Consider the following 288,358-nt stretch of genomic DNA (forward strand, 5'->3'; position numbering starts at 1 on the left):
TCAACAACCTTCTCAATATCCTTATTGAAATGCCAACAATCTCTCCTTGTCTGTTATAATGCCAAATGCCAACAATCTCCCCCTTTGGCATTGATGGCAAAACCAATTGATTTGACCTAATTGATTTGGATTGCTGTGAGATTCTGAAATGCTGAAATGCTCTCCTTTTGTCATTAGAATTCTCCCCCATACATTAGTCTTCTCCTCTTCTCTGCTGTCTTCTCCTCTTCTCTTCTATCTTCTCCCCCTTTGACAACAATGACAAAAAGTAAAGAACTAAAACATAATTTCTTCCTGTATGAAGTGATTTTCTACTGTTATGTGTCAACTTAGTCTTGGTCAGAGCATTTATGTCTTCAATTCCCGTTCGTTGTATTATTTCCTGTACACCTTTAGAAAACATTCTAAATTGTATAAATCAACATCAACTCCTAAAAAGATATTCTGTAGAGTCATCGAATTGATGCTTTCACCGAACTCGGTCAGTGAGTAGAAGATAGGGGTAGGACCCCTAACTTACTTCTGAGATACTCAAAAGTGTCCCTTGGTAGTGGCTTGGTGAAGATATCTTCTATTTGTTCATTTGTGCTAACATACTCCAACACCACTTTCTTCTCTAAGATAATGATATTTGATAGAGATGTGCTTTGTCTTAGAGTGCATAACAGGATTCTTTGAAATGTTAATGGCACTAGTATTGTCACATAATATAGTTACTGGCTCGATAACTTTCTCATTTATACCTTCCAATAGTTGTTTGATCCATGCTATGTTGGTACAATTCAATGCTACAACAACGTATTCAACTTCTGCTGTTGACTGTGAAACACATCCTTGTTTCTTGCTAAGCCAACTCACTAGTCTTTCTCCTAAAAAGAAAGCTCCTCCACTTGTTCTTTTCCTATCATCAATGTTGCCTGCCCAATCAGCATCAGTATAAACTTTTAAATCAAAATCATTCCTTTTCTGATATACTAAGCCATAATCCTCAGTGCCTTTCAAGTATCTAAAAATTCTCTTGATTGTTGTCATGTGTGTTTTCTTAGGATCTGTAGAGAATCTTGCAACTACACCTACTGCATGTGCTATGTCTGGCCTGCTGTGAACAACATATTGCAACTTTCCAATCATGGATCGGTAAAGTGTCTCATCAACAGATGCAGATTCATCAGTCTTTGATAGTTTACAGTTGGTAGTCATAAGAGTACTTACTGGTTTTGAATCCTCCATTCCAAATTTCTTCAAGATTTCCTTTATGTACTTGGATTGAGTAATGAAAATCTCATTTTTCATTTGCAGTATCTGTAAACCTATAAAATACTTTATCTCATCAATTAATGACATCTCAAATTCTTTGCTCATTTCATTTCCAAAGTTCTTACATAGAGAGTCATTCCCACAAAATATAATATCATCAACAAATATGGCTGAGATCAGTATTCCATTTTCATCAATTTTCATGTAAATATTGCTGTTTTCACTTGTTCTTATAAAACCAATCTTAATCAAATAAGAGTGAAATATTTCATACCATGCTCTAGGTGCTTGTTTCAGACCATATAAATCTTTGTTCAATTTACATACCTGATCTTTATTATTGTCTTCAGCAAATCCTTCAGGTTGTTCAATAAAAACTTCTTCTTCTAATATACCATTCAGAAATGCAGATTTGACATCCATCTGATATACCTTGAAATTCTTGTAAGCAGCATATGCCAACAATGTTCTTACTCCTTCAAGTCTTGCTGTAGGTGCAAAAGTTTCACCATAATCAATTCCTTCTTCTTGGGCATAACCTTTGCAAACTAGTCTTGCTTTATTTCGAATGACCTCTCCTTTTTCATTCAACTTGTTTATGAAAATCCATTTTGTACCGATTACATTTTTGTCCTTCGGCCTTGGGACCAGTGTCCATGTGTCATTCTTCTTGATTTGATCAATCTCTTCTATCATAGCATTTATCCAATCTTCACTGTTAAATGCCTCTTTCACTATTCTCGGTTCAAATTCAGATATCAGACATGTGTTCTGTCTCAGTTTGTTCCTTGTCATCACTGGATCATCCTTATCTCCTATAATCTGACTTGGTGCATGATTTCTTCTAACATATTTGGCTAATATAGGCTCGGTAGGCTCTGTATGATCTTCTTCATCACTCAGTAATTGGATATTCTCTTCATTTCCTTCTGCATTTGTCTCGGTAGGACTTGTCGGTTGAACATAGACAAATTCATCATAATCTTCTGGTTCCTTGGAATTTCCTTCATCATTTCTTTCTGCAAATTCATCAATTTTCACATTTGCACTTTCTACTATTTTGTTAGATGATTTGATCAGACATTTAAATGCTTTACTTCTAGAAGAATAACCAAGAAATGTTCCTTCTTCACTTTTCTGATCAAACTTGCCATTTCTATCATCCTTGTGTACATAGCATCTACTTCCAAAGATTTTAAAATAACTTACATTAGGTTTCTTGTCATACCAGATTTCATATGGTGTCTTCAAAGTACCTTTCTTCAGTTGTACTCGGTTCAGGGTGTAAACTGCAGTGCTTATTGCTTCTCTCCAAAATGTTTGTGGCACTTTCTTTTCAATCATTAGGGTTTTGGCACAATCCACAATAGATCTATTTCTTCTCTCAGCTATTCCATTTTGATGTGGAGTTCTCGATGCAGAGACTTGTCTTTTAATACCATGATCATTGTAGAATAAGTTGAACTCATCAGATGTGAACTCTCCTCCTCTATCTGATCTAAGACATTTTAGTTGTCTTCCTGTTTCATTTTCAACTCTTGCCTTGTACCATTTAAACATTTGAAAAGCTTCTGATTTTTCTTTTAAAAACATTACTGACATCATCCTTGAGTAATCATCCATAAATAATATGAAATATTTATCACCATAATAACTTTGAACTTTCATAGGACCACAAAGATCAGTATGCACAAGATCTAAAATTCCCTTAGAAGTGTAAGACTTACTTGTAAAGCTTGATCTTGTCATTTTACCCATCTGGCATCCTCGACACATAGCATTCTCAGGTTTTTCAAGACTCGGTAGACCTCTTACTCGGTGCTTCTTGCTTATTTTGATCAGATTATCAAAATTTACATGACAAAACCTTTTATGCCATAACCAGGTATCATCTATCTTTGCATACATACATTTATTCTGAGTTGAGTCAAAGTGAAATGTGTTACCTTTTGTTTGTGTCCTGGTAGCAGCTAACTTTCCATGCTTGTCATGAAATTTGACAATTCCTTTTTGAAATTCTATTCGGTATCCTGTATTGTTTAGCTGTGCTACACTCAACAAATTGTATTTCAAACCTTCAACCCAATAAACATCATTGCATCTTGCATTGTCAAGAAGTGTTATGGATCCTTTACCTCTTACCGGACATGGTGCATCATTACCAAATCTTACATAGCCTCCATCATAGTCTTCTAACATAACAAACTTGTGTTTATCACCTGTCATGTGATGTGAGCATCCACTATCTATGATCCAAGAATCATTAGTATTTATGTGAGATATAAGGGCTTTTTCTTCATACCTTTCTTCATCTGATCCATCTTTGATAGCCACATAAACTACTTCCTCTGTATCAGTTTCATCCGATTTATCATCATTGGATCCCTCATCGGCTATTAAGCATGACTTTTTATCTCTTCTTCTGAAGTCTCGGTGTCCTCTGTAATGATTATCTTTCTGTCTATCATCTCGGTAATCTCTCTTTTCATTAGGATCTTTGTCAGGACAGTTAGAAGCCATATGTCCTATCTTATCACAATTGAAACATTTCAAAGGTAGTTTTCCTTTATACTTACCTTTGCCTCTCGATAACCTTCTGGCTAATAGTGTTTCAAACTCTTCTTGCTTTCTGATTTCCTCATACAGTTTGTGTACTTCCTCCATGTTCTTGAGAAATCTTTCACTTGCTCCACTGTGATCCCCTTTAGTGTACTTACTCATTCTATCATTGTAATCATTAGATTCACCAATATGAAAAGAACTAAATGTAGATTCAACTTTATTTACCGATGACCCACTGTTACCAAAGTTACTTAACTCAAATGCATGTAGCTTACCAATAGTAGCATATAAAGAAATTGGCATATTAGGTAAAAACCTCAATTCATTGATTGCAGAGACTCAGATTGCATAAGCCGGTAGAAGGGTTCTTAACAACTTACTTGTTATATCCTTTTCTTCAATAGTTCCACTTGCTCCTTTGATTTGATTGACAATCTCCTTTAGTCTTGTACTGTACTGGGTTATGTTCTCACCTTCATTCATCCTCATAGATTCAAGTTGTCCTCTTAGACTATCCACTTTTGCTCGTTTAACATGTTCATATCCTCCATACACAGATATAAGCTTGTCCCACATAGCCTTTGCATCATTGCAGCCTTCTAGATCATTAAACTCTGAATCGGTCAATGCAGATGTTATTTCAATCATTGCTTGAATATGTTCTTGCTTTTCTTTTATCTCTTCCATAGTCAATGGATAGGTGCTCAGTGTGATGAAATCATTCTCCAAATAATATACAACATATTCTCCAACTCTTGATAGGTGCAGCTTCATCCTTTTCTGCCATGTAGAGAAACTTGACTTGTTCAGCTTTGGTGCATCCCTCTTATACATCTTTGGATCTTTTCCTCAAGTACCTTTAAAATTTTCCTTTTGGAGTCCAAAGCTCTGATACCAATTGATAGTTCTGATACTTAAAGATAAGTACAAATGCCAAGCTAATAAGATGAGAGGGGGGGGGGGGGGGGGAATCATACACACTTAATCTTCCATAAAAACATCAGATTCAACCTCGGTAACATATACTTTAGTAATATAACCAAAACTACTAAACATGCAAACTCAAAAGCATATAAATATCATAACACTCATAACACTAGATTTAACGTGGAAACCCAAATAGGGAAAAACCACTGTGGGATTTTGGACCCACTAAGAAATATACTCTTCTAGAGTATGCTCGGTTAAAAGAAAATCCTGTTAAAGATTACAAACACATTGCTAGATGTGACTTGGTTAAGGGATTTCCCTCAGATCTGTTAGGATCTTCACCTTGTTAGAAGTGACCTTGTTAAAAGATTTCAAACACTCAATCAGAATGTCACCTTGCTAGAGGGTTTTGCAAATAAGACTGTTAAGTCCACTCGGTTAAGAGATTTTCTGTCACTTCACAAAATAACAATAATAAAAATCTATCTGCAACTTCACATCTAAAATGCTAAAGCAGATTCTTATTTGCTTAATACAATATAGACATAGAACTAATCTTGTCCATCTACTGGGCTCTATACTTTGTTATTCAAAACAGATCTTCAAGCTTTTGTGCTCAGTAATCACTATGTAGCATCCCTATGCATACACTTTCCCGCATACATTGTTTATCAACAGTTCCCTATTTATAAACAATTTGCCAACCGCTTAATCTCCTTGATCACATTTCCCATGATCAATCATAGCCATCAGATCTTCAAACTTTGACCAGGTTCAATGTATCCTTCGATATGAAAACGTTTTACCCTGCCTCAAAACTTGCATACATTTCTTGGAACTTGTGCTAGGATATTGCAGTTCAATCTAAGTTGTATATTTTCGTGCCGATTTTCTTTGCCATAGATTCTTTAACAAACTTCATTCACGATATACCAATCATTTAATCATAGCCAGCTCATCAGCTTCCTTCATTAAATAATGCATGTAAACATTTAATGTATTCTGTTATTACTCGGTTGCAACTCGGTAAATACTAAACTTCACTCGGTAGATATTCTACCTTCATTAACCGATAGCGATAACCTTAGGGTTTACCGACTAGGTTCCTTAGGGTTTATCGACTAGGTTCTTTGCTCGGTAACATAGTATAGTATTAATCTTTCAATCAATAACATATGTAGGATATCAAAACAATCTAATCATCATGATCTCATCATTGTCTAGCTCAGTAATAGTTGCCCATTGAATAACTTATTTCTCCCCTTATTCATCATATTCTTTCTGTGTCTTTTACCGACATCTTTATACTCATCAAATCATACTTCTCAAGATATGGCAACATCATACTGACTTAGAAAATCAATTTCTTGACATCAATGACAAAATAATAATATTAAGACAGTAAACATCCTTAATCAGTTATATCCATAATCATCAACAACCTTCTCAATATTCTTATTGAAATGCCAACAATCTCTCCTTGTCTGTTATAATGCCAAATGCCAACACTCAGTACCTCCTTGCTTTGTCACATCATACATCACTAGATCTTCAATCATAGGAATCCACAAAATCCGATGTCTTTGGTGTAACTATCATCTCATTCATAGGAAAATGAAAGGTGTTATACTCATTGTGCCACCTCTCAACTAGTGCAATCAATAACCCCTTGTTTATCCTATACTGGAGCATCTCTAACAAGGAAGACAATCCGCATGCACTGATAACATCAAGATCCGCTTGTACTAGATGGGGTATCATATGCCATGTCTTCGGGTATCGCTCCTGAGACTGTAGTACTCCTAAATCCTCCTATAATCATGACATATAATACTATCAACATTCAAGTAATCAACTTATCTATCATTTTGATCAGCTCATGTGAGATTTCAATCAATCTTGTTGAGTGCCTATCACTGACTCTCATTCATCATGAGGTCAATCATCATCTATCCTATCAAACATTAACATCACAAAAATTGAAACTGATCAAAAAATCTCAAAAAGGAGGAAGGGAAATCAATATTTTGGATTTCTAGTGTAGATTTGCTGGTCTACGTAGTCTATGGATTGAAAAATTGCATGTATTCACCAAAAATATCTATGCACTAATCTACGCATCGAATGCGCTAATCTACACACCCTATGCACTAAAACATCTGATGTGCTAGATTATCCACTTAATGCGCTACAAAATCTAACCTATGTGCCAAAACATCCAATGCACTAGAGAATCTATCCTATGCGCTAGCAAAACACACCTTTGTGCTAAAACAAGGTTCTTATGCACTAAAAACCTACCACATGCCCTAAAATAGGTGAAAAACGTTAAAAACTGAACAAAAACGTGTGAAATTTTTCAAAATTTAATGAAAAGGGAGGTTATCGAAGTACGTACCGATGGCCCACATGCTAGAGGTTGCTGAAATCACCAAACTCACTCAAATTTGTGCTAGTGGTAGGGGATCACAATTTTGCCTCTGAGCTAACTTCTAGAATCACAATGTACAAATTAACTCCAAGTGAGTTAATTTTTCAACTTTTACCCTGTTAATGGATGCCAAGAGGGGTAATTAAGTGGGGTTTTATTTTCCACTTGCCACATTTATTTTTTGTGTAACATCATTCATTCATTTTATCAGGAGATGAATCATTTGAAAATCCTAAAAAATTAAAAATCTTCAAACTTTTCAAAAAAATCAATTTTTTTACAAAATCATAAAAAATTGAAAAATCGAAAAAAATCCTAAAAATTCAAAAATTTATCCAATTCATCTCCCGAGGGGGCATGCACACATTATCAAGCGACGATCAAAGTTTGGGGCAAAATCAAAATCTTTTATCAGCATCTGAGGTATCAAGCGAAATTTCCTTTGAACCAACGTGTCACAAAAACATTGCTTCAAAGAGGGACAAAATGTATACACTAAAAATTGGCGTGGTGTGAATTAATTAAATATGAGTTATTTAATTAATGGATCCTTAATTCTTCTACTTATATATAAATTAAATAATTTTTTATATAGTTCATTTTCTTCATTTTCCTAAATAAATGAGAAAATTTAATTAATTTGTCTTATTTAATTATTCCCTCCCAATTAATTTGTATTTTTAATTCAAATTGGTCACATGTTTCCTAATCTAAACTACGCTCCTAACCCTCTAACCTACCATCTAACCTTGGGTTGAACTAACCTTATCCCTACAAACTACCTCCATCCTAACCTCCTATGGATTATCTATGCCCTCATGAGGACACTTGGCTTCTTTGCCACATGTCCTCCCCTTCCATGACACTTGCCTTCTTGTGGGACATGTGTGGCATTTTCTAGAGATTCCCTTGCCACTTGTCCTTCCTAGAATGACATGTGTCATATCTTTCTAACCCCTTTCTAACTTCTTCATCTCTCACCGTACATCTCTCCAAGTTGAATCTAGATTGTCGAATCCTGCCACCTAGGCTCATACCTTGGAAAAAGTTATAAATACCCCCATTTTTCATTCATGAAGGATCCTTAATTTGAGTTTTAATGTTTAATCTTGTATTTTGCAATTTAGCATACATATTTAGTACAACAACATCCTTAGTTTGTATATTTAGCATATTAACATACATTTGCATTTAGCATGTTGTTTATTTCATCATATCATAGCAATCATGTAGATTATAGAATAATAGTGTAGCTACTCATTCTTTAGGTTGTCATCTTGGAGGTCGATGTTGCTGAGAGCCAATCGATAGAACAACAAGGTCCTTGGAGATAGAGGACAATGGGATGCCATTGGGGAGTGTTCTTTTAATTTGTTTCTTGATTAACACCTCAATATAATGTCTCATTAATGTGTGTTAGATGTTTTAATTAATTGATCCACATTCCTAGCATACATTTTCTATTAGCATGCTTCGTCTATTGCAAAGAAAAATAGTCTTAATTAATTATTTTAGTGAATGCTGAAATTAATTTTTTAATTATAAATATATAGGATAAATATCTACACATCAACTAGATTGTCATGCCCAAAATTTGACGAATGGAACATGACACAACTCAAATTTTTTATTTTATTTCAATGTGAATAATAATGCATAATACTCCACACATGGACGTGGTGCAGTGTCTATGAGCATCAAGTTACTGATGCTTACACATTGTCCTTGTAGACATGACACCCGTGGATGAGGATAAAAGAGAATATAGTAACACAGGGTTCACAATTGGTCGTCTCACACACCCCAGGTCGCATATTTTTTGGTATAATTAAGTTTGGTCTAGACATGGTATCTTGACCCCAACTCTGTGATGTCTAGACTTGCTCATACTAAAATTGGCTTTTTACCCAAGACATTTGGCTAGAACCTTGTTCATAAAATATTATGAGTCTTACATATTGTTATTAAGGCTTCAAACAATGCATTTTTAAAGACATCTACATTATCATTCATGATTATTAATAACATTTATTTGGTACTCAAGAAGGGATATTATGCATATGTATACTGTACATATATACATATGTATAATACATCGACTTTCAAGTACGTATGATGAAAAGGTCTCCAAATTACTTGTTTCCTAGAATACGTAATGTTATCTAAAGCATTCAGTTATTAGCAACATATCTAGCTTTGATAATTACGCGAACATTATATTTTCCTACAAGAAAATCTTCATAGTCATTACAAATAATGCTTAGATTCTCACATTGATAATTAATATTATTATGTGTTACTAATGATGATATCATTGAGTTTAATTCTCTTAATCCTAAGTCATCATATTAATTTAATTTAATCAATTTACCTACAAATATAAAAAATTACAAAAATTAAAGTATTATATAGATTTTATTAATTAATTAACATTGAGTTATATGTATTTATTATAGAGAGAATAGTCAATTTCTTTTTATATCTTTTTAATATACATAACACTTAGCAATTTTAAATCTCTTATATAATAGTTTAGCAATTTTAAATCTCTTATATAATAGTTTCTTTATCCAATTTAATACATTATATCCTCTTATGTCTCCTTATATGATAAATACATGGGTAAGCTCATTTTTTATTAAAAATAAACTAAAATAGGAAAGATGCTACTTTTCTTAAATTACTTTTAAAAAAAGAAGTCATCCCACTATTTTCTTAGTTAAGATATTATGAGAAAGAAGATTTCTTTCATTATTTTTTTAAAGTGCTTTATTAAACAATGGACTTGTTTAGAGGGAAACGTGGAGTCTAAGGGGACATCTTTATCATGACATGCAAGCAACAATACTTTCTTCCATTTTAAGATCCATTAATTAAAGGATGGTCTCACCATATAAAATGAAATAAAGTAAATGCGTTTATTTTTCACGCTTTCTACATATTGCACGAGATTTTTTTCTTTTCTTTTAAGATAACCATTAACATAATTCTATATAAACTCATACAATGCAAATCCATTCCCTAAGGCATCTCAACGCCACTATTTGACAAAATCTTAACACATTACATATTCATCTTAGAACAACATATTCTGTTATCCATCTATTCATTTACTTTCCATACAACTATGATAAATCCTTAACGCATATGCATAACTTAGTCACATAACATACTCTTTAGATTCTTTTAGAAACTACCAAATCAAATACTCCTAATATCCATTCTTTCATTCATAAAAGTATCAAAGATTACATAACCATTCTCTTCAATAAGACTAGATTATCCTTTAAGTTTCATTACACATCTCTAAGATAACTAGCTCATTTACCTAAACAACATAATCCATTTCATCAAGCTTGATGACGACAAGGAAATCCAGGAAATTGACCTGGACGCTAAAGGAACAGGGGAAGCCCAAGGTCCCAGAACCTGCACCAAAGGCAAGAGGAAGGAAAAGAAAGTGAATAAGGATCTGGAGGAGCTGAAAGCAGTTGGGGCGACCTATGATGAGCTGGTGATAAAGGCAGAGGATTTGCTAAAGAAAATTGCTATGTAGTGTCTCCTTGGTCTCTTTGCTGTGTTTTGTTGGTTTGCTGTTCTTTCCGTTCGCTGGTCTTTTGGCTAGTCGTTTTGTATGTGGACTTTTATTCCTTTTGCTGCTTTCTATCTTTCAATGATGTAATGGTTTCGGGTCCTTAAAACCTGTTTTTCAATCAATCAGAACATAATCCATTTCATCTAGATAATTTTTATTCCTTAAACAAGAATTATAATATCAACCACTATTCTTCCATCTTAATTCCCATAAGATTATACATACAATTCCATCTTACAATTTCAATACAATACAAATGTATAAATACCAACTCTACCTTTTCCACATAGAACTCATAATCTAACATTACATAATAAATACCCAATACATCAATGAATGTACAATGAGAAATCCTAAACTACTACATCATATTCCATTTTGAATTACATCAACAAATACATGAAGATACATAACTTAGGGACACACAATCTCTTCTACAAATACAAATCATCATGATACAATGTTTTCTATTCCAAGTACATAGAAATTAGCTCCAAAGAATATCCACATAATGAAGAATCCAAGAATCCGATCCACACATGCTAACATCCAAGAAGAAGAATATCCAAATGGAAGAAGGCATCAAACCACCTGACCATGTGGAACCAAATAGGAACCACCCCCCGTGCTAGGAGATGACATAAGGTTCCAACCCACACTCAAGACCTAAGCTGACACCTTACAACCATAGGATACAACATGACAACACAAGACTCCAACATAAAAATACAACAACCAAGTCATATCACATGGCTAAATCAAAGCAACCAAACTTCCAGAGGCATAATAAAAAAATCAGGGCATGTGGATAATGGACACATGTAAGGAAAGAGTGTCATTACATGCTATCCTCACAAAAGAAGGGGTCAAGTCTCACCCTGATAGACATGCAGAACCATCTCAACCTTGGAGCCATTCAAGGGAGATTGGTTTACTGCTCCAATGGTCTTCCCAAGCTCATCCCAAGCGCACACGCTTCTAGGGCTATGAGGTGGGGCCACAAAACCAATTATTATCTTGTTTAGTGAATTCCTAGATACCCAAATCCACTAATCATTTATTAATATTATCACTTGTAATTACAAGAAAACTCTTCATGTGGTTCCAACAAGTCTAGACCCCCTCCTAGAGGCCTAATGCTCAAGACCCTGGTCCACACATGCAAGAGACCACTATCCCAACCATGGACCATAACCATAGGGCAAAACACAACAAAATACAACACAATAACAACATGAAGCTCAACATGGAAATCATTCAAAAGTCATTACAAATATGATACAAATCGAATCATAAAGGATAGCTATAAACATGCAATCAAATGCCATATAACAAGAATCATGCTATAAGCTCAAAGCATCATAATGCAATAATAAAGAGAGCCTCGAGAGTAATATAAACACATAAATAGGGGAAATACATGAATCCAATAACATAGAATGACCCTCCATAGCGAGGCACACCATAACCTCTTGCTGGAGCTACAATTAACCATCCTCAACAACAAGGAATCACTCAACTTGTTGGAGCAACATATCAAAACCTCAACTAACAAGCACAAAACCACTTGCTGGAGCCCAAATGGATTCACACACATCACAAATGAATGACACAGTGTCCCAGATCCATCAAACATAACAAAACAAGCCTCTGGAATGAAGACCAAGCAGAGAGATCAACTCAGGGACTCAATAACCAACCCAAAAATCTGGTGACACTACTTTGGCACTATTGTAGCCCAAAGTGGCGCTATTGTAGCTCAGAGTAGTGCTATTATTCTCTATTTTTGTTCTATTATAACAGGGGACCAAGTCACGAAAAATGAGATATAAAGATACTCAAATTTGCCCAGATTCGGGCACGGGTCTTACAATGGCATAAGTACAACCCAGAAGTCACTAAAAGCCAATAAAAAACCAAAACAAATCCTTGTTAAGGACAACAATAAAACACATCCAAGAATTCCAACATATATCGACAATTTAACTTGCACATAAAAGATTACAGACATAGCCACTCCAGATCTAATCAAACCAAATGGACACAAGACAAGGTATACAACAACAAATAAACCTCACAAAACCAATCGTTACCACAATGTATCAACATATCAACATACACAAATGCCCTTTTGCCTTTTCTGGCAATACAACACACAAATTCATAAAATCATATATAAATCTTTTTCCCAAAATATTACTCCCAATTACTGATAATAGAATAATCATTCATTCCCAAATCTCCCCAAACAATCTTTTAGCAATCACGAAGAAAACATCTCTTTTCAAAAATCAAAATGCAAGAATGGAAAAATATCTCTGACCTTGAAGTAGAGTGATGGTAATGCAATCATAGAAGAGAAAAAATCCAAACTAACAAGCTTTTCCAAAATCCAACCCAAACAATTCTCACTCCAAGCAATTTTAAAATCCAAAAGTCACAAAAAGATATACAGAAGCGCACCCCAAAAATGCTCACAAAGCGAATAAATATAACCTCATTTAAAACTATAGAAGAATGTCTGCCAATCAAAATATTCCAATAAAATATATTATATACCAACCCTCTTTCCAAAAATCAAGGTAAGAATATAAAATAATTTTATTTACTTACCCTCGAATCTCAACCAATAAAATAATAAGGTAGGTATAAAAATAATATTTAATTACTAAATTAGTAACAAGAGAATGTAATAATAATAATAATAACAATATAATAAACAATAATAATAAATTAAAGCCCAATAAAATAAATCAAAGGCAATATTATAAATAAATGCTCCAATTAACCTCAAATAATATAAATAAATAAACAAATAATTAAATAATATTATCCTCACAATCATGACTCCCAAGAGGGCCAATCATAACAAGGGGTAGGTACATGAATAATAACAAATAAACAAAACAACAATGCAATTAAATAAATAAATAATCAAAACAATAAATAATCCAACAATAAATAAATGAATAATCAATAAAGAAGATAAATAAATAAATGTACGAACAAACATAAATACCCATCCAATAATTAAACAATAAATAAATAATAATCCAATCAATCAAAAGCTCAAATAATAAATTAAAGCCAATATAAATAAATAATAAATAACCAATAAATAGATGAACTAAAAATAAATAAACAAATAATTAAATGTACATATACATATAAATGCTCTAGCCAATATAATTTAAACTCAATACTATAAATATCCCCCACATACATATAAAATAATCAAATAAATAATAAATAAATAAATGGATCTACTGATAAGCATAAATACTCAACTAATGTAATTCCACCAATTAATTATTAATTAAATATAAACTCCCAGTAAATAAATATGTATAAATATATTATATTCGTACTAACCATTATTTAATAATTTACGCCAATGGCTATATGTAGTAATTGATTAATTAATTTCCTCAATTCTAAATAACCAATAAAATATAAATCCATAAAATAAACATTAACGAATAATAATTGTCCAATAATAATAATAATCACACATTAATATTAAATATTAATGTCATTTATTGATTTAATTTAATATTTATAAACTATATAAACCAATTAATTATTAATTAATAAATAATCGCAAACTTACAAGGTAACCCAACATAAGGTTGAACAACATACCACATGACGCAGACCAACGACTCAAGCCAAGACACTAATTGACAAGGGTATCAACTTAAGCCTAGAGTATGAGAGGGAAACACATGCCATCTCCAACAGCTTTCCATATGGATAAAGACACGCTCAGACCTATGAGACCAGGTGGAGTCGATGTCCGGTACCTGCAATCCTACATCAACCACTAAATGCAATACAACATATATACAACACATATACATCATAAATGATCAAGCAAGTGATAGAGAATCACAACATCATATCGTGCTCACATTGAGTGGTATGGCATCGTCTCTAATCACAAAGACACTAGAAGACAATCACAAACACCGTAACATCAACTCATTCATCATAATTATAGAGTAAGGTTAGCATAATCATAATGTCATCAAAATCCCATAAGCAATATGATCCATCATGAATAATGATCAAATATAGATCCATCATCATATCCAACACAATCATGAAATAGGGTTTGTACATAACTTGATACCAACAAATCATCATAAAGTAGACTAAACTAGATCAATATATTCCTTTGATGTACAAAAGGGAAGATGAATCTGGGAGGGGCACTACACCAACTATTATTTTGTTAAATGCACTGCCTGACTAGCACGATTTGTAGCTTACAGTGTAAGGGCTGAGTTTTGTTTAACTGAAACATGAAACATGAAACATGAAACTTTTGGAGAAATTAAAACTATTGATCTATTTAAATCTGTTTATTTTTGCCTTATCTACTATCTATGTTAGGATAACCGATGAACAACTGAGGGGGTGGGTGAATCAATTGTTAACAAATTATAACTTTTAATCCACAATACAACCTTAAAATAGACCAAGTACCGGTTAAGCAAATACAAATGTTGGTAGGAACATATACCGGTAAACAATACAACTTAACAATTAACCAGATAATCAATTCAAAACAACCATACCACATAACACTATGATTTGTACATGGAAAACCCGGAAAGGGAAAAACCACGGTGGGAAGCCTACCCACAGTCAGATGATACTTCTGCAGAAAGTATGTGTTACAATGAGGGGTCTGCACATGCAGGAAGGCACACTCCCTAGAGCGTCTTGCTCATTACAAAAGAGTCTCACTGACTACAGAGAGGCTACAACCATCTCAAGATAAATGGACAACAATCCAATAGAGTGAACTACCAGAAATAACATCTACCATGCCTGATTACAGTCCCGGTTAAGCTCAATGCCGGAGGCCTTTGACCTCTTCCTTAATCCAATTTGATCACCTATGATCCACCAAATCTCCTTCCCATATGATATTGCATTCCAAGACCATGACACATAATCCCCATACCACGATCTACAAATGAGATCTTACATCATTTTATACAAACCCTAAGGCCTAAACCAATTAGGTTGTCCACCTAAAAGATATTACATAAATCCATATTACATTGATATGCCATGTCAGCTTAAGATCAAAACAACAATAACAAATTCATAGATCATCTCAAAACATCCTGGTAACGTGTAGAGTACACATTATCATGATACCAGTCCATAACCTAGATAGGTACCATACCTATTCTGGGTCCACTACGCCAAAGCAATGTCTTCAAGCAGTTGAAGCACGATCAAAGAATATCTTCAACATCCTGAAATCCATGTAGAAGCTGCACCAACACCAATTATGCATCTTGTCAAGATTCCTTAGTGAAAGCTCTACCAACAGAGCCTTAAACCAATGCCAGTAAGGGTTTACCGAATAGTATCCAATACCAAGCTGATACCAACTGACCAAAACATGCTCATGGAGCATATAACACATGTAATCAAACATACTTCACTGATCCAAACATGCTGGAAGTGTCCAACAGATAGTCTCTTCTGCCGGTAACACTAGATCTTCTACCGATAACCAAAACCTGTCTGCCGGTAACCAACCATATAATCTAGTGTTGACATCAATGACAAAACATAAATGCAACACATAATATATTCATCCATAATGCCAACAATCTCCCCCTTTGGCATTGATGGCAACACTAGATGTGAAAAACATCTAAGTACCAGAAAAAATGCCAAACAAGTCTCCCCCTGTGGAAGACAACCAACAATCTCTATAAGGTTCTGAATAAATCTCTCCCCCTAATGTATACAACTCCTTTATTTTTATTTTCACATCAATATCTCTCCCCCTTTGACATCAATGCCAGAAATCTGACAAAAATATCAAAGCAATAATGTAAACCTCTGAAACTTCGAGTTGACTACTCCCCCTGAGTAGTAGCACCACTCATCAGTGCCAGGATGAATAATTTCTCTGGTAATGCATGCCAGACTGATGACAAACTGCATCAATCAAGTCTCCATCGGAGGGGCAGAAACCCCTAACCTGTTTCTGAAATACTCAAATGATTCCTTAGATAATGGTTTAGTGAATATATCTGCAATTTGTTCTTTAGTGTTCACATAAACCAATTTGACTTCCTTTGCTTCTACCTTGTCCTTCAGAAAGTTATACTTTATTGAAATATGCTTAGTCTTAGAGTGAAATATCAGATTCTTAGACATGTCAATAGTTCCAGAGTTATCATAGTAGATAACTACCGGTTCACTACAATTTACCTTGACATCCTTCAACATTTGCTTCATCCACAAGACTTGAGTGCAATTAGTTGTTGCTGCAACATACTCAACTTCTACAATAGATAAATAAATGCATGATTGTTTTTTGCTGATCCATGAAACTAGTTTCTTTCCAAGAAAGAAAGCCCCACTAGAAGTTCTCTTCCTGTCATCAGTATCTCCTACCCAATCTGAGTCAGTATATACACATAAAGTGAAATCATCATTTTTAGAATATCATAGGCCATATTCTGTTGTTCCTTGCAAGTACCAGAATATTCTCTTTGCTGCACATTCATGATTTTCTTTAGGATTACTTTGATACCTAGAAACAATACTTATTGCATTCATAATATCCGGTCTAGTCTGAGTTAGATATAATAGACCACCAATCATAGACTTATACCTTGTTGGATTTACCGGTGTAGAAGTATCCTTGATAGATAATTTCTCATTTGTCACCATAGGGGTACTTAGCGGTTTGGAATTATCCATACCAAACTTCTTCAACAACTCCCTCAGATACTTAGTTTGACAGATAAAAATGCCTTTGTCAGTTTGAGTAATCTGCAAACCTAAGAAAAATCTCATCTCACCAATCATGGACATTTCAAATTCACTCTTCATGTTGTTAGCAAATTCCATGCACAATTTATCTTCTCCTCTAAAAAAGATATCATCAACAAATACTTCAATAATCAGAATATCATTATCAGTGATCTTATATTATAAATTACTATCAACACCGTCTTTAGTAAAACCAAGCTTCAAAAGATATTTATCCAACCTTGCATACCAAGCTCTAGGAGCCTGTTTCAATCCATATAAAGCTTTCTTCAATCTGCAAACCACAACTTTATCATCTGTCAGTGAAAATCCATCAGGCTGCTTAATGTAAACTTCTTCCTCAAGCTCACCATTTAAAAATGCACATTTAACATCCATTTGATAAGCCTTATAGTTCTTAAAATCTGCATAGGCAAGAAATAGTCTAACAACTTCAATTCTAGCTACAGGGGCAAATGTCTCACCATAATCAATTCCTTCCATTTGAGAATATCCTTTACAAATCAATATAGCCTTGTTTCTTACAACTTGACCATCCTCATTCAGTTTGTTCCTAAAAACCCATTTAGTTCCAATAACATTCTTATTTTTAGGCTGGGGAACTAGAGACCAAGTCTCATTTTTCTCTATCTGATCTAATTCATCTTCCATATCTTTTAACCAATGTTTATCCTTGCAAGCTTCAATAACATTTGCTGGTTCAACTTGAGAAATAAGACATACCTCTTCATTTGCCAGTTTTCTTCTTGTCATAACTCCCTATCTCCAATAGTTTGATCTTCAGAATGATGTAATCTTACATACCTTGGTGTCTTCTGAACTTCAGGTTCACTGCTATGATAATCACATAGTTGAATTTTCTGATTGTGCCAGTGTAATTGTTTCAGTTTCTTGTACCGGTTGAGGCATTGTCGGTTTAGTTATGATCATTTCCACTGTCGGTTCCCTGTCATATGATATAGAATGCTTTCTGTACTGTTCATCCACTTTCTCATTAGCACTTTCCACAATTTTCTGCAATCTTTTGTTATAAATCTATATGCTTTGCTTTGAATTGAATACCCAAGAAATATCCCTTCATCAAATCTAGGATCAAACTTTCCAATTGAATCATCTCTTTTGATATAGCATTTACTTCCAAAAATTCTGAAATATTTAACAGTAGGTGTATGTCCAAACCATAGTTCATAAGGGGTCTTACCGGTTTCACCTTTGATGTGAACTCTATTGAATGTGTAGACTGTTGCACTCACTGCTTCTCTCCAACAGATATGAGACAATCTGGCTTCCATCATTATAGATCTTGTTGCATCCAAAATGGTTCTGTTCTTTCTTTCAACTACTCCATTTTGCTAAGGAGTCCTAGGTGCAGATAGTTATCTCCTGATTCCATTTGTCTCACAATAGCTGTTAAATTCATGAGAAGTGAATATACCACCATGATCTGGTCTTAGACATTTGATTTTCAATCTAGAATCTGTTTCAACTTTTGCTCTAAAGATCTTGAATTTCTCAAAAGCTTCAAACTTCTCCCTTAGAAAAGTCACCCACATCATTTTAGAATAGTCATCAATAATCAACATGAAATACCTATTACCTTGAAAGATTTTAGTCCTTGTTGGACCACACAAATCAATGCGAATCAAATCAAGTACATCATTAGATTTATCATGTATGCTCTTAAAACAACTTCTAACTTGCTTTCCCAATTGACATTCCTTACATACCGGATTATGAGGCTTCATAATCTTAGGTATATCTCTAACTGCCTTAGTTGAACCGATCTTAACAATACAATCAAAATTAACATGACACAACCTCTTATGCCATAACCAACTCTCATCAATATGAGCAATCAAACATGTCTTATGACTAGTGTTCAAGTGAAAGATATTACTTCTTGTCTGAATACCGGTTGCAATCTCCAAACCAGTTTTGTTAATGATTTTGCATTTTCTATCTTTAAACTAAAGTTGGAAACCCTTATCAACCAATTGACCAACACTCAAAATATTATGCTTTAAACCTTCTACATAATAGACATTATCAGTATTATGCTTACCATCCAGAGAAATAATACCCCTAACTCTGATCATACATGCTTTGTCATCTTCAAATCTGACTTGACTACCATTGTATTCTTGCAGAGACAAAAATTTCCCTTTATCTCCAGTCATATGATGTGAGCATCCACTATTAATTACCCATTCATCCTTATCTTCAACTTTTGCTGCCAGGGCCTTTTCTTCAGTCTTGATAGCCGGTTCCGGTTCATCTTCCTTCAAAGCATAGAACACCCATTCCTTTCCATTGCCGGATCCACTAGCAGAGTCTTCTGTCGGTTCATCTCCAGAGTCATCAGTTACTCCTTCCTCATCTGCTATGTAGCATTGTTTACTTTTTTTGAATCTATATCTGTTCTGGTTAGGTTTAAAAGATTTCTTAACTCTTTCCTCAAACCTTGCAGTCCTTTAAGGACATCTAGATGAAAAATGACCTATCTTGTTATATGTAAAAGTATTTAAAAGGTGTTTTTCATTCATACTTACTTCCAGTTGGTCCTTTAGGTACTCTTCTAGAAAATAAGGCTTCAAGTTGCTCAAGTTCTTCATCTTCTTTCCTCATGTCTTCCAATTCTTTTGCATATAGGGCTTTCCAATCACTTTTGTCGGTAGATGATGATGATGATGATGCATGAAAAGAAGGTTCAGACTTTACATCTCCAGAAGATCCAAATTCTTCAAGCTCAAAAGAAGATAATTTTCCAATCAGAATGTCTCTGTTAATTGAAGAGTTTGCCATCGTTCATAACTCATTAATTGCAGTTGCCTTCATCTTGTAAGCCGGTGGAAGGGCTCTCAAGACTTTGGAAACTATTTCATCTTCACTTAGAAATCCTCCATAACATTGAATTCCCATAACAATCTCATTTACTCTTTCCATAAACACAACAATTATTTCATTATCTTCCATCTTTAAGTTTTCATATCTTACTCGGTAACCATCAAGTTTAGCAATTTTGACAGTAGGATCACCTTCATTCAGAGTTTGCAATTTGTCCCACATAACCTTAGCCGATGATTTATCAGTCAATCCCATGATCTGTTGATTAGTAAGTGCACACAAGAGGGCTTCTTTAGCTCTGCAATCATTTTCAATATTCTTATCCAAGTCTGCAGGAGCAGGATTTCCAGATGTCGGATCATAAGGTGTGTATCCTTTCTCAATGATCTCCCAAATATCCTTGCCAAGACATCTAAGATGAGTCTCCATTCGAATTTTCCATATCCCATAATTTGTTCCATCAAGCTTAGGGATTTCTCTTCTGAAAATAGTTATCGGTGGATTAGAAGTGTTAGCTTCCATAGGATCTACCTCAAGTGGTTAAGCTTCTGCAAAAGAGTACCAAAGCTCTGATACCAATTTTTAGGATAACCGGTGAACAACTGAGAGGGGGGGGGGGTGAATCAATTGTTAACAAATTATAACTTTTAATCCACAATACAAACTTAAAGCAGATCAAGTACCGATAAAGCACATACAAATGTTGATAGGAACAGATACCGGTAAACAATACAACTTAACAATTAACCAGATAATCAATGCAAAGAAACCATACCACATGACACCATGATTTGTACGTGGAAAACCTAGAAAGGGAAAAAACTACGGTGGGAAGCCTACCCACAGTCAGATGATACTTCTGCAGAAAGTATGTGTTACAATGAGGGGCCTACACATGCAAGAAGGCACACTGCCTAGAGCATACTGCTCATTACAAAAGAGTGTCACTGACTACAGAGAGGCTACAACCATCTCAAGATAAATGGACAATAATCCAATAGAGTGAACTGCCAGAAATAACATCTACCATGCCTGATTATAGTCCCGATTAAGCTCAATACCGGAGGCCTTTGACCTCTTCCTTAATCTAATTCAATCACCTATGATCGACCAAATCTCCTCCGCATATGATATTTCATTCCAAGACCACGACACATAATCCCCATGCCACGATCTACAAATAAGATCTTACATCATTTTATACAAACCCTAAGGCCTAAACCAATTAGGTCGACCACCTATAAGATATTACATAAATCCATATTACATTGATATGCCATGTCGGCTTAAGATCAAAACAACTATAACAAATCCATAGATCATCTCGAAACATCCTGGTAACATGTAGAGTACACGTTATCATGATACCGATCCATAACCTAGATAGGTACCTGACCTATTCTGGGTCCACTATGCCAAAGCAATGTCTTCAAGCAGTTGAAGCATGATCAAAGAATTTCTTCAACATCCTGAAATCCATGTAGAAGCTGCACCAACACCAATTATGCATCCTGTCAAGATTCCTTAGTGAAAGATCTGCTGGTAGAGCCTTAAACCAATGCCGGTAAGGGTTTACTAGAATGTATGATAGTATCCAATACCAAGCCAATACCAACTGACCAAAACATGCTCATGGAGCATATAACACATGTAATCAAACATACTTCATTGATCCAAACATGCCGGAAGTGTCCAACAGACAGTCTCTTCTGCTAGTAATATTAGGTCTTCTACCGACAACCAAAACCTATCTGCCGGTAACCAACCATATCAGCTAGTGTTGACATCAATGACAAAACATCAATGCAACACAATCAATTCATCCATAATGCCAAATTTCCCCATTCCATTAAGTTTGATTACTACTCTAAGTATAGACATTTTTTAATTTCTTTCATTGATACAAAATGGGAAACATTGGTATTAATCGATAGATTACATAGACATTGTGCATATCAAGCCCACAAAATTATAACTAATCTGTAACAAGTGCATTCTTTTGCCAACAAGTAGGTGAATGTTTACAAACATATTTTTTTGATATTCAGTACACTATTTTATATTTGAATAATTGCTACAGGAAACCCCAACATAACACTTGGTAACAAAATATCAATTACATTTCATCTAACTTCCTTTGGGATTCTGGTTCTCCATTCCATATTTAATCAACAAGAAAGATCATAATATAAATTTTATTACATTTAGATCCATATATTTTTGGACTAGAGAGTATGTACACTATATAATTTTTTTTTTTTGACATTAAGAAACAAGCTTTCTTTATAAGTTCTTCATTTCTTTTGAAGTATTCTCTATGAGAGCACACAAGATAAAATGACTACAATACACCTTTGAAGAACTCACAGTCTATTCTTAGAATAGATACATAAAGCATGACAACCCAACAACTACAAACTTGTCAAGGGTGGTTACATCTGCACTACACCCTTTATCTTTCATATTACAAGGTATTATTAAGGTGGCACAATTATACTCTATTTTAGGAATATGGAAAGGCTCTTGCATCATTGACTCTTTTTTTTTTATAGTGCCTGGATCATTGGTGGGTAGACTCAGATGGCTGCAACCTGCTAACCTGCACACTTCTGCAACCTGCACAAAACAAAGGAAAAGAAAACCCTTCCATGGCTCCTTTTAAGCTCACCTCCCAACCTAGACTGGAAAACCAACCACCCCCAAGCTAGGAGGTAACCATAATGATCTAGGTAACATTCATGTAGGACAATAGACAATGAAAAAGTTATAGAATTCTTAGAACAATTATGCATACATCCAAAACAGGGTCTCACAACACTTTGAACCATTCTTTGGTTCATTTGAGGGAGAGGTGAGGGGATCTCAACATGGGTAGACTAATATAGGAGTATTTTTTTAGCAGCATTTGATTAATGAGATTTTCACTTTCTCTTCTACAACAAATCCATCCAAAAACTAGTAAAGGGGTACTCATACCCTTTTTTTTTTGCAATAAAACATAATTTCTCCCATGGGGTCTCCCTCCGTCAATCCAACACATGGGTTTCTCTCAGCCCTGAGGGGAGCCAACCCAAAACACATACATACACAAATAATCACCTCACAACACATACATTCACAACACACACATGCAGAAATCAAATATTTTAGGATAGAAAGTAGAACACTAACTTGAAATAGCAATTCTAAAGAAATGCAATATAGAAGAGGATGATGTTGAACTCCTTCCTCCTTCCAATTTTATCTTTCACCTTCTACCCCTTAGACAAAGCTAGAATTGTATTCCTCCCCCTTTTTTTACAATTTTTTCATACTTATCTAAAAAAAACTTCCATTTCCTTCTTCCACCCCTCATTAAGAGGAATGGTGCTCAAAATGTACCCTCCCTCTTTTTGTCTCCTCTCATAAATGGGGTTTTAGACTAAAGAGGGAATTGGGATGACTTAGTCTTCCATTCATCCCCCATTTTTGTTACTTCTAGAAAATGGTATTTATGAGGGGCTTTATTGAGGTATGGGAAATAAACTGACTAAAACTCAACCCTTCAACCCTATGTGACTCAACTAGGGCCTAAAAAATGCATAAAAAACCATAAATTATGACTTTTCGACTCCTCTAAAAAGCCTTTTTGAGTTGTATCCAAAAAATTACTTATTTGCAATTAAACTCATTTAGACCACTAACTTAAGGGCACAAGACTTTACACGAGACACATTCATACAATTCCACATTACATAAATAACATCACAAACACAAGACTTCAATCCCTCCAAATGGACTGAGTATGGCTATATGTGGTTTGTACACTTGGGATCACTCGATTACCTCCAATAAGATAGCCATGGAAGCTTAGCCTGCAAATTCTCAAGCAAACATTAGTTCGGGTTAAGAGAAAATAGTTTGAAACAATTGATCAATTCATATACAACATATACAACAATTTATACACCACATAACCCACACTATCTCAAATAAAATCACATCTCATCCATAATTTTTAAATACATTTTAACCATTACATAACATAATTGAAATTAAGTTCAATTCCATATAATCATATGCATAAAAACACTAATGTATGAAAACATGTTCAAGTAACACAATCCACTTGATTAAAACACAAAGATTACTTAACTAATCCAATGATGATGATGAACAATACATAATTTCCAAACTAGTCTAATTAGCATTAACAATAAAACTCAACATTTATATGTAATTTATCTAATCTAATAATAATAATAAAGTCCATACTAAAGGTATCCATAATCATAATGTAGGTACACATATAGTCCAAAATATAGGTCTAGGTAAAATATCATAGAGTTTCATCCACTAGTACATTTGGAGCGGTTTTTTGACGACCATTCATTGGAACTTAGACAACTAAGCATCAAAATTTAGACGTATTCGGGGAGAAAATCCTCATCGCTATTTTTTTGTCAATGATTCCGACGACGGGATTCACGTCGAAATTCCGACCTCGTTGCATCCTTTATCGTCGTAACCTTTGCCGATGCATTTTACTTTTGCCAGTGTCCATCGGGATAAGTCTTACCAATAAACTCATCCGCTATCGGCAAGACAAGATTTCTCCATTGCCGCTAGGCGACATGTTTGTTTGATGAGGGGATGTCAAAATTATGACCTCGTTGCATCCTTTATTGTCGCAACCTTTACCGATGGCCCTTTATCGACGCAACCTTTTCCGATGCATTTTACTTTTGCTAGTGTCCATTGAGATAAGTCTTACCGATATCCTCATCGACTATCGACAAGACATGATTCCTCCATTGCCGCTAGTGTGTGTTCTTTCGATGGACCATCTTCAAGGAGATGTCAGAATTTTGATGACAGACGAGACTACATGCTGCGACATTTTTGTAATCGTAGGTATGGAAACATCGTCGGTTGTCTTATGGTGTTTGTCAGAATTTCGACCTTCCCCAACATTTAAAAAAAATAAAAATCTCGATTGCTTTTGTCTACACCGATGACCCTTTATCGCCGTAACCTTTGCCAATGCATTTTACTTTTTGCCAGTGTCCATCGGGATAAGTCTTAGTGATAGCCGATGGACAAGATTTCTCCATTGCCGCTAGTGTGTGTTTTGCCGATGGACTTAAACAGTGTATGCTATCCCGATCACATGCTTCTACTTGTTGGTGTTACCATCGGGTTGACTTTTGCCGATTTAAAAGGATTAATATCAACAACATTAATATCAGTGAGCTTACAAAGGATTAAGCGCAGTAGGTACTTCATTATCAGGAAGATAAAGATGAAGTAGATACAAGAATGCATGAGAAGACTTATCATAAGGAATCATAATAGTAAATGCCAAAAATGTCTTGTAGCCAGTACATAAAGCATTCACAAATAGTCATACAGATAGTCATATTGTTGTTTAAAAATACTATCAAAGGAGGATATTATAAAGATAGAGACCTAGAACTCAGTATGCAGTCATGGATAACAATGTAGGGTTAGGTATAGTCCTAGACCTTGTTTAAAGGGAAACATGTGATAGTGCACGTTGTTGGAAACCAATAACACTGAGAGGGGAGGGTGAATCAGTGTTATACCAGAATGATTGATTTTAACCTTAATAAAACATGCATACACCAATCGGTATACCGGTGGTACACACAAAATCTAAATAAGTAAAACAATCAATAAGCCAATCACATAAATGAGAACCATAACACACAAAATTATACGTGGAAAACCTCAAAGAGGAAAAACCACAGTGGGATTTGTGACCCACAATATCAATCCACTGGCCATATGAAGAGATATTATAAAATTTGAGGGGCCTGCACTTTCAAGAAGGCTTACAGCCTAGAGCACACTGCACAATCACAAAAAGGAGCCTCACTGACTACATTAAAATCCAGACTACAATCTAGAGAAGTGTTGAACTGCTAAGATAACATCTTCTATGCCAGAATACAGTTCCAGTTTAAGCTCTGTCTGTTATGGTCTGTAACCCTAAACCCTTTACCGGAATAACCCTTACATAAATTTCCTAACATACATAATCTCTCTAACATATTTAGCATCCCCTTCCAATTACATATTCACATCATGATCCATATCTAACAAAATGATCTATCTAACTGACCTATATACCCTATACAATTTATCATGCCTACTATCAACTTACAAAGATATATACAATATCAAATTACATGTCGGCCAGATAACATAAATGCATAAGTATCAAAATCAATTGCCGATGCCGGATCCAAGATATGTCGGCCTCCAATACCAATAAATTTTTCTAAACCACGTCAGCCTGCAATGTTAGTAACCAAAGAAATCCTTCTGTCCTACCGGTGCTGGTTCCGATGCCGGTGTAGTATCTGTGAAGTGCCTTCTTGTACACAATCGAATTAAACCATGAAGCTGAAACACAATACCATGTTTCCATCAATGAAAACATAGTGAAACTAACCAATTGAGTGTCAATTGCCAACAATCTCCCCCTTTGGCATTGATGGCAACACTCATGTGAAAAATGGTCAAGGTTTCATCTGTCGGTTTCATCCTGCCCTACTCCCCCTAAGCTGAATATCCATTAATGCAAAATACTCCACATCTCCATAACTCCCCCTAATGTATACTGTAGACACCTAAAAATGTCTCGTTAATTCTACACTAATTATTCGTCTATTTAATTAAGTAATTATTTAGTTATTTGATTAAATTAACTATTTCTTCTAATCATCGCCCTTCAACACTTCTATTTATTCTATTTCTATTCTCAAATCATTTTAATCAGTTAACCATATCTCAATTATTAATTAAATATCAATTATTTAATTAATTATGATCTTTTCTTTAGTTAAATAATCTTTATTATTTAATTAATTCAATCTCCTAAGTTTAAATAATTTCATTTAAATTATTTAAATTAATTAATTAAATTCCTCCAATTCCCCATTTTCTAATTCCAATTAATTCCATCTAATTTCATTTCTCTCAAATTCTCATTTCTCCCAAATTTGAATTTCAATTAATTTCATCTAATTTCATATCATCAAATTCACATTTTTCCCAAATCTGAAATTCAGCTAATTTCATGTGCATTTCAGCATTCGAATGACCAAATTTAAATTCAAATTGAAAATAAAAATCAAATTCAATTTCAAATTCAAATTCTTACAACACATGCTAAAATCAAAACTGATTGATCAAATCAGTTGTTTAATCAATTAACTCAGTTAACTCATCAATCATCCTTTTTAACTCAAAATCAACTTTTTATGACTAATCCATCAATTCAGTCATCTAATTTATCAATTCAGTCATCTCCCTAGTCTATTCAATTCACTAATCAATCAAATGAGTTTACTAATCCATCTATTTAGTTCACTCTCCAATCTGTCTTGTTGACTACTCAATCAAATGAGTTAACAAATCAATCAACTATGTTAACTGATCAAACAATTTCAGTTGTCTCCCAATCAACAAGAGTTCAAATTCTCACCCCCTTTGTGTTGAAAATCTATAAATTCAACATCATTTTCTCATTTCAAGCTAGAATCACAGTCTTCAAAATATTTGTATGCATGAAATTGGTGCAATACCTGAGAGCATCAACCATGCAAATTGGAGAAGAACAATGGAAGCACAAGTGGAGAATAGGGAGTTTTAATAAGCTTAATCTTCTTATTTCTTTCATTTATTTCATTGAATTGTGTTTAGAATCGGTTTAAATAGTTAAGGATTCTTGTGATTCGTCCTTTTAGTCTAATTAGCCTTAGATTTATGATGATTTCAAACATGAGTACATCTGGTGAACTCAGTGTGAAGCATGCTAACCTTCATTTTTTGTTTTGAAAGATTTTGTAGATCCGTATGTGCACATGAATCTTGGTTTCGCACTTGCATTCACAGAAATTCGCAATTGCTTATAGAATTTTGAATTTGCTATCAAATCATTTCACAATTGCTCAGACAACGTATCACAATTGCTTAAACATCTCGCAATTGCTTTAAAGGGTTGCAAATTTAAAAAGTCTTTTGTTGGTTCTTTATTATCTACTCTTGCACACCTAACCCAGAAACTTCATTAAATTCTAAAAAATTTAATTTTTGCATATAAGAAGTATTTAATCCAATGACAAGAAATGTGACTTTCAGAATTTCAGGTGCAAGGAAGGCAAAACAGCATAGGAGACAACAAAGGACCTATCAAAGAATCTTAAAGGCAGAAAGGGAGATCCAGGAGATCGAAGAAAAAGAGGAGATTTCTCAATATCACAGGAACATCCACTGTTTCTTAACCAAGTACAAGTTTTTGGACAAAATTGATGTGATGGCTCGCGTGGTGTGGGACAATATCATTGCAGAATAACCCTTCTATCTTCTGTCTTTTAAATTTACTATGAGAAATTGATCTTATATCAATTCACAATTGAGCAGTCATCACATTGCAATTGCTTAAACAATAATTCACAATTGATCTGTTATCAATTCACATTTGCTGTGTAGGTAATTCGCAGTTGTTAGATTCAGTTTTTCTTTTTCTGTTCTGTTTCAGTTCTGGTTTTTATTAGAATATCTTTTTGTCTGTAAAAAGACAAAACTCTGTAATTGGAAAATTAGGCCAGATAGCCCACCATGTACTGACTAACATCATTTTTTGCAAGGGTAGCTTAGAAACATTTCAATTTGGTGCAAGTGAAATAAACCACAAACTAACTTGTATCTTATTCCACAATTGCGATGAAGGTTAAAATTGAACCCCATGCTTTTTTGGAGCAACATCTCCAAATAGAATAGAAAATCATTGCAATAAAAAGTAAAAAAGAACCCTTATCTTTCATGTTTTCGAAGGGATAGGTATTATGCTCTCCCCTTCAATGGGTGATAAAAAAACCAGACTCTCCTCTTTCATGCTTTTATTTATTTCTTGCAATCAAATCCTTTAGAAGGCTGCCCTCCTGAGTTGTCCTTAGGGCGCCATTAGGCCGGTGAGAGGGGAACAACCTAAGTGGCCAATGGCTAAAGCCAAGTAATCCAAGCGACTATAATCAAATGTGTATGTGATGAAAATCATGTGCGACGAGTGTTACATGTTGTCACAACGACATTATGCCTCCCTCAGCGCCTATACGGTGCGTTAAAATCTGTAGAGCGTAACCTCTACAGACTGGGAGACCTCCCTCAACGAAGTGTAAAATGCTACTGGTTGTGACCACTCTAACGAAACCCTGTCTAAACACCATAGAAATTAGAAGCCATGTTGAGTCAGTAACCAGAGACTTGTTTTATCACAATGCAAGGTTGGGGAAGAATCCGCCCCCAAGACACTCACCATATATCTCCCAGGATAATGGACCAATTGAGGAGCAATCTTCTTTGATCTAATTTCCAGAAAAAAAGGCAAAAAAATGGGTGCACCATAGGGTGTGATAGGGTTGTTTGAGTTGACTGAGTATCAAGATGTGGTATGTGGTAATACTTGTGACCTTTTGACCTTAGGAGAGTCTGTCTGATGTGATATCAAATGACCCCAATATATCGAGAACAAAATGAGATCTTGAAAAAGATCCCAACATTCATGGAAATTCAAATTAAATTCCTAAGCAACTATTATTTTCATGGTTTTATTCTTTTAATGTGACTGTTGTGTCCTTTGCTACATTTCGACAAATTCAAAACATTGCAAGATACAAATCGCAACAAAGTCAAAGTTTCAATGTTCAACAAGATCAAACAAAACCTCAACAAAGATGATTGTCAACAACAACACCAACGTCAGATCCAAACCTTTTGCACAAATTCAAAGATGATGTACATGTTACTTTCAAGTGATCATAGGTCCTAGGTATTTGATTCATGCAAAAGTACCATTAGAATCATCACACAAAGTCCTCACACAAGTCATTTCATCTTAAGGTCAGTGTTGCATTAGAGTATAGGAATCACACCTAAAGTCCATGGGTATTAGAGGAGATGGAGAATTCCCATTCGAACAACCAAATCTTGGGCCAAACAATGACCAATTACAAATAATTCATGGTTTAGATAACCTCGCTTGGGAAGTAAGAGTCAATCGTACCCAATATGATACAGTTGAGGCCGTCATAGATGATGAAATCCGAAAGTCTGTTCGCCTTGATGAGAAGCTAAGGAAAAAGGTACAAAGAGTAGCTTAGAAAGAAGCCATTAGACAATTGGTAGAGAAGACCATAGCAACATTTCTCAAACCGTGTTAAAAAAGAAAAGTGTCAATCATTTTAGGTATCTTTCATTCATTTCTAGGGTCTACATTGTGTGCATAGTAGTCTTTAACGTATGGGTCTAAAAGGAAATGATAAATTCCCATTTGAACAACCCAATCTTGGGGCAAACAACGTTCAATTAGAAATAATTGACAGTTTGAATATCCTTGCTGAGGAATTAATAATTGATCAAGACCAATACGACATAGTCCAGGATGTCATTGATGAATAAGTTTGCAAATCAGTATAGATAGACATAGACCTCAAAAATTGAATTAAAGAAGAGGCAGAATTTGAAGCTTTTCGGCAATACGCTGAAAATCTTGTGTTTGAATTTTACAATCCTCGATAGCAAGTCATCATTCATAGATCACGTTGTTTGCACTTTAGTTTTTAGGAAGTCATGGAAGCATATTTAGTTGCATTTAATCGAGTCTTGCATACACATTTTAGAGAGTCAAGATCACTTTGAAACAATATTCATGCCATTAATGCATTCTCAAAAGGCAAAAAACTAAATGGATCCTAACAACGACCCCCTGGTTAACCCAACATGGAATATGGATCTATCTACACAAAAATAAACATAGGGTTGCACACCCACATCAATGTCAATAAACACAAACAAGATGCCTTCCATTGATGAAATACGACATAATTTGACAAAGGAAGAGTTGGAAGCAGCCCAACAAGATCCCGCAACATTAACGATTCTCAACGCTCTCGTAAATAGTGATAGAGATAGATATCTCGCTCTCTTAGTCCAAAATGGGGCCAAGTTACCTCTAGGGGTAGACATTTCAACAATATTGCCGCAAGGTGTGACATTCAATCAAAATATACCTCAAATGCCGGTTACAACACAAACACAAGCAACTGTTGCTACATCAACGCAATGTATATCTCAAAATGCCAATATCGCTACAACTTCGGCACAGTCAACAGTGGCACCAACAAGTGCCAATCTTACACCATTGACAATGCCCAATATGACGTTGCAAGCTCCAATGGTTCACACCACTACCTTGACAAAAATAACTCAACCCGCAGTTTCGATCGGTTCTACCCATAGTAGTCAGAATATGAATCAAGGGACAACTAGCTTGGCTCAGCCAAATGCCACTCCGCAATTTGTGTACTTCACACCATCTATTAGGACTTATGGCACACAATTACCTGGTCTGTCTACATTTCAACAAGCTCAAAGGTACTCAAATACTATTCCTTTTGTGGGGAACATTCATCAAGTCAATACACCAATAACCTAAACAAAAATTTTGACCCAACAAATGGAGAACCTTCAAAAGCAAATGGCCAGTATGCAAGAAGGTAATGATAAAAGAGCTACACCATGGAGGATCTTTGTCTGTATCCTTTTGACAGAAAATTATACATGCCACCATTTCCCCCACATTTTGAAACTCCAAAGTTTGACAAATATAGAGGGAAAGGGGATCCTCGAGATCATATAAGAGAATTCTTCACGACATGTATTGAAGTAGCTCACAATGATACATACTAAAAGAGACTATTTTCCAAGAGCCTTGGAGGGACAACATTAGAATGGTTTTCACACCTTCCACCAAAAATTACTTCATGGGGAGAATTGGTTGAGTTATTTATATCCAACTTTGCCTTCAACATAGATAATCCAATTACCTTAATGGATTTATGTGCAACAAAGCAAAAAGAAGGTGAGACTTTCGCCACATTCTTCACCTATAAAAATTCTTGCTTGAATGCTTTTTTTTTTTACTTTATGTTGTATTCTATACAATGTTTTGGATGATACATTTTTGTAACATATTTGCCTATTATTTGTATAGTGCCCCTTCTATTGGTAGAAACATGAGAGTGCTTGATCCAATATTCAATTACCTATTCTTTTACATCTTTTTAAATTTGATCTTTTCAAGGAACCCTACAAATATTTATCTAATTGTTTTCAATGATTGCTTCTAATCTATTTCTCTTTACAATATATTTGGGAATGGTTCTCCTAGATACATTTAGTAATTCTATAATTGTTTGAACTTCTCTTCTACTAGATAATTATTTACTAGAAATTATAGTTATCAATGCTCTATGTGCAACACTTAATTATTTGTTCAAATCATGGTTTGAATATAGTTCAATGCTTCTTGAAAATTTTCAATTTCTATTTGTTTTAGTAAATTTGATGATTTTTAAATTTTTTTTTATCATCCACCCCTAACAACTCCAAAATAGAGGTCATTTATTTTCACCTACATGAATTCACACATAATAGTGCTCTTCCAATTAAATATTCATCTTGAATTCTTTTACACTATAATTTTATTGTTCTTTTAGGTAAACATATCTTCAGGTGAAATTCCTTAAAAAAAAAACTTCATCCATCTCCATTAGATTTTCAAAACTATACAAATTCTTTTTATTGCTATTTTCCTCTTCATTTACATTATTTGTATTTGTACGCTTTTTTTCTTATAATTCTTCATTAACATGTTCTTCAACTTGATCATTAATAATTTCAATGGGTTATTCCTGACTAGATGTTCCTACAATCAAATATCTCTTTTCTCTTCTTTTTGTATTTCTCTCTTCATCAAATCTTTTTCAATCAAACAATCTTTGATCTATTCCTTTTATTCCTTACAAAAAATTGCTCATTTTTAGTTACCCACCCACAAATACAAATCTACATTTTATTAAGTCAAAGTGAAACCTATGATTTTAAGATAATTTTGAATAAATTGGTATTTTTTATATTCTCTATTATTAAGTTAGAATGTAAACCCCAAGAACTAGAGACACACCTCCCAAATAGTTCACACCACTATGGGAGCCCATTGAATCTGTGTTGAAACAATTACTATAGTTGAACCTTGTACAATTGCTTGAAATTAGAAACAAACTTGCAGTAAAACAAAATAAAATAGAAAAAATGGGTGCTCTACATGCCTCACTGAGCAGTGGTAATGGTAAGTATTTGGAATTTGGAAAGGGCGGCAAGAGATGGGCTTGGCTTTCGAAGCCCAATCAGAAGGATGCAATTGCAGGAGCCAACCATGTGCATCACCCCTCCAAAGTCAATTCCAAACTCCCTCGATCTCATCGTCGACTGGATAGAAGGCCTCAACCGAATTTTGACATTTGTGATTCAACTTCTCGCTTCCTATTATCTTCCCCTAATAATATTTCTCCTAGCAGATCCTTCCCAAACAATATCCCTTTGGATAAAGATCAGTACTTTGCACACCTTGAAAGGCAAAAATCCAAGGCTGCATTTGTGCATTCCATGTTTCCTAATAATATTCCTCTCCCTTCTTCCGTTTCTCCTTTTTATTCTTTTTCTGGGAGGAAAAATGTGAAACGACGTCAAAATAGGGCTAAAAAAGAGGTAATACTGTTAGATGAGATGATTTCACAACAAATACAAGAGCTTGTCGATGCTTATATGCAAGTTTTGGCATTTTTCTCCGCAAATATCAGAGTTAAAAGATTGGGTATTTGAGAACTGGAATGGAGCGAATTAGGTATTCAACATTGATAAAGGATTTGGTTTTTTCATTGTTTTTTCATTTCCATCCAGTCGAAAACTGAGGTCTTTGAAGAAAAGTGTTGGTTTTTTAAAGGCCATGGTTTATATATGCAATCTTGGGTTCCTAATTTCAACCCTCGTACTTGTCATGTTCATTTTATCCTCGTCTAGGTTCAAATGCAATCTCTCCCATTGGAATATAAGGAGCCATATATTTTTGAAATGTTAGCAAACAAGCTTGGGGTTTTTCTACATCATGATTTGTACTTCTTTCGCAACCCTCATTTTCCAATTAGGGTTTGAGTCTAGATGAAGGTTGACAAATTTTTTGACAAGCATATTATCATTAGAACATACGATGGTGTTTGGACTCGAAATCTATTTTTTGAGAATTCATATAATGTATGTCATGTTTGTCACATTTCAGGTCATAATGCTTGAACATGTAAACAAGAAAATTTAAATAATCCTAAACAAGATTCTCAAATTTCAGAAGATAAGAAGATCCAAGATAAAGGGAAATCTATTGTGGTATGTCCAAATCCAGAGACAATGTCTATCTGGGAAGAGGGTACTTCCTCTAATGTTGTCCCTTCTATGCCAATATCTGTATTGGCTTCCCTTACAAATAGATTGTCTCATGTCCATGTCTCAAAAACTGTACAAATAGACTTGAATCATATTGTATAGGTTAGGGCAAAAACAAATAACTTTTTTCCATTGGCTGATCTCCTAAGTGAAATGACTCTGCACTTGTATAGCTTTGATTTCAAACCTTCTAAAAGGAAAGTTAAGGCCATGAAAACTATGTTGACATGGGGAGCATTGGAGGATTTATTGAATTACCAGGTAATACCTCCTACCTCTCATCCTTTGAAGGAAAATGAATTTGACTTTTCAGATAAGAATCTTTAGTAGAAAATAGATTTCCCCACTGGAAGATTACAAGAAGGACCTTTTGATACTTCTTCACATCAAGAAACCTCTAACAAAGTAGACTTCTTACAAGATCCTATGTTGGATGTTGATGTGGTAGAAGAAACTCCTCCTTATAAGTTTGATAAAGAGACATCTCATATGTTAATTGATCCCTCATCACTCTCTCCGGTAAGCTTGACTACCCAATATTTGGTTGAGGATGAGATTGATTTTATCTTTAGTACTCCTCTTTCAATCCAACAGACTCCATTTGTAATACATGTCTCCAAACAAACGGGGAAGGAAAAATCTATCCTTTATTACCCAACAAGAAATTGCCTCGGGTAGGCAATTAACAATAAGTGATAGCATTAAGAAAAGATTGAAGGGAGCTATTAGCTCTCTGAAATGTCAATGAAAATTTTCTCAAGGAATGTCAGGGGTATGAATGCCTCTAACAAAAGAGCCCGAATCAAGCATCAATTGGATGCTTGTGGGGAAGATGTGATCTTTCTTCAAGAAACAAAGTTGTCAGCAGCTCAATATTCTTCTACGTTATCAAAATGGTCAAGATGGGAGTCTTTTCACACTTCCTCAGTTGGTGCCTTTGGAGGTCTTCTTGCATTATGGAAGTCTTCGTCGGTCTCATTGGACCACTTAGTGGAGTTTCCTAACTGGCAAGCATTTAAGTGTGTCCAATTTGATATGAAATGTTTTCTAATTAATATATAACCACCAAACTCTACTCAAGCTAAGAGTAAACTATGGGAGGATATTGAATCCTTCATTGAACAATCAGAGCCTCTTACAGTTATCCTTGCAGGGCACTTCAATGCTATACTTTCACCTTAAAAAAAAATGGGGGTATTATCCCTCCATCTAAAGTTATCAATGATTTTAGGGTTTTTGTCCACAATAATGCACTCATTGATAGTAGGCCTTTTAAGGGTTCTTATACCTGGACTAATAGGAGAAAATATCATTGCCAAATTGTTGTTAGGCTAGATCATTTTTTGACTTCAGCTATATGGATTGCAGAATTTTTTTTCTTCAATATGAGATTTTGTCTTGGTCTGAATCAGATCATTTTCCCATTTTCCCGTCTCTTGAAAGTTCTAGTGCTTCCTCACCTACAATAATTCCTTTCAAATTCTACTCAATGTGGTTTAGACATAAGAAATTTCAGTCCCTATTGGAAATTTGGTGGCAATAGGCACCTAAAGTAGAAGGAACTTTTTAGTTCAGATTTTACCATAAATTAAGGCATATTAAGTGAAAAATTAAGGATTGGAATCTACTGTTTTTAAGAATATTTTTCACCAAAAGGAATTAGTGTCAAAACAACTACACCAAATAAATGAGGACATTTTCAAAATGGAATGAACTCAAATACTTATTTTCAACAAAAAAGGCTTCAGGAAGAATGGGAAGAGTTATCAGAAAGAGAAGATTTTTTTTGGTGACAAAAATCAAGAGAGTTATGGCTCAAAGAGGGAGATCAAAACACTAGGTTTTTCATAGACCAACATAGATTAAGAAAGCTAAGAGTACTATATTTTCTATCACTGATAGAACATTGGGTAACAAATTGGAAGGAGAGGAGGAAATAAAAAAAGAAGTTGTTAGCTTCTTCTCAAGATTGTTGGCACCCATACAACAACTTCATCCTCAAGATCAGGTCTTCAGAGAAAGACAAAAACTTCTTGATAATATCCCAAGCATCATTTCACCCGTATAAAATTATACTTTCATGAAACCATTTACATTGGAAGAGGTTAAAACGATTTCTCTATGGCACCTGATAAAGCACCTGAACCAGATGGGTTTACTACACTCTTCTTTCAAAAAGCTTGGAATTTCATTTGTTATGACCTTCTTAAAGCCCTAGAAGAGTCTAGGCGATCAGGTAAAATCCTATCTCAATTCAATGCTACTCATATTGCCCCAATTCCAAAAATTCAATCTCTAGTAACCTTCTCAGATTTTAGACCTATATCTTTGTGTAATACAATTTACTAAATCTTCACAAAGGCAATTTATATGAGACTGCAGCCTTTCATCCCTTCCTTTATCTCACTTGAACAAGGAGGCTTTGTTCCAGGGAGGGAAACAACTGAAGGAGCAATTATGGCACATGAAGTATTATACTCAATATCTTCACACAAGTTCCCTGCATTAATTATTAAGCTAGATCTGATGAAGGTATATGATAGGGTAAACTGGGAGTTCTTGATGGACATATTTCATAAGTTGGGTTTGTACAAGGGATTGGGAAGATGGATATATGCTTGTATCTTAGGGGCTAGATTTCCAGTCCTCATTAATGGTTCGGCTGCTGGTTTCTTCCCCTCAACACAAGGGATTAGACAAGGAGATCCCTTATCTCCATTATTGTTCATTATCCTAGCAGAAGCTTTAAGTAGAGCTATTAGACAACGTCACAGGGATGGATTTTGGGGAGGAATAACCATTCCACAAACACATGTAGTGGTCACCCACTCTCTGTCTGCAGATGATACAATTCTATTTAGCCAAGCTAACAAGTCTGAAGATAAAAAAAAACTCTTCAGGGATACATGTTAGCATCTAACCAAAAAATCAACCCAACTAAGTCCAAGATCTATGTGTTAAATTCTGACCAGAATGTCACTAAGTCTATTGTTGAAATTCTGGGATTTCAACTGGCTAATCTTCCCTCCCAGTATTTAGGTATTCCTTTTTTATTGGTGCATCTCATCAAACTTATTGAGACAAAGTTATTCTAAATATTCAAAACAAAATTGCTTTGTGGAAGGGTAGATGACTATCACTATCAGGCAGACTCCTCATGATCAAAACAATATTTTCAGCAATTCCAAACTACTTCATGGTAGATCTTAAAGCTCCAAGATCATTCATCTCTACCATTGAGAAGCTTATCAGGTCCTTTTTATGGAAAGGTAACTTGGACAGGAAAAAGAAAATCCCATTAATTTCACTAAAAGAAATTTGCTCTAAACAGTTGTTAAGAGGAGCTGGAGTTCATGACCTTTCTGCTAGAAATTTTTCCCTTGGGGAGAAAATTGTTTGGTACATGTATTCAAAGCCCTCTTTAATCCGGTGCAAAATCTTGAGAGCTAAGTATTTAGATAATGATATATCAAGTAGGATCTTTACCATTGAAAATCCCCCATTTTGATCAGCAATGTGGAACTTTCTTGTAAGTTGTAGAAGCTTAATACTAACACATCTCACTTGGAAAATTCATAGTGAATTATCCTCTTTCTGGACTGATTTTTGGAATGGATATCCTCCGCTCAATGCCATACAACAGTTTCAACAGGTTCATCAACACTTTACAGACAAAGTTGGGAGTAAGGTGAAAGACTATTTTCAAGATATAGATGTAGAAACTGGTAGAATTCAATGGATTATATTGGAAGCACCATTCTTATCCTTTTAGATACATGAAGCACTCAATGCAGCTATTCAGAGCTAGACAGTTTATATCACCTATGAGAATGACAACCTAATTTGGGCCCCATTAAAGACAGGGCAATATTCAGTGAAACTGGGTATAAATAAGCCTTATCTCAGCATGGCCAATTCACTTCTCAGAGAGCTCTATCATTTTGTTGGACTACAGGCATACTTCCAAAAGCAGGGTGTTTTAGTTGGCTTGCATTGAAAAATAGAATCCTTACAAGTGATCGATTAGTGAAGCTAGGAATTGCACAAAATGCATTTACATGTGTTCTTTATAATGCTTCAAATGAGGATATTGATCATTTATTTCTTCATTGTCCTTTATCAACTTCTTGTTGGGATTATGTTGGATCCAAACTCCACTGGTTTGCACCCCTACCCAAAAATCTTTGGGACATGTTCTCAGCTTGGCCAATGTTATACAAAAACTCCTTATTTGCAAGCATTTGGAGATTGGTACCCTCTACGGTCATATGGAGCATATGGTGGGAAAAAAATAAAAGGATATTTAGAAAGGAAACTTCACCACTTAGTAGTGTAATTGCAGGGATTGAGAAACTACTTTGTGAGGTTACAAATGCATATGTCTCCAAATCAAAGCATCTGGGAGCTGCCTTCACAGATTGGGATGCTGCTCAATTGAAAGTCTAGCCTAAGCTCTCTCTGTCATTTAAATAAATTTATTCAATGGAAACATGGCAAAGGTCGATAGAAATAAAGTAAAATGGATGCCACCAACAAGATCTCATATAAAACTTAACTTTGGTGGATCTTCCAAAGGAAATCCAGGGCCATCAGGTGCGGGAGCATTACTCAGGGATCACACGGGTAGAATAATACAAGAGAGGTCAACAAAACTCACAGAAGGAACAAACAACCAAGAAGAAGTCCAAGCTTTATTTCATGGACTACAAATGGCCAAGGAGTTCAAAATAAAACACTTGTTGATTGAAGGAGATTCATTGTTGATTATCAATGCCGTTAGGGAGAAGATTCAATGCAATTGGAAGATAGAATATGTTCTCAAACAAGTTTGGAGAATGCTTCCATATTTTGAGACTTTTCAAATTAATCACATCTATAGGAAGGCAAATAAGGTAGTTGATGAATTGGCCAATCTGGCACATGCACAACACGAAATGACAAATGTACTTTTCCATGACGACGTTACTATGCCCCAATGTCTTCATCAAATTCTATTAGATGACAAACTAATAGTTTAAGTTTCAATGTTTGTTCATGCTTTTGTTGTGTTGCAGGGCTCGTAAATATGGTCGGTTGATCCTGATAATTTATTTTCAACTTATGCCATTAAAGCAAACTTACTAACGGTGGATATGAGTTCGACTTCCCAGTTCACTTGTTGACTAAGGTTTCTCTACTTTCTCTTTGATCAAGTCAAATAGCCAATGGTTTGCTTCATAGTTGACGGCGTCGACGGCACACTCACCACTCCACATGGTCCTTAATTCCCATCAATTTTCATGGATGAGAGCTGAGTTGGATGCCATCTTACTTCATACTTATAGTACTTCGCACACCTCTTGACTGCAAGTTTAGATCAGAAGACATGATTTTTGGGTGACATCAATCGCTCCGATCAGCTCCTCCAGATCTTCCATATCTGCTCATTATTGCCTTTTATGGATCCTTTCCAAATTTTTTCTATAAATGAATTCATTCACTACAGTTCGCGTATTCATTCTTGCCAGCTCTGCCAACACTTCCACTTTAGGCGCAAATTCAAAATTGATACATGTGCTCTTTGTTCAGGTTGTTCGCTGGGTGTTTCAACTGCTCCGATTACTCTGGCATTTGGTCTGAGGAAGTGTTCTCCAAACATGGTATTCAAGCATCCTTTCCTTTTCTGTGGCTGGTACTTATTGACATTTTGGGTTTATTTTGAATGCTCTGTTTGAAAAGGACTCTTTCTTTCTAGTATTTCAATCTCATTTCTTAGTTGTTCTTGAGATGGAATACTATCAGATGGATCACGTGTGTTGTGACATGGTAAGAACTATTATTAAAGGGTAAGTAAATTAAGCTAGTGTACAAAGGTAAAGACAATGTATGAAGTAGATAAATAGGCTAATATGATATTATGATGTGTTCTAGGCATATATAGATTAGCATTGGTGTGGTAGAATCAAGGATGTCAACCGATTGGCTAAAGGGAGAGAGGTTACTGCTCATGAGTGGAGATAGAGACAAAACTCAAAATACTTTAAATATCTAGGACACCATAAGTAATAAAAAATTAGTAATCGACCATAGTTATAGGAATTGAAATTTAGGTTTTTATGGCATAGCCCACCATTGGAGCTTGACAAATGAAAACTAGATTGGGGATTAAGAAAGAGTGTATAGTACATAATCTCACAAACCCTAAAATGACTAAATACAAGTGACAAGTACATCATTTTTTAGAAACTTCTAAATGTTAAATTTAAGTAACCCTCATTATTTATTTTAGGAAAATTATTTTCAAAGGGATACAAGGGAATGAAATGCAATACTTGTAAAATTAAAGAGGGGGCTGATATAGAAAAGTAATTCTAAAATTTATATTATAATTCCTTTAAAGAATTTTTGGTGGATTGTTAAACCTTTGAGATTGATAAGAATATCCACCATCCACATAGTAGACAAGAGGATCATGTGATAAGTGCATGATGCATTTAAAGGAAGCTACTCATTTTTTAGTTTTACCCATTTAAGCCTATTGGTGAACTAGCAATGGGGGTAGGCAAATAGGTGGAGGATAAAGCATCTATTATTATCTATGAGAACCCAAACTATAGGAACTCATCACATGAACAATACTAGGTGCATCGAGGATTTTGTATGGGATTAAGAAATATAAGATTTGGTACCATATAGATATAAATCCTTAGCAAGGGTAGAGATTCAAGGTTTCACAAGGACATAGAAATACACAAGGGCCGTGATGACTAGGTCATTAAGAGCTTAGATAACATAAGGAGTATCTCAAGGGACATACAAACATAATAAATAAAACTCAAATCTAAAGATACATGCAATGAGGCATGTGAAAAAATCATATCAATGGATTTGGACTTATTGATTAAACACCATTAGAACAAGTATAACTCTAGGGTAAACCAAGATAATCTCAAACTAGAAATGAGAAATAAAAGGGAAAGGAAATATGTAACAAATAATTTTAAGATTTAGATATGCAAATAGGTATATAGCCTTGACCATTTGTTCACAAATCCTAATAGTAGAGGGTAATCTAGAGGACTTGACCTAAAATTCAAGGCAACAACCAAGGTAAACACAATATTTGCTAAAACATGAATGCATATTATTTATAAAAAATAAAAGATTTATCCAACATATCCCATTAGTGAAGGGGAGACAAGTTGATAATCATCATATCACTTAGTAGGAAGACAGGGTCATGTGGAGAATCATCGTACCTGAAAATTCAGTGTCTCTTTTATCAAAAGAGCATCCTTGTTGGCAACCACTTCCTCCCTTTCAACGATATTTTGAAACTCTCCACTTCAACTGAATATTTCTTCAATCAAAATTTACTTTCAAAAATATAAAAAATATCTTTTTGTAGAGCTTGGAGTCTACAATCGAAAAATATATTTGTGTTATAATACATGTATATGCATATATACATATGTGTGTGTGTGTATACACACATATATACATATACATAGATACATACATACATTATATATTTATATATGTATGTGTGTGTATATACAATCCCCCCCTCACACATACACACACACATACTTTCAACCAATTTTTTTTCGCTGACACTTTCGAATAACAACGTTTCAATAGAAAATAATCTGCCCAAAATTGTCTATGTAGCATCCTTGATGCTAGCCACCTTCTCCTTTTCAACAGTATTTTGAAACTCTCCACTTCAATTGAAAATTTATTCAATTAAAATTGATTCTTTAAAAAATCTAAAAAATATATATTTTTGTAGAGTCTCGAGTCTACAATCCTTTATATTTTTTTATAATTATTGTATTTTGATTAGTTTTAATATGATTTTTTTTTTAAATATTGAAAGCAAATTACTATAATAAAAAATGAATTTGATTAGAAATTAAAGAAAATACCAAAAAATATCTATAAATTTTTAAAAAATAAACAGTGCACTAGAAGATAAAATCCTTTTAAAAAAGGTATAATTTGATTCTTTTTAATGATTAAAAAATCACACAAAAGTTAATGTGAAACTTATAATATTTTGGTACAGCTAGACTTTAAAATGTTATTTAAAAAAATATTCACGAGAATTGATTTTTTTTCATGTGCACTATATATTGAAGTTAGTTATTTAGGGAAAAAATGAGGAAAAATAAATCATTTGCTCCTTTTTTTTGCAACATCCCATCAACCTCACTTTTTCCTAATTTTTTTTTAGTAATTTAAATTCTCTTCTTAAATTTATTAAAAAACATATGAAATCAATTTTTAAAAAATTTAAATTTTTTAAATGTAAACCGCATCAAGAGTTCTATATTTCATTACTTTATGTTATTTTGAAATTCCAACCATCAAGGCCATTTTATATTAGAGAATTTATTTTTGTGTTGTTCATTTCCTTTATAGAATTGTGATACAAGTTTGTAATTTTGTCCATATCTATCAAATAAAGGTACCATAAAAAATGACCTAAATATCAAAATCTAGGAACATGATAAGAATCACTTAAATTGAAAAAGGGCTCATACTATATATTTTGTTTTCAAAGTTGAGAAGCTACTCTATGGTTACTATTCCTACTAACCCCCTACCAAAATAGATTCTATTAATTATGGTACATATACTAAGTCAAATAAATGTTTTGATTCCTATAATGGAGATGATGATAATAATAAAACATAATGATAGAGCTTTGTCTCTAATTAATGATACTCCAGTAAGCCAATCAAGTAGAGATGAGAATCGTATCCAAGGATAAGAAAATGAAGAATAGATGACCACACAAGGTAATAAGATAGATAATGTTGAAGAACTTGAAGTATATTTAGGTTCTACACTAAACATGTGTTCATCACAAGTGGACCTATTTTATGTCACCTTCTCTATTGACAAAATTGTAAGAAACTACATGATAGATTCTCATGCATCTACCAATACCATTCCTTTTTCAAATTATGAACAAGTTGGGTTTACAAGTTACAAAACCTTTGGAAAGTGTTGTGCCTTGGATTCAAGATAGGTCACTATCATAGAAATCATGAGAGACGTTAATTTTAGATTGGTTATATGCATAGAGAACTAGTAAAAAATAAATTTAATAGTTGTTTATATACCCTCTTAATATGGTATGCTTGTATCAAGGAGGTGGTCAGCTGTTATAAGGTGAATTATTCAAATGGACTCTTCATATGTTATGAGGAAATATTCTATATAGATATAAACCAAGACAACTTTAGGGTACAAAGTACAAATTTAGAGCAAGCTGATGATTACCCACAAGTTCGTTACTTCAATTTTTTTTTTTTTTCTCAATATATATCTATGTCCCTCTTCTTTTTGTCATTTTTTTCTAATTTCATTATAATTTATTTCTAATTGATCATTTACATACTACACTCCTAGATTTTATGCAAATCTATTTTTTTGTTTTTCTCTCCTCAAAGGGTCAATGTAAGAAATGAATGTGTTCTATTTTTGCTTTATGGGAATAATTTGTTTGTAGTTGCATCAAGATTTTGTTCAATAAAATTTTGGTAAAGGTTATGCATGCATGGGTTTTTCCTCACAAAAAAGATGTTATTTGAACTTAAAGAATATTAAGTTGATTTGCTATTTAAACCTTGGGTCTCATGCATGTTAATGTACCCTACTTAAAATATTTTTCGCAAACATGTAAATTCATCTCAAGTTAGAGAAAGGGGTTATTGCCACCTTGTTATAACTTAAATAAAAAAAAATATTAACTATTTAAGTGCCTTGAGAATGCTATTAATATTATAGATTGGTTAGATGATCACGTAGTTATGATAAAAAAATATTAAATGTTCTATTCCCAATAATAAATCGAATCAATCCTTTTATTATTTCCTTAAGAGAATAGAATAAAGAAACCATCTAAATAACTTCTAAATGGATATAGATGAAAACATGAGAGTCCAAGAGAAGATTATAGGTACATATTCCTCTATGGTTCCAAGACACCTAAAATTTATCCACACTACTAAAAATGAGATAAAAAGTATAAGTTGTGGCTCCATCTTTTGTCTCTAGTGGCCTACATGAGAGATACTTAAGGAGGGTTATTACAAAGGTATAAGAGGACGCACAATCTAAGAGAAGAATTGAAATCCATGCAAAAACAATGGTAAAGTTTTTTCAACAATTGAGATTTGCTACCTCTATGATAGTTTTCTAAAAATATATAGTAAAAAATCACTTTATAATAGGAGTACATTAGAACCCACTACTACCACTTCAAAATGGAAGTCTTTTTCCCTTGCTTCAAACTCTACCTACCTTCCTATTCTTTCATCTAAGATTTCACCCACTCCTTTGCCTTCTCCCCATCCACCTACTTGGTCTCAATCCACCATCCCTATTCCTACTCCCATCACACTTCTACCTTAGTTACCATCTCTACCTCTACGTACACAATTTTTACATTCATAAAAAAGTGAAAATCAAAAGAAACCAACAATAGATTCGTAAGTGGTGAGCTGATATGATAAGTAGAAAAAAGTAAAGTAGCAGAAACGATATCATCATTAAATGTTGCAATATCACTTCCTTACCCAAGGGATCTCTTGCAAAGAAAGCAAAGAGTCAAACCATATTAAGGAGAAATGGTCAAGTAAATGTATTTTCCCAAAGAACCATGCATCTATTTGATGTGAATATTTTGGATGTGCAACAAGAAAATTACAAAATATAGAAACTCCCTTAGGTAAATACACTAGATAGTAGGATTTAAATATTGCACATATAAGTCTTTGTTGTCATTAATGTCAAATCTATGAGTTATGGTCTAGGATGTTGGTGTTGTTGGTCCGGAAGAAATGTTATGCAGAAGTATATGGTGAAGAGTATGTTTTGGTAGTTTATTTTGGTTAAGATTGAGCTCTTGATGATTGGTTGTATCTGGTTGTTGGTCTAGATGTGGTCTAGATATGCAAATTGATATAGTTCTTTCAAGAATAGCTTAAAATGATTTTTGGATGGCTAATAGTGATGGTATGATGCGTTTCCGAAAGATTAATGTCTGTTGTTTGGTCTGAAAAATGTGTTTCTATCTCTACTAACTGTTATGGTGAATAGTATATTGGTTCAAAATATATGTTTGCACTGCATTTGTATCAGATGGCTATGATGATTGGAGTAAGTTGATCATAGTAGATTGATCTTTGGTTTCTAGTTGAATGGATGTTTGTCTAGTATTTACATCTTGGATCAGTGATTGGTATAATTTTAGGAGTGTACAAAGGAACACATTTATTTCCTCTACTTACTATTTCCTTGATGTTATTGTAGATCATTTGTTGTTGTTCCTAATGTGTCATGCTTCTTTCATAGTGGACCACATATTTTGTTTTTGGGTCTGGATTAAAGATATTTTGGGTAAAATAGTTTGGTATGAACTAGATTATGTTTTTTGGTTTATGTAGTTGTATGTAGAACCTTTATGAGGTTCACTGAAAGGTGTGGCAACTTAGTGTGAATCTTCACATGTCTTCATTGCCTTCCACATGCAATGTTTTGGGTTGATAATGCATATACACATTACATCTTTCAAGCCAACCTAATAGAATTTATTGGTGTGTCGATTGGTATATAAAGGACAAATCAATTGTATTAAATAATATGGATATGAGGGTATGAGGACATGGATAAATGATGTGTGCATAAAGAAAGACATATGATGTGAATTTGATGTGAGTTTGGAGATAAGAAGAGGTCTAGATGTGCATGTTGGTAGATGCTAGGTGATCCCACAATACTGAGTTACACTTTTTGGTACATCCAGATTTTTTCTGAAATCATACATTTTTTAGAAAATATAATGATTTAAGCATTAAGAGGTCCCATTTGAAGTAATTAATTGAGGAGAGTTAAATAAAAGACTCTTCAATGACAATTTATTGTATAGAACCTCTCTACTTATAAATCAAACCTATAATGGAGTCTCCTTCGCACCTATCAAAATGCTGATAAAAACCCACTTTTACATTAGCTTTTGGGGGGTCAAATGAATTCATTTAGATGTTTTTTTAACTATTTAGTCCTTATTATAAGCTTTCCAAATAATATAATTTTTAATATTTTTAGTTTCAGTAATATATTTATGTTTTATTTCTTATGAATGTAGGTTTTCATCGAACATTAAGGATTGTATTTCACGCGTGAAAAAAATTGAAAAAAAGAGAAAGAAATTGTTAAAAATACCTTTTCCCTAGGTATTGATATCTGCATTTCAATACAAAAAGAATAAGTTAATTTATATGCATACAAAAAAAGTTATGCATTGCGAAATACACCTCTGTCCAAATTAAAAATACTTTGTCTTAAAAAATTAACTAAAAAAAATATATGTAACAAAAAATTATGAAAAAATATCCATTTACTAGATATTAGTGTGACAATTCTATATTTCAAAAATTAGAATTTACTTCTTGCTATAAAAAATGTTATGCATTACCAAATAAATGCCACTTCTGAAAAATGTTGATTACTGTAAATATTGTGTTATTAAAAGTTAAAAAACAATATGGACAATTAATTTCTAATTATTTTTTAAAAAATAATATTTAAAATCTATACGAAAAACCTCACAAATTAGTAGTTTACTTCATCTTCAAATTATTAATGGTTTAGCTATTATCGGTTTTAGAAAGTAAAGATATGTTGATTTCAGTGTCAAGTTTGGCCAAAAGTGTAATCCAATAATGTGGGATCACCCTATTATTCCTTCTATAGTTCAAATTTCTTATTCCTATTATATCTATATAGTTGATTTGTATCTTTACCTAAAGAAATGCTCTTCAGTTGCACAAGTCTTTCTTTTGTATCTTTCATGAGGCAGTGTGTCTTAGTCTGCAAGTCCGAAGCAATGAGCTCCCTAGCCTATGACCTAAATCATTGCAAAACAATTTTTATACATATCTCCTATCTCCTATTTGTGAATCTTTCTAGATAAAGGAAAGAAGTTTATTGACTAGTTTGAGACAAAGCATCATGAGAAGACTAAAGAATGTTCGAGACTTGAGGAAGAAACAATCATACTAAAGAAGGAACTGAAAGATTTTAAGGATGAAATCGACAATGGGCTAAAACTCAGAGGTGGAAGTGAAGTACTTGATGTTATGCAAAAAGGATAAAGGAAAAATAAAGGTCAAGGATGATTTGAAGAACGCTAACAAATATTAGAAGAATCACATTGCAGGAGAGAACTCAAAGAATGTCAGGAAACTTCCTCCTGTTCATTCTAGGTATTCATCTTTTAATGGTAACTATTTTTCATGCAATAGATTCGGACATAGAGCTAGTAAATACAATAGTCAGGTTAGAAATCAATCCTTCAATGGAAATTGTCACTATTGCAATAAGTTTGAGCATAGAGCGAGTGTAGAAGTAGGTTGAATTGGAATTGTAGTAATTTAGGTTTTGGCAGAGTTGTTCAATCTTTTAATGGATATTGTTATAATTGCAATGTATATGGGCACAAAGCTATTGAATGTAGATTAAATAGGAATAATAGAAAAAGTGAAAATGACAAATGAATGGAAGAACATCGCAACAAAGTTTGATATGTTCTATATTAAGGAAAAAACGGGTTTTGAAGGGACTAAACCCTTTACAAACAGATTTTGAATGGATCTGGAACCCTCAACTAGAAAGTTGTCCTAACAAAAGGAACAGGAAAGCACCAGACAACCGTGGGTAATTATGGCACCCATAGCCAAATACATGGGTTTTAAAAATAGGCTCCCACAACCTAAAACAAAAGCTACAAAAAGAACAACCAACAGCCAGCCTAAAACCAGCGCCCAACCAAGAACCATCAAGATTTACATTTAGAGCTACTCTTGTGGGAGTGGAGAGTCATGTCAAAAGAAGGCTTAGAGAACTTATCTTTCTTACCCTTAACAATAATCCAACCCTTTTCCACTTGCATTGCCTTACCATGCCAAGCCAGCGAAAGACCACCATTTTCCTAAGAATGAATGCCTACAACCACTGTCTTAGAGATATCATCAGTTTTCCTCCCTATAGGCGTGGCATTATCAGAAAAGCCACCACAATTGCAGCCTGAGGCCCATTCTCTCTCTCTTTAGGGGTTTCAACATGATAATCTTGCATAGATTCAGTAACCCCACCATTTATGACATCTGAAGAGGATGCCCCAAGACCCTATGAGTCCATCGCTACCACCTAAGAAAAACTCCTATGTTGCTCAGATTTATTCTCAACCATATAATGATGTTGAGAAGAACCTTTCCACCATGTAGCCGTAATTGCCTTTTTCTCAAATCCACACTGTGTCGCTGCATGACCTGTTTTAAAACATCTTCTACACCGAAAGGGAATCCCTTCATAGTCCAAAGATTGAACCCAACAACCCTTAGAAGATTTGAGTAATATCTCAGTAGGAAGCCCTTTTGAAATATCTATTTCAAGAAAAATGCGGGCAAAGGTGGAGTGAAAAATATTAGATGATTCGTCATCCACCATCAAAAAATCTCCAAGGGCATCACCCACTTCCTCTAAAAGAGGATCAACCCATAAATGAAGGGGGCAATTAGGAAGTCGAACCCAAATCAAGATCTTATTAAACGTTTCAGAAGAAGGATTGAAATCAAAGTGCCAAGGCTTAATCATCAACAAAAATATGTCCTCCCAGATAAAGTAATGATCACATAAGATTTTGTTTCTATCCTGAGCATTATCAAACTTTGCAATAAAAAACCCCTTAGCCATGGGAAAAATATGAACTTTACCAGTGATAAGAGGCTCACAATGTTTTGAGATCCAGGTATGCAGCTAAGGGAGGCTAGACCAAAAGCCCCTACACCGACATATCACACAATGTAAGCAAAGAACAAAAACATTATGATCTATTTCCTCTTTCGTCCATGCTTTCAGATTAACGGAAATGGCATTTGCAATAGGAATGAACCCACCATCAAACGGTTGTTTCCCTTGTCATGACCTCAGAGCCTCACTAGTCTGCCTCTGCTCAACAGAAACAACCGCATCAGAACTAGCGACGACATTCGACAAAACCCCAACATCGGCAAACGACAATAACTTCGAACCCCTTTCACGACAGGAGACTACATCTCCTCGCTGGCAAACTTCTAGCCCTTCCCCTTCATGTCCAACATGTTGCATGCCTTGCGAACTACTAGTGACTTGAGTCGCAGACTTCCCCTTTCGATCTCCCTGCCCAAAGCTCCTACCTAAACTCCCCATTCGAAAAAAAAAAAAGCTATGGAATTGGTGAGTTGAGTATCCAAGGAAAGAAGGTTATGTGATCACAAGCGACATGCTAGAAATTCCAATGGAAAGAATTCAAGTTCTGCCTCTGGTAATTATCAATGCGTCAAAGGCGAAAGGAAAATCTAAGCAAGGTCACAGAGCTTCCAACAGAGGCTAGTACATGGACAAGGATGAAGAAGGACCTTCGTCCCTAAAAATGATGGAAATGAATTGCGACTATGTAACAAGGTTCGATAAAAATGACACATTGCAAGACACTGTAGAAGAAGCAATGAGAAGACAATTGATCCGAAAAATAAAATTGACATCAATGAAGAGAAGGAGAAGATAAAGATGACATGTGTAAATAAATCAGAAGATAAAGATGGAGAGAAGAAGGAAGTTGGATCCACACATATTGTGGATGTTGACCCTTCCTCTAGAAACTGAGTCAGACAACATTGTTTGAGGAGAACTTAGCAAATATATCTTGCACCTCCTTGTGGGTCAATGCTAGGTTGTTGTCAGCTTGGTTGAAGTTTGGAAAGTGATTCTGATAGTTTTTAGTGGATTTGCTGACCCAATTTTTTTTTGATACTTTGGTGTACAATGCGTCATTTTTTTGTGGAAATCTTCAAAAACCGTAAGTGGCAAATATATATTATGTTTCGAAGATCATTTTATGCAATTGTGATTGAGGAGTTGGTGAATGCGAAGGAGAGATGGCTGATATTGCAATTTATGAAAGGTATTTATTTCAAATTGCAATCTTTCAATGGCAAATTCTAGAATTATCAGTGTTCATGATGAGGCTTGACCTGTTTTCAAGATTCGTCTATTTGTTGCTATGGTAGATGGTCTTGTTTGTGCTTTTTCTGTTGTTCCCAACAAGGTTATATATAAAAAAGATATCCATTGTTACGTTCATGTTTCTATGGAAGAATATAATTATGGCAAGATCAATGATTACAAGAGAACTCATCTATTCGATGGTTTGCAAAGGTTCAAATTTGATAATGTTAGTCTAGGCATATGGGGTTAGACACATGGAGCAATTTTCCTATGTTTTGTGATGAAGAGATGATAAAGATTGTGCTGAGAAAAATTGATGAAGATCTTCTATGGTTGGATCAACCATACTTGATTTCCAAGGAAGCCCTAAGGGATGTGACTGGATTGTGCTCTACTGAAAAGGTACCTTCTTTGAAGTTAGTAAAGAATGAAGAGGTGAATAGACTAATTGGAGTAGTATCTCATAAGCAAACACTTTCAATTGACAACATTGTAGATCTAAGAATAAGGTATGCGATTATGGGTATTTCGTACAAGATATATTTTAAAAATCAGGAAGGATCATCTTCCTCTACGATAGTTTATGTAGACTATCAGATGGTGAAGGAGAATCAATATTATGATTTATGTGAGCTCTTGAGACGTCAGTTGTTGGATAACCTTTGGATGACTAAGGAGGAAATGTACCCCTTTTGGTATGGCTCTCTTATTATTTGTTTAGTATTCTATTTTCTCAATACCTTGCCCAGAATGAAGAATGTTGTGTGGAGAAATGATGTGTCTATTAGTGCTCAAATTAAGGAGTATTTGGATAGTTTGGATGACAATGATGCTACTTGTCGCAAGTTCTTTATGGATTTCAGTAAGGAAATGGTTACGAAGAACCAGATTCCTTTGAATGTTGTGAATTAGAACAATGAAGAGATCAACTTCATGGTAGACAATGATAATTGTTTTATGGAAGTAGTAATTCTGAGAACTTCATGGGTGTTGAAGCTTCCCTATTAGGTATATGAAGATGTGTGTATGAGTATTCCAGAGATACTTCTTAAAATTACCTAAAGATTTGGGTATGAAAAGATTTGAAACATTTGATGAGATTGCAAGAAAGTCTAGCGGAAAGAATGTTAGTAACGTTGGAAGTGCATCAAAAGCTAAAAGGTCTAGAAAGTCATCTACAAAGGCCTCCTCTATTTCTAAAGCATTGAAGTCTAAGCGTATGAGTCTAGAAAAGGTGGAATGTGCAGAAGCTGCGATTATGGAAAGTGATGATGAGAAAGAAGAGAAGTTAGTTGTTTCTCTTGTTCCTTTTGAGGAAAATTCTTTTGATGTTGATAAAGTGCTTGATTTGATTGGTCAATCAAATGGTTTGGAGGATGTTAGTGACCTATATCATATTGTTCCTACGTATGATCAAGATATTATTGAGCAAGTTGTTATGACATATTTGGTTCAGAACAATCTTGTTCCTACTAGTGTTTCTGATTTACTTCCAGAAGTGTTAGTAGAAGTGTTGATTGAGCATATGGCTTTAGCTGTAAATGATGGCATTGATTCGGATGGACTGTGTATAGAAATGAACTTTGAAAACAACATGATAGAGAAATACCTAAGGGCACATCAGAATCTAAATCTCGATTTGATTGGTTTCAAGAAAATGATGGATAATGCTTCATGGTTGTATCAATATTGTTTAAGATGGACTATTGCTACGAAGAAATTCAAGGATGAGATAAACTCCATTCAGTCTTAGCTTACTGAGTTGGCTCACTCATTTGGAATTTACAAGGATGGTAATGGTGTTATGGCATCTAAGGTCCGAGATCTTCGTTGTCAGTTGTCCTTGTGGCAGAGACAAAGAGATGAGCATACGAAATTGTTCTATGGTCTTAAGGATGCAATAGAATTGTGAATGTCTTCATTTATCAAATTGCTAGTAGATGCTGAAAATGTTGAACAAAGTGTGATAAATGCAAATATTTTTGATATTGCAATGAATTTATATCTTGAGTCTAAGAGTCAGAATAAAATTCTTTCTACTACTATACGTGCATGGAACTCTTTTATTATGAGTTTGAAAAAACAATTCAAGGATATTTGGCTTGGGTATGCATAAGGTATTTTTACTTAGTTTTGTTCTTTTTCTGTTTTGAAGATTTTTGTTAGGGGAAGTTACTGTTATGATTAGTCCAATTTTATTTTTGACAAGTAGAGTTGCCCTTTGTCTTTGATGTCAAAGGGAGAGAAGTATTCTATAAAGAGAGAGAAGTATTAGGAGAAATATATTTGTTGTTTTGCCATCAATGACAAAGGGGGAGATTGTTACACATAAGTTTTTGTTGTCATTGATGTCAAATCTATGAGTTATGGTCCGAGATATTGGTGTTGTTGGTTTGGAAGTAATGTTATGCAAAAGTATATGGTGAAGAGTGTGCTCTGGCAGTTTAATTTGGTTAAGACTAAGTTCTTGATGATTGGTTGTATCTGGTTACTAGTGCGAAAGTGGTCTGAATATGCACATTGATATAATGCTTTTAAGAATAGCTAAATATGATTTTTGGGTGATTAACAGTGATGGTATGATGTATTTTCAAAAAGATTAATGTTTGTTGTTTGGTCCAAAAAATGTGTTTCTATCTCTACTAATTGTTTTGGTGAACAGTATCTTGGCCTGTAATATATGTTTGCACTGGATTTGTATTAGATGGCTATGATGATTGGAGTAGGTTGATTATGACAGATTGCTATCAGGTTTCCAATTGAGTGGATGTTTGTTTGCCATTTACGTCTCGGATCAATGTTTGGTATAGTTTCAAGGGTGTGCGGAGGAACTCATTGCTTTCCTCATCGTGCTATTGTCTTGAAGTTATTATAGATCATTTGTTGTTCCTAGCATGTCATGCTTCTTTCTTAGTAGACTGCATATTCTATTTTTGGGTCTAGATTAAGATATTTTGGGTAAAATAGTTTGGTATGAACCAACTTATGTGTTTTGATCCATGCGGTTATATGTAGAACCTTTATGAACTTTATTGGAAGGTGTGTTGACTTAGTGTGAATCTTCACACGTCTTCTTTGCCTTCCACATGCAATGTTTTGGGTTGATAATATATATACACATTACATCTTTTAAGTCGACCTAATAGAAGTTATTGATGTATTGATTGGTATATGAAGGACAGATCAATTGTGTTAAATGATATGGATACGAGGGTGTGAGAAAATGGATAAATGATGTGTTCATAAAGAAAGATGTTTGATGTGAATGTTATGTGACTTGGGAAATACGCAGAGGTTCGGATGTGTTATAGAGCAAAGATGAATTAGATGAGTATTAAGTTGTGAACTGTTAGCTGCATGTTAGTAGATGTTATTCCTTCTACGGTTTGAATTTCTTATTCCTATTATATCTAAACAATTGATTTGTATCTTGCCTTAAAGAAGTGCTCTTCAGTTGTGCAAGTCTCTCTTCTGTATCTTGTTTGAGGCAATGTACCTTAGTCTACAAGTCTGGAGTAGTAATCTCCCTAGCCTATAGCCTAAATCATTGTAAAATAGATGTTATATATATTGAGAGTCAAAATCTCATCGTGGTTTTTCCAAGTAAAATTCTTGGTGTTCTTGCGTGGATGCTTTTGTTGTTTCTATTATTTACTTTCATGCACATATGTTGAATATGGTTTCAATATATTAATCTGTTCAAGTTTTAGTCATATATTGATTCACTCCCCCCTTTCCCTCCCTCCCTCCCCCCTCTTAATTTCCGCTAGTGTTTAACACTTAATTTAGTGAGCATAACCAACTTTAAAACAAGAAATATAAAAGGCTAGAAAGGACAAGGCTAAGATAGATGAATACATTTGGAAATTGAAATCTTTTATTGGTTCATAGCCAAAAAATCACTACTTAGACACTTCTTTAGTTATGCAAAGTGTGGAAGACGACATAAGTCCATAATTTGATAATAATGCGTCCTATGGTACAAAGTTATTACTAAAACTAATTTATAATTTAATAAAGTTGTACCAATTTTGACATCTAGAAGATGATTCAACAATTAACAAAAGATATGAAGGATCATATAAGATGGGAAAAGGATATTCTTATATATAAAAAATAGTTGAAATTAAATATGAAATTTTAATCAAATCATTCTTTTCTATTAGTTTCTTTATTAAAACACCTATCACTATTAGTTCTTCAAAATAAATAAATTGATTGTATCATATCAATTCATTCCTAGATTCCATCTATTGTTCTTGAAAGTATTGAAAAGGCAACATAAGTAAAAAAGATGAGTAGAAAAATAAGATTGAGCAAATCTTAGATTTTAGTGAAAAGATACAACTAATGGAATTAATAAATAACAAACAAAAATATTAACAAAGTGTTCAATATTCATGAATAAAGACTATATCATTGTATTACCAAATCTTGATGAAATTAAAGTTGTTAAAAAGTAATGAAAGTTGTTAAAAAGTTTAGAGAGTGAGATAACCAATCAACAAGAGTTCATTTTATTATCAAAATAATTAACTTTGTTTAAATAATTTCTTGATAGCAATTTTCTTTTTAAAAGACAAAATCATGCAAAGTGACAATTTCAAAAGCCTATATATATGAATAATGTGCTTTAAACAAATTAAGTATAAATTTTATTACATTTTATATATGGATTTATAATTCAAGTTTTATTTTTGTGATGAAATTGTATTACTTCATACAAATTTTGTACTTTGATTATTGTTGATTAAGATGTTTGTAGCTTTGTATGCTAATATTCAAATAATTTAATTTGTGAAATCATATGTGAAATGTATAATCCAAATATTCAAATAAACATTTGTGAACATACCTTATAATATCTACATTTGAAATAGAATGAGTATATGCTCGAGTTGTAATGATTAATTAACTTTGCTATAAATTTATATAAACAAAATCTAATATTCATATCGAAAAATAGATGTATAATAAATTAATTCATTTGTATTATATATATTAAACTTCATATAAAACAAACTTTATACATTTAAAATTATTTGCAAACTAATCTATTAATAACAAAATATAATATAATCTAATATTCACATTCAAAAATATATATAATAAACTAATTTACAAACTAATCTCAAAAAAAGGGTTAATTTTTTATTTTCCAAATGCACTTCCCCTTTTAATTTAAAGACAAGTTTAACATTATTAAAATTAAAATAGGCATTTGTATTGGTTATATGTTAAATGTACCTTTTAACTTCTTTTTTTGATAGGTAATATTATTTTATAACCTTTTGAGAAGAAGGCAAAAAAAAATTATATAATCTTTTATTGTTTGTTGAAAAAAATTCCGTTTGGATAACATCTACCAAATCATTAACAGGAATTTCTATTTGAAGAAGCAATGGAGGAAACTAAATTATAAGATTATGGGCAGTAGTAGTTGCAGAAATGAAGTTGAAGCATAGTACAAGCACTTAATTTGCATTAATAATAATAGATTCATGAGGAGCCGTTGTTATTTCGATCGTTGTTGAATGACTCTTGCTTAGTGGGTGTTGCCAAGGCTCGCCATCCATTTGCATATAAGCTCTTTCTCTTTTTCCTCCCCTTAGCTCTAGTTTCAGAGCTGCAGCCTGTAACAGCAGCAGATAGGTAGGTCTTGTTTATGACGTTATGACTATAGCTTTAAAAGTTCAAAATCATTTCAGATGAGATACTTTGGGCAAACTGTAAAATATAATGTAATATGGACCTGCGCAATGTGCTTTGCTGTAATCATGTTGACCATCACAAATGACGTATGCCACCCATCCTTTAAGCCAAATATTTCAATCAATCCATCATTAACTTGGGCTTTCACAAACCCTTTCTGTAAATACAAATTAAGAATGTTAGTAATCTACTTGGAATATTTTGTGAAACAATCATTTGAATACAAGGCTACTTTGGGTTTCCTTAATGGGGTGTAAAAGCTAAAACTATCATGCCAATAATGTTTCATTATTTTTGCTATATTTGGCTAAGTAGAAGTTTGGGGTGATATCCCCAAAAAGCATTCCTACGGCTGGAGGACAGTTTATTTTTCTTTAACACAAATATCTAGCTATGAAGACAAGAAAAATAGGATCAAGTTTTTATTAAAATTGCAAATTTTCCTAGCAAAAGATGGCGCAGTTGGCTGATTTGTGACTAATTGCAATTAATGTAACCATGATTCTCTGTGTTTAGAATCTTAGATGTATAAATCATAGCAGCAATTCAGAAACATTTTTACAACTGATCAGGAAAAACTAGGGAAATTAAAAAATGTTATTAAATTCATAGAAATATAGAGAAAAAGCTGTTTTTAAACCTCATGCCATATCAGAATTTAATCATGATTTCGCAGAGAAATCGCCATTCAATTGCAACTTGTGATAAAATGCAATTTAATCATAAAATTTTGCCCATTTTTTGGTTCATTGGGATTGCCTGAATTTGGAGAACAGATTGGCGATCTGATTCAGATCAATTCACTGAACCTGCTGAGTGCCAATTACTCGCACCAACGTGGATAATCACCTTTTTTTTTGCAGAGTTTTGCTACATTGGTCTTACTCTTTATAAATTTCTAATTGAATACAAGTGTTTTTACTATTTTTAAACGGTATACATAGCCATATCTAATATTAGGTCTTGAAAATTCCCAGTCTCCATATATGATACTTCATCCGTTTCTATGCAACACTAGTTCTACCTCTTCTAATATAACATTTCATGTCTTAAAAGATGTCGTCATGGAATCCTGCATATGAAACCCCTATTGTTCACATGGAACTCCTGCATGGGGTTTTAGTTCAAAAAGAGATACCCAGTGTAGGTTGGTGAGAAGTCCCATTGCAACCTAGTACCTTGTACTTAAAGATAATTATTTACATGCTTGCTTGTGACTTGATTTAGTTAATTGCGTGAATTTTAGGCTTATGAAAGATGAGTTCTTGCTAACTACCATTCATGGAAGATTGACTCAATATTAACATGTAGTTGATTCTTGAGAACAATATTACATGAATTTACAAAAATGAAAAAGCCAGGGCCCTCCACAATAAATGTTTCGTAATGCACAATGCTTGCTTGAAACTCTATGGTTGAAGATGCCCCTGCCGGAATAATACTAGGAAGGACTTCCCTTTTGTGATTATCACTTAAATACAACTCTAAATGAACTGTTCAACCTCATCAGAAACAGTGTGTGTATATTAATCTGTCTGTCATTACAATAAAAGGAAGTTGGAACATATAAATCATTAGTGACTGACAATATGTTGATTCTATGTATATGCTTTAATGGAGAGTATTAACTAGTGTACATGCGGAGGAATGGGCCTGTATTGAAATATTGGAAAGTCCTCATAAATGAAATGAAAAATCATGAATCAATGCACGAGATTACCCTTGTATATGATTTAAGATCTAATGCTATATGTGGTAGAATTCTTATCAAATACTTGGCTTGTTTAACTGTGGTCATTAATGGTTTCATGAATATCATGTCCTTTATTTAATGTGGATTTGGGTATAAGAGGTTATCAAATGTTCGTATGCATGATCAAAACAATAAATATTGTTTTTGCAGTGTCTTGTTTCCACAAATATCAAGTATTCAGTCCTTATCTTTTAACTTAAGTAAATTGCCATGTGGTTCCAAAGCGCATGGCATCGAGGGCAAATAAGAATGCTTGGAAAAAAATTTAATTTAGTTTTTTAGAAACAAAATGGAGATTAAATAAACATGAAATTAAGGAAGAAAATGAGTACTCGAAGGCATAACACGAATATAAACAAATCAGGCTCAAGAAATTTGACCATCAAGGAGAATATCTCGGTCCAATGCATTACTTCCTTGAGTGAACAATCAAATTTGCTTTGAGGAGCTCTCCAACAGGCCTCAATAGAAAATTTTGGAAAAAGATTTCCTTTATATTGCCAAATCTTGAGAGGTTATCACGTAAAAATCGTCCAAATTTAGTTTGGGTTGTGACGCATGCAAAGTCAATATTAACTGTTAGAATTTCATTTGAAATGTTAAGGTCCCCGTACTTCACATTTGTTATTTATAACTACCTCAACCGAATTGTTTCAAGTGAAATAAGATAAACTAAAAGGATTGAAAGTTGCAAATGTCAATATGAACGAGGACAAGCAGATAGAGGATCAGTTGATCATGGTACAAGGATTGTGGCAATGATGCCATTGTGGAGATATAGCTTGACTGAGAATAACGTACCAGTAACTAGAAGTAGATATAAATAGTTCGCAGAATAGACAAAACTTTAGTAAAGATTAATGTGCAAGCAAAAAAGAGAAGTCTGGAAGATGGAAAAAATGAGCATGACTAAATTGTGAAATAAATTACTAATAGAATGGAGTTCAAGATGATTGATTGACAGCTACAGCAAAACAAGCAAGGTGTGGAATTAAGCATAACATGAAGAAAATGAATATATTCCAGAAAAAAAGTATAGTAAATGGTGTCCAAATGGAATCCTACGTTAACAAGCTTAGGAAATGATGAAGGGTATTCCCCTCACAAACTCAAACACAACAATAATAGAGAAATACACAACAATAATAGAGAAACAAACAGAAAATGCAAGAAGAAACAGCTACTTTCTATTATCTCAATGAAATTGAATTACAATATTCAGAAAACTATAGACTACAACCACATGGGCTTTTTTATTACAAAAGTCTACAAGTCAGAGCCACAATCTACACTTTGAATTGTGCCTTTCTTATCTGAAAGTGTGACCACCTTAGAATGTTCTGGAAAGTGTAACCCCATTTTGGGTGCTGAAAGTCTAACTGTCCATTTTCCTGCTCAAGAAGATATTTTATTGGAAATTGGAAATTTGGATTTCGGTGGTACAACTTTTGGGAGCCATAACTTTCAATCCAGCCATTTCTAGGAAATTTCTCCAATGCGGCTTCAAATGCAAACTTAATAAAAAATAGTAACCCTACCATTTTAGCCCTTATTGATAACTAGACAATATTTTTGAGTAATGCAAGATTTCTCTTACACCTTGGATGCTCCAGCATCAAACACCCAAGGTAATTTGAGAAGTGACCTTGTCGCATCTTAGGTGTTCTGAAGAAAACCAAGGCGGTCAACTTTTACCTTAGATAGCCATGACCAATCTCCAATAGGTCTTCCTTTCCATTTGACCAAATACTCTTCAAATTGCCTATTTATTGTGCTTCTACCCACATAGCTATTCAAGATGTCTTCTATCTCCTTTTTTGAATTAGGTGCTAGAATATTCCACTGTGCTTCTATTGATTCATCTTCAATGTCTCCTTCACAATACTCAGTCAAATCTGAAATATTAAACCCAGGTGAATAGTTAAGTACACTTGGCAACTCAGCCTCATAAGCATTTCCTAAATCATGCTTCTTTAGGATTCTACATGGCCCAAATTTCTTCATTTTCAACTTATTAAATGTTCCCATTGGAAACCACTCTTTTTTCAAGTGAACCATGACTTCATCTCCAATCTGAAATTCTTTAAATCTCCTCTTCCAATCTACCTTAGCCTTGTACTGAATATTCATCTTTTTAATATGCTTTCTCACCTCTTCATGCAAATTCTTCAAGTGCTCTGAAAAGTCTTCATCTTCGACACACTTTTTTTCTCTTTTATCTATCCCTTGGGGTAATCAATTCATCACTTGGCACACAAGAGGCAGGGAAGTCCAACTATGACCAGTTCCATCCCTTGGGGTAATCAATTCATCACTTGGCCCACAAGAGGCAAGAACATCCAACTATGACCAGTTCCATCCCTTGGGGTAATCAATTCATCACTTGGCCTACAAGAGGCAAGAATGTCCAACTACGACCAATTCCATCACTTGCAATAATCAATATGTTACTTGGGCAACAAGAGGTAGGAACGTCCAACTATGACCATTTCCATCCCTTGGGGTAACAAATCCATCACTTGCCCCAAAAGAGGCAAGAACATCCAACTATGACCAGCTCCATCCCATGGAGTAATTAATTCATCACTTGGCTGACAAGTGGCAGGAATGTCCAACTAGGACCAATTCCATCCCTTGGGGTAATCAATCATCACTTGGCCCACAAGAGGCAAGAACGTCCAACTATGACCAGTTCCATCCCTTGGGGTAAATAATTCATCACTTGGTCCATAAGAGGCAGGAACGTCAAACTATGACCAGTTCTATCCCTTGGGGTAATCATTATTCCACAATTCACAATAAATATCTTCCACAAATCTGTTATAGAGTCTTCTATACTCTGATCATATGTCTATTATAAAGTATCCACAATCTCTTCTCAAAAGTCTATTACAACTCTTCATATACTTCAGCTTAGATCTTCATATAATATTCTCTCTTAATCAGGAGTATACTATGTACTTGATTGTCTTCTTTGCAAACAATACACGTATGTTCAACAATCTCCAATATTCTCTTGCCATTGTCATTTAGTTATTGCCATATTTTTGGACTGAGCTAATATATCCCTTCTCATTGATTAGAATGCATAATCGATTTACCTTTACCCTGCAGGCTGGTAAGATCATGCTCTAATACCATTTGTAATGTCCCCTTTTTGGAGGACACTAAATCTTGCCCACTATACTTGTAGAATTATTGCATGTTATGTGTTTTCAGTCTACTATGGTAATATGGACATATTCAATTCAATGTTGTTTCCCTCTTTGAATGCTGAACGCTGCTCTCTTGGATGAGTGCTAGTGCTGAATGGTTCAATTTGTATTTTTGATTGCTGAAGATACTTTGCTTTCTTAGGAGAATTGATGTTTATTGTATTGATTTCCTCCATTTATTGATAAGTCTCCTTCAATGTTTGGAATGAACTCTCCTTTATACTTTATTGGTAGAAGGGTTATCATGTTTCATAAGAATTGAGTTACCTTGTTTTATTGTTGCCCTTGAGAATAATATATTGTTCCCCAACTTGATCTCCCCTTTATATCCTCCAATGTGAGGGAAAGTCACACCTCTTCATAATGGTCACAACCTTTCACAATTACCACCCTTCAAAAGGGTTACAACCCTTCATCGTTGCTGCACCTTTGAAAGAGTCACTTCCTTATCTTCATCCCAGTAATGCTTCCTTAATTCCTTTCCTCCCTTCTTTCTTCCTTCATCCCTTTTCTCCCCAAATGAAGTTCTCTTCTCTCCCATTTATATCTCATGTTTGAGGGAGTCACAACTTTTCATTTCATGCCTTTTGACCATTGATTAAACTTAATTAACTTTTAAATATATTAAATTTTATTTTTATTCTTTTATATTTAAATTTATTATCATTATTTATTACTAAATCCTATTTCAACAAGGGATCATTACAATTACACATAAGCCAATGTTTTCTCTTCAATTTTTCATAATTTTGTGAATTCTTTGTTTGGAGTGCTTTGTCCTTAGTAGTATTATTCGCAGAAGCACCGGATAAATCTTTTTCTCATGGCTTTGTTTACGCTTGGCATCACCTTTTCTGTTGGATTAACTTGTGCTTTCACCAACGTTAAGGGTTTTGTTCTAATATTTCCCTCTTTATAAGGTCCTAGTTGATAAATATTAGAACAAAACCCTTGTTGAACAATCAACTCAACAACCTAGTGAAACATGGGATGATCTCATAGAGTGTGGGCTGTGATGATTGAGACCAATGCCCAAAATGGTGTAAATACATTGATTTTTCAATCATCAAATGACCAGTAATGAGTTACAAAACAGTGTTTTCTGCTGAAAGAGCTTGAAACAGCTACAATATTACAGAAAAAAGAGTAAGAACTATCTTCTAAACTACCCTAGGCATCCTATTTTAGCATACCACAACCTCCTAAAAATTTGCAACATGTACAACAAAAGACGGAAAACATATGACTTGTCCTTGTTGCCTTTGTTAACTCCACCTCTAGTCGCTGAAAAAGGTGTATGCTTGTCTTCAATGCTACCTTCTCTTGTGTGGCATAGAGTCATAATGTAGTATCCCCACAATTTTTTTTTAATTTTTACAGCAAGATTACAATCACACCAATCACCCGTTAAGGTTAGAACCATAGTTTTAAAACTCGTGGACTCACCACGGACTCGCGAGTCCATGGGAGCCACGAGTCGACTCGCCAAGGACTTGCGAGGTGAGTCCTGGCAAGTCCATTTGAAAGACTCGCGAGTCTTTTGCACGGACTCGCGAGTCTTTCAGATGGACTCGTGCAACCCAGAAAAAAAGTCATGCAAGCTTTAAAATTGATTTTTTTTTAAAAAAATTTGCCTTCATTTGGCGATGCCCCTTGACCCCAACTTGGGGGTGCTGCCCCCAAACCCCCGTTGAAAAAGATAGGGGGAAACTGCGCCGATGGAAGTAGGGAAAATTTAACCTCCGAGTCTGATTAGGCTCCATATAACAGCATAATTAGCATTGAGGAAATCTTGGTATTATACATTTTAGAGTTGCAAGTTTGAAACTATGAGTATGTGACATGTGTAATGTTTCAATTATGGCTCTTATGTTCTCTAAATGCATTAATTTCTTTATGTTTTTTTGTAAAACTACGGTTTTTTTTTTTTTGCCGAGTCCTTGACGAGTCTTTCACAAGTCCAAGTCCGAGTCCAAATTTTTGGTTTGCCGAGTCCGTGGCGAGTCCGAGTTTTTAAACTTTGGTTAGAACAATGTAATCCAAACAACTGAAAGGAACCCTACACCTTTTGATCACCAAGAGCCCAAACTAGGAAGGTGATAGCATACGGTAGCAAGGGATCATTAGTTACAACTGTTGAAAGTTCTGATTACAATAATGGGCGGCAAGCCAACCCCTTCCGCTTATCTAGCGAGTAAACAAAGAAAATTGGTAGTAAACCAGCCAAGTGGACAAACACTCCAAAGCACGAATCACTCTACCGCAATATTTCAGCGGGAGGACTGAACACACATAACAAAGTTCAACTCAACCGCTTGTGCAGCGGGAGTATCATTACAACAAATATCACTCAACCGCTCATGTAGCGGGAGGACCATTACAAACAGACATCACTCGACCTCTTATGCAGTGGGAGGACTGAATTACAAATATCCCGAGTTACCGGGTTCGGCCCCCTAGACCCCTGGTACTGGTCCAATACGGTCCTCGTTCGGGGTTCGGGTCCGGTTCGCCTGTGGTTCGAACAAGGTTCGTGGTTCACAGGCCTGGTTCGAACCGGGGCGAACCCAAGAGGACCCAAGTCGAACCCAGAGGTCTGACAGCCCAAAAATGGATTTTTTATTTTGTTTGAATTCCACCACATAAAAATTAAAATGACCCTAAAAGTGAGTTTTAAAACATTAACTTGGCTCATTTCACACAAGCAACATGACTACAAGCAAGGGGAAACGAAGATGTGGGATATGGAGCCAAAAAATTCTGATTTGGATAAATTCACTTCTTAGCTTGTTGCATTTGATGACTCAATAACGAGCAAACTTAAAGTGCAAGTGCAAGTGGCATTGGCATTGGCATTGATTCATCTAATGTCAATGTCAATGATGAGGAGGAGAATGAGGATGACGAATTAGAGAATCCATTTGATGATCAAACTTTAAATTGTTGAAAGTTGAAACAATGATACTTGAATATTTTATCATTTTGATATTAAACTTGATGTATATGATGCTGTTATGGTATGATCATGATGCTATGATTACAAGTTTATGTTGGTTTTGTTGTTTATATGATGCTATGTGACATGCTAATCTTAATTCATGCTTATAGGCCGTATATATATATATAATTTACATGTTTTGTACTAACGAACCCAAACGAACCCAAACCCCTTTTCAAATTTTTGCCGTACCGGTTCTTTGAACCTGAACCGGTGCCCGAACCTGAACCGGCAAGCTAGGAAATAATCAACAGGCAGGGAGGTATATTCGAAACACTGCTTCATCCACTTCACAATCAGCAACACACCAAAACACACCCTCACTTAGAAAGCTGAAAACACCACAACAAAATCCATCACAATGAAGCTCATTTTATTCCTCTGGATGAGAAATAGGCTCTCCCACAGTTAGGTACTATCTCACAAGTACGAAACTGGCACAAGTTAGGAAGCACTCAACTTCGAAGCAATAGTCTGGCACAAATTCGGCAACACTTCATTATAAAATGTTCAAGATACCAAATGAGAGACCAAGCTCTCATATTTATAGATTCTGAGACCCCAAATTCAAGCTTTGTAGAGGTGCGATGTCAAAGTCCGGATTTAAGGAAAGAAAAGAACAACAAAAGATACTGGAAACTGGATTCTATCCAGAGCCCAAGATATCATCCAGATGGAAGGAGATTATGGATACAAACATGCATTTCCTAAACCTGAACCTGATGCGACAGCGAATGTTCGGAGTCGGAAATCAGATTCGTTCCCCAGCGTATGTAAATATTATGAAGAGTGGTATTTTCATACCGCTGGATTTCCACAGTCCATACAATGCAATGAGCTTATCCTAGAGTGTGCACGATGTTATGATCCTCGCTCACGAATGATCAAAACTCCTAAGGGCGTTGTTATTGCCTACCTTGCTGAGGATGCAATTTCTGAGGTGTTCGGAATTCCACATGGAACAGATATGAAGGATGCAACTAAGGATGAATATAAAGAACGGTACACGAAGAAGATGGATGCGTGTAAGAGTATGATAAACAAAGAGTGGATGATTGAGCCTAGGCTTCATCATTCCAAAGCTCCCAAGACACTCTTGTGCACAAAATTCAAAGAGGTGTATAGTGACTTAGTATTCCTGCTTAACAGAGTGATGGGGATGCCGCAGGGTGCAATATTCGATGGATGGATGTTCTATTTCATCCAGGATTGTCTTAGAGGGACATTGATAAATTGGTCTAGAATCATAAGTGACAATCTGGACTTTCAACTGAGGAATGTGGAGCGGTCCAATTCATTCGCCATGACTTCCTACTTGGTATACCTGCTTGCACAATTCGTTTCATACAAAGGATTGATATGCAGAGGTGAAGTCAGGAATGGGCAAGGACAATTCAAGAGTCATGAGTGCTATCCCCAGCTAAACATGTATAGAATGAGAATATTCAAGAGTTACATGCCACAGCGACATCTACACCACCAAATGAGAATGATGATCAGTCGGGATCCCCTACTGTCCTTTTGGAAGTTAGTTTGGGAAATGAGGTATACGATTTGACTAGGAATAATCCTAATGATGATGATGATGTTATCTCGGCATTGAGAGGGCTTGATCGAGAGATGTGTCTCGATAATGGTATGGAGATGGCCACTATTCCTAATTGGCTGATGAGAAGTATGGAGAAAAGTAAGAAAATGATAGAGGTATAGCCTATTGATGACATTGATGATTACCTAGATAGGAGTGCTAAGGAGAAGGAACCCAAGAGAGCTAAGATTTTGTTGCACATAGTTAGAGATGAGACAGGAATGCGGACCCAAGCGTTTGGGTTCGCCAAGTACGAACCGAGGTACAAACCTGGGCTTATCCAAAGGTGCTGAGCGCCAAAACATAACAAAAATAGGCATTTTTTACCTTCTTTTGCAATTAAAAACCCTAAAAGCACCCCTTGTATCATTGTGTTTTCGCCATGCATTAATCAATGATGAAGTAGCATACTATTAAATGCATTTAGTTTTATAATTCTGAATATTTCTTTAAATTTTTACACATAATTCTGAATATATATATATGTATGTATGTACATACATACATACACGTGTGTGTGTGTACGGATGAACCTGACCCATGAACCCAAAGGGCAAAGTTTTTTTTACCCAAACCCACGAACCGGTAACTTAGATGAAAGCCATCACCACCCTCTCCAAATTGTTTGACACTGTGATTCCATCTGTTCATCTGCTGTTAGCTTTGACACATGCTTTCCTACCTTTCACAGACTTGCCACTGAGATCTGCACTACATCTTATCGCAATTCTTTGTGATTCTAGCTTGTATGACAGTCCTTTCAATTCTATCATGTTTTCCTAAACTTCACTGTCCAGTTATGTCAAGGAATTTGCCTTTTTTTTTAAACCTCCAATGACTATCCATTGTGCTTCAAGCCTATTCATTCATGGCAATAAATTATAAGTCAAAATCAACCAAAACACATGACAGTGATATTGGCAGCAAAGGCCATGATAGGACCTTTCTCATTCTTAAATGTTGACAAATCAAATGAATTCTCGTTTTCCTAGAAAGTGAACTGTTCATCATAGACTGATTGATGTCAGTTCTAGCTATATCAGTAAGAGAGTTCTCAACACTAGTGGCTTTCCTCTTATACTCTATGGCATCTTTGTCCATCAATGCTTCAGTCATAAACTGGACCATCATATACATAATAAGTCAACTTTTTGTAGCTCATTCCCTCTTACCTGCCGAATCTGGCATAAAATATTGTTTGGAAACCCTCCACTGTTTGCTGTGACTAAGGGACTACTCTTGACCTTACCAACTTTTAAGCTTGACTGTTCAGGATTCCAAATATGCTTCTTACTGTTTGTTTCACCATCCAGTTGAATACATTCAGTGAGATGACTGCATGCTCCATGAAATATCTTTAAGATCTTTTTCTTGGTTACTCTTTAGTTCTCGAACCATATATGCAACAGAACCATCTTGTAGAACCGACTTCTTCCATGGATGATTTTTATCTTGAGCTGAAGTACTCATAAGAAAAGTTGAAATACCATCACCCTTAAGCCATACACAGGGATTAAAATCTTCTTTACCCTTCTCCAAAGGGATAATCCAACCAGATTTGAATGACCATGACAATGTTGGATGCAGATCTTTGCGATCAGCATCATAAGACCCCCCCCCTCCCCCGCCCTTCACCACTAAGAGTTTCTAGCAAATCAACCTAAATATATCATCCAAGATTCCAAACACACTGAATTTTACTGTTGTCAAGAACTGCAGATATTTTGCCAGACCAAAAGCAACCATCATACCACAAGTCTACCAGATTTCCAACTTGCCACTCATTGTTGATAATGGCTGCTATTTTAGAATTGTTTTGACAGTCTGTTATTTCACATTCACGACAAAAATGAGGAAAATCTGGCCTCACCATTAGCTCCAATTTCTTCCAATTTGCTTGATCCTTCTGCTAGACTTTTGTCCACCTAGCTTTTTCTCCAGGAAAGTAAAAATACTCCAAAGCACACCACAACTCGCCTCCCCACATGCTTATATTTTTCACCCTACAACGAAACCAAGCTCCCTGATAACCATCTGTATGGGACTTTGATTTGGCATCTTGTCCAATTTTATAAGGAAAACTCTGTGTCCATATTACTTGGAAAAGTATAAAGAAAGACTTTCAGAATGCCCAGGCAACATGAAATGAGGTGCTTGATCTTTCCTTCTTGAGATTCGTGTAAACTCTCAATTTATATAAATTTCCAGCATCAGGAACCGTACCTGGCAAGTTGTAAAAACAAACATGTAGGCCTGCAACGTGGGTAGGGTTTATATGGAAACCTGGAATGCCATTGCAATGTGTCATGTTGAGAAGAAAGATAGCTTCCATGCAACAACTGAAAATGACTTCTTTAATGTGAGCAGAGACTGTTTCAACTTTCCGGCAACATGGTGAATGACTGAAACTACCATTTCAACGTACCATTACTCCTGCTCCTCCTTCAACGTGGAGATAGCCCATGGAAACAAGAAAGTAGCCTTCAATGCCACAAATGGAGGCTCCTTCAATGGAAACAAATAGAAATCCCTAAACTTGCATGTTGCGTGCCCTAAACTTGCAAAGAGAAAACTGAACGCAGAGACCCAACAAAGAACGAAGGCTTCTTTTTAGTTTTGCTTTTAGGAATTTACTTGCCTTGCTTTTCTTTGGCACCTAAAACCCAAGAAGACTTATGCTTTTGAATAACATGGCTTTGAAACACCTAAGGACCTAGTAGCAAGCTGATGACTACACAAAAAATTTAAAAAAGAAAACTCTTAAAAAGACTTTTGCCTCCGGTGAGACAAAAGTATAACACAGGTCTCACAAAAAGAAATATAATATTTTTGGGACAGGAGAAAAAGGAGTGATCAACTCTCACAAGAAGACAAATAGTATTTTCAATGCTTGTCCACTTTGAAACTTGTGATAGATATTTGTAAATTGTTTCTTGCAGTGTATGGCTAGGTAGGGCAAGGAGTAGTACCTACAGCTGGAATTATTTCACTAAAAATAACGCTGATAAAATCAGTAAAATATTAATCTCCGCATTGAACAGTAAACACTATGATAACTACACTCACAACTAGAAACACCAATACTTAATAATACTGAAATCAATAACCATGAGCAAACACTAAAATCTCACGCCAAAAAATTGGATGCCTAAAACTTGTCAGTTAATCTTGAATGGAGATGCACTAAAAAACTAGGAGAGCATTCATCCTCTGACGAGAAAAAAAATGCAATTACATTCTTGAAAAATGATATTGTTTCAAAAAAACATGAAGACTCTATCTGAAAACATTCCTCCTATCTATAACTTTTTGTTTGGAAAAAATAAAATAATTAATTTTTCTTTTTTGATAATTATCTCCTCAGAATTATAAAAATATAATAAAGGGCCATTTTTGGCTCACCTTTTCTCACCATCGGTTTAGCAACACTTTATTTAACCACTTAAAACACTTTTTAAATAATTAATTTATCTTTTAATATAAAATTACTCTTTTTGACTACTTAAATTAATTATTTAATTAATTCCATAATTTCAGAAGAGGAGATATGACACATTCTCGAATTGTATTCTTATGTATCATATTCATTTTAAACAAATAGAAAAGTTTATTTTACCATTCAATGTATCTACCAAATGTCTAATTGCGCCTCCCTATTTGTTCATCGACGTACATTGTGAATTCAAAATAACTTACAAACTAGTTAAGACAAATCATTTCTTAGTTTGCAGATTGTTCTCTGTGCGACTACAAGGATGCTAGTTAAGAAAAACCATTCCTAAGTTTGCAGATTGTTCTCTGTGCGACTACAAGGATCGGCATGAATCAAGTTCTAATTACGTTCACAAAGTTTCCTTGTAAGAGAACATTTTATATAAAATACATCTACATCATGTACAAGCAGATTTTAGGACTATGGAAGACACATACCTTTTCGAGGTACCTTGTGTTTGGATGACCCCAAGGGTTTCGCCCACTTGCATAATTGTGAAGATTTAGAGCCACAATTGCTCGCACACTAGAAGGAATGAAAATAGTTGTTAGTTTGCTGTAAAAAATTATATGTTCTTGAATGGTATCAAAAGAAATAAAATAAATAAAATCTTATCATGTGGATGTAAAGTCGACTAATTCTCACAATGAGGGAAAATGTGAGCATTTAGATATAATGGATTAAGTTGATGGCTTGTGGATTTGATCATCTACTTTACAAAGTCTCGCTCCACAAACATATAATATTTTGAAAGTAAAAAAATAAAAATGGAAGGCAACATTGATACAATTGCAAACATGGTTAGCCATAGCACTCAAAATCTGTATAACTTTTAACGTTTGATCTAACGTAAAATGAAATAAAAATTGAAGAATGCCTAGATTAACTAGTGTTTATAGGTTATAGTTATATCTGAATGATGTTATACAACTTGGTTATCTATTGTACAATACTGAGAAATACATTTATTATGTTAGCCTTAAGTAAGTATCTTGCACTAAATGCATACAAATTAAAGAAGATTACTTGAAGCTGTCATTTTCATCTTTATTGTATTCTATTTAAGTAATTTTGGATGATCGGATTGATGATACAATTAAGGATCAAACAAATATTTAATCAACCAGTTGTTTCAAAGTGCACAAGAATACATATTAGGAAAAAATAAAAACAAGAAACATGTAACTTCTATTTAAATCTAAAAATTTCAGATAAGGACAACCACGGTATCATTTTGAACAATGAATACGAAATTCAGCCATGTTTCAAGAACAGATCATAGAATGCCAAAACCTAAATACAGCTAGCTGTTTGGACATTTTGGTTACTTCTACGAGTTGCGATCTCCATCTCCCTTGCAAGGTTGAATTTTGTCATCTCCCCTTCTCAGGAATAAAGGAATTAATTGAAGAGCTTAGCTATTTTTATTTCCCGTAAGTTAAAGCACAAAATTAGGGAAATATTTTAATAATAGAATTTTAAATTGGGTCCAATCATCTTTCAAAAGAGAAAAAGATTATTAGAATAGCCATCTAAATTAAAAATTATAAGGCCTACGTAATACCATAGAAACAAAAATGACGAAAAAACCACAATCAATCGTAAAAATCACCAATCGTCAGTTTTCACGATTTTTAACCCCCAAAAAATTGTAATATATTTATTTTCTGAAAATCACAAAAAAGTGTTTTTTTTTACTGTTAGGGAATTTGCTGATATATTTATTTTCTCCCGTAAATCACAAAAATGTGTTATCTTATACTCATCTTTTTCACACGTGAGTATAACTTTCATACTTTAACTTAATAAAGAAATCCTTATATGTTTGTTGATTTATATGAATTTACCTAGATTTCCATGTTATTACTTCATGTATTCCTATGTAGGGAACAAAAAAAAAATTGCACGAATAAACATACGGCCTTTATATTTTTGTAAGTTCCTTACTATTTTGAATCCGCAATACTCAATATGAAAAGCAAATTAAGACTTTGCAACAAGTGTAGTAAATTGAGAGTTTGATGACTACATCCATACAATTTTAAAAATATATGCATGTATAGAGATGCTACTTTACACATAATTATGAACACCGGGCATAGAGATAGCAAAGTTGGTTGAAGTCACGATGAACAGCTGTGGAAGAAGCTGCGCTAATTTCAAAGAATGCAGAAAGAAGATTTGTTGAAAAAGCTTAAGAAAATTACAAGCAAAAGCTCCCGGCAGTTAAAGGCCAGCACAGTAATGCTAGCATTCACTTAGAGAGAAAGGTGTAGCTTCAACATTAGAAAACATGACATTAACACAAATTTACAACTAAAGGGCTATCATTATATAAACAAATTATAGACTTCAAAAATCAACGCACAATGCAATTTGTCAGTGTAAGGTCAATTCCATCAGACCGACGGTTAAAGAGTATTCAGGTTTATATACATACGGGTAACCGATGCTATTACTAAGCTTGTAACTCCATTTGAGGATGGTGTTTTAATGGAAATGGTGCATTTGTCTGTGAGGCTGATTTATTTCTAATAGTAAGAATGAGGTAATAAGAAACTAGGATCTACAGTACAAGGGAAGAAAAAACGTCAGCCTTAACGGAAACAGGGGAATAAGCTAGAATATATATTTATACGAGTACAGAACAACATACTATGAGTAATAAATAATCGAACAAGGCATGGCATTAGTTGGAGGAAAATTACTAGTTCTGGTGTGACTACTGAAATGTTTGATAAAAACTAGATTTACAATCTTAGCAACGGAGTTTACTAAGAAAAAAACGGATATGAAACTATCATGTTGTGTTTTACAAGCATGCCAATGTGAGTCCAAATTCAAACAAACAACACGTAGATTTTAAAGGTTACAAACATCACAAGCATGCTTCAGGTCAAGGAATAATACAAAAGCCAGCACTCATACTACAAAAGTGTTAATTAACCATCGTCTTAAGCACGGGCTAGAAAATGGTTAAACAAGAAAATCCTAATCTAAACAATAATGAATTTCTGTGTATCGAAAGCATAGCATTTAAGCACATTCAAAATTATGAACTTACCCGGATCCTGCCTCTGGTTCAACTGTAAATACAGTTCTCTCGTGTCGCTCTTGCCTTAACCTCTAATTCAAATCCTTCCTCAATCTCTAATTCAATCCCTCCCCAATTCTACATGTGTATTCCAACTCACAGTCGGAAAGGAAAGGTTCCTCCTAAAACATCACCTTTTCCCCCTCTTCCTGTAACCCGTCATGGGATCTGCTCCTTTGAGCTCCTCAATTCCCCAAAGGATACCCCCAATTTTTATACCCAATGCAAAATAATTGCGCAAGCAACGTGCAGAGCCTTCTCTTTTCTCCCCCAATTTTTTTCCCCAATGCAAAAATAAAATCCCGATGCCAGTGTAATGGGTAGCCCCTTATGACAAAATTTCTTTGCATAAATAGAGGGAAAAACTTCCTGGGCAAGGAAGGTGTGATTCTCCATTCATTTTGCATGCGTTTTGTATTCTCAACTCCCATTCTGACATGCCACATGGTTTGTGTACGACCAACCCACTTATTGTCTTCAAGGACAGAATTCGAATTCTGACACAAGTGTTTAGTTTCAGAATATCATGTCATTGATGTGTAGTATGTATTTATTGATACTAGAGCAAATAAAAAGGGAATACATATTGATACTAGACTTTTGAGGATATCATTGTATTACACAGGACATTACTGTATTACAAGGCCCGCTTCTTTATGAAGCTGACAGTTCATGAGATTTTAAAGGGCTTCTACATGTCCTGTGTGTAGATTCATGAAGTCTTTACCCAAATTTATGAAGAAATAGCATCCTCACCCACTCTCCTATCTTGAAATATTTGGTTCTGATTATCGAAAGTCCAATCACCTCCACTAATAATTCTTGAGTTACCTTAAATTCCATCTCCTATATCATAACATGCCTGTTATGTAAAGACCTTCATATTGTTAAATATTTAATTACATTTTATTTCGTACATGATTAGACAAACGTTAAAACAATTTGTTCAAATATATAATAATAGAGACATGATATAGATTTAGATAGACATAATGTAAAAGTACATAAACATAATCATAATTAGAATTTAAGAAAACAAATTCCTTTATAATAGATCATATGGCTGAATACAATGATAACGTAAAGCAAGTAAATAGCTAATGATAATGATAATCTTGACAGGAGCTCTCAACATCTATCTCCCTCAAGCACATCATGGGAGAGAACATTGTTGGAGCGCTTTTCCATCCAACTGCAAAACATTATGCTTCCTCCAGATTCTTCTTGACACGAAGAATATTCGACCCTGCATGAGGATGCCTAGCAAATTGAAACTGGCAAGGTGACGGAATCTGGTGCAGCATGATATATCTACATTCTAAAATGCTAATGTATCAATATCATGATATGGAAGAGTGTGTGGAACATAATGTTTCAAACAAGCAGCATATATTGAGAGATCAAATAAGCTTTGGCCTAGACATCTTTTTCAATTGACTATCGGCAAATAAGTTAAAGCAAAGACTTACTCTTCTTTGAAAACTTACCTTCTCTTAGCTCCATACTTAGCACTCATCCAAAATATATAAAACATACATATCGAATGCATATAAACCTTGAAAAATACATATATGGACATACAAAAATATACATGATCTCATAAGAGCATGCCAAAACAAATAAGAGCAAACATGCAAGAGTACATCAAGATTCCAATATAACTTTAGTCAATTTTTATTCTAATGGTATCATTATTAACAAGTCAGAGATTATAAGAAACATGCCATCATGAGATTGTAAATGTTAGTTAACACCTTATCCTTTACAACAAGATCACAACTATGATATTCATTAAGATGTTCCCATGAGTCAATGAATTTAAGGCAAAATATCTGACCCTTGCTACAAAAGATAGCCTATGAACAAGATAAATTTTTACTATTTGTACATAGACTAGAGACCAATCCTTTGGCACACAATGATTCTAGGTTTACACCTAAGTTTTTCATTATCCATTCTGTGTGAACACACTCTAAGTTTTTCATTATCCATTCTGTGTGAAGGATTGTTGACTAACTCACTATGTTCCTTTACCAAAATTTACTACCTACCAATAAAATAATAATAATGATTATTAAATAGAAAACGTTGAATGGCTTTTATTTCACATTTCATAAATTCATTATTAACCAGAGCATTTATAGTAATATAAAAAGACTATTGTTTCTTTCAAATAAGACACAATCTAACAACTTCACAGAAATTCCACATATCTATGATAATAATTCATGTTTTGATCTTAATCTAATGCCTATAGTAATAGTTCCCACTTTATTTGCAACTCTTTAATCCTTTTATAATTAACCCTTTTATAATTAACGTATTTTTCCATTCAAATCATACTATCATTTGACCTTTTTATTTTCTTCTCATATATCTATGGGTTCCTTTATAACATTTAGACTTATATTATCATCATTATGTTGCTAACTTTGATTTTCACAATACCATATATACATTTATCTGAAAGCTTTGCCTTCTTTAATCAATAAACTTACATAAGAATTACCATTCTTTATTATCTTCTCCTAAAAGTATAACTATATCCAAGATTTAAGTTTTGAACATGTCAAGATCTTCATTAAAGAAGAAGAATATAACTTACGTGACTAATTTTCATTCCAGCCTACATTTAGAAATGTAGAATATGTATATGTCTTTCTTTGAAATTATGTTTGATATATATATATATATATAGTCTTGGAATGCAATAGAAAATTTAATGAGACAAATATATAATTGTACCCATCTTCAATAAATAATAATTATAAGTAAGCTTACAATAATGCTTGCCCATATCTAAAATTAGCATTACAAGTCTACTATTCCATATTGTCAACGTAGAATCTATTCTTAAAGAATTAATATTCCCTTGATAACTAAATATTTCTCAAGTTTAAGTTTTCCAATAATTTTATAATCATATCTATTTTGTTTAATATCTACTTGATAAAAAGAAAAAACTTTAAATCTTATACTTCATTATCTTATTTGTCAACACTTATAATCTCCAAGAAATATTAAATCTAATTATTAATGAACTTCTTAACTAGTCAAAAGTCAACTAAACAACACTATGTACTTTAAATCTAAATCATACCTAATCTTTCAGACTCTCAAAGAAAAAAATTCTTACACTTTATAATATTCTAATTGAAGTCTAGGAAGACTACTAAATGAGCGAGTAAGCATCATAATTTCTTTTCCTATTTGAGAACTACTCATATATTATATCATTCATATATTAACACATATGCTTCCCCACGATCTCTATACATACCTCAATGACATACTAGTAAATCTTTTAAAAGGATGCCTAAACAAGATAATCTTTACTTTAGACTAAAATAAGAATAGCACAAATTCATCTAATATTTCCAGCAACGATACTCTTTCAATAATAAGACAATACTTTTAGAAGATTCAAAATTAATTAAACACACAAATCGTGTGAATCTATCGCCCGCCAATATAAAACAACTGAGGTCGATACTCTTAGAAATCAGAGAAACATGAAGAGGTGACGCGGTCTCATGGACTGCAATGATTGCGAGGAAGGCACTAAATGGATTACTATTAAGGCTTTAGAAACTTCCATGCAAATGCATTGTGGCATATACAGGCCCCAGTCGCAGCTTGTACTAGCATGAACCATGCCATTAACAAATGGGATCTTGATGTAAACATCAAACGAGCACAATGAAGGCCATTTTGTCGGATATGACAGTTGAAATCGCATGGGTAGTCGTGAATTCAACATAATTAAGCATAGCGATGGTTCATGGACTGTTTTGGAATGGTTATTTCGATGGTTCATGTACTGTTTTGGAATGGTTAATAAATATCATACAAGGATATTAAAGGCATACAAGTATCAAAACCTATCAGATTACAGATCATAAATGGAAAGATCTCTTTATCCGCGCAGTTAGCTTAATAAGATGGTAATCAGAATGGATAGACAATGATGAATGGACAGAGATGTAATTCATCTCAAACTCATGCTTAGATACACCCTACGAAATGCCTTACTCTTCACCTTTGATGAGTTCTAAAACTATAGCACACATATCTTATTCAGATTTACACCCTGCAGATAGCGACTTGAGCAAGGATAAACAAAATAAAGTTCAGATAAAAGGTCGCTTGGGTACTCTTTTAACGTCAATGATCTCAATTTAGGTCACGGGTAGAGATTTAAGCAGAGATAGATGAACTAAATCTAATAAAATTAACCTTGTTTTCCCTCAAGAAGTGGCTATGCAAACAATTTGGTTACTTCTACATACCTTAACAAAAAGCATCGCACAACGTTAAGAGAAAGGAAGTAATTCATCACTCCCAAGGTTCATATGTGTTCTTCTCCAATCTCCTGCTAACACTTTATCCACAGTAGACCTTGTCATGGTTCCTAATGGCAGAGTTGCCTTTCCCATTAGGGTCAAGTCAAAGAGGAAAACAATCGTTAATGTGAAAATTCATACTGATGGCATATTTTTAAGAACCGAACATTATTCCTCATGAGATAGTCATAAGATGCATGCCATTCTCCTCTAAATATGGATACCTCCCACAACGATTTTTTTTTGTTTGTTATAACTGTCTGTCATGCAATAAATGAGAAAATATGTTGGACTTAAACATGAACATGCAGATTGCATGACATAAGTGCGTCCATTCACATGGGTGACAAAAATCTTAAAAGGTTTTTAATTTTACAAAAGGAAAATAATATTTTTATATGATTATTGTGAAAGCATATTACATTCACATAAATGCAAATACTTCTATAAATAAAAATTAGAAGAATTAAATTTAACCTCTTTATTATAGTTTTTTTCATACATCAATATAATAGTCTTAATAGTTCCTTTTTTGGAGGTTTTTTGTTGGGAGTTTAGTAAAAATATAATAATATAATAATAAGTGCTCCATAGTTGCAGTACTTGTGATGTTAATTTTGTAATGTAAATAATAATAATAAAAGTTTTAATTTAAGATTATTTATATTTTAGTGAATATTATAGTTATTTGGACTAACATTGTGAAAAGAAATCAGAAAATACTGAAAGAGGTGAATCAATACTTTAGATGATAAAACAGCATAGGAACTAAAAACCAATAAAAAGACACAAAAACAGAAACAAAAATTTTACCACATAGAAAACTTCAGAACATTGGACACCAACCCAGATACAAAATAGAACACAACTCTCAAGATCACCGACTCTATGTAATAGGAGCTTCAACTCCAGCTAACTGAGGCTTCAACCTCTGATACATAAAAGAAGATCAACTACAGAAGGTTTAAGTACAGGAAATGAACACGCCTTTATGTGTCGACATGAATCAACATTACATGGCTCGGATTTATAAAATCTTTCAAAGCACAGTATATATATATATATATCCAACTTCTGATTTCTGCCAAAACGAGCTATCGAACACAATAACTTTATCTGAACAAGTTAATCTTCAGCAACTCTGACCAAACATATTCAAGTCTAATATTCACGAACAGTACACCCAGTATTCTTCAAAGATACATGCATATAGTGTCTCAGAGAGAACTTCGATTCTCACTCCATCCCACACATTTTATCATCCTTCAGTAAGTCTAAAACACTGCACACTTTTACTGTGACTTTTGGCGCTTAATCACATTCAGCACGCAGCAGTATTAAGATCTACAAAAACCATCTGAAACACACCCATGCATATAAAATCTCACACAGAGAAAAATACCACGCAGTTCATCTTCCAAAAAACTTCCAGATGCAATCTTTTTGATTGATAACCATTTCGTAAAAAACCCCACTCACTGTACTGAGAACATTTCCACACTGTATGCCCAGCAAAGACTTCAATGATCAAAAAGATAAAGCTCAGAGACATATCTATTCTACAGTCATAGTAACCATTTAGCTCCTCATCAATCGATTTGTTAAAATCTCACAAAGTTCGAATACCTATCAAGTTGTAATCTCATTTTCAAATGTAACGCCCAGTCAGAAGATATACTAAAGTCGCTGTTGTCCACTTAGAGTCGACTAATTACACTAAATAATTCCGAACACCAACCTAAAAATTAGGCATACAGGCAATAAATCATCTTCTGGAAAATAAGTTGTCCTTATTGAATAAAACCGCCACACCAAATACGTTTTTTTTAAAACAAAACGGCAGACATTCCGGGTAGACACATAGAAGACGTTATCTTTTACCTGCCGTGTCATATTACTGAGCGTACAAATTTCCAGATTCGAAAGTTTTCAGAGAAAAATGGTGAAGGAAAAAAAAATCGAAAAAGCTGCCGGCAAAAACATGAGGAAGTTAAAAAAACACGTAGCTTCCAGAAAGATGCCGTAACTCCCACAATCCAACACCAAAACAAATCGACACCTGCACAATTAGGAATAAGGCGTTTAAATCTCCTTCATCCGAATTTAAATTCCTGACAGAAAACGGCTCTGAAAAAAATATCAAAGCTAAAGAAACTCGCCCGAACATCTTCCAAAAATGCAACCTAGGAAGAAACAAAGACACCTGGCACAGACAAAAACATTTGTCTTTGCTGAAGCACATGCCAGCTAGTCGATTTTGACGGAAAAAAAAAAAGTACGCAAATACGCCAGGCCACATAAGCAAATGAAGACAAAACCAAGGAAACTGGTCACATAATCGACTGCACTGCAGCGAATGAATGAATGATTTTATTGACGTTCAGGAGACTGAACAGTCTATGGGACCAAGAAAAAAACACCAACACTAAACTTCTGAATATAATTTTTCATGTCTGATCTCTGGATATGAATCTTGACTAGGAAGCTTGCAGTTTGGTTGATCTTGTCCTCGTCAAATAACTGATGCACTCTGAACCCGAATATCATCATATGCTATGCATTCAGTAAGAAAGTGTCATTCCTTTTCCACTGCTCCCATCCCGCTAAACAAACAAATTCACTCTTCCCATATCTCCTTGGGCCTGGGCCAAAAAAGAATATTCAACCTTATGCTGAAAAAAAAAATCATTCTAACATAATTCGAGCCAACACTGTCATAGCAATCAACAAACACAGAGGCACAGCCAAGAAATACAAAATAGTCCATCAGATTTGATCTTATTGAAAACAAGAACATACCAAGTATTTCATTTAATATCAACGACAAAACAAATCTTACACATTGGCTTTAAATCTGATTAGTATAATTGTAGTTGATTTTGTGGTTTATAATTAATATATGTTAACTGTGTAAGCTTTACTGAGATAGTAATTTAAAAAATTTATTAGTATTATACAATATGAAATAAAATATTATGATAAGACAATAAAAAAAAATAATTATATGTCAAAAATATTAAAAAATATTATTATTATAAATTTAATATTTTTTATAAAGCATTATCTAAAATTAAACTAACAACGCTACATTTTTCAAAGATGAAAAAAGGTTGAATAGAATTCTAGTATATAATATATTATAAAATATAATGTTAAACTATAAGAACATTCATAATAATCATAATAAGTTATTATTAAAAAATGGTGACATGTATTTAAAAAATAATATTGTATATTTATTATATTATAATTTTAATCTTAAATGTATTTTATTTATAATTTTAATAAATATAATTTAATTTTTAATTATAATTATAATTTTTTTGGTATTAAGTATCATATAAAATCAATACAAAATTCGAAAGTCTTGGCTGGAGAACACATAGCCAGCTAGCGATTTAAATCACATAGTGCAGATAAAACCATGTCGAGAAGGATTGCGGCCATATTATGAGGCCATATACATAGGATGCGGCTGAGATACAAAGTTACAGAGATGAGTCCCATAACCAAAATATAACATAGAGGATTGACAACTAGCTAAATAGGAAGGAAGAGTCAGGATCATTATTGTCACCCACGGGGGGGAGCCACGTAGTCCATCCTAGCTCCCCCTCACACCATACCAACACATTTCCTTCGACGAACTGATCTCTGAAGGGGTGTGAAGGCAAACCTTCCAGTTCCAGCTCGATAAAATCCTCCCTCTGTTGTCTTGCCTCCATCTCTTGCATAAATTTCATTAACGCCTGCTCGAAATGTGTCTTGTTGCTTCCCATACGGTCCCAGGTGAAGCCATGGGACAGCTCTCGGATGAATACAAGAGTTGTTCCATTCTTCAGTCATCTATCAAACTTGTCTTCATCCAGCCGTAGAACCACAGTGACCTGCATAGCAACAAGGTTACGAATGAGTCTCCTAAGAGACTTAGTGAGGTATCTACCCTTTCCAATAAACACATCATCATTCCTAGATTTCCAAATGATCCAAAGAATTTCCAAGGAGAGAACAGACCAAAAAAGATTAGCACATTTCTTGCCACCTCTAACATAACCAAGTACCGCCTCTTCAATAGAAAAACATTTATTATTAACTGAGATGCCAAACAATTTCCATAGTTCTTTGGCAAAATGGCATTCAAAGAAAATATGAGGCACAGACTCAGGGAGACGATAGAGTTTACACAGTAAAGGGTCGCCATTATTATTTTTAAGCGGCAATTTGTGAAGCAGGAGTTTCCAGGCAAAAAAATTCTTTTTTGGTTCAGTCAGATTAGACCAGAATCTCAAAAGACTAGTGTGCCATTTTTTAGAATCCCAGGTGAGGTTCCAGATGTTGAGATGGGCAAGAATATCTTCAAAGTCAGCAAGGGTAGAGTAGATCAGTTTGGCCTTTATTAGAGGAAGGGGGGAGCCATCTTTCCAACAAAGGGAGGAGCTTGGGGAGAGCGAGGAGGGGGCAAGAGAGGAGAGGAGAGGATGGGAACGAGTGCAGATTTGAGGACATTGTAGGTTCTGGCTTGGGAGATGGGGAGGTTGAATTTGGAGCTCAGAGCCTCCCAAGAGATCAGGGTACCATCCTTCAGAATGTGTTCAAAAGTGACCAGTCCTAGGTTGTGCCATTTCAAGGCAGAACACCCTTGAAGACAGGCCAATTGTTTCCCATTATGAAGAGTATTCCACCATATAGATCTGCCCAAGTTGAGAGAACCCTTATTATCAACAATGTTCCTATTGCTGATGAATTGTTTGACATGGTTCCAAGCCTTCCATATAGACTTGAAGACTTCTGATCCCGCAGGGGAGATCTCAAAATTACCAACAATCAGGTCCCCCATGGGTAAGTTCTTCCAATTTTTTGCCATTTTTAGGGTGGAACGCTGTGTATTGTGTCTAATCAGAATTTTCCAAGGTTCATAGCCATCAAGGGCTTTACAAATCCATTTGGCAGCCAGGAAAATTCCCTGGATTTTAAGATCTTTAAGGCCCATACCCCCCTGAAGCTTAGATCTGACACACCAATCCCATTTGACAACATGTTTCTTGTTCCCCTTCCCATCAGACCAAAGAAATTTTCTGATTTGTTTTTGAAGATACTTGAACTAGTAATTACTGAATAGCCAAGCTGAGGAGCAGTAGATGTTATATGATGACAAGATTTTTTGACAGACCTGGAAGCGACCTGCCAGGGAGAGAAAGTTCATGTTCCATTTGGTGAGTTTTTTATCCACCTTATTCCTGAACCACTCCCACATTTCTTTCAGATTCGGGGAGACAAAGAAGGGAATACCCAGATATCTGGTGATAGTGTTCGGCCCTCCCCATTTCAATTCAAATTTAGACATCCAGTTGGGAGGGGAGTCGGTCCATCCTAGCAGGGTAGATTTGTGGAGAGCAATTCTATTGCCTGAGGCCTTACAGAAAATTTCAATGTTATGAAGGAGAGAGGATAAGTTTTCCTCATCTAGGGTGAATAGAATAGTTGTATCATCTGCAAACTGAACATTTATGATTTCTTCTTTATTAGGGAGAGAAATGCCTTTGACCCTGGGGGTTATACTGTAGTCCTTAAGAACATAGTGCATAGCATCAGCAGCCAGAACAAATAGGGTCGGGGCAAGTGGGCATCCTTGTCTAATTGACCTAGAAAGAACAATATTACCGGATCTGTTCCCATTTATATCAACAACAGCATTGGCATCGCAGAGTAGTGTTTGCACAATCTTACAGAATGTCTCCAGGAAGCCCAAACTTACTAACATCTGAATTATGAAGCTCCACTCTATTCTATCATATGCCTTTTCAAAATCAATCAACAGCATGGCCCCATTCTGTCCCGATACCTTAGCCCACTCAAGTGATTCCCAGCAGGTCACCAAGTTCTCAAGGATATATCTGCCTTTAACAAAACCTGTTTGGGTGGGGCTGATTATTTTTGGCAGAATTTTAATCAACCTATTGGCTACCACTTTGGCCAATATCTTATAAGAAACATTTAGTAGCGTGATAGGCCTCCAATTCTTAAGCAATGTCTTGTCCCCCTCCTTAGGGATGAGCTTGATAAGCCCTTGATTGATTTCTTTGCCCAGGGTTCCTTTGCTAGTAGCCTCCAGATAAAGGTCATGGAGGTCACCTACAATCCACTCAATGTTTTTCTTATAAAATTCCACCGGAAAGTCGTCCAGTCTAGGGGACCTGTCATTGCCCATTGAGGAGATGGCCTTTGCAATTTCCTCTCTTGAGATGGGTTTCCCTACAAACTCATAATCCTCAGCATTAAGCTTGGTTGGGGTCAACTCCTTAATGGGTTCCCTAGCAGCCCTATAGTCATCATTTAACTCTTCTGTGGTGAATAGTTTTTGGTAGAAGTGGGAGAAGCACTTTAGGATCTCCTCTGAGCCTGTAATATGGGTATTGTTATCCCAGATAGCATTGATGTTCTCTTTTGCCTCTTTGACTTTAAGCAATTGGAAGAAGAATTTTGACCCCTTGTCTCCCGAGTCCAACCAGTTTAATTTGGTCTTGGTTTTCAACCCTCTAATTTTCTGATTCTATATCTTCCTGAGGTGGTCCTTGATTGACACTAGAGTGTTAGTAAGGTTTTCATCATCAGGGGAGTTCTGAAGGTTCATCTCTACAATGCAAAGGTCTTCCTGAAGCAGCCTTTATACCCTCCTGGCATCCTTGGCTTTCTTTTTCCCCACTGTTTGACAGAGGGTGGTCCAACTTTTAATGTTTAGGTTCCATTTATCAATCTTAGAGAGTCGGTTTTGATCTTTCATATTAAACAGTCTGATGAAGGCCAGGGCAGAACAAAGATCCTCATCCTCCAAGATTCTAGTGTTTATGTTGACGGAAGGAGGTCTTGAAGAGGGGAGGAGGCCATGTGGAGAGAGGTCAATTCTCATTATTATGGGGTGGTGATCTGACAGTGTGTATGGGGAGACAGAGTAATGATCTCCATTAGCACCTTTGCCAATATCAAAGTGGCATTTATTGAAGTAAAATTTGTCCAGCCTGCAGTAGATCCTTTTATTCATCCGTTGGTAGCTACACCAGGTGAACCATACAGTGTTCAATTGGTCTTTTCTTCCAGCAATAGGATCAATAAGATGTAGTTTATTAATCATTATGTCCCATTGCAACCTTTCCATTCCCTTCCATTCAAATTTGTTGCCACCTTTTTTGTCATTGGCTGATTCAACCATATTGAAATCCCCCCCTATAATCCAAGGGATATCTTCCAGCCCTGTTAGCCAGTTCCACAACTCCCCCCTCTCTCTATAGTCATTAGGGGCATATACAAAGCAAATTCCAAACTTCTGGTCTTCCAGTTGAATAGAAACCCATATAGCCCTGGCATAGGGGGATTGCCCCCAGTTGATCACTTTGCTAGCCCATTTAGGACTAAGTAGTATGGTTGTGCCTCCTTTCCCCTTGGTATGGTTAGTATAAAAGGAAGTAGCCTCCCTCCAGATACATTTAAGGCCGATTTGCAGGGTGAAGCCCACAACTTTTAGCTCTTGTAGGAGGAGGCAATCCATGTTCTTATGTCCATTAAGGAATCTTTTGATGATATATTTCCGATCAGGGGCCTAAGGCCCCTAATGTTCCAAGAGATTGTTTTCAGCATGACTCACTTAGTTGGGTAGGGTTCGTTTGGGATTTAAATCCCTCAAAACATTTAGGCCATTCCTCTTTATTTGTGATATTGCTAGCATCAAATGCAATAGAAGAGCAGGGTCTACCTCTCTTCTTCCTTGCCTTAGAAATTTGTTCAGGGCCAAGGGATTCCTTCCTGGAAGCACTATCTTTACTATTCTTGGGGGATCTCTTCCTTCTAGCTTTCCTGTTTTTAACCACAGTAAATGCTTCCTGTGTATCTGTCGAGCCTTGTTCAAAGTTATTGTTTCCAGGAGTGAAGGGGTCCATGATGATCCCCGCATCTTGAGTGGCAGACTACTCTGCCTTCAAGGCATCAATAGGGGTGCTAGAAGTACAATAGGTATAACTAGCAGGGTCTCTCCTAGTGGCCTCTAAGTCAATGGATGCATCTAGAGGAACTACTGAGACCTCATCCATAATAGGTCCACCCACTTCCCCTTCCAAGGTAGGAGTCTCATCAGTTTTGAGTCCAGTAAGATCTTTACATGCAGACAATTCAAGGTCCTGGTCTGAGGCCCTGCTAATGGTATTTGTTATAATTGGAGCACCCCTATCCATGTCCTCAAGGTCAGGTATCTGCCACAGGGAGGCTTCAATTTCCAATTTCTGCTTAAGAAGGTTTTGCTCAAGAACTTTCCTAGCTTCAACTGCTCTTCTCAATTTTTCCATCACTAGCTATTGTGCGTTCTGGGATCTCGGGCCCGAGAGAAGATCGGGGATGCCAACAAACTCAAAGGAGCTGAAGGGTGGAGGATGGGCGGCGGAGAGGGCTTCCTTAATAGCATTGTTGTAGTTCAAGATGGAGTTAGCCATCGAGGGGGCCGAGGAGGATGGGGGGGGGGGTTGGGTGGTTGAGGGGAAGGCGGTGGCGGGGGGAAAAAACAGGCTGGGGGGTGCGGAGGAAGGATCATGAGAAGGGATAGACGGAGGAGGTTCAGGGGGGGTAGTCTGAGTCTCAGAGGGGGGAGGACCAGAAGGATGTGTCTTAACTCTGTTGGTTTTTTTAGTCAATAAAGGGCATTTACTTCTAAAATGGCCACTTACCTTACAGTAATGACAGGCATCTATGCCACCCATGTATTCAATTGGACAGCACAAGGTTTTATTGCCCAGACATATAGCAATTTCGGCGGGGTAGACCATACCCGGTTTCAGGGCAATAAGTAATCTAGCGTCAAGATGAGGGAGAACCAAGGGGGAGGAGTCAATTTTTACAATTTTCCCCAAGGGTTCTGAAATTTTATCAATACAAGACTAGAGAAATGGGGGGATATTTTTAATGGTTATCCATTTTGGACAAGATAGGGCGAGAATTTCATCATTACAAGCCTTAGGGTCCCAACGAACAACCCTAAAAGATGAGTTCCCTACCGACCAGAACTGTTTATTTACAATCTTGCTTTGACTTTCTTTATTGTCAAAAAAAATTAGAAACAGACCCTTTTGAATCATTCTACAAAATGAAAAATGAAACCCTAGTTTATTGACCCACACATCTTGCAGCCATTTGTTCATGTATTGACGAGATGGTACATTATTTACATCAAAGGCGGCAAAAAAAATAGCCGAATCCCTAAGCCTCGAAATCTCAAAAGAAATGGCAGAAAGCATTGAACCATTAGGTTTAATGATGATGCGCTTGGAGGGGGAGACCTCACCTTGTTTTCCTGCGAGATGGGCTTCATCTTCATGCTGTTGTGCGGTCTCAAACTTTGCATCTTCAGGGAATAGAAACCGCTTGCCCTCCACCGCCTGACTGAAGGTTTTCCGTCTCGCTCGATCGTTCTCAGAGGAAGGAATGGCCAGTTTAACTTTCCTTTGGCCGTCTTTATTGGCCTCCATTAAAGGCAGTATGCGCGTAGTAAATGCTCGAAGGCTGCCCAGCAAAGCCAGTGAGCCCTCGTACGCGATGGCGGCCTGCAACCAGCGGCACCTCCGAAGTTTCTGCCCTAGTTGCAGAGCGCCCCTCACCAATCTAGTCTTTCTTTTTTTTATAATTATCCTTATAATTTTAATTTTAATTGAATGTATATAATTATAAATTATTAATATCTAAAAAACAACTTCAAATAGAAAAATCAAATAAAAATAATTTAAATAATATCATATATTTAAAATTTATAAAAATCAAAATATAACATTATTAATAAATGAATAAATTTAATTAATTAATAATTTATTTATTTTTGAATAATTATAAATCATATTTCAATAATAAATATTAAAAAAAATACACCACAAATTTATTAATATATAACAAATATATTATATTAAATAATCAATAAATTAATTATTAAAAAATTAATATATAAATACAATTATCAATTATAAATACATAATAATAGTATTAAATAATTATCATGTTTTAAAATTTGATTTTCAATCTATAAATAGAAAACCAACAAATATTTAAATATTTGTTACTATTTTGAATATTTTATAATTATTTTAAATTATTTTTCTCTCTGTCTCCAAATCAAAGTGACAAATTATGAAACCCATATTACTATAATAATAAAATTAAATGACATTAAAATAATTATTTATCGACTTTTATTAATTATATACTAATTACATAGTAATCAATCCATAAAACACAATCCAATCACAATACATCTAAAACATAAAAATTTGAACAATTTTTAATCATACATAACAATAACTGATTGACATTTAATTATCATTTCGTGCTCCAAGTATTCCTCCTATAAATGGGCATATTATATTGTCCAATTGTTGATAAGAAAAATATTTTTATACATGTAGACTTCAGGAAAGTAAAATGATTTTTAAAAAAAGGAAAATACTTGCTTACAATTGGTCTAATTAATTTTTTTAATAATCATTTAAGCATAAAAAAAAATCCATTGTAATGAAGTACTAATAATAATTTTGTAGTAAAAGTTTTTTTCTTTTTTAAAGATTTTAATGAAAATATATAAATATAATAACAAGAATACATTAAAACTTAATAACACAATTATATCTTTATAATAATTTAATATTAATTGTATTATAATAATATAATATTTTTAAAATAAAATAATAAACAAATATGATATTTTTGACGTATTTTACCTAAATTCCTCAAAAAAAAATATGCTAAATAATATTATAATCTATAGTATCTCTATTAAATTTAAATATATGCAAATATATTTAATTTAATCTTGAATTTTATTTCTTATTAGAAAATAAAGGTTATGACATGTTATCCCATCCTTTATTAAACTCTAGTACTAAAGGGGTATCATACCCATTTATCTTCTCCACAAAAGCTATTAAACTCCCATCAACTAGTATCCTCCACAAAAGCTATTAAACTCCCATCAACTAGTATCCTCCAAATAAATATTTCAAATCCACGTGATAAGAATGAGCTCCATGTCATATGCAATATTTTTATTAATTTCTATAAAATAAGATTTATCAATTATCATTAAAACCATATTATTTAGAAACATCATCCATAAACTAAGTTTTAATTTGAAGAAACATTGAAGTGTGGTAATTTAGCAAAAATCCTCCATAGCAAAAATCTTGATTCATGTAGCATTTTATAGATAAAGAAACATATGGCATTTCCTTTCAAGCTCAAAACTATCCTCCATAAGTACCTTAACTTTCAGATTATTCTTATTCCTGAAATAAATTGTTTTCTAAATAATACCGTCTAAAATTTAAAACAAAATATTTCAAATCCACACAACAAAAATGAGCTCCATCACATATGTTTTTTTTAAATATCATGTTACATTAATCAATCAAGATTTAAATTGAATAAACCTTGAAATGTAGCATATTAAAATTTTAAATCACAAAGAAAATTTTGATACATATGGCATTTTATAGATAAATAAACATAAAGGATTGTCTTCTGGTCAAGGAACTACCTCGATGGAATATTGATTTGCTGCCATTCAGAAGATTTTTTTATTTTAATGTGGAGTTCCAAAATGTCGTTTATTCCCCTGCATAGATTGAATCTTCTAGTCAAGATATCAAGTGACAATACCTATTTAGACTTGCATATAAAAGTTAACTGAATTTTAAAACCTATTTAGACTTATATATAAAAGTTAACTGAATATTAAAATTGGGTGAATAAGATCATTTCTATATCATTACTAGCTTAGGCATGGAAATATCATATGAAGTATATATAGAGAGACAATTATGGTCAAATCAAAAGCATTCAAATACATGACAACCACATCCAAGCATGCCATTTGTTAGAGATCATTATAGAGTAGTGGATAATCAAGAAAAATATTCATATATTCAGTGTGTTGTATCATACAAAATATTCATATTGCATCCAATTTTTAAGCTAAACCCTTGTCTTTTTGACAAACACAAATCATGTTCCAGATGTTTTGTCTTGCTTGTATATATATTGTTTTGTCTTCTTTTGAATATATCTTTGCACAATCAGTGATCAGTGTTTTTTAAAAAGCACCTCGTGTCAAGGAACAGAAGGAAATAAATGAAGGAGAAATTTGCTCGAAATTTGCATAACATATAAGTTAGTGTGTCAGTTTCAAGATAGAGGGTTTATAGGTCTGCTAATTAATAAACTGTCAGCTGCATATAGAAGTGGGCCTTGTAATACAGAGGTATGAATAAAAGATCAACACCTCATTACCTCTGTCAGGTACACATAAGATGGAGACGCCGAGTTTTGAGGTTAGAGGCTCTGTTTGCAACCTCTACGCAGCACCCATATTTTATCATTGATCATGTTTTTTAATTAATTAATAATAAAAATAGAACAGATGTTTCAATTAATTATTAAATATGATCAATGGTACAATATGGACGCTGGATAGAGGTTGCCGTGTTTGCATAAATAGGTCCACACCAAATAAAGGTTCTCATAACTTCTAGAAATTTCATTTATTCATTTGTGAATGGGGACAAGTTTTCCATATTGCAAAGGCATGAAACACCTATGTGCGTCTGCTAACGGAAACCACAAAGTATAAGAAATTAGTCTGCAAACAAATATAGAGGCACGCAACTGTATCGGGAAATCATAAAAGTTTTCAAAATTCTATGTTTTCATTGCCAGGCATGCACCCGGAAGCACATTACTTGGAGTTTGACTTTTTCAAAATAGCATGAAGATTATGTATAGGCACAAGCTGTTAAGTGTTGACAAACGGATTTGCATGCATAGGTGCACAGCTAAAGAATGGATATTATATATTACAAGTTTCAAAGTGAGTAAACACATTAACAGGTGCACACCTGTATAGGAAAGGATCAAACTTGTTTTCATAATCTGTGATCGCATTGTGAAGTGCACACCTGTGAAGGTAGCCAACAGATTTAAGAGTTTAAACAATGGATTCACATGCTTTGGCACACACCTTTATAGGCCAACGGCGTGTTAGAATGAAAGTTCAAAATCTATTATAAGAGTCCTACCCATGAGTGGGATGACCAACTTGTTGAGTGATCAAAGCTAAATCTATTAAAACAGGCACCTAATCATAGCCCAGCCAACCAGTAGTTGTCCTAAAAGCTAAAACCTATGAAATTAAATGAATGGAAGAGCGCCTCTTCATAAATACTTGCCCTTCCAAAAAAGAATAGGTCTGTTAGATTTAGAGAACAGCACCCATCAGTCAAAGGCATAGCAAGTTTTAATTAGCAAATTTCAAATGAAGACAAGCAATAGATACATATAACAGATGAAGATTCTAATGATAGAGTGAGCTTTGAGCCTGAATAAGGTATCACATCCCTTTGTTTCAAATCAGACTTTATTATATTAGCAGCAGTGATATCTAAACCAGCAGCAGTATTTATCAGTCATTTAAGCATACGACAAATTTAGCATACAATGACTTCTAGTTAACAAGAACACTATTTGTTATTAGCATTTATACCAGCAGCAGAAGAATTATGACCCTATGAATCTAAAGTTTATCAATTTCAACTATCTTCAAAACATTCAACAGATTGTTCCAAGTTTCAGCACGAGGGAGTTCCGGAAACATCGTGTAATGTCTCCAAATTGGGATTAACCTGTTTGTGCCCAAAATTAACAATTCCAACAATATAATTTATTCTTTAACAATAGCATACGAATTTTTTGAGTCCTGTCCCAAAATAAATTTCTGAGTTTGATGGGTTTGAAGGAATGTCAGGAAATGTATGAATGGATGGCATGATAAGAAGCTTTGTAAATGGACGATGAGTTTTCACTTTTCAGTATTGGAGATATTTAATATTCATTTCATAGATCAACTGATTCTTATATGAACTCGGCATGATAGCTGGATAGCAAGTCGAGGGCTTGTATCACTAAAAATCCACGAAAGAAGAGGCGTTGAAGTTTTATCCTTGCTGGGCGCTTGAATCTGAGATTTGGCATTGAAAATAGTGCATGCTGGGCATGGTATTCCTCTTTCCATTGCTGGCGTCTATATACTTCATTTGCTGGTATTTGTGCCTGTTGGTGGGCAGATTTGTAGAGGGAAATGGGCCTGAAGTAGCAAACAGCAGAGTACAGTGGGCAGATATTACTCACAGACCAGATTTAAGTGGTCACGTGGGAGTCATCACTGGCTAGCGTGACCCTGTGAGCAGTTTCAGACAATGGTCTGAGTGGACGGTAGCATAAGTTCATGACTCCAACCTCTAACGACCTCTCTAAGGTCAGCAAATTAATTGTAATATTTGCATTGCTGTCTGGGACAGTTTTCTGGGTATTCTCCGTTATAAATTGACTCAAAGGAATGAAGCTATTTATCAAAAAAAGTTTGAATCATGTACTAGGATGAATATAAAATGAAGTTGATCAAAATATTACAAATAAGTATCGTTAATCTGTCAAGCACAGTAATATCTTGATCAGCAGAGTATATATGTATTTGCATTTGAAATATTTGTCAAGCTATTTCATCAAGTAAACCTCAGAAGCATTGGTAAATTAACCACTCTTCCAAGATTTCATACAAACTGTTTGACTAAATGACCATTCACTGAATTCGGAAAAGAAAGAGGAAAAATTTAGGTGTAGATTCTGCCAGGGCCTTTACAGATACGATTATTATTTCCATCATAAATTGTTAATTTTCAAATCGGAGTGTCTAGTGGATAATTATTTGTGAAAAGGAGAATAAAAACATGTAAATAAAACCAACTAAATTTACATAAGAAAACTTGAAGATTCACCTCAAGAAATGTGTTTTAATGATTATCAAAAACAATAGAAGAGAAAATATTAATCAATAATCACATACAAAGAGAAGCGAAGGTTCCATCTGACCTGAGTCGAGGATTCGTTGAACAGTGTGTGCAAAACCACCCTTGAGTGCAACTATACCCAGAATAGATCATCTGCAAACCAGAAATAATAAAGGATCATATGATAGAGAACTATAGAAAACAATAATTGGCCAGGATATCATCTGTCTGTCTCCTTATGCAGTCACATGCTCAGGTCATAAAGGGCAGAATTGTGGCATTCCAATGAATAATAATAGTTGATAAACATCCATTTAAATAGACTAGACATTGGCGCAAGCGTTGATAGGTTTATCATTATATACAATTTTTTTCATGTCTTTCTGCACCACCTTAGGTACATTAAAATTCATGTTTACATACTACTGATAAGTCACATGCTTCAGTTTTAGCAAGTTCCTTGGCAGTGGACTGATTGCAAAGGCAACTTGCCCTCATTCTATAATAACAACACAAATTATGAGAAGCGGATACAGAGAATAATTAATTTTTAAACTTTTGTACGCGAATTAATTATACTCCCTTTCTCTTTTACATGGCCAAGTCATACCTTCTGAATCATTTTTCTCTCTTATATCTAGCCACTTATTAAATTTCGTTGGCTTGTCTGCAAGTTGCTTATCATGTAAACTGAAATGCTTTACTTTAAACATTACTTGGAACTATTCTAGTGTACTAGATTTGAGGTTCTAAGATTTCTATTAAAAAATAATAACAATCACTGACTTTATAGTTTGAAGACAGCAAAACTGAAAATAAAATCGAAGGCAAAGCATTATTATGAGTTTGACAAATTAGAACCTACTACATGTAGCAAAACAAAACAAATTAAGGAACCAAAAAAGAAACAGTAAATTTTCTCAAAATAAATGGTCACTTATATTAATTAACTATTAAAATGTACAATGGCAAGCCCATCAGCCATATTTAGAGGAATAATGGGGTTCAAAAGCTGAAATATATTATTTTTCTTGCAGGGACTGCAACAGAAGCTCAAAAATTGACCGAAGTACTGTACATTCCAAGAAGACACTCAATTTAAACTTTTAATATCTTAATCCTGTCCTGGTGTAATTTGGACATGGGGAGTGAGATTGTAATGATTATTTCAAATAACATTTTTTGGGATTATGATGGTTAGTTAAACATGAATATTTAATTTGGAATATAGATAGTGCACTTGTGCTTTTAATATGTCAAACAGTGATGATTCATGAGTACACGACAAAAGCTTCATGGTACTTTAGAAGGGTCAAGAATGTTTCATCAAATTAGTGATCATCTATACCAGTTTACCCTAGCTGTAATGGCCATTAATGTAATGTCCCCTTCTCATTAATCCGCAGATATTCACGGGATTGGCCTATCATTTGACCCTCGTAGGCCAAGAGGATTGATTAGGGGGTCGGTTTGCAGTGATTTACGGCTTCACATTTTATGTCTACTTGATTTTATGGCGAAATAAGGAGATTACACGTATTGTGAGACGTGTGCACTTTAATTATTATATAATAATATTTTAAAAGTGTAATTAAATTAATGTGTAATAAAATAATAAAGTGTAACAACAGGATAAGAAGAGAATCTTGTAGAAGGAACCACATGATTGGATATGAAAAGAATAAATAGAGGAGGTTGGTTCATTGTTCATCATTAGTTGTTGTGAATATCTCTTCCTGTGTAGACTTGTGGAGCCGAGGGTTTCTGCAGACAGTCATTTGGGAACGAAAACTCCAGATGGTTAGCATAACTGAGGAGGTGAGATATCTTCCGAGGGGTTGCAGCTGAGAGTGGGAGACAAATCAGTCTTCCAAAGTGTGCTTCTTGAGTTTTGCTACATGTCCATGATGAATGGGTTTCATGGTATTATCAGATTTTTCAGATTGAAGGCCCATAGTGTATCAATTTTGATTGGAGGAAGAAGGCGATCCTATTGAAGAACATTTTGAAGTGAACTTGTGAATGTGCTGCTGGAAATTACAGATCTGAGACAATTTCGTATTTTTCCTCCTAACCCACGATTTGGATCGTAATTCATCAATAAAGCATCAAATCTCCCTAATAAGTCCAGCAATATTTTGGACGAGTTAGGCGATTCTTTTTTAGACAATTTGAAGGTGTTTTTGTGGAAGGATCAGTGCCATATCAGTCTGAAATAAAAATCATAGCAGTCAACCTATACCTTCAATTTTGGTCCATAATTCCTTATTTGAGTATCGAACCCCAATACGAAGGGTAGCACTTCATTGGTGAGGCTAAGGTGATCATTGTGGGAAGAAGATTGGAGGACTTGCAGCTGTTCTTCACTCATGATCAGACCTCCATTAGCAGCAGCAGGGGCGATTTGGCAAGAAGGATGAATTCAATCATTGGAGGCTCCCTAGTCAGTGATATTGCTTGCTTCTTCAAGGCGCTATACTCCAGGTTCATTTGCCATTGATAACTTATTGTAATCTTAGTTGTATGCAAGAGTCCATAGCTGTCACTTGTCTTCAAAAAGTCTGAACATGGTCCTTGATAACAGTCAATATGTTTGATTATAGTACTGCCAATGTAATGTCTTATTTGTTCATCATATGAAATAAGAAAGGAAGGAGTGTTGGTTGCATCTACATACATGTTCTTTTCTGAGGTTGTATGTCAATTGTTCGTCATAATGTCAGCTGCCTGTAAGTCATGAATTGAGGGCCTAATCTAACATTACATCATAAGACAGTCGTATATGCATTCCTAGTAAACATTCCATCGATAGTAGTCATTAATAGTTGTTAAATCATGAGAAATTTATGTTGGATGACTTCCATATCAGACTGAAAATCTCTGAGACACTCTGTCGGCATAACACGCAAACACCAAACTGCATAACACGAAGATTTAAAAATCAGGTTATCAGCAAATATTCCTTGTTTTTTTCAGTTAATACCTACAGGGGATATTTCAATTAACATCTATTACAATCATGAACGACCACAGTAGGAAAGCAATGCTGTAGGATGGATAAGAATGGATGTGCAAGAAAGCCTCTTCTGTGTTTCTACTATTCTATGATGCAAATGGGGAGAATAAGTAAACTAAGAGTCCTGTGTTAGCCTTCTCATGCTTATCAGTACTTTTTCCATTATGGATGATGCCTTATAAGGTCTAATTACTTTACTCATGTCACAAGGGGTCAATAGCTGTCTAATAAGTGTTTTTCATTTTTAGGGAACTTCTCCAAAATATAGTTCTACTTTGCTCCATTCATGCTTCATGTGCCATTTCAATCACTATCAAAGCCATATATGTGCATTGCCTTTTTCTGCAATATTGAACAAGAGGATGCATCACCATCCATATATTCATGCCTATGTTCCCCATGCATACATCCCCCCAAAAAATTATCTGTTCTCGTTCCAAGGACACAAGGATGCCTCAATAACATCCCCAAGCCATTGCTGATTTCAAAAACCCGCCTTAGCCATCCCAAAAATGTTTTTGAGACAAGGGGATGGCTAGACGTCCCTGAGACAGCTAGGGATGTCTCAAACATCTCTAGTCATCTCCACAGCGATCCAACCATGTTTTTTTTCAAGTCCAAAATGAAAAAATGATGCTATTTTTTTTTTTGTGGGCTCCCACACTAAAAAGAAGCCTCTTTATCTCATTTTAACTAATTTCTAGATGCTAAAACTTTGCAGCCAAGTTGAAGGAAAAATAATAATTTGAGCAGATTTTCAATGTACATATGGAAAAATCAGCATTGGTGAGTAGTAAGATAGCAAGAGAAGTGGAGGTAAGTGATTCTTCTGTTTGTTTTTGTTTCTTCTTTTCTTTCTTTTTTTCTATTTTCAGTTTGCACTTGCACTTCTGTTTCAGAAAACAACATAAGTGTAATAGTAAGAGTAGTGAACATGAGATGGAAGAAAGAAATGTGAAAGTTTTAGCCTAAGTTAGTAGTTCATTAGGTTGTAGATGTATTGTGGGTGAAGGAGAATAGCTACAAAACCCGTTTGGGTGCCTTTCAACTATTTTAAAAACTTATGCAAAAGGCCCTTTGTTGTCCTCATTTTGTTTTCAAAAAATGATGGACCATTACATAAAAAATGTCAAAAAATGAAAATTTTACTCTATGGCATGCTTCCCGATGCATAATTTCGCCTTGCCCTTGGACTGGACTAATCCTCAGTCCATCCACAAACCACATTTCAAATTTCATCGCATTCTGGTTTCGTTTGCTATGTTTTTCCTTCAATTTCGGGTTTTTTCTCCCTGACTGCAGGTGGAAATTCCCTTAAGTTGCAAGTTTTAATGTTTTCCTTTGTTTTAGTCTTTGTAGGGAAATTTTAAGTTAATTACAAGTGCACTTTATGAAATTAGAACTTGTAACTTACTTTTTATTTCCCCATTGATGCTTTTTGGCTTTTTAAGTCATAATAGGAACTTTTTGGATAAGTTACAAGTTAATTTGTAATTCTTTTATAAAGTTCCTATTTAAGTGATTTTACTTGTAATAGGAATTTTATTCCCCTATTACATATTTTATTTTCAAGTCACTTGTAAAGGGAATTTTATTTCCCCATTACAAATTCTTTTTACAAGTTAAGTTATTAAAACTTGTTAAGGGGATTTTATTTTCCCCTTACAAATTATTGTGACTTGTAAATCTCTCTCAAAAACCCGATTTGCCTTATGAATGAAAATAAAGGCATTTTAAACTTGCTAAAGGGTTTTAGAAACCCGATTGCATGTGTTTGAAGGCATTTTTAAACTTGTTGCTCCTTGCCAAGAACCCGACCAAGTATTTTTCCTCTCCTAAACCAATTTTACAACAAATTCTTCCCAATTTTCATGGAGAAATTCATGGATCAAGGAGGCGATATGATAGCAAGGCGGTTTTTGTGAGTTGGCAGTCATTGATTTGGTAGCCGTTTCATGCTCCATTAAACTGCATTTTACCTCTTCAAAGACGTTTTTGCATGCCACGATTTGGGGTTTGCTTGCCACGATTTCACTCCATGATTAGGCATTTGGCATTGTTCTTTTCCAATGTGGTATTTCCTTGAAGATTTGACCCATTCTACTTGCATTTTGCAACACGTTTTTGCTGTTTATTCTTCAAATCCGAGTTTGGAAAAAACATGGCAAGGGTTTTTGGTGTCTATTTCTATTTAAGAGATTGATTCTTCCTTCCAAAGATTGTTTCATCTCTTGAAGAGGCATCTTGGTTAAGCAACGTAAGATTTCTTTTAGTTTTGCTTTCATTTTTCTTTCTTGCTTTGTTTATTTTCTCTTCTTGTTTGATCTTTCTAGTTGTATATATGTTTATTTTGATAGTTCTTGCAAAGCAATTTGTAAATTGCATTGATCTTCCCCATTTTCCCTCTTTACTTGCATTCACGATTTTAAATCCCGATTGCAAGTAAGATGAAAATAATTGATCTACTCCTTTGGCTGGAAAGTTTTAACCATCTTTTGGTGAAATTCCAAATTTCTAAGTTCGAAAATACCCATTCTTTCAAAATCGGGTTTTTAAAACCGGATTACATGTTGAAAACTTCTTCCCATTTTTTTGAAAGTGATCTTCCCAAAATCCTTCCATTTTTGTTCATACTCATTGCCTTTATTTGTACATACCATTCACGCCATTTCCCACATGTCAAAATGTCATTTTTCACCCATTTCGAAAATACCCATTCTTTCAAAATCGGGTTTTTAAAACCGGATTACATGTTGAAAACTTCTTCCCATTTTTTTGAAAGTGATCTTCCCAAAATCCTTCCATTTTTGTTCATACTCATTGCCTTTATTTGTACATACCATTCACGCCATTTCCCACATGTCAAAATGTCATTTTTCACCCATTTCTCCATTTTCTTTTTTACAAGTATACTTGCATTCGGGTTTCAAAAATCCGATTGCATGTTTGTCCTTCCCCACTTGTATACTTGTAAAACGTTCCCCAAGATCCGAAATTGGTCAAAGTCAAGTTTCAAACATTCCCATTTATTTCCCATCTTTCTCTCACAAAGTTGTGAAGTGCAAGGGTTGGAGTTCTTCCCATTTGAAGAAGAAAAAATGTTAGTTGCAGCTGATCTTGATGTTGCTTTAACACTTTTAAGTCTTCATCGCAGCATACCAGGTTGTTCTTCAATGTCAGATTTACCATCATCTTCCATTCCAAAGAAGATGAAGTATAAATATGACAAGTACCAGAATGAAGTTTCCCCTTCACAAGTTTCCTCTCCTTTGGATCATATCAAGGATGCGGAAATAGGGCATGCTGACATGTCAAAATTCATCAAAAGGGTGGAGGATCCGCAGGATAGTAATATGCAGCAGTTGTTGGACAGCCACATTCATCATGCACCTTCTTTTTCAGTGGCTGCCCTAGAACTTGAATTTGTTCTCGCTTGCGCTCACCATTTCGACAAGGAGATGAAAACCATTAGAAATGGTGATGGTGAGGCAATAATCCGCATCAATGCAGATACTATTGAGAAAGTCTTCAGAATACCATCAACACCTGTGTATATGGAGATTTCAAAGGATAGTGCAGCTGAGTACTATGTCAAGAGGGAAAAGGACTGCAAATGCCACATTAACCGATGGATTCATGAACCACGACCTGCTTTCACAAGGTGGGCTAAGTTGCACCATTGTGACTTGAAGTGGGAATTTGGAGACATCATTACTCTCCTCAACAGGATGTTGGGTCTTGAGCACTTTAATGTTTTTGAGCCCTGGATGTATCAATTTATCATGTTCATAAGGCAGTCCCATCATATATCATGGGGAGAGATTATCAATGACGCTTTGTGTGAACAACTTGCAGCAGTCCCTACTACCATGACATTCTACATGAACTCATACTTAGTGTATTTGACAGCATCACTTAGACATTTCCCTGGTCTTTCTACCAAGGGTGATCGCTCGCTTATACCTGTGTGGGAATACTATGATCAGCTGCCCTTGAGACCCAACAGATTACATTTCAGGAGGGTTCAAGATGCATTCTTTGGTTACTTCATGTGTCAGTTTGACAAGACTCTAAAGAACAAAAGGGTGTCAGATGAAGCATGGGAAAGAGTGAATGAGTATGGTTGCTTGTTCCTTCAATTACCGACTTTCACTTATATGAGAGTCGGATTCTACAGTGGGCAGCCATACATGCTTCCTAGATACTCAACTGATAAGATTATTCTTATAGAGTTGGGAAGACAAATCATGGTTGTTCATGTACATCAATCTGTCAAACATAAGGTCAGGATGGGGATTTCTATAACTAACCCATTGAAAATTGGCCGGTACTCCCTTATCACATCCACCAAAGCCAAAGCTATGGAGACCGAGATGCAGAAGACTAAACTCAAAACGTTCAAGTCAAGGGCAGATTTTGACTACCGAGGTATGAAAGAAAAGATCAAAAAGTCCTTCATACATGTGCATCGCATTGAGGATATCTGGGTGGATCTCTATATAGAAAAGGAGGTTCAAGATAGACTACTACATGCACACCCTTGAGCAGGTTATTGATTTGAACCCGGTGGACATTCTGCAAGGGATGATTGATGATGGGAATGTACTCGATCCAGAATACGTCTCATGAAGAGTTGATGAAGCCCCACTTCCTTTAATCCAATGGTCACATAAAGAATGCATTTCCATTCTTGAGAGATTTCAGCCTATCCTAGCTAACACCAACATTTGGCTCAAAGGTAATGGTGTTAAACTCATCAAGATCAAGGTTGGAAAAGAAGATGATTCTATGGGGCCTCTTGGACATAAGTCTGAGATTCAGATTGACAACAAGGAAGGTGCATCATCTTCAGGCACAAGGATCAAATTGCGGGTTAGTCGGGCAATAGTGCTTCCTCCTGAGGAGGCGACAGTTCGTGGGAAAGAAAAGTCCCAGATTCAAATTCATGTGATTGATCCTAATGATCCGGAGGAAGGACAACAATCATATGATGCTCCTAAGTCACTGGCTTCGGAGTCACCTCATGAGATTCCCTCCTCAGTTTCTATGGAGTTGCCTCTATCTCCTCCTGACACAGTAGTGGATGAGTCTCCTCAGAATGTTGTTCCCATTTCAGCAGTTGAGCCACCTTTTGATCATCAACAAGAGAGTTTGCTGGAAATCTTCGAGGCTACTACTGCATGCATTCATTTGTCAGAGATTGATACCTCTACTTCTGGCTTTGAAGAGTTTAGGAAACAATCTTCATGCCCTTTGGTTACCGAGCAAACCATGGTTGCCATCCAGACAGATACTTCCCCCAGGGTGACTATAGCTGTTCAAACAGAAATTGCTTCTCCTTTGCTTTCAGCTGCTACTAAAGGAGAACTAGTCGTTTTACCTCCATGGCTTAGTTCTTTCACTCCCAAGAGGAAGAAGCGGGAAATTTCTCTTGATGTCTTTGATTATTAGCAGCTCAAGCAATCTAGGCCCAAGGTTGCTTAGAGAGCCAAGACGATCTCGAGGGGAGCAGTTGACAACAACAAGATGAAAGTGGCAGAAATTGTTGAGCCCCTTGTAGATAAGCCACACGTGGAAATGCAAGCTGCTGATTATAGGGTTACAAGGATAGAATTGGGTAAACAAACGCATGAAGTGGTCAAGCATGATGCCCAACAATCCGTAGCTTCACTAGTACAACGGTATGATGAACTTCTAGCAAAGAAAGACAAGCTAGAAGAGGAGAATAGGCAACTTGTTGCAACTGTTCATAAAATCACAAAACCTGCTGGTGAAGGGAGTAATCCTTCAAGTTCTTCCAGTTCACAAGAATCAATTCGGGGAGTTGAGAGAGCTGCTCAGAAGGTACAAGCGTTGGACTCTTGGGTGGATCAACTTCATGATCTGTGTGCGCAAGTGCTAAAAGATATATTCCAAACGATGGTTAAATTGGAGACCATTGAAGAAAACTTCAATCATACCTCCGAGACTTTCAAACAGAACTTGGAAAGGGTTGAAGGTAACTTGACGGTTTGGCACAAGATGCCTCGACAACAGTTGAGTGTTCTTCTGAAGCATGCCATTATTCCTTCCAAATAGGGTCATGTATCTGGAATTTGAAGAACTTCTAGAGAACAAAGCCCTCGTTCTCAAATCCCTCATTGAAGAGATTGATGACCCAATGAGATTGCGAGTTGAAGTATTCCAAGGTGTTCTTTCTCACTGTGAGAAGGCCTCTTGCAATATCATGGGTCAGAATGGGGAGTTGATACCAAAAGAAGAAGTGCTCGTAGATCTATAGATGAAGATTCATGATGAGTGGAGTGAGCAATTTTCAGCTGCCTTAATTCAAGTTTTGATGAAACATCAAATCTTCTTGTATGAAATCTAGTCCACTTTGGAGAAGAACAACTCTATGCTCTTTCAATGCCATGATACCATTGTGAAGACCATAATTGTTGCCAAGAACACCCACAAGCCGAATCCTGTTGAGCTACGAACAATCATCCAGAAATTCGAAGGATTCATGTCTTCACATGCTGCAACCTAAGTGCATTTTTTTCAGAATTGTAATCTCTTAGTTGTAGTTTTTCTTTTGACATGTTTACTTGTAAAAACATTTTGTAAATTGCAAGTGAAGTCATTACTTGCACTTTTGTAATTACAAGTAGACGAATGACAAGTCAATTTAGAATAGGACTTGTAACTTTGAATAAGTCATAGTTAGTTATTGAATAAATGTTAGTGGTTGAGAGAATTTCTCAAGTTAGTTAGGATCCTCCCACCTTTTTCTCAAGACTCCTCTCCTATAAATACTTGAGGGGGTCTATTGTAATCTTTATCTTTTGGAAAGCAAGCAAAAACTGTTTGCCACATACGGTAGACGATTAAACGTAGAAAGCAAATGCACAGATCATAATGGAAATATATCGAAGAACCAGTTTTTGTATTAATTCAACAGTCAATGTACATCAAGTGCTTATAACATTAAACTCAGATACAACTATATGATGATCATACTAAGAAGGAAAGGTATGCAATATATAATACCCGAAGGGGTGCGACCAACCGTCGCGTCCAACTGCCCTTCGGGACGACTAACTAACTGACTCTCGTAACTCATTATTACCGACGACAACATAAACGTTATATGACAACATAACATGATGATTATTCCCGACAACAAAAACCTCTACCAGATTTGCAGCAAAGAAGACTTTGAGCATTTATGTGTAAATTGAAGAATTGAGAGGAATAGAAGAAATTTACTTAAGTATTGAGACTTTGTGCTATATTCTTGAGTTTATGTTCAACATTACCTTTCTTGCAAGTGTTTCTTAAAGGGCTTAATCAAATTTGATTTGCAAACTTTGTGCTGCAAGTATTGGAGATTAATTTAGTTAAAATAGAAGTTCTATTGAGAAAAGCTATAAGAATTTGTGCTTACACTCGTTCTTGAGAGAGATTAGAAGTAGATTTTATAATAAGAAATAGTTGTGAAACTTTGAGCTCACACTAGTTCTTGTTGTCTTGTGTAGAAAGAAATAAGTTATTTCAGACTTTGTGCTGTCATAATTTGTTCTTGATATCATTAGAATAGAAAAGGGTAGATAGGACTTCACATAGTCAAGACTTTGAGCTTGATATTGCTGTCTCGTCCCGAAGAAAGTGACGGAAGTCTTTAAACTTTCAGGGAACTTCATTTTTTTTCTCTCATTTCATTTCAAAAAGTTTTTATTGCTATTTTATGTTAAATTGCTATCACTTTTCTGTGAAGAAAAAAGGATATTGGCTTTCTTGAAAAAAGAAGAAAGACTGTTGTTCCATCCTATTTTAGTTTTAGTATTAGATAGATAGGGGGAGCCTTCCCTTAATTAGGAGAGTTTTACTCACACACTGTGGTTGAAGCCACAATTTTGTATATTTACCCAAGTGTACAAAATTTTCAACCAACACCCTTGTAATTCGAAAATAAACTTTTCTCCAATTTGTGACAACCCTAGACAAAGACAAAAAATTTCAATGGGTAGTAGAGAGTGGTTGTATCACAATTACGAAATAGATTTTAGAGAGAGTTATACTAAAGAATATTCTCATCTCTTGGGCTTTATGGGATATGGAGTTAAAGTCTGTCTAGATATAAAGGAGGATAAGAAAGTAGAGGTTCATATATTGGATTTGGAGATAGAAGCAAATTGTAAGGATATGCCAATGCCAACACAATTTCTACAATCAACCATGCCCATTCCCTCCAAGGTTGCTAGTGGTAGTGGTGATATTTCTGCAAGAGAAAAGAGAAAGACAAGTGCTAGTGAGAAGGAAGGGACACTTACAAGTATGTTGCATATGCAAGCACAAGATGTAATAGAGTCTTCAGTTGCCATTTTTTTCTATACCCATGTTATATGATTCCATGCAACATGTTCTTCAAAAAAAATGTTACAGCCCTCCTTCACAAAGAATACTCTAAGCTGAATTTAGTGATGGATGACATGAGGTAGACTTGGATTGAGACAAGCTCCTCTATTGTAATGGATAGGAAGACTGATATTAAACATCAGCCACTAATCAACATCATAGTCACATGTTCAACTAACTATAATTTTTTTAGAGTTATTGATTGTTTAGCGAAGCACAAGGATAATAATGCAAAATTCACAATAGAAGAAGATCCAAATAAGAAGCTAACAAAGGCGTGTTACCTCATAACAGCATGCAAAGAAAGACAAGACAAGAAAGTAGACTCCAAAAATAAAGAAATAACCCTATCTTCATATGTTTCTTCAATCACCAATACAATAACTCACGAGGATTAGAAGTTTGCCCTTACTTCATCCCAAGAATCGTGTATTGAGGATAACTCATCTAGTGACTCTAGAAATCAGAATAGAATTCATGATTCTCCTTCATCTCTTGAAAAGTACATGGCATCTACTAACAAGTCAACGATCGTGGATGAGAAGGATAACATTTCCCACGACAGTGAACCAAAGGATACATCGTGTGTCAAATCTAATCACATTGAAGAAGATACACAAGGGAATGCAGCATCGAAATATAAAGACATAGATGAGAAAGCAGATAATGAAAGTTTGGATATCGATAAGTTTAAGGATACAATCCAACTTATTAGTAATCCATCGTTTGAATTTGAAGCAAATGAGGTTTATGACAACCCTCTCTTTGAACTGAATAAAGAAGCTCTTCATGAAGGTCGTAACGTGATTGGAGACAAATGTAGATTTTGGGACTCCAGAACATCTCCTATTAATGAAGGGTTGAGACAAGCTTGGAGTAGTGAGGCAAAACCTAGTGATGCTATCACCAATCAGTCCCCAATCAGATAACAAGAGATTGCAGTTCTGATCAGGTTCATAAAGAAGATTCCTTCCTTTGATCAAAGATTAAATGTTGAAAATTGGCGAAGTAATAACACCTCTAATATATGTCCTACACAAAGTAAACTAGCTCTAGGACTGCAAATCAATGTGTTGGAACAACTAACTCTAGGCCTCTTATGGATAACTTTACTCCTAGGAACCAACCACAAGCTTAAAGTAAATGTACTCAACAGGAGTTGCACGATTGGAGAGATTCAGGTGTGGATTTTCCGGTTGAGATGTCTTTTCATGATTACATGGACCTCAGGATTAAATATTGACCTCAAATAGGACTGCAAATTAATGTGTTGGAACAACCAACTCTAGGCCTCTTATGGATAACTTTACTCCTAGGAACCAACCACAAGCTTAAAGTAAACCTGCTCAACGAGAGTTGCAGGATTGGAGAGATTCAGGTATGGATTTTCCGGCTGAGATGTCTTTTCAAGATTACATGGCCTCAGGATTAAATATTGACCTCAAGGGTGGTAGACCGTAGACCACATAAAAATGACTTGCAAAGGAAGGTTGGCAAGCTAACTATTCCTTACTATGACGGGTTTAAAAAGACCACGACTAGAGGATGGGTGCAAAAGCTAGACATCTATTTTCAGCTTAACCCCATGCTTGAGGACGAAGCGATTAAGTACACATCTGTTCACTTGGATGGTAGTGCTCATGAATCGTGGCATCATGGAATGGTTACTCTATCTCATGATCAGATTGTTTCCTATGTAGAGTTCACTTAGAGACTTACTGACAAATTTGACAAAAAGGATCATGAGCTTCATTTTAAGGAGTTGGCACAACTTAAACAATGGGGTTCAGTGGCGACATGCATTAGTGCTAGAGGCTATCAGTTCTAGTCACTAACATATTGGAGAGATTGGTTACTCTTTATGGATGGGTTAGCGGATCCAGTGAGAGGATGGATAAAGGAACTCAGCCCACCCACACTACAGGAAGCCATTAAAAAGGCTAGGGGCATGGAATCCTCAACTGCAACAAGTAACTTTCAGTCAAAGGATTCTCCAATAAGAAAAACAGAGATAAGAAGCCTTTTCAAAAGGATTGGTCCAAGAAAGACAAATTGGATAATGAGACTCCTAATGAATTACGTAGAAAGAAACTATGTTTTAGTTGAAAGGAGCCTTGGGGAAAAGGTCACAGGTGTTTAGGTAAAGGCAAGGTGCATTATATTGAGGTTGTATCTGACAGTGAGGAAGAAGAGAAGGTAGAACAAATACAGGGCAGCGAGCAAAGTGATTATAATGAGTACTTTGACTGATGAGGAGCATTCATCTAAAGGAGTGAAAGGTGGAACTATTGCTACCATATCTAGTACACCCATATTTAGTTCTTCCAAAGCACATACAGGCTTCCAAGGACAGCGGGTGACAGTTTTAGTAGACAGTGGGGCAACCCACAACTTCACAAACTCAGCACTAGTAGCTAAGAGGGGACTACAGGTTGAAGATTTTGATGGATATCATATTTTATGGTAGCAAGTGGTTTTAATATGGCATGCACTTATGGAATGCCTTAGTTGAGTATTACACTTGTTAATTACACTATTACGGATGATTTCTATGTGGTTGACTTAGGGTATACGAATGCAACATTGAGCATCTGGTGGCTCCATTCATTAGGAAAGTATTATCAGAACTTTCAGATTATGGAGCTTAAGTTCAGAATGGATGGGAAGAAGGTTCTGTTGAGGGGTATGTCCAACGGTGCTCCCAAGATCGTGTCGACAAAAAGAATGGAAAGCATAGTTAGGCATGGTGATATGGCATGGGCAGCATAGTGTTTGATTTCTTCCAAGGTTCCTACTAATAGTAGTGATCATTATCATGTGAACATTTAGATAGTGTTCAACAAGCACAATTTGGTATTCAATGAGATTCCTCCAAATATAGGGTTTAAACATACAATTGAGTTGGAGGAAGGCTCCAAACCTATCATCACTAGTTCTTATAGGCACCCTGAGAGGTTTAAGGAGGAGATAGAGAAAGACATTAAGTACTTGGGACACATCAGACCCAGTTTGAGTCCCTTTGCTTCTTCAGTTGCCCTCATGAAGGATGGGACCATGAAGATGTGTATAGACTATCGTGTCCTAAACAAAAAGGCAATTGAAGATGGAAACCCCTATCCCTCGGAATGGATGAGTTATTATATGATTTGCTCGGTGTACTCAAAGGTTGATCTCAGATTGAGTATCATTAGATCAGAGTGAGGGAGCAAGATATTCACAAGATATGTCACTACAAACATTCTGAGTTTTTAGCCATGCCCTTTGGGTTGACCAATGCTTCGAACACCTTCAAGTCCTATATCAACCATATCTTTAACAAACATTTGCGGAAGTTGTTTTTAGTATTCTTTGATGACATACTTATATATATCAAGACATGGGAGGAACATATGAAACATCTGGATGAGGTACTGAGCATCATGGGCACAATCTTTATATGCTAAAGCTTCCAAGTGTGAGTTTGGTCATGTGATCATTGCTCAGGGTGTTCAAAACTTCAAATACATCAAGAGAAAATATAGGCGAATCTAGATTGACCACCACCGAGGACACTCATAGAGTTGTGGGGCTTCTTAAGGCTATGCAGCTCTTACAAGATATTTGTTAAGGGGTTTCCGAAGTTAGGGGAACCTCTAATAGATCTCACTAAGAAAGGGGCTTTCAAGTGGATAGATAAGGCTCAACAAGCATTTGACAAACTCAAGGAGGTGATGAGCACTTGTCCCGTGTTGGCTTTACAATATCTCATGCAGCCTTTGGTACTGGAATGTGATGCTTTGAGAGGGTCTTGTTGAACACATGGCAAGACTGAGAGGGGGTGGGAGGTGAATCAATTCAGAACTTCAAAACAGATTAATTATCAACAGCATCAACTTACTTAAAAACAACACAATCATCAACACATAAGCATCAACCATCAACACATTTACAACAAATGTACGTGGAAAACCCAACTAGGGAAAAACCACGGTGAGAATTTAACTCACAATATGAACAAGAATGATTACAACGTTTTAGGCTTACTGCCAACGAGCAACAACTCCTGAAAGACTTGCAAGGCTAAGGAACACACCCTTAGGGCAAGATACAAGGACTTGCACAACCAAGGCTCATTGCTTTAGGGTGTAATGGTTGGAAAATTAGGAACTAGGGTTTTACTAAGTAAATCCACCAAATAGCCCAATTAACCAAATTACATTGAAAGAGGATCGAACCCAATAGATCTAGGCTCAATCCAAGTGAGGAAAGAAATTGAAATTCTAATTGGAGTCAACTGGCTAAGGCTGATTGATTATCCTCTTTCTACGTTGAATTGCAAAGTAATTGCAAAATTAGGGTAAAATGAGGGATTATTGAAGTGATTTAATAGAAACCATTAGCTACAGATGTCCCACAAAGCCACAAACTTGGATCTGGGGCAAACAAAGATGTTTAGAACCTATCCTCTGAAGTTTGGTTTGATTTTTCGAGACCAGGTAGCACAGATCCGCTGTGGTCCTTTGAATTTTCCACTATCAAAAGCTGACTTGTTTGTCATTGTTGAATCTGTTGGATTTCCCGAGTACAGCTCCGCACCTATTTCTTGCACACAGAAAGAAAGGGAAGATGTTGGGAATAGGGTTTGCCTTAGGTGAAACCCCGATTTTGGATTTAACCATGAACGAAATAATGCAAATACTGAAATAAATGTTAGGGAGATATACCTCATATTTGCAATGCTCTTTAAATGCAATCACAAATGTTGAATGTAATGGCCTGACAAACACATGAACATGAAAATCCCTAATCACACGCACATGCTTGCATGAAGATTGATGTAACTTTGCTCCACAATGCTTGAACGATGAATATGCAACCTTGAATCTCTGAAAAATTCTTGATCATGAATGCTTCGTGGATGCATGAATGTTAGGGATGGAGTCTTAGCTCTTAAATGAATTGATAGTATGTCTTTATATAGGGTCCACTAGGTAATTTACCAATTAGGCCGACCTCCAACGGTCATGTGTAGCCTCGGGAATCAAATGCTGTCAGGGAGATTTAACACCTAACCCATTTCAAATTGGGGCCCCTTTGAGAGGGACCATGGTGTTTTGGGGCACCCTGGTCCTTCCACCCACCAAAGAGTGCACATATGATCAAAGTTGGATAATCGGGCCTTAACAGACCTATAGAGGGGTTGAGGATAGGACATGCTAAAGTGGGAGCACAAACATGAGGTGTAAATTGGACCGGTTACAATTTACGACACTACACAGAGCAAGATACACACTGTTGTCGAAGGGCTCACTATCAAAAAAAAATGAAGGAAATAGCTGAAATGTAACTGAGAAGGATTCTCTCAAACATGAAATTGTCCTTGACCAACTAGATCAATCGACCAACATCATGGCAAACATCTCTAATTGCTTATGCTATCACAACACAGTTTCTCACTGAATATATCACCTTCAAAGCTCTTCTCAATCTGGCTTTCGCACATTCACAATCTAAGATCAACTTGCATATCATTCACATACACTTGACATACAATTCACTTTTCCATCACACACTCACACTCTCTCTTCCACACTCCTTAAATATGAGATACAACATTGAATACCTAATTGAGGGTCGGCCAAAACAGAATAAGCAATATTACACAAAATAAGCCACCCAGACCAAAAATACTCAAAACGGTCCACTCTAGAAGAAAGAGGGAACCAAAACATATTACAATACATCCTTCCAAGATTAATCCAACAGTCCGCACATGTTAATAAATTCTCCAAAGTCGTTACCAAACATAACGTGTAGATATAGCAATCAATTGGCCACAGATCATCTTTTGAAGCAAAATACTCCATGCGGATCTCCACACACCAAGGTGAGACCCATAGCAACATCCCAATACAGCTTCCAACTCATATACAGACCAAAAGAATATGATCCAATTAAGATAACTTAATCAGATATATTGAGTCACAACATAACTAAATATTCTAAATATCAATCAACAAAGCTCTCTTGAGGAACAAAGAAACCATCTAAGAAACATACTGAGAATACTACACATGCCATGAAACAACGTCCACTAAACTTCAATGCAATCTGCAACATATCCAGAGGGCACCAAAAGCTTCTCCAGCCATTCTGACAGACACACTTCCTACCGGAAAACAAAGATAACTATCCAAAACAAAATGCCACAACCAACGCCAAAAGTACTAAACTCAATTTGCAACACAAAGCACAACTGCAACAACCAAAAGCATATCAGGACCAATCATCCATCCGAATAGCCAGGTTTGACATCAATGACAACCATACGAGCTCATGCTTCCAACAGGTATTAAAAAAATCTTAACGCAAAACAAGCACCTCATCACATGAGATTCGAAAGCTCAGAGACACAAAGAGGCTCTATTCCATCTACAACAAGAAAATGCTCACCATCATGCATGCATTGGCAAAGTTTAGATAGTACTTGGTAGGTGGGAAAATTGTGATTAGAACAAACCATAATGGCTTGAAATATTTTCTGGAACAAAAAGATTTGAATGAAAGACAATAGAATTGGTTCAGCAAGGTATAGGCACATGATTTTGACATACAATATGTTAAGGGCAAAAAGAATGTTGTTCCTGATGCTCCTTCTAGGAAACCCATTGCTTGTTCTTTAACAAAAATTTCAGCTGTTCGGAAGGCTTACCTTTTGGTGGAGTATTCCAGAAACACATTTGCATGTGAGGTGATGGATAGGAAGAATCGGGATGACAAGTACAAGGTAGTAGATGATATTATTTATTGCAAGGACAAAAATTTTGTAGTTCCCGAGTGTACACTTAAGGAGAAGATTTTGAGAGCCAACCACGATACACCGGTGGTAGGACATCAAAGATGTTTCAAAACTTACAACCAGGTCAAAGAGAGGTTCTCATGGAAGGGCCTCAAGGATGATGTCTTGCATCATGTTCGGGAATGCATCACTTATCAGCAAAACAAGTCAAAACACGCTTTCCAGCCTATCTGCTTCAGCCTTTGCCTATTCCCGCGCAATAATGGGAGAGTATCTATGGACTTTATCACTGGTCTACCAAAGGTACAAAGCAAAGATTGCATTTTTGTGGTAGTTGACCAGTTGACCAAGTTTACACATTTCTTCACTACCTCATCGGAGCATAAAGCACCACGGGTTACAAAGCTATTTTTTTAAGAGGTGTTAAGACTACATGGGTTGCCAATAAATATAGTCGGTGATATTGATAGTAGGTTTCTTAATGTTTTTTGGTGAGAACTATTCAAATTAGTTGGCACTGACTTGACCCCCAACACTAGTTATCACCCTCCGACAGATGGTCAAATAGAAATTGTGAACAAATGGTTTGTGGGATATTTGTGCAACTATGTTGCCAAGAAGTAGAAGGCTTGGATCAGGTGGTCTCATTTGGGAGAGCATTGCTACAACACCAACTACCACATGTCAATCAAGATGACTCATTTCAGGGCCTTATATGGGTATGATGCTCCATCTTTCTTGGATCTAACTTTTCGTGATAGCAAGGCTCCCAAAGCTCTAAGGATTGGATCCAAGAGAGTCAGGATATCCTTAAGTTTCTTAAGGATAATTTACAAAGTGCCCAAAACCAACAGAAAATTTATGCAAATAGACGCAAGGTTGAGTGTAGCTTTAAGGTGGGTGACTTGGTTTTCTTGTGTCTCCAATCCTATAGATAGTCTTCCTTGAAGTAAAGTGGTAAAAAAAGGTCAAAACCTCACTTATATGGCCCCTATAAGATAGTTTGAAGAGTGGGGGTAGTAGAATACAAGCTTGAGCTACCAAAGAACAATAGTATCCATAATGTGTTTCATGTATCATGCATCAAGTAGGCACTAGGTCAGCATATTACTTCTTTGCTGGAGCAACCACCTTTGGATGAGGGCAGATTGGTTTTGGTACCTAATGAGATTTTGGATGTTAGGAAAAGGAGATTGAGGAGCAAAATGAGGGAGTATCTTATCAAATGGAGAGACTTGCACATGGAGGATGCCACTTGGGAGGGAGATTAAATAATTCGGCATCCCAATTTGCAATTCCTTGACAGCAAACAAATTCAAGAAGGGAGGGTTGTAATTTCCCTTTCCATAGAGTAGTCCAGAGCGACTAATTAGCCTAATTGATTCCCATAGGCTAAAGTTAGGAAGAAGGAAATTATTTAATTTGATTTAATAATAACTACCAACCAAGTATATTTTAAGTGTAATATTATTTAACTAATTTAAAAAGCCTTAAACGTGAATTAAGTGAAATATTAAAGGAAATTAATAGTCACAAATGTTCCCGGGTTTAATTATAATCATAAAAGAGTGGGAATTCAAAAAGCTCTTCTACCAATTTCTACAGATTGTTATGAAAAGGATATTTCGAGGCTCATTTGGACATGCTTGGTTATTTTTTCTAATTGATATTTTGAGAGCTTCATTGGAGCTGGAACCCTAGGACGAAAACCCTAAGTGTACTAGATTTGGTACCGTGACTTCTACCCTACCTAGTTGCAAGAGAGATCACCCAAATTTCTCACTCGGATTAATGTTGGAGATATATGGAAATTTGTGATGTCTTCTTCGTAGACAAATTTCAAATGGTTCGTGATTTCATTTTATATCATTCTCTACTTCTATTGTTGGATGTATTACTTCATACTTACCCTAGCGTGAGCACAATTGTAGTCGGCATAAAATCCCTATTGTTATGTTTGATAATATTTTTTATCTGCCAATGTATTAGTTATTTGTATTAAGTGGGTTGTCACTCTTGGGTAGTTAACGTGTCGGTTTGTTGATGGTTTTGTTCCTCTCGGCAACCGTCAGGTTCTTTAAATATATTGTGTAACGCCAAGGAAAGTAGTACAGTATAGTCAGAGCTATTGTAATCCTTGGCCGACCATATTTGGTCTTCTCCTCTATAATAATTTCATGTGTGAATAAAGATATATTTAACTTTTGTGTATGGTATGCCTGGTCATGTATATTATTATTTCATCAAATAAAGCAGTCTATCAAATATAGCAGTAAACATTTTGGCGTCGTTGCCTTATAAGAAATCGGGTCAGCCTTGAGTTATTCATGCCCTTAGACCCCAATAAAGGTGAGAAGAGGCCACATAATGGTCAAGAGCCTGGAACTACCCAAAGTATTGGGACGCTGGAGGTGGACGTGTAGAGGACGTGCGCATGGCTGAGAGTGCAAGGAAAGCACTAGAACGTAGCAGTCAAAACAGTCCACCCAAGTCTGGCACACTTGGAAGTACCTAGAGTGTTGGGGACGCTGAAGGTGGACGTTGTTGTGACCTAATCACACATCAGCCCATTCCAAATGAGGACCCCCTACTTTTTAGGTCCTCTCAGTCTTTTGGTTTTGGTTCTTTGGGTCTTTTTGCAGCAGTCTCTTTGGCCTCCTCAGTTTACAAGTGTTTTGGGTGAAATTTGATCAAGTCTGCAAGTCGTTTGAGCAAATTTGGCCAAGTCTGGAGCTCGTTTGGTCTATATTAGGGTTTTGGCCCTTCAGACTTAGGTTTGAGGTCTCTTCCTTAGGGTTTTGGAAAACTGAACATTGCAATAAAATCAGGACCCTTCAAGGAAGCCACCAATGAAATTTGAGTGAATTTTGAGCAAAGTTTCTATTTTTAGAAAACTTCATTGCCTCTCGGATTGTCTTTTTATTTTGCCAAAACTCAAACTTACAATTTTTAGTAAGTTTCTATTTTTAGTGTCTCCCTGTCCCAAGTTGGCCCTAATATGAAGTTTGGAAGTACTTACTATTTTTAGTAAGTCTATTTTTGGTAGGTTTGGCACAGGCAGAGGTCCCGACACTGAAGACAGAGTGTTACTGAAAATCCATGGCTAAATCCAAAAAGTTGAAAATGCAAGCAATTGATCATAGAAACGGTTAAGAGTGGAATTCTTTCTTGAACTGGAAAGGCTCGAAAAAGATCTCTTAAGGCAAAGAGGAATTCACTTCAATCAAAATTGGCGTCCCAATCTAGAAAGATTAAAAAATGGCTAAGTCAGGGAAGAAAGTAAAAAAATTCCTTTACCTTGGCAAAATTGGGTACCAAAAGTAGTTGGGTGCCAAAGTGAGGTCTTGGAGGAATTTTCTTCCATAGACTAAATTCCTCCACCTGATTTTAGCACCCAAGCATGGAGGGTGGGCGCCAAATAGGGGTAATGGAGGAATTTTCCTCCAACCCAAATTCCTGCACTACATGGATTTAGCACCCAGTCAGAGGTGCAGAGTGCCAAATTGAGGAGGTGGAGGAATTTCTCTCTCAAGCCCAAATTCCTCCACAATATGCAAATTGCGCCCAGGGAAAGGTGATGAGCGCTAAACAAAGGTGGTGGAGGAATTTTCCCTCCGAGCCAAAATACTCCACAGGGTCAAATCAGTGCCCAATCTTGACGAAGAGCGCCAAAATGGCCTAAGGAAGGAATTTTCTTTTTGAGGTCAAAATTCCTGCATACTACGGTTTCAACGCCCATGTCTAGGTAAGGAGCACCAAAGCAAGGTAAGGAAGGAATTTTCTTTCCAAGGTAAAATTCCTCCATGCCATGAAAATTCCGCCCAAGTGGATAGTCAGGGCGCCAAACAAGTAGAGAGGAGGAATTTCCACATGAAGAATTCCTCCATGAGATGAAATTGACGCCCAAGGATAAAAATGAGAAGGAAATTTGAAGCAAGGAAGAATTCCAAATTCCTCTCCAAGAGGTAGAAATTTCGCCCAAGATGAAGAAATTTCAAGGCAAAGGTAAAAATTGGTCAAGAGAGAATTTTTCTCTCCTAAATTCCGCAGCTCAAAATGGAAAAAATTCCTAAAAAATAGGAAAAATGGCAAATTGATCCAAAATCTCCCTCTAAACAAGATGAATTCAAAAACACGAAAAAAAATTCTTTCAAGATATAATTTTCTCTCTCTAGGAATATTCTCTCTCCTAAAAAACGAGATTCGACAAATAGGATTTCTTTCCAAGTGGCTAAATTTGTCAAAATTCTAAGTGGAAAGGAAGAAAATCTTTCACAAAGTATCCTCCTGAATTTGAAATGGAAAGATTTTCACAATCAACGAGTTGGCAACATGCAAAAGGGAATATTCCAAATTTACGGCACATGACTTAAGGAATTATGGAAATTTCCATTTTGAACATTAACGGCAAGACCCGTTTGCATGGCGAGTTGTCAAAGAAAGTATGACGCATTTTGAATGCAACTACTAAGTTTAACCTCTCACCAACTTAGCAACTTGGTGGGGGAATTCTATTTAAACGATGAATCAAGATTCATTTTTCACGCAGGTTTTTGAAGAAATTTGAAGACGGAAAGAAGTGTAGAAAAATCCGATTCAAAGAATTTATTTATTTCCAAGAAGTTCTTGTTCGCAAAGGTTTTATTTTATTCCACATTGGGAATTTACATGCTGGAATTTCTTCTCCATCATTTTATTTAATTACTTAAAATGATTTTAATGTTATTTATTTTGTTTTGTAGGAATGGCGGAATCCAGCAAGGCTGCAGCTACTTCCTGACAAGCGCAAATTAAGAAAGAGATGAAAGGATTCCTTCCGCAATCCAAGATTATTTCTAAGTGGAAGGAAATTAGCGATACCAACTTGGGAACTTTCCAGCTGGGATCTTTCCAGAACAGGATTTTTGCAATGGCTGGACATGCTCCTCCACCCACTGTTGTCAAATTTGTTAAAAGCGGAATCGTCTCAGCCAGCGGTTTCCCTCCAACTGTCCAATGCCCAGAGCTGATCTTAAAATGTGCAAAGCATTCTAATCCTGAAAGAAGGACAAATTTAACATCAAACAGCAAGCTTCTAGCCAACCTGACCGTGAAGGCAATTGGTGAGACATTTGGAATTCTGATGTATCACTCTATATGACATACAAAACCAAGGATAGGGTGGCAACAATATATGAAGTTGGTGTTGAAAGATGTGTCGAGATTATTAACAAAACCTGGATGATGAAGTCAAAACCTTATATTGCAAAATGCCCAAGCAGAGCACCAGTTTTGACTTAAAGCAAGAGTATGTAGACCTCATGATGATGCTGAGTAGGATTATAGGATGTCTGCATGCCTTCACATTTGAAACCTGGATGTTCTTCTTCATCGGAGAAGTTATGAATGCCAAAGAGATGGTAGATTGGGCAAGATTGATCAGCCACAACCTGAATGAGCAACTGAAGAATTTGAAGCATAAGCAGACCCAATCCTTTTACATGAGCTTGTATGTGATTTATTTGCTGGCAAGGATTGGTAACTTCAATGGCTTGCCAAGAAAAGGGTCCATGGGATGTGGGCTAGGAAAATTGAAAGTCCATGAATGCTATTACCAATTGCACCTATACAACACCGATTCTTTCAAGTTGGTGAATGATACTTTCACAATGTACTTAACCAGATTATTGCAAGGTGAACTCCACACGAGGTTGTCGCTAGAAGCCAAAGCATTGATATAGAAATTTGGAGCCTAATATATTCAATTTCCAAAGTTTACTTACATCCGGATCCAAGGGCTTTCCTTTCAGCCGCACAAGCTACCAAGGTATCCAACGGAGAAATTGGTGTTGCCAGAGCTCACCAGTCAGTTGACCGCCTACGACAAGATTCAGAAGAAGGGGAAGCTATCCATTGAATTCCCTATTGCCCTAGGCAACTATGTGGAAATGTGTGCAACATTGGCGGCGGCTGAAAAATCCATTGAAGAGTTGGCATTTTATCACTTGACGTTCCATACGACCAAATCCTACTTTGATCCGTATAACAAAACTAGGGTGGTCGCCGGAATGAAGTTCGAGCACAAATTTCACCTGGAAGACTTTTGGGCTAATGCCAAGGATTATCTTGAGACCAGGAAAAGAATGTTTTCTGAATCGCCCCTTGACATAATCAGAATTTGTGAAATTATTCAAGTGCCAGATCAGGTGAAAGAAGATCCGGATGTGATTCAACAAGAATTTGAAAAGTTGAAGGATAGGCCTATCCAAGCTTTCGATTGGTTGGAGCCAGGAATTGGTGATCTAAATGTCTTGGCTAGATCAGTTTTAAAAAACACCAAGCAATGGATTGATTGACACATCAAGATGCTGAGAGAAGGAAATGTTCGCCTAGACTACCAATTAATAGGAAAAAATGGATTCCTGTAGTGAAGCCACGAAGGGGTCATCACAAGCCCATGTCGAGGAAGATGAAATCCAGTAGGAAGGAGCTGAGCATAGTAAAGAAAAGAATGTTCCCAAGAAATCGGGAACAAGGAAGAGGAAAGAGGTTCAGCCGAAAGAGCCTCAACAGAAAAGGCCAAGGGTGGAAGAAGCACAATCGCTAGCCAGTTCATCCAGCATACAGGAAGTTGAGATGTTTGCACAAGAAGCTCCAAGAAGTCAGCCTCAAGATAATATTTTTGATAAGGCACCAACAAAAGATATGCTCAACACCAATGCTTCTCACAAACCAATTCAGCCAGCAGTTCTAAGGCAGGAACTTCCTACCAACCCAGAACAACAAGACCAGGATGGTTTCATTAATACAATTCTTTAAGACATGGAGGAAGTTTCACAAGAGCAACTACACATGAAAGTTCAGGATCAGCCAACGGCCGCTCCTAATTGGCTCAGAGAAAGAATGAGAAGAGAGCCGGAAGAGGAAATGGATCCTGCGCAAGAATTGGAAAGACTTCTGGGCAGAATGGACAAACCAGCTGAAAAGAAGGCAGCTTGGAAATTTTATAGGATCACATGTGATGAATCCAGATCTAGAACATTACACTTGGCTGAGCCTAGAGTTGATAAATATAGAAATGAAATCCCGCCTGAGGACTATGTGATCAGAGAAGTTAATTTGGGGCATGCTTCCACGACACAGGTGGTGGAAGATTTTGAAGAATATTCCTTAGCAATGAAGAAGAAAATAAGAAAGATGAAAGAAAAGATTAAGGAGTAGAAGAGAGAAAATGAGGTCTTATGTGAATATGTGCGAGGTTTTAAGCACCCACTAAGAGGAAGATCCATTCTTTGTATTGCCCACCTCTCTTCCTAACGAATCTATTGATGGCGCTAAAGAAGTCAAAAAAAGAGCACAATGCTCTAAGGAGTGGGTAGAGGATGTTTTCCATTAGCTCATTTTCATTCTAGAATCCTTTCTATCCTGAACAGGTTGCAGAGCGCGGATAGTCCATGAGAGGATGTGCACATTTACCAGGACTTGACTATTTCGCGACTCAAAGCGTTAATGAAAATTCCTAGCCAGAGGTTGAATGACGAGAAAGTTGTCCAAGAGAATGATGTTTATGACTTCACGCGGTGGTTTTATGTCGTCTGCACTGGAAAGGGATCTTTTGAGAGATTCGACAAGGAGTCTGCTTCTTTGATAGACTCAGTTAGGAAAGTACAAGAGAGGTCCTCAATGCAATTGAGGCATTATTCGCCAGAAGGTTGGCCAAGGAAGAATTGACAGTGGACTTTGTTAGGAGTCAATAACACATGTAAGTTTATAGTTAGTTCGGGTGTTTTATGTTTGTTATGTATGAGTTGCCGAGAGGTTCCCGTGGGGTAGTTGGTAGTTAGTGACGGTTGGCAACTTGGCCAACTGTCGGGTCTATATAATGTATGGATGGAACCTCGGCAAGTTAGCATTGTACTGGCATATTTTGGAATCCAATAAAGATATCATCATTCTACCATAGCTGTTCTGCAATTGTTACCTATGCTTTAATATACATGAATGTTCTTGTTATATGAGTTGTTGGTACGTGTGGAATATCTTTGTTTATCCGTGAGTATACGAACCTCACCGTAAGGACTAAACATTTTGGCGTCGTTGCCTGTACAAACTTGGAGATAACTATGGCTGCAGGAGGAAGGAATTAATGGGCCGGCCATTCAACCAGCAATTAACTGCCGTAGACAGTGACACACACGAAGAAAGTACCGAGGAAGAGGCACGAGAGGATCAGTTGACGGCAGACTTGGTAGAGTTGTGGGACGTGTCAGTCACGCAATACGTGCAGAGGGAGGCTCAGGAGAGAGTCGTCTTTAAAGGCACGGTAAGTGGTGAACTCACCGTCAACACTCTCGTCTTTGATCTGCTCGAGAGCATTCCAAGGTTGCTCGCCAGAAATCTGATTGCACTCCAAAACCGAAGAGAGGAAACTGCACAACAATTTTGTCGGCAACAAGTACTGCAAAGGTACGAAGAGCGGAACCGTAGGGAGGAAGAGGAAAGGGATACAACCCGACGTTGTACCCCTGGCACTTAACGCCCCTATGGCCAAACAAAGACAAGCATACCACTACCACCGAAGGAGTAGACGAGGGAACCGTACGGAGATCCCTCCGCATAAAAGAAGAGGTCGAGCGGAGACGACGACTAAAGGAAGTTGCTGACTCAAGGAGCCCTGAGAAATGTAGAAGAAGTCGGAGTGTGAGTTGGAGTCGTAGTCGGGAGAGATAAAGACCGTGTATGTGGAAGGAGTCGGAGGAGGACGCCAGGAACCTGCCACTTCCAAACGTAACAGAGGAGGATCTCGCCGACCAGGCCCCACACTCGACGTCGAGTGACGAAGACTCCGGAGCCGAGTCGCTAAGCAATCCGTTAGAGTATTCTGAACAAGGAGAGGAGGCGGTACACGATCTGCACGAATAGATCGCCAATATCTTTGAAACGACAATATTCTGCATCGAGAATTTCTCCTTGACAGAGGAAACCAAAATATTATTCCGCATCGAGAATTTCTCCGTGACAGAGGAAACCAAAATGAGAGGGTCAAACCCAAAAACCCCGGGAAGGAGGGACTATAGGAGCGAGGGTGACCAAAGCCCTGAGGACAAGGGTGGACGCGTAGAAGGCTCGTGGACGGAGCAATACGATCCAACCAGGTCAAACGCGTACGGTACCTTCCAGACACATAATACCTTCCAGGCATATAATAACTTTCAAGCGCTACATAAAACCTTCCAAACGAAGACAATGGCACACACTGCAGAGAAATAGAATCTTCCAAAGTTCATGGGCGATGGGTCTGAGGACCCCGTACGACATTGTAAGACATGCGTGACCATTTGGGAGGCAAATGGCCAAGACGACCAGGATTACTAGTTCAAGGCATTTCCGGCCACCCTGCGAGGAATAGCAATTGACTGGTATACAGACCTGGATGCCCAGTATAAAACATCATGGAACAACTTGAAGAAGGCTTTCCAAGAGGAGTTTAAACTCCTACGGGATGACAATGAAATCGTGGCAGAGATTTACAATACCAAGCAGAGAAAAAGTGAAAGTGTGCGGGCCTACAACAAAAGGCTGAGGGAACTACTGTCGACCGATGGTTTGAAGAAGAGATGGTTTGTCGAAGGACTGGTACCGTCCCTCAGACGGAAGATGAAGGTGGTCCCTCCGCCCTCATATGACGAAGCATACAACCGTGCGATGGATATTAAAAGTGAAAATAAGACATCCCGAGGGAAGCGTCGGGTGAGTGATGGTGATAGTACGGATGAAGACAGCAACGGGGAATCTAAAATTGTACAAGCACTCTGAAGGGATATGATGAGAATAATGAAAGAACTGAAGGCTAACAAAGAAAATGGCAAGAAGGGAAAGGAACTATGGTGCACCAACTGTAAGACAAAAGGGCACACTAAGGGGAGTTTCCCTCAAAAAGCCTTTTGTGAAATCTACCAAATAATGAGACATTCCATCAAGGAATGCCCGTACAACCTGAAAGCACAGAGCACCCAAATGCTCTACACCCAGCCCGACCAAGTCACACCGCCAGCGACACCTCCAAAGCCGGCAGCAAACTCGGACGCCTCTCCTGGAGGGTACCAAAACAACCGGCGAGGTAACAACAGGTCCAACTATAACACACCGAGGAGTAGAATTCAATAACACGCCGAGGAGTAGAATTCAGTACGACGCAAAAGGACGACCCATGATCCAATGTCGGAAATGCAACGAATGGGGTTACTTTGCGCGGGAATGTCAAAATGGAGATAGTGTGGGGAGTTTGTGGTGCACATGATGCGGTCCAGGAAATCACGAGGACACAGAATGTCCAAAGCAAAAATGGGTGAATGTGCTGGAGGTAAAGGAACCAGAGGAAGGTGTACTAGCAATCACAAGATTGCTAAGTAAGAAAACCACGTACCTGACCCTCGCACGGAGAAGGAAAGACTCCAAGAGGCCAGGGCAGACATTGAACATGCAATGGCAGAAGAACAGGAAGCCTCGCACCCAGTTGCTAATACTCCACTTCGGTCAAGAATGGAAAAAAATATCATTAAGTAGATGTTACAAACCACTATACCCGTACGGGTATCCGACCTCCTACAGACCATGCCGCAGTTGAGGATGGCATTGACAAATGCAGCCGATGACACCACTGTCGGCCAGGAACACCGAACGATGACAGAACCATCTAATACGGCTCCAGTGACAAAACCTGGTACGGATGTCATAGATCCTATGTTGCTCACAGTAAGCATTGGATGGAAACCTGTCGTGGTAGAGATGGAGATAATAGGGCAGAAGCTCACAACCACCATTGTGGATGGCGAGTCTGGCGTCAACGTGCTACCGAAAGAAACCTGGAGGGGTCTTGGCAAGCCTACCCTCTAGCCACCAACATTCCACCTCGTCGACGCAGATCAGCACGGCATCAAACCCCTCGGGACTCTCATGGCACAAAAGGTGGTGATTGGTATACAACAATTCTTTATGGACTTCGTGGTCATTCCACTGGAGAGGAAAGCATACGACGCCCTCCTCGGAAGGGGATGGTTGATCATGGCCAAAGCCAATCATAACTGGAAGAAGAATATGCTCTCGATTGAGAGTGAAGGCCATAAGTATGTGATTGACAGGAGGAACCAGGCCATCAGTGAAGAGCTTGCATCGTCTGACTCTGACTCGGAGGACTCAAACAAATGGGCGTGGGGTTTCGAAGGAGACAGAGAAGGGATGGAAACCAACGAGGAAGGAGTGTTGGAACTGGATGGATGCTCTGAAGATGAAACTAGTTCATTGGTCGGAATCTTCCATTGGTTGATGGAGGACTACGAGGTCTTCCTCCAGGAGTGCCACATGTTGCAGATATGCGAGATTGGGGAATCAAGTGGCAGTACGGAAGAGCAGTCATTTCCCTCGGAGTACGATAGGTACTAGGAAGGGGTGGCACGAGTGGATGACACACCAGCCCATCGGTTTGAACGGGATAAACCTATCAAGTACGAGGAAACTGATGTGAAAAAAGTCAATCTAGGCAAGGACAAGGACCCGCAGGTGATACTCGTAGGGGATGATTGGAACCCCGTACTGAAGGCGGCAGCCTTCAGGATATTCCTAGAGTACAAGGATGTCTTTTCCTGGACTTACAAGGACTTGAAGGGGGTACCTCTGGAACTGTGCGTGCACCGCATATCCCTCGTACTAGGAGCCCAACCCATACGGAGGAGGCCATACAGAATGAACAAGAACTATGCGGCCAAGGTGAATAAGGAAATCAACAAAATGTTGGAGGCTGGGATCATATTTAAGGTGGAGACAAGTGACTGGGTCTCCCCGATAGTTATTTCCCTCAAGGAGGCTAACCAGATAAGGATATGCGTAGACTTCAGGTACCTAAACGCAATAACAATCAAAGATCCATTTCCAATCCCATTCACGGACATCTTGGAAGTAGCCGAGCACGAGATATACACGTTTCCGGATGGGTTCTCGAGATACAATCAGATAAGTATTGCAGAAGAAGATAAGCTAAAGACTACCTTCGTGGTGCAAGAGGGAGTGTACACTTACAATCGCATTCCCTTCGGGCTATGTAATGCACCGACAACCTTCCAGAGAATAATTTTGCACATCTTTGACAAAATGTCTGTAGGGAATTTCAGGGCATTCTTGGATGACTGATCTATTTTCAGTGATCGGAACACTCATCTGAAGGCACTCGGAGAATGTATGGAGAGGTGTCGGAGAGTTAGGCTAGCTCTCAACCGGAAGAAGTGCAGGTTTATGGTACCACAGGGAAAGCTCCTTGGCCACGTTGTTTGTAAATAAGGACTAAAGACAGACCCGGACAAGATAGGGGTGATTATCAATATGGAGAGTCCGATGAATGTAACAGGGGTGAAGTCATTCTTAGGCCACGTTGGCTGCTACCGGAGATTCGTCAAAGGCTTTGCACAAGTTTCTTGGCCCCTAGACAAGCTGACAAGGAAGGGGGAGTCGTTCGTGCAGGGTACGGAGCAGGAAGGAGCCTTCAAGGAACTGAAGGATCAGCTGGTGAGTGCACCAATCCTGGTGTACTCGGATTGGAATAAAGAATTTCACGTACACGTGGATGCCTCCAACTTTGCCATTGGTGCCACCCTCGCACAAGTGGGGACGCAGGGACTGGATCACCCCGTCTTCTTTGCCAGTCGACTTTTGTCGAGGGCCGAACAGAACTACAGTACAACGAAGAGGGAGGCGCTCAGGATGGTGTACGTCGTTCATAAGTTTTGTCACTACCTGCTAGCTACCCCGTTCACGTTTTACATGGACCACCAGACATTAATGTACTTGGTAAATAAACCGATCATTCAGGGTCGGGTAAGTAGATGGTTGCTACTTTTGCAAAATTTCACCTTCACCATTATTGTGTGGCCTGGGAGGTCCCATGTGATAGCCGATCAGCTGTCATGGATTAGGTCGGGGGAGCCGTCCGAAGGGGCAATTGAGGACTTTCCGGACTCGCACTTATTCCAGATTGCAGTACTACCATCGTGGTACGAGAAGATTGGCCAGTACCTCTCTACTTCCACATTTCTGCAAGGGATGCTACCAAGGGAACAGCGGAAACTGGCACTAAAGACTAAGACCTTCCAACTGATCAACGGTCTTCTGTATAAAATGGGACCTGATCAAATCTTGAGGAGATGTGTCATGGACGAGGAAATCCCCAATGTCTTGAAGGAAGCACACGACGGATTAGCAGGGGGACACATGGGACCTGATGCAACCGCGCGAAAAGTACTTCTGGCCGGTCTGTCGTGGCAAACTCTACACACTGATGCCCGCGAGTGGGTGGTCGGGTGTGACACTTGCTAACGTGCGGGGAAACCACTCAAACGGGACTTCATGCCCCTCTTTCCCTCCCAGCCGCAGGAGCTATTTGAAAGGTGGGGTCTGGATTTTGTGGGACCTTTGAAGCAAAGCAGTATGCATAGATGCAAACATATTGTGGTGGCTACAAAATACCTCACTAAGTGGGCAGAAGCGAGAGCCCTACCAGATAACACTGCTATTAGTACGGCACAGTTCTTGTATGAACAAATTGTCACGAGGTACGGGATACCCCTTCAAATCACAAGTGATCAGGGAGTGCACTTCGTCAACCAAGTGATCCGTACCATGAACATTGAGTTTAAATTTTCCACAATCTCTCAAGCCCAGCCCGTACTACCCTCGAGCGAACGAACAAGCAGAGGTGACCAACAAGGTATTGGTGTCAATAATCTATAAGTCATGCGGGGTGGAGCAGGAGGATTTGGAAGAAAGGTTGTCAACAGTACTATGGGCTTACCGCACGACCTACAAAGTGGCTACAGGGCATACCCTGTTCCAGCTCATGTATTGACAAGAGGCTGTGGTACCTGCGGAATACACCGTACCAAGCCTGCAGGTGGCAATGGACAATAGACTTGGTGACAAAGAGAGTCAGAGTGCAAGGCTTGACAACCTGGTAAAATTGGACAAACAAAGGGTAATGGCACAGTGGGCAACGGAGGTAGTGCAACGGCGACAGAAGTTCTAGCATGACAAACACCTACAGCGAGTCAACTTCCGACCAGAGCAGTTGGTGTTGAAGTATAACGGCCGTAACGAACTGTGACCATGGAAATTCAAAGTTCGTTGGCTCAGACTCTATAAAATCAGGGAGGTCTGGAAGAACGGAGCAGTGAAGCTATCCACCTTGGACGACAATCCAATCAGGGACCCAGTGAATGGTTCGAAACTGAAAGTTTATAGAGAACGAAACAAACCTGTGATAGCAATCAACATGTTGGGATACACTACAAAGGGAGATTGGACCATCGGGCAAAGTAGGGAAGTGGAAGAAGACCCGGTGGTGAAAGCAGAGCCTTATCAAAGGGACGAAGATTGGGCCAAACCGCTTACATTCATGGAAGAACGACTTGTGCTGAGGTGGGTGGAAGGTGTTGCAGTTCCAAGGATCACGAAACACCTCACAAATGCGTACTTTGGGGACCCGACTATGTGGGTACGGATTTCAGGTCATTGGAAGAAGCGAGCCCCATATAAGGGTCTTCGAGAGGGGTATGTAGCATATGATATCGATGAAGAAGTCGAAGCCAAGAGGAAAGAAGAGAACACACACAAGGAGGAACCTACAGACGTGGAGGAGGAACTTGACCTAGAGTACAAGGCAACCCTAGGTCCTTGCTTGAAGATGGTGCTAAAAACAGAAGACTTGTTCATCATAGCCTCTCAGCCCAATGAATTGGAAGCCAGACCAAATTCATTATTTCAAGTGATTCCAAACCCCGCAGGACCCCTGGAGGTGAACGGAGAAACGCTAACATTATACCAACAGTACAAAGGTCGGTACGTTGATGGGCGGTATAAGGGAGTGGGACCCACTCCGATAGTGGATAAGATATGGGATCTGGAGTACGTTGGGACATGTTATGCTGAACAATGCTATAGGAAGATGTTGCACATATGTATGTGGTTGCATGATTCAGAGATAAAGTTAAGGCCTCAGGGAAACCCTTCAGGAATAAAGAGGAGCATAAAAGATGGGGATGTCGACCAAGGACCAAATAAAAGGTGGAAGGAAATCAGAACGAATGGCAAGGGAAAAGCAAGGAAAAAAGCAAGTATCCGTACAACAAAGAGGAAACTAAAGGGGCGAAAAAATTTAGAGGCATCTGAAAAGGCAATAAGCTATCTTGTAGATCAAAAGGGCGAAAAGCACGACGAAAACGAACTATGGGATACCTTAGTAAATTGAAGGTATGAAAGGTTGAATTTAAGAAATATTATCATGTGAAGATTTTAAAGCAATTGTTAAAGAAGGGGGTATTAAAAGTTGAAAAAGAAAAGTATGTGGAACAAATAAAGAGGACAGGGTTAGTAAGAATTAAAAAATTAAAATGTAAAGCAAAAGTAATGGAAGTATGGGAAAAATACATTTAATAAAAAGGGACTTATTTTATAAAAAATTAATGAAGTATTTATGCCTAACCCTAACCCTGGAAAGATCAAATGATTATAAAAAGCCCCAAAGAGCCCTTTTGTACACACCGCACAGGCAGAATCGAATCCGAGGAAGCAGAACTTGCCAAAGAGAAAATTTCAGAGGAGAAAGAAGTTGCCGAGCAAGATCGTACCAGTCCGATGCCTCACACCAACCCAAGCACAGACCCTACGGCCACCACGAGCTGAAGAAACTACATCATCCGTACTAATGGCAAAGGACAAGATAGAAGAAACTCGCGAAGTGGAGCTAGAGAATCCGTACAACGTTGGTAGACCATACGGTGTACGGCCTGAGAAAGGAGTGGAAAATCCGTACGGCGTGGATAGCTCGTACGAAGCACGACCACGCGAGACAGAAAAGGTAGAGACTGTACGACGTACGACCAGCAAACTGTGAAACCCGTGCATACGTGAATCATCCGTACACCGTACGGCCAGCAAAGAAGGTCTTGCATAGTCTGTACGGTGTATGGCCCACGAGGCAAGGAATTCGTACGCGTGGGGGAGACATACCATAAAGCAAAGCAGTATACTCGACATCGCAGGAAAACAATCCGTACGATCTTGTACGGTTATCAACCGGTAAAGAAGGAAGGTTGTATGGCAAAAAAACGTGCATCACATACGGGCAGGATCCATACAATCCCTTCCTAGCAGGCGTCTGTACACGTACGGAGCAGTTGCATAAAAAATCTGAGGGCATCGATGTAGAAATTTGTGCCATCCGTACAAACCTGTATGCAGAGTTCGCGCAAGTTGAAGGAGTTGTACGACCAAGAAGTACCACGTGCAGGCTTGGCAGGGAAATTGGTACAATGGTCCATACTAGTTGGGGAGACCCTACCCACGCAACAAATTCGGACCATTATAATAATGGCAAGGAAGCAGGAAAAGACAAAGGGAAAAATCAGCACAGCCGACATAGTGCCACCATGACAGCTACGGAGCTCGACAGCAGCAGCAAGAAGGCGAAGATCAGACCAAAAGTACAGAATAATCACTTCAAAAAATGTGGCCTTTGAGAGCGTGACCGGAAGTGAATGTCGTACTTGGTGGGAGGAAACCCCTTCTGACCATGTGATAAAGGATTCTCTAAGAGAAGCATGGGTGGACCATGCCATTCAGATGCCAACATTCAATATCAAAGATTTTGAACTTGTGTTGCGGACTATGGTGTCTGGATACAATCGCCACGAAAGAGCCTCCATTATTCAGTTCCAGGGCTGCACAGTACGGGTTTCCTTCAAGGCCGAGGACTTCAGGAGGGTATTTGGTATACTCGAGGAGGGAGCATCTGCAGCAAAACCAGCCAAGAAGCTCACCAAAGAGAAAAAGAAATGGTTGTTGGACTTGGTGTGTAGGGATGACCTGACGGAAGAACAATGGAAGAGTGTCTGGTTTGATAGTAGGGGATTGAAGTGTGCTTTTATTGCACCGGGAGAGTGGAGGATGCTGATGGACTTGGTGAAAAGTCGACTCACAGGGGCCAGCCGCGCATCTAATATAGCCATCTGGATGATAAGATTGATGAATGGCACTAAGTGTGGCAAAGTTTACAACTGGCGGTAGCTTTTATCTGAGAGGATTCATGATTTCCTCAAACTGGAGCATAAAACATTCTATATGTGCCACCACGCCATTAGTCTGTTTCTGGATGCAGTACGTTTACAGGAACCTCCAGAGATGTGGGGTACTTTTGAACCACGCAGTAGGGTGGAACCCAACAAACCATCCATGTACTATTATGTTCACCTAGACACTCTTGGTGATGCCATACAGCCAGGAAAGAGGAGGAAGTTGGACGTAGCAGTTGAGGTTGCAGAAGATAGCGACATGGAAGATTCAGATGAGGAGGCCGAGGAAACAGAGGAACAGGAGAGTGAAGATGAAGGATTTTGCATGGCACCACACACTGTCGGAGAAGAAGAAGAGGAAGCGGAATCACAACAAAAGGAAGGGCAGGAGGAGGAAGAGCAGCATGGAGGATTGCGAGCACAGTGGAGAAGCACGCGGGTGAAATTTACACCCCCTAAATTAGTTCCTTCAGTGCACTTGGTACCGCAGGAAGCACTCACAATGGCTAGCCCGATAGGCGACGTAAGACCAGTAAGAGTGTTGTTCACGAGAGTTGATGAAAGGGAGTCTCTAGCACAACGACGAGTGTCGCTGCCGCAGATTGGCCTAGCCGTACTCGAATCACAAGCCATACCAGCAGCAGAGCGTACTAGTAGGCTAGCAGACTGTACGGATAGTGACTTAGGCAGCACAAGAATGATGGACCGTACGGTGGCAGAGGAGGACGTGCAGCATAGTTTGGAGGTAGCAGTACAAGAGGCAACCGTACAAGAGGAAGTTGCATCAAACGGTAGTCGTGCAGGAAGTAGCCGTACAAGAGAGAGGTACTGGTACGACATGTACTAGTGTGGAGGGGACCGTAGCAGTTGAGGGCAATACGATAACAACAGGAGGGAATGAGTATGGGGATGTACCAATGGCAGACAGGGAAGGAGGAGATGGCCTAGAGGAGCTGGCGGTATTGGACACACTCGTTGACGAGGATATAGATGCATCTTTGGATGGGTGGCTGAGACAATTTGCACTCACACCTCACCTTCCCACTTCACCCTCACCGCACGCCATGGCAGTTGGACAGGGCCAGACACAGCATAGGATCGCTCTTATCATAGATCAGGTCCAGGATGAGATGATGTTTGCAGAGGAGCAGAATAGAGCGACTAGAGGGGGTGGACATGAACCAAAGATCATTAATGTCGAGGAGAGCGGGTCCGGAGGACCACCGGCAGGTCTTCACCTCAGACCGCCAGACCCTAGAGATCCAGCATGCTCGCTCTAGTAGTTCCTTGGGGAGCTACAAGGGATCTCAGATATAACCCGAGGTATGGCACAGTTGACTGGACAGATGGATACCAGCAACTCAGCTGACGCTGAAAAGCTTTTTCACTTCATGGCTTCGAGATGTGAGGAATTTGCACGCCACTTTGAGCAGCAGGGGTCGCCGACAGTAGTACGTCAGAGATGGCATAGGAGTGTAAGCACATGCGACTGGTGGAGGGAGTGGGCACCTTGGGAGCCACCTTGCGCAGTATGGAAAGATTGTTTCGGGATGTCTACCTACAGATGCATCAAAGTCAGATGGAGCAACAAACCCAACGGCTATGCGTAGCAAAATTGGAGAATGAAGGAGAAAAGCGTGCGCAATTGGCCACAATAGAGAAGAACTTGAGGGTTGAGCTCGAGACAAAGGTGACCACTTATGAGGCCCGTTGCAGCATGCAAGAGAAGGAAGCACAGGGACTGGCAACACGGGTGGCTGACCTCACTCTACAAATGGAGCAAAAGGACAAAAAACTATTGGAGGTTGCACACATGGTCAAGAAGGCAAGTGAGCGGCAGCTGATTGCAGAGAAGAACCTCAGGCTCCACACAGGACGACAACCTCCTTCTTCGGCCACGACAGGGACGCCTCCTCCCCCTCCTCAGTCTTAGTCTTTTGTTTTGTTGTTATAGCTCCTATTGTCTTAGTTGTCTGGAAGTCCAGACGACTACTTTTGTGGGGGGACTGATGTTAGGGGTCAATAACACATGTTAGTTTATAGTTGGTTCGGGTGTTTTATGTTTTGTTGTGTATGAGTTGCCGAGAGGTTCCCGTGGGGTAGTTGGTAGTTAGTGACGGTTGGCAACTTGGACAACTGTCGGGTCTATATAATGTATGGTTGGAACCTCAACAAGTTAGCATTGTACTGGCATATTTTGGAATCCAATAAAGATATCATCATTCTGCCATAGTTGTTCTGTAATTGTTATCTATGCTTTAATATACATGAATGTTCTTGTTATATGAGTTGTTGGTACGTGTGGAATATCTTTGTTTATTCGTGAGTATACCAACCTCACCGTAAGGACTAAACAAACTTCCTAACGGACAAATTACATGAACAGTTCTTTGTGGAATCATTTTCCAAGGCACATCTGGAAAATGTTTCCTTGTTCTCCAGCATGATGCAGAAGATTCGGGAGGTGGCGACGGATTGGGAGAAGTTTTTCTCCAAGTGCGAAGAAACAATTTCCTTGCTGGAATTTCAAATGGAGAATGTGCCAAGTGTCTTCGTAGGATATTTGGAGGTCGTCATTACTAGATTAATTACATAAGCCATTAATGAGCAAGATAATGGTCGTCCCTTTCTGGACGAGAATCTTTTGACTACATGAGGAAGTGGCGCATTCATTGCTGGAATTTTTGACCAAGTGGCGGTTGAGTCAACGAATGCTGGGTTGGTGGAGCATTTATGGCATTATGGGCGATTCTTGCATGGTGGAGTATTTATTGCACACTAGGCGAACTTGATGGATAATGGTGCATTTAATGCACAGTGGACACCATTTTTAGCAGGTAGGAATTTATTGCAAGCGGGCATGATGGGTTATTAATGTTTATTCCCACCTTGTTGCATCATGTGTGTGGAATCTTTTAGGTCAAACCCTAATTAGGGTTTGCATGTAATCAAGGCTTGAAGCCTATATAAGGGGGTGACCCCTTCATTTGTAAAGGGGAGGAGAGATTGTTGCGATAAGCTATCAGAGTAGTAAACTGTAATACATGTTTGCCCTCTCGGGTAAACGGTTAAATGCAGAAAGTAAATGCACAGAACATAATGGAAATATATTAAATAACCAGCCTCTGTATTAATTCCATAGTCCATGTACAATAAGTGCTTATAACATTACATCTGACACGACTAACATGATCCTACTTCGAAGAAAAGGTACACAATATATAATACCCGAAGGGGTGCGACACAACCGTCGCGACTCCAACTACCTACCCGTTGGCTAACTAACTGACCGCCGTAACTCATTATTACCGACGACAACATAAACATAACATAACATAATGATTATTCCCGGCAACATCATCCCCCCCAAGAAAAGAAGTCGACTCCGACGACTTAATACAAAATAGAGATGAACGGCAGGAACTACTGGCGCCAGTCGGCCCGGATCTTATACACTTGCTGCGTCCGCGCCTGAAAACCCTTTTCTGCTACCATCCGATGCTCAAGTGCCTAACCCAAACTTGTCTGCAAAACACGTTTTCCAGTCTCAGCTTCCACCAACTGCTACTCAAATGATACTGTCTCCCTAGCCAATTTGTCCTCGATAGCCACCCGTGCTCCTCTCCCGGCATCCAACTCCTGGGTATGCTGAACTAAGTCTCACGCGACTATTGCCCCCAACCTGGTGGTCAGCTCCTCCCGAGCCTTCTGTGCATCCACCAAGGCAACCTCACGTCCAACCGAGACATACTCCGAGTTCCTCAAAGCGTACCTATCCTGCCTGGAGGTGGCCACAACCCGCTGGCACAAAGGCTAGGAGACACCTCAAATCCTCCATCACACTCCCCAAAGGCTAAAAACTGAACTAAATAACTCCCTGGTGTCATACAACTGCGCGGACCTGCAATGCCTTCCCTCGAACTCTGTTTGTTCCCAACCTCCAAATCCGCCTCCCTCTATGGCTTATGGCTTCCCTGCCAATGCTTAGTTGCGGGCTTCTTTCTCACAATACGGACAACCACAACACTTCCCGTGGTCTTCTGTAGCTCAAAATAAACTGGGGGTCTGGGGGCAACGCCCCCAACGGGGTCGAGGGGCAGCGCCCCCGCCGCCAACACCAATTTACAACCTTCAGAACCCCACGAAAGTCCATGGCGCGCATCATTTCTCTGATATTTTATGATGTCAAAACCCTTCTTCTACACTCCAATATTTTCAGTGTCTAGGCTCCAAATGTCATCGAATCATTTTTCAATCCTTCGTCGTCGTTTTTTTTTTTTTTTTTTTGTAGGCACTGTAATGTCCCCGATGGCACCCCGGCCATACAACCTCCCTGTACGGTCAACAACAACACTGGCACCTCCAATCGTGCGGCCACCTTCCCGTGCGGTCAACACCCTTCTTATTGTACGGACACACCTCCGATCAACAACAACACTGACACCTCCAATCGTGCGGCTGCTTGGTCTACCTGTGGCGGTTGTTTTGCCCTTACGTGGCTGTTTGGTCTCTTTTTTTCTTTTTCCTTTTGCGGCTGCTGCGCGTTGGTGTGCATAACCCTTGCTGTGCGTGGTCGGGCCGTGCGGTGCGTCTTCCTCCTCCTTTATCCCTTGCTGTGCGGCGGTGTTCGGTGTTGTGCGGTGGTCGAGCTGTGCAGTGTGCGGTGCGGTGGTGGGTTCATGTCTCGGCAACAACCTTTGGTGGCTCCCACCGCACGGTGTGACCGCCACACGATGGTGTCACCGTCGGCGGTGCCACCGCACGATGGTGTCACCTTGGTCCCACCATACGGTGGCCATTTTCCCTTTTTCTTTCTTTTTTTTTTTGGACCGTACGGTCGCTGTCGTACGATCGTGCGATTTTTTTTCAAATTTTTTTTTTTTAAATAAATTTTTGATCGTACGGTCGCCTGTCATACGACCGTATGTTTCTTTCTTTCTTTCTTCCAACCGTACGGTCATCTGTCGTACGGCCCCGTACGGTGGTGTTTTTTTTCACAATTTTTTTTTTCCTGTCGTGCAGTTAACTGTCCCGTACGACCGTACGGTGTTTTTTTTTTTTTTTAAAAGTTGTCTAGAGAGTCTTCGGCTCGAGTCCCCTGTCTCTGGGATCGCTCTTCATCCTTCTCGGTTTTCCTCGCCCAAGAGTCGCCTGCTGTGGTCCTGTGCCTCTTGAGTCGCCTGCCTGGCCTCTCGAGTCCCCCTCCATCCTCTCGGGTCTCCCTCCAGGCTCTCGGGTGTCTGTCCGGCCTCTCGGGTCCCCTGCGCGCTTCGCGTGGTAGGGTTTCAATTTGTACCCGTTGGTGGCCAATCTATTTTCAATGGCCATCGGAAGGCCTGGAACCACAAATTCTATAGGGACCACGACCTCCTTCCCGTACATAAGAAGAAGAAGAATAATAAAGATTTTGAAGACTGTGGTCTTCCACACAGGGTTCCAATCGTTGCCAACACTCTTCGGATTATCTACGTCGCCAGGGTTTGGGGCGTCTCCCTTCCAATATTCTTTGTATTCCGACAGGTACACCTCTGTTGGTTGCTCTGGTTCCTCTACTTCGAGCCTGTAGCTTTGGAACATTTCATAATCCTCCATTTGCCAGTGGAAGAGCCCGTTAAGTGAGCATACCTCATCTTCAGAACATCCCTCCAATTCGAGCACCCCTTCACTATTCGGCTCCATCGCGTTCTTGCCCTTGCTTTCATCGGGACCCCCTTCCCCTTTATAAGAGTCCTCTGAGTCCGAGTCGGAAGAGGCGAGCTCTTCGCCAACATCTTGGGTGTGTAGGTCAATGGTATATTTCCGCCCTCCCTTCTCCATGGAAAGTGTATTTTTCTTCCAGTTATGGTTTACCCTCGCGTTGATCAACCACGCTCTCCCCAGGATGGCATCATAGCCTTTCTTCTTCGAGGGAATAACCACGAAATCTAACAAGAATGGTTGCGTACCAATTGTCACTTGCTGGGCCATCAACAGGCCGAGTGGCTTAATGCCGTGTTGGTCCGCTCCCACCAGGTTGAATGTGGGTGGCCACAGGGTGGGCTTCCCCAGCCGCTTCCATGTTTCTTCTGGTAGTACATTCACCCCAAATCCCCCATCCACAATGGTGTCCTTCAGAATGGTCCCACGGATACCCATTTCTACCACAGCTGGGTGTCTACCACTACTCAAGGCTAGTAACATCGGGTCAGTCGAAGGGCTAATGGAAACCTCCACCTGTGGTGCACTCTTCGAAGCGGTGGCGGGAACCCGTACCTGTGGTGCACTCGACGATGCGGTGGCGGGAACCCGTACCTGTGGTGCACTCGACGATGCGGTGGCGGGAACCCGTACCTGTGGTGCACTCGACGCTGCGGTGCTTTGCACATTGGTGAGGATGGCAGTCCTCAATTGTGGCATAGAGTCTAGAAGGTCTTTTACCTTTATCGTCACCTCCATCTGCAAGATTTGCCCGATGATGTTATTTTCCGCTTCCGTACGGGATGATGTACTCGCCACCTCGTTGTCCCGTCGTTCGGTCATCATCTCACGTTCAATATTGGCCTTTGCCTCCCGTAATCTCTCCTTCTCCGTACGGGGGTCGGGATAAGTGGCTTTTTTCGTCTGGGCACGGGTGATCGCCAGTACTTCTTTCTCACCAGTCTTCTCAGCCTTCTCAATGTTGAGGAGATTAACCCCTGCCTGCGGGCAATTTGCGTCCTCATGGTCGCCTGGCCCACACCAACGGCAGAGGTGCTGAGGGGTGGCTTCCTTTGTGCAATCACGGGCGAAGTGCCCCCACTGATTACAGGCCCTACATTGGATAATTGGCCGGCCCTTGGCGTCATACTGGATACGGCTTCCGTTATTGTTATTGTTGCTATTCCTTCCGCCGCCGCGTCTGTTGTTCCGGTATCCTCCAGATGATGTCGTTGTGTTAGTATGTTGGCCGGTACCCGCTAGTGCGGATGTTGTGGCCTGCTCTGTGAACAACACCTGGTTCATTTGCGTACTTCGGGTTTTCATGTTGTATGGGCACTCCTTGGTGGACTGTCCCATCACTTGGCAAATCTCGCAGAATGCCTTCTTTTGGCAAGTACCCTTTGTGTGCCCTTCCTCTTTGCACTCAGTGCACCATATGTCCCCTTCGTTCCGACCAGTGCTTCTCATTATTTTGAATTCTTTTCTCATTCGCTCCATGTCTTTTTGGAGCGCTTGCACCCGTTTGCCAGCCTCGTCATCGCTGCTGCTTTCCTGTGAAGAGTCATCATCCTCGGATGAGGATTTATTACTTTTCTTCTTCTTTGATGTTTTGTGTTCGCTCTCCAGGTCCATCGCCCTATTATAAGCGTCATATGACATCGAGGGTACAATTTTCATCTTCCTCCGTAGGGAGGATTTCAACCCTTCAACAAACCATCATTTCTTCAATCCATCTGCGGGTTGGCTTTCCATTTTACCCAAGAGTTCTTTCAGCCTCTGACTGTATGCCCGTACTGTCTCCCTGGTACCTTGTTTGGTACTGTATATCTCCGTTACAATTTCATTGTCATCATGGAGCAACCGAAACTCCCCCGTGAATTCCTTTTGTAGATTGGCCCACGTGGCCACTTTTTGCTTGTCCACATCGGAGTACCAATCTATGGCAACTCCTCGTAACGTGGCTGGGAACTGCTATACCCAATCATCCTGGTCTGTTACTCCGTTAGCGGACCAAATGGTTTCACATGTACGGCAGTGCCGTAAGGGGTTTTCCTTGCCCTCCCCTGTGAACTTTGGCAATTTTTGTTTACTTGCCATCCCACCGCTGGGTCTCGCTCCTCTAATTGCTTGTGTGCTTGTACCTAGTGATCCTCCGCCTCCTACAACTGAACCTCCACTCGTGGGTCCTCCGGAAAAAGTTGTTGACACCAAACCAAACAAATTGCCTCCCGTACGGTACCCTTGTGCTCCCTCGGCACCTTCGGTCGTACCGTCACCTTTCGTTGTCTCCCTCCGGTTGTCCTCTGAAATGGACAAATTCTTTAGCAAGTCTCTGGTAGCATTGATCAGGTTTAGACTTCGCCTTGTTTGTTCCACCAACTCTTCGCGGCTTCTTACCCTATGGTGGTATTCTGGCGAACTGTAGAGTTCTCCTTCGGCACCCTCCGTGACTCCTTCTGGCAGCCCTACAACAGTGTAGACAGTGTAGTTCTCTCCGTCTATCTCTGCCTCCGCAACCTCCGTGACACCTCCTGGGTTCCCTTCGAGCAACCCCTCGACCGGTCGTCCCTCGGCAAGCTGCCTTAGCCTACGCCTTCGTTCTATCTGCTGTCTGAGATTCAATGCGGTTTGTGCCACTTCCCATTCGTCACTCTGTATCTTTTTATTTTTGTCCTTATTTAGTCTATTGGGCATAAGTCACTTCCATACACAGCAAACACACGCCATGTACACAAAAAAACTTTTATTATTTTTATTTTTATTTTGCCTTTCGGCCACAATTTATATCAGCAGTGTGTCGGGATTATTACAAGGTTCAATTTCCTCCTGGCCTGGGGCCATCTCGTTTCGTTTCCCGTCGGTTGTTCTCTTCGTAGCGTTGCAGGATTTGTTGTCGTCGCTCTTCCTGGGCAATCTCCTCCAGGCGGGCCTGTTGTGCCAGCGATGCCTCTGCAAGCAACCGGGGGAGGTGGTTCATCAACCGGTTTACTACCGGGCTAACCTCCAACGCTGTCCACACGGCACTTGGTGGGATTTCTACCTCCGCCGCTTCTCGTCGAACGTATGTCTGAATGGCTACCTGGAGCAAAATTGAAAATTCTCACGTTGTCGTGTCTTCTCCTGTATAAAGTTTTGTCCGCGCGTCGTCGGCCTCTGGGTTTACTTCACCAACGGGTAGGCCCATTGTGTCTGTGCGCCATCCGTGTCTTCTGTTCCCGAGTTCGTCTAGGCAGCGGCGCCAAATGTTTGCCCTCTCGGGTAAAAGGTTAAATGCAGAAAGTAAATGCACAGAACATAATGGAAATATATTAAATAACCAGCCTCTGTATTAATTCCACAGTCCATGTACAATAAGTGCTTATAACATTACATCTGACACGACTAACATGATCCTACTTCGAAGAAAAGGTACACAATATATAATACCCGAAGGGGTGCGACACAACCGTCGCGACTCCAACTACCTACCCGTCGGCTAACTAACTGACCGTCGTAACTCATTATTACCGACGACAACATAAACATAACATAACATAATGATTATTCCCGGCAACAATACATTGTTCTTTGATGGTTTATACTTGTCCTATTTCATAGCTTGCATGGTCTTGCTTTCCTCACATAGAGTAGGATTATTTCAAGCACGTAGATGAAAGGGATTGATGATATTGTTTAGAGTGAAATCTTTTGCTCATACCTTTTGCAAATAGATGATTTTAATTTGCTGTGTAAAGTTAGTCTGAGCAATTTTATGTGAAAGTTTAACTTCAATCATCGGATGAACATTGTTCTTTGATGGTGTTCATTGGTGTTATGAAAATCTCTTGCACAACCTTTGAAGATTGCACCACCTTTGCGTAGTTGTACGAAGTTGGCGAAGCAAAGTGTGGTTGATTTAACTTAAGCAATCATTGTCTCCTTTGTTCTTAGATTTTAGAGTAGTTTTCCTTAACCCTTCCTCATTTTAGTTTTCTACATATTTCAACCGAAAAGTTCCCAAAAAAATTGAATCATTCATTGCCAAATCATTTGAGAATATGCTTGAAGTTATTAATTTGCCAAAATCTTGTTTAAGTGTGCGTAAGTCCCCTTGGATTACCAACATATCACATCAAGCTACCTGAGTCATGTCCATTGCATAATCAGAACCTTGGAGTCAATCGTTTGAACTTGTCACAATCTTAGCATACAATTGAACTTTGATCAAGAGAGGATAAAGTGACCATTGGAAAAATTTATTTTGTGTTACGCGTGGTCAAAAAACGCACGTCAACAGACATCTAGAGGACATGCATGGCAGAGAGTGCAGGAAAAGCACCAGAACGTAGCGGTCAAAACAATCCACCCAAGTCTGGCACACAAGGGAGTAAGCAAGCGAGAAACCAATTTACACGAACTTGCCCCTTGCTGAGGAACCAAAAATAGGGGGACCTGAGCCGAAGACTCCAAGGAGGAGAGAATATAGAAACGAAGAAGGTGACCAAGGTGGAGAAGACGCAAAAGGTGGACGCGTAGAGAGCTCGTCCGTGGCTGAGAGTGCAAGAGAGGCACAAGAATGCGAGGGAGAGCGAGATGGTCCAATCTGGTTGAATACACACGATACCTTCTAAGTGAAAACAATGATGAACACCCAGAAGAACCAAAAACTCCCTAAATTTATAGGGGATGGATCGGAGGATCTCGTACGCCATTGCAATACTTGCATAACAATATGGGAGGCGAATGGTCAAGATGACCAAGATTACTAGTTGAACGCATTCCTCGCCACCCTACTGGGAATTGCCATTGACTAGTATACAGACCTAGAGGCTAAGCAAAAGGCGGGATGGACTGAACTAAAGAAGGCATTTCAAGAAGAATTTAAATTGTTGAGAGATGACAATGAGATTGTTGTAGAAATTTACAACAGTGGGCAAGGGAAGAACAAGAACATGCGAGCATACAATCGTAGGCTCAAAGAATTGTTGAACAAGATGGAACTAGCCAACCAATAGGTTGAAGAAGAGGTGGTTCACCGAGTGATTGATCCCCTCGTTGCGCAAGAAGATGAAAGTACTTATTCCATCCTTGTACACTGATGCTTACAATCGAGCGATGGACATCAAGAGTGAAAACAAAACATCTTCCTGAGCGAAGAGAAAGCTCGACGATGACGAGAGCGCCGAAGGTAACAGTGATGAAGAATCCAAAACCATATAGGCCCTTCGATTGGATATGTTGAGAATAATGAAAGAATTGAAGACCAAGAAAGGAACCAATAAAGAATGTAATGAACTATGGTGTACTGAGTGCAAATTTGAGGGGCACACAAAAGGTAATTGTCCTAAAAAGATGTTTTGTGAGATTTGCCAGGTGATAGGACATTCAATAAAGGGGTGTCCATATAATTTGAAGACTAGAAGTATGCAAGTACTCTTCACACAAGGAGAATCTAGCCCATCGAAATCAAAAAATGTATTGCCAGGCGGGTATGGAATCAATGAGGGCGAAATCAAATACAGTACGACTCCAGAGGATGTCCTATCATACAGTGTCGACAATGTAGTGAATGGGAACACTGTGAAAGACTATCAGAATAAGAAAGACAACATACAATTATTGTGCAAATGGTGTGGACCGGGGAATCATGAAGACACTAACTACCCAAAGCAAAAGGGTATTAATATGCTGGATGTGGCAGAACAAGATAAGAGAGTTTTCGCAATCACGAGAGCACAGACGAAGAAGGTGATGTATTTGAACTCTCGTATGGAGAAGGAACGACTCCAAGAAGCTAGAGCCGAAGTAGAACAAGTGCTAACAAAGCAACAAATAACCTCCAATGGAACTGCAAGTACGTCATTGCAGGAGTCAAAGAAGAAAATTGTTCGAAAGGTGCCATAGACAACCATACCCATCAAGATGGTAGACATTCAAACTATGCCACAACTAAGAGTGGCAATTACCAACATGGTCAATGACAACACAGTTAGCCAAAAACAATGCAAACCACAAGAAGAACCGACGGGGAAACCACCACATGAAGGGAATAAGGCTAGTGATCCAATGTTGCTAATGGTGAGCATCGGGAGGAAGCCGACAGTCATCGAGATGGAAGTAATGGGGAAGTTGACAAACACCATCGTCAATGGAGGCTCCAGACTAAACGTACTGCCAGAAGACACTCAGAAATGCCTGGGGTAGCCGACACTCTAGCCGCCGACCTTCCACTTGGTGGGTGTCGAACAACACGCCATCGAGCCATAAAGAACATTGATGGCACAAAGAGTAATGATTGCGACACAACAATTTTTCTTGGACTTCGAAGGCATACCATTGTAGAAGAAGGCATACAACGCACTCCTTGGGAGAGGACGATTGATTACGACCAAGGCGAATCATAATTGGAAGCAGAATACACTCTCAATCAAGAGTGACAAGAGGAAGTACGTCATCGACCTAAGGAATTAGGCGGTGATTAAAGAACTGGCATCCTCCAACTCAGAGTTCGAGGGTGGAGAGTTAGGTATGGACGAAGAGAGGAAAGGCATGGAACCTTACGATGAAGGGGTGCTCGAATTGGAAGATTGCTCTGATGATGAGATAAGTTTTTTGAATGGACTATTCCATTAGCAAATGCAAGACTATGAGGTATTTTCGCCAGTGTTCCATGGAAACGCGTTTCCCCCCCTAGGCCCAAGTCCCTCCGTCCCCAAAACTTTTTCCCTTTGTCCAAAGCCCATCCCCGAAGCCCATCCCCGCGTCCCCCTATCTCCCCGTCCCCAACGGCCGTGGAAAACTGATTTTCGCCAACATGTAATTTCCTTGAAGCTACAACCCTTGGTGAAGAGAAACCGATGAAAGTGTGTAAAGTTAAGGACAATACATCTAAGAGTATGAAGATGGAAAATGAAAAGAAAAAGAAAAATATAATGGAGTCAATAAAAATTAAAAGAGTTAAATGGAGGGCACAACATCATTTGAAGGATGACACTGTAAGAATTTGGCCATGGCATTCCCCAACCCTCATGCCATACGACAAGAATTTAGACACAAGAGCCTATGCCACAAACAACAGTCTTCCCAGTCCGTACAGAGAAAGGGATACTTGGTCATACAAGAGCATTGAACCATACGAGGAAAAGATTGGTACATCGTACTTGATCAAAGCAATAGAGTTGTATAGAAAGGAGGACCACACATCACACGTGGGAGTGAAAGGAAGTAACCCGTATGAAAGAAAGGACCACACATCATATGGGGGAGTGGAAGGAAGTCATATGGAGGAGATGAAGTACCATCCAAGCTCGGCAAATCATATGCAAGGGAGTTGTACGAGGGAAGAATAACGTACGTAAGGAGTATATCGTATGGGCAGAGACTGTATGTACGGACAAGCAACCAACCAAGCATCAGAACAAGAAATCCATATGCCAAACAAAAAGCACACGTGAGTGGTCCATACAGAGGTGAAAAAGGTGGAAATAACACGCAGTACGTGAGAGAAGATTGTTGATTTTAAGTGATCAGATTAGCAGTATAGAATAGAAAATCAGAATGCAAAGTATATCATACACATAACACACATGTACCCTGGGAAAACCTCCCTCTTCGAGGAAAAACCCAGCAACCAAAGATCTCAGATCTGATTAGATTAGATATAGCAGCAGATTACAATTTAACCCTTCTAGGGTACACAACAACTATTGCAAAGCTTATCTGAATCTGGAAGACAGAGTGTATATGCAGGTCACTGTCAATCTGAGACAATTCGGCAGCCTTGACCTACTTCACAAGCCCTTGACCAAGTTCGGCAGTCCAAGATGGTATTCGCTCAACCTTGAGGATGATCGCCCAGCTTGAGAACTCCAATTCGCTGCCTTAGACGGATTTGCCAGTGCAAATATAATTCGCTTGTATATGCAACAGTTCGCTGACCTTGTTTGTACTTCGCTGATCACATAAGTAGTTCGTTGATAGGATAGATTCGCTGAGTGAGATGATGTGTTTGAACAATGAATGCTGACTTGTATATATAGGCAACTTAGCCTTTTGATTCTCCAAGTCGGCTAGCATAAGGAACACATTTAATTATAAACAAATGCATTAAGGTGGTGCCAAATTAGGTCCACACTTTACACAAGACCCCAACACGTTACAGCAAGATATTGATTATGTGACATGACTAAGGCCACGGGCCCATTAGTCATCCAAACGTGCTAGGTTTGCTAGGTGGGCCCTAGAAGGGCTTCGACCTAGCTACATATATCAACAAAGATGAGGTGCTAGGTGAGTTGTACGTGAGGAAGCCATATGGAAGAAAGAGAAGAACAACGTACGTCGTGAGTACACCGTACGAGCAAATACGGAGGAGTTTGTACGAACTGAACAGAGGACCACACAGGAAGGAAAATATTTCAACATAAGGTGGAGAAGAAGAGGCTATACACCGAAATCCATACAATGGAGAAAGGACCGTACGTAGCAAAGAACCTCGTAAGTGTGAAAGCTAAAAACAAGAGGCCATACATGGCCATCAAGAAGCCTGTATGAACAATTTCATACATGAAAACCAAACCATACTTGCCAAAGCCATATTTGGGTGCAAAAGTGGAAGACATCAAGCCATACAGAGGATCAATAGAACCGTACGCAAGGGACTAAGAAGGTTGTATGGGCAAGCAAAAGTTGTATGTGAAGGTAGTTCACATCAGGTCGTATGGGCTTTGTTGTCAAGTCGTACAGGCAGAGAAGGCAGGGAGAGCCATACGGTTGGTTAAACACTAAGAAATCTCCATTTTCTGGCTTCATCAACAACCTGTATGAAAGGAAGGACCACACATCATACGGGGGAGTGGAAGTCATATGGAGGAGATGAGGTACCATCCAAGCTCGGCAAATCATATGCAAGGGAGCTATACGAGGGAAGAATAACGTACGTAAGGAGTATATCGTACGGGTAGAGACTGTATGTACGGACAAGCAACCAACCAAGCACCAGAACAAGAAATCCATATGGCAAACAAAAAGCACACGTGAGTGGTCCATACAGAGGTGAAAAAGGTGGAAAGAACACGTCGTACGTGAAAGAAGATTGTTGATTTTAGGTGATCAGATTAGCAATATAGAATAGAAAATCAAAATGCAAAGTAAATCATACACATAACACACATGTACCCTGGGAAAACCCAGCAACCAAAGATCTCAGATCTGATTAGATTAGATTAGATATAGCAGCAGATTACAATTTAACCCTTCTAGGGTACATAGCAACTATTGCAAAACTTATCTGAATCTGGAAGACAGAGTGTATATGCAGGTCATTGTCAATCTGAGACAGAATTCGGCAGCCTTGACCTACTTCACAAGCCCTTGAACAAGTTCAGCAGTCCAGGATGGTATTCGCTCAACCTTGAGGATGATCGCCCAGCTTGAGAACTCCAATTGGCTGCCTTAGACGGATTTGCCAGTGCAAATATAATTCTCTTGTATATGCAACAGTTCGCTGACCTTGTTTGTACTTTGCTGATCACAGAAGTTGTTCGTTGATAGGATAGATTCGCTGAGTGAGATGATGTGTTTGAACAATGAATGTTGACTTGTATATATAGGCAACTTAGCCTTTTGATTCTCCAAGTCGGCTAGCATAAGGAACACATTTAATTATAAACAAATGCATTAAGGTGGCGCCAAATTAGGTCCACACATTACACAAGACCCCAACACGTTACAGCAAGATATTGATTATGGGACATGACTGAGGCCACGGGCCCATTAGTCATCCAAACGTGCTAGGTGTGCTAGGTCGGCCCTAGAAGGGTTCTGACCTAGCTACATATATCAACAAAGATGAGGTGCTAGGTGAGTCGTACATGAGGAAGCCATATGGAAGAAAGAGAAGAACAACGTACGTCGTGAGTACACAGTACGAGCAAATACGGAGGAGTTCGTACAAGCTGAACAGAGGACCACACAGGAAGCAAAATGTTTCAACATAACGTGGAGAAGAAGAGACTATACACAGAAATCCGTACAATGGAGAAAGGACCATACATAGCAAAGAACCTCGTACGTGTGAAAGCTAAAAACAAGAGGCCACACGTGGCCATCAAGAAGCCCGTATGAACAATTTCATACATGAAAACCAAACCATACTTGCCAAAGCCATATTTGGGTGCAAAAGTGGAAGACATCAAGCCGTACGGAGGATCAATAGAACCGTACGCAAGGGACTAAGAAGGTTGTATGGGCAAGCAAAAGTTGTATGTGAAGGTAGTTCGCATCAGGTCGTACGGGCTTTGTTGTCAAGTCGTACAAGCAAAGAAGGTAGGGAGAGCCATACGGTTGGTTAAACACTACGAAATCTCCATTTTTTGGCTTCATCAACAATGTTCTTGGTGTCTTAAACATCATGAAAATCGTGTACACCATGGACTTCCGTGTGGTTTTGAAGGTCTTAATTTGGGCTTGGTGAGGGGGGTGCTGCCCCTCAACCCTGCATTGCCCTAGGACCCCACGAGGGGTAGTGCCCATTGCCTCCGCTATAAGTTGGGGTCATCTAGTCCAAGTCATTGTCTGCCATTAGTCTTTTTGAATTTACTTGATGTTTCCTTGTCATTTGGAAGACGACTTTTTCTTTTCGAGGGGATGATGTAGTCAGAATAAAATGCCTATTGTTTTGTTTGATAATATTTGTTATTTGCCAATGTATTAGTTTTTTGTATTATGTGGGTTGTCACTATCGGGTAGTTAATGTGTCGGTTGGTTGACGGTTGTGTTCCTATCAACAATCGTTAGGTTCTTCAAATATGTTGTGTACCGCCAAGGAAATTAGTACAGTATAGTCAGATCTATTGTAATCCTTCACTGACCATCTCTGGTATTCTCCTCTGTAATAATTTTATGTGCGAATAAAGATATATTTTAGTGCTCTGTCCGGTATGCATGGTGATGTATGTTATTATTTGCTGTTGAGGATCTGAGCAAAGGGTTTGAAGCTAGATGACACTTTGATGAGAAAGGCATGGTCAATAGTGGAAGCATTTGGTATGGTTGATATTCCTATTCCTAGCCACATGTATGCATATTGGAGGCCGTGAGTATATTCTTGGTTGTTGGGCATATTTGTTGGACTCCTTATTCAGCAGCAAACCTTCCTTATTCCTAGCGCAAGCTTTCATAGAAGAAATCGTGGCACCTTTTGTGAAGAAGGAGATCTTTGCAGATAGTCAACTTGATTGATTGCTGATCGCCATCTATTTACAGAGCCATTCTGCATTACTGAAGGATGTGAGGGTTGCAGAAGGGGTTTTCTTGGAGAAATTGTTTCATTCCATTAAGGAAAAGCTTTTTGGAGGCTATTTGGAGCTGGGTGATTAGAGTAAAGGCTGGACGTGGGTGTTCTACAGAGGAAAGAACCAATTATAGGCACTGCTATGTATTTTCTGAGCACAACAACTTCTATCTCAATCTGATACATGTAATTCTGAGCAACATAAAAGTCATTACAGACTGATATTTGCAACTAAAGGTCGGCCCTCTGTATTACTGCTTTCTATCTGCTAATAATATTGAAAGAATATTGTCATTTCAGTGTGTGCAAATGGTTATCTTCATTATTCAGTCTACATGCATTTCTCTTTATTCACATTTCAAACTTATTACCATTCTCTTGCAAACTGAAACTAAACATTCAAATCATCAAACAACTACTGGAAATGCAAATTTTTTGTTTCAAAATCAACTAGGGATTATGCATAAGTCCATTATGATGCAATGGTGGAACACTATGGACATGCCACTTAATATGAAATCCTTTGCTCTAAATCTCAAATGGCATGCACCAAAGTCTAGGAGGTTGCTTCCTTGGGATGACAAAGAAGTGAAATAAATGTTGATCAAGGCCCTTCGAAAGATCTGTTCAAGTGAGGAGTTGACTGCACTTTGCACAAAATGGCTTGCCTTTACAAATCGTTGTAGTTTAACATACAACAAACCAAAGGCAAAGATAGGTAGAGTTGCATTAGCCCAAGCTAATCCTACTACATGGTGGACATGGCACAGCAAGAATACACCAGAATTAAGGATGCTCACCATTCACCTCCTTTCAAAGGTTGTCATCTCCTCTATTGTAGAGATTAATTGGTCCACATATAGTTTCATCAACTCTATCGGGAGGAATTGGCATACCTCTAGTCAAGTGGAGAAGATGGTGAATGTGCAAAGGGCTTTACAACTTCAAGATCATCATATTTCAGAGTATCGACAAATGCCAACTTTTTAGCTGGATACTGATCCCAAAGATGCCACCCAAATTGACGAGGAAGCACAGGAAAAATTGGTTGGAGTTCCTTTGGATGAGGAAATCCCTCATAACAGCAATCGCTCAATTTCAAACTCTGATTTTGAAGCAATGTTGGCAGGTGCCAATTAGGGGCAACATTATACTTTCTGTGTTTTTGTCATTTTGTAGTTCAAACTTGCAGACTTTAGGCATATTGTTCTTTTATTTTTTAATTTTATATCGTATGCACATTATGAAAGCAATTAAATTTGAGTTTTGAGATTTGTTAATTTGTTCAACATCTACCCTAAAGTTAATCAAGAGTTATACACACATCTCTGAAACCATGGAAGTAAAAAAATGTAAAGAATTTTACTCTAGAAACAATATCATAATATTTGCCTTCAAGGAGGATGGCCTATGTTTGTTGATCAAAAGTGAGAATGCAATTACTTTTTCAAAGGTCTGAAAACGAAAAAGAGAATATATATGCAAGCTTTATACTAGAATAGAGTTCTTGAATGGATGATAAAAGAAGCCAGGAGCAAGATATGCACTTTATTTGAAATTGTTCCTCGAGCAAGATACGGCTTTTCGTTGCGTAAATGATGGAATCCATAGGCAACTTGAGCATCCATTCCTACAAAATTAGAATCAAATCAAACGAATTCATAATATCTAATCAAAATATAAAATCCAATAAAAAGGTCCATGTTAGATTTTTTTAAAATACTACATTCTAGTAAATAAACAATAATGCAATGATATTATTAAAATCATTGTATCAACAACAAAAAAATTAAAAACTAGAATTAAAAAAAAGTATAACAACTAAAATATTAATAATGAAAATTTCAAGATGGTTCTGGTTGACTAGTGAGTTAAAGGATACCTAGGGAAAATTCGTGAAGTCATTGACTCCAAACTCAAACTCAAGTAAGCTTCAGTCGAAGTATAATTTACCAGATGTCTGCTTCTGATTTTGGGTCTGTGATTAATTTGCATTTTTTTGCAAGCAATTTCTGAGCTCCATACCTTCTTTCGATTTATTTCAGCAATGCTTTGGAGCATGTATAGCTGAGCAGGTAGTAGCCATATTCCTCTTTTTTGTCTTATCTGTGGGTGTAATAAGGATGCTATGGTCTCACTTCTCAAACATGGACAAAATTTTTGGTAAATAACCACCTTTTGGGATTCAATCTTTTATCTTAGCCACAGTCATGATGGCCAAACAACTTGCACACTTTTCAGCTGCATTGTAATTCAATTTTGTATTTGGGTGAGGACCCCAAAGAATCATACCATATTTAATCTAGCAAAAGAAACAAAAAATCATAGTTGAACTGCTCGCAAAAACCAAAAACTCGCCAATGCCCGAAAAAAAAACTTGGGAAAAACTCACCCAATACTCGGCAAAAACTCAGCAAAAAACTCGGGAACATAAAAAATTGCTTAAATTTAATTAGAAATGCATTTTTTTTTCAAAATTCAATGAGAAGATGCATCCCATGAGTCAATAAATGAGAAAACAAAAGAAACAAGCTGAGTCTAGATATATTTACACGCAAAGTGGGTACAAAATCGCATCCTCATGAGGAATGCTGATGGCTGGAAGAAAAATATAGTTTTTGTAGAACTAAAAGTAAATAAATCAATACAATTACATCTTCCTCTTCCCAGCTCTAGTAAAAACTAGGGGAGAGGTAGCACTAGAGGGTCTAGTACTATCAATCTAATGTGGGCATGATTGTGCCTCCTCGCTTGGTATGATTGGCTCAGGCTGTGGCTCGTCCTCAATCCTGGATGTAGCTCTACCTCTAGCTACACCTAGCACCGGATATGACTCCTCATCCTCCTCAATGTCATCCAGTGTGAAACCATATCCACCCCCCTCCTTCGTAGCCTGCCTCTCCAAATCATTGATGTCATCCTCTGTAAACAATGCAGGCTGCTCCTACAATGTCCGATCATTGTAAGGATCTATATCATCCAAATCAATTGGACCAGTTGGAGCTTCTTCTACCTTCCTTATGCGCAATTGAAGATTATATTGCACAAAGACAAGGTCATTCAGGCATTTTTGAGCTAACCTTGCTCCTCTTCTTTGTGTGGATGACCTCAAACAAGCTCCAATTGCGTTCACAACTGGATGAACTACAAAGCTGACATAATATTTTGAGGGCAATTTTTTTGAGATTTGGGTTATTTCCACCCCATCTTTGCCAACAAGCATCTCTGTAATATTCCCCTTAAATGTTTTTAAATTTTAAACACATCAAACTCTACAATGCACCCGTTAAGGTTAGGAAGGATAATCACAATACTGCTGAAAGTAACCCTCCACTTTCTAATCACCGAGAGCCCAACCTGGGAGGGTGAGAGCATACAGTGCTGAGGGGATCGTTAGGAGCTTGAAAACTGAAATTGATTACAATATGTGCGGCAAGCCAGCCCCTTCCACTTTTCAGCGAGATAGAAAACCAGAAGACTTGGCGATAAACCAGCCAAGGAGAAACACTAACACACAAAACAAATCAACTCTACCGCAGTATTTCAGCGGGAGGACATATTACAAACAAAATCAACTCGACCCTAATATTTCAGCGGGAGGACTTAACTCAACAAAATCAACTCAACTGCAATATTTCAGCGGGAGGACTTATTACAACAAATCAACTCTACCGCAGTATTTCAGCGGGAGGACATACATTATTTCCTCATTACAAACATAGAAGGCGGCCAAGCCATCCTCTTCCACTTGCACAATAGGAATTACAAATAAGATGCAACAAGAATGATTGATCAGTACTACTGAAACCATCTTACAAAATGGAGATATGAGATTAGATAAGAAGCTTAATGCTGATCTCAAATAATCGACTAACAAAATCACACAACACTAAAACACTACTACTGTTCTAATTCTGCAAGTTAGAAAGAGATTGTCTAGCACTGCCGGAAACAACAAAACACTCTCAACTCTCTCAAAACTAACTGGAATCACACCAAATCAAATGCAAATGAAATATATAACATAGGCGGCCAATCCCAAACCTCAAACCAGCAACTTGGAAGATTCAAATGTGATGCACGCAAACCAAGGCACATCCCAAATGGTACGGCCTTGCTGTAAACTTCGATTTGCAACTAAAAATCAAAGTCTCCAAATCCTAATCTGCAAATTGGTGAACCTTATCGCCCAAGGAGTACGGATAGATAGAGTCGATACCTAGAATGATGCTCTCCACACACAGGCAACTACAAATAAAACTCACTTCCAACCAAAATGCACCAGCAACAACAAGAAACTCCAAAACTCACACTGAAAACTGAATCAAACACTCCAAAACTCACACTGAAAACTGAATCAAACACTCCAAAAACAACTATCCAGCTAGGTATTGTATCTCAACTACGAAACTGAATCAACTAGGAAGCTCTTCCAACTTCAAAGTTCAATCACTAACCATTCCGCAAGCATAACGGTGTAAATTCTCAAGATGCCCAAAATGAGGGCCCAAGGCTCTTATTTATAACATTTGCTCCACCAAATTCAAATTCAACTATTCCCAAATTCGCCCAAATCAAATTACATTTCATCTCATTTCAAAATGGCGTTGCATTACCATTTCATTTCACCACATGGGCGCCCAAGGAGAAGTTCATACCTTTTAGACAAATTCGCCCATTTTGCAAGGTCCACAATTGACAACTTAAAGCATGCTTTATATCGTGTGGAGACCATAACATTGTGTCCAAGCGCTTTTTTGAGGCGTGACACGTGGAAGACATTATGTATGCGGCTACTTACTAGTAGCTCCAACTCATAAGCCACAGCTCCACCTCTTCTGATGACCCTGAACGGACCATAAAAACGTGGCTTGAGTTTCTCCGCTCCACTCTTCTTAAGAGTAGACTGTCTAAAAGGTTGTAGTCTCTGGTAGACCATATCTCCAACTTCGAATGAGCGCTCAACTCTCTGCTGGTCAGCATACAACTTCTGTTGGTTTTGTGCAATCTGAAGGTTGTCCCTCAATGCCTTCAACATATCTTGACATTGTTGAACCATGTCCTTAGCCTGAGGGGCTCGACTATAACCAAAAAACAAATCAGCAAAGTTGGGAGCCTCATAACCATACAGCGCCATGAATGGTGACATCCTAATAGACATGTGATAGGTGGAATTATAGCAATATTCACCCAAGTGCAACCATCTCACCCATGCTTTCGGCTGCTCTAAAACATAGTTTCTAAGATAGCCTTCCAGCCATTTGTTTACTATCTCTCTTTGCCCGTCAGTCTGAGGATGATAACTAGTGCTTGGGGTAAGCACAGTACTACACAATCGGAAAATTTCCTGCCAGAAAGTGCTTAGCAACTTGTCGTCACTATCACTTGCAATGTTTTTAGGCAGCCCATGTAGCTTAAACACCTCATGGAAGAACACTTCAGCAACCTATGCTACTGTAAACAAGCTGGTGATAGCAAAAAAGTGAGCAAATTTTGTTAATTTGTCTACCACCACATAGATACAATCCTTCCCACTAGCTCTAGGCAACCCAATGATGAAATCCATAGAGATACTTTCCCATTTTTGACTAGGAATCGGCAATGGTTGCAACAAACCGGCGGGTGCAGAGTACTCGTCCTTGTTCTTCTGACAAGTATGGCATTCCCTAATGTACTTCAAGACATCTTTTTTCAACCCTTTCCAAGAAAATCTCTCTCGGATCTACCTGCATGTCTTGAAAAACCCTTGACGACCAGCAAGGGGTATGTCATGAAAAGTTTGTAATACTTTCTCCTTCAACTTAGATTCAGCTAGAAGAAAGATTCTACCCTTATACATTGTCAAACCATCCACCAAACTGTACTTTTCATCATGAAAAATATCCTTAATAAGGCTGGTTGCAAACTGATCTTTGGCATAATCAGCCAGCAACAAATCTCTCCAATCAGCAGTGAGCTCACATATAGAGCTCAGATGTGGACTCCGTGAAAGTGCATCTGCCACTGTGTTATTTTTCCCTTTGACATACTCAATGTCAAAATCATAAGTCTGAAGCTTACTAACCCACTTTTGTTGCCTTTCATTCAAATCTTTCTGGTGCATGAAGTGTTTAAAACTATTATGATCAGTCTTAACAACAAACTTACTCCCCACGAGATACTGCCTGAACTTCGCAAGAGCATGCATTATGGCAAGCATATCTTTATCATAAATTGAATACAATCTTTCAGGTCCTCTCAACTTCCTACTTTCAAAGACAATAGGATGTTGTCTTCCATAAGGACCGCACCAACACCTTCTCCCGATGCATCACACTGTAGTTTGAAAGGCTTGGTGAAATCTGGTAAGGCCAAAATAGGGCATGAGCTCATAATCTCCTTGAGCCGATCAAACATTGTTTGTGCCTTGTCTGACCACTCAAAAGCTCCTTTCTTAGTGAGATCTGTGAGGGGGGCAGCCGACTGAGAATATCCCTTCACAAACCTTTTGTAAAAACCACATAGACCCAAGAATCCCTTCAAGTGTGTTATGTTCTCAGGTGGTGGCCAATCAATGATAGCTCTAATATTTTCATGATCCACCTTCACGCCTTCAAAACTGATGATGTGACCAAGATAGAGCAGCTCTCTCATTCCAAATTCACATTTAAACTCCTTAGCAAATAGGGATTGAGACTCCAGTATGCTGAGCACTTCATCCAAGTGTTGCAAGTGCTCCTTCCAAGACTTGCTGAAAAATTAGGATATCATCAAAGAATATGAACACAAACTTCCTCAACTGCTTCTGAAAGATCTTGTTCATGCAAGACTGGAATGTGGCAGGAGCGTTAGTCAAGCCAAAAGGCATGACTAGAAATTCGAAATGCACAAAGTGGCATTTGAAAGCAATCTTCTCAATATCAGATGCCCTCATTCTGATTTGATGGTAGCCCGGTCTGAGATCTATCTTTGAAAAGTACACGGCACCATGTAGCTCATCAATCCTCAGAATAGGGTACTGATTCTTGATGGTTTTCTGATTTAGTGCTCGGTAATCCATGCACATACGCATGGTCCCATCCTTCTTTTTTACCAATACAACAGCCGAAGAAAAAGGGCTCTTGCTTGGCCTAATGTAACCCATGTCCAACAACTCCTTAATGGCTTTCTCAATCTCGTCCTTCTGCTTCTTTGGGTATCGATAAGGAGTAGTCATAATAGGCTTAGTGCTTTCTTCCAACTCAATGATGTGTTCAATACCACATTCAGGCAGTCTACCAGGAGGTGGATTCGCAAACTATTGAAGATCATATTGCAGATTCGTGAGCAGAGATTTAAAGCAAATTTCGATGGGATTAATGAGCATGTAAATGTAATTCAAATTTATGTTCAAAATCTGAAGTTGTAAGAATTTAGATATTCTTTTACTTTCTTATTGAATTACTTCAATGCTTAAGGAATATATTTAATCTTTTATTGTTTGTATTGACTGTTCCTTCTTATATTGCAGATTGTTGTAGATAACATTTATTGATTTCGATATTTTCTACAGCATCCTTCATGGCAAATATATAGGCATAGCCTTGAAAGATCAAGGCATGACTTGACCGGACATGTCTCTTGACATGTCCGATCAAGACATGTCTTGATCAATCCAAGAGAGGTGCCTTTTTCATTAAGAAAAACCGATGACTATCGGTTTATATAAATGCCGCTACATAAAGAATAATAACCGATACCAATCGGTTTATGTCTAATGTTGTTTCAATCATAATCATAACCGATAACAAATTGGTTTATTTCCAATGCAATTTAATTATAATTTTAACCGATAACCAATCGGTTTATTATTAATGCTATTAATGATAATCGATACCAAACATGGCAAGTGTGATTCGATTATGTAAATCAAATAGAGGATCAGTATAAGAGCAAAAGCAAGTTTATAAGATAACTATTATAGTTATCATATGACAACACTAATTAGTGTTGTCATATGACAACTATAATAGATATACAGATCCGATCACATTCACAGCATAAGAAAGATAACTGAAATCTCTGCATAAGAAATACGATCATATCTCGATCGATAATAGATTAGAAATACTTCAAACATGAAATGCATATAAAGATGATTATAACAAGTTCAATCAATCATGATGTCTACCATTAGCTTGTAGTCTTATCAATAGAATGGATGATTGAATGAGAGATGAATGAAGTCTCTCATTCAATCATTTACCTTACCGAAGCTACATAGTCTCAACAGAGCAGATTTGAGTAGACAAATTGAAGTTGTTTCAAGCAGAAGTTGCAAACATTTATCATATCGCTATCTTGAAGGTTGGTACCTCTCATTGAAAGAGATTGCTATCTCTTGATGGGTTGGTACCCAATCATTGGGGATTGGTTTCTCTTGTGGGTTGGTGCCTACAAAATTTGTAAGAAGATTTCATTTAGCCAATATTTTGGCTTGGTTTTCTCTTGTAAGGGTTTCCAAGTAAAATCGTCTCTCTTATGTGCATGGATTTTTGTGTTGCGTAATTGTTTCAACCTATGTTATTGATATTTTGCAATTGATATAATTATGGTATTGTTGTGATCATTTCACACATCGCCCCATCGCAAATGGGGACCCCCTCTTTTTGCTTGTTTTTCGCTCGTTTTTGTTTTCGTTTTTAGGATTTTGCTAGTTAGTTAGTCGTCTGGATTTAGGGTCAAGCCTTAGGGTTTTAAATTTTGTCTTTTCAGGCCAGAGTCCAGTCGTTTTTGAGAGCTTTTGAGCTTCCTTTTCTAGGATGCAAATTTTGAATGCAATGAATTCGCCAAAATGGTCTAATTTTCAATTAGAATGTTGATGCAGAGCTTAAATTTGTCTAAGTATTGAAAGTGAAATGGGAATTTTTGTCCGATTGAATATTTTGACCAAATTTTGACCTTTTTTGATTTTGATCCTAGGCGTTGGAATTGTTTTGTTTTCGCCTTGTGAAGTGTTAAAATGTGAAAAATCATGTTATTTTGGCCTGTAGGAGCAAAATCGCTCCTGTCCCTCAGTGAAGGACGGGAGCTCGTTTTCAAATATCTCATCATCCCTGCAGAGTCCAAACAAATTTCAAGTTGGAAGTGATGGAGAATGGCGATATCTTTCCATTGAATATAAATTGAAGATTTTCATGAGCACAGAAATGCCTCCAGGAGGAAAATCGCTCCTGTCCCTCAGTGAAGGACCGGAGCTACAAATCAAATTTCGCCTTGTCCTTGCAAGATTTTGATGACTTGATGATTTGAGGACGTCCTGAGGAAGATGCTTTACCAAATGAATATAATTTGAGATGCAAAAATGAAGGAGAATGACCTAGAATGACCAAATCGCTCCTGTCCCTCTCCAAGGGACCAGGGCGAGGTACCTTGTAGCTCTCGTCCCTCTCCCAGGGACCAGAGCGATTTCCTTCATTAGGCAAGATCCGAGCTACAATCAAGACAAGTGTACGTTCAAAAGCAAGGAAGAACATGAGATGAACGCGTTGAATATAAATTGAAGATTTTTTTAGACGTCCACAAGGTCCTAAATGCCTAGTTCGCTCCTGTCCCTCAGGAAGGGACCAGAGCGATTTTTGATATAAATGATTTTCTTGCAAAGTTACAGATGATGTCAAGACATGAACGAATGGAGTGGAGCATGACGAGTCCGTTGAATATAAACTTGGAACCTGGCAAGGTGAAAATAAAGGCCATAAAGGGAGGATCGCTCCTGTCCCTCTCCAAGGGACCAGGGCGATACAATGGTGATGATACTTCCTATGCAAGTTCAAGGTCGTTCCTCCAAAGTTCAAGGTCGATCCAAGTCAAGACAAAGTGGCGAGGGACATTTCAAGGCGTCATTAGCAAGCACAAGTACTCAAGGGACGTTATAATGAAGAAATTCGCACCCTAAGACCTAGATCGCTCCTGTCCCTCAGGAAGGGACCAGGGCGATGGTAGATGCATTGGTCATTTTGTGCACGATTTACGTAAGGACAAGATTTCATAAGGTTGAACAAGGTTCAGGGCATCGTTTGAAGACCACATGCAAGAGTTTTGAACGTCCAAGCATTGTCAAACATACTAAAAAACTCACATCGCTCCTGTCCTTTGGACAAGGACCAAGGCGATACTATCAAAAGCACGCATATTCCTTCAAGATCAAAGCTAGGCGAGGTTAGGTAAGGTGAAGGACGACGTTTGAAGGACATCACAACGAAGATCAAGGTTTAAAGTTGACAAGGTCAAGGAGAAAACATGGATCGCTCCTATCCCTCTCCAAGGGACAAGGGCGATGATCCCTTTAATACGCCCAAAAACCTCATGCGAACAAATGGAACGAACGTGGAAGACACGAACAAAGGATGTTATTCGCCAACAATGAAAGATCAAGGAACAAAGATGCATATTAAACGTGGAAATTTGGAGATCGCTCCTGTCCCTCTCCAAGGGACAAGGGCGATGAACACTCAAAAGGCATTTAAGTACGCATGCAAGATGATCAAATTCGAAGGACTCATCATGATGATCGATATTGAACGTGGAGATGAAGGAGTTGAACGTGAAAAAATGCAAAATCAAGACAAAATAATGGATCGCTCTTGTCCCTCTCCAAGGGACCAGAGCGATAAGGTACATCCCCTTTGTTTTCATAGTTTTGGCGCCAAATAAACATTTCAAATTTTCCTTAAATGCTAAAATCGATAAAAAATTGAAAATCCTATTTAAATTGGCATTTAATATGGCGTTGATCTTTATTAATTATTTTTGCCTTTATTAAAATCGAAATTTGCAAATAAAAAAACGCAAGGCATTAATAATTAATTAATTAATTAATATAAAATCGATTTCAAGCGCTCATTTAAGGAGGTCGGCCTTCTTATTTTATTGCAAATCATTTAAAATCATTTTTAAAAAGTGTTTTTTATCTCCAAGTCGGCCTAAGGGATAAATCGATTGCAAGCGCTATATAAGGGGAGTGGAATTGTCATTTTCACATCATCATTTTATCCTTTCACATGCGATCTTGAGGAGAAGGAAAGAAGTGCGATTTCAAACCAAAGGTGGCGCTAATATCATCTTGTGTGGAGTGTGAATTACGTTGAAGACCAAAGGTGGCGCTTAATTATCTAGGGTGGTGCGAACTTGAAGACCCATTTGAGCGAGTTTGAAGATCACATCAAAGGCGAATTTGCTAAAGACTTGAAGATCACGTTCAATCCAAGGGTGGCGAAGTTGATTTTTTGAGGAGACCACGTTGAAGATCTATTTTTACCATCAATTTTGCCTAGGCGATCTTTTCCTTTTTGCATTTTAGAAGTTAGCTCTCTTTTGAGGTATGGCGATTTAATTTTTATTGTTTTATTCATTCGTCGTCATATTTTAAATTTTGAAATTTTGAGTTTCGAATCTCTTGGCTCGATCGTTGTTGTTTTTTTTTCGGAAATGATAACTCTAAAGACTTATCATGAGGTTTCCTAAAAACTTTATCTCTCTAATCAACGTTATTTATTGCAAAATGTAGTTCTTATAATGAAATGTTGTGTAGGTATGGCGACCCCAAAGGCGGGAGCATCCACCAGTCGCTCAGCTCTCATGAAAGAAGATCAGAAGACCGAGGAAGTGGAGACCAAGATCGTGTCCAAGTGGAGCAACATTGGAGATACCAACTTGGGGAACTTTAGCACGAAGAAGTTTCGAGAGGTCCCCTACATTGGCAAGCCATCACCTGTCGCCCGGAGAATAATAGAGAGTGGCATCATTAAGGCGGCCGGTTTTTCTCCAGCCATTCAGTGCCACGAGTTGATGATCGAGTGTGCCCGTCACTACAATCCACAGTCCAGGACAATTGTGTCCAATGAGGGAAACACTTTGGCGTACCTTTCAGAGGAAGCCATAAGCGAAGCTTTCCATCTTCCAGAGCACAGGGTCATGATATATAAGAGCATTGAAGGAGCCAGATCAGTGTACGATGATGATCCAGATGCTTGCCTAAGCATAATCAACAAGAACTGGCTACTCAAGAGTCGTCCCCGTCTAAGCAAGGTACCGAACACACCGCATCGGATTGATTTCCAGGAGGAGTACAGAGATTTGATTACTATGCTCAACCGAGTTACAGGAGCACCTCATGCCTTCTATTTTGAGAAGTGGATGTTTTACTTCATCCAGGTGATTGTTCAAGGAAAGGGTACGATACATTGGGCTAGGATAATTAGCCATTGCTTAGACATACAGTTGAGGAGACTCAGGGCTACTAAGTCCTTCCACATGAGTTCATACGTCATTTATGCTTTGATCAGGAGTGTTGAGTACGCAGGACTACCTCACAGAGGAATGATTGGAAGAGGACCCGGCGAGGTCAGAGCTTGTGAATCCTATGCCTACTTGCATCATCCGCCAGGGAAAAACTACAAGTTAGTTAATGATACTTTCACGATGAACATCACAAGGACGTTGCAAGGAGGGATTCACAACAGATTATCTCAGGATGCCCAGGAATTCATCAAGAGGTACGGTGCTTGGTTCATTCAGTTTCCCAAGTTCACTTACATTAGAGTGCATGGATGTCCTTTACCTCCATACATGTTCCCGAGGTATCCGACAGACAGAATTGTGTTACTTGAAGTAACAAGGCAGTTGGCAGCATATGTGAAGGCATTCAGACACAGACATCAGAATGGAGTTCAGGTACCTATTATTTTGGGTAATTCAGTTGAGGTATGTCCTAATGTCTTAGCCATGGATGACGCAGAGAAGGAGTTAGCCTTGTATTCTTTTTCATCTTTTGCTTGGAGAAATAGCTTTGATCCACATGGACATTTAGAGGAGACGGTCGGTAGAAGATTTAGACATGAGCACCAAATTGAGGATTTTATGATGAACCTCCTAGATGATCTCGAGGTGAAACGAAAGATACATTCTAGATTGCCTTTGGATTTCATCAGGAAATGCAGGATTTACAGAGTGGCCGACCAAGCTCAGGACAATGGCAGGCACATCCAGTCTTCCTATGATAGAGAAAGCAAAACAATAAGGTTGGATTGGAATGAGCCTGAAGTCGTGGATTTAGATGATTTGATGACACCAGTCTTGTCTTGTACTCGCAGATGGGTAGACGTTCAGCATCAGAAGTTGAGAGAACAAGGCGTAGCTATGTCTTTTACTTTGGAAGAGAAACCAGCCGAAGGTGGAGCCAATGTTAGTGAAGGCAATCCTAATCCTAGGAATTCAGGTGAAGGTAACCTTCGATGTGCCAGTGAGGGCAATCTCCATTCGAGAGGTTCGAAGAGAAAGGAAAGATCAGAAAAGAAGGAGTCTTCCAAGAAAAAGCAAGGTGCCAACAAAGATCAAACACCAGGTACTTCTTCTAGACCAGAGAATAGAACAGTTCGAGTGGAAGAGTCCATGGAGTCTATGGTACAGAATGACAGGTAGGAGGAAGGACAGGCACAGCATGTTTCGTCAGATGGATCTCTCCAAGACTATGATTTAGAAGAAGATAATGAAGTAACATCTCCTCCCAGACAAGAAGAAATAGTACATAAAGAAATTCAAGTTCAAGAGACAAGATCGAATATTCCAGATTGGTTGAAGGAAAGATTAACCAAGGTGATCGTAATTGAGGACGAGGACAATGCAATTGATTTAGAGAGCCTTGTTGGACGCTCACATGAAGTAACAGAGAAGAAGAAGGCTACAAAGATGTCCAAGATGATTCGAGATGAGACTGGATCTAGAAAACTGCAGATAGCTACACCGGCAGCAGATAAATATGAGGGTGAGATCCTAGCAGAGGATTATGATGTACAGACTTTTGAGTTAGGACCATCCACAGCAGAGCAGACTTTAGATGATGCCACCGACACATTTGAGGCATTGAAGGACAAGTTTAGAGAAGAAGTGGAAAAGAACAGAAAGCTTGAGAGAGAGGTCGGTGCATGGAGGACATATTTCAGTCACATCAATGAACCTTTGGGACGTCAGGATCCAGTTAGATCACCAGTGCAAGCATTGCCCCTTCAATCGATCAATGAGGCAGAAAGATTCAGGAACCTGGTCCAGCGTACATGTAGTTGGATGGATAGATCTCATACAGTGGCCATAGATTTCGTTTCAAGGATGACAAAGATCATTCATCAAGCTATCCAAGTTCTTGAGATAGCCCACAGATTGATGGCAACAGTAGCTGCATTTGCCCATACCAAGGACGTTGTCATCCCTGTCTTGAAAGTAATAAGACACACATCCAGAAGAATTTTAGCGCAGGAGAGGATCTTGGAAGGTGATTCTCACAGTTTATTTCAATGGTCAACCTTACTCCATATAAAAGGTGTTCTCTTCGAGGACATCAGTGTTAGATGTGGTCAAGTTGAGGAGGTGATCAACCCGATCCAGGACAGAGTATTTGAGGTACTTCGTACCATTCTTGGTAGAAGGATCGAGGTCGAGACAGATGTGGATATACAAGAATTTGAGGATAGAATCAAGATCATCTTTCGCAAGGACGCAGATGTTACAGATGAGCAGTATGATCAGATGTATGCCACCATGCTCCTGATTGATAGAACGAAGGAACTTGAACCTACTTGGGACGCAGCTCTTCTAGATGCATTCGATCAGGTCATCCACTTAGAAGAGAGTATCAAGAATCTTCCCGAGATTCCAATCACAGAAATCGAAGGAATCGTGACAAAATTCATTGCATATGCTAAGAAAGAGAATTGGAAAGGGAATAAGATTCTAGATGAAAGGTTGTTGCAGATGACATGACATCTTATTCCTCATTGGTTGATACCTCCTAGGTTTTTGTGCCAAATTTAATATTTGGCTATGTATTTAATATTGTTCAGTAAAAAGGAGGTCATTTGTAACAAACCCTAATTAGGGTTTAGGTGTCATGATCTTGTCCGTTGATTTACTTTCAATCTGGACCTTTCATTGTAACTGGGGATGCTATTTATACCCCCATTTTTCATTTCATTTAAGAGTTAGTAGTGTAATAGAGAGTCAATAGTTGATTAGAGTTGTAAGCAATTTTATTTTGTAGCAAGATTGAGTCTTGAAGAGAGAAATTCAAGCAATTGTTGTACATGATGACTTGGAAATCAATAAAATATTGAAGTTATGGTGTTTTGTTGCAAATTTCTTGAGTTATCTTCATGGTTGTTTGATACACTTGAATCGTGCTCAATCGAAGTAGTTTGTTAATTTGAAAGACTAAGTGTGAGATTTGATATTTGGTAGGATTCGCAATCCAAACCACTAGCTTCTTGCTGATTGTAGGAACGCCTTGCGTGGTCGACTGGAGAACACTTTGAGTCCTTAATCTTCAATTATCATTGTGTCTTGGATATGTACCTTCGTAGTAGTGTCCTTGGTCTTTGATGCCTTGAATACCATTATATTACCTTAGAAGATCGCACTAATTTCAATTGAGTTGTTATCTTATGGCAAAATTGAAGTTGGTTGAGTCTTGCCAAATCTCGTCCATGCTAAGTCATTCATAGGGTTAGGCTAGATTAGACCTCTTAAACCCTATCTTTTTGCCTTTTTTGAAAATTCCTTTTAGTTTAGTAAAATCTTCGAACTTTGAATACGTAAGACCCCTTGGAGGAAACAGCAAATCACATCATACCACTAAAAAAGCTTGTCCACACGTGGAGACCCCACTAAAAGAACCTTGGAGTCCACCTAACTGATCCATTACGCGAATCTTCAGCAGTTAGAGACTATTTTCTCAAGAGAGGATAAGATGCCTATTGGTATTTTATTCTGTGTATGATTGTGTACAAAATACACGTCAACAGGTATTAAGTTTGAAAAAGTAAAAATAAACTTATACTGATTCACCCCCCACATTATAAGTGTGTTTCTTCACAAAGAATATTAATACAAACTTACGTAGCTGCTTGCCGAAGCCCCAACTCATGCAAGACTGAAAAGTGGCAAGTGCATTGGTCAACTCAAATGGCATGACCAAAAACTCAAAGTGGCCAAAGTGACATCTAAAGGTTGTTTTCTAAATATACTCCTCTATCCTGAATCTAATGGCAGCCTCATCTCAAGTCTATGTTCAAGAAATAGACCGCTCCATGTAGCTCTTCTATCCATGGGATAGGGTTCCTGTTTTTAATTATTTTCTTGTTCAAGACCGTGTAATAAATGCATAAGCGCATGGTTCCATCCTTCTTCTTCACCAAAACAACTGAAGAAGAAAATCAAATCTTGCTTAGTCTAATATACACCATATTCAATAACTCCTCAATAGCCTTTTCAATCTCATCCTCATGGGTTTTAGGGTGTCTGTATGGAGCTGTAATGACAAGTTTTGCACCCTCCTCCAACTCAATCACATGCTCAATGCCTCTATCAAGAGGCCTATCTAGAGATATGCTACTAAAAATTTAAAAACCTTGCTTCGCTTAGATAACAAAGCCTGAATATTTGTACGATACGATCTTTTCTCCTCTTATGCAACTATAGGCATGATTATATGCTTTGCTGCCCCCTCTACCTGATCATGTCTAAAGAGTCTCTCCATACGCTTCAATGACACAACCCATGGTCCTCCATTGGACATTCTCCTCAAAACAAAATTCTTCCCTTCTAATTTAAATTTCAGCTCCATAGTCTGAAAATTAAGCATGATCTCTCCCAAAGAACACAACCACTGAATACCCAGAATTGCATCTATCTCCAATACTAACCACATATAAGTCATCCTTGACTTCGTAATTACCCAACTGAAAGACTCGACTATGAGATCAGCTTGGTCCAAGAAATGGTAAATCCATCTACAACTATCACCCTAAAACCATCTGCATCCTTTGTCTTAGGTCCCCTGTGTCCTACAACCCCCTCATCAATGACATTATGAGTAGCATCATATTTTTGGCACTCTTGAACAATCACTTTCAGGGTAGAAACACAAACCAAAGTCACTGTTGTAGCCTACTGAGCATAAACAAACAGGGGCAACAAGCCTTAAATTTCCAAATCTTCATTTTTTAACCCCATAAATTCTGCCAACTGATTTCAGCTTCATTCCCACAGTTTAAGTCATTTTGAAAGGTGCATTGCAGCCCAGAAATCACTCTAATCACCTTCTCACGGGCCTCAATGCACCCCACACTTGTACAACCAGCTAGAGGGGTGATTTTGCTCTAGAAAATTTTGACCATCCAAAACCTTCTGTTATGCCTTCACACCTTGGTCGCCCAGCTCTTAAAAAGAGATTAGAACAGTACCCACAAAAATAATCAAACCCTTGGTCTCCATGGGCATTTTGGGAGGTGCGACCTGCATTTTTGAAGAAGTAAAATCCAGTCTGATATGCACAAAAAATGGTATCAAAATCACCCAAAAACAACACAACAAACCCTTCAAGAAGTCATCAAAAGAAACCTTCAATCAGCTAGCAAAATACAATAAAGATTTTCATACTCATGAAAACTCAAATCACCAAAATTCGTGCAAATCAAGTCTATTTCCAAAGTGAAAATACCGAACCAATTAGGGTGGGTCTTTCACCACTGAAACTTGAAATATTGCAGAGAATTTTTGTCCTCAACAACAGCATCTTTGCATGTGTGCAAACTCTGAATGAAGAAATGAGAGCCCAAACTCCAATTTATAGAGTTTTTGGAGGGAAATTAGGGCATTCAAATTTTTAAACTTTTTATTTCCCTTGAAAAGCCCCATAAGACCCTTTTTTAAACCATCTTTTGCACCCCACAACCTAGGTGTCCAACTTGGGGACAACTTTCTGAAATATTATAACACTTGACTTGAGCATTAAAATGACACTTTAATACTTAAGTGTATATATTAAAAATAATTCAAATCACCTTACTGAAAAAATTCCAAGACAACAAAAATGAAACCAATTCACACTGAAGCAGAACTAAAGCTGAAGTAGATATTAGGAGCCATAAATAGCACTTGCTAAAAATAGCACTACTGTCGAAACCCAATGAAACTGAAAACCCGAGCTCTCCAAGGAAACATGAGTTCCCTAACCATCACCGAATAGCCTACAGGAACCAAGGAATAGGCTAATGGAAAGCAACACTAACTAGGTGAGAGAAGAGGACATTACATATGATGAGTCATGAATTGGGCACCCAAATTCAGAAGATGAAAGGTTGTCCTATAATGCGACCAAAAGAGTTAATTGGCTATGGGCTAGGCCCCATGTGGGAGCCATGTAAGGATTATTACTTTATTATTGTCTGTTGGTTGTTCATTATCCTAGGCATGGGTTTGTACAAGTGGTTTTTACCTTTTGCTTTGGGTTATCACTATGGTTTTCCCTCCCACAATTTGTTATAAATTGGAGCCATGAGATAGTAGTTTTATGAAGTTCAGTTGCAAGTAATATGGTGTTCACAGATTGATCAAAGAATAGAAATGAAGTGTGTTATTGTATATCTCTTGAAGATTAATAATATACTTGCCTCTTTCTCATGTTAAGTTTTTTTCCGAAAGGGTTTTGCCATGTAAATCTGGTGTAATCTTTTGTTTGCTGATTTTTACATTATTGTTGAATGTGCAACACACACAACCTCATTTGGTAATCTTATTTTTAGATTTGCAAATACATTCTTAAGTTAAAACTGCAGTTTAGTTTCACTTCATAATCAAAAATTGTAACTTAGAATAGTGATTTTACAAGATATTAAGGGCATCCTAATGCAAATCATCACAAATAGTGTTCTAATTATTGAAGACAATTGCAATACATACCTATGCTAAAGTAGTTGTAGAAAACACCTTTCGAGAAAGAGACACCTTTTAGATTCTCATCCTGTATGTAAAATATACCGGTTGTTACATTACTAGGAAGTAACAAAAAACATAAAAAAATTAAAAAATCAAATATTGCCATTCAACAATAATGTTTTGTAAAACTACAAGGAAACAAGAAGTTATGAAACTTTCATGCCACTTTCCACATTCTTGATACTTCATGTAATTTTATGCAATTTCTTAAAAATAAACATGATATGATTCAAAAACATATCCTCTATTAAATTTTGTTCTACAACATTCTATTTAATACATGTTTTAAGTAGTGTGAAGAAATCTTGAAAGGGAATATAAATGGCACATCTTGGCCAAAACTATCATTCAGAAAGTCTTTGAAAGCCCACAAAATCAAGTGTTGGTCATCCATACCAAGAATCTTTTGTAACACAATGTTATGAGCATTTTTTTCCAATTAGAACACATTCTGTTATATTATAATATTCCTCCAATTTCTTGGGTAGATTTGTTTTTGTTAAGGATGTAGCCTCATTCGGATTGAAGCAAGCAATATATTATGATACATATGTATATGTATGTTTGAATAGACACACACACACACACACACACACACACATATATATATATATTTAATGAAAGAAACATTAACATATTATTATTGCATCCGATGACTTTCAAATAACATTAACATAGTATTATTAATCCCGATAGTATCGAGCTCCGAAAATTTTTGATGCATAACTAATGAACGGTGATTAGTGCATACGAAGAGTCATGTTTACGTAGGGTCATGACTCTACGTGGCATAAGTCATGCCCCTACGTAGACATGACCTTCACCGTTATATATATATACAACAACATCAACACTTGCTGGGACATAATCAATAATAGTGGCAATTACGTCTACAGCAAGCAGTTGATAATAAATCAGATATTATTTGACAGAATCTAATACATATATATCAAATATACATTGAAAGAAAGATTATTGTTTTCTCTATCACTGATCTATATTCCTTAACATGGTATCAGAGCCAAGTTGGTAGAGAAATAAATAAAAGATAGTGACATTTTTAATTAAAATTCAGACTTGCATTCAGAATCAAAGGAAGAACAATCATGGTGAACAATGTTAGAGTGGAGGATAGACTTGAAGGCTCATCCAACTTTGTCTCATGGAGAATTCGAATAAAAGCAATTCTTCAAGAACTTGAACTAGATGCATACATAGAAGAAGATACAAAGATGCCCGAAGACGAACCAGAGAAAACAACCTGGAAAAGACACAACAACAAGGCTAAGAAAATAATAATTGATGCTGTCAAAGATCACATTCTTCCAACCATATCAAAACTAACTACAGCTTATGATATGTTCAAGACCATTCAAAATTCATATGAAATAAATAATGCGAGCAGATTGCTCACTTTAAAACGGCAATTAATGCATATCTACATGAACAAAGGAGAAACAATCACATCCTATTTCATGGGGATTTCAGAGTTGAAAGACCAATTGTCAACTATTGGAAATAATGTAGATGATATGGAGCTATCTCTAATAGCACTTAAGAGATTACCATCCAGTTGGGAATCCTTTATTCAAGGCATTAGTGCTCGACCGACACTACCGAAATTCGATTAACTCAAGAACGATTGCACTCAAGAAGAATCTCGACTAATTACAAGAGGGATGGGTCCAAACAAAGAGGGAGAAAATCAAGCACTACATGCTAACACAAGCAACAAAGGGAAGAAAAAGAAGTTCAAACGGAAGAGAGGAAATAATCACAAAAATAGAGACTTCTCCAAGGTTCAATGCTACATGTGTGATAAATTTGGACACGCTCATAGGTTCTGCCCAGAAAGAAAGAAAGCCCAAGCAACCATAGCTGAAGTCAAGGAAGTAGAGAATCCTCTATTCTTCTTAGCCTTATCAAGAGAACTAAACTCAAACAAACATATGTGGATAATCGATAGCGGAGCTTCACGACACATAACCGGATTTAGAGATCAATTTGAAACCTTTGAAGGGCACTCAACTGAAGAAGTTACAATTGGAGACAATTCTACCTATCCAGTGAAAGGAATTGGGACCTGCTCAATTCAATTAAGAACAAGAGTTACATTACAATTGAAAGATGTTTTTTTTGTACCGGGTATCAAAAGGAATTTGGTCTCTATTTCAGGACTAGCTGATCAAGGATATCGCGTCACCTTCCATGAAGATAAAGTTCTACTCTGGCCTAAAAACTCCAACATAAAGAATGTTATTCCTATAGGATCTAGAGATGGTAGTTCATATAAACTATGTAATGCTCAAAAACAAGCACTAAACCTTGAAGTATCAAATTCTAATGAAATTTGGCATAAAACATTAGGACATCTTCAATTTAGTGCTCTACCTTCTATAGGAAAGATCACCACAGGATTACCCAATCTAAAAACTGATCATGTTGGAACTTGTAAAGGATGTGCTCTAGGGAAGAACTCAAAAGGGTCTTTTCTTCAAGTGAACACAAATCAAAAGTTGTACTAGAACTTGTCCACACTGATTTGTGTGGTCCAATGTCATTACCATCACTAGGGGGATTTTTGTATTATGTGATATTTGTTGATGATTACTCTAGGAAAACTTGGATCTAGTTCATTAAACTCAAAGAATCGGATGAAGTGTTATCGAAATTCAAAGACTTTAAAGCCTTAGTGGAAAATCAAACTAGGAAGAAAATAAAGACTCTAAGATCAGATAATGGGGGTGAATATATCTCTGAAAATTTTAAAGAATTCTACATTTCTGTTGGGATTAAGAGGGAGTATACAGTACCTTATAATCCTCAACAGAATGGAGTTGCAGAAAGGAAAAATAGAACTATCATCGAAGCCGCTAAAGCCATGATGCATGATCAAAATCTACATATCTCATTTTGGGTTGAAGCCTCAAATACAGCTGAGTACATTCAAAACAGATGCCCTCATTCAATCTTAGAGAATATAACACTTGAAGAAGCCTTTACAGGGAATAAACCAGATTTAAGCCATCTAAGAATCTTTGGTTGTCACATGTATATTCACGTTCCTAAAGAAAAAAGGACCAAACTAGAACCCTTCAGGAAGAAAGGCATATTTGTTGGCTACAGTGAAACCACTAAAGGATACAGAGTCTATATTCCAAGACGAAGATCTATTCAAATCAGTAGAGATGTCAAATTTGAAGAAGATGTTGCTTATAAACTCTCTCTAAGTGCAGAAGATGATCAAACCACAGAATCAAATGAAAATCCTACAATTGAGAATCAGAGGGAGAATAGCATAGAAGATCATGAACCTCAATTATCTAATTTTGAGAATGCTGAAAATCCTAACAACAAGAAAAGACCACTATGGGCAAGAAAGATGATTGAAGAAAATAATGTGGAACCTGATGAAATCTTCAAAGAGAATAAGAAAACAAGAAGTCAATCATGCTATGTTGCACTCATGACCAACCTTACAAAATCTGAACCATCAAATGTTGAAGAGGTTTTAACATGTCAAGCTTGGAAAGATGCAATGAGTGAGGAATACCAATCTATCTTAAAAAATGATGTCTGAGACATTGTACCTAGACCAAAAGACAAATCAGTTGTCTCTTCAAAGTGGTTATTCAAAATCAAATATGCACCAGATGGTAGTATTGAAAAACACAAAGCCAGATAAGTTGCCAAGGGGTTTTCTCAAAAGGCTGGAATTGACTACGAAGAGACATTTGCTCCAGTTGCCCAATATGTAGTACCCCTTCTCGATCGAACTTGTTAGACTCATATTTTACTGCAGTTTACTTTCAATGGATACATTGCTACTATGTGTTATTCAGACTTATTGATATTATTTCATGCTTTAAACTGGATATGTGATGTATGCTTTATTTACAGTATTTCAGTACTTGTGATTAGTATTATGTTTATGGATTATGTCATGGACTGACACTTTTACCTTCCTTATGCGATGTGTTATGTATATGTTGCGTGTTTGCAAGTGTATTGGATGCAAGGGGATGATTTTCCTTCACTCACTCCGGTGAGACAGGGAAAGTCACGATTCTCGTTCATCGGTGTGTATGTCGTGTATTTTATATTTGTATATATGCATGTGTGGTTCGATAATGCAAGACATTGCAGGTACAAGTACCGGGTAGGTACGAGGTATCGTCTCCACCTAGCTTCACAGGTCTGAGCGTGCCTTATTTGTCCGATGGGAGTGGAGGAGATAGTGGTTGACCCTAATTTTACCCCAGCTACACTCTTGTGAGTGTCGTCAATTGGTCGTCCTTTCTGTTTGTTCGGCCTTCGAGTTTTGGTTTATTTGACTTTTTCAGAGTCTTTGTTTGGGTTTTCTCGATTTGCGTGCCCTAGTGGTTTAGATTGTTTAATTGAGTTTATGGCGTCATTTCATAGTTGGTATATTTAAATTATGTATTATTATGCGTTTGTGATTATAGATTTAATTAATTAAATGAAGTAATTAAATTTAGTTTGCAAATTGCATTATATTAGAAATATAATTTTATTTAAATTTAGTGGAAAATAAATAAAATTAATTGCATTTATTGTTCTCTAGATTTTAAAAATAAAATAGAGTTAAATTATTGCCTTAATTTCTTTTTGGAAAAGTTAATTAATTGGCATGAGAAAAGAAAAACAAAAAGAAATGATTTTTGCTTATAACTTTCCATTTACTTTTTTTGAAAATTAGAAAAGTAAATTCTTTTATTATTATATTAAATATTTTGTTTTTGGTGAAAAGATTTTCAACCTAAAAGTTTAGGTTAAATATATTTTACTTTTTATTCCTGGGAGTTCACGGGAAGGAGGCAGAGATTTTTGGGGAAAAATTATTTTGGATGCATATTTTTGGAGAAGGCAAAAATCTGGAGATTGTTTGAGAAGAAGGTTTTGGTTTTGGTTTGAAAATCTGGTAAAGGTTTTGGTTTTGGTTTGGAAATCTGGTTGCAGGATTCAAGCTCTCCAACAAATTGCTTCCTGGAAAGCTTCACAGGTTGGATAGTTTCTTCCTTGTTTTGTTTACAAAAAATTTATATTTCTTCCCCTTCTTTTGTATGCTGTGTGAAAAATTGGCTAAATGATTGCAGTGGTTTTGAATTAGTTGTTATGAGATTCAATGAGAATCTCAATCCATTTTGATTAAAAATGCAACTCCAATCTCTTTCTGATTTATTTCATGTTAAGTTTTTGGTTTAAAATCAATTCTTCCATTTTTGTTTATGGATGGAATTTGATTTTCTGTATGTTGTTTTTAAATTTGTAAAATTGGGGGAGTTATGCTAGCAAAATTTTGTCAAAATTTCCCTCTTGTGCTTCCAATTAATTTTTTTCTTCCTGGAAGTTTCAAAATTTGGAGGAAATTCTGAGTTTAAATTCCTCTTCTTCCATTCTTGTTTTGGCTCAAAAATGCAATTGGGGATTACCAATCTTTTTAATTTCTAGCCAATCTGACTTTGTGGAAGAAATTGTTTGGGATTTGATGTTTTTCCCAATCTCTGTTTTGTCTCAGAGATTGAGTTTTCTGGTATATTCCTTTACCAGTAATTATTTTGTGTAATTTTAGTTTCATTCCTTTTTAAAATTATTATTATGCTGTGATATTTTTTTGACTCTGTTGTCTCAGAGTGGGAGAATTAAATATCTGTTAAAAATTTAAAAATTAAATCTCTGTTTAAACTTAAAAATTTAATTTAAAATTTTTTTTAAAAAATATATAGATTTTTGGGGTTGCATGGCAGGGAGCTGGGCTCAACCCAGCCACGCACCCCTGAGCAGCTTGCTGCTCTCCCCATATGTGGGGATAGCAGCAGCACTGCTACCCCATATATGGGGATAGCAGCAGCGCTGCTACCTCATATATGGGGTAGCAGGCTTGCTGCTACCACGTATATGGGGTAGCAGCAGAACATATACATGGTAGCACGCTGCTGCTGCAGCAGTGGGCCATGGGCCCCACCACTCAGTCTTTTTTTTTTTTTTTTTTTTAATGTTTTTTTTAATTATCAAATTAATTTAATTAATATTTTTTTTTAAGTTTTTTTTTATAAAAAAAAAATAATAATAATTAGATTATTAAGTATTTTGTTATTTCAATTTATTGGGGCATTAAAATATACTTTGTTGGGAAATTAAATTTTCATTTTAATATATATATTTTAAATGTGATATATTTATATTCGATGAATATATACTCATGTACTTATATTATATTATTATATATATATATTTAATTTGAAATTTAATTTATTTTATTGAAATCATATATTAGGGTTCTTTTATTAATTAACCATGAATATATGTTAGGGGGTAAATTTATGTGGTTAAATTTAGCCTTATTGGACGAATGACAACTCTGAATTTCTTTTATCAATATAGTTGTATTTTCTAATTCTCTGGAATATTATATAAAAATAATAATAATAATTAGATTATTAAGTATTTTGTTATTTAAGTTTATTTGGGCATTAAAATATATTTTGTTGGGAAATTAAATTTTCATTTTAATATGTATATTTTAAATGTGATATATTTATATTCGATGAATATATACTCATGTACTTACATTATATTATTATATATATATTTAATTTGGAATTTAATTTATTTTATTGAAATCATATATTAGGGTTCTTTTATTAATTAACCATGAATATATGTTAGGGGGTAAATTTTATGTGGTTAAATTTAGCCTTATTGGACGAATGACAACTCTGAATTTCTTTTATTAATATAGTTGTATTTTCTAATTCTCTAGAATATCTATAATTGCAAGTATTTAATGCTTTTGGCTGTTTAAAGAAAAGATTGCTTGTATTAGGATCTTAGTGTAAATGGTTTTTGTGGTCAAAGCTTATTTACGTTGCAATTCTGGTTTGAGTTGTCGTTATGTCATATGGTTGTTATACCCTAAGTCACCAAGTTCGGCCAAATTTCATCCTTGAAGTTCGAAATTCGCTGAACTTCGAAAAAAAAAAATTCGTTGAAATTCGCCGAACTTCAAAAAAAAAAAAAAAAAAATTTTTGGCCTTCTTCTTCTGTTAATATTTTTTAAACACATCTTCAGTCTGTCATGAGTCGCGGCCTGCAGGAGAAGTAGTCGCGGACCCGTGATAGTCGCAGCCTGCAAGAGAAGTTCGCCTGCAATTTTTGCTTGTCGTTCATGCCCTAGCATATGTTTCCTATGGTTTATATTTTATAAATAAGTCATCTTTTTGTAACGATTTCAAATCTATTTATCAATGTTAAACTATTTAGGCAATTTTATAGATATATTACATATATTTATTAAAACAATTTAAAAATTACATATGGCGAATTTAATTCGAATTTTATACATTTCGAATTTTTCCCTCATCGAACTTCATTCGAATTTCAAAGTTGTCGAACTTCGAATTCGAATTCGAACCTGGTGACTTAGGTTATACCCCTTGGTCAGGGGATGTTGTGTAATCCTGTTGATGTGAGCCATTGTGTGTTTAGTTCCAAATGGTCAATTCTGGGTTATTAATTTGTGTATCCTTCACCTGTAGTTTTGTCAGGATTAGATATGGCTGTCAGTTTCGCCATAGGGTTCTCGTAGAGGGACCGTTCCTATTAGTGTCCTATGAGAGAGTGGCTTTCGGGCGGGGGCCGCACCCGAAGAGGATGGCAGGATAACCCCTCGAAAGTCAGTTAATAAGTGATAACCTAATAATTGATTAGGGGGTGGGTAGTTATAATGTTAATTAAGATATTGTACCTCGCACATGGTTGAGTGCTTGTTTAGGCTCAAGATGTTGTGAGAAGGCCTAGAATGGCATACTTACCACCTTGTCCTCACGAAGGGTTGGTAAGGTCCGCATGATACTTGGATGGAGCTGGGGGTTCGAGAAAGGTTACCAGGATAACCCAAGATGGGGGCCAGGACCTATGGAGACCTACCTAGGGTAACCATCTTAAGCCATGTGATGACACTCTCTCTTTAGGGTCACTAGTGTTGTGTGAGTTGAGACACTTGAGTTTTGCGGAGTCATGTTGTACTGTCGTACTTGTGTTGTTTTGCTTGCTTGAGGGTCTCCTGCTATCTCCTAGCACGGTGGGGTGGTTCCATTTTGGGATCACATGGTGAGGTGGTAGTGCCACTTCCCATCGGATATCTTTGTTCATACCTTCATGCGAGGATTGGCTTCGCTGGTGTTTCTTGGTTCGTGATTTTTGTATCAGCTCATGTTCGAGATTATTGTATATTTGAGACCCACGTGGTCATTGTATCAGTAAACTATGTAACCTTGGCATTGTAACCTATGTATTTCATTTGTCCTTTTGGAAGCCATGTAATTATTGAATATTGTAATCTTAATTCAATGGAATGTATGTTATTTCAATTATCTTTCTTCTTATGTGTAAATGAATCAAGGAAAGTAAATATAATGTTAACACTTTAAATCTTTCAATGTGGAAATCAGTTTTATGAGTTTGATTTAATTAATGCACTTAATCTTTAAAAAAAAAAAAATTCTTTCACCCTCAAGTTGCCTTGTAGTGTGGTATTGCTTTAGGGTTTCTGGCGGGGCATTACAAACTTCTGTAAGAACCATTATTGCCATTGCAGTGTCTAAAGGGTGTAAGATACATCAAATGGACGTAAAGACCGCATTTTTGAATGGTGTTATTGAAGAAGGAAGTATATATAGAACAACCTGAAGGCTTTGCTACACATGATAAAAACCTCTATATGTGTAAACTGAAAAAAGCTCTCTACGGCCTTAAGAAAGCTCCCAGGGCATGGTATGAAAGGATAGATAGTTATCTCTCCAAGTTAGGGTATTCCAAAAATGAAGCAGATCCTAACATATACTTCAAAATATTAGATGGTGGCATGTTAATACTTGTTCTCTATGTTGATGACTTGTTGATAACAGGAGAAGATCATCTTATTGCAAAATGCAAACAAGATCTTGTGGCTGAATTTGATATGAAGGATCTAGGTCTTCTGCACTATTTTTTGGGTCTAGAAGTATGGCAAAAAGAGAATTATATTTTCCTAAATCAAGGAAAATACACCACTGATATCTTGACCAAATTTGGTATGATGGATTGTAAACCTTTATCCACCCCAATGGAAACAAATCTGCATAAGCTCAAAAGTGAAGCAGTAGATTCAGAACCTACAGATCCTACATACTATAGACAGATTATTGGATCTCTTATGTACCTGGTAAACACTCGCCCTAATATTTGTTACGCTACTAATGTGCTAAGTCATTTCATGTGTGAACCCAAGAAGATTCACCTAATGGCTGGTAAGCATATTCTGAGATACTTGCATGGTACTATTGGACTTGGCCTGAAGTATGAAAATGTTGAGATACAACTCCAAGGGTATTCTGATTCCGACTGGGCAGGCAGTTCCATTGATCGTAAAAGTACAACGGGGTGTTGCTTTAGTCTTGGATCGGCTATGATATCCTAGTTTAGCAGAAAATAGTCAGCAGTCGCTTAGAGTTCCACTGAAGCCGAATATATGGCAGCCTCCATGGGAGCCCGTGAAGCAGTGTGGTTAAGGAAATTGCTAGTTGGACTATTTGGGAAGCCCCTGAAACCCACTGTGATCCACTGTGATAATCAAAGTTGCATCAAACTTTCTGTAAATCCCGTTTTTCATAATCGATCCAAGCATATAGAAATCCCTTACCACTACATAAGAGATATGGTAGACAGAGATGTTATCAAATTGACCTACATCAGCACTGAAGAGCAAAGTGCCGACATATTCACCAAACCTCTTGCAAAGCTGAAAGTGGAGTACTTTAGAGGTAAACTTGGTATGACTAAATTATAAATGAAATTTCTGATATTGAATCTCAGTCATATGTAACTTGATATGTTCATGAATATTTTTGATGCAATATTGCAATTGTGTGTTATGTCATGAAAGGTGACGATCTTTCATTCTATGTATGTAAGATCACTATTGTAAGGTGACGACCTCAACAATAGCCTGATCAAATATCAAGATTGACTACATTAAGTTGCTGTCTAGGAATGTGTCGGAAATCTTGATACTAAATTTGTTATATTGAGTTATTGATTTGTTATCTTTAAGTGTTGTTCCAAACTGTGTCAGAAATTATGATAACAATCATATCATGATTGAGTACATTAATTTGCTGTCCCAGAATGTGCCGGATGTCATGATAACAATCATATCATGATTGACTACATTAATTTGCTGTCCCAGAATGTGCCGGATGTCATGATACCAAAATTATTGCACCTGTGATAATGACAATTTTATAGTTGTCACTAAGATCAAGGTTGTTATCTGATAGACTTCATGTAATTGTTGTCCCAGAGTGCTGGATATCAGATAATTCATATCTCCCTGAGATATGAAGTATTTCACTGGCAAGCATTACTGAGTGAATGTATATGCTTATGCTAAATGAATATATATCTAGAATGTTATTCCTTAAAACATAATTATGAAATTCAATCCTCTTTTGCTAAGAGGGAGTGTTAAGGATGTAGCCTCATTCGGATTGAAGCAAGCAATATATTATGATACATATGTATATGTATGTTTGAATAGAAACACATATATATACATATCTATATATTTAATGAAAGAAACATTAACATATTATTATTGCATCCAATGACTTTCAAATAACATTAACATAGTATTATTAATCCCGATAGTATCGAGCTCAAAAAATGTTTGATGCATAACTAATGAACGGTGATTAGTGCATACGAAGAGTCATGTTTACGTAGGGTCATGACTCTACGTGGCTTATGCCCCTACATAGACATGACCTTCACCGTTATATATATATACAACAACATCGACACTTGCTGGGACATAATCAATAACAGTGGCAATTACGTCTACAGCAAGCAGTCGATAATAAATCAGATATTATTTGACAGAATCTAATACATATATATCAGATATACATTGAAAGAGAGATTATTGTTTTCTCTATCACTGATCTATATTCCTTAACAAGATTGACCAGAAATAACAGAAAAATTTGAATTTGAGCATTCAAAAAAAATTACACCAAAGTTGATAAATATGCATCCATTTGTACATGTGGTCTTCTAACAATATAGAAGAAATAAAAGGTACAAAGGAAACTAACTATCAATCTGAAAATAACTCTCTACAACATAAAAGAAAATATATCTAAAAGGGCAGGTCAATAAGAAAATTTCAGAGAACATAGACCAAGAACTTGCAAAATACATTCACTTATAAAAGGAGTCTTTTATAAACAAACAAGAAAGCAAAGTGCAGAAAGGAAGATAACTACAATAACGTGGAAATCAAACGAAACTATTGTTCAACAAGAAATAAATCTATCAACAAAGCAGATGTCCTCTCCCTATGTCAAATGTCGTTCACTCAAGTGGCAATCATCCAACATAAGAAGAGTAGGAGCGACCTTTGGCATCAGTATCAAGAATAAAAACCTCCTGCTTTTACTGATGTCAGAAATAAAAATTGTAAAGTATTTCCCAGTACAACGTCTACATGACAAGCAACTCCATTTCCCTTGTCTACTCTTCTTGCACAACTACTTGGAAGTTTCTCTCATAGCTGTCTCGATCCACCTAACTTTATCATGACATCAACTTATAGCCTTGTTACTTATTTTTTGCTTTTTAGGCCAATATACCTCTATAAGGAGTCCTAGGTCTTTTAAAGAGTTTATTGCAGGGCTTTTAAAAGAGTAAGAAGGGAGAAAAGTTATATCATATACCTTTGATTTATGTTGATAATTTTTTTAAAAGACTAAATATTGACCTCTTTCTTTTGTCAAAAGCCTTAAAATTTTCCAAAAAATAACTATTGCATGGAATGTATTAGAGATTCAAAATGGTTATCTCCACGTTGCTTGAGGTCAAAAGGAAAACCTCAAGCAAACTCTTTTCCATCGCCTCTACCGTGCTCAACTGAGTCTTAACTGAGTTAACTCCGGTTTACAAATTAAAGCTCAAGTTTTCATACAAAAAAGACTTGTTCTTTGAGAGTTTCTTTTATGGCAGACTCATAATGGCAGCCAGATCTCCTTCAATCTCTCCAGCAGAGTATTAAGAGCCAATCTAATGCTTATTTTATGCTTTCATCTTCAGTCTATCCAAAAAGGGAGGTGTTTATTCAAAGCGCTTTCCAATTTTCAAGGAATTTAGGAGTTATTTCAGGGGTTTTGACATGGAATGTGCTTCAATAATGGTGGAGAGGCCATTGTAAATCATGGAGATTATTATCATCAAGCCATGCAAAGATCATGAACGCCATGCTTTGTCAAGAGTCAAGACACATCTGCCTTATCTCACTGAAACCCTCTCATTGTCATTCATGAAAATAAAGTCATTTTTGCATACACATGAAGGGTTTTGCTTCTTTTGTTCCTGAGACAAAATCATGGTTGTGAAAGAGTAGCATAAGTATGAGAAAATACATTTTTTTGCTCAAGGTTTTAAAGGTATGACAGCCAATAAAAGGGAGACTTGATTCCAGTCTGAGACAGCATGACAGTAGCATGAAGAGGAGTGTAAGATTATAGGCACCCAGGCCCTCAAAAGTAAAAAATCCAGTGAGAAAATGACAGTGAACAGGGAGGATACATAGCTGGAAAGTTGACAGTCTCAGACCGAAAGAAAATGAATCACCATGACAATCCAAGGCAATCCTTTAGTGTATAGAGGATAGTTACAGCAGCAAAAAACCTAAGTGACAGGACAGGGTATGGAAGGAATTCTCTTCAAAACCATTGAGTGACAGAGGCAATGAGAACATGGTCCTTAGGTGTAATCAAAACAAGATAACCTCAGATTAAATCACAATCCTATAAACAATGTATGGCTAGAAATGACAGTAATTGTGTTAGCAGGTCATGAGAGGTCAGTCCATAAACACAGGAGTGCAAGCAGTGGTATTATAATAATGGTCTTGTTCATAATGGAATAAAGGCCAGAGATCACAAAGGATGCGGTACCAGATAACATGTACATTGGAGCCTTGAATGACAATACATTTTAGGGCAGTGGTGATGCAACGAATAGGCCTACAACATTATTGGAAAAAGAGATATATAGACATAAGGGGCAGATAGTGGGAAATGCAATACCTTTTCCACATACATGACAATGAAAAGAGGACAGATTGTAAACTAAAAAGAGAACTTACAGTCACTAAAGGACTGTCCTAGGGCAGTCAACTAAGACTTCTAAAAGATGATAGAAAGTTTTCAAAGAAACAGGGAGTAAACATGTGTCAAGGCATATGTGACATTCAAAACCTCAAAGGGCATCAAATAGCAGTCACCACAAGGAAAATGATAGAAAAATGAGGAGCAAATCTTGGTGATATCAAACATGTCACCATGGTAAGAAGTACGGCAATTTCTTTTGAGCACAGAGAGCAGTCTTAAAAAGGCATGTTGAGGATTTATTCCATGATAGTGGTTACCAAACCACAGTGACATAGATCTTCAGATGGTAGTGAACAGCAAATGAAGCAAATGAAAGGAAATTTCCAAAGACTACACTCAATCATCTTAAATGACCCTTGTTAAATTACAGATGATAGTCTTATATAGTCTTTTGACAGTAAGACGGTTACTAAACCCATCATAAAACTTGTAAGAAAACACCATCTTCAAAACAGCGCTATGAAAGTTAATCCTCAATGAACTATGAGTCATGACAACTAGTGTTGACTGTAGAAGGAAAAGCCTTGAAAGATCATACATAAGTCCACAAGTCAACAAACTGAACACCTATAAATGACATTAAACAATGCATAGCTGCCCAAAAGAAGTATGTTAGTGATAAGTAAGAGATATCCTAAAGAAGGCATTCAAAGGCCTCTTATTGTATGCCATCATGAAGACCTAGTTCAACTCATCTACTGAAAACACATGTCAAAAAAACATGCAGCAGGCATTGGATGGCAGTTGGTAATGTTAAGGACATCATGCAAGCAGATAAGAGGAAGTTGGAGGTTGAAAATGAGTTCAAAGGACACATGAATCAATTTTAGGCCTATTTTTAAGACTCCACATGGGTAAAGTATCAGTTAAGGGGAGTCTTGGGAGCACATACAGCCAGTTTAGATCAGTTTTGACATCCATTATGTATACCTTTTCAGTTTGCACGACCAAAAAAGATATTTTTCATGCAAATTAATGAAGGAAAGCCAAAAATGAACATGCAATCAGTGTGAGCAGCTTCCAAAGCATCATGCAGATCAGAGGTGGGGTCAGCTTCAGTTTCATCTTTCAGTTAAGAAAGAGAGTTGTTTTTATAAAAAGCAAACTTTGTACTCTCTTTTTTCTCAGTTCTATATTTCTTGCTCCCAGCACACAAGAGAAGCAAAAGGCATTGTAACTCGGTATCAGATTTTTTTCAGTGTTAGAAGCAATTTATTTTCAATATTGTAAGCAATTTTCAGACTTGTAAAAGCAGAAACTCCTTTATTTCAACAAAAAAGCAGCACTTATCCTTCTCAAAATTTCTTGTCTTATGTTTTGAATGAATGATTTGATGCAATTTATGTGATTTATATACAAATCCTCAAATTTTGTATAATTCAAACAAAATTGATGTAAGAAAATACATGATTAGTACAGGTCATAGGCTGTGTTAATTGATTTCAATAGGTTGAAGTTGTGAAAATCAACAGTTTTCCTTCAAGAAAACATTGAATCCAAACCGTTCCTGTGAAATACTGATATATTACATATTCAAATTGAGTTGTGAAAAGACAAAAACTCCTTTATTGAGATAGATTGTGAGACAGAGCAGCAAGTAGATCTTCAAAATTCAGTGCATCACCTCCTAAGATCCATTGATTTTAATTCAAGTTATCCTTCTATCCCTTTTCCCATCAAATCAGTAATTTATGGGAGGTCCACCAGGGAAACCAGCCCTCTCTAGGGACTAATTTTCACCATAAGCAACCCACAACTTGAGGATGGTCCCATGTTTCACAAGATAGCTGAGTGTAAATCTTAGCCAAGAGTGCAATCTTAGCGATAACAAGCCTCATAAACAACATAACCTATATTCATTATATTCATTATACTATCTTAGAATGCAAAGCAAGGGCAATGTAAAATACTTGTTTGAGACTGTGTATACTAGAAAATATAGGACCATACAAACATATAGCTAATATCAAGAGTAATGACAAATCACTTGTTCAATGGAGAACAGAATGCTTCATGCAAGTTTAACTGTCCCTTTCTTGCAACAAGTCTTTTAAAGTTGCCTATAGTGTGGAGGGCATACAGTGTAGGGCAATGCAGGAGAAGACTGCAGAGCAGGAAAGAACTGTTGCATATATGTACTTTATCCATTCAAGCTCAAGTATCCTTTTTACAATGTAGTTGAGAGTTAAGATCACATCATGTGTAGGTAAGGCTCAATATAAATATATTTTGGTGCGTCCCTTATGTTGTATCCATTCAAAACTTTCATATTTTGTCAAGTTTTAATCTAGAATCTATCATTTACCTACCCCCAACATGTTCCAAAATCTTGCCTACTTTGCATTTTGTTGGTTCTTTTCTAACTCTCATGGGGATTATAAAGCACTCATCGAATATCAGACATGTACTAGTATAATTAAGTCAGTTTTGAAAATTTTCATGACTTCAGAATTGACACATCCGTAGAAAGAATCACATGCCTCATAAAGGAACCTAAATGTTCACAGAAAAATTGACAGACACAACCTCCTAATGATACCATTACCGTTTTTTGTTCTTTCCATGAGAGAAAACCACAATGCTTGATGCAGGAGCATTTATAATATCGACTTCTTAGAATTTTTGGAAATGTCCAAGTTTTTTGAATTTTTCTGGTTTATGTGACAAAACAAAAATTAAAACAGCAAACTGAAAATAATAGCTAGAAACTTATGATCAAACGCTCAAATGCTAATATACAACTTCACATACTAGGATCTGCTATATTATAAACCTTTCGATCTGCTGTCCTTCGACCTCTTCAAATTCTGATCACACTTTGATGAAGTTGAATCCAATGAAGCACAATTATAATCTCTAAATGAGATTATCAAGCTGAGTGCTCTTGGGTAATCTTCAACACCTGCAAATATTGTTTTCTTCGAGGGATTTTGTCCTCAAAAAGCTATGGCTTTCACAACCAGCAAACCCTCGCGTCAGCTCTCTTCATGAAATTTGCAAATAAGAATGAATAAAATAAACTCTCAAATGAGCTTTTATATCTCTCACAAAGACCACGTCCCACTTGGCTTTGTAATCATTTAAATTATTTTCTTTTGATGTTTTAAAAATCTCCATAGTTGGTGTCCACTTTATGACTTATTAAAAAGTCACTTTCTTAAATGACTTAAAAATCATTTTAACCCCCCTTTATGTTGTCATATCATAAAGTCATTTAATATAATTAATATTATTACAATCAATGCTTGATAAGACTTTAATAAATTAAATTAAATAATTAAACCTTGATAAATGCCTATAACAATTCATGAAACTAATCTTGCCAACTTTCCAGATATAACTATGATGTCCACTAATCTTCCGGTGACTTACTATAAATAGTAAGTATGATCCAAACATCCAACTGACTTACTAAACATAGTAAGTGTGTATCAAAGAGCCCTCAATGATTTTAGGAAGGCATACCACAAATAAACTGGTACACTGAAATGAAGAATATTGAGATAAGCACCAAAAGGTCAGTTGAAGAGCCATTGAACACCCTTAGAAGGGTCCCCTAATCACCATGTTAGCCTATAGGGACCAAAGTCATAGGCTAACCTCTAGAAATAGTTAATGCTTAAAAAGGGGAAATTACACTTACAAACACATCTTTTGGACCCTATGTTGTGTTCATGTATTGAACACTGCATTGAAAGACATGGGGAAAATAGATTGGGTGAAGCAAGTGGTGACAAAAGCTAGAGACATTCAAATGTTCATTTGCAACCACCACACCTCGCTCTCTTTAGGACATTTTCAAAGGAGTTTCTCAAACCTATTGAGACAAGGTATGCCACTTACTTCATTTTGATAGAGAGGATGCTTGAAATGAGTGAATTCAAAGAGGACTTGATGGTATAATTCAAGCTCTACTCAAGGAAAATCCATCAAACAAAACATCCTTAATAACAATTGGTGGTCCACTATGAGGTAAGACATCGGTGATTTTATTATTAAATTGTTGAGGACTCTAATTTTGATGTAGTGTTGGGAGATGCAAATTAGGGGCAGCAGTGTACTTTGTTTTTTGTTTTTTTTGTATTTTCATATCGCAATTGAAAGTGAAACTATACGGCAGCAATGTAGCCTTTGGGCATTTTGTTATAAGTTTATAACCTGTTTGTTATTTTTTAATATCACATGCATATTGACAATGAATTCTGAAAGCACTTTGAATTAAGTATTTGAAAATTTAATGTCTCAATTGAACACAAATTTTATATGTTAAGGTTCTATAATGTATAAGCATGCTATATCCATTTTTCATATGAATATTTAAAATTTTCCTATATATTTTCACTTCCCCTATATTTTAGATAGATGTCCCCTTTGCCATCCCCTAGCCATCCCCAAAAATGGCTTCGCAAAATCCAGGGACATGAAAACACGTTCCCCCATCCCGAAAACGCGGGGTAACATAGGTGATTACAACAAACCACTTATTCAGTGGGGTAAGTACATCAGCAAATATCAAAGCAACTCACTGGCGGTACTACTATCTAGTGATCCAATTCAGCAGTAAGACTATCCAAAGCATATAGGATTACTACATTGGCATCATAATCATCAAAATAAAAAGATTAACATGTTAATAACAAGTGCTAATGTAAATAAGAACGGCTGTAACACCCCACAACATTGACAGATAACATGAACCTAACAACCCAGCTATTAATAACCAATGTGATATTTTGATTGAATGAATAGCAAGGCTGGTGCAGTTCTGAAAATGCACTAAAAACATGCTGCTACAAGTCTGGACAGCTAGGGAGATACCCGGAAATCTCACCAACACACATCTAACACACACCCAAGCTGCAACTTCACTTGTAGCACTCCAAAATCACTTCAAAACTTGCCCAAACAGGAACTGAACAAACAAAACTGAACACACTAAACTGAACGATATATCAAACTGTCATAACAGAACTGAACACAATGAAGACAGTTAATTACTATAATTTGTCAAGTTTGAAAACTTAAAAGTTCCTCCAAAGCTAAAATTTACATTGAAAATCCTAAAGATCTGAAACCCATCTCAATTATCCTGAAAATATAAATGAAATATAACTTAAAGTATAAGAAAGATGTTAATTTCATGTATAGCCTCCTATAATCATGATAACTGCACGTGTATGGCTCATATTTGAGTGGATTGTCTTCAAACAAGATAGGTGCCTCTATTCAATATGAAACATCAACCAAAAGTGCAGAGCTTTGGTCCTAGAACCCTCATGCCACCCTCATAACCTAATCAATGCATGGTACACCTCCCACACAGCAGCAATCTACTCTCTTCAAACTGTACAGCCTGAAGATGTACTAAATATGGCATCCAAACATCATTAAAACACCATAAACCTCTAGAGGTATACCCACATAAACAGACAGTAAATATATGTACAGAGTGCCCTCAAAATGGTACAGCCCAGCAACAGAAAAACATCTCCAAATGGTGGGTGTGTGTGTGTGTGTTTGTACATTCCCCTAACATCCCAAAGTTAAGGAAACTTTTTATCATCCTCCTATCATCACCAAGTCCCAGAAACTCAAAGGAACACTAGCAATTTTTATATGAGAATAAAGTAAAGTGATGATAAAATCTTAAAGGAAAAGTCACTCTAGATATATGATTCATGACAATGACTAACATGGTTAATGTGCCAACCTCTAACCAAATGTCAGCCTTAAAACACTCAAATAATTTTAATATGCCTAATTTTATATTATGTTAACATTTATAAAAAATATTTGATTTACCCTCATTAAAAAAACAACATTAAGGAAAATTTTCAGTAAGGCTTGCACCGCAATCTCAGAAATGAATAAAAAATTGAACATTGATGAGACTCAATCATGAATTCTAACATGCTAATAGGAATATTGTTAAGCAAATCATTTGGTTAATATTTTTATTGTCATTAAGGGTCACAATATTAAGTATTAAAGTTGATATTTTTATTAAAAGAGGTACTGACCGTTCCTTAATACAATCACAATATATGCTTTTTCTATGTAATCCTATTCTTTCTCTAAAAGGGTACACTGACCATTCCTATTCTTTCTCTAAAACTCGAAAACAATGTCAACAATTAAAAGGGTATTGATCTGCAAACATAATCAATGCTTGTGAAATGCACAATATACAGAACAAAAGGTTGCATTTAGATATTAGCATATAATTTAACACAAAAATTCCATGATGTGAAAAAACATAAAGAAATAAAAACAAAAAACCATATAAATTTACTTTAAATACTACAAGATAAAATAAACTGACTAAAACAACCAAAAAGTCAATGCAATAGGTGAGACTTATCCAGAAGGGAAACGTATCAGAGGATCGAAGATAAGACAACCTGAGAAAGATAAGATTGTTCTTGAGTCTTTAGAGCATAAGGAAACTTTACTTCTTTCCCATCCCTAGTTTTCACTGTGACCTGCCAACTGCAACATTACAAAACAAACTTTACTCCTCCCAAAACAATAATGAAAAAGTGTCAGTAAGAATATATTTGTTCACCACTATTGTTTCCATTCAAGACAAGGCAAGCCTGAGTACAATCAAAAATTCGAATAAGAATCATATTTAGAAATGGAGAGAATATAAAACAATAAACTATAAAGAACAAGCTGCAGCATAATTAGCAATTCCGTAGCTACAAAAAACCATATGCTACCTCTAAAGCACATTCATATTGTGGCCAATACAAATCATTGACTACTAAAGGAATAACAAGACACAGCCAGCATGTCGACATTTCAGAAGGATTGTCAGTGCATCATAGCACTGAATCAGTGATGCAACTTAATACAATTTGCACTAGCAAAAACCCTTTGAAAGTTCTGCCCCTCCATAATCCCAAACATGTAATAATACAAGGTTGAGCGGGTGCACTTTCACCTTCTAAGGATTAGAATCCAATCACATGGAAGGTACTGATTTTCCATAAAAATACAGATGCTTAGAAAAATGTTATCCATTTGATCTGTTAATAAAATGGACATCAGATCTCTCAATCCAAGTTTCATCCCCAGAATATATCCCCTAATGGATATCCATGAATTATCATACCTCCCAATGATAGTATGCCACTATGCAGGATACAGTGCAAAGTAGTATGCCTTTGACAACCTTAAAAATCAAAACCAAGAAAGCATATTAGGAAAAGAAAAACAAGGGAGAATTACATACTCTACCAGACATATTCCTACTAGCATTGAAGACCAGGATATACAAGATTGATGAAAACATTGTTATACAAGCTAGCCTTAGCTGATCTGGCCTGACAAGTGGCCTTGGAACTCTAGAATCAAATCCAGGAACTCAACCCATAGGGAAATTAGCTAAGAAATGTTCAAACTGTAAATAAGAGACAAGTTCTTGTGCATTATTTACTAACAAATGGCATCATAATGATTACATGTCAAGATTCACTCTTAACTCCAACAAGTAGCTTTTCAAATGACAATCCATTACTCAACTCCCGTGATAAAACCTAACTGTTTGATATTCTCCTATACCATTTGAAAAGCCATCACTGAGAAGTTTCCCTACTCCATGCTTGGTTCAGCACTGTGGCTAGGCCCATATAACTAATATTGTGACTTCCTCCAAGAGACACTACACCTTGATTATCAGAAAAATACTGATTATCTGTCCTCTCTGAGGATTGCTCCACAGGCTCCACTCCATTCCGAACCCTGACCCAAACAATGCCTACACTCCACTAAAGCCAAAATAACACAAGATTTCCAAACCAGAGAGGAGAATCACGCCATACATCACATCACACATAGTTTTTATTATGATTTCACACTTTATAGTAATTGTTATGATTATATAAAGAGATTGATGATGGCACCAGTAACTTAACCATTTCAAGTTCAGACGGTGATACTTGGTGATCTCCAATTTTCCACAGCATTTGCTCTTTGGCATTGTTGTTCCCACTTCTTGGCAATATGTACTAGTTTCTTCAGCACTTGTGTTGCTGATCCCTTATTGTTTTGTATTTCATTTATTTTTCTTTTTGCTCTTCCCTTTACTGAGGCATTTCTAGGTTTCTCTTCCTAGAATTGTCTACTGTGAACTACTACACTATGGAGTCCTGTTGAGATAACTTTGGTCATCCATGGACATTAATATAATTTTGTTCTTTCTTTCTTTCTTTTCTCTGGGCTAAACCAGCATTAGTCATAGGAAATAGCATATGATGTACCCATTGGAAAACTTCATTTTGAGTCAAGTTTATCAACTAGAAATCCTCATTTTTCTACCCTTGATATTTTCCAAATCTTATCTTCTACACATCATCTTGTTGAATTTTTGCTACTCCATAAGATAATAAATTTGACCACTATGATAAATCAACACGTTGTTGAAAAAACAAATGAAAGATGCAACAAGATGTGCCAAGTAGAGAAATGTGCCAAAGCAAAGCAAAAGGGTGTGTGGATAGAGTTTTGGGGACATTTCATTGAAGTTAATGTATGTAATGATTTTGGTGCACACCCCAACAAAGAAGAAAAAGAATTTTCTACAATGTATTGGCATGCACCAAAAAGCATAGATGTGCCAATACCAAGGGTCGGTGTGTTTCACTATGAGGGTCGGTGTGTTTCACCATGTGCAGACAGAGAGGCTGAGGCTGTGGCTATGGCAGAGGAGGATAGAGCACGATCCGGCACAGTCACAACTGATGTTGATCATTGTGGCACCTCACAAGCGGAGACTATGGCTACTCAGTCATCCAGGACCTACCTTAGATGCCTTTGTAGGAGGCAGACAGACTACTCTGAGGCTGAGGCTGAGGATGAGCTAGAGCCTAAGCCATAGACTTGTTTTTGTTTACAGTTACATATATGTTTGGGAACATTTGACGTCATGGATTTTATATACATTTGACAACATTTATAACTCTATATATCTATGTTTTCTATTTCCTTCAGCTACATTACATTTCTACGCATGTGATGGATGTATGTTTATGTATGTTCGGATGGGCCCCAGCCTCTCTTCACATTCGGATGGGGGTGGAAGATAGAACATGGAATTAAATCGTTAAAAATCTCTAAATTTCAAGGGTTTTTTTATTTTGCCGAGTCATTGCCGAGTCATAGCCGAATCACGAGTCGAGTCGGCCTTGCTGAGTCTGAGCTGAATCCGAGTCTGGGAACTTTGGGTGCATGCCTAGCAATTGGTACATGCCTATACTCAACAAATCTCTAAAAATGCAACAAATGATTCTTGCTTAACGAAGAGGACATGTTGACATGAGGTGCAAAGAAGAATAGAAAATGCTTGCACAATGAAGGATGCTTTACTAAAAAAGGGATGATGTAAACACACTCCATGCAATGTTAAATGAGAAAATATTAGAGAGGGCGACAACATAGGAAGCCATAGCACTAGTCATTCATCCAAATTCTACAATAGAAACTAAGATAGATATGACAAGTATTATTAGCTCCAATCATAATCCTCATATACACAGCCCATTCACCTCTTCCAATTCAAGGAGATCCCAGTCACAAGACTTGTCTGTGCCCAGAAACATACATGGAACACAGCTTGAACTACAAGGTACAAGGTGGAACAAGTAGGTGCACAAGGTAATAGATAAGGCACATGCAAAATTTTGGTATTACAACAATGTGATATCCCTATACTGGCAATACGCACACCAATTTGGTAAACCTATCCAAGCCATGAAATTGTCTTATGAAGTAGGACATCACAATTTCATGGGGATCGAACCTTATGGTCAAGAAGTCCAACTCATGTCGAGTTTGCAATCTCCTTATACAGATCAGGGTTGCTTAACATTCAAGGGAGCATCAGTTTTATTCACAAGTTATTAATCCCCAACGATTAGTAAATTGGTTCAGTAAAGATTAAATGTGGATTCTGGAAAAGGCAGCAGTTAGTTACTAAAAGATGTCTTTTCACAAATGGCATGACCCAAGGAAAGGGCGTGATCCTTCAGCATAAAAGAAGGTGTATAAGAAGCCATTCGAAGGTAAAAAGGAAAGGGAGGAAGGAAAAATCTGGAAATACTATCGGCCCAAATACTAGAGGAAGTGAATCAGAATTTGCTATCAATAGTCAAAGAGTCAGAATTCAGCCCGTATCTCAGGAATATAGAGAAACAGCAGCCTCTGCAGGTGCAGTAGTAACGCAAGGATCAAGTTATATTATATTGTGAACATAGCCCATTCAATTCGGGTATATTGTCCACTGTAAACAATAAAATTCAGACAGCGATATAGTGGGTGATCAACATATATACATATGTACTTATTTTTACATAAAATAAATATTTATTTTCAGACTTCAAATTATTAGATTATATCAGTCTCTAATCGGCTTATACTGGAACTATTGTCTTCAAATAATCTTTCTTCAGCCAGCCAAGTAAAGGTGTTTCTATAGGGGACATCACAGTGGTATCAAAGCAATAATCCTACCATCTTGTGGAAATCCAGTTAATGCAAACTTATCAATGTAGAAGGGGCCAATCAGCCATGGCAGAACAAGTGGCAAATGAACTAAGAACATTCATGGAGCAGACTAATGAAAAATTTGTAAGGACAAACCAACGGATCCTTCAAGCTATCCAAAGCATGAACAGCAACAATGCAAGAGCTAATCAGAATGAAGGAGGAGATACCCATTCCAATCATTCTGAAAACGAACACTCAACACAAGTATCTACTCTCAGACCCTCCATGCCATCATTCTTTCCTAGAGAAGAACCTATGCCTGATGGAGAAGAACCAATGACTGAAAGTGTAGAAGAATTAGCAGAAATCTATGCAAGTTTGGATTCTGAAGTACAAGGGCATATTCCCTTTAAGGAGTACTATGATATCAAGACGAAGTTAACTCCAATAGAAGAAGACGACACACCAATAAAGACCTCAAGGCAAGGAAAAGTAAAATGTCCTTGCCCTACTTTGATGGTTCAAGGAAATTTAACGCCCGGTCATGGGTCCAGACACGGAACACATATCTATCACTAAGTCCTATGATGGAGGAAAATGCCATCAAGTTTGCCACTCTTCATCTAGCTGGGACAGCACACAATTGGTGGCATCATGGCCTTATCACTCAAGGTCATCAAAACATCACTACCTATAGTGAATTCACTCAAAGGCTCAGCAAAAGATTCGATCAAAGGCACCCGGAATGGTACTTCAAAGAATTAACTCTACTTGCTCAACAAGGAGCTATAGAAGAATGCCAAATAATTTCAAACATTAGCAGTCATGGTTCCCGATCTCTCTCAAGGAAGGCTTACCTATCTATTTGCGGAAGGACTCAAAGAGTCAATTAAAAAAATAGTAAACCCCTTGGATCCCCAAAGCTTGGGTGAAGCAATACAAAGGGCTATTAAGGTTGAAGCAAATTACTCCAAAGAAAACCCAAAAGATATGGTATCCAAAGAATCCTCGTAGAGATGAAGACTATAAAGAGAAAGGGACACCATGCTATTTCTACAAAGAAATATGGAAACCTGGACATAGATGCCAAACAAAAGATGGCCTAGGCCAAAGAGAAGACTTAAAAAGGAAGAATCTATGTTTCAAATGCAAAGAACCATGGAGGCCTGACCATCAAGGCAAAAGAGGTCAAATACATCAAATAGAAGAAATAGAAGAAATCAAAGATGAAGGAACTAAAGGGAGCCTATACATAAGCGCAAGGTTCAAAGAGGAAGAGCATAGAACAATAGCAGTTATCTCACGAGAACATGAACATAGACCTTTAAGACGTAAAGGAACACTAAAAGGACAAAAAGTAATTGCCTTAGTGGATAGTGGGGCCTCCCACAATTTCATAAATCACCATTAAGTGGTAAAGAGGAAGCTGAAAACCAAAGAATTTAAGGGGTTCAAGGTGGTATCAGCAAATGGAGCCATTGCACATTGCACCATAGTGATTCCCCAACTAGAAATTAAGGTGGGAGATCATACAATACAAGGAAACTTCTATGTAGTAACATTGGGAAATGATCTAATACTTGGGACACCTTGGATCCACTCATTGGGGTGTTTCACGATGGATCTTCCAAATCTAGAGATATGCTTCCAGCATGAGGGACAGGAGGTGACATTGAAGGGACTACCGAATGGAGCTCCAAGAGTAGTTTCATGCAAGGGAATGCAAAGAATCATTCAACACAGACAAGGGGAATGGATTGCACAATGTGTGGTCTTAGACAAATCTTCCCCCCACAAACCAATGATCCATATAGACATTCAACCCATTTTGAGGAAGCATAAGAAGGTCTTTGAAGATATCCCACCACGTATCAGGCCAAGGAGAGGTTTTGAACACTCAATAAAACTCGAAGAAGGAGCCAAGGCAGTGATTACCACTCCCTACAAGCATCCTCGAAGGTTCAATGAAGAGATTGAGAAAACGATCAAAGAGCTACTAGAAATAGAACACATTCAACCAAGCTGCAGTCCTTTTGCATCTTCAGTTGTTCTAGTCAAGAAGAAGGACAGCACTATGAGAATGTGCATAGATTACCGAGCCCTCAACAAAAAAACAATTAAGAACAAGTACCCCATACCAAGGATAGATGAATTGATCGATGAGCTTCATGGAGCATGGTATTTCTCAATAATCGATTTACGGTCAGGTTACCACCAAATAAGGATGAGGAAGGAAGATGTACCCAAGACAGCCTTCAAGTGCCATTATGGGCATTTTGACTTTTTAGTTATGCCCTTTGGCCTTACAAATGCACCAGCCACCTTCCAATCCTATATGAACCATATTTTTCATCAACAATTGAATAAATCCTTACTTGTATGTTTTGATGACATTCTCATTTACAGCAAAACTTGGGAGGAGCATCTCCAACACATTGAAGAAGTTCAAAACTTCAAAGTATATTAAGACAGAATCCCTATACACTAAGGTTTCAAAATGTGAAATTCACATGAAGGAGATACTCTACTTAGGCCATAAGATTAATGACGACAGTGTGAGCGTTGATGAAGAGAAGATCAAAGCTATTAAGGAGTGGTCAACACCCAAGACCTTGACCCGACTTAGGGGGTTTGTGGGATTATGCAGCTATTATAGGCGCTTTGTAAAGGGATTCTCCAAAATTGCAGCCCCTCCCACAAACCTGACCAAAAAAGGAGCCTTCATGTGGAATGACAAAGCACAACAAGCGTTTGAACAGATGAAAGAAACCATGAGTTCATGCCCAGTTCTAGCTATTCCTGATTTCACCCTACCATTCGAATTGCAATGTGATGCTTCAAGGGAAAGAATCAGAGTAGTCCTCATACAAAGGAAACATTCTATAGCATTTGAAAGCAGGAAGCTGACGAAAGTTGAAAGACACTATCTGATTTATGATAAAGAGATGCTAGCCATCATGCATGCCTTGGCTAAGTTTAGGCAATATCTAGTTTGTGGGAAATTCCATGTCAAGACTAACCAAAATAGTCTGTGCTACTTATGAATCAAAAGGACCTAAATGATCACTAACAAAAATGGATAAGTAAGATCCAAGCTTATGATTTTGACATTGATTATGTCAAAGGATCCAATAATGTGGTAGAAGATGCACTGTCAAGGCGACCTTGCCTAAACACCATTACTAGCATTTCGGAAGGATGGAGAAATGACATCATCGCGGAATATGCCAAAGATCCCCAAGCCAATAAAATATTAGAAGGAAGGATGCCAAATGCGAATACAAGGTATGTGAAGGCATTATCCTATACAAAGGTAGAGTATACCTTCCATCACATTTGAGGGTGAAGAGTAAGGTCTTGAAGGAATACCATGACAATCCCTTGGCAGGGCACCAGGGCTACTACAAGACATAAAAACAGATTAGGGAAAGATATTGAAGGAAGGGATTAAAGAAGGATGCCCTTAAGCATGTGCAAGAATGTCTGGCATTCCAACAAAATAAGACAAAACAAGGCCACCCAGCAGGTTTATTACACCCACTACCCATTTCAAACCAAATGTGGGAAAGCATTTCCATGAATTTTATAACAGTTTACCCAAGTTGCATGGTAAGGATTGCATTTATGTAGTAATAGATAGACTTACAAACTATGCTCATTTCTTTGCAATATCAACAAATTACAAAGCAGCTCAAATAGCAGAATTATTTTTTAAAGAGATTTTTAGACTCCATGGGTTGCCCAAGAACATAGTCAGTGACAGGGACAGCCCTTTTCTTAGTCAATTCTGGCAAGAACTCTTTCCATTAGCAAGAACAATACTCACCCCTAGCACTAGTTACCATCCACAAACGGATGGACAAACAGAGATTGTCAACAAATGGATAGAGGGATATCTAAGGAACTACGTTACAGGACAGCAAAAGGCATTGATTAAATGGCTGCACCTTGTAGAGTATAATTACAACACCACTCATCACATGTCTATAGGAATGAGTCCATTCAAGCCGTTACATGTATGTGAAGCCACGTCATTTGGGGGCCTGTTGTGAGGTATTCACACATCGCCCCATCACAAATGGGGACCCCCCACTTTTTGCTTTCTAGGGTTAGCTCTTTTGGTTTTGTTGTTGGTAGTTTTAGTGTCTTAGCCTTTGCATTGAAGGGTTTGAGTGTCTCAAAGGTCATCAAGTCAGGTGTATCTCCTCAAGGTGGAGTGGAAATCAAGTCAGTTGGGTGATTAGGGGGTTATTTAGATCATTCCTAGAGTTTTGTGTACTATCTAGTCAGGCTTCAAGTTGCTAAATCAAACCTTGGTTGAATGCCTGGTGTCCTCCTAGGCCCTGTCCTTTACATCAAGAACGAAGAGTGAATTTTCTTATAGATCTTGTCCTTCGTAAGGACGAAGAGCGAATTTTCATTATAGGTCCTATCCTCCCAAAGGACATGGAGCGAAATTTTACTTGGACCTTGTCCTTCCAAGGGTACAAGAGCGAAATCTCCCAAGACTCCCCTCTTGACTCCTATTTTGGACAAAAATCTCACTTTGAGGCTTGAATTAGAGGAAGATCAACTTGAATTCACCTTTGAAAACGAATTTGAAAACACTTAGACTTGAAGATTTGATGAGGAAGAGGGGAATTTGAGCAATATTGTCAAATTTGCTCCTGACCCTTCCAAAGATACAGGAGCGAATTTCCCTAAGATCATCACTTGCACCTAGGTTGGACCATAAATCTTGCCCCCATGACGTAAATGAAAGAATGTTAATGCTTTGAAAGTGAATTGAAGAAGTCAAGTGCACTTGGAACATGAAGAAATTGAGAATTTGAGGCTTAAAGGTCCAATTCGCTCCTGACCCTTCCAAGGGTATAGGAGCGAATTTTCTCAAAGGGTCATGTACCTTCCAAAGGTACCAAAGCGAAATTCTTGAGCAGACCTAATTCTTCACCTAAAACATTGAATGGACCCCACTTGGAGCAGATTTGAGGGCAAATTAGCATGATCTTAATTGGAAAGACAAGTCTAAGGTGGAATGAAAGAAATGAGAGCTGAATTAAGAAATTCGCTCCTGACCCTTCCAAGGGTACAGGAGCGGAATCCTCCAAAGGACCTAATTCCTCACTAAAGACATTGGATGGTTGTCATCTTGAGCAATAGTAATAGCAAATTGAGTTGAGCATAGCAAGAAAAGGATTCAAAAGTCAAGTCTAAGATAAAACTAAGTGAAAAGAAGTGTGAATTGAGCCTAAAGGAGCAAATTCGCTCCTAACCCTTCCAAAGGGTCCAAAGCAAACTTCTTCAAGAGACCTTGTACATTGCTCAAACCCTTGAACCAACCTATTCCTAAGCAATTTTAAAGGCAAATGACTTGATTTTGATGAGGAAAAGATTGAGAGATGAAGTTCTATGAAGGAAGAAATGAGCAAAATGCCAAATTTGCTCCAGACCCTTCCAAAGGGTCCAGAGCGAATTTTCTTAGAGGGTCATGTACCTTCCAAAGTTACCCAAGCAAAGTCTCTTCTAGGCCTTCCTGGGGGTCAAAATGATGATATCTTCATATGAAAGAATTGGAATCTAAGGCTAAAATGATGAAAAGAAGGCAATAAGTGAATTTAGCTAGTAAAGAAGCTAATTCGCTCATGTACCTCTCAAAGGGTCTAGAGCGAATTTCTCTTAAGGTCTGTACCTTGCCCAAGGTCCAAAGTGAAATCCTTCTTTTAAGCCTTTTTGGGGGTTGAATAAATGATGTCTTCAGGAGAGAGGGATTGAAAGGTGAAGATCAATGCAAATTGAAGTAAGATGAGTGTATGAATTGAGCCAAGACGCTAATTCGCTCATGTACCTCTCAGAGGACAGGAGCGAATTACACTAGGGGTCATGTACCTTCCAAGGGTACGCAAGCGAATTTGCCAAGAGTTGCTCCTTGACCTCAAAATTTGGGCAAGGAAACCTTTAAGATGCCTTCTTAGCATGTCTCAAGGCTAGAGCAACGTGGATAAAGGTAAAGTGAGAGCGTTTGATTCAAGTCCAAGCCTAATCCCTCTAATTCGCCCATGTCCCTTCCAAAGGGACAAGAGCGCATTACCAAATAAGACTATGTACCTTGTCAAGGCACCCAAGCGAAACCTACTCTTAAGCATTTTGGAGGTCAAAAATGATGGTGCCTTCACATGAGAAGGATTCAATCTAAGGCTATAATGACAAGGAGAGGGTAATGACTAGATTAAGCCAGGAGAATAAACATGCTCTTTCCTCCCAACTCCAAGCAAAATTGATTTAAATGATCTCTTGTTGATGGTTTGAAGTGAGGAATGTCATGTTAGAATGAATATATCATGTGTACATAACACCATCTTTGTTTGTTTTGCAGATCAACAAAATCAAGTTGGAGGAAGATCAGGCCAGGACAAGGAGGACCTCTTCAAGTTTCATCATCATCAAGGACACTTCAAATGCGTGGAAGAGGACTTAAAGTGCTTCTAAGTTGAAGGACTTCAAGTGTTCAAGGAGTTGCAAGCTATCATCAGGGTCCTCATTCTACCATATTAAGAGATCACAAAATGTCAGAGGAGAGATCATACAAACACCCCAAGCCAAGATGAGCTACCAGAGAAGGAGTGACTTGATCATGACTTCCTATCACCATTATGCAAAATCAAGAAGAAGTCTCATCAAACACAAGGGGTCAAGGATAGGTACGCTATTCATCAATTACATCAGGAACATGAAGGAAGGATCAACAAGAGTCATCACAAGACCTACATCGAGCATGATTGAAGAAGCAGGTAGTTTCAGAAGAGTTAAACAAAGTCCGCTTCTCATCATCATCATCACTGCTAAAACTGGATAATGTTGAGTATCAAGAGAAATCTCTCAACATCCCTTCATGAAGATGAATCAAATTAAGACTATGAAGTGCAAGAGAAAAGTGGAATCCTAGTCATCGTCCCAGTCACTACCTCCACCAATCAGAAAGGTTCCACTTCAACATGTCCAAGTTCAATAAATCAAGCTCACATATGAAGGCACAAACTCTGATGTACCTACCCTTGTTTCCTATTGGTTCACAAACATTGAATGTAATTTTCTCATTGGCTAAAGGAGTTTGTTGTAACAAACCCTAATTAGGGTTTTCATCTTCAAATCCTAGCCATTGATTGTAAATCAATCAGAGCCATTGAAATGTAAAGAGCTCTCTATATAAAGTTTTGGCTCTTCATTTGTAAAGGTTAATAGTTGGTTAATAGTCAATAGCTAATAGTCAATAGTGAATAGCCAATAGTCAATAGTGAATAGCCAATAGAAAAGAAATAGTGAATGGAAAAACAATTAGAGTAGAGTAGGAAGAGAAGGCAAGAGATTGTTGCCCAAAATTGTAAATAAACTTCATTTTTCATTGAAGTTATGGTGAAATGTGTCGTTTCTTGCAATACGCATGGTTTCTTGTTAGATCTTCATATTAGATGGTAGATAATTAAATTGAATGGAGAAAATTGTTGAATGCACTCGTGTGGAATCCGCCTAGTCCATACCACTAGCCTCATACAGATTGTAAGTGTGCCCTGCATGGTCAACTAGCATTAAAGAGCTTAATTTCAAATTGTTATACATCCATTGTTCATGCATTAACTTGGATGGTGATCAACGTTTGATGGAAATAATTTGAACATATCCAAAATGTCCCTTAGAAGATTGCACTGAGCTGGTGTCTAATTGTTCAATTTGATGGTGAGAGCTAGCCCAGTAGGACTCCACCTAGTCATTATCTATATTCTTACATTCTAGGTCCTAGAATAGATTCTCTAAACCCTATGCTTTTGATATTGCTTTATCACCCAGTGAGTAGTTAGGACTCAAGTTCCAGCTAATTAAGCGTTTAGGCATTCAAATGTAAGTCCCCCTTGTGATTCCAGCATAATCACATCATATCAACAGAGCTTATCAACACGTAGAGATCCTGCATACGGACTTGGAGTCTTTCTTGGATGAACCTTAAGAAAATCTTCAACATCCAAAAGATTTTGTTCAAGAGAGGATAAGATACTTATGGTATTTTATTCTGTGTTCGCATGTGCGTAAGAAACACACCAACAAGGCCTCACCCAAGACAGCAAAGTACCTGGAGCTAAAGATTTTGTCCAGAAAAATATCAACATCATGAATACCCTCAAGGAGAACCTCTATCATGCCCAAAATCAGCAAAAACTATACGCTGACAAGAACCGTGTGGAGAGAACATTTGAAGAAGGAGACTTGGTGGTTTTGCAATTGCAACCTTACAAACAGCCATCAATCAAAGCAAGCGGGGCAGAAAAATTCAAACCCTAGTTTTATGGACCATACAAGGTTTTGAGGAAAGTCGGTGGGGTATCTTATGAATAAGAGCTCCTTGAAGATGACAAAATCCATCACATATTCCATGTATCCAGGCTTAAAAAGGTCCTAGGGCAGCAAGTTACCCCATGTACAGAATTACCCCCTCTTGATGATGAAGAGAAACTTATATTGGAACCAAAAATCATCCTAGATACTAGGGAAAAGAAATTAAGAAATAGAACTATCACTGAATTTCCAATCAAATGGAGGGGGCTACTAGAAGAAGATGTCACGTGGGAAGAGGAAGAAGATATTAAAACATTCAAAGAAAAGAACAAAATTAGCCTGAACATGGATGAATAGTATCCTATACGGGACAATATTATTGTACTTAAAATAGCATCAATGTAAAAATGTATAGATCATTAATTAGAGAATTAATAATGCATATGAAATAAGAGTAAAAGATGGAATGAAAGAATGAATCATGACATGGTCCATTCTAGAACACTTAGAACCTTAAGGACATTACCTCAAGGAGTTGAGCAATTTAGTTCCAAACAACCAAAAGAGGGAAGTGAGAATGGTGGTCAAGACTCAAGTTAGTAAGGGCCACCAAGTAGATGCTTGGTGTAGGAATGGCTCAATAAAGACCCCATTTCTTCCAAAGAATAAGTAGAGGAGTAAGGATGTGGGCAGCGAATAAGAGACGCCAAGTGGAATAAGAAGGTTGTGGATAACAGCCTCTCTTAGGCTTGGTGTAGAAATGGCTCCAATAGGCTCCCCCTACCTCCCAAGAAGGGAATGAGAATGGCATAAAGGCTGACTTGAACTGCCAAAAAAAGCAAGGCTTGGTGTAGAAATGGTTCAAAGGAAGTCCCCATTCCTTCCTAGTATAAACAAAGACTAAGATAAAGTCAAGTAGTGTAAGGGAATTATGGCTCAAGGAAGTCAGTCCTTTCAAGTTTGGGCAAAATGGCTCAAGGAAGCCAGTCCCTCCAAGTTGCAATGTATGCAATAGAAACTAAGTACTTTGATTTATATGATTGCATGTTTGGTACTACTAATCTATGCGCAGGTTCATCCAAGAAAGAAGACAAGGAGGAGGGAAATTGCTTGAGGACAAGCAAATTCAAGAGAGGGAGACTGTGATATCCCCATACTGGCAATCCGCACACCAATTTGGTAAACCTATCCGAGCCATGGAATTGTCTTACGAAGTAAGACATCACAATTTCATGGGGATTGAACCTTATGGTCAAGACATCCAACAGATATCGAGTTTGCAATCTCCTTATACAGATCAGGGTTGCTTAACATTCAAGGGAGCATCAGTTTTATTCACAAGTTATTAATCCCCAAGGATTAGTAAATCGATTAAGTAAAGATTAAACATGGATTATGGAAAGGCAGCAGTTAGTTATTGAAAGATGTCTTTTCACAAATGGTGTAACCCAAGGAAAGGGTGTGATCTTCGGCATAAAAGGAGGTGTATAAAAATCCATTCGAAGGTAAAAAGAAAAGGGAGGAAGGAAAAATCTGGAAATACTGGAGGAAGTGAATCAGAATTTGCTATCAATAATCCAAGAGTCAGAATTCAGCCCATATCTCAGGAATATAGAGAATCAGCAGCCTCTGCAGGTGCAGTAGTAACGCAAGGATCAAGTGATATTATATTGTGAACATAGCCCATTCAATTCGGGTATATTGTCCACTATAAACAATAAAATTCAGACAGCAATATAGTGGGTGATCAACATATATACATATGTACTTATTTCTGCAAATAAAAAAATATTTCTTTTCAGACTTCACATTATCAGATTATATCAATCTCTAATCAACTTATACAGGAACTATTGTCTTCAAATAATCTTTCTTCAGCCAACCAAGTAAAGGTGTTTCTAAGGGCACAGCACAGAACAACCTTCCTGTCAAAATGGGAAAAACCCATATTAAGAGTATATGCCTTTGGTGACAACATTGACAATTGAAGGGAAAGCATATAAAGGTCCCTCTCCAAAAAAGTTAAGTGGGAGGTTGCTCCAAGATGCTAGTGCAAATGCAAAAGAAATTGTGGAAGATCAAAAAAAACATTGGAAAAAGTTCAGATGCACAATTCTTTCAAATGGGTAAGTGGATGGAAGGAACACCACCCTCATCAATCTTTCATAGGCTTCAAATGGTGAGCTTATTTTGTTGAAGTTAGTTCATGCCTCAACAAAATAAAAAATGCGGAGTCTTTGAGCTTGATGTTGGAGGAGATTGTTTTAGAGGTGGGCATAAGGAATGCGACGCAAGTTGTTACTGAGAATGCACATGGTTGATAGGAGAATGAATCAAGAGAGGCATTTGTCAATCTTTTTGACCTCTTGTGCAATTCATTGTCTAGACCTTATTTTGGATAACATAGGCAAAATGGATAGGCCAAGAACGCATCTTACACCCTCAAAACCACATCACCATCCACCACAACATTTTGGGGATGGTGAGACAAGCAGGGGGCACCACTGGCTGTCCCCAAGAATTTTGCGAAGCTAGAAAAAAATCAGAAACAAAGAAAACTAAGAGGAAACGTCTGACCATCCCTGACATCAAAATAAAAGTTTACAATGTTTCTTAAAAAAATATATCTACCAAAATATAATCGTCTTTAAATGGGGAGTGGGGGTCCCACAAACCATATCATGCCCCTTATTCAACCTAAATCAATTAAAATAACATTGTGTAAAGTTTAGATATTTTTTGTTGTGTTGCTGCCACTACTGTTGTTTTCGGAGGGTTTCGAGGGCCAAGAATGTGTAATATCCTGATTGAAAAAAAATCTTGTATTTTGATGAATGTTTGATGAAATGCCAATTGCCTAGTACAGTGATAACTTTTTGTTGTGAGTTTGTTTGAACAAATGTTTGATAGGATGTTTAATACATACAAATATAAAATAAAATTCACTCACAAAAAAAACCACAATTTACATCACCATTGACAAGATGTTAACGATACTCAACATATAATATTCAAACATTCATAATTATTGCTGCAAATACTTGAATAGATAATAAATGTCCGACCTTTGATAATGAGTTTAGGCTGGGCTATTCTTTTAAAAACCTCCATATGCAGCAGCAACCACTCAATTAGCAGCTACGTCACCTTTTTCTTTTTGCTGATTGACTTGTCAACAATTACATAGACTCTTATCCTCAATCAAAACCAATGAACCACGGGGACACGTCCCCCCCCCCGGAGCCCCGAGCCCCACATTTCCAGGACATGGAGACGAGGACGGAGCATCCCTTACCGTCCTACCACCACTGCCAAACTCTACCAAAAACACCCGGAGATGACGAAACGCCCAAGAGTCTTGGGGACACGCAAGAGTCCCTAGAGCGTCTCAAAGATACCTGGGCGTTTCCCATCAGCAGTCAAAAAAAAATGCAAAAACAAAATTGAAATTTCTTATTTTTTATTGCAATTTTAGGGTTTGGTCAAACCCTAATTGGAAGTGGGCCCCATCCATTCCCCCTATGCATTACAAAACTGACTAAAATCAGTGATTTTAGTCACATTTGTTTTTCTGATTATTTTTACCAGCTAGGTTAAGAGGAGAGAAAACTCATAAAAGAGTGATTGAAGGAGTGAAAACAAAAAGGTTGAGTGAGTGCAAGTGTAAGAGGAGTGACAAGGAGAAAGAAGAAGAGGAGGAGAAGGATCCTACAGCATTTTGGAGAGATTTTTCAAGCACAAGATAAAGTTATTTCTTGTTTTTTGTTTGTTTCATTTTCTGATTTTCAATTTTTTTTGTTGTTTTTCTTTGTTCCATTTTCAAAATCAAATTTCATGTTGAATCTTGAGGGAAAAATGATGCCCTTAAGATTCAACATCAAATTTTGAATTTTGTTTTCAAATCTGTTAAACTAGGTTGAAACTAGGTACTTATTGAATTTTATTTTATTTTCATTTTCATTTTGTGAAATGCAATGTCACTGTCACAATGAGCTCTCATGAGATGAGTGAGGATGAGATACAAATTCATTCTCATTGTGGAAATGATTCAGAATATGAACCTAAGGCTGAGGGGAATGACCATGGGGCTAATCCCGGAGCCCAATCTAGTTCCATGGCAAGTGCAGCAGCTAGTACAGATCCATGACAATACTTCTTTGCAGGAAGGTATACAATCTGACCACTAAATTGTTGAATCATGCCTACCACACTAACAGCTCTTGGATCTAAAGCATACAAATCCTTGTATGAATTAGTAACCAAATTATTGGCACAGTATGCTAAGGGTCCTTATGATCTTAGATCTCTCAAACAGTTTGCATAAAAAATACCAGGCACATCGGGGACAAGTAGTGGCACAAGGAAATGGCAATGCAACATTTGTGGTCTTACATGGTATGGCAGCATTACTAGAGTTAATGCACACTTCCTTTTTCATTGAGGAAAAGGTGTGGACCCATGTCATTTTTTGGAAGATCCTAAACACATTGAATATAGAATTGAGATCAACAAGCTTTGGGGCATTCTTTATGACAGTGCAGTTGCAATGCCTACTACTTTGTCCAGTAGGGCACAACTTCGGCAAGGCCAGCTACATACTTCTACTCATACATTGCAAATGAGAGGAGTGATGTCAAGACCTTTGTCAACTTCCAGTTGTGGCCCAATCACGAGATAAATGAAGGATGAGATAAATGATGTCATTGGCAAGTTCTTATTTGCCAATGGCATCCCATTTCATGTAGCTTACTCTCCTTATTATAAGGAGCTGATATCAATGGTGGCGATGGGAGGACCATCATAGACCAAATTGAGGACCAAGACCTTCGATAAGAACTCTTCCAAGATCAATGTTTTGATGGAGAAGATGAAGGCATGTTGGGTGGAGTCTAGATGCAACATAGTTATGGATGGGTGGATGGACATTAGGCGTAGTACACTCATCAACATCATGGTTACATGTGCAGAGGGCCCATACTTTCTTAAACCAGTTGATTGTATAAGGCATCACAAAGATGCTAATTTTCAGTTTGAGGTCCTCAGGGAGGCTATTGAGGAGGTTGGGCCACAAAATGTGGCCCAAGTAGTGACAGATGCAACACATGTGTGTAGAGCTGCAGGGAAACTTATTGACGCAACTCTTGTCATTTTATGACACCCTTGGTCCATCAGTGATAACCGATCAAAGATATGTTCCATGGACCAGCACTGCCCCACTTGATTAAGGGCAAAACCAAAAGAATCATGAAATGTTAAGTGTTTTATTGTCCGGAACCCCTAGGTTCCAAGCCTTTTCCCTTCCTTGAACTCGGAATCCCAAAATTCCTAGTTCTCAAGCCTTTCTCTTCTTTGAACCCGGAATCCCAAAATTCTCAGTTCTCAAGCCTTTCTCTTCCTTGTTGTAATTCCCAATTCTGAAGCCTTTCTCTTCCTTGAACCCGGAATCCCAAAATTCCCATTTCTCAAGCCTTTTCCCTTCCTTGAACCCAAAATCCAAGAATTCCCGATTCTCAAGCCTTTTCCTTCCTTGAACCCAAAATCTCGGAATCCCAGAATTCCCAATTCTTGAGCCTTTCTCTTCCTTGACCCCGAAATTCTGGAATCCCAGAATTCTCAATTCTCAAGCCTTAATCTCCCTTGAACCCAAAAGCTCGGAATCCCAGAATTCTCAATTCTCAAGCCTTAATCTCCCTTGAACCCAAAAGCTCGGAATCCCGAAATTCCCAATTCGCAAGCCTTTCTCTTCCTTGAACCCGGAATCCCGGAATTCCCAATTCGCAAGCCTTTCTCTTCCTTGAACTCAAAATCTCGGAATCCTAGAATTCCCAATTCTCAAGCCTCTCTCATCCTTGAACCCGAAATCTCGAAATCCCAGAAATCCCGGTTCTCAATCCTTTCTCTTCCTTCATCCTAGAATCCTAGAATTCCCAATTCTCAAGCCTTTCGCTTCCTTGACCCGGGAATCCCGGAATTCCTAGTTCTCAATCCTTTTCCTTCATGACCCTGGAATACCAAAACCCCCAAGTTCCCAACTCCTCTCCCCTTGCAGCAAGGCCCGACTTCTGACTTCCAACGACTTGCGACACTTCCAGATGGCGTGGTCAACACTCAAGGCTCTTAATGCTCCACCAACTCTTGCGACTTGTATACTTTCATTCGTGGAGCTACAAGGCACATTTAATGTTTTTTGCAAGGTTGTCATCAAGTGGAGTCCAGCGCCATGATTATTTACGATTACTTGATGGCCTTCATGTTAGACTTGCATGCTCTGACTTTGGAATGTCAGACAATCCACCCTCTAGAAGTACTTTTCTTCTTGGGATTGCCTTGTCAAGGTATGGCCAGGTTGCTTGCATGCACACCATGACAGGTCTGTGCACCTCTCTACCGTCCCTAACTGACTTTCCTTTGTGCATATCAAGGTCAAGGGCTTCCTCTCCTTGACCATTGGTCTCTCCTCTGCGACCAATTTGCTATATATAGGTTGTTAAGCCTCATTGTAAAGGGCTCTCTCCCTGCTGGCTTGAGCTATTCTTTGCTCTTTCACTTCTCTTGAAGACTGGCATATTTCTTGCATCTCTGCAATTGTAAGTTTAGCCATTGACCTTAGAATGAATTGAAATTATCATTCTTGCCTTCAACTTATGCATGTTGTGTATGTTTTCTTACCATTATTTAAGTGCATGTTTTGTGGCTTTTTCTTACGTATATGTTGTGTTAACTTGTTTCTGAGTGTGACTTGTGGGATACCTTCTCCCTTTTAACATCCAACAAATTCTAACCTGCATACATGCTTTCGGGGTCATTCATGCAACTGAAGTTTGTGCAACTCTTGGGTATTTCGATTGATTCTTTGTGTCATTTCTGGGTGGGTAGAGAAACATCTCTTATCTTGGTGCATCACCTCCTTTCATTTTAGCATCTCCTTCTTCCCTTTTCCTCTGCAAGCTATTAGGATAGGTTTAGAAGTAAAATTTGGAGTGTTGAGTTGGTTCAACACCTGCGCTTGCATTGAGAAGGAAGTTGGCCTGCTCTGGAGATTCAACCCCCTTGCGCAAGGTCCCACACTTGGTGTTGTTTCCATGTTTCACAAGGTTGCTGAGTTGATAGCTCAACAAGGGTGCAAACTTTTGAGATAATAGTTTTTGGCACGCCCGGTGGGACTCATCCTTCATCAAACTAAAGATTTGGTGTGTTCTTCAATGTATTCAGCCTTGAAGAGGCATCTTTCAAGCACCTGGCGAGTCTATAATCAGCTAGCGAATCTGTTGGTATGTTATTTGTCTCTGGTTGAGTAGACCCGTTTGCTCTTTTAAAAAATTCATTAAACAAGTTCAACCTCTTCCAAATGCTTTATAATGAATACATATCATGGGAATACCTTATTTTCCCATCTATCCCATGAGCCTGCTAGTTATTTTCCTTCCCATCAACAATATCAAACTAGGAATGCTCCTAGTTTTGTCTCGGACAACCTTGTTGCAATAGGGTGTCAGCACATCCAATATGCTTGCCACCCTCCCACCCCTACTCAGCCTTCTTGGCAAACTAACCATGCTTAACAACAACCCCAAGAGGCCTATTTTAATTTCTCCCAACATGCCCATCTAAATGTGAAAATCCTAGAAGATGTCAGCATTAGGGATATAATGTTGAACTTCCAAGAGCAGTTAGAAGTTGTTGAGAGGAAGCAGGCGTATAGTCTCCAACAGGGTCAACTTGCTTATCATGCTCAGCTTCAACAGCACCAAATGGAAACCCAAGGACAAAAAAATGAGGACTTCCTTGCAAGGTACCTTGCTTCTGCTAGGAAGGAGGAAATTAAGCAGCTAGCAGCTATAGAGATGTGGCTCATACAAGAGGAGGGTTTTGCCCCTACGGTTCCCAAGTTAGACCTTCCAAGCCTTCAAATTAACATCCCAAGTTTCAAGGAGCTCAAGCTATTGTTTTACAAGAGCCTTCCCCTCTACAACTTCCCTTGCAACATCCCATACCAGATCAATCTTCTTCTCCTGACACTATTTCACTCTTCAAAGGTGGACCTGTTGTCTTGAAAGCTGATTGGCTTGATCATCAAGGGGGGTGGGAGGTGTTGTCTGTTAGTTGTGAGATCCCTTATGCTCAACACGATCAAGGTTTAGACTTGCTACAAAGGAACTTCGAAGATCATTTACAGCAGCAAGGTATTGAGCGAGAATGTGAGGACAACATGGAGGAGCTAGTTAGCTCAGCTCATCATGTTGATCATTCAATACATATCTCATCCTATGACGAGAATGGTGAAAAGGAAAATATTTTTGATGTCTTGCCTACTTTTATTCCATTTTTAGAGGATAGGATGGAGATTGATGCTCCTCTATGTTCAAAGGATATGGTTGTTGCTACACGTGTTGGGGAGGCCACAAAAAATGATGCTATTGCTAAAGGCAATGTGGGGAATGGATCATGCCATGAGCCTGAGGTTATAGCAGTTGGTTTCCAAGAGGAAGAAACGAAAAATAGAGAGGCAATCTAAAGATTTTAGATCTTTGTATGAAGTGCCTCATAAATTTGAGGTTGGTGTTGATGAGCTAAGTATCAACACATGTAATTATGATGTATGTTGGTTCTCCCCTGTCCCGGAATGTGATGATGTTGAATATGAAGTCATCATTCAAGGTGAAGATGTTGCATTTAGCATTAGGGACAATGTGCCTAAGCTTGAATTTTTCACTTCGGACCAGCATATCATGGATGGTGATGTTGAGTGGCAACATACATGTCAGAAGAGTAATTCTCGTGTTGCTCAAATTGACGGTATACCCGAGCTTCAAAGTTTTATATTTGATGTGCACGAGGAACCTCATTGTGCAGGTCAAGGAGGAGGTAGGGTATACTTTTCATCACCATGTGAGTTTGAGGCATTTTCTTTTGGTTTCAACTCACGCCTGGAGGAGATCAGCTATTGTGGAAACAATGATACCCCCTTGTATGAAGAAGATGCCTTCTCTTTTGCAAGGGGTAGTTCTTTTGAGGCTACTCTGCTCCTAAAATACTATCCCCTTGCTACTATATGTACACTTGATGCATCCCTGGATGTCTCAAATTCCTACATTCTATGGCTTCCTTATGGTTGCACAGTGAATGGTGAAGTGTTCTTTCACCATATAAGTCGTATGTATGATCTGATACATGCATACAAGAGACTTCAATTGTTGCAGCTGGCTGGTGAATCCAACTATGGTATAAAGGAGATCAACTCCCTCAAAAAATTTGTCTTTGACAGAGGCAAATGTGCCTTGTGAATGAATGTAAATATTAGATTAGAGGTTGTTTTGCTTTCATAAGTGCTTTTGCACCTACTGCATTCTCCTTATGGAAATGTATGCTCTAGTTTCCAACTTTCCTCTAAGTGCTAGCACACACATGTTTTGGGTCCTTCCAATGACTCGGTGCCCAATGGATGCTTAAGGCTTCTGGATTACATGCTTAGCAAGCAAGCATCCTTAGAGGTTCCCAAAATGTTGTCATTTTATGACACCCTTGGTGCATCAGTGAGAATCGATCAAAGATATGTTCCATGGACCAGCGTTGCCCCAGTTGAACATGGACAAAACCAAAGAAATCATGAAATGTTAAGTGTTGTCTTGTCCGGAACACCCAAGTTCCAAGCCTTCTCCCTTCCTTGAACTCAAAATCTCAAAATCCCGGGGTTCTAAACCTTTTCCTTCCTTTGAACCCGAAATCCTGGAATCTCAAGGTTCCAAGCCTTTTCCTTCCTTTGAACCTGGAATCCTAGGGTTCCAAACCTTTTCCTTCCTTTGAACCCAAAATCCCGGAATCCCAAGGTTCCAAGCCTTTTCCTTCTTTTGAAACCCGAAACCCCAGAATCTTGAGATTCCCAGGTTCCCGTCTCCTCTCCCCTTGTGACAGTACCTAATGTCCAACTTCTGACGACTTGTAACACTTCCAAATGGCTTGATCAACACTCAAGGCTCTTAATGCTCCACCAACTCCCGCAACTTGTCTACTTTCATCCGTGGAGCTACAAGCACGCATTTAATGTTTTTCTAGGATTGTCATCAAGTGGAGTCCAAGGCCATGCTTATTTATGGTTACTTGATGGCCTTCATATCAAGACTGCATGCTCTGACTTTGGAGTATCAAGCAATCCACCTTCTAGAAGTACTTTTCTTCTTGGGATTGCCTTGTCAAGGTATGGTCAGGTTGCTTGCATACACACCATGTCAAGTCTGTGCACCTCCCTGCCTTCCCGAACTAACATTCCTCTGCACACACAAGGGTCAAGGCTTCCCTTCCTTGACCATTGGTCTCTTCTCTACGACCAGCTTGCTATATATAGGTCGTTATGCCTCATTGTAAAGGGTTCTCTCCTTGCTGGCTTGAGCTATTTTTTGCTCTTTCACTTCTCTTGAAGACTTGTATATTTCTTGCATTTCTACAATTGTAAGTTTGGCCATTGGCCTTAGAATGAATTGAAATTATCACTCTTTCCTCCCTTCAACTTATGCATGTTGCATATGTTTTCTTACCTTCATTGTAAGTGTATATTTTGTGGCTTTCTCTCACGTATATGTTTTATTAAAATGTTTATGGGTGTGACTTGTGGGAAACCTTCTCCCTTTTGACATTCGGCAAATTCTAACCTCCATACATGCATTCGGGGTCATTCATGCAACTGAAGTTTGTACATGTCTTGGGTATTTTGATTGATTCTTTGTGTCATTTCTAGGTGGGGAGAGAAACATCTCTTATCTTGGTTCATCACCTCCTTTCATTTTAGCATTTCCTTCTTCCCTTTTCCTCTGCAAGTTGTTAGGATAGGTTTAGAAGTAGAATTTAGAGTGTTGAGTTGGTTCAACACTTGCACTTGGATTGAGAAGGAAGTCAGCCTTCTCCAAAGATTCAACCCCATTACGCATGCAATGAACAATGCACTCAAGGACATGGGGAAGATTGACGGGATTAGAGGAGTGGAGAGCGATGCGAGAGATGTGCAAATGTTTATTTGCAACCACCACACTTCACATGCACTCTTCAGGACTTTCTCAAAGGACTTCTTGAAACCAATTGAGACTAGATATGTATCCTATTTCATTCTCTTGGAGAGAATGATTGGTTTGCAAGAGGCACTGCAACTCATGGTTATGATAGAAGAGTGGAATAGGTGAGTCGAGGCCAAGACAAAGCAGGGGAGGAGGGTAAAGGAGATAGTGAAAAGTGACATATTTTGGAGTGATGCAAAATACATAATCTCCATCATTGCTCCAATTTTCTAGGTCATCAGATATGGGGATGGGGATACACCTACCCTTGGAGAGGTGTATGAGTGCATCAACTCTATGCTTGACCAAATCAGGACTGCTATGCAAGTGAAGGACCCCACTTTAGCATTCTACAATGAGCAAATTCGGCCAATCTCGACACTCCCTTGCATATGGTTGCCTAGGCCTTGAATCCTAAGTGGTACAAGGCTAGGCCACATCGATTGGGATGATGAGGTGAAGGCAGGGTTCTTTAGGTACATCGATAAGATGTATGATGCTAGAAATGTCAGCACAATTCACACTGAGTGGACCAAATTTGCCACAATTAGGGATTATTCAAACTTGGCTAAGATGGATATAGCAACTATGGCACAGGAGGACCCACTTTTGTGGTGGAATTGTCATGGTTAATAATCTTTGACTACCACTCTAGCAATTCATTTTCTATCTCAGGTTTCTAGTTATTTAGCTATTGAGAGGAGCTGGTTTACATATAGATTCATCCACTTTCTTAAGAGAAACAGACTTACCTCTAGAAGAGCAGAGAAACTTGTGGTTGTACATAGTGCTTTGCGTCTCATTGACCACAAGACACTTCTGTACAAAGAGAGTCCAATGGCACGATGGGATGTAGAGCCAAAGGAACCATCACAAGTTGATGAGAATGCTACCACTTCAGATACAAGGCTGGTTGGTGTTAGTTTGGGGGATCTTGACCATGAGGAGTTCAATAGTTCCAGCGATGACGAGTTTGATGATTAAAGGCCTCCCTTCACTACATTTTGACATTTTGACATTTGTACTTATTTTGATATCATGCTAGTAATTGTAATGCTACACATTGTAATGGTGAAACATCTTTATGATATTTTCGATATAATAGAAATCTCCAATTTGACAATTTCATTTGTCAAATTTTATTTATTATTCAAGAAATCTTAGTATTTAGTATTTGCAATTTTTCTATTTTATAATTTTACTAATTTGCCAAAGTTTCATTTGAAATGCAACTCTTATACATCTTTTCAAACTAGTTTTTCAAATACTATATGTATATCAGCACCACCCCCCTAGTGTCGTCCCCCCGTCGTCCCCAAACTTAGGCCCTTTGTCCCCTCGTCCTTGAAACCCATCCCCCCATCCCCAACGTCAATGGAACAATGATCAAATTTAACAAAAACAGTTAGTAGCGGTTAGGCTTTTTTTTTACTTTTTTGTTAAAAATCATGTTTTGGGTCCCAGAAAAATTATCCCTGGGTTTGCCCAAGGTCCTACCTTTGATAGAGTCTGTACCCTGGGTATCTAGATTTGGCTAGGTATATTCACACATATCTAAGCTAAATCCAAAGGCCCATGGCAGGACCATGTGCAAACCCATGCCAAAACTGGACTGTAATATCCCCCTTAATTTTTTTTCAATTATTTCAATTTACAATCAACACAAACACCCATTAGGGTTAGAAAATGAAATCCCAATACTGTTGAAAGTAACCCCTTCCACCTTTTGATCACTGAGAGCCCAATCTGGGAGGGTGAGAGCATACAACATTAAGGGGATCATTAGATGCAATAAACTGAAATTGATTACAATACTTGGGTGGCAAGCCAGCACCTTCCTCTTTTTAGCGGGATAATGAGAACATTGAAAAATCACTTGGTGGTAAACCAGCCAAGGACAAGCTAGAAACTTAAATGGCAATCACTCAACCGCTTATCAAGCAGGAGGACTAGAAATGAAATTACAAATCAACTCTACCACTTATGCAACGGGAGGACAGTATTACAATATTCAAAGTAGGCGGCAAAGCCAACCTCTTCCACTTATGCAGTGCGACTAAAAGCAATAATCCAATTAGAGAGACGTTTGAACTACTAACCAGCTTTACAATGCACAATATGGATTACAAACTAAGAGAAATCACTATTCCAAAAATAGGCGGCAAGGCCAACCTCTTCCACTTTGCAATGGGTCTAGGAAAGATCAATAGAAATTGTTGTTAGTACTACTACCAGCATTACAATATGAATCATAGAAGATAAGAATGAAGAACCAATAGCTGCAAACAATTACCAGGATCTTTCTCTCCACACCAAAAAACCCACACACCCCTAAACCAACTCCACACAAGAAGACACTCCAAAACGGAAAATCTCTAAATCTGATATACTCCCAATGCGTTGAAAACACACAAACCAGCAACACCAAATCCCACTAAAACACTCACAACTCGCCCAATTCTTAACCAAATGACATGAAACTGAAAGCATATGATCACTAGGAGGTAGGCGATCAATCCTAGGACAACAAAACATGGCAAACTGACCCCAATAATTTATGCACGCATCCCAAAGTACTCAACCACATGGTACAGCCAACTAGGGTACGATTTTGCAAATATAAAATCCCAAACACCATTTTAGATCTACAAACTCACAAAAAGAATCACCCAAACCACAAAAAGAGATAGGAGAAATACCCAGAACGAGAAAAGTGACACACTGAGACCTGCAACCAAGAATCTACTTTAGCACACTTCGCGACCAGCAACAAAAACACTCAAAAATCCACACAAATCTTCACCACATTGAGTTCAATCTGCTCCTTTGGATGAGAAACAGTCATACATTCAGCTACGTGCTATCTCTCAAGCACGAAACCGGGGCACTAGGAGGTATGTGTTCCTTGAAGTAAGAGTCTGACAGCATTTTGGCAGCACTTCATTATCAAAACAATAATGGATCCAAAAACAAGAGCCCAACACTCTTATTTATAACTTTTTGAAGCTCCAAATTCAAATTCAACTCCCTCCAAATTGCGAGGAAATGAAATTAAATCCAATTTGGATGCCCAAGCAAAAATGATATTTGCCTTTATTTTAAACCATGTATTTTCTCCAAAAGGGACGCCCACTTAACATAAGTCAAAAATAATTCTTAATTCTTCAAATCGACCCCCTCAAGGTAGCAAATATACTTTATGAAATACTCATAAAGTGAGATATGGCGTCCAAGGAAATGAAGTGAATTATTTCATAAAATTAACATATTTATTTCTAAGGCGTCCATCATGCCTTAAAAATAATTCACTTGTAAAATATTTTTCCTGAAGCATAAATTGCCCAAAATAAGCTCCAAAAATGCTAGAAGACAAACTGCTCAAACTAACCTGCTGGAAATAGCCATCTGAACTGGCCTGCTGAGCCCCTGCTAAAAATAATGCTGCTAAAAATAGCACTTACTAAAAATAGCATACTGCTAAAAAAAAGTAAGTGTTTCTAAAGTGATTTTAACCAAATTCTGAGCAACCGTCGCATCTTGCTAAAAATAGTAAGTCCAAAAAAGTCTTCAAATTCGTTTGCATGTCACACCATAGCGAGGCTCTCTGCAAACCCAGAAAAATACGTTGTCTTCGCCCCCACTTACTAAAAATAGTAAGTTCCGAATAGTCCTCATATTCAGTTGCATGTCACACCATCGCAAAGCTCTCTAAAAACCCAGAAGGAATCCAGAAACAGAACTATAAAACTCGAATATGCAAGCCACCAAAACTGCCAAAGCATCCTCCTAGAAAATAGGAACCTCTAATTCTGCCTCTGACTGACCAACAGGTCTCAGGATTGGCCAACAGTCCCTAAACAAACTAGAGTGGAAAAGGGGACATCACATGGACCCATATTAGAACCCAGTCCAGATGAGTTCAGGTTTGGCAGAGTCCCCTAAAGAACCCAGTAACATAGTAAATAACGGACAATAGAAGAAGAAAAGATAAAAAGGATAAATATTCATAATTGCCAATAATAGGAAAGGGATGTGTTGACGTGTATTTTGTACACAATCATACACAGAATAAAATACCGACAGGCATCTTATCCTCTCTTGAGAAAATAGTCTCTAACTGCTGAAGATCTGCAAAAAGGATCAGTTAGATGGACTCCAAGGTTCTTTTAGTGGGGTCTCCACGTGTGGACAAGCTTTTTAGTGGTATGATGTGATTTGCTGTTTCCTCCAAGGCGTCTTACGAATTCCAAAGGCTCGAAGATTTTACTAATCTAAAAGGAACTTTCAAAAAATGGCAAAAGGACAGGGTTTAAGGAAGTCTAATCTAGCCTAACCCTATGAACGACTCAGCATGAATGAGATTTGGCAAGACTCAACCAACTTCAATTTTGCCATAAGATAACAACTCAATTGAAATTAGTGCGATCTTCTAAGGTAATAATGGTGTTCAATGCATCAAAGACCAAGGACACTACTACGAAGGTACATATCCTAGATACGAAAATGCTTGAAGGTTAAGGACTCAAAATGTTTTCCAGTCGACCACGCAAGGCGTTCCTACAATCAGCAAGAAGCTAGTGGTTTGGATTGCGAATCCTACCAAATATCAAATCTCACACTTAGTCTTTCAAATTAACAAACTACTTTGATTGAGCGTGATTCAAGTACATCCAACAACCATGAAGATAACTTAAGAAATTTGCAACAAAACACCATAACTTCAATATCTTATTGATTTCCAAGTCATCATATACAACAATTGCTTGAATTTCTCTCTTCAAGACTCAATCTTGCTACAAAATAAAAACTGCTTCTAATTCTAATCTCTCTATTACATCAACTATTATCTCTTACACTATTCACTATTACCAAATGAAATGAACAATGGGGGTATAAATAGCATCCCCAGTTACAATGAAAGGTCCAGATTGAAAATAAATCAATGGACAAGATCATGACACCTAAACCCTAATTAGGGTTTGTTACAAATGACCTCCTTTTTACTGAACAATATTAAATACATAGCCAAATATTAAATTTGGCACAAAAATCTAGGAGGTATCAACCAATGAGAAATAAGATGTCATGTCATCTGTAACAACCTTTCATCTAGAATCTTATTCCCTTTCCAATTCTCTTTCTTAGCATATGCAATGAATTTCGTCACGATTCCTTCGATTTCTATGCTTGGAATCTCGAGAAGATTCTTGATACTCTCTTCTAAGTGGATAACCTGATCAAATGCATCTAGAAGAGCTGAGTCCCAAGTAGGTTCAAGTTCCTTCGTTCTATCAATCAGGAGCATGGTGGCATACATCTGATCATACTGTTCATCTGTAACATCTGCGTCCTTGCGAAAGATGATCTTGATTCTATCCTCAAATTCTTGTAAATCCACATCTGTCTCGACCTCGATCCTTCTGCCAAGAATGGTACGAAGTACCTCAAATACTCTGTCCTGGATCGGATTGATCACCTCCTCAACTTGACCACATCTAACACTGATGTCCTCGAAGAGAACACTCTTTATATGGAGTAAGGTTGACCACTGAAACAAACTGTGAGAATCACCTTCTAAGATCCTCTCTTGCGCTAAAATTCTTCTGGATGTGTGTCTTATAACTTTCAAGACAGGGATGACAACGTCCTTGGTATGGGCAAATGCAGCTACTGTTGCCATCAATCTGTGGATTATCTCAAGAACTTGGATAGCCTGATGGGTGATCTTCGACATCCTTGTAACAAACTCTATGGCTATTGTATGAGATCTATCCATCCAACTACATGTACGCTGGACCAGGTTCCTGAATCTTTCTGCTTCATTGATCGATTGAAGGGGCAATGCCTGCAATGGTGATCTAATTGGATCCTGACGTCCCAAAGGTTCATTGATGTGACTGAAATATGTCCTCCATGCGCCGACCTCTCTCTCAAGCTTTCTATTCTTTTCTACTTCTTCTCTAAGCTTGTCCTTCAATGCCTCAAATGTGTCGGTGGCATCATCTAAAGTCTGCTCTGCTGTGGATGGTCCTAACTCAATAGTCTGTATATGATAGTCTTCTGCTAGGATCTCTCCCTCATATTTGTCTGCTGCCGGTGTAGCTATCTGCAGTTTTCTAGATCCAGTCTCATCTCGAATCATCTTGGACATCTTTGTAGCCTTCTTCTTCTCTGTTGTCATATGTGAACGTCCCACGAGGCTCTCTAAATCAATTGCATTGTCCTCGTCCTCAATTACGATCACCTTAGTCAATCTTTCCTTCAACCAATCTGGAATATTCGATCTTGTCTCTTGAACTTGAATTTCTTTATGTACTATTTCTTCTTGTCTGGGAGGAGATGTTACTTCATTATCTTCTTCTAAATCATAGTCTTGGAGAGATCCATCGGATGAAACATGCTGTGCCTGTCCTTCCTCCTGTCTATCATTCTGTACCATCGACTCCATGGACTCTTCCACTCGAACTGTTCTATCTTCTGGTCTGGAAGAAGTACCTGGTGTTTGATCCTTGTTGGCACCTTGCTTTTTCTTGGAAGGTTCTTTCTTTTCTGATCTTTCCTTTCTCTTCGAACCTCTCGAATGGAGATTGCCCTCACTGGCACATCGAAGGTTACCTTCACCTGAATTCCTAGGATTAGGATTGCCTTCACTAACACTGGCTCCACCTTCAGCTGGTTTTTCTTCCAAAGTAAAAGACATAGCTATGCCTTGTTCTCTCAACTTCTGATGCTGAACGTCTACCCATCTGCGAGTACAAGACAAGACTGGTGCCATCAAATCATCGAAATCTACGGCCTCGGGCTCATTCCAATTCAAACTTATTGTTTTGCTTTCTCTATCATATGAAGATTGGATGTGCCTGCCGTTGTCCTGAGCTTGGTCGGCCACTCTGTAAATCTTACATTTCCTGATGAAATCCAAAGGCAATCTAGAATGTATCCTTCGTTTCACTTCGAGATCATCTAGGAGATTCATAATAAAATCTTCAATCTGGTGCTCATGTCTAAATCTTCTACCGACCGTCTCCTCTAAATGTCCATGGGGATCAAAACTATTCCTCCAAGCAAAAGATGAAAAAGGATACAAGGCTAACTCCTTCTCTGCGTCATCCATGGCTGAGACATTAGGACATACCTCAACTGAATTACCCAAAATAATAGGTACCTGAACTCCATTCTGATGTCTGTGTCTGAATGCCTTCACATATGCTGCCAACTGCCTTGTGACTTCAAGTAACACAATTCTATCTGTCGGGTACCTCGGCAACATGTATGGAGGTAAAGGACATCCATGCACTCTAATGTAAGTGAACTTGGGAAACTGAATGAACCAAGCACCGTACCTCTTGATGAATTCCTGGGCATCCTGAGATAATCTGTTGTGGATCCCTCCTTGCAACGTCCTTGTGATGTTCATCGTGAAAGTATCATTGATTAACTTGTAGTTCTTCCCTGGTGGATGATGCAAGTAGGTATAGGATTCACAAGCTCTGACCTCGCCGGGTCCTCTTCCAATCACTCCTCTGTGAGGTAGTCCTGCGTACTCAACGCTCCTGATTAAGGCATAGATGACGTACGAACTCATGTGGAAGGACTTAGTAGCCCTGAGTCTCCTCAACTGTACGTCTAAGCAATGGCTAATTATCCTAGCCCAATGTATCGTACCCTTTCCTTGAACAATCACCTGGATGAAGTAAAACATCCATTTCTCAAAATAGAAGGCATGAGGTGCTCCTGTAACTCTGTTGAGCATGGTAATCAAATCTCGGTACTCCTCCTGAAAATCAATCCGATGCGGTGTGTTCGGTACTTTGCTCAGACGGGGACGACTCTTGAGTAGCCAGTTCTTGTTGATTATGCTTAGGCAAGCATCTGGATCATCATCGTACACTGATCTGGCTCCTTCAATGCTCTTGTATATCATGTCCCTGTGCTCTGGAAGATGGAAGGCTTCACTTATGGCTTCCTCTGAAAGGTACGCCAAAGTGTTTCCCTCGTTGGACACAATTGTCCTGGACTGTGGATTGTAATGACGGGCACACTCGATCATCAACTCGTGGCACTGAATAGCTGGAGGAAAACCGGCCGCCTTAATGATGCCACTCTCTATTATTCTCCGGGCGACAGGTGATGGCTTGCCGATGTAAGGGACCTCTCGGAACTTCTTCGTGCTAAAGTTCCCCAAGTTTGTATCTCCAATGTTGCTCCACTTTGACACGATCTTGGTCTCCACTTCTTCAGTCTTCTGATCTTCTTTCATGAGAGCCGAGCGGCTGGTGGATGCTCCCGCCTTTGGGGTCGCCATACCTACACAACATTTCATTATAAGAAATAGATTTTGCAATAAATAGCGTAAATAAGAGAGAAAAGTTTTTTAGGAAACCTCATGATAAGTCTCTAGAGTTATCATTTCCTAAAAAACAACGATTGAACCAAGAGATTCAAAAACTCAAAATTTCAAAATTTGAAATATGACGATGAATGAATAAAGCAATAATAATTAAATCGCCATACCTCGATAGAGAGCTAACTTTAGAATGCAAAAACAAAATTTGCCTAGGCAAAAATTGAGGTATAAAATAATCTTCAATATGATCTCCTCAAAATTGATTTTGCCACCTTTGGAGTGAACGTGATCTTCAAGTATCGCCTTAGACGTGGTCTTAAATGATCTTCAAATTTATCCTTGACAAATCGCTCAAACAAATCCTCCAAGTCTTTAGCAAATTCGCCTTAATGTATCCTCAAGTTCGCATTTGGTGTGGTCTTCAAATTCGCCTTTGGCGTGGTCTTAGATGGATCTCCAAGTTCGCCTTTGGTGTGGTCTTCAAATTCGCACCACCTTTTGATAACTAAGCGCCACCCTTGGATGAATGAAATTCGCACCACCTTTGGTCTTCAACACAATTCGCACTCCACATTTCAAGCACGCTTCGCACCACCTTTGGAGTGTCTACGCCACCTTGGATAATATTCGCACTATCTTCACTTCTCAATTCGCATGAAGAAAGGATAAAAATAATGATTGTGTGAAAATGAAATCTTTCACTCCCCATATATAGCGCTCACACCTCTTCATCCCTTAGGCCGACTTGAATAAATAAAACCATTTTTTAAATGATTTGCAATAAAATAACAAGGCCGACTTGCCTAATTGAGCGCTCAAATCGATTTTTATATTAGTTAAATAATTAATTATTAATGCCTTGCGTTTTTTAAATGAGAATTTCGATTTTTAATAAAGGCAAAAAAATAATTAATAAAAGATAACGCCATATTAAATGCTAAATAAATAAGATTTTCAAATTTTAAATCGATTTAGCATTTAAGGAAATTTGAATTGTTTAATTTGGCGCCAAAACATATGAAAATAAAGGGACGTACCTCATCGCTCTGGTCCCTTGGAGAGGGACAGGAGCGATTCACCATTTTTGTCTAAATTTTTGCATTTCTTACGTCCAACTCCTTCATCTTCATGTTGAAAATCGATCAACTTGATGGTCCTTCGAATTTGATCGCCTTGTGTGCGCATATGGGTGTCTTTTAAGTGCATATCGCCCTGGTCCTTGTCCAAAGGACAGGAGCGATCTCCAAATTTCTACGTCCATCTTGCATCTTCTGTCTTCGATCTTCATTGTAGGGCGAATAACACCTATACTTGTTCCTTTTGCGTTTGTTTCATTTGTTTGCATTATATGTTTGGACGCATTAAAGGGATCATCGCCCTTGTCCCTTGGAGAGGGACAGGAGCGACCCACGTTTTCGCCTTGACCTTGGCGACTTTAAACTTCGATCTCCTTTGCAATGCCCTCCAAACGATGTCCCTTGCCTTGCTTATCCTCGCCTGGCTTTGATCTATGCGTGCTTTTGATGATATCGCCCTGGTCCTTGTCCAAAGGACAGGAGCGATGTGAGGCCTTTACACTATCTGGCGATGTTTGGACGTTCAACACCCTTGCGAATTATCTTCAAACGATGCCTTGGACCATATGCCATCTTAGGACGTCTTGACTTAGCTTGATCTTGAAGCAAAACGAGGAATCCAAAGCAAATCGCCCTGGTCCCTTGGAGAGGGACAGGAGCGATATAGTCTCCATGCTCAAAATGATGATCATTTCACGTTCAAAACTCTTGTTTATCATCTTTTTATCACACCATGGACCCTCTAAAACATTGCAACGTCTTGTCCTTACGTAAATTTTGCATGAAATGGCCAATGCATCTAACATCGCCCTGGTCCCTTCCTGAGGGACAGGAGCGATCTATGTTATAGGGTGTCAATTTCTTCATTTTAACGTCCTTTGAATGTCTGCGCATGATGAAGACGCCTTGAAATGTCCCTCGCCACCTTGTCCTGACTTGTGTCGACCTTGAACATTGGAGGAACGACCTTGAACTTGCGTAGGAAGTATCATCACCATTGTATCGCCCTGGTCCCTTCCTGAGGGACAGGAGCGATCCTCCCTTTGTGGCCTTCATCTCACTTTGCCAGGTTCCAAGTTTATATTCAACGGACTCGTCCTTCTTCACTCTATTCGTCCATGCCTTGACATCATCTGTAACCTTGCAAGAAAAGCAATTATATCAAAAATCGCTCTGGTCCCTTCCTGAGGGACAGGAGCGAACTAGGCATTTAACACTGTTATGGACGTCCCAAAAATCTTCAATTTATATTCAATGCGTTCATCTCATGTTTTCCCTTGTTTTTGAACGTAAACTTGCCTTGACCCTTGTCTGGATTTTGCATAATGAAGGAAATCGCTCTGGTCCCTGGGAGAGGGACGAGAGCCACAAGGTACCTCGCCCTGGTCCCTTGGAGAGGGACAGGGGCGATTTGGTCAATATAGGCCATTCTCCTTCGTTTCTGCATCTCAAATTATATTCATTTGGCAAAGCATCTACCCTTGGACGTCCTCAAATCATTAAGTTTTCAAAATCTTGCAAGGACAAGGCGAAATTTGAATTGTAGCTCCGGTCCTTCACTGAGGGACAGGAGCGATTTTCCTCCTGGAGGCATTTCTGTGCTCATAAAAATCTTCAATTTATATTCAATGGAAAGGTCTCGCCGTTCTCCATCACTTCAAACGTAAAATTTATCTGGACTCTGCAGGGATGATGAGATATTTGAAAATAAGCTCCCGTCCTTCACTGAGGGACAGGAGCGATTTTGCTCCTACAGGCCAAAATAACATGATTTTTCACATTTTAACACTTCACGAGGCGAAAACAAACCAATTCCAATGCCCAGGATCAAAATTCAAAAAAGTCAAAATTTGGTCAAAATATTCAATCGGACAAAAATTCACATTGACGGTCAACACTTAGACAAATTTAAGCTCTGCATTAACATTCCAATTGAAAATTAGACCATTTTGGCGAATTTATTTCATTCAAAACTTGCACTCTAGAAAAGGAAGCTCAAAAGCTCTCAAAAACGACTGGATTTTGGCTTGAAAAGGCAGAATTTAAAACCCTAAGGCTTGGCCCTAAATCCAGACAACTAACTAACTAACAAAACCCTAAAAACAAAAGCGAAAACGAGCGAAAAACAAGCAAAAAGAGGGGGTCCCCATTTGCGATGGGGCGATGTGTGAAATGGTCACAACAGGATGGAAGTAAGAAATTGTTAAGATGCTAATAGCATAATGACTGGTTCAGATGAATTTAGATATAGAAATATTTCACACACTGATCCAGGAATTTTGTTAGAATTAGGTACAGAAGTGATGAGTTCATATGTGAAATAAAGCTGATAAGCAAGAAGAGATGTAATCAACATGAACCAGAACAATTTTATAAATTTTAACACTCAAAACAACATAGAAGACTACCTTTTTTTCCAAACACAAAATCTAACATTTTTTTAAAATGATATATTTCACTGGATCTGACATACCTATCAAGTTGACAAATGTGACCTTTGACAGCCTTAAGCAATGATTTCTTAACTGCAAATTTCCATGCAAAAGGGAATGTTCCACCCTACAAGCATGGCCAGAATGTCATAAGAGAAAAACAGATACATAACATAAATACAAGATATTATTATCATTGCATACACTCAAAAACTGAAATCAAACAAAATGTAACACCTACCCAACCAAAAGATCGAGCCAAATCATTTCCTGTGCCAAGAGGAATAATTCCAACAGGAGGTAATGGTTTGTGATTTTCCAAGTGAAGGTCTGAGACACTACCCAACACCCATCCAACTGTACCATCACCTCCTGCAACCTATCCCATTTAAGAATATCTCTGAATTAATTTCCTTCCTATGGCAGCTTCAAAAATCCAGAGATTTTGGCATTAAAAATAGCCAGTATAATTTTAATATAGGAGGCTGAGAAATAAAAGTTGTTCTACAAACTTGACTTCTTACCATAATACGTAATCTATTACGAGTCTCCTGGGCACAAAGGTCACCAAGGCTTGCTAGCTTTTCCAAGCAACCTAGCCCATGCTGAAAAAATTCTTCTGGTCTTACAATTGAAAGGTCAAAAACCTGAAATTAAATTTGTTAAATAAAGAACCAGTAAACATTGAAAATGGAAAAAAAACCACTAATCTGAACCATGCATCAATAAAAGAACAACTTGGCATGTAAAACGTCAACCTTAGAAGCCTGTGGCAATACAGATTAATAGATCCAGATTCCACACACATTAAATTTAATGAAACAAAAAGTTTCTAATGCATGAACAATATTTGTACAAGCAAAAAAGCCATATTAACTCCTTACATAAGTTTAAGATACTAGCCCTTATCCCTCTATCATTGGGCATTCCAGAGCTCTACCTCTTGGTTGGCCATTCTTGTGTTCCCATTCAGGACTCATTATTAACTAAAAGTTGCTAAAACATAATCAAAAACTGTTTTCGAATCCAAAATCTTAATATCCACAAGAACATGCTTCGACAGGTTAATTGAGGAGATCTGCAGTATGTGTCAGACTCCAATCTACAACATTGAAACAAAACTTATGGTATAGATTGGGCAAACGAAGGCACTACTACCAGAGTCATATGAATAGCTACCCTAATGTTAGAAATGGATTCTCTCGAGGAAAGATCATCCAGTCAGCCTCATCCTTTGTAGCTTTTGAATAATGTCTGTTACACCCCAACGTTTCATGTGTCATTATTTTCTTAAAGTTCTGAAGTACCCGCCATGCAGTGCACATAACATTTTAGTAAACATCTAGTAGGTTCATAGATTTTCTTATTCTTGTTAAATCAGCCTAAATTGGGGTTATGGGTTGCCCTAAACTGAGTCTGGCTAAATAAATAAGAAAAACTCCTTTTTGAACCATCAAAGTGAAATTCTTATCTGGGACTATCATATTTGGAGTTTGGCCCCCTTGAAGTGGCTTGGCTATCATTTTTCAGCATTTCAATATTTTTTCAATTTGGATTTGTTTTTGTATCACTGTTCTTCTCTATATTGTAGGTCTCTACTACTCTTGTCTCCATTAGATGTTTTTTTTATTTTACTTACAAAACATAGAAATATTATTGCAAGTGGCATTAAAGCATGGATTTAGGCAATGAAAAATGAAATGAAGAAAAGAATTTGAGGTTACGCCTTTGGCAATGATATTTTCCAGATTATCTCTTCCAATCCTTTGAATTTTTTTTTTAATTTGTAGTTTTTTTTATAACTTTTTTGACCCTTCATATTCCTCAATAATTTGTGTAGCCTGCAATTTCTGTTATTTTTAGACCTTCCACAATTCCAGGTCAATGTTATCGATAAATCAAGTTTTGTGATACAGAATTTCTTGCTAACTAGGAGGAATTTTTCTATTATGGATTAGAAAAGGTACTCTAGATACAAGAGTCTACCACATCAAAATTAAGGCTGCTATAAGTATCTATATTTAGATACCTCTTGGCAAGATCACATCCATATAGGTCTCTGATAACCTATCAAACCACCAAAACAAGTGATTTTGGATTATTTTGCACCAACTAGCCCAAATTTCCTCAAGAATGAGGGTTCCCCTATTCTATGTGATGTTTTAAGGTTCCAAGTTTGCTGTGGGTTTGGTTTCTAGTTATTCAAGATCATGGTGTATTTCTTGATTCTGATTTGTTTGGGTTCAAACTAGAATGTTGTTATTGCGTTCATTTTCTGATCCATTGCACTTTTGAATTCCATCAGGCATAAATCCTGTTTAAATTAAATTTGCATCCAGATTTGTAATGGTTTATGTTTTTTCTGTCCTTGAATCCAAATAAAGAATCTATTACTGTTCAACTCTTTTCACATAAAAATCAGACTTGAACTTCATTTTACCCAGTTATATATTTGTTTCACATCTGGTTTTATCTTGCACTGAGTTTTATCATCATTCATCCTCTTTGAGTGCAAGCTTCACCTGGATCCAAAAGGTTTTCAAAAGTCCAATTTAATAAGTTTCACAGCCAGTGCACCTTAGTTCATTGTCTCTTCATTTTTAAACCCAATCCCAGATTTAGTCCTGGTTCATTTCATTTCACATCAAGGATCCTTCGCTGCACAAATCCTTTGATTTTCATCAGTGTTCTCCAAAAGGGTACTTAATTTGAATCCTTTTGTATTCTGATTTATGTTTGCTTTTCAAATCCAGATTGAATTGCTTTTGGAGTTTCCCATAAGTTGACAATTGTCACATTGGCAACTCTCAGAGTACCATAATGCTTTTTTGAACCTAACTGGATGTTTCCATTTGTCTTTTCTGGTATTAGTGAGGTGTTACCACCTATTTCCCTTAGAGATCCTCAAATGACATCGTGTGTTCTCTTCAAACCTGACACCTTGAAGAAAGATCATTCAGATTTAAAGTGGTTTTAAAACCAGTTATTAATAAAATCTCAAATCAAATATTTGCCTCACAAAAATAAACATTCCCCAATGAGCCATTTTGCTGTGAATCTATGAAATGCTGCCTTTCCTCAGAGTCACTTGAATTGTAACACCTCACTTCACTGTATTTAAGCAATTTTTTCTGCATGTCCCTCATGTTTCAAAGTTGGCTTTCCCAAACCCAACGTTGCTTTTATCCCAGATATGAATAATCTTTCAGACCCGGATAGCTTTCAAAGCATTGCAAGGTCATTTTTAAGGCTTGTCTTCTCCTAAATTTATCTGAATCCAAAAGGAAGTTAGATCAGGTTAATTTGATGTTTCAGGTCCTCTTTTGAGGAGTTGAATTGGGAGAACTTGAATGTTGTGCAATAAGGACACCTGGTATACTATCTAGAGATCATTGATAGTGCAGAATACTAACAGGTGTCCCCAATTTTTTTAACCTGGATTTCATTTGAATGAAACTTCAGATCCAAACTGCTATACACCTTGTTTTAATTTAAATTCACATTCATCAAACTAAATTTGTTCCACTAGAGACTATTTTTAAGTCCCAAAGGATTTTGGATGCACACATTTATAAAAAATATTTAACTAGGTATTTCAGGTCCAGTTTCCAACCTTGGGAGCTTTGAATGTGGTTTGACCTAGTTAATTACAAAGTAATCGCAAATTAAAGTAAGCAAATTGTGATGAATTTCATATCCAAGTTTTCTTTGTTTGTTGTGGGAATTATTTTGGTGATGTGGCTAAACCTAGGAACCCATAAACTGATTATATTATCATCCGTTAACAGTCTTGCTGGCAAACAAGTTGGATCATCCAAGAGTTAAACTTGGCATATATTATCGTCAAGCTTACTAGAAGACATGTCTCTAGACCCCTAGGATGCATCGTCAAGACTGGGATGCATGTGTGCAGAGTTTGGGAGGATGACGTCTTGTGAAGTCTCCCACAATAAAACTGATGTCTCAGGCAAAAAATTAGGTCAAACAGCAGATAAAACAAAAACACGTGATGTCATTACTAAAAAAACCAATGGATAGGTGAAAAACAGGGGCTCTAAAAGCGTGACAACCAAAAACACGATGCATCCACAACATCAACAAAGCCGAGGTATTCCAGACATTATACTTTAAAACATCAACAAAGCCGAGGTATTCCAGACATTAAACTTTAAAACATCTTAAAGAAGTTATTTGCTATGCCTATATTTCGTCTCTATAAGGAATTCATTGCTCCGTAAACCAGCAAAATCCCAGTTTTTCCCAATATCGACCATTAAAATCACAGGCAATGCTAAATAAAAATAATTTAAAAAATCCTTTTTTCCAAGGAAACTCAAAGATATGTAGAGATCTGAGCTGTTAAATAAAAACTGTATGTCCCCAGACAGAGATACTTATTGCCAAAAACTCATCCAATTCGGGCTTCCCAAAGACCATTGTGATGATGCCTGATGAAAACAGAGAAATTTTATTAGTTGAAGAAATTAAGAGTGGCCTCAATGCATCCTCCAAATTTCTGAAATGTTTCTGCATTTGACTGTGCATTTTTTTACATCAATTCAATCCATGCAGACATCATTACTCTCCTTAGCAGGATGATGGGTTTTGAACACTCTAATGTTTTTGAGCCCTGGATGCATCAGTTTACCATGTTCATAAGGCAATCCCATCATATATCATGGGGAGAGATTATCAGTGATGCTTTGTGCAAGCAACTTGCAGCAATCCCTACCACCATGACTTTCTACATGAATTCATACTTAGTGTATTTGGCAGCGTCACTCAGACATTTCCTTGGTCTTTCTACCAAGGGTGATCGCTCGCTTATACCTCTGTGGGAATATTATGATCAACTGTCTTTGAGACCTAGCAGATTACATTTCAAAAGAGTTCAAGATGCATTCTTTGGTTACTTCATGTGCCAGTTTGACAAGACTCTAAAGAACAGAAGGGTGTCAGATGAAGCATGGGAAACAGTCAATAAGTTTGGGTGCTTATTTCTCCAATTCCCAACTTTCACTTATGTGAGAGTCGGATGCTACAGCGGGCAGCCATACATGCTCCCAAGATACCCAACCGATAAGATCATTCTTATGGAGTTGGGAAGACAGATCATGGTTGTGCACGCTCATCAATCTGTCAAAAATAAGGTTGGAATGGGGATTTCTACAACAAACCCATTGAAAATTGACCGGTATTCTCTTGTCACATCCGTCAAAGCCAAAGCTATGGAGACTAAGATGCAAGAGATTAAACTCAAAAGGTTTAAGTCCATGGCAGATTTGATTACCGATGTATGAAGGAAAAGATCAAAAAGTCCTTCGTGCATGTGCATCGTATTGAGGATATCTGGGTAGATCTTCGTACAGAAATGGAGGTTCTCAAGATGGACTACTACAGGCTTACTGTTGAGCAAGTTATTGATCTGAACCTGGTGGAAATTCCGCAAGGAATGATTGATGATGGTAATGTGTTCAATCCAGAGTACGTCTCACGAAGGGTTGAAGAAGCGCCACTTCCTTTAATCCAATGGTCGCATAAAGAATGTACGTCCATTCTTGAAAGATTTCAGCCTATCTTGGCTAACACCAACACTTGGCTCAGAGGTAATGGTGTTAGACTCATAAAGATCAAGGTTGGGAAAGAAGATGACTCTACGGCGCCTCTTGGACGTAAGTCTGAGATTCGGATTGATAACAAGGAAGGTACATCATCTTCAGGCACCAGGATCAAATTGCGAGTTCGTCGAGCAATAGTGCTTCCTCCTGAGGAGGCGACAATTCGTGGAAAGGAAAAGTCTCCACTTCACGTTCATGTGATCGATCCTGATAATCCAGAAGAAGGACAACAATCAGATGATGCTCCTAAGTCACTAGCTTCGGACTCACCTCATGAGATTCCTTCCTCAGTTTCCATGGAGATGCCTCTTTCTCCTTCTGACATAATAGTCGAAGAGTCTCCTCAGAATGTCATTCCTATTTCAGCAGTCGAGCCACCTCTTGATCATCAACAAGAGAGTTTGCTAGAAATTCTTGAGGATACTCCTGCATGTATCCATTTGTCAGAGATTGATACCTCTACTTCTGGCTTTGAAGAATTTATGAGGCAATCTTCATGCCCTTTGGTTATTGAGCAAACCATGGTCGCCATCCAAACAGATACTCCTCCCAAGGTGACCACGGTTGTTCAAACAAAAACTGCTTCTCCTTCGCCTTCAGCAACTACTAGAGGAGAACTAGTCGTTTTACCTCCATGGCTTAGTTTTTTTTACCCCAAAGAGGAAGAAGCAAGAAATCTCTCCTGATGTCTTTGATTATCAGCAACTCAAGCAATCTAGGCCTAAGGTTGCTAAAAAGGCCAAGAGAATCTCATGAGTAACTGTTGACAGCAATAAGATGAAAGTGGCAGAAATTGTTGAGCCCCTTGCGGATAAGCCACGTGAGGAAATGCGAGCTGTTGATTACAGGGTTTACAAGGATAGAATTGGGTAAACAAACGCATGAAGTGGTCAAACATGATGCCCAACAATCCGCAGCCTCACTAGTTCAACGGTATGATGAACTTCTAGCAAAGAAAGACAAGCTAGAAGAGGAGAATAGGCAACTTGTTGCAGCTGTTCATAAAATTACAAAACCTGTTGGTGAAGGGAGTAATCCTACAAGTTCTTCCGGTTCACAAGAATCAATTCGGGGAGTTGAAAGAGCTGCTCTTAAAGTACAAGCGTTGGATTCTTGGGTGGATCAACTTCATGATCTGTGTGCACAAGTGCTGAAAGACATTTTCCAAATGATGTCTAAGTTGGAGACCATTGAAGAAAAATTGAATCACACCTCTGAGACTTTCAAACAGAATTTGGAAAGGGTTGAAGGTAGTTTGACAATTTGGCGCACAATGCCCCAACAACAGTTGAGTGTTCTTCAGGAGCATGCTATTATTCCTTCCAGGGTCATGTACTGGGAATTTGAAGAACTCCTAGAGAATAAAGCCCTTGTTCTCAAATCCCTCATTGAGGAGATTGATGATGCAATGAGATTGCGAGTTGAAGTATTCCAAGGTGTTGTTTCCCACTGTGAGAAGGCCTCTTGCAACATAATGAGTCAGAATGGAGAATTCATACCAGAAGAAGAAGTGCTTGCAAATTTACAGATGAAGATTCATAATGAGTGGAGAAGCAAACAATTTTCAGCTGCCTCGATTCAAGTTTTGATGAAACATCAAATCTTTTTGCACGAAATCTAGTCCACTTTGGAGAAGAACGACTCTATGCTTCTTCAATGCCATGACACCATTGTGAAGACCATGGTTGTTGTCAAGAACACCCACGAACCGAATCCTGCTGAGCTACGAATGATCATCCAGAAGTTCGAAGGATTCATGTCTTCACACGCTACAGCTTAAGTGTTTTTCAACACTTAGTTGTATTTTTCCAGAATTGTAATCTCTTAGTTGTAGTTTTTCTTTTGACAAGTTACATGTAAAAACCTTTTGTTAATTGCAAGTCAAGTCTTTACTAGCACTTTTGTAATTACATGTAAGGCAACTACAAGTTGTGTTCAGTTAGGACTGTAGTTGGAATAAGTCATAGTTAGTTATTGAATAAGTCTTGGTGGTTGAGAGAATCTCTCAAGTTAGTTAGGATCCTCCCACCTTTTTCTCAAGACTCCTCTTCTATAAATACTTGAGGGGTCTATTGTAATCTTGATCTTTTAGAAAGCAAGCAAAAACTCTGCCAAATTTACAGCAAAGAAGTCTTTGAGCTTTCATGTGTGAATTCAAGAATTAAAAGAAATAGAAGGAAATTGCTCAAGCTTTGAGTCTTTGTGCTACATTCTTGAGTTTGTGTTCTATATTATCTTTCTTGCAAGTGTTTCTTCAAGAACTTAATCGAATTTGATTTGCAGTCTTTGTGCTGCAAGTATTTGAGGTTAATATAAATTAGAATAAATATTCTTTTGAGAGGAGTTGTAAGACTTTGTGTTTGCACTTATTCTTAAGATAGTTTAGAAGCAGATTTTGTAAGAAATAGCTGAGTCTTTGAGCTCGTACTACTTCCTATTGTTTTATGTAGAAAAGAATAAGATATTTCAGTTACCGGAGAAGATCATCTCATTGATAGATGTAAGAAGGAGTTGACTTCCGAATTCGAGATGAAGGACTTAGGACTCATGCACTTCTTTCTAGGGTTGGAAGTTTGGCAGAGGCCCAATGAGATTATCCTAAGTCAAGGAAAATACACCATCGATATCTTGAAGAAATTTGGTACGACAAATTGTAAATCTATGTACACACCAATGGAAACTAACTTGAAGAAATTGAGGGAAGTTGCAGCTAGTTCAGATCTTGTGGACCCTACTATGTACAGGAAGTTGATTGGGTCCTTGATGTATCTAGTTAACACTAGACCAGATATTTTCTATGCAGTGAGTGCACTTAGCCAGTTCATGAGTGAACCTAGACAGATACATCTAGTTGCAACCAAGCATATCTTGAGATACTTGCGTGGCACAGTTGGATATGGCTTGAAATACTCTTCCAGTGTGAACCTGATTCTTGAAGGATATTCTGATTCTGATTGGGCAGGGAGTGTTACTGATCGGAAGAGCACCTCTGGTTGTTGCTTCAGCTTAGGATCTGCTATGATTTCCTAGTGTAGCAGGAAGCAGTCTTCTGTAGCCCTAAGCACTGCAGAAGCAGAATACATTGCAGCATGTGTGGCAACTCGAGAAGCAGTGTGGCTTCGTAAGCTCCTTGCAGGATTGTTTGGACAATCATTGGAGCCTACTACCATTCATTGTGATAATCAAAGTTGTGTAAAGCTTTCTGTCAATCCAATGTTCCATGACAGAACAAAGCATGTTGAGATTCAATACCACTATATCAGAGATACGATACAGAGGAATGTTGTTCAGTTGAGATACATTTATACTGAGGAACAGACGGCTGACATTCTCACCAAGCCTCTTGCAAAAGTGAAGTTAGTGCATTTTCGAGACAAGCTTGGAGTTGTGGAGAATGAAGCCCTTGCTGAAAGGGAGTATCAGCATCAGTAATTACTTGATATGTATTGTTATGCATTCTTCTTTGTGAGAGAAGTTTAAGGTTTTAGCCCTTGTTATGCATTCTTCTCTGTGAGAGAAATTTGAGGTATCAGCCCTTGTTGTGCATTCTTCTCTGTGAGAGAAGTTTGAGGTTCCAGCCCTTGTTCCACCCTCTGCGAGTAGGTATGGTGGATGTCATGTGAGAGACTCCATGAATTAGCATTTGTGTATTCACCCTCTGGGAGTAGCCATGGTGGTTGTGTTCATTTGTATTAAGAAGGATTCCTCCCTAGCTAAGAGGGAGTGTTAATGTAATAGCGTCGGTCGTCTCCTTCATGGCCGACATAGTCAACTAAATTGTCTAAGTGGCCTATCGGCCTTAGACAATTTAGCTATATCGACCTGCCTTTATTTATTAACTATGTGTTAATCCCGCCATCCTTGACAACAAAATCGGGAGCATATTAACACTCTGACATAAGACGTGTTAATATATATATAAATCGTCACTTATGAAAAGGTATGCCGCTAAAAGGAAAAGCCGACCTTCTTGAGGAGTCGTGATGGTTGGAGGAAGCTGTGTTCGGGTATATGTAAGGCATCAATAATATTCACAGCACACTAAGCATATCGTGTATTCCCTAGCAGATCAAGTTATCTTCTACAGCAGTCCGATTCATTCTACAGCAGTTGGAAATATATAAGCAGATCGTGTCCATTGAATCTGGCAGGTTAAAGAGCATTCATCCTACAGCAAGAAGAATCAGGTCCAACATACATTCAGCAGATCGAGTTTATAACTGAATTCTACAGTTCGATTATCATATCACCTTGTGTGGTATATTGTTGTGTGCACAAAGCTTCAAGTAGTGAAGCCATTCTTTGTAAATCATATTCAGACCTGATTAAATATAACTGAGAATTTTGTGGCTGGGTTTTTCACCTTCATAAGGAAGGTTTCCCAGGGTATCTTGGTGTTCATACTGTTCATTGTGGTGAATTTTGTTTCTGATATAATCTGATCACTTAAACTTAACACATGGATGGAGAAAGGTGAAGAAGAAAAAGTCACCTCCGGGAAAACATCAAATGCTGCTCAAATCCTCTGTGAAAAAGGGAAATACTGGGCAGAGTGAAAACAACTTTGTTTTGGGGCCTTCTGAGAATACAGCAAACTAATACTATGCTATATTTTTTATTAAATGAATAGGAATATTTTGACAGCAAATCTTTTTGGACTCATTTTGTTGCACCCCGTGTCTTTTTGCACTCATTTTGTTGCACCCCTTGTGGCAAGGATATGCATGTGATCAATTTTGGATCTTTATTTTATGGGGTATGGTTCCCTTATGCCTAATTTACAGATGTAAAAAAAAAATTAATTAGAAGTGACCATTCATAATAAAATGGCTTTTTAGAGGGCCCAAAAGTGAATTAAAAATTAAAAGAAGGATCACTATATTAAAAATTAAGTAAAAATTTTCTGGAAGGTTCACCATTCAGGAGTGTTATAAAAAGGAATTGCAAATGAAAATTTCATATCTTGTCAATTTTGGAGAAAATTTTGCAGAAACAGCAAGAGACTCTTACCACGAGAAAAGAATAATTTTGGTTTACACATCTCATGGAATATTCATAATTTTATTATATTATCATTCTTAGATAATTATATGTTAAGAACACTTAATTTTTTTAAATATTTATAAAACCTTATTCTTAATGTAAAAATATGTTGAGAAAGCTTTATATTTAAAGGAAAATTCTTGAGTCTTGGAACTCATGATCTAAAGTCGTCATGTTTATGGTTGTTGCTTCTTGCATATAAAAGAAAATAGCTTCAGCATTGAGCAATTTTTAGAGAGTTGATGTGTTTAAACATCTAAACATCGGAGTCGAAATGTAAAAGCAAGGATTCACCAAAGTGCATATAAGAGTTTGCAAAATCAAAATATTTATATAAATTAAAGATCAAATGACTTTTAAAGTTCTTTAATCGAAATCAGCTAGTAGAATGAACGAGGTGTATAAAAAATAGAAGATTGTTTCTTATGAGTATTTAGACTCAGAATTGATTTCCCTATCCTTGTGATAAACCAGTTTACATGTGTAATTGTGTCTTAGATTTTTGTATAGCAGGGAGTTTGGAAGAAAATAAGATTATCCACCAATGTACATCTGAAATGCACAGAAATGCAAAGAGAACAACTATTTAACACAGCTATGCAAAGAGATCAACTATTTAACACAGCTGTATGTCTTCCACATCACTTCCTGCCTTATACTTTTATCAAAGTTGAGTTAAATCTAATCAGTTATGTTTCTAAAGGTGTGGAGTGTATTATTTGCACAATGAGGTTTTATGAATAAAAAAAATTATGCTACAAGATTATTTCAAATCTTTTTTTAAAAATAACAGTTCCAACAGTATATTTCAAGAGATGCAATTGAGGTGGGGTTAGAAATTGTTCCACCGGTTTAAAAACAAATTCTACCATTTATCAATTAGATATTATTTTAAATTTTTGTCAAAAAAAAAATATAAAAAAAATAATATTTATTTATTATTTTTTTATTTACAACATTCTTCACAAAATCACCAACTTTCTTAAATTTTGAAACTTAAACTTTTAAGCTAAACTGCACTGTTAAATCATGAGACCACCAACTTAATTTTTTAAAAAGCCCTCCTGTAAGACCTTACCCTTATTGCATTAAAAAAATTACTGCATGGCATCTGATAATTTTTAGTGCAGAAATGTATGCGAGACACCTAAAGATCGTGATTTCAAAGACAAATCGTGAATTCAGAAAACTATACGCAAATTTGCATACGAAAACAAAAACAATTTAAATTTAAATTAACTAGAAATTCGTATTTGTTGACCTGTTCTTGGCTAAGTAACTCCTGAAGCGTGGTCTTGAGCTGGGGTCCCTGTCTGCCGCCACTCTTAGAGTTGATAAAAACCACAAGCGGAGCCTCCGGCGGGTTCTCTCCACTTCCTTTATGACGCCCTTCCTCATACACAAATCCTTTTGCGCGAACTGCTTCTGCCATGACACGTCGCAAATACTCAGGGATCACAGTGCACATGCGTAATTCTTCGGTGTTTATATTACATCCGAAGAAGCACGATTTTTGTACAGCATCCAAAGATTTAGCCTCTGCGCTGGCATTTTGCTTGGCTTTAGTCTCTGATCTTTCGGCCTGCGACTCGGCCATGGCTTTTACAATTCTAGCTCGATTTTTTTCTGTGGCAGCCGCAGAGTCTGCGACGTTGAGCTAAAAGAGCACAGAAAATTTGGTAGACTTCTGCTTGTACATGATTTTGCCATTGAAAGAGGAATGTATATGGGAGGAAAGGAAAGGAGACTGCAAATGCTTCCACCTACTTCCAACCAAGGAATTAATTTCTGCATCATATCTAATTCTCAGCGTCTTTACTACTCGTATCAACTTTATTCATATGGTTGCAAAGCCTTTGCGCTGGCATTTATGTATTTCGTATATGCATGAAATGTATGAAATTGCTTCTGTAGTTGATTACGAAAGAAATTGTGGGCAGGAGCCAAAACGGCGCAGTGGTACATGTGTTATTGACTTTCCGTGGTATAGTCTATTTTTGAAGCCACAATGAAATGTTGGGTTGAAGTTATTCTAGTTCTAAAATAGATCTTTTGTACAGTCTGATAGTGACGTGTTAGTCAATCGTAGTCGTTTATTGCAAAATCGATGGCATAAAACATGTAATCCATACTGCCATTTTGGAGCTAGAATAGACGCGTCCGAAATGTTGAAGCCTCCTAGATGGCATTATATCATCTAATGCATATATATCGTCAAATAGCATTACAATTAGTACGTTGGAATTGTATAGATTATGTGTGGAAAAGGAGTTGGGATTAGGATTAGGGTGTATTGTTTATGGAAGACATATAAGAATAGAATATAAATGAAAAATATTTTGGTCTTAGGAGGTTATTATTGTATATTATTTGATAGTATCTATTAGCTAGCATACTTATATTTTAAAGAATTTATGTAAAGTATCTCGAGAAAAATTAATTTAAAGATAATTATTGAAGATTAGCGTACAATCTAATTGAAAATTAGCATAATATAATTGATTGCAATCTGAAGGGTCACTTAGCTTGGAGGAAAATATAATGTCAATCTATGTTTGTATTCAATTGATCTTCAAGTTTGCAAGAGAGATTTTTCTCAATAGAAATTGTTATGCGTAGGTACATTGTTTGACAACAAAATCATATTCATAGAAATCTTGTCTATTGCATATTTAGCATAACATATTTGAAAAAAAAAAAAATTACCTAAAATGTAATTAATGGATTTGTTGAAAAGGCTTCAGAAACTTTTGTTGTCCTCATTTTTGTTTTTAAAGTTTTTAAAAATGATGGACCATTACATAAAAAATTTGTCAAAAAATTAAAAAAATACTACGGCACGTTTTTTCGAGGCATAATTTCGCCTTATCTCTAGACTGGACTGATCATTAGTTCATCCTTAAACCACGTTTCAAATTTCATCTCATTCTGGGTTCATTTGCTATATCTTTCCTTCAATTTCGGGTTTTTTCTCTCTGACTGTAGGTGGGAAATTTTCCTTAAGTTGCAAGTTTTTATGTTTTCCTTTCTTTTAGTCTTTGTAGGGAAATTTTTAGTTAGTTACAAGTGCATTTTATGAAAAATAGAACTTGTAACTTACTTTTTATTTCCCCCTTGTTGTTTTTTTGTTTTTTAAGTCATTGTCGTAACTTTTTAGACATATTACAAGTGAACTTTAAATTATAAAGTTAAAATAAAACTTGTAATTCTTTTAAAAAGTTCCACTTAAAAGATTTTAAGTTATGGTAGGGTTTTTCTCCTCCATTACAAGTTTTATAAAGTCACTTTAAGTTGTAATTGGGATTTTATTTCCCTATTACAAGTTTTATTTTTAAGTTGTTTTTGTGACTTCCCTATTACTAGTCTTTTGTCGAGTTGCTTAAAACTTGTAATGGGAGTTTTATTTCCCTATTACAAGTATTTTAAACTTCTTGTTTGCTCTCAAAAACCCAATTTTGCCTTATGAGGGGAAAAGTGAACATTTTAAACATGTAAAAAGGTTTAAGAAACCCGATTTTCCTTATTGCATGCAGTTTAAACTTGTTGTTCTTTCCCAAAAACTCGACCAGCAATGTTGGAGGATTTTGTTGACAATTTCAATCAATTTTTGTGGAGAAATCTTAGGAGGAGGAAGGCGTTTCGGATTCCTTGCTATTTTTATGCATTTTCCAACTCTCTTCATGCCATTTCGAAGATACTATCACTGGTTTTATGGTGTTTTAACAGCAAAAATGTTTTTGAAAAATGTCACGATTTGCCTCATTCAAGTGCCACGAATCTTGTATTTCCTAAACCGTTTTGGCTTGTCTTTCCTAGGCATGGAGGTTGGGTGCTTTACTTGATCGATTATTCATGCTTTTAATAGGCATTTTGATACATATGGCATTTTTTTCAAAAACGTGGCTAGGGTTTGAATCTTCTTCTTTTGTCTATAAGAGATTATTTCTCTTCATGATAGTTATATGTTTTGTTTTGTTCTTGCCTAAAATCGGTTTTGTGAGAGATTTTACCCTTTGTTCCAAGTTTGCAAAGCAATTTATGAATTGCATTGATCTTCCCCATTTTCCCTCTTTACTTGTATTCAAGATTTTAAATCTCGATTACAAGTAGGATGAAAATAATTGATCTTCCCTTATGGTTGTAATATTTTAACCATCTTTTGTTGAAATTCCAAGTTTCAAAGATGAAAAATACCCATTCTTTCAAAATCGAGTTTTTAAAACCGGATTACATGTTGAAAGTTCTTCCCATTTTCTTGAAGATGATCTTCCCAAAATCTTTTCGTTTTCACTCATATTCATTTCCATCATTCATACATACCATTCCCACCATTCCATCCACTCATTTCACACCTTCATTTATTTGTCCCATTTAAAGTCTACCTGCAGTCAGCCATCCAGAACCCGAAATTGGTCCAAAATGCACTCAAAAAACACTTGTAAATGAGTTTTAAAGGTCCAATTACAAGTGCAAACTTGTAGTTACCCATTACACATGAAGTTGGATGTTTGTTCTCCACAATTGCAAGTTAATGCTCTTGTTTTTCCCATACATTTAATGCAACTTCCAGAACCCGAAATTCACCTATGAGCCCATTTTTGCATCAATTTATCTCTTGCCATGTCAGTCTTGTTTGCACACACGATCTACCAAATCAATGGATTAAGGCATGAGCCTTATTTTGCAAGCAGATTTCAAGATTGGAGGATGATACAAAGAAGAGATACAACAATAATTCATGGTTGAGAACATAGAATGTTTTCAAGACAAAGATGGTCATAACATGAAAAAAGGAAGGCAACCCTTTTCCTCCTAAAAATCCAGTACTACCCCAAGCAAGAAGATAAGGTTGAAGTTCATTGGCCAAGGACACAAAGATCATTAAGGATGCAAATTCTCATTCCGGTTCAAGATGCCTTCATTGATCCAAAATACTTCAAGTTCTAGCATCCTTAAGCGACATGAAGATCATCACAGACAAAGGATGATGCAATTAGACTCGTGTCTTTAGACACATGGAATAGTTTTACTTATGTATTTGTAATTTTGTTTTGACAAGTTACATGTAAAAAAATAACTTTGTAATTGCAAGTTAACTCATTACTTGCACTTTTGTAATTACATGTAAAGCAACTACGAGTTGTGTTCAATTAAGACTGTAGTTGGAATAAGTCATAGTTAGTTATTGAATAAGTCTTGGTGGTTGAGAGAATCTCTCGAGTTAGTTAGGATCCTCCCACCTTTTTCTCAAGACTCCTCTTCTATAAATACTTGAGGGGTCTATTGTAATCTTTATCTTTTAGAAAGCAAGCAAAAACTCTGCCAAATTTACAACAAATAAGTCTTTTAGCTTTCGTGTGTGAATTCAAGAATTGAAAGAAATAGAAGAAAATTGCTCAAGCTTTGAGTCTTTGTGCTACATTCTCGAGTTTGTGTTCCATATTATCTTTCTTGCAAGTGTTTCTTTAAGAGCTTAATCGAATTTGATTTGCAGTCTTTGAGCTGCAAGTGTTGGAGAATAATTTAGTCAAAGTAGAAGTTCTATTGAGAAAATTTGTAAGACTTTGTGCTTGCACTTGTTCTTAAGAGAGTTTAAAAGCAGATCTTGTGAGAAATAGTTGTGAGTCTTTGAGCTCACACTTGTTCTTGTTGTCTTGTGTAGAAAGAATAAGATATTTCAGTCTTTATGTTGTTATAATTTGTTCTTGATAGAATTAGTATAGAAAAGCGTAGATAGGACTTTGCATAATCAAGACTTTGAGCTTGGTATTGTTGTCCCATCCCCAAGGAAGTGACGGAAGTCTTTGAGCTTCCAGGAAACTTCATTTCCTTTCTCTCATTTTATTTCAAAAAGTTGTTACTGCTATTTTATATCAAATTGCTATCATTTTTTTGTGAAAAGAAAAGGATATTGGCTTTCTTGCAAGAAGAAGAAAGACTGTTGTCCCATCCCATTTTATATTTAAACTGTAGATAGATAGAGGGAGTCTTCCCTTGATTATGAGAGTTTTACTCACACACTATGGTTGAAACCACAATTTGGTATATTTCTCCAAGTGTACAAAATTTACAACCAACAGTTTTTAGCGACTCCACTAGGGACACAAACGCATTAAGAAGCCTCATGCTTTCGTTTGAAGTCTAGTGTCTTGTTGTTTTCAGAATAAATTTTCGGTTTCTGCTGGAAATACCAATATGCATCCAAAAGTCTCACGTTTTTGTTTGAAGTATATCGATATCGTATTCATTGTAATAGTAGTTCTTGTAATTTCTCAAGCTTTCACCAAGGACATGTAAAATGGCTACTCAAGGTCCTTAGGGGATTGCTTTTGGTCCGTTGAATTTGACTCCACCTTTACATACACTTACTAATGGTTCAAAGAAATTTCCCAAGTTCTTTGGAGATGGAAAACAACACCCTGACAAACGCATTGCTTCTTTCTCCATTGCATGTGGTGTTCATGGTGTTGAACACGAAGATGTATTAAGGCTATTTTTGGAGACTCTCCAAGGTATTGTAGCTAACTGGTTCTATAATCTTTTTGATAGTTTGATTATATCTTGGGCTACACTTAAAGATAAGTTTGGATAGTTTCAAACCTATAGAAGATGTTCATGCGTTGATAGCTCAGTTGACTCAAATGAAAAAGGAGTCACATGAACCCATGTGGGAGTTTGTGGCTAAATTCAATAAGTTGTGTGATAGAATTCTAGGTGTTGCTCAGCCTACTGCTACAAATTTGAAGTGCTTCTTCATCAATGCTCAAGTGCCAGAAGTATGTTTCTTGTTGAGAAGGGAAGTTCCAAGAGACCTTGCAGCAACGCAAGCCTTGGCAATTAATATTGAAGATGATCTTATTCTTTCTGGTAAGATAAAGATAGAGTCAAATGGGTCCAAAGAAGTCTCTTCATTGGGATCATGGGCTACCAAGAGAACAGATCCCATGGTGTAAAAGATGGCTAATGAGTTGGTTGCCCTCAAAAGGAAAATAGGTCAAGGTGTATTCTCTTCACCTTATGAAGAAGATATTCCAAGGAGGCCATATCCAAATATTCCTCCTAGTTATGTATCTAAAAATCAAGACAAGATTCCTTCAACACCAGAAGGGCTTGCTCTTGAGGCACCCCCAACAAATGCAGCAATGGAGGATTTTGAATTTAAACAAAGTGATTTTGTTGGTCTCTTCCAAGAAGAGGAGGAAGCAGACGTAGCTGGCGACTCTCAAATCTGGTTTATGCAGTTCCAAAAAGCTGATGAACAAAAAGAATGGACCATGCCAGATACCATGGGCAATGTACAACAAGAGGTTGAAGACCACCTTTGCAAGGTGTCGATGATGGAGAAAAATCACGTCATAGGATGTGAAAAGACAATTTTAGAATATAAAGACAATTCTATTTTTGAGATTGGAGAGTTTGATGAGAGTTGTCATGAAATAAATTTCATCTCTCTTATTCAAAAGAGCAAAGAAGATATTGAAGAGGATTCATTTTGGGATTAGATGGAACTGTTTTATTCAAGCTTTGATGTCAAACTGGTATCCCATAAGTTAAAAGATCATGAGCAGCTTGAGAAAGATGAAAATCAAGAGTCTATTTTCCAAGATGGAGGTTTTGATATTTGTTCAACTCTTCGAGAAAGTTCTATAGAAGAGTCTTGTTCAAGTCTTGTTGATGATTCTCTCCAATCAGAAGTTTGTGAACATGATGAAGCAAGCTATTCAACCATGTTTTCATTTGAATCACATGAAGATCTTTCCATCCAGCATAAGGTTGTAATTGAAGAAGTATCTGATAAAGGTGTAATCAACAAGAAGAATTTTATTTTTGTCCCATCAAGAGGATGTCCAATCAGACATCTTGTTTGGTTGGAAGCTAATGGAAAGCCAAAGATTACACTTGTTCCTGAGCCTGTAGATACACTTGAGGAAGAGGCCAAACATGCATTTTCAGCTAAGCGGGAGCAATCTAGTTTCAAAAATCTACTTTGGAGCAGCAGTACATATGATTCATTTCAAGAGGAAGGTGATTTTGTTCATCTTTTCCAAGGAGTGTTGCATCAAATTTTGGTACAATTGTTTGTACTTAAATTGGTTGTGGCTGCTCATGATCATGCAAGGTACTATAAGCTGATGAAGAAAGGCAATTATTTTGCTGAGCCAGTGAATGGTTTCATTTGAAAGGTTTTCATTGTGGCTAGTTTAGGATAGGTAGGTTTCCATTTTCAATAAGTGCAGTTGCACAAGTTAGCGTCTTAGTTAGTTGCTTTGCGTCAGTCATATCATCCTTCTTGTCGTCTATGTCTTTTTCTTTGTTTTGAATCTTTTTGTTTTTGTTTATTTAGTTTTTGCTTTGATTGACTCTGTGGCCCAATGGATAAGAGGAAGGCACTTAGAGATCTGGATTCTCTTCTTTCACAATCTATGAAATAATTATCTAGTTAGACCCAGTTGTTGTTCTCAATTTTGTTTTTAAAAATGATGGACCATTACATAAAAAATTTGTCAAAAAATAATTTTTTTACTATGACACATTTCTCGAGGCATTATTTACCCTTATCCCTGGACTGGACTAATCCTTAGTTCATCCTTAAACCATGTTTCAAATTTCATTGCATTCTAGGTTCATTTTCTATGTCTTTCCTTCAATTTCGGGTTTTTTCTCCCTAACTGCAAGTGGGAAATTTTCCTTAAGTTGCAAGTTTTTATGTTTTCCTTTGTTTTAGTCTTTGTAGGAAAAATTTTAGTTAATTACAAGTGCACTTTATGAAAAATAGAACTTGTAACTTACTTTGTATTTCCCCCTTGTTGTTTTTTTGTTTTTTAAGTCATTGTAGTAACTTTTTAGACACATTACAAGTGAACTTTAGATTACAAAGTTAAAATAAAATTGGTAATTCTTTTAAAAAGTTCCACTTAAGTGATTTTAAGTTATGGTAGGGGTTTTTCTCCTCCATTACAATATTTATAAAGTCACTTTAAGTTGTAATAGGGATTTTATTTCCCTATTACAAGTTTTATTTTTAAGTTGTTTTTGAGACTTGTAAAGGGAATTTTATATTCCCTTTAATAGTCTTTTGTTGAGTTTTTTAATAACTTGTAATGAGAGTTTTATTTCCCTATTACAAGTATTTTAAACTTGTTGTTTGCTCTCAAAAACCCGATTTTGCCTTATGAGGGGAAAAGTGAACATTTTAAACATGTAAAAAGGTTTAAGAAACCCGATTTTCCTTATTGCATGCATTTTAAACTTGTTGTTCTTTCCCAAAAGCCCGACCACCAATATTGGAGGATTTTATTGACAATTTCCACTGATTTTTGTGGATAAATCTTAGGAGGAGGAAGGCGTTTTGGATTCCTTGCTATTTTCATGCATTTTCCAACTCTCTTCACGCCATTTGGAAGACATTATCGTTGGTGTTATGGTGTTTTAACAACAAAAACATTTTTGAAAAATGTCACGATTTGCCTCATTCAAGTGCCACGAATCTTGTCTTTCCTAAATCATTTTGGCTTGTCTTTCCTAGGCGTGGAAGTTAGGTGCTTTACTTGACGGATTCTTCATGCTTTTAATGGGCATTTTGATGCATATGACGTTTTTTCAAAAACCTGGCTAGGGTTTGAATCTTCTTCTTTTGTCTATAAGAGATTCTTTCTCTTCATGATAGTTATATGTTTTTTTGTTCTTGCCTAAAATTGGTTTTGTGAGAGATTTTACCCTTTGTTCCAAGTTTGCAAAGCAATTTGTGAATTGCATTGATCTTCCCCATTTTCCCTCTTTACTTGTATTTGAGATTTTAAATCCCGATTACAAGTAGGATGAAAATAATTGATCTTCCCTTATGGTTGTAATATTTTAACCATCTTTTATTGAAATTCCAAGTTTCAAATATGAAAAATACCCATTCTTTCAAAATCGGGTTTTTAGAACCGGATTACATGTTGAAAGTTCTTCCCATTTTCTTGAAGATGATCTTTCCAAAATCTTTTCATTTTCACTCATATTCATTTCCATCATCCGTACATATCATTTCCACCATTTCATCCACTCATTTCACACCTTCATTCATTTTTTCCATTTAAAGTCTACCTGGAATCAGCCATCCAAAACCCGAAATTGGTCCAAAATGCACTCAAAAAACACTTGTAAATGAGTTTTAAAGGTCCAATTACAATTGCAAACTTGTAGTTACCCATTACACATATGAAGTTGCATGTTTGTTCTCCATAATTGCAAGTTAATTCTCTTTTTTTTCCCACACATGTAATGCAACTTCCAGAACCTGAAATTGACCTATGAGCCCATTTTTGCATCAATTTATCCCTTCTCATGTCAGTCTTGTTTGCACACACGATCTACCAAATCAATGGATTAAGGAATGGATCTTATTTTGCAAGCATATTTCAACATTGGAGGATGATACAAAGAAGAGACACAACAACAATTCATGGTTGAGAACATAGAATGCTTTCAAGACAAAGATGGTCATAACATGAAAAGAGGAAGGCAACCCTTTTCCTCTTGAAAATCTAGTACTAACCCAAGCAAGAAGATAAGGTTGAAGTTCGTTGACCAAGGACACAAAGATCATTAAGGATGCAAGTTCTCATTCCGATTCAAGATGCCTTCATTGATCTAGAATACTTCAAGTTCTAGCATCCTTAAGCGACATGAAGATCATCACAGACAAAGGATGATGCAGTTAGACTCGTGTCTTTAGACACATGGAATAGTTTTAGTTATGTATTTGTAATTTTGTTTTGACAAGTTACATGTAAGAAAATAACTTTGTAATTGCAAGTTAACTCATTACTTGCACTTTTGTAATTACATGTAAAGCAACTACGAGTTGTATTCAATTAAGACTGTAGTTGGAATAAGTCATAGTTAGTTATTGAATAAGTCTTGGTGGTTGAGAGAATCTCTCAAGTTAGTTAGGATCCTCCCACCTTTTTCTCAAGACTCCTCTTCTATAAATACTTGAGGGGTCTATTGTAATCTTTATCTTTTAGAAAGCAAGCAAAAACTCTGCCAAATTTACAGCAAAGAAGTCTTTTATCTTTCATGTGTGAATTCAAGAATTGAAAGAAATAGAAGAAAATTTCTCAAGCTTTGAGTCTTTGTGCTACATTCTTGAGTTTGTGTTCCATATTATCTTTCTTGCAAGTGTTTCTTTAAGAGCTCAATCGAATTTGATTTGCAGTCTTTGAGCTAAAAGTATTGGAGATTAATTTAGTCAAAGTAGAAGTTCTATTGAGAAAAGATGTAAGACTTTGTGCTTGCACTTGTTCTTAAAAGAGTTTAAAAATAGATCTTGTGAGAAATAGTTGTGAGTCTTTGAGCTCACACTTGTTCTTGTTGTCTTGTGTAGAAAGAATAAGATATTTCAGTCTTTGTGCTGTTATAATCTGTTCTTGATAGAATTATTGTAGAAAATGGTAGATAGGACTTTTCATAATCAAGACTTTAAGCTTGGTATTGCTATCTTGTCCCGAAGGAAGTGACGACAGTCTTTGAGCTTTCAGGAAATGTCATTTCTTTTCTCTCATTTCATTTCAAAAAGTTATTACTGTTGTTTTATATCAAATTGCTGTCACTTTTTTGTGAAGAGAAAAGAATATTGTCTTTCTTACAAGAAGAATAAAGACTATTGTCCCATCCCAATTTATTTTTAAGACGTAGATAGATAGGTGGAGCCTTCCCTTAATTAGGAGAGTTTTACTCACACACTGTGGTTGAAACCACAATTTTGTATATTTTCCCAAGTGTACAAAAATTTTAACCAACAACTTTCAAGCAAATGCAATTAGCAAGTATAAAGTGAAATTTGTGGCGTAATGCTTAATGACTTGACTTGAGTCATCTTGGAATTAGTGAGGAATGATGATGTCACCTTTGACTCAAACTCCAGTCACTAATGATTCAATGTAGTGGAGAATTGATGAAGCTTCTGATAGCAAAGGGGAAGCTTATGTGGACCACTTAGCAGGCTCTTAATTCTCTTCAACAACACCTTTTCACAAAAATTATTTACATTCCCTTCATAAAATTGTAATTTAAGTAACTCTCTTTATTTATTTTTTTATTTTAAAATAATACAGAGTTCTTATGATGTCACTTAGCTAATTCAAATTTCAAAAAATCTATTAATCAAAATTCCATAATTTTTTAATTATGTTTTTTAATGTTATACAATAAAAACAAAAAAAGCCAAGCCAAAATCAAACCAAAAAGGAAAACAAAAATCAAACTTCATGACTCCTCTAAACACCTACATGAAAAGAGTAAACATCAAACTGTAGAACATTCCAAACCAAACAAGAGGAATCGATGAAGATAGAAATGACTATCAATTGCCAAAATAAGCTTTGTTCAAACACAAACAATTTAATGACATTTACTAGTAGTAATAAAGGGTTGTTATTATAATCTTCAAACATAGTATCTTACTATTTCAACTATCTATTGGTATTATAATCTTCTAAAAATCCTTTTTGGGGAATTACTACATATGAATAAAACATATGCCTTGCTTTCAGTGAAATTCTATTTTACAATAACAACAATTATAAAAAAGTAATGAAAGAAAAATATAGGATAACTAATATAAAACAACTAAAACATAACTTCAACTAATCAACATAGAGCTTGAACTCTTTCCATCAAATACTCAAAATTATTATACACTCAAAAAATAGACAAAGCAATGAAAAATAGCAACTGCTGCTAATAAAGATTTATAAAAAAATAAAATACATATTCTGCTTAAAATTAGGATTATTACTCTTACATACAAAAAAGCAAAGTTGTAGTTTGCTTCTACTCTTTTTTACACTCTCTAAACACACACACACACACACACACACACACACACAGATATATATATATATATATATATATATATATATATATATATATATATATATATATATATATATATCACAATGTTTTTCAATTCATAAGTTATTGTAGAAACACTCGAAGCTTTGATATGCAATGGATCACTAATTACAAACCTGGTTGCTTCTCTACTTCTCCAAATGCACGATGCCAAACACTCCCTTCTCTCACTCAGCGTTCCATACAAATACTACATTCAAATAAATATCACCACTATTTAGCATTGGAAAATTGATGGAAGTTGATTATAACATAACGGTTTGAATAGAAGAACAACTATCACTAGATTAGATCACTCAGTTCGATCTATTTTATATTCATTAAATCTACTACATTACTAGAAAAATATTATCTAAATCTATTTTATTAAAAAATTTGGGTATTAAAAAATAATACCTGAATTAATTTTCTAGATGTGAGGGCCTCTTGATAGGCTACAACATCTGCTACATAGAGCAGAGTATCACCATCTCTGCATTCTAATTTTTTGACTAATCTAAATGCTACAACATAGAACTTGAAAAAGAAGATAAATTGTTTTATAGGGCTTACATTCGGAGAACTGCACATGCAATTAAATTAATTTTTTGAAATGAAGGCTCAACGATACTATGATGTAGCCAATTCAAAACATAAATGACACCGTTAATGAAAACACAAGAGACACCAGAGTGGATCAATTTTTCCTTCACTATTCTTCTCCAATCTGTTTCTACAACCCAAGGAAATTACAATCTATTGTAATCCAACATTATCCTTTTAGCAGTTTTTGTCAACTTTTAAAATTGTCATTTTCCTTCTTTTTGTAATATTCCAAACTTATCTAGAAAATAAAGAAAACTTCTAAATACCTAAAAACCATAACTTTGATACAAATTACCAACTTTCTAAACTAAAAATTGACAATTTTCCAAACTAAAAAATGACAACTTTCTAAACTAACTGAAAAATAAAATTTCTAAAAACTAGAAAGCCAAGTCCCTATATCATTCTCCTCTAGTTGAAAAGAACACAGATCCAACAAGTTGTTGTCCTCAAACTGTTGCCACTTGTCTTGATTCAACTTCTTCAAGTCCACTTTCTAATCATGGTGCTATCTACTAGTGATAATCCTTTCCACTATACCAAATATCTATTATGTTGACCTTGCAGAATGAAAATTGCCTTCTTGTCCACATTTTTTCCTTGTGGCTCTTCTTCCACATGCATTTCATCTTTAATAAAATTGAAAAAATTAAGTTTTACCTCCTTCTCCTTTGTTGCTATTACAACATCCTCATCTTTATTTCTAGCTACACTATGATATTTCAAATCTTGAACATCCTCCAAAGGAATTGCTTCTATTATTTATTCACCTTCTTCTCTCTGCATCATTAAGGCACAACAGAAACCCGTTACCTTCATTTCTTTGACAAGTTCTTTTTAGACAACATAGTCTCACCTTTTCCTTCATCCTTAAGAGGCAACAAAATTACTTTAGATCCATCCTTCCAAAAGGTGTATGTGTTTTTATCACCATCATAATTAACTTTCCTATCATACTGTCATGTCCTTCCCAACAATATATGGCATGCATCCATGGGAGTGACATCACACCGTACTTCTTCCTTATAGATATTTCCTATGGAAAATTTAATTAGACATCTCTTATCGATAGTGACTTCATTTCTTTTTCCAACCATGTAATACGATAGGGATGGGGATGTTTTTCACAATGCAAATTTAATTTATCTACCATTTCTCTAGAATTCATATTCTCACAATTGTATCCATCAATAATTACTTAACATACCTTTTGTTGGTCCTTACAACCAGAATGACAACTAGGTGACAAAAACTCAATTCAGAGATTGCACATCCTTACTGAACAACTAGCTTTCCAGTAGCAAAGGCTCATTTACTTATCAACCAGGGATGCATACTTGAAATGGGCTAGCATGGTATATGCACTAAGTTCATATTGCAATCATTCTATCCTACTGCAGGAAAGGAAATTCTCTAAAATAAATGCAAAAACATAATGAACTAATGCTTAATCAGAACTCACAACTCAAAGTAACTTAAGCAACTTCTGTCAAATGATAATGTTCTGGCAAACGGATAGGAACTACTCTGCCCGTTGTGGTTGCAGGAATAGTCACAGGATCTGTTTCCAATGGCTACGGGAATAGTCTAATGTCGAAACAACAACTATTGCAAGATGGAAACTAACTGAAAAACACAAAGGGACTACTCACCAAGTGAGCCCCCTTGAGTGAGTATATCCAGTATTCTCAAATAACAATTGATAAGCTCAAGATATCATCAATTTCTTTATTCTAGATTGACTGCAAAATTACATGAGTCTGAAAGCTGAGTATTGCAAATTCTATGGTTGTTATGTGTCCTCGAGAGGAGATAGATACCTTTTATTTATATGGAAACTTATAATAGATTCCTAACTGATTAGCACATATTCCAACAAAATAGGCAAACAGGTTAATTATACTTAAAAGAAGAAGTCAACGCATGAAAACAGAATCAACATCTATCCTGCAACTGAGAAGATATAGCATGACTTTCTTCCTAGGTCTAAGCTCCACTATGAATAGCTATAAATGTCTCATAAACCATGTTGCTGAAGAAACGGTCGAGTGGCTTTGCTCTTCTTCAATGTTGCTTTTTCTTGACCGGGTCTGCATCGTGGCGGCATGCTTGATGTTCCTTTAAACTGCTAGCTTAGTCTTTCCTTCTTCTTAGTTCTTCTTAGCCGACCCTGCATCATGATGTTAACATGCACAAAAAGCATGTGTATATATGAATGTTAACATAACATAAATTAAATCATACTTAAGATTGATTTAGATATTTTGCATAGATAAACCATTTAGAAACCATTATATGACAACCTTAAGTATCAGAGAAATTAGTTCCAGACTTAGAAAGGCATTAACTAGGAGAGTATCATGATCCAAACATCATCTAAACACAAGACCTAGGCAAGAATACTATGACAAAAACTTATCAAAATAGAGCCATTATTTAGGCTCATCATCTCCCCCTAACCTAAATTCTTGTTGATCCTCCAGCAATAGGAAAATTTTGAATTCTGGCATTGATTCAGAAATTGCCAGGAGTAACCTGCCCAGAACCTCCTGCAAACAAACTCCAGTAGAATCCTTTCATCTTTTCCAATCGCATCCACCTGGTACATTCTGTTGCTTCACTATATGGTGGATCATTATCCGTGCATCCCATTAGTGGCCATAGGAGGATTGGAGGTTGAAAACTGTGAGGAAACCAATGTCTTCCTTTCGTTCTTCCCAAGTGCATATATTTGGGTGCTCTCTTCAGTGCTGCATGGTAGTTTTGTAAGGAGTGTGGTTTGAATTTCTTCAACTCATTTGGCAGGCTATTCCAACACTAGACTAAATGTCCTATTGTTGCTTGTCCTTCCCTTCTATCAATTTGCTCATATTCTTTATACACCTCTTCTCTTAAGGGCAAAATGTCTTTTGTGAAATCTGGCTGATATACAATCTTTTGCTAGTCAAAATAAAGTCTTCTTGGCTCTCTTGATTCAACCCTTAATGGCAATGAAAGGTCAAGTTCTTCCTTTCTATGTATCTGGAACTACTCTCCTCTTGCAATTTCATTTTGCACCCATGACATGAGAGCTCTTAACTGGATATCTCCAATGTAGAGGAGAGGGTTCCAATCAACATTATCAAGAACAATGTAGTTGTGTAAATAAAATTCATAGAGCAGATTCTTAATGGTTGTAGGAGATGTCTGATAAACATGATAGAATTCCTCAGGTGTCTGCAATGAGGAACTTAGATCCCTGACAATTCTCATCATCTAGAAACAAATACGATGTTCCGTTAAATATAAAGAGTAAACCCTAGGAGGTGCTCGACGTTGCATTAGCTGCGGTACCATAGTGGCTATCGTTTCTACCTTAGTCTTAATTTGAGAAATCTCCTCATCTTTTTGTTCAATAATATTCTTCTGCTGGTTAATTATCCTTTGCATTTCTGTTTTTTCTAATTCCCATTCCTGGTAAAGGGCAAGTGCCACTACATGACGGGCAAGAGAAGTAGGTGGTCTATGAATAGGTGCCCTAGGCTTCATCTTTTCAGCTTTACTTCCTGCTTCAATAACCTGTTCTACGGTGAATGCTAAACTATCAAGCCTATCAAAACCTACTTATTCCTGCAGTTGCTCATCAATGTTTTGCGGCTCTTCTTCTTTGTCTTTTTCTTCTTCCCTTCGGATTTCCTTAGGTGGATAAGAAGGAACATCATTCCGGGGTGGACTGTGTGGCTCTTGTTTCGAAGAATCAACCAAAATGGAGACATTCGGCTCCACTGATTGTTCCTGATCTTTAAGATTTTTTCGGAGCCTACCACTACTTCTCCGAGATTTTCCTTTAGTGGCTACAAGACTGCTTCCTGTAGCTAATTCTTCAGATACTTTAGTGGTTGTAGGAGAAATTTTTTTTGTGACTTTCCTTTTCTTGGCAACAGGAGAGGCTAACTCCCCACTTTTTTTTCTCCTCCTTTTCTGCATCAATCTGCTTTCCTTTGCCCTTTTCCCTCTGTACAACAGCCCTAGTTTTTATTAGGCTTTGTGAAGGAACCCCTGCCGAGGATTCTTCTTTTTCAGACATGGCTCCTTCTTGTAAGGGTTCCTCTGCTGCAGGAATAGTTTATTCTGGTGACATTCTGGAGGATGAGGGTTCAATGGGGTAACCAGGTCTTTCAATATTTTCTCGTTCTTGAGATGGGAGTGGTTCTACTGGACCCACATTATCTACCCTAAACCTTCTAATTTCAACAAATTCATTCCAAGACATTAGAGAGACATCTCTTAAAGATATTTCAACCAACAGCTTAATCAAACAATGATGAGAAACAGAGTGAGGCCTACCTTTCGGGGTTTCCGCTGCGCTTATGGAAAGAAGATTGTATAATATGTTTGGAACATTCATCCTTCTCCCGTGGCATAAATGACTCAAAATATTAAAATGAAGGGAGTGTAGACATAATAATCTCCCTTCACAAGTTAAATACTTCAAGACATACAATGCAACTTCTCTCCATTCAAGCAGAAGAGATTCTCATCTAGCTCACTGTCTGTCTATTACCAAAGGTGGGTCTCCCTATCATGTAAACTCTGCTCACGCACTTTGTGCGTCCTTAGATTCAGGGAATTTTTCTTCATCTGTTGGCAACCCAGTTACTTTCACAATCCATTCCTTTGTCACCACAACTCTCAAACCTTTTACTTGGGATTCTCCTCCTGAACATGTGTAGGTAAATTCCCTTGCAATTTCCTCGTTAAACTCAGTCAGCTTCAAAAAATAATCTAGCCACCCACTATTGCGGAATACTGGCTCACAATATTGGTCTTGAAGAATAATTTCATGAACTGTCGGTTCATGATGAATAGGTGGACCACCCATTGCAGCAATAACACTCTTTACTCACCAATGACATAAATTTACCCAATTCTGCAACTGAAATATACTCAATATGCTCTTATTTGGTCGGAACCCAACTACAATTCTAAAATAACTCTAGGAAGACAAAAGGACTGAGTACTAAATATCACCTCAAACCAAAAATTTGAAAAATTTAAACTCAATCTGTGATGACATAAGAATTATCTGCTGGAATAATTCATAGCGTACTTCCCATTGTACTTTCCCCCCAACCTAAGGTTTGATAGGTGTCCACACATGCAGAGGAGGATTGAAAAGGACACTATGCAAATATCATAATGATAGGTAATATGGTTTAATTATATGCATGTAATAAAAAAATAAATACACATGAGCATACCTGACAATGTGCTATAATGATTGCAGTTGAAGATATTTATTATATAGGAAGTTGATCCGCTATGCACGAAAAGTGAGGTGGAAATGAATGGTGGAAGGAAATGAGTGGAGGTGGAAATGGAATATTTATTGCGCAGAAATGTACTTCCATCAGATATGGAACTATTTATTATGAGCATGTAAAAAAGATTTAGGATGAAGATGTAACAACAAAGTCACTGCCTATTCCTGTAGGAGTCTCAGGATTTTCTGGTGTAGAGAACTGCTGCAGAAACTCATCCTTGGAAAGAGGCTTGTGATAGAGGCGCTGGCGATGACCATTTACCAACAATTTGAACTTGACAGGATCAATTATGGACAATCAGACTGCACCGTTAGAGAATGTTTCAATCACCTCATAAGGCCCTAACCAACGTGTCTGCAGTTTTCCCAAGTTGTCCTTATACCATGAATCGTAGAGAAGTGCCAATCACCTGGTTTTAATGTTTTATTTTTGATATAGCGGTCATGCCACTTCATGCGTTGATGCTGAATTGTTTCTGTGTGTTGCAGGGCTAACTCCTTGATTTCGTCCAAGGCGTTAAGCTGCACGAGCCTTTCTTGTTGTGCTGCAGAGAGAGTCATATCCAAGGCTATGGCTATTCTCAGGGTTTTATGCTCAAATTCCATAGGCATCATAGCTTTTGTCCCATACACTATTTCAAAGGGCGTAAACCTCGTTGTGGTTTTCCAAGTGGTTCGATAAGCCCATATTGCTTCAAATAACCTGCTAGAAAATTCCTTACAGTTGAGAGCTACTGTCTTGGTCAATATAAATTCAAGTTCCCTATTAGTGATTTCTTCTTGTCCATTTGCCTAAGGATGGTAGGGGTTGGACTTCCTATGTCTTATGCTATATTCATTAACCAGGGTGATGATCAAAGTGGAAGTGAATTGTGCCGCTTGATCTGTCACAATCTCTCTGGGAACTCCATACCGAGTAAAGATCTCTTCATATAAAAATTGTACTACCTTATTATCTCTGGCATGCTTGAATGCTTTGACTTTGTATATGGTGAAAATGGATAACAACAATATTGAAAGACTAAATGAATTCAACCACAAAACCCTAGCCCAACAACAACAAAGATCCACCATAACATATGAAGATTACCTAAGACAATGCAAATCAAATGAAATACAAAGATTATACCATCACATGTCCAATAGGGTTTGGATCTCCATTCTTCCTATCTCCATTGATCTTGTTTGATATATTTGCTCTCAGATTTTATATGTGCACAAGAGCTCAACAAAGAACGGAAATGTGGTTGCAAGTAGGCTTGATTGCATATGCAAGTTCGAAAGCGTAGTCAGGGCTGAATGCATAGTGAGGGTTTGTCAATTGATTAGGATGCATAGATTGATTAGGATGATTGATTAGGGTTGATAATGAAGGAAGTATCCTCTTATATAGAAGACACTATATGAAATGGAGGGATAAGATTGAGAGGTGTAAAAAGAGGTCGGCTATGATTAGAGGGTAGGTAGAGGAAATAAGAAAATAATAAGAGGGTAGGTAGTGTAGGAATTAAGAGATGAATGACGTGTCATAGGTAGAAAAGGCCAATGAATTAATTAAATAAATAAAGATTTATTTAATTAATAGAAGAAGTGGGATCAATTAAATAAATAAGATATTTATTTAATTTAAGAAAAGGATAATTTAAATAAATAAATAAATGTATTTATTTAAATAAGAAATAAGGCTAGAAGAGGATAAATGAATTAAAGATTTATTTAATTAATAGAAGAATTAGGCTAAAATAATTAAATAAATAAAGATATTTATTTAATTAGACATGGCAATTTTAGGTGTCTACATTTTGCCCCTCTTTGAGACAATGCAACTTGTCGCGTTGTTTCAAAGAAGATAAGATGAACTGATACAAAGTTGCCCCAAGATGGGAATGATAGTGCCCCCTCGAGAGATTGGATGAATATGTATGAAAAGATCGCAGACAATCTCTCGATAAGAAAGAAAGGCTAGAAATGGACTGACCGAATAGAGTGACAGAGTCACAAGATAACGAAGACTGACATGGGAGACTAGGGCTAGGGCTAGAGCAGTCTATAAGATAGACCACGAGGGGAATACATCCTCATTGTCATCCACGCATCCAAGAGATCAGAGTGCAGAGAGAGAATAGAGCAGCAACAGTCAGCAGCGATGGCATTGGTTCACAGATTTGATCGCGTTCGCCGATTTCAGAGGCCAGCAGAGGCATGAGAGCCGATAAGTACCACAAAACCTCCTTGTACTTTTTTGCAATAAATGTTGTCATTAATGCATCTTAGGTAGTGCAATAAATGCGCTTTTAGGAGTGTTAAGCGGGGTAAAAAAAATGCTAAGGCGCATCTGTGCTGGTGCCAGGTGCGTCTATGCTGGCAAAAGCGTCTGTGTCAAATGCAAGCGCGTCTGCGTTGTTCAGGCGTGTTTGTGAAATGTGGGCACGTCTGTGCAGGACAGGTGCATCTGTGCAGAGCATAGGCATGTCTGTGTATTTCAGGCGCGTCTATGCAGAGCAGGCGCGTTTATGCAGTATGTAAGTGCATTTATGTTAAAATGTGCATTTATGTCTTCTAGGTCAAATCGACAGTTCTGTGATGAACATATGCTGTCGATTGGATAAACTACTGAGAGGATACACTCAAGCAGGTCCTCTAGGGAAGACTAGGATAGATCGAGGCACTTTGTGATGAACAGTGTGTACCAAGACATAGTACTTTGTGATGAATAGGGAGTAATAATATATGAGTAGCACTTTGTGATGAACAGGGAGTAATAATATATGAGTAGCACTTTGTGATGAACAGGGAGTGCAAAACACGTAGTACTTTGTGATGAACAGGGAGTACCACTAGGCTAGAAGCAACACTTTGTGATGAATAGTGAGTGTCACTAGGATAGAAACAACACTTTGTGATGAACAATGAGTGTCACTAGGATAGAAGCAACACTTTGTGATGAACAATGAGTGTCACTAGGATAGAAGCAACACTTTGTGATGAACAGTGAGTGTCACTAGGATATAGTATCATAAGCACTTAAGATAAAAAACAACATTTTGTGATGAATAGGGAATGCCACTTTGACTGACACAGTTGATTTGCTTGACTGCAGGAGTACTTGCCTATGCTGGAGTCACGAGAGAGATTCCCGTAGACTCAGAGGTTACGACCGCAGCTGATATTTGAGACCGAGCTGCCATTGAGGTTATGGGTTTGCGATTCATTCTGTATGTGCCTGAGTTTTGGGCGAACTTGGGTTTGCTGATTGCGCTGGCTGAGAGATGGCACTCAGAGACTTGCAGTTTTCATTTGACGATGGGTGAGATGACAGTCACCTTGGAGGATGTTTATAGGATTCAGAGGATACCGATCAATGGGGAGCTGATACCCTATGATCGAGATGGAGACAGGGATGCCCTGAGATGAGTGTTTCAGGATCTAGGACTAGAGATGAGGGCTGGACATGTGGCATGGGACATGATGACATAGACTGGATTGGCACTACCATCAATACTAGCAGGAGTGATTAGTCGATTTCTCTATCTGGATAGGGCGACACGAGGATTGGCTGTGTAGCCATATGATTTTGACATCATTGTATCATGACACTTATGATTATATATATGAGATGATTCATCTTTGCGGCAACTATATGCATGCGTACCTATGTGATGAGATGTTTCATGATGTATGTTTCTATGTGATGAGATGTTTCATGATGTATGTTTCTATGTGATGCTTATGTTGTGGATGCAAATATGTACATAATGAAATGCAATATTTTTGTTCTTTATGTTTTATATGCTATGCATATGTGAATGTGAATGTATGAAATGCAGATGGATATGACGATGCAAATGACTATTTTCATGATGAGAATGTAAAATGTGCTAACATGTGTTGTGTGTAGGATGTGATGCAATTATGATATCTATATGTATGTATGAAATGCTTAATATGTGGTAATGCAGGTGCAAACTACATGAGATGCAAATATTTTTGGTGTGTCATTATACTCAGTCATGTGATAGCAGGCTACACGAACTCAGGAAGGATGATGGAAGTCAATCAAGAAAGGGGGATGAAAGATGAAAGTGAAAAGAGCTTCTTGTGCATTATCATCATTGAGCTTTATTATGGCAAGTAGGTTATGACAATCGAGGCATATGTTTGACCCAAAAAGTCATTGTACCTATTTGCATGGAGATTAGACAGTCACAAACAAGGAATGTCGTAGTTCACACTAGACTCTCAGTGTCCTCATATCCTTGGACAAGTCGTAGCATTACTAAGAGACAATCCACATACAACAAAAGAAAAATAGGTGACAATACCCCATCCTCGCCTTTCTAGTCAAAGACATCCTAGAGATAAAATCTCTAGTCAGAGATATCCTGGAAAAGCTAAAAGACATGTCACCAAAAGATAAAATCAAAATAAAACCAAGACTCGACACCAACATCCATTGTAGTCCTCAAGTTTAGTGTCTCTTGTCCCTTATATAAGTCTATTTGATTGTGGTCACAATGTTTACTATCACAAAAAGGATAGATAGCACTGAACCATATGTTGTCTGAGTCTGTTGAAAGATTTGATTTGTTGAAGCCCATTGTTGTTGCTGTGTCTCATCTGAAACTGACTGAATCCATGAAACTGATACTTTATTGCGGAGAAGACAAAACTTTATTGCGGATTGTGATGCAAATATTTCCTTATTGCGGATTGTGAGCGGATAGACTGAAGAAAACTAGAAGAAACTGTACTCCTCAGAATGTGCGATGCTCTAAGTTCCACACCCATCACTAGACATAGGATTTGCCTTAGCCACAGATAGGAGCTGATTTATTATGGATGGAAAAGGGGCAAAAAGGAATGTTTATTATGAATGGCTAACCAATCTTGGGTAGATCAATAACAAGCCATGATGGAAATGGATAAGTTTATTATGGATGAATAGGATGTGAGTGTGTGCAAAGTGAAAGGATGAGATGGAATCCTAAAGGAGGGAGAAGCAATGTTCCTACACATGGCGTCGGTGACCCGGTTTTCACCATGGTACTTGCCTAGGGTACCACCAAAGTGGTTTTCACCGTTGGACGAATATATATATATATATATATATATATATATATATATATATATATATATATATATATATATATATATATATATATATATATATATATATATATATATATATATATATATATATATATATATATATATATATATATATATATATATATATATATATATAAATTTTTGTGCCACAAGGCGCTTGTTTGCTAGGTTTTCACCAAGTAACGATTTTTTTTGTATTTTGAATTTTTTTTTTTTTGTATCTTTGAATTTTTATTTTTTTTTTTGTATTTTTAAATTTTTTGAATTTTTTTGTATTTTTAAATTAGGATACTCTGAAGAGCTATGTGTAAAACCTGCGAAGGTGCATGCTATTGATAGGATCCTCCAAAGGTTCATCCTTTGTGGTTGAGAGTTGATATGCACCAGATCCATATGCTGCTGTGATGATGTAAGGACCAAACTAGTTCGGTTCAAACTTGCCCTTCTTCTCTCTGTCTTGCTGATTTTTAGGATTTTCCTTGAGAACTAAGTCACCCACCTCAAATGTGCGAGGCTTGACTTTATGATTGTAGTTGTGATATTCCTTGACTGAATGATGTGTAGCTCGAGTGACTGTCTTCCTTGATGAAGGAACTAAGATAGAATTACTAGCGTGTGGACTACACAGGCCCATATGCATGTCACCTAAAGAAGTTTGGGCATCCCTGACAACAAAGTCATGCGAGGAAGCTCCTTTAAAGGTCCATGATGTATCGCCAAAAGGGGAATGATGTATGGAACAAGTAGATGAGTGATGAAGGCTTATGATTGTGAAAAGAAGTGAAAGTAGGATAGCATGATGGAGACTTAGGATCAACAAATGTACTTTTTGACTTAAAATTTTAGAACTTTTGCCCCCAGTTATTTTGGTATTAGGGGAGATCATCTCTTGTTCTTTTTCTTTCATAGGATTTTTATCCTTAACTTTGATTTTTGCAGAGTCCAATAGCTTTTGATTTTGATTTGGACTGAAGGATTTTTCTTTATTTTTGACTTTTAAATTTTTCTTTTCAAAGGTTGATTTTTTATCCCCAATGAGTAAGGGTTTTTGTAATTCTTGTTGATCCAAGTCTAGGAGCGGAGTGAAAATGGAATGAGTGGATGATATGGTAAAGCTATGTGAGTTATCAAGAGGGCTGGCGATATGCTCAATAGATTCTTCGTTGGAACCGCTCTTAGGACTATTGATATCAAGAGTTGCTTGCACCACTAGAGGAGATTTGCATTCAGACTTAGTAGCCACAACACTAGGTGGTTCACACCCAATTTCTTGGCATTTCAAATTGTTTGTAGATTGTTCCTATCGACTGAATATCTTAGGAGATAGTGGGAGTTGATCAACATGAAAGATATACTCACCGCATCCCAGGTCTTTAATCTCGATCTTTTCTTTGATCTCTGCTTGTTTTGATGTAATAGCTTTTAAGGATTCTGGATCAACATATGTTGATGAATAAATAGCCTCTCGATTGACTGGTATTGTTATTTCTGATCGAGCTCGCACATTGTTGCAATATATGAATGGATTTGGGTCAGCTTTGATAGTCACTTCAACTCCATTATGTGGAAACTTGATACATCGATGATATGTAGATGGTACTGCGCTCATCTCATGAATCCATGGACGTCCTAGCAATATGTTGTATGTGAGATCAAGGTCTAGGACTTGACAAACCACATCTTTTGTAACTGGCCCAACTCTGAGAGGTAAGGTGACTGTGCCTTTGGATGAACGCTCTTCATCATCATATGCCTTGATGGTAATTTTGTTTTTAGAATTCACAGCTTTATCTGAATATTCCAATTGTTTAATAGTGCTCAATGTGCAAATGTTTAGACCTGCTCCTCCATCTATTAGGACTCGTTTTATTCGATGTTTGTGTATGAAGGCTTCGATGTGAAGTGGTGCATTATGTGGTTGGCTTACGGAGGCGTCATCGACTTCTGTGAATGTAAGGGAGTGTGGAATGGAAAGGTATCCCACCATGGCTTGAAACTGGTCCACGTTCAGATCAGTAGGAATGGCAGTGTCTCTCAAGATTTTATCAAGAATGGCTTTATGTGCGGGGGATATGCGTAAGAGCTCAAGGATGGAGATAAGCACGGGTGTCTTCCCTAACTGTTCTACAAGGTCATACTCAGGTTTGGTTGATGCGAAAGTGGTGTTTTTAGCTGGAGCACCTTGCAAAGTGTATTTACCTCGATGAGTTGTAACATTACATTCAGAGGTAGGTTCAGAAGAAGATCCAATGCCTTTTAGGACAATCTTGGGTCTTTGGGTAGAATTTTCAGGTGTTTTGTCCTTGATGATAATGGTAGAGACATAATTGTCCATTGAAATGTGATTGACAGTTGAATCATAGTTATAAGATGCTCTGGTATAGTTGGTTTGGTCATCTGTGGCTTTAGATTTTCCTTTGTCATGCTTTGGGAATGGTTCCTTAAACATCTCATGTTCTTGATTGGATGAGTGTCCTTCAATCTCAATGTCACCTCTATCAGTGAGATCTTGTATGATGTTCTTCAGTCGATGGTAATTTCCTGTTTTATGGCCCTCGCTCTTATGAAATTCGCAATATTCATCATCATTCCACCAATTTGGTTTAACATTTGGCTCATACAGAGGCAAATCTGGAATTGTGATTATCTTGTTTGCCACTAGCTTTTTGAAAACTGACTCAAGTGGTTCTCCCAATGGGGTGTCCTTCGTTCGTGATCTGGAAGTTGTTTGAGTATTCACTTGATTGTTTGTAGAGCTTGATCCAGAAAAAATGATTTTGGGTCTTATTGTATTGGCATCAACAACACCATCATTGATTGTGTTCTTGTTTTTATTCCAAAATCTTGGCTTATCTTTTCCTTTAAACTCATCTTTGTTTTCCTTGAATATCTTAATGATTCCTTGTTCGATTAGGACCTTTTCTGTCGCTAAGCCTTTTTCAATGACATCCTTGAAGGTGGACAAACAAGCTTTCCTTAGATCATAGCCAATGTCTTTGTTAACATTCTGAGTGAAGATCTCTACCATTTGTTTATGTGGAATTTCACAAGAACATCTGCTGGCCATATTTCTCCATCTTTGTAAAAATGATGAAAAAGATTCTCCATCCTTTTGCTTGGTGTTGCACAAAGTAGTGACTGATATGTCTGTCTCTATGTTGTATGAGAAATGTTGGATAAATGCCTCTGCTAAGTCACCCCATGACTTAATTCCAGGTGGGAGTTGAGAGAATCATTCCATAGCTTGATCACCTAAGCTTTGTTGGAATGATCTCATCAAATATGTCTCTTCTGTTGCTACCTCAATGCAAGCTGTGAAAAATTGTCTTATATGTGCCTTAGGATCCCCTTTTCCTCTATACTTATCAAACTTAGGCGTCACGAAATGTGTAGGAAAAGGAGGCATTGGAATTCTCTTGTCAAATGGATAAGGACATATGTCTCTCATTGTGTAAGTTGGCTTCGGTGTATTTATGTCCTCCATTTTCTTTTGTAAGTCCCTGATTTGTTGCTCTAAATTGTTCTTAGGTGGAGACCGACTTCTTGGACCATACCCCATGCCTGAACCACTAGGTGGAGGAGGAGCATGTTGCATATACAGATGATATTGATCATACACATGTTCATATGGAGGAGGTCTATAGTGATGTTGCGTATATGGACCACTTGGTATAGAGTCATGGTGAGGAATGAAATATTTGCTTTGTCCATGTATACCACACTCTATAGGCATGCCATGAGTTTGTTCTAGTCTGTTGCCCCCAAATTTGACACGGGGTTTCCTTGTGTCCAAATTTTGATCATGCCTTTGGATATCCAATTGCTTTGGTGGTTGATCCTTAGCATTAGTATGTGATTGAGCATATTTTTCTGGATAAGACTTCCATGATGGTCTGCGAAGGTGAGTATCATATGCTTGACCATGTGTATGTGGGACCTTTGGTTTTTGAAACAAAGATGATGGTGATTCAGGCACCATATGTGGTCCTCTATTGCCTCCACTATTAGGCCTCCTTTGATCCATGTTGAGGTGAGGTTTTTGCAAAGGTCAATTTTCTATTATTTGAGACATGTCAAAATCATGAGGTATCTTGGCTCCACTTTGTGCCATCACTTGTAGAAAGTATTGTCTATCTCTCCTCATTATTTCCTCAACCAATCGATTGAAATGGGGATTCATAATGGTGTCTTCCACTTCTGTTGAATGTACGGAAAAGTTGTCCATATTGTCATTGTGTGTATCATTGTTGTTTATAGTGTCCATGTGCTCAACATTTGGAATGTTTCTATAGGCATCCATGTCAAGTAATGTAGTATGATCAGAATTGAAAAAGATATCATTGTCATATTCATAAGAACTCGTGATTGCGAACTCTTGAGCCTCCTTAGTTTCTCTCCTAGATTTTTGGGAACAGGTTTCAACCATGAACTAGGTCTTGACCAAGATGTGAGAGACTAGATGAAAATGGAAAGAGTATGGAAGACTAAGAGTTGGATGGAATGTAAATAAATCTGAGGTGTACTTGCAATGTCCAAAGTGTAAGACTAAGTATGTATGTAGTAGAGTAAGTGTGACTTCCAAAGAGATGATAGTTTCTCTTGATGAGGTAAGTTGACCTTGACTCTAAGTAAGACCAAATGAGACCCAAACGTGATAGACCTTGATGAGGGACCACTTAGCAAAATGTTGTATGTATGTAGTGTGTTGACAATGTATGATGAGGACAAGCAAGTGACCTTTTGACTCAAGTTTAGACAAATGTGAATGTAATGCAAGGTGTAAAGCAATGATGAACTTTGTGAGACCCAAAGACAGGTTGAATGCTAGATGAAAATCTAGAGAAATAACTTAGGAAGCTCAAGAATGCTGAAACTGATTGCTCTTGTTTGTTGGACTCTAAATTTTTCCAATTTGTGAAGTTGTTTGTTGTGACCAAATCTGAATGTTTGACTGTTTTTCATGACAAGAGGACACAATGTTGATGAGGACTCAATGTTTGCAAGTGTTTAGACTCAAAATGACTCCAAGAAAAGTGTGTTGTTTGATGTAAGAATGTTTTGCATACACTTGAAGACACAAAAGACACAATGTTTTGTTGTTTGGTCTTGAATGTTTGATTGTTCAAAATAAGACAAGCACAATTCTTATGGTTGGCCAGGACAATAGTTGTTGATCCCACATGGAGTTTCCCCTGAGGCTATGCTATTCAGAGCGGATACTTAGATGCTTGACCCAACTGGGTCCACCCTCGGCACTCACTTTTCGGGGCAGCCAAGCATTAGTCCCCACGAAAATTCCCCGTGGTGAACTTTGTATCTCTACTAAGAACCGTATGTGTGTGGGCCGCTACCAAAGGTCTGACCTCTTACCCCAACAACTAGAAGGATTTTGGCATCTAAAACAAAAAGGTGCTAGTAAGGGTATCCGCTCGTGTGGCCATACATGCAACACTTTTAGCTCTGTAAATACAGAAGGCTCCCAGCCGGTAGGGGTTACGCCCTACAATTGATCAAATAAATTTGATCAAACAGGTTTATGGGGAGACATAATGTCGGTATGAACTAATCATCACACGTTATCCATAGTTTTCACCATGGATACATTTATTTATAGTGGTTTGGAAGAAGATGGCTTTTATTTTGCTACCACTTGGGTCATTCTCTCCTCACTAGTAGTCCTAATGACCACACGGGGAGACAGACCCTCTAAAGATTAAACAAAAAGAGTCTATTGCTCAAGACACAAAAGACAATGGTTCAATTTTAGTGCACCAATTGAAGTGTTTGCTAGTCTATGAAAACAAGGCACACAATAAAGATAAAAAAAAAAATCCTTGTCAAGGTCCTGCAACAAAGATTTGCTAGTAGTTTGGATTGTTTCAAATGATCACCCCTTCCTGCAAGCACACAAGTTAGGTAAATTTTAGATCCAAAAGACTTTGTGGAATAGGGGCCTTCAACAATGCGTTTTGTTGACCAATTCAAAGATCTGATTCATCATAAAAAAATAACACCTATAAAATTTCAAGAAATTTCCAGAAATGTAAGAAAATCCAAAAAATTTGCTAATTTGTCCAAAAATTAATTTTTTTATGAAAAATCATAAAAAATTCATATAAAATGCAAAATAGATCCAAAAAATCTGAAATTTTTACTGGACAGTCCTGATGGTCTTCCAAACTTGCATAAAAAAATTTCTACAACAAATCCAAGCAGTTTGTGAGATATGAGTAAAATAATGCAAAACCCTAATTTTCAAAGATCCAATTTTTTAGGAATAATTTTGCATAAAATTTAAAATTACAAAGAACATATCCTATGTATAATTCTGAGAGATTTCCAAAAATGTAAGAAAATTCAAACAATTCACTAATTTGCTCTCAAAATTAATTTTTTATGAAAACTCATAAAAAATTCATATAAAAAGAAAATTGGATCCAAAAACTCTGAAATTTTTATTGAATAATTCTAATACTTTTTTTGACCTGCACAAAAAATTTGATACCAAAATTCAAAGCCGTTTGTGAGATCTGATCAAAATAAGGAAAAACCCTAATTTTTAAAGATCCAATTTTTTAGGAAATATTTTGCATCAAAATTAAAATCACAAAGAACATATACTCTGTATAATTATGAGAGATTTCCAAAAATGTAAGAAAATCCAAAAAATTCGCTCATTTGCTCTCAAAATTAATTTTTTATGAAAATTCATAAAAAAATCATAGAAAAATAAAATATGCTCCAATAGATCTGAATTTTTTTTTTAGAGCTCCTGATACTGTCTTCAACTTGAGAAAAACATTTGGTGAAAAAATTCCAAGCCTTTTGTGAGATATGATCAAATGTCTCCAAGATCTTGATTTTGTGTCCAAAACCCTAGCTGCACAAGGTTATTCTCCAAATTGTTTTACAAAACATCAATATAGGGTTAGAAAAATCTGCAAAAAAACACAGATCTAACAAAAATCCATGTCCGATGCGGTGTGCCAAAATGTATATGGTGAAAATGGATAACAACAATATTGAAAGACTAAATGAATTCAACCACAAAACCCTAGCCTAACAACAACAAAGATCCACCATAACATATGAAGATTACCTAAGACAATGCAAATCAAATGAAATCACAAAGATTATACCATCACATGTCCAATAGGGTTTGGATCTCCATTCTTCCTATCTCCATTGATCTTTCTTGATATATTTGCTCTCAGATTTTATATGTGCACAAGAGCTCAACAAAGAACGGAAATGTGGTTGCAAGTAGGCTTGATTGCATATGCAAGTTCGAAAGCGTAGTCAGGGCTGAATGCATAGTGAGGGTTTGTCAATTGATTAGGATGCATAGATTGATTAGGATGATTGATTATGGTTGATAATGAAGGAAGTATCCTCTTATATAGAAGACACTATATGAAATGGAGGGATCAGATTGAGAGGTGTAAAAAGAGGCCGACTATGATTAGAGGGTAGGTAGAGGAAATAAGAAAATAATAAGAGGGTAGGTAGTGTAGGAATTAAGAGATGAATGACATGTGTCATAGGTAGAAAAGGCTAATGAATTAATTAAATAAATAAAGATTTATTTAATTCATAGAAGAAGTGGCATCAATTAAATAAATAAGATATTTATTTAATTTAAGAAAAGGATAATTTAAATAAATGTATTTTTTTAAATAAGAAATAAGGCTAGAAGAGGATAAATGAATTAATTAAATAAATAAAGATTTATTTAATTAATAGAAGAATTAGGCTAAAATAATTAAATAAATAAAGATATTTATTTAATTGGACATGACAATTTTAGGTGTCTACAGACTTCAACCCATTTTCTGTAATAATCAGTATATACTAGAATGTATGACTTACCATTTGATGATGGATCAATGGGCCCAACAAAATCTAATCCCCATTTGTCAAATGGTGTAACAACCACCTACGGATACAAAGGAATTTAATCAGATCGGGTTGGTCTTCCCATTCACTGACATCTATCACATTTTTTGGTATACTTAACTGCATCCTTGTGCAAAGTTGGCCAATAATACCCGGTAGTGAGTATCTTGAGAGCTGTCCTCTTGGAAACAAAGTGACCTCCACTAGGCTCATCATGATAGGCATGAAGGATATCGTAAGTTTCATCTTCTCTAACACATCGCCTCATAACTTGATCTCACCTTGTATAAAATAAGCAATCTGTTATCCATGAAAAATTGGAACTCTTTTCTACCAACAACCTTCTTTCTTTTGGAGAGAAATGAGGAGGAATCTTGTTAGCTACTAAGTAGTTAGCTATGTCAGCATACCATGGAATGTTCACATTGATTGAAAATAAGTGCTCATCTGGAAAGGAGTCATCAATGGCTGTAGGATTATCCGGTGCTTGAATTCCTGGACAGAAAATCTACCACTACATTTGCTTTACCTAGCTTGACAATGATAGTGATGTCAAATTCTTGCATTAACAATAACCATCGTGCTAACCTACCTGAAATTGAACTTTTATTCATAAGATATTTGATGGTTGCATGATCAGTGTGCACAAAGATTTGATAACCAGTGATATAGTGCCTGAACTTATTGAGGGCATAGATAAGAACTAACATTTCCTTTTTAGTGATAGTATAATTTAGCCCAGGTCCTTGCAGATTTTTGCTGATATAGTAAATTGCATTCTCCAAAACTCCTTGCTTTTGCCCCAAAACTACTCCAATTGCAAAATCTGATGCATCTGTGTGTATGTGAAAAGGAAGAGACCAATCAGGTCCTTTAAGCACAGGAGCCTGAGTCAAGGCTTTCTTAAGTGTAGAAAATGCCTCTTCACATGCTGGTGTCCATTCAAATGCAACATTTTGTGTTAAGAGAGTATACATAGGTCTTGCCATCTTACTAAAGTCTTTGATAAATCTCCTGTAGTACCCTGCATGGCCTAAAAAACTTCTTACATGCTTTTGTTTTGTAGGGGCATGAAGATTAAGTACTACCTCAATTTTGGCTAGATCAACTTGAATGCCTGACTGAGAAATACAGTGACCCAACACTATGCCTTATTGCATCATCATGAAGAATTTCTCACTATTGAGGGACAAATTATGATCCTCACACCACTGCAATACTTTGGAAATATTTTGCAACGCTTCTTCAAAAGTGGCTCCATAAGCAGTGAAATCATCCATGTAGATTTCCATATGATCATGGGAAAAATTTAAGAATATACTGAGGGCATCCATTTGAAAGATTGCAGGAGCATTGCATAGACCAAAAGGAAGGATTGAATAGGCATATGTTCCCCAAGGGCAAGTGAAGGTGGCCTTTTCCTGGTCCTCGTGTTCTATTCTGATTTGATTATATCCACTAAACCCATCCAAAAATGAAAAGTATTGCTTGCCTTCTAGATAATCTAACACTTGATCAATGAATGCAAGTGGAAAATGGTCTTTTTTAGTAGCAGTGTTGAGCTCCCTGTATTCCACACAAACTCTCCATTTTCCTCCTTTCTTAGGTACGATACCAGGGGAGATACCCATTGACTATCTGAAATAGGGTATATGAATCCTTCATTTAGTAACTTTTGTAATTCCTCCTTGACTATTTCCCTTAATGCAGGATTAATTCTTCGCTAAGGTTGTCTAATTGGTTTACAATGCTCTTTGATATAAATTATGTGGGTACATAATGTAGGATTTAATCCTTTCATGTCATGATAATCCTATGCAAAATCCTGTTTTCAATTTTTGAGTAGTTCTATTAATGACAACCTTTGGTCTGCTATGAGTTGACTATTGACATTCAGATTCCTTCTTGAAGAAATTTCTACTTGCGTGATTGACTCAACATTAGATGCTTAAGATATAGAAGAGGTTTGGATTTCCTATGGTGATAAGGTATGAAATATATTTGTGGTTGCAGGAGAATCCAAAGAACCCATGGATGGGAGAAGAGTAAGCAAAGGATCTGTTGGTATACCACTGTTGAGCTGCCCCATAATGATTTTCTATGATGTTAGAGAGTGCCTTGTCATCTTCTTGGAATTTTATGAATGGTTCCCTAGTTAACATCATAAGTTGTTGAAGGGTATTTAATTCTTCTGCTTCCTCTCCTATATCTGGCCAGACAACTTGCTCTTGATCTAGCTGTGGTTGTACTGGAGAATAAAGTGCTAGAGTTTTAGTAGTTGTACCATTTGAAATGGTCATGTCCCCTGATCTACAACCTATGCATGCATCAGTTGTAGCAAGCCAAGGTCTTCTCAAAATGATTGGATAACCCCCCAATGTTGCCTTAAGAGAAAGTATTATAAAATCAGCTGGCTATTCCCAAGAATCTAGTGTAACAACAATATCTTCAACCATCTCGTTAGGTTGGATAGTAGAACTATCAGCAAGCTGCAGGACTGTTGGAGTAGATCTAAGACTAGAAATATTGAGTTGCTGCATAACATCCTTGGTCATCACATTTATGGCTACTCCCAAATTTATTAAGGCATTTTTAATTTGTGTCCCATTAATAACTATCTTCACAAAAGGACTACCGGGGTCAGAATATTTAGGGACTTTTCCTAACATAATAGCAGCCAATTTCCCTACTACATGTAACGTTTTGGGTCTTTTTTTGCGTCCAAGTTTTTTTAAGCATGCCTCTTTAATAGCTTTTCGATATATGGGAATATCCTTAATAGCTTGAAACAGTGGAATCTTTACACATATATATTTTAATTGATCAATACGATCAAAAGCTATGTCATCTTGCTGCCTAGACACTTCCACTTGTAATCTCTGAGGAAATGGAGGCGTTCTAACAGGTGTGCCTAAAGTTTTATATTGAGGTAACTTCTCAGAGTTTCTAGGTTGATTAGGTGTAGTCTCCTCGTATGGTAATTCTATTATAAATGGGGGAGATGGGGTAGGCAAAGTTGTTCTAGACCGTAGGTGAATATCACTTATATTCAGGGCATATGCAGGATACTGATTAGGATCGGCTGAATAAACTTGTTGTTGTTGCTGAGGTTTATTGTTTGGATTTGGCAGAGGTTGTGTTGGCAGTTGAGTTGGCTTAGGTGGAGCAGCATTAGGAGTTGGTGGCATTAAAGCTGGTTGTTGGGACTATTGTTGTGGATGTAGGAAACTTGATGGTTGGTTTGCCTATTGCGGTGACTGTTGCCAGTTACCTTGAGGTGGCGACCAATTCCCTTGTGGCTACTGCCACTGAAAGGAAGGGTTCTGATAATTAGGCCAAGGGTTTTGAGAGTTATTCCAATACTGAGGAGTATAGTTTCCAAAAATTTTGGAATATGGGGGTTGCCACTGATTATTTTGTGCATTATAGTTCATATAAGGACTAGAAAAAGACAATGGATCTTGTGGCATACCTTGTCTTGGAGGCCAAGGCCTTCATTGTGCAACATAAAAGAGTTGTTCATCATCTCCATAGACTGGCTTGAAATCTGGAGGAGCCTACTGACTGTCAATCTTAGCGAGGAGTCTACACTTGCAGTCTCTCTTCTTCTGCCGACAATGAGGACAAAATTTAGCGAGCATGGCCTTTGCTTCCTCATGCTTCTTCTTTGCTTGAAGTGTATCCAACTAAGTAGCCGTATTTTTAATAATATCCTCTTTAAAGTCCTTTAACAAATGGGTTATTTACATCCTTGAAACTGATGTAGATGCCTTTGCAATTGAAGAACCAGGCCTATAGTGTCTTCCCTTCTTGGGTGAGGCTCTAGAATAGTTTTGACAGATTTGCCTGATGCCATCCCATTGAACTTGAGTAATGTCTCCTCCTCCCATGAGGTCCAATGAGCCAACACAATGATCATTGATTCCCCTTAGAAAAATCAATTTCATGGATTCTTCACTCAAGGTGCTATGCTTGGATTTTCTGACACTAAACAAAAACCTCTCCAGATAATCTTCCAGACTCTCATCTTCTTTTTGTGTCATCTGGAAGATATCATCACCATGTCGATCTATTCCCTTGTAGTAATCTTTGTACTTATCCAAGAAGTTTGTCTTTATTTCATCCCAGGTAGTGATTACATCTCTACCTAAACTCATAAACCATCTCAGAGTAACTTCTTTCAGAGTAGCAGGGAATAACTTGAGTTTATGGGCATCAGTCATATATTCATAACTTCTATAGAGGATGTCAAATTCAAATAGAAAGGTATCTGGATCTTCTATGACCAAGCCATAAAATTTTGGAAGAGAAGAGGCTTGTGTATTCTTCAAGTTTACATTTTCATGCTGGTCTGGAATGGGGGGCTCAAATGTTGGGTTTGTAGGCGGAGGTGGAGGATTTGTTGCCATTAGTCCCTGATAAAGATCCAAAGGAAAGATTTTTTTCTCAGGAGGTTCATTTAAGAAGTCTAGGTCTCTGCCCATTGTGGCTACAGGAACTACTCTATCAAATGATAATGTTTTAGCAAACGGATAGGAACTACTTTGCCCGTTGTGGCTACAGGAATAGTCATAGGATCTGTTTCTAGTGGCTGTAGGAATAGTCAAATGCCGAAACAACAACTATTGCAAGATGGAAACTAACTAAAAAACACAAAGGGACTACTCACCAAGTGGGCCCCCTTGAGTGAGTATATCCAGAATTCTCAAATAACAATTGATAAGCTCAAGATAACATCAATTTCTTTATTCCAGATTGACTGCAAATATACATGAGTCTGAAAGCTGAGTATTACAAATTCTATGGTTGTTCTATGTCCTCAAGAGGAGATAGAGACCTTTTATTTATATGAAAACTTATAATAGATTCCTAACTAATCGGCACATATTCCAATGGAATAGGCAAATAGGTTTATTATACTTAAAAGAAGAAGTCAGCGCAAGAAAACAGAATCAACATCTGTCATGCAACTTAGAAGATATAGCATGACTTGCTTCGTAGATCTAAGCTCCACTAAGAACAACTATAAATATCTCATAAACCATGTTGTTGAAGAAATGGTCAAGTGGCTTTGATCTTCTTCAATGATGCTTTTACTTGACTGGGTTTGCATCGTGGCAGCATGCTTGATGTTCCTTTAAACCGCTAGCTTAGTCTTTCCTTCTTCTTAGTTCTTCGTAGCTAACCCTGCATCATGATGCTAACGTTCACAAAAATCATGTGTATATACTAATGTTAACATAACATAAATTAAACCATATTTAAGATTGATTTAAATATTTTGCATAGATAAACCATTTAGAAACCATTATATGACAACCTTAAGTATCAGACAAATTAGTTCCAGAAACACTTAGAAAGGCATTAACTAGGAGAGTATCCTGATCCAAACATCATCTAAACACAAGACCTAGGTAGGAATACTATGACAAAAACTTACCAAAATAGAGCCATTATTTAGGCTCATCACCTTTCCTCCTGAAGCGCATCTAGTTCGAAAGATGTTGGTTTGAAGCCATGAGTTCTTTATTGTATTCTATAATTTGAACATTCAAATGCTCTATGGCCTTTTTCTCCACAGTTAAAGCTAACAAAAGGATTATTTGGATTTTCCCATCCTCTACCACTATTATAACCTTTTCCCCCTTGAAACCCTCTTCCTGGTTGTTGAGTTTGCATTTCGTGTTGGGTATCACCTAAGTTTTCTCCAACTTGAGATGATTCTCCTTGATTGTAATGTAAATCACCCTTTAATGAATATTCAATACATCTTTTCCCTCCTCTATTCCTTTGACTATATTGTCTACTTTGTTTATGCTTTGCCTTGAGAACCAACTAGTAGGCCTCTTCCATACTGCTAACTCGATGCATGCTCATTTCATCTTGAATAAATTTTTTAAGGCTAGTTACATACCTAGCAGCCATCTGCTCACCAGTTTCTTAATGCTCCACATGAATGGACAATTTGTAAAACTCATCTGTATACTCTTCTACAATAGATAAATTTTGTTTTAAGTTTTGAAACCTACGAAGAAGGGTTTGTGCATAATCTATGGGTAAGAATTTTTCTCTCAACTTCTTTTGCATCTTGTTCCAGTCCTTGATCTTATATTCTCCTTTCCTAGTTCGTTCCTTTTGTAAATTGTCCCACCAGATCATTGCATAACCCTTCAACTTGGTGCATGCAAATTTAACCTTCTTTTCCTCTATCATAGAATTTCACTCAAAGAATTTCTCCATATTATTTTACCAATCTACCAGCTCCTCTAGTTTGAGAATACCTGCACAATTAGAAACTTCAATTTTAATTCCATCATTTTTATTTCGCCCTTCTAAAGGTCCGAGTATCATTTCTTCCAAGGTCAGGTGCTCTAACCGTTCTCCTCCTTCATAATCTACATGTTGATCTAGACCTCTTTGTCTTGTTTCTTTATAAGAATAATTTTCCCTTATTTCCTGATTTGATATCATGTCTGCAAGCTTTGCTACTTGTCTTTGTAGATTTTGCATATCTCTATGCATCGGGGCAATACTTCCTCTTGTTGTTATATGGAGCCTAATAAGACTCAGAGATTAAATTTTCTCTACTTTTGTCGGCACAATTTCACCCCAAATTATTCAATAGGGGTTTGGGGGCAGCACCCCCAACATGGGATCAAGGGGAAGTGCCCCTTGCGGGCTCCAGGGGTAGTGCCCCTAGCATGCTCCCTGGACCCTGAAAGCTCAAACAAATTTTATTATATAGTAAAGGCGTCGGGTGTTTTTTTTTCTATTAGCTGTCATATTCTAAACCTATTTTGTAACCAACATAAGTCTTGATAAAATAGCTAAGGGTTAGGGTTTTCTGTAAAGAATTTTGTAGCATTTGCAGTGGTATTGAGTTGCAAGGGATTGCCATTTATAATTGGTTCGATTTGTCGGATAATAATATTGGACTCTCTGTTTGGTGGATGTAGCCCGACTTTGGGTGAACCGCGTTATAAATTGTCTCCTCACTGTTGTTATTTATGTATTTTTCATTCCTTTATTTTAATCTTTATTTGCATAGAATTCATATTTTTCTGCATGCAATTCCTATACCTCTTCCTCTTCTTCTCCCAGCCATCTACTCGCTCTCATGCCAAATGATGTAGCCAATTTAAAACATAAATGACATCATTAATTAAAACATAAGAGATACCAAAATGAATTGATTTTTGTTTCACTATTCTTCTCCAATCTATTTCTACAACCCCAAGAAATTACAATCTATAGTAATTTGACAGTACCCTTTTTAGCAGTTTTTATCAACTTTCAAAAATTGCCATTTTCCTTCTTTTGGTAATTTTCCAAACATATATAGAAAATAAACAAAACTTCTAAATACCTAAAAATCATAACTTCGATACAAATTGTCAACTTTCTAAACTAAAAATTGAACTAAATAATGACAACTTTCTAAACTAACTGAAAAATAAACTAAACTAGAAAGCCAAGTCACTGCATCATTCTCCTCTAGTTGAAAAGATCGCAACTCCTGCAAGTTTTTGTCCCCTAACTGTTGTCATTTGTCTTGATCCAACTTCTTCAACTCCCACTTTATAATCCAAGTGTTATCTGCTAGTGATAATCCTTCCCACTGTACTAGATATATATTATGGTGACCTTACAGAATGTAAACTTCCTTCTTCTCCATATTTTTTCCTTTTGGCTCTTCTTCCACATGCATTTCATATTTAATAAAATTGGAAAAAATAAATTTTATCACCTCCTCCCTTGTTTTTTTTTTATGGGTAATGGGCCAAAGCCGATAAGATGTACATATCCTACCCCCTTGTGGGTTTTGAACTTGTGACCTCTCTTTCAAGAGCACAAGTTCTCCACCACACCACCTCCTCCCTTGTTGCTACTGTAACATCCTCATCTTTATTTCTAGCTACACTATGATATTTCATATATTGAACATCCTCCAAAGGATCTGTTGTTGGCAATTGATACTCATTGGATTCATATGTTGTCATTGATGGCAACAAGATTCTATAGAAGACATATACCGACATTGGAGTAATCAGGGTCATCACCGACATCCAACACTTCAGTGAAGCCAACATCAGTTAGGGATCCAAATAGTTTTATTTGTAAAATTATTTTGTAATTATTGTATAGGGCCGACATTAAATATCTTTTGTAATGTATTGTAAGCTGACATAAGGCATATTATTTGTAGAGGGTATATAAGTCAGTCTGTTAGGTCATTTGATATATGACAAGATAGTAGAATGGTGTGATGCGAAGGATATGTATGTAGATTATTTGTATGCGAAAGTTATATCATGCAATGATCAATAGATGGTTTGTAAAGCATTCTTGGAGGAAATGAGATACCGGTAAAAGGGTTAAGGGTTTATGAACCGATACAAAACAGAGCTTTAACTAGAACTCTTTTTGGCATTGCAAATGCATTTTGTGAGTTCACCATTACTGTTTTATCTCATCAGAAGCTTGTAGTTAGTGAGACTCTTTTTTGCTGAGAAGTGTGCCTTCCTGCATGTGCAGGCCCCCATGCTATCTAATATCTTTCATATGGCCAATGAATTGATATTGTGGGTCACAAATCCAACTGTGGTTTTTCCTCTTTGAGGTTTTCCATGTATAAAATCTGTGTGTTATGGTGTTTATTCATGTGGCTGGTTTATTTACTTCATTTTATATGTTTCTTCATTTATCGGTTTATATGTGTATGTTGTAATAAAGTAAAATCTTATATTATCGATAGAACACTAATTCACCCCCCCTCTTAGTGTTCTTGGATTCCTTGTATTCCAACAACTGGTACCTCGAAGGAAGTTTAACAGCTTGAGGAAGATCCTGAAATCGGACTCATTGAACATGGCTATGGAGAAGCAACTTGAGATGACACTTGAGGATTATGATGCTGAAAGGTTGAAGAACTTAAAGCTGCAAGATGAATTGAATTCTGCTAATGAATTCATTCTTGTTCTACAAGAAAGGTTATCATGAACTCAAGCTAGGAGGAAGGAACTTTTGCAAAACTAGGATGATAAAGAGAAAAATGCACTTAAGGAACAATGTCAGAAGTCGATTCAACAAAACATTCTCATGAAGAATGAAATGCAAGACCTGACTATAAGGATGTCAAAAGATATTGAGGACAAAAAGAAGAAGGAATAAAATCTTACTGTATCTCTGAAGAACAAATTTGAAGAATGTGGCAGATTGGCTCATGAGAATGATCTATTGAGAATTGATTTGGTACAATCCCAGAATAATGAACAAGAGCTTGAAAGACAAATAATGACTCTGAGAGATGATCTGACTACTGCAACTGAGTATAAAGAAAAATTTAGGATTAGTGCTGTATAGTTGGATTATTTATTGAAAAGACAGGCAAAGTGATGATTCTAGAGGACTTGGATTTGAACAAGGTGGAAGCTCCGGTACTGCAAATAAAGATCAGACAACTGGTATGCAGAACTCATCAGACTAGAGGAAACCCATAAGGCAATCTAATGCTTACAAATTAAATGGTAGATGCTTTGTTTGTAATAAATTTGGGCATATGGCTAAACAATGTAGAAATAGAGCAAATCAAAACTATAATTCAGTTCCCGATCAATGCACAAATTGCAATAAATATGGTCATAAGTTAGAAGATTGCAGAATGAATGTTAAGTGTCATGCATGTGGAAAGTTTGGACATTTGGCTAATCAATGCAGATCAAGGAATGACATCGAATATGGCAAAGCAATTCAAAAGAACAATGTTACATGTTATGCATGCAACAAAATAGGTCATATTGCTAAGTACTGTAGAAGCAAGACTACACCAGTTAGCAATGACAAAGCAACTGATAAAAGAAAGCAGAAGGTAGATGAAATACAATAGGATCACACCAAGAGATGGGTTAGAAAGTCTAAAGAACAAAGTGGAGATTCAACTACACTGATAGCTGCACCAGTAACTCCACCGGTAGACCAGAGAATTCCTACACCGATAGGAAATTCAACTGGTAACTGAGGCATATGCCTTAGGGGTTGGCAAATTCATTGAAAATCTTGCATATTCCCTGGAAGAGATCTGGAGAGTTGTATTGATCATTGATGGAGGTTCATTTGGCATAAAACTATGAAACTGACATCCGGTAGGGAACACCGCTAAGCATTTATGACAGTGAAGGATTAGGGTTTACTCGCTAATAAAAAGGGAAAATGGACTCATTTTCACTCACCCAACACTCGATAAAACCAGAGTGAAGCAAAGGCGAATCACAGGTGATCAAGAGCGAGTAAAGGCATTCTGAAAATATTTCCAACGACTATCTGAGAAGTAATCAAGATCTTTCAAACTGACGATCATTATCCAGGTATTTCTTTGAAATGGCATCCAAATCATCATCTGCTCCTAATTTCATTGTGAATCCCACTATTGTTGAGGTTAAGGATAGGCTTAGACCTATTTCAAGGAAGTTCCTCAAATTTCAATGAAGGAAGACTCTACTAGCACATTTTTGAGGGTTCTCGATGGCGTAGTTTATGTGGAAGATGTCAGGGCTTATATTCACTACACATTGGTGTTGGCATTGGGTTTTTATTGATGTCAACTGGTATGGGATGACTACCGGTATGAGAGATGTATGTGCAACACTATCAAGGAGGAGTACAGGTTGAGATATCTTTGATATCACCTTGTGTTGCAGAACACCGGTAAGGTAAGGAAGATGACCCCAAGAGTCACTGGTACACAAGTTGGTGCCTGACTTGTGTAGATGGACTGGTAAGGTGATCGATATCGGTACAATGCATCACCGGTAAGGAAAGGATGTCAACTGGTAAGTGAAGTGTTGACAATGGGCAAGATGCTTGGATGTTGTTTGTGATGAAGAGGCAAAATATTATCTAAATCACATCAACACCAGAAGAGAAGAATGAACAGGTCACTGGTATGCTGTGAGGTTGTAGAACAACATAACTCCCACCGGATAAAGATGTAGTCACCATGTGTAGAGATGACTAACAGTGAATGTGCCCACACAAGGTGGTCCATTAGCTTGGATTCTCAAACCCTCTACCGAGGTTACTCCTAACAGGGTATTTTGCTTTTCATCAAGGCATTTACACAAACTGCAGATCCATTCTCCATCTAGGCAACCACACACTCAACTAATTTTTGCCAATTTTGCCAACACCTTAACAAAACAACTTCATCGACCTTTAATACAAATCAATTAGGTTAATAACATAACAAAAACCTAATTCTCTCATAGAGATTACAAACAAATCGGTTCAAGTGTGACCGTTGGATTTACTTAACAATCAATACACATTCTTCAAGAAAATTCCAACTGCTCCATGATCACCGCTTCATCGGACTTTGTAACTCATCACGCACTATGCATTAGATGCAATCCACTTTTCTCATTCCCTAGAAAACAAACAAACGCGCCAAAACAATATGAACTTATCCTCATACAATGATCACATGTGTCTCTATCATTACCGCTTAACACCAGATCTTATTTCAACAAACTAGATCAGTTAGGGTTTAACAAAAAACAACTGGTAGGGTTTACCAGTTACAATGCATAGAAAGGGTTTAACCTTATACATCAGGTTGTTTGTTCAACTCACAAACTTACATACTGGTTTACAGCATCTTCCACAAAGCTCTTCCTATAGGTTACAAGACAATATCAATAATAACAACAATATCAACAATATCATAAATACCATTACCGGTTCAATTGACATCAATGACAACATAACATATCATTAATGCAATCTTCATGCAAATGCCAATAATCTCCCACTTTGGCATTGATGGCAATACAAATATCAACGCCTCTGATTGCTACTATGGATTGGTGAATAGGAATCTTGGTTTACATTACCAAGTATTCACCATGCTCTATCTGTCTTCAGCCTGTCGTTGGTTCCCCTTTGCCAATCACATAATTCTTCTCCTCAATCACATAATTCTTTTCCCCCTTTGACAACAATGCCAAATTAAAAGTAAAACCTATAATGTCAAATTTTCACTGTGCATCAACAACATACTGCAACTTGATGCTCCCCCTATGGAATACATCCACTTCTACATCAATCCATGTAAAATTCTGCACGTGATTCAGGGACTGATGCAATCACCATCATGCTCAACTAACTTCATGAAGGGGTACAATCCCCTAGTTGTCTTCTAAGACACTCAAATATAGTCTTAGGAAGAGGTTTGGTAAAAATATCTACAAGCTACTCTTTGGTAGAAACATACTCTAAGATAACATCTTTACTTTGAATTTTTTCCCTCAAAAAGTGATACTTCAATTCAATGTGCTTGGTGCGAGCGTGCAAAACAAGATTCTTAGAAATATTTATGGCACTTGTATTATCACATAAAATCTTTATAGGTCCTTAGATCTTCATCTTAAAACCTTCCAAAATGTGCCTCATCCAAATAGCCTGTGTGCAATTCATATAAGCTGCAACATACTCAGCTTCAACAATAGATTGTGAAGTACAACTCTCCTTTTTACTACTCCATGAAACTAGCCTTCCTCCTAGAAAGAATGCTCCACCAGTAGTACTTTTCCGGTCATCAACATTTCCTGCCCAATCAGCATCTATGTACACCTTCAAATCAAAATTTCTTTCATATGGATACCATAATCCATAGTCAACTGTACCTTTCAGATACCTAGAAATTCTCTTGGTTTCTATCAGATGTGCTTCCTTTGGATTCTTCTGAATTCTAGCAACTATACCAACCACATGGGCTATATTTGGTCTGCTGTGAACAACATAGTGTAATTTTCCAATCATTGACCTATATTCCTTTTCATCAATGGACTTAGATTCATCTTCCTTGGATAACTTACAACCTGTAACCATTGGTGTTTCAACTCGTTTACAGTCACTCATGCCAAAAGTCTTCAAAACTTCTTTCACATACTTATATTGAGTAATTAAAATACCATTCTTCATTTGCTGTATCTGCAAGCCTACGAATTTTTTTATTTCCCCTACTAAAGACATTTCAAATTCATTTTTCATTTCATCTGCAAAACTGTTGCTCATAACATCATTACCTCCAAATATAATATCATCAACAAATACTTCACTGACCAGTATTTTATCTCCTTCAAACTTGAGATAAATATTTCTATCATCACTGGTTCTTACAAAGCCTATCTTCATCAGATGTGTATGAAGCCTTTCATACCATGCTCTGGGTGCTTGCTTTACTCCATACAAAGCTTTATGCAATCTGCATACCATGTCTTTCTCATCTGTCAAAGCATAACCATCAGACTGCTCTATGTATACCTCTTCTTCTAATATCCCATTCAAAAATGTAGACTTAACATCCATCTGGTATACCTTGAACTTCTTATGGGCTATAAATGCAAGTAAAGTTCTTACACCTTCTAGTCTTTCTACTAGTGCAAAAGTTTTTCCATAATCTTCTCCTTCTTCTTGTGCATAACCTTTGCAAAATAATCTTGCCTTGTTGTGAACTACAACACCATCTTCATTTAACTTATTTTTGAACACCCATTTAGTACCTATAACATTCTTATTTACCGATTGGGGTACCAGGGTCCAAGTGTTGTTCTTCTCAATTTGATCCAGTTCCTCCTCCATAGCTTTAACCCAACGATCATCACAAAATGCCTTCTTAGCACTTATGCGTTCAATGGTGGAGATCATGCAAGAGTTCTCTCTTATTCTCCTTCTAGTTAGTACTCCAACATCCTTATCCCCAATAATCTGCTCAGGACTGTGATTTAATCTCACATATCTAGGAATAACATGATCATTCTCTTCAGGTTCAACTTGTTCATTATCATATTCTTCTGAATTTAATTGTTCCGGTTAAACAAGTGCATCAAAATTTTGTTTACAGGTTTATGATTTAACAATTTTAGGTTCCAAAAGCAAAATGCAAGGATCTTCATCCTTTTTCTCTGAACTGGTTCCTTCTGAAATTTTAGGACATTCATCTACTCGAACATCAGCACTCTCAACAATTCTCTATGTCCAGTTGTTAAAGAATTTGTAGGCCTTACTCTTGGTGGAATAGCCAAGAAATATGCCTTCATCACTCTTAGCGTCAAACTTGCTTATATAATCACCTCTTTTAATAAAAAAATTGCTACCAAACATCTTAAAATAGCTAACATCAGGTGATCTTCCATACCAATATTCATAAGGGGTCTTGTCCTTACCTCTTTTCACCAGAACTCGGTTCATTGTGTAGACAGTTGTACTTACAGCTTCTTTCCAAAATGTTTTCGCTACGCCTCCTTGTATCAACATTGTCCTAGTAGCTTCAACCACTAACCGATTGTTCCTCTCTGCGATACCATTCTGCTGTGGTGTCCTTGGTGTAGAAAGCTCCCACTTGATATCATTCTCATCACAATACTTAGTGAATTCCTCAGAATTTAATTCACCGCCTTGATCTGTTCTCAGACATTTTATCTTTTTGCCACTCTCTTTCTTAGCTAAGGCCCCGAATGCCTTGAATTTACCAAAATCTTCATTCTTATCCTTCAGGAATGTGACCCACATCATCCTTGAACAATCATCAGTGAAGATCATGAAATATCTATCACCTTGAATGCTTCTTGTTCTTATTGGTCCACATAGATCTGTATGAACGAAATCTAACAAGTGCTCTGCTTAGAAGGACTTGCTCTTGAAAGTTGAAGAAGTCATCTTTCCTAACTGACATTCTTTGCAAAGAGCATTAACAGGTTTGTGTAGCTAAGGTAAACCTCTTACTGTCTTAGACTTTCTCGCTTTAACAATATTATCAAAGTTTATATGACAAAATCTCCTATGCCAAAGCCAGCTATCATCTATCTTTGCAATCAAACAATTGATAACTTTAGGATTAAGATGAAATAGATTACCTCTGATTTGTTTTCCGGTTGCAATCAATTCACCTTTGGTGTCAAAGATTTTGCACATATCATTTCTAAACTCTAGTGGGTATCCTTTGTCATTAAGTTGTGCCACACTCAGAAGATTGTGCTTTAGACCTTCAACCCAATAGACATCGTCAGCACCACTCTTCCCATTAAGAGAAATAAATCCCTTACCTTTAACCATATAGGGTGAGTCATTGGCAAATCTAACAACACCGCCATCAAATTCTTTCAAGGAAAGAAATTTGCTCCGATCACCAGTCATGTGATGTGAACAACCACTATCAATGATCCAATCATCAGAGTTATCTATCCTGGACACTAGTGCTTTCTGATATGATATCTCTTCCTTAATAGCTACAAACATAATATCTTCACTAGCATCATCATCATCAGATTCTTCATTAGTAATACCACTGTCAACTGCTATAATATAATCTCTCTTGCCTTTACCCTTATACTTCTTGAATTTGTCTCTCTTGTGTTCATTTTCACTATTAGGACAATTAGCTTCTATATGACCAATCTTTTGGCATGCAAAACACTTTAAAGGTAGCTTACCTCTATATTTGCTAGTGCCTCTAGGCAATCGTTTTGCCAACAATGCTTCAAGTTCCACTAAGATGTCTTCATCATCAGCATCTCTACTGGATCTAGATTCATAGCTATCGCCGGTGTCTCTACTTCTTCTCACAGATGGGTTAGAGATAAAAGCTTTGAATGCAGATTCTGATTTCTGTACACTACCATCATAGCCATTTAATTCAAAAGCAGTAAGTTTTCCAATGATAGAGTCAAGAGTTACCTTAGTTTTGTCAATGGACTTCAGCTCTTGAATAGCTGCAACTCAGATAGCATAGACCAGTAGCAGGGTTCTTAGTACCTTACTGATCACTGTGGCATCTTCCACTTTCCCTCATGCACTCTTTATTTCACCAACTATCTCTTTTATCCTTTGACCATACTGCTGGATATTCTCACCTTGAGACATTCTCATGTCATCAAACTTTCCTCTTCAGCTCTCCTCTTTATCAATCTTAACATGTTCATCACCGTTATAAATATCTTCAAGTTTTTTCCATACTTCATATGCAATTTCAAGACCATCAACATCTACATATTCAACATTAGACATGGAACTTATAATAGCCTCCAATGCTTGATGATTTTCTTGTTGTTCTTTCTTCTAATCGTCAGTCAGAGTTCCAGTAGGTGCAACATAGTGAGTTTCTACATGATCCCAATACTGACTTCCAAGACTCTTGATATAAATCTTCATTTTATCACTCCATATCCTATAGTTTTCTCTTTTGAACTTTGGACCTTCCTTCTTCATCATGATCTACAAGATCTTTTCCTCAAGCTGTTAGGCTTTAGGTTAAAGAGGACCTGAGAAGCTCTGACACCAATTATTGGTATGATGTAAGAGTAAGTATCTGGTAGATTACTGAGAGGGGGGGGGGCGTTGAATCAGTAAACTGAAAAACTCATACAAACTTCCCAAACTCACAAAGTAAACTATCATTGTCAAGATCAACACTCATAAGAATACTCAACATCAACCAGTTAACTGTTGTACCAACTTAATAGTAAACAACTTCAATCTTGTAAACATCAAAATGCTTAATCACATATCAACATATTCAATCTCTCAATGCTTCTAGTTATCGTGCCTTATCAGAATAGTTAAGTAGTTAATCAAATCAACAAATAAGATCATAACCACAAAAACATTCACCATATGACACAAATATTTATACCTGGAAAACCCAAATAGGTAATGTAAAGCAGAAAATCGCGATCGAACCCTAGTCGCTCTCCCCTCTTCCAACTCCAAGGAGAGAGAAGGGAGAGTCACTAGGGTTGATGGTTTTCACTTAGGGGAGAGACTTTACATTCAAAAGAGGGGTTGAAACCCACAAGATCCAATCCCACACAATGCAAGATTGGATGCTAAATGTGTTTCAAGGGTTATGACAGCAAGGCTACCCTCTTTTGTAAAGAATGTGCATAGAAGAATTAAGCTAGGAATGCATAGAAAGTGACAAAGATTCGCTTATAAACTGAGATAGGGATATAGGATGAAGCTGCGGACCTGGAATTAGCAGTAAAATGTCGATACGGCGCTGTCCTGCAAATTTGAGCAAATTTTTTTTCGGACGATGGCGCCCGAGGGCCACGGTCCTCCGAAAAATCCGCGAAACGAAGGGGGATCTGTTCGTCTCTGCACAAGGATTCCAGATCTTCAATTTCAGCCGCGTACCTGCAACCTACACACAGAAAAGTGAAGACGATTGGGGGGTTAGGGATTAGGGGTTTGCCTTTAGGTCAAATCCCGGTTTTGGAATTAACCAAGAAATGAGCAAGTGCTGTAAATGTAAATGTCTGTAATGTAAAACAAGTACTAATACCTTGTTGTAAGGATGTTTGTATCCTTATGTGCGAAGGTATAGATGTTGTTGTTTGTTGTATTGTTGTATGTTGTATGTAGCATGTAGTAAGTGATCTCCTCTTCAATGGTTGAATCCTTGTCTTGAATGCAACACTTAGCCTTGAATGGAGACTTGAAATGATCAATTGCTTGAAGGAATGCTTGAATGCTTGAATGCTTGAGTATAGTTTCCACGCTTGTACACATATGTCCCTCTTACCCAAATGGGAGAGGCAAATGTAGTTTATATACTTGTCATTTAGGGCTGATAGACTGATTTTCCCGACCTTAGGCCGACCAGGAAAGATAATTTTCCAATTTGCAAACATAAAGACCCGAAGTCCAAAAGAGACCGGGCCCAAAATAGGACCCAGGGACCAGGGCGCTGGGTGCCCTGGTCCTGAAGGACTAGGGCGCTGGGCGCTCTGTTCCCACCTCCCGAGACAACAGGGTGCAAAGGAGGTTCAGGCCAGGGTACAAGAAAATGCAGTTTTCAGTGTCATAATCAGGTTTCGGGGTCTCCATTTAGGTTGCGTGTTGTGTCGCCATCGTGAAGACCGAAATGCAGTCAAAATTGCAAGTGTCGCAATTTTAGGACGCTACAGGTAAAAACCATGGTGAGATGAGACTCACAAGATATCTATCTGAACTCTTCTGAAGTTCGCTCTGTTAGGAGCCAAGTCTATTAAAGCTTTTACAATAAGTCTTGTTAAGAACTGATTCTGTTAGGAATCACCCGGTTAAGTGATTTACAAAATGCCTTGATGAAAAGAAAAATATCATGTTAGGAGTAACCTTGGTAGAGGGTTTGAGAATCCAAGCTAATGGACCACCTTGTTAGAGGATTTAAGAAGTAACCAAGCTTGTTAGAGCTTACTCGGTTAGGGGATTTCAATTCTGTTGTGATTGTTAGAAAGCAACAGGTTTTCTTGATCTGTCTGAATAGCACTACATTTGCTTTATCAGATCCTTTTGAGCTTCAATCTTCCTTTACACAAACTGCAGATCCATTCTCCGGTTAGGCAACCACACACTCAACTGATTTCTGCCAACTTTTCCAACACCATAAGAAAACAACTTCATCGACCTTAAATACAAATCAATTAGGTTGGTAACACAACAAAAACCTATTTCTGTCATAGAGATTACAAACAAATTGGTTCAAGTGTGACTGTTGGTTTAACATAGCAATCAAGATACATTCTTCAAGAAACTTCCAACCGTCCATGATCACGGCTTCATCAGACTTTGTAACTCATCATGCGCTATGCATTAGATGTAATCCACTTTTCTCATTCCCTAGAAAACAAACAAACATGCCAAAACAATCTAAACTTATCCTCGTACAATGATCACACATGTCTCCATCATTACTGCTTAACACCAGATCTCATTTCAACAAACTAGATCGGTTAGGATTTAACAAAAAACAACTGGTAGGTTTTACCGGTTACAATGCATAGAAAGGGTTTAAGCTTATACAGTGGTTTACCGGTTCAACTTACAAACTTACAGACTGGTTTACAACATCTTCCACAAAGCTCTTCCTATCGGTTACAAGACAATATCAATAATAACAACAATATCAACAATATCATAAATACCATTATCGATTCATTTGAAATCAATGACAACATAACATATCATTAATGCAATCTTCATGCAAATGCCAACAAAAATAGCATGACTGATCTTGGTGGTTGACCAAGAGATCAAGCGATAAGGGAAAAAGCATTTCGCTAGAGATAGAAGGCGTGATCAAGAAGGCACGTTAATGGCGGAGTTGTACAGTTGGTTATCTGGGTAATCAGATCAGGCTTGATCTGATTGGATTTGGTTTTCCTTGAGAAAGATGAGGAAACCCTAACCGCCTAGAATTTGAATTGGCTTTTAGCGGGAAAACCGGGTTATAAATATGCAAGCAAAAGACATTGTTAAGGGCTGCTTAAGAGAAGAATATTGTGCTAATGTGAAGTGTATTACTTCTGCATGTGAGAGAAAATCAACCAAGTTATCAATGAGTATCTGAGAAGAGAGTAAGAGTGAGGGAGAACATGGTTGAAGTGTTCAACCAGTAGAAGAGCAGAACCGATAGTGTCCACACCGATAGAGCAGAGGTGAAGGAAGTTGCAAAGTAGGTAGACATAGAACTGACAAAGTGTAGTACCAGTGAAGAGAAGAGCAGTGAGGAGGAGATTCAGTAAGAGTAGAATAGAAGAGAGGTGAACTGATAGATTTTATCGGCAAGCAAAGCAGTAGATTAGAGAACCAGAAGAGTGAGTCGGTGTAGTAGAGAAGGTATTTCACCAACAGAGTAAGGTAAATGAAATGATTACAAGATTCACTTGTAACAAGACAACTACTTTTGAAATTAAAGTTTTCTTTGTGAACACTGAGTTGTAGCTTGGTGCAGGGGTTGTAGCCCATAAACAAGCAAGGGGTTGGTCCTCCTTGGGTTGGTACCCTAAATCAGGGGTTGGTGCTCCTTAGGTTGGTGCCCTAAATTAGGGGTTGTAGCTCCTTGGGTTGGTGCCCTAAACATTGTAACAAAGTTTTCATTGTGAGGCTAGATTGGAGCAGTAGTCTCCAGCAGCATTGCTCCTGAGGTTTTTCCCATCTTGGGTTTTCCTCGTACATACTTGTGTTATGTGATGCCCTCTATGTGTGTTTTCATTTGTGTTGGTCTCTCCACTAACTGGTAAGTCCGCATTGTGATAAATCCAATAACCGATATACACATCTAGGTTGTTAAAGGGAAAAGATTGAGAACCATTGATTCACCCCCCCCTCTCAGTGGTACATTGTGTCTAAAAATTGGTATCAGAGTGTAGGTTCCCAACTAGATGAGCTTTCTCCAGCTTGGGTAGATTCCGGCTTAAGGACACAATGGTTTGTTTAGTGTCAATCCCTGCTTATGTGTTTGATGGTTCAAACTATTATATTTGGAGTTGTAGAATGGAAGTCTTCCTATCCTCTCTAGGGTTTGATGTATGGATGTTGATCATCAATGGTCTCCCTAGGAATGCCAGTCCTCCCTCCAGATCTGAAGATGAAAGAAGATGCATATGTAATGAAGAAGCCATGAAGGCCAAATTCAATGGGTTCACCGGTGATGTCTCATCATAGGTGGATAAGTGTAAATCAACAAAGAGTCTATGGGATAGACTAAGGAAGATCTATGGAAATGAACCCTATACCACTGAATCAGTGTGTGGAAGTGAGAAGAACAATGTAGTAGATACATGTGCAGATGATGAAGGCAGATCCACTAGCAGCCACAACATTGATGAAGAAGGAACCCACCTCCTCATGGCTCAAGGATCTGAAGATGAGGTGCACACATCTGAAAGTGATAAGGCAAATAGATCCCACCGACAAGATGTGTTTGGTAGTGATGATGAGGAAGAAGGAGACAAGACATATAGATCTAGCCATCGAGATCTATTTGATAATGAAGGAGAAGAAGAAGAAGATGCAAAAGTAGATCTTGATTGTGAACTGGTAAGTGATCTATAAGAGCTTCAAAATGTTAGAAATGATTTTAAAATATACAAAAGATCAGTTCATGAGGATTGCAGTCAGTTGAGAGCCTGCCTTGATGTGTCAAACCAAAAGGTTGGCTTATTGACCTCTCAACTAGAAGAGACAAAAAGATTGACTGATGATTGAAATCAATCTTGGACTCCAATGAAAGTGAAAGGGAGAATATGAGAAATGAATACAATCTATTCAATAATGTTTCTATAGTAGAGCAGAACTGGCTGACTAAATGCCTTGAAGAATCTGAGAAAAGCTTCTCAGAGATGATGTCTCAGGCAGAAGACACCAAGGAGTGCCGGTGTGAAGATCTAGCCTCTGAGCTAGAAGTAAAAGATAAAAAACATCAGAAGCTGCTAGGAGAAATGGAGGTGCTCCGAAATGACCTTGAGAAATGTAAGGATGAGCTCAAGGTGAGAATCCGGTTTGATGGAAGTAGTGATGCCTTGGACAAAATGTTGAAGAAACAAAATCATGCCAAGGACACTGAAGGTTTAGGAAGTGGTGTCGGCGAAAGCTCCACCAGCAAGAGTGTCTCCCACAATGACATTCAGTTTGTCTCCTCAAATGGAGAGAACAAGGGACAAACCTTCTTAGTGAGAAATGCTCCCCAGAAGAAGGTTGATCTAAACACAACTAGTGAGGTCTTGCAGACAAAAAGGAAGACTGGTGCTACAAGAAGAAAGAACTATATAGATCCCAAAGGTAAAGGGAAGATGGGAGAAGACAACTTCACCGGAAGTAGGAAAATGAGGAAGCAACAAAGTGGACCACCTACTAGCAAAGGACAAAGAAATGCTACCACCCACAGGGAAAAGCAAGTGTGGGAGAAGAAGAGACCAAATGGAAGAGCTGCACAGAATGGACAACTGAGGATCCATTCTCAAAGAAGAAGAAATGGAGATGCTAAATTGGTAAGATCTCCTCATGCATGGCAAAATAAATTTGTAAGTCATATGTCATCCTTTACCGGTTATTGCTTTGCAAGTAATGCCTATGGTCATAGAGAAGAAGAACGTAGAAAGAGATCTAGAAAGAATAATATAGGATCTCATAGACATCATGCATATGAGAAAAATGTATCCAGTAGTAGATACATGCATATCCCCTCTCCCGGTTATGCCAAAAATAATCCACTTGTTGTTCCTAATAAAGTAAATATTGTATGTTATAACTGCAATGGATTTGGTCATAGAGAGTTTGAATGCAGGAAGAAAACTTGCAATCATATCGAGGCCGATACAACAACTATGCTCTATAGAAAAGTGGGTACAGAGCTGTAAAGCGGAAAATCGCTGTCGAACCCTAGTTGTTCTCCCCTCTTCTGACTCCGAGGAGAGAGAAGGGAGGTTCGCTAGGATTCAATGGGTTTTCACTTAGGGGGAAGACTTTACATTCAAAAGAGGGGTTGAAACTCATAAGATTCAATCCCACACAATGTAAGATTGGATGCTAAATGAATTTCAAGGGTTAGGAAAGCAAGACCACCCTCTTTTGTAAAGAATGTGCATAGAAGAATTAAGCTAAGCATGCATAGAAAGTCATAAAGATTCGCTTATAAACTGAGTTTAGGTTATAGGATGAAGCTGCGGACCTGGAATTAGCAGTAAAATGTCGATACGGCGCTGTCCTGCAAATTTGAGCAAAAGTTGTCGGGACGATGGCGCCCGGCGCCACGGTCCTCCGAAAAATCCATCAAACGAAGGGGGATCGGTTCGTCTCTGCACAAGGATTCCAGATCTTCAATCTCAGCCGCGTACCTGCAACCTACACACAGAAAAGCAAAGACGATTGGGGGGTTAGGGATTAGGGGTTTGCCTTTAGGTCAAACCCCGGTTTTGGAATTAACCAAGAAATGAGCAAGAGCTGTAAATGTAAATGACTGTAATGTAAACAAGTACTAATACCTTGTTCTAAGGATGTTGGTATCCTTATGTGCGAAGGTTTAGATGTTGTATGTTGTAGTATGTAGTATGTTGTATGTAGCATGTAGTAAGTGATCTCCTCTTCAATGGTTGAATCCTTGTCTTGAACGCAACACTTAGCCTTGAATGGAGACTTAGAAGGAATGCTTGAATGCTTGAATGCTTGAATGCTTGAGTATAGTTTCCACGCCTTTTCCATCATATCGAATGAAAGAGGAAAATGTAGTTTATATACTTGTCAATTAGGGCTGATAGACTGATTTTCCCGACCTTAGGCCGACCAGGGAAGTATATTTCCAAATTGCAATAAAAAAGACCCGATATCACGTAGGAAACCAGGCCCAAAATAGGACCCAGGGACCAGGGCGCTGGGCGCTCTGGTCCTGAGGGACCAGGGCACTGGGCGCTTTGGTCCTGAGGGACCAGGGCGCTGGGCGTTCTGGTCCCACCTCCGGGACAGCGGGGTGCAAGGAGGTTCAGGCCAGGGTGCTTGAAAAATGCAGTTTTTGGTGTCGTGAGCAAGTTTTGGGGTCTCCATTCAGGTTGCGTGTTGCGTCGCCATCGTGAAGACCAAAATGCAGTCGAAATTGCAAGTGTCGCAATTTTAGGATGCTACATTTAGCCCCCACTTTAGCGGGAGTATGTATGCTCATACTTCCGGTAAAGTACAAGGAAACAACATTGAATAGACTTTCACCACGTCAAGGAGGCAAGACACACCAAGCCCCCAGTGGACTAAGGATCTTACGACTTCGATTGACAAAGTAAAAGGGAAGATCACGAGGGAGAACCATGACTGTCAGTAGTAAGGTTCCCTCACTATGAGTCATGTAAGAGAAATACCGAAAATTTTCAAGGCAAAGCTAAGTTCTCCAAGAAATTTTCAAGTATTGTGAAGGGATAGTCAGGGTGTATGCCCCCCTACGTTAAAGTGATCGCACGCGCCTCAACGGGGGTGATTGTTTTAACGTAGTGATACACATAAGAAATGAGAAAGGAAAGGAGCACGTTATCGCAAGGATTTAGCCCCCAAGTGTGAGATAAACCCAAGGATAATAGACACAAAACACAAAGCACGAGGTGACTTCGCTTTCCTCGGGGTCAGTATGCTGTAAGATAAGTCATGTATATATCATATGTATGTATGCATAAGTGTTCTTCATTCCCCAATCAAGGAAGGTCACCTAGAAGAAGGGAACACATGTGTCTTTTGAGTCAACATGAGAGAGATCGAGAGATCTCAATGCTTTGCATCATCCTCAAGTAGACAACACTAAGGATGACAAATAGAAGAATGAGAATAACATATAGAAGAAGTAACAAAAGGGAGGGGGAGAGAATCTGCCATGCTAATGTAACTAGTCTAGCACGTCATCTACCCCCTGATCTTGCTGATCAATGTTTCGGGAAGGCAGGGAACACGCTAGAGGAGGAACATCCAACACAGCAGATGGAGCTATCACAAGATCCAAACAAGGGCTATGTTCATGTTCCGAGCCACGTTGTTCTTGTCTAGGAGCTAGGATAAGTGCTTTAGAAAATTCATTAGATAAATGGTTATCAACATCAACAAGTTCATATTCACTATCAGAAGCAAGAGGAGTAACATTTTCATCATGAATAACATTTTCATCTATATCATCATCAAGATTTATAAAAATAGGATCTTTAACTCGCACAGGATCAAGACCATCATGCATCTTATGTTTAGGAGATTTAGGCTCAATATCCGGCTGAGGAGAAAATGGAATAATGCTTGTTGAAGGTGTTTTTGGAGATTGTAAATTTTGAGAAGCGGCTGCTTGAGCCCTAAGACGACGTTTTCGTCGGCGTTCGCGTGCAGAAGGATTACGTCTAGTCTTAGTAAGAAGTGGAGAAGATTGAGGAGGAGGAATGTTCTCATCCTTAGCACTTGGGTGTTTAGGTTGTGGTCTCTTAGGCTAGATAATAGGAGAAGAAGAAGGTCTCTTTTCTCTATAAAAGGCAGGAGGAGGAACTGCTCCATATAAAGGAGGAATTTTTGGTTTAGGGAGAAGACCAAGTCCATCATGACGAGGAGGTATAGATCTACTCTTAGAAGATTTATCAGGCATAGACATAGTCACATCCATGGGGACGGGTTGGGAATCTTCTTGAGGAAAGACATTAGTTTTATCTTTCAAAGGAAGAATTTCCTTCTCAAGAATGATAGGAATGTCAAGTTTAGGTGTTCTAGGTTCACTTAAAGATAGGATCATATCTGTTTTCCACTTTTGATAAGATTTGAAAAGATGATCACTTCGCGGGGGAAGAGATTGGAATTGTTTAGGCCAAAAGTAATCAATAGGAACACTAGAGGTTCTTTCAGCTGGTTTAAAGAGACTATGATTGACAGTAACAACTTCACCATTATGGGGAAATTTCAAACACTTATGTATAGGAGAAGCAATAGCCTTCATGGAAGATAGCCAAGGATAGCCAAGCTTCACACGAAATTGTTCGGAAGAAGGAATAATAGCAAAGTTCACATCAAGAGATTTATTATGGACCTCAATAGGCAATGTAATAGAACCAATTGCAGGAGAAGAAAATGAATCAAATAGTTTCACAATCACATCTGTTTTGTCATAGATCACTTGATTCAGTTGCAAAGTAAAAAGAAATTCTTCAGTAATAACATTAATCATGCACGAAGGATCAATAAGCACTCCACGGCAAGGTGTATTTTTGACTTTTGCAACTATGTATAAAGGACCATCAGGTGCTCTAATGGTTTCACTAGAATCAAATGTGATGGAAGGTTCTTTAGGGATTTCTTGCTGCTCGACAAAGTTAATCACATTCGGAGTCATAGACACAAGACCATCAGATGAAAGAGAGGAATCATTAGCCTCAATTGCATTAGAGGTATGAGAAGGCAATGGATCAGTGAAAATCTGAATATTTTGGTTAGGAGGAGCTACAGATGTGTTACCTTTATCATTCACTCCAGAAACAGAAATAGTATTATTATCAATCAAATCCTGAATTTTACCCTTTAAAGAAAAACATTTTTCAGTATCATGACCAGGCTGACGATGAAAATGACAAAAAGCTTTGTGATCAAAATAAGGTGAAGTAATTTTTGCAGGATCAATTTGTCGTACAGGAGGAAGAGTAAGCACATTTTGTCCCAATAACTTATTCATAATATCATGCAATGATTCATTCAAAGGTGTATACTTTCTTTCTTTCCTGAAAAATTTAGAAATAGGAGGCACACCTGATGCTGCATTCACATTGTTGTTGATGATGTTTTCATTGAATTTGATGGAATCTCTGTTCGGTTTAATCTTCCCAAATGGTTGTTGACTGCTATCACCCTTATCACTCGGAGCCATAGGATGTGATTGTTCCATTTGACTCACAGTCTGTTGATAATTGTGAAGAGTGGCACACAACTGTTGGAAAGAAGTAAAATCAGAAAACAGAAGTTTGTCTCGAATATCTTTTTGTAAATTAGAAATAAAGATTCTTTGAATATCATTATCAGGCACTGGAAAAGAAATTTGAGCATACAAATGCTTATATCTACCAATAAAATCAGTCACTTTTTCTTTAACACCTTGTTTACAATGCATTAAATCAATCAAAGTAACTTTAGGACTTATATTGTTTTGAAATTGTTGAATGAAAGCATTTGCAAGTTGTTCGAAAGAAGTAATAGAATAAGAAGGCAACAAGCAATACCATTGTAGGGCTTTGTCTCTTAATGTTCTAGTGAACAGTTTTGCAAGCAACCTTTGGTCATAAGCAAAATCAGTACAAATTGTTTGAAAAGTCTTAACATGTGTTAGAGGATCTCCTTTACCATTATAAAGCTCCAAATGCGGGATTTCAACATGTTTAGGAGGGATAGCTCGAACAATATCAAGAGAAAGTGGGCTCGCAACGTCAAATGTGGGCACACTAAACTTAGATTGATTCATAGAGGCAATTTGTTGCTGTAAAGAAGAGACAGTTTGTGCAAGATTATTAATGGTCGCTTCAGTCGAAGAATTCATATTAGGTGTGTTAGATTGAGATGGAGGTGTGATGTTATTGAAAGAAGGTAAAGAGTAAGGTGGTGGGACCCTATGATAGTCAACCATAGGGGATGATTGGATAGGAGGAACACTGCAAGGAGGAATGGAATGGTTAAATGAATTGCCCCCTTGCGTCATGTTCATTTGTGAAGATGTAATAGGAACATTCATTGAAGGAATGTACGAAGAAGTTGGATTGAATGAAGGAAGAGGATTAATTGAAGAAGAGGGAGGATTGCCCCCATGACTAGTGATCACAGGAGGAATGTCTTGTATAGAGGTAGCCATGATGTTTGATGTAAAGGTAGGTATACTAGCAATAGGAGTGGTCAAAGGAATAGAATGATTGGCTTGTGTAGGAGGTTGTGTATAACCTAAAGATTCAACACAACTCTTCATAGGCATCATATTCGAATTCACAATGTGTGAAATACCACGCAAAATATCAATTCCATTCTTATCACTTTGAAGCATGCGTTTTAGACCCTCAATTAAAGGAAGAGCTTGACTATCGGGATACTCATGAGACATCCATTGGTGAAAATCGTCAAATTGGTTATCCAATTTGGAAAGTTGTTCAACGGAAACTTCATGGGGAGCTTCTTCATCATTAGGAGGATTAGAGGAATTACCCATATCCTTGTTAAAAAGGCTACTCAAATTAGGTTCCATCTCCTCGGTAGTTAAACCTCGGAAAGACTTAATTCTACGGCTTCGTCTAACGGGAATAGTGTAAGTAGGGCTTATTGTTGTAAAACTCATGCACTAGAGAGAGAGAAAAGATTTTGATCTTAGAGGTAGCAATTTTCAGTAAAACTAGCCAATCTTCCAGATTTAAGCTGTTAAATACAATCACAACAGTCTCCCGAAATTTCAGAAAAAATGTCCGGGACCATGGCGCTCGGAGTGCAACACGGTCCTTGCAACTTTTTTCAAAATTTGCAGGGATGAAAGGTATGATGATTTTAGAGCTAATCTGAAAAAATTGAGGGATTTTACGATCTGTAGATAGGCCAAATTAAAGTTGCAATCTCAAAATTGAACCCTATCCAGATTGTCAAAAAATGCAAAATTTGAATTTTTGAAAAAGAGAGGGAAATTGAAATTTTGAATTTTATGATTTTAGAGGGAATGTCAAAAGCAATGCAAATTTTGAAAATTAAAAATTGACTCAATTTCACGCAAAATTCAATTTTGAAA

General features: G+C 37.4%; 1 protein-coding gene across 1 annotated transcript; it reads right to left on the reverse strand.

Annotated features, from left to right (window-relative positions):
- Nucleotides 1–56,124: 56,124 nt before the first annotated feature.
- LOC131052329 (diacylglycerol kinase 4) lies at nt 56,125–230,392 on the reverse strand. The gene is made up of 12 exons (XM_057986964.2): nt 229,765–230,392; nt 218,367–218,489; nt 218,084–218,221; nt 217,884–217,969; nt 182,531–182,618; nt 162,862–162,922; nt 145,659–145,741; nt 91,959–92,029; nt 88,573–88,650; nt 70,016–70,103; nt 56,572–56,688; nt 56,125–56,452 (listed from the first exon to the last, which is right to left on the reverse strand). Exons 1-12 carry the CDS (start codon nt 230,098–230,100, stop codon nt 56,294–56,296), a joined length of 1,428 nt encoding a protein of 475 aa, XP_057842947.2. The 5' UTR covers nt 230,101–230,392; the 3' UTR covers nt 56,125–56,293.
- Nucleotides 230,393–288,358: the final 57,966 nt, after the last annotated feature.

The sequence above is a fragment of the Cryptomeria japonica genome, chromosome 2 (genome assembly GCF_030272615.1).
Source record: "Cryptomeria japonica chromosome 2, Sugi_1.0, whole genome shotgun sequence".
NCBI lineage: Eukaryota > Viridiplantae > Streptophyta > Pinopsida > Cupressales > Cupressaceae > Cryptomeria > Cryptomeria japonica.

Bases quoted from the DNA above. Each gene is read 5' to 3' on its own strand.
- LOC131052329 (XM_057986964.2), bottom strand. From the start codon at position 230,100: ATGGCCGAGTCGCAGGCCGAAAGATCAGAGACTAAAGCCAAGCAAAAT. The intron at 217,970-218,083 runs GTAGGTGTTACA...CCATGCTTGTAG, and splicing joins TGGCTCGATCTTTTGGTTGG to GGTGGAACATTCCCTTTTGC. The intron at 92,030-145,658 runs GTGCATATCTTG...TCTGGTTTGCAG, and splicing joins GAGGAACAATTTCAAATAAA to ATGATCTATTCTGGGTATAG.